The 266505-nt window shown below is 39.4% G+C and overlaps 1 protein-coding gene, 2 long non-coding RNA genes and 1 other non-coding gene across 8 annotated transcripts; 2 read left to right on the top strand and 2 right to left on the bottom strand.

Moving 5' to 3' along the window:
- Window positions 1-8145: 8145 nt before the first annotated feature.
- On the top strand, window positions 8146-8252 carry LOC139083140 (U6 spliceosomal RNA). Its single transcript, XR_011539709.1, has one exon. It is a non-coding gene; the product is annotated as a U6 spliceosomal RNA (small nuclear RNA).
- A 24509-nt stretch (window positions 8253-32761) lies between these two features.
- Window positions 32762-34952, bottom strand: LOC139083043 (uncharacterized). Its single transcript, XR_011539535.1, has 2 exons — window positions 34753-34952; window positions 32762-33995 (listed from the first exon to the last, which is right to left on the bottom strand). It is a non-coding gene; the product is annotated as an uncharacterized lncRNA (long non-coding RNA).
- Window positions 34889-146064, top strand: HIBADH (3-hydroxyisobutyrate dehydrogenase). 4 transcript variants are annotated; one of them, XM_008517872.2, is made up of 8 exons: window positions 34889-35359; window positions 44562-44722; window positions 56162-56271; window positions 59000-59121; window positions 130771-130904; window positions 132793-132869; window positions 140229-140385; window positions 145105-146064. In XM_008517872.2, the coding sequence occupies exons 1-8, from the start codon at window positions 35269-35271 to the stop codon at window positions 145261-145263; spliced, it is 1011 nt and encodes a 336-aa protein (XP_008516094.1). In that variant the 5' UTR covers window positions 34889-35268; the 3' UTR covers window positions 145264-146064. The 4 variants fall into 4 exon arrangements, with proteins under 4 accessions (XP_008516094.1, XP_008516095.1, XP_070473668.1 ...); XM_008517873.2 differs by having other exon boundaries at window positions 35028-35359; window positions 140229-140390; XM_070617567.1 differs by having other exon boundaries at window positions 35091-35359; window positions 44572-44722.
- An 81698-nt stretch (window positions 146065-227762) lies between these two features.
- LOC139083120 (uncharacterized) lies at window positions 227763-257140 on the bottom strand. Of its 2 annotated transcripts, XR_011539691.1 has the most exons (3): window positions 256893-257140; window positions 253982-254092; window positions 227763-228077 (listed from the first exon to the last, which is right to left on the bottom strand). It is a non-coding gene; the product is annotated as an uncharacterized lncRNA (long non-coding RNA). The 2 variants fall into 2 exon arrangements; XR_011539690.1 differs by lacking the exons at window positions 227763-228077; window positions 253982-254092 and adding an exon at window positions 254278-256073 and having other exon boundaries at window positions 256893-257133.
- Between the last annotated feature and the right edge of the window lie 9365 nt (window positions 257141-266505).

Genomic DNA, 266505 nt, shown 5'->3' with positions numbered 1-266505 from the left:
GCATCCCACATAAAGTAGAGGAAGATTGGCACAGATGTTAGCTCAGTGACAATCTTCCTCAAGCAAAAAGAGGAAGATTGGCAAAAGATGTTAGCTCAGGGCCAGTCTTCCTCACAAAAACAAACAAATAAATAAATGATATACATATTATAGATAAAGCTAAAGTCTTCTTAGAAGAGTATCTCCATCCTGATCCTAGCCCTACTGCCCCAGAGGTATTCGTTGTTATCCATTAAGCATGCACCCTTCCAGATTATTTCCATGCATTCACATACTTAGGAAAAATATAGTACTGTTCTGTATATGTGTTTAATATAAATTTAATCAGCAGTAAGTGTCTTTAGACCTTCATAAACACAAAGTTTTGCTTATGAGATACCAATGGCAAAAAATGCACAAAGGAAGTTCATTTACTTGCCTCTGTTACTTAACCTGTGTCTAAGTAAGAATGCTAAGAATTAAGCATACTCAGAGTATGCATATATCTTACATGTAATATATAAATATTTATATTAATAAATATAAGTATATATTACATTAACCTTATGTTCCCCAAAGATTGTGACTGATTCCCAACATAGTTCAGGGGAGTGTTGTGAAGATTAGTGAGATAATTCATAAAAAATTTCAGCTGTCTAGAATGCAAAAGCTAAAAATAAAACAGCAAGCTTTAAGTGATCAAAAACACCTCAATGCACAAAAGCCATATATTGTCTTTAGTGGAAAATTAATTATGACTTTATGGGGGCCGGCCCAGTGGCGCAGCGGTTAAGTTCGCACGTTCCGCTTCTCGGCGGCCCGGGGTTCGCTGGTTCGGATCCCGGGTGCGGACATGGCACTGCTTGGCAGCCATGCTGTGGTAGGCGTCCCACGTATAAACTAGAGGAAGATGGGCACGGATGTTAGCTCAGAGCCAGGCTTCCTCAGCAAAAAGAGGAGGACTGGCAGTAGTTAGCTGAGGGCTAATCTTCCTCCAAAAAAAAAAAAATTATGACTTTATAATCAAAAGGCCTGCATAGTCACAAAGTACTTATTCAACACTAGAGAGATAATAAACGGGGATATCGCTCCTTTTTTTCAGTTACCTGCATAAAACTCTAGTTTGCCTGTGTAAATGGGTAACCATTGCATGTAGAATGTTTTATCTTACAATAGGAAAATCACATTCATGCTTAAGCATTTTATTTAGAACCAACTTGAACTTTTTCCAACCAAACACAGAATGTAGTTCTGAAATGTTTGGTGAAAAAGTATCAAGGAATGATAAATTGATGCATTCACAGTTGGAAAGTTGTGGTTGTGGACTTATATTTGCTAATAAATTGCGTTTTAAAATCTGAAAAAGGCTTTTAGAAAGCAATATGTACATTAACAATCATTCCAGGAAATCACCGGCTCAATATTGAAAAGTAATATGAATAAAACATATAGTCAATATAATACTTTATTTATATAGCTCCTACCTTATATGTGAAGCCATTGTCTGTCCTAAACATAACTGGAATAGGCAAGGTACATTTATACCCAGCTAAGAGTTTATTCTTTTCTCACTTACCATCCTAAGAGAGGCTTACTGTAATCAATATTCTCAGTATTCAGTCATTATTTTGTGATATCAAAACTGTGATGTTTTAATGACATCTTAAGTGGGATGATTTTTACTAACGCAGAAACTAGGCTTGGAGGAAATTAATCCCTGAGTTTTCTGTCAGAGAATGTATTAGTCAGGCTTCTCTAGTAAGACAGAATCAATAGAATAAATATATACATATATACTTATAGAAGAGAGAGATGTGGGGCCAGCCCCATGGCCAAGTGAAGTTTGCGCCCTCTGCTTCGGTGGCCCAGGGTTTTGCCGGTTGGAATCCTGGGCGCACACATGGCACCACTCATCAGGCCATGCTGAGGCAGCATCCCACATGCCACAACTGAAAGGACGCACAACTAAAAATACCCAACTATGTACTGGGGGGCTTTGGGGAGAAAAAGGAGAAATAACATCTTTAAAAAAAAAAAAGAGAGAGAGAGAGAGAGATTTATTTTAAGATATTGATTCAAGTGATTATGGAGGCTGGCAAGTCCAAAATCTGCAGCTCAAATCCAGAGATCATCAGGCTGGATGCACAGGGAAGAGCTGAGGCTGCAGTTCAAGTCCAAGGCTGGCTGCTGCCAGAATTCCCTCTTGTTTTGGGCAAGTCGCTCTTTTGTTCTGTTCAGGCCCTCACTTCATTGGATGAGGCCCAGCCACATTATGGAGGGCAATCTCTTTATTCAAAATCCGCCGATTTAAAAGTTGATCTCATTCAAAAACACCCTCACAGAAACATCCAGAATAATGTCCGACCACATACCTAAGCACCATGGCCCAGCCAAGTAAAATTAACCATTACAGGGAACTCGACCACTGTGGCAGAAAAGGCTCTGGGTCCTCCCAGAAGGAAGGAAGAGCACCCGGTGCTGCTCATCAGAGACCACTGGAATTAATTCGGAGAGCCATGAGAACAAATTAGCTTTTGCTTTCAGCATGATGTCTGCTGGTCCTGAGAGTTCTTCGAAGTATAGCTCCAGCCTCGGGTCTCCTCTTTTAAAATCACTTTTCAGCAGATAATTTATGAAAAAGCTCCTACTTATTATCTCATTTAATCTTGCCATGCACTTTTATTCTTCCCATTGTTCAAGAGAAAATTAGGGCTCAGATAGCAGTTTGCCTGAGGCCACGAGGCCAGTACGTAGCAGAGGTAGTCTCAATTCCAGGTTTCAGACAGACTACAAATTATGCTCTTGCTCCCTAGAGGAACAGCTGTCCTTGCTTCAACTCTGTTTTTATTGCCATGGGGAGTTTTGTTGGAAGTCTGACAGACTGCTAGTTGCCTACCTAATATCCATTCTTACCTTCTTCCTTAGTGCAGAATCACCATCATTTTCAGGCAACAGTGTGCCCAGCTGAAAGAGTACAATTCCCCAGCCATGTGAATAAGTTCTGGTCCAACCACCCCCTTCCCGCTTCCTGGCTGGAATGTGGATCTGATGGTTCAAGCGTGAACAAGGATAGTCTGATCTTTGTGGTCACTAGCACATGGAATGGACTGGAAGAAAATAGAACATAAGCCTATTCAATTTTTTTGATAAACTTTATTTTGAAATAATTTTAGATTTACAGAAAAGTTGCAAAGCTGGTACAAAGAGTTTCTATACCTTGAAAACGTTATGCAAAGCAAAAGAAATCATTTCAAGGGAAGAAAAAGTTTTCAACTCTTAGGGTCCCTGGCTGGGACTGAAAATTAAACCGACAAAAACAGATTAACAGGAGAAAAGCATACAAATTTATTGAATGTAAGTTTTACAAGACATGGGAGCCTTCATAAGGAAATGAAGGCTCAAAGAAACAGACCTGAGTATTATTATGATAGGTTTGATGAAGAGAAGACAGTCATGTAGAAATATGATAGATTAAGGAGTATGAGGCGATTGCAGTAAACTGGGGGAAACTTAGCAAGGCCTGTTTGTTCGGATTCTTTTCAGTGGCCTTTTATCTTAGGAGATAAGGATGCTCCTTTCCTCCAGGTCTAGGGAGGGCACCTCTCACATGAGGCTTTTATGACCTGTTTCAGGGGAGAAGGGTCAGGGAAAAGGAGATCAAGTGAACTTCCTGCTTCTGCTGTTTTCTCAAACTCCTTCAGCTTACTACTCAATATACTAAGGTGCCTTATTTTTGGGGTAACATGTCCTGAACCCTATCACCAGTCACAAAATGCCACATAGTGTATGATTCCATTTATTGAAATATTCAGAATAGGCAAATCCATATAAACAAAAAGCAGATTAGTGGTTGCCACGAGGTGGAGGGGGGATAGAAAGTGGCTGCTTAGTGAGGACAGGGTTTCTTTTGGGGGTGATGAAAATGTTCTGGAATTAGATAATGGTGATGGTTGTAGAACATTGTGAATGCACTAAAGGCCACCAAATTGTACACTTTTAAATGGCTAACATGGTGAATTTTATCTCATGTGAATTTTACCACAATTTTAAAAAAAGAGTTCCTATACACCTTTCAACCAGCGTCCCCTAACGTTCACATCTTACCTAACTAACAACGGCACATTTGTCAAAACTAAGAAATCAATGTTGGAACAATGCTTGTAACCAGAGATTTCTTCACTGCTGTATATTTCACAGTCTCCCTTTTTCTGAAAAGGTGTTTTGGTTGCAATTACCCTATTTATACCCTCGCCCCCGCCAACTATTATATACTGGGTGTGTTGGAGACAGACTGGACTCGTCTTTTAGTTTCTAAGACCACAAAGGGTCACATCCAGTCATGATAGTGAGGACTGCATCTAGAGATCCTAGAATTTTGCTGGGTATGATAACTGGAGGAGGCCTTGGGGAACGGGTGAGTATAGTCTATGAATGGGGAGAAAGGTGTTGGATCACCAAATGGTCAGACAGTTTTAGAGACTGCTAGCTGTGTACCCACTATCCATGCTCCACTTCCTCCTATTTATAGGACCCTGATTTAATTTGGGCTGGCAATGTGCTCAACTAAAAGTCTTCATTTCCTGTCTTTCCTTGTAGCTAGATCAAAGTTCTGGCCAATGAGATGGAAGCAGACATTCTTAGGTGAGGCTTCCTACAAAGCTCCTTAAAATAGGGGCAAACAGCTCATTCATGCCCTTTCTTCCGCTCCTCCCTTCCTCCTGCTGGAAGGCAGACATGATGGCTGGAATAAGAAAGGAAGCCACACATCAAGGACGGCAGTGCTTGGATCCCTGATGACTTTGTGAAGTCGTTATATCAGCCCTAAACTGGCATGTCTGGACTTTGAAAAAAATTTTAATTGAGATATAATTGATATAATATTGTGTTAAGTTTAAGGTGTACAACATATTGACTTGATATAGTTATATATTGTAATATGATTACCACCATAGCTTTCACTAACGCCTCTACCCCATCACATAATTATCATTTCATTATTGTGGTGAAAACATTTAAGATCTAGTCTCTTAGCAAATTTGAAGTGTGTAATACAGTATTCTTGACTATAATCACTATCGGTGCATTAAATCTTCAGAACTTACTCATCTTCTAGTAAGTTTGGACCCTTTGGACTTCTTTTCTGAGAGAGAATAAACAATATGTTTAAGCCGCTACACTTGAGTCTCTGTTGCCAACAGCTGAGCCTAATCCTAACTGACATAAGGTTGGAGATGGCTTGGAGTTAACTCAAAATTTCCAAGCTCACAGAGGAGATTCAAGTATTGTCAATAATATTGACTCCATATTAAAGAACAGGCTACGAAGGGAGAGACTACAAGATGAGGTGATTTAGTCAAGATTTTATACTTGAGCTCCAAATTAATTCAGTGAGGGCCTCAGAATAGACAGGTCTGACTCTGAAGCCAATTCCCAAACACATTTAATATCCTTTCCGTATTTTTTTCTTCCGCCTAAACAAATAATTGTGATGCTTATAGGAGACAGTCGATTTTGCCAAATTTTCTAGCTGAGAATAGATGCGAATGATTCCTTTTGCTACTGTTCTTGAGATGAACTCAAAACCCGTGGTTTAAATACTTAAATTTTTGTTTCTTATAGTTTGTGATTATATGAGAATGAGCTGCATATATTAAAAATGGAAACCAGTTTTGTTTTTCTTTTTGAATTCTTATCGTTACTTTTGGCTCTTAATAGCTGTGATTCTGTCTTTTCATATTTTACATTCCACAAACCATTTTATCCACAATGATTTTTAAAAAACTATCTTTTCTGAGAAACAAATTTTTATACCCACGGGCATTCTACCTTATGTTTATAGAGATATAAAGGACAAAAACTGCATTAGTGTTGGGGAATTTTGTCATGAAGTGTAAGCAATTGTTTCACGGTCATTGTTCTACTTAGATTTTACTTAAATCTCAACAAATAGCATGTATCTCTTTGGTTGAGGACTGCTTTTCTATAGCATCAAAGAAAACGGATTGAGAAATAACCAAGCAGATGCTGTGAACTATTTGAAACGCAGCTTGAATCATCACAAGTCAGACTGTTTGTGCTGGCAAACTACAATGATTTTAAGAGTAAATATTTAAACTGCTTTTGGGTGGAAGTAAAAAAATAAATAAAAATTAAAACTGGCTTTAAAAATAACTTAGTTTTATCACACAACAAAAGTCCAGAAAGCTCCAAGCTGGCTTTTCTGCAATTTCTCTATCTTTACTCTCATTGTCTCAAGATGGCCTCTTGGGCTCCTAGCTGGCATCACATCTTCACACAGACTCACATTAAAAACAGAAAGGCTGGGGGTGGAGGGTGGGGAGAAACTTTTCTTTCCCAGAAATTCCTGGCAGACTTCCTCTTACACCACTGTCCAGAAGCAGGGTCAAAAGGGAGGCTGAGAATGTAAGTACTTGGTGTTTTCTGCCTCTCCTGTAGGAGACAGTCCTGCCAGCAAGGAAGACAGGGGAGGGGAGATATGACCTTGGGAAGGCAGCCAACAGTGTCTGCCTCAGGGTCTTGTAGCTATTTAAATGTAGCTATGGTCACTGCATGTGTCTTGCCAATTTCTAATGACCACTGAACTAAAATATGGAGTGTGCAATGTCCCATGAAGAGGAGGAAGAAGAGAGAGTGGAAAACACGTGGCTGGTATAGAAAGGCACTGTGCTGAATCAGTAACCTGCAAGCAAAGTTGCACTATCCCTACGCCATAAAGCTATTCAAGTCAGCAGGACAAAACTGCCAGGTTGATCAGCTGAATACTGAACACTAAGAACTGAGCGTTCCCTCAGAAATCCTCCCTGGATCTTTTTCCCCGCTCTATAAAGCCTCACTCATATTGAAAGTGATCTTTCTGTTAGGGTTTCCCCTCTTAACGCTTTGACTGGAAGCTTCATGTTTGTTTGTTCATATTGTCATTCATGAGTTCTCTTGCATGGCCCCAGGATCAGGTCAATAGGTGGATAGGAATTCACAGTTAGAAATCCAGTAGCCAATGGACAGAGCATCGTGTACTCTGCTTATTAAAGATAATATGATCTCTCATTTGCATTTATTAATGAGGACACCTCCTTTACAGAATCCAAAGAATGATACCATGCCAGATTTTTGCTTCATTCAGTAGAATTCCGTCTTCCCAGCAGCCTTGAAAGAGCTGTTCTCAGTATTTTCCTTAGAACAAAACAGTTAATGCACAGCAAAGTAAGAGGGGGGTTGGCTGGTCATTGTATATTGTAAAGTGTAGACAAACATCTTTTGTTTTGCTGTTGTTTTTAATAAAAACATGATAATAAACATCCTAATCAAATTTAAAAGGTGGGCATTTGAATATTTTTAATTAGAAGGACTAGTGCATAGTGCCACGTTTAGTCAAACTAGCGTTCCTATTTCAGGCTTAAATCATAAATGTGGGCATTATGGCTTTTACAATACGCCATTGATAGAACACCAACTTTAAAGCCAATTAAAGGTTGGCACTCTTCCTACCATTGGCAAAGTAACACTTGTTAACAGTTCCCCTTGTGACATGTTTCAGCATAATCACTGATTTCTGGAAACCTTTTTTAGCACTTACGGATATTTTGAAATCTCTAATGAATTTCTTTTTATAGACATTTTTACGTTTTACTCTAATTTTTTAAAGGTGTTCAGGTAGTTTGATTTTATACACTCAGATGGTGCATGTACCCAGATATTTATATGCAAAGGACAAAATGTTAGAGTATGTGGAACTATACTCTATAAATAACAGTTTGCTCATAATACTCAGATTTTAATGGTTCCATTTCTGAAGTCTAAAGGTACCCAAATTCATTCAGAAAAACTTCATATTAGAATCGGAATATGCAGATACTATTCTGTTTAACAAATTACAAATTCTTATCATTTAAGCATTGATTGAAAAAATAGAATAAGCAAATTCTTTCACAGTTATTTGCTTCAAATAAAACTGTTGTGGAGGCTAGTAAATCATGTTTTCATTTCCTATGGAAATAATTTGATAAGCTTGGCAAAGATGTGACAAACAAACGAGCTAAGAAGAGTCAAGTTATTTTAGTCTTGAGTTGCTAATGCTAAACAGAGAACTAGTTTTTACCAACTAAAGAACAGGTTGATTCATTTTGCTAATGCAAAAATGAACAAGAAATGCTCGCTTCGGCAGCACATATAGTAAAATTGGAATGATACAGAGAAGATTAGCATGGCCCCTGCGCAAGGATGACACGCAAATTCGTGAAGCGTTCCATATTTTTCCATAAAAAAAGACAAAATTAGCCCATTGACAACAACGTGGATGGACCTCGAGGGTATTACGTTAAGCGAAATAAGCCAGTCAGAGAAAGACGAACTCTATATGACTCCACTCATAGGTGGAAGTTAGTATATTGATAAGGAGATCTGATCGGTGGTTACCAGGGAAAAGGGGGGGTGGGGGGAGGGCACAGAGGGGGAGGTGGTGTACCCACAACATGACTAACAAAAATGTACAACTGAAATCTCACAAGGTTGTAATCTATCATAACATTAATAAAAAAAAAAATGAACAAGAACTAGTTCTCACTTAGGTTTTGTATTCTGGCATGCTTCAAGTAGATAATATTAATTCAAGATGACACAATGCATCCTGATACTCAATATTAGAAATAGATAACATTAATACAAGATGATACAATGTATCAAGATATTGACAATGGATTGATTCAGGTAGAAGTAAGTGATCTTTAAAAAAACAGTAACCTTCAGAAGTTGCTTTTATCATTTTTGCTTTCTGTCATCTAGCAACACATAAATTAGCATTAGTGTAAAGGATCAGGGCATCAAAAAAGCCACAGAATTTAACATGTCTTTATCTTTAGCCATCTATTCCTCGACCCACACAGTGTTTATGTCAGGACTAAATATCAACATAAATGTTTAATTGTCCTCTTTTTCTTTGTAGAAAAAAGAATGCTACTGTTGTCATCATTGAGAGTTTAAGTACATATTGTTTAGTTTGATTTAATAAATGGAAAAATTCTTCCAAAGAAATGTACTAGTTGTTTAGGAATATGTTTTTAAACATTTGGAGGAAGAAACAATTGAAAAGTTTGCAAATGATATTGATAAGGTTAAAAAATCAGAAACAACCCCCATAAATAAAAAAGGTTTGATTAAGTAAATTATATCTTTAGGTTGGCGTGGCAGAGACAATTCCTTGCCTATCTGTATCAATTAACCTTTATTTCTTAGTAACATCCTGGTTTCATTCAGGGTGGCAACATATCCAGCACAAAGGCTACATTTTCCAGCCACCCTTAGAGGTAAGCATAGCCTCCTGACTAAGTGCTGGCTAATGAGGTGGAAGCAGAGCCGGGCTTCTTCAAGGAGACTGAGTCTGGAGAGTTGACCCATTTGTGCTTCTCCCTTTCTCCCTTTTGCTGATGTTGAACTCTAGTGGCCAACTTGGAGTATGAAGTGACCTTGAGGATGGAACCCCCACACGGAGGACAAAGGAGCAAAAAGATAAAAAGAATCCATGTCCTTGAAGACTTGGTGGAGCATGCACTCATAGTGTACAGTGTAGCCACTAAATCACTGTTAAGGAAGGATATTTGATTATTGGGAAAATTTTGTTAGGTTTTTAAAAAGTAGATTATGCATAGTATGTGACATTTTTGTTTTGTTTTAAATACACAAACACATAAACACACACAGGAAAAAAAAAAAAGAGAGACCAGAAATGATTACACGAAAGTGTTCATAGTATTCATCTCTAGGGGTAGGGATTATTGATGATATTTATTCTTTCTTTGTGTGTGATTTTCTGTATTTCGCAATCTTTTGAAAATGAATATTGGTTAACTTTATAATTAGATAAAATTCAGAATATTTACAAATGAATCCTGAACCAGTATGCAATTTACCATTAAATATAGAAATTGTGTAAAACTCAGCCTGATTTAATTTTTTAAAGTCTTCTTAAATTGGGGTTTTTCAAATTATAAAAATGATAGTGGGTGGTTGTAAGAACTGCAACAATATGAAGTTATATAAAGAAAAACTGACTTCATCTCTCTCTTGTATCCCTGCCATCTGTCTAAGGTAAACATGTTAAAAGATTGACATGTATTCTTTCACAAGTTATATATATATGAACTATATAATTTGTTCATTACACAGACACACACACGCATAGATTGGAAAAAGAGAGAGAAAGAGAGATTGACTGATTTTGGTGTTTCTTGTTTTTCACGAAATAGAATTCTATTATTCACATTACTCCACAACTTACTATTTTCACTTAATATATCACAAACTTCTCCACAAGTTAAAAGATACAAATTTAACTTCATTTTTCTTATTTCTCTGTGCATACCTAGAGACACATCACTTTATATCCCATTTTACCCATCTCGTTTTAGAGCTTGTAGGCATCTTTTAAACACCATTGATTAACCATTCTGTCTATTATGCCGTGGAGGGCAGAAGGTGGTTCTGTGGGTGGGATGTTGCTTCTGAGTGAACTCACTCTGCCGGTCTTGATCAAAAGCTTATCAAAGGAAATGCTTTAAATTTGTGTTTCCAAACAAGATACATTTCCCCACCTATATGTTTTCTTTCTTATTCCGTGTTTCATTTTGGATCATACTAAAATGTCTAGTCGGTCCTCTGTTTTACAGTTTGCTTTTTTTTTTTTTTTTGAGGAAGATTAGCCCTGGGTTAACATCTGCTGCCAATCCTCCTCTTTTTGCTGAGGAAGACTGGTCCCGAGCTAACATCTGTGCCCATCTTCCTCTACTTTATATGTGGGACGCCTGCCACAGCATGGCTTTCTGCCAAGCAGTGCCATGTCCTCACCCGGGATCCAAACCGGCGAACCCGGCCGCAGAAGCAGAACGTGCGAACATAACCACTGCGCCACCAGGCCGGCCCTAGCAGTTTGCTTTTTGATGCATCATCCTCTTTCTCTTTAGAGAGAAACTAGATTTGGTGCCTTTAAGAAGCAATCCGGTATATAATTTAATATTTATTAGCTTAACCTTCGGAAGCTGGGGAAACCAGAAGCTTTCAATATAGCAGTACCTGCTGAAGAATTGAGCGACTTGAGGGAATCTCTTTAGGACTGCAGAAGAATTACAAAATAGACCACGCTGATATTTAAAAATTAAGGTTATTCCTACATGATACTGAAAACAGATTTGTAAGGCATTGTCTCAAAACTGACCAGATTGGGGCTTTGTGTAGACAAAGTCTCAGTGAATTCTCAGTGACCTCAGTGTCCTTAGTAGTATAAGATAGTTAAAAGAAGATTCTGTCTATCCTCAAGTCCACGTGCATGCACTTAACCACACCTAAATCTTCATTTAATCTGAGCTAGCGAAGAGTTACTCTAGCAATCGATGTTTCTCTTATCATTTAAAAATATATCACATGAATAATAAAGTTGTTTCTTCTTGGTAACGAGTTCACCATTGCATCATCTATTCATAATGAATTCACACCTTCTTAATTTTGCTTATTTATGGTTTATCATCATTAACAATTATTCATTGTGTACTGACTGTGCTCTGGAGTCTCTGCTGATGAGACTAGAAAATATTGCTATCACCACAGGGAACATGTAATTACCCTTTGGGGACTATTTTCGTGAAAAAAAATTGATGGAGGTTTTACTCCCCAAATGAGTGAATGGAAAAATATAGATGGAACAGCCATAACGTTGAAAATATTATGAAAACAAGAGAAAATAAGAGAAACCCCTCAAATTCAATAGCTAGAATATCTTCCTGAAAGCTAGGTTTTTGTTCCCAAAGATATATTTGGACCAATTTGCTACTTTAAGGGCTTGGCCCACAATGCAGATAGAAAATAAAGATTAAACAAAGACAAACTAAATAAAATGAATCCTCTGCTCCAAATGCATATCAAGAAGTTACTATTTCTCCCAATCCGAGGTTACGCCAGGCTAAGTGTGGTGGTTAAAGGGGGCCTTGTCCTCAGGGACTGGCCTGGCCAGAGGCAAGCGTGTGCCATAGGAAGTTTGTCCCTGGCATATTCACTCTCCAAACAGCTCCCTTTGCCCTTTGTAGCCACCTCTCCTCCTCTCTCTTGCTCTCAGGAGGGAGTCTCTGTCCTTGGCTAAATTTTGCTCTCAGCTGGCAGCTAATTAATGGGTAAGAGGGTATGTTTGTGGAGAAAACTGTGATGCTAAGTATTTACAATGTCTTTATATGTTTCAACATTTTTCAGTCATTAGAAACAGGAAGGAAAATTCTGGCAGTAGAAAAAACCAGTTTGGCTCTGGGTCGGTAAACCCGTCTGGCAATTTAATAGAATCAAACCTCAGTAATTAATTTTGCATTGTATTGTGTTAAATGACCCTAAAGATTTCTAAGCAACAGAGCCGGAAGAGGGAAGGTAAAAGTCAGTAGTGCTTTTGCAATTTTCTTTTTCATAGGGTCAAAACAGTCATGGGATCTACCAGAGCTTGGAAAACTGCTATTTCCTTCTTCTTTGATATTTAGCAGCGGGGGAAACCACCACCAGGAGAACTGTAACCAGAAAATTTTGTGGGGTTTCAAATATAGGCTTCATAGGTTTAAATATGGGGAAAATAGAGGTTAAGCACCAGCCACTTCCCACCTACAGCATAAACAGGCTGAAAGACGGTGGGATGGAAAGCTTTAGTATGTCCTCTGGCCAAATTCCATATTTAACAGGAAGAAACTCACATTTGATTAAAGAGTAAAAAAATTAAGTCAACATAAGAAAAATGTTAGCTTCGTTAAGTACGAATTTTTACTAAGATGTCATGTTCTTTTACATCCTTCTTTTAAATGAGATGTTTTTCCTAGTTAATTATAACTGTAAGTTATATAGTTATAGTTATATTTTCCTAATGAAGAGTTTAAATTGCTTGAGACGGTCAGTCGGTCTCCTGGTGCTTTAGACCAGAAATCTTCAAAATTCTTTGCGTATGTAATCCTGAAAGCATTTGAAAAATGTAAGACCCGTTGAACATTTTACATTGGTATCTAAAACTGTTTTATCTTAAATTTAAATCACTGCAAAGAATGTACTTCCTGGTGTATTGTAATTTGGATATAAACTTTAACTTCGTGTTTATCAAACCCTTGGAGCTGTAGCTTTAGTTCATTCGGTTTATGGAATAAGTCCACCATATAAGCATAGCACTTGGAAGCCAGTCTTCATTGTCAAACCAAACAGCTAAATTAGACTTAACTATCTATCATTTTAAAATTTGAACGATTGGGTTAATATCCTTCTGAATCTTAATTCCATGTGACAGAGACAGAGGAGAGAGAGAGAAGGCATGGAGACTTGCCAAGAGTTTGTTGCCTAGATAAAATAAGACTTTAGGACTTTTACTGAGGCTTTCTTTGTTTTATCTTTGGGTGGGGGATGGGAGGAAGCCTCCACAGAGACAGTTCATGTTTAATTATCTCCTTATGAGTTGCCTCCAAGATATGTATAGCCCAGAGCAATGCACCAAGGTTCAGGTTGGGAGAAGATAAGTCTGTCTTCTGGGAGGTGGGAGAAGGGTGAATGTAAAAAGGGAGGTATTGGCAGGCCTTGGGAGGAGCACTCTCAGGAAAGGGACATGGGAACATTGAGATCTGGAAATCATTGCATTAAAACTATCCAATCACCATGTGTTTTTGGACAGTCTTCATGTACCCTAGGAGTATGAGTACCCAGTTTGAAGTCTGCTGCTCTAAACCTTTTTCAGAGGGGAAATGCATGTGTCACAAAAACACAAGATAGCCTTCCAGTGTTGAGACAGTCACACAGCAACAGGCATTCCAGAAACTCAGTAGGACAAAGGGAGTTACTTTGCTAATGCTTCCTGTTATTGGAACAGCTCACATTCCAAGGTCTAATTCTCATATTTTGATACAGAATTTCTAGAGATGAAAAAGCCTATAAATCACAAAATTATAAAGCTAGAATAGTGGGGTGAGTAAATAGTAGTAAGATTATTTCACCATTTTTGCCTCTGCCTAAGTAGCATAAGGCATCTTCTGATTTAATGTTTCCACTGAAGGTTCTAAATTATTATATCACATTAAGTGAAAACTCAAAGTAATACCACATGGCGGAGGGTTTGAAAGCATGCAAAAATTGTGCCCCTCTTTGAGAATACCAATTGTACAAAAATCTAAACTTAGTAGTAGATAAACTAATATTTAAAGGAATGGTTCAAAGGACATCTTTCAGCATTACTTTATGTTAAATATGTTTTCATTTAAAATTCTTTCCCACAAAGCAGAACTTTCTCTGTTGTTCTCCACGAATTGTAAGAACATCCAAAAAGAGAGACCTGGCCATGAGGAAGGGTCAAATCTCTACCAGTAGCGTATGTTTGTTGCTTTTGTTCTTTCAGCACTTGTGTCTTTTATCTTCAGGTAATATTTCCCCATTTTCTTTGGAGTATTCTATTTCCCTTACTCCATGCAGTTCTGGGCTGCCACTCATACTCTCCCCATCATAGAAGTTGGCATGTGTTATAGGTCTGATCAGTCATAGTGTCCCAACCTCTTGACCATACACTGGCTGAGTGGTAGGCACATGACCCAAGCTGGGCCAATTAGAGTCCTTCCCTAGGATATTCATATGAAATTGAGAACTCTTCAATGAAGTTGCCCAAACACAAAAACGCTGAGTTTTATTGAATTCCTATGGAACATGATAAAGAACGGAGTTTTTCCACTGGGGTCTAATGTGGAACAGAACCTAGCAGGCCATGTGGACACAGTGGACAGCAAAAGATAGAAAGACACAAATAAGTAAGGACACATAAATTATTAAAAAAAGGGCTTGAGCTTCCCCAGGCCCTGGACTGGTATTCAAAGATTTACCTGCATCACTAAATCTGAGACTGAGAGGCCCCCAGTGACATATGGATGACAGAGTTTAAAAACCAGAGGTCAACAAGTAGAAGTTGCTGGGACAGATGCAAGAGGAAGGCCCTATTATATAACTTTTAGGCAAGCAGAATTCCCATTGGTTTGTTTGCATTGATGGAATTTCCTGTGCTGAAAGGAACAGTGTGTGGAAGGGTAGAGGGACTGCTAGGTTTTTAGAGGAGATGTAGGCTGGTCCATTAGAAAGCTTTGCATGACTGGGGCCAAGCCAGGGTTGGGGCGGGGGTGTGTGTAGGGGTACTGAGGCAGCTACAATACCTGTGTTTCAAGAGCACCACCATGTGGCTGTGACACCAGCAACAGCATAACCCTAGCACAATAAGCCACCTTGATTGACCAGACAAATTTCTAGTTTTCTCTTCTGGAGGTGACTAAGTAGGGCTAACTGCCCAGTCCCCAAGATGTATGGATTTCTTATGGTGGGAGATGGGGAATGGTTAGAGAGCACGGATTACAGAGAAGAAAGATGTTTTCATGATATCAGAGAAGTATTATTTGGATTGAAAAAAATAGATAGGTCCTCACTTTGATCCCCAGGTCAGAGAAGTGGAGTTTGTAGGTAGTGGTATGCTGGAGTTGGCTTGTACCAGTTTGTGAGAGCTGACTGTTAAATTTCCAGGAATTTTGCAAGCTGGTTGTTAAGCAAAGCTGTCATGAAAAATTGACTACATATGTCAGATTTAATGACAATAGATTTATTAGGAAAAGAGTTAACAGATTGGGATGCAACTCCATTTGTCAAATAATGGTTCACTTGCAACCATATGTTGACTACAGGTACAAAAGTTTGGCATAAGTCAACAAATGTATTCTGTAATAATCCATTGGCTATATGGGAATTATAATAAAAGTATTCTAATTTTATTATTATTTTTAAATTGTATGCCACACATCCTTTATATTATTAAAATTTATAATAAACAAATATATACATTATACATATATATACACACAGTTTTTTCCCTGAAGAGTTGGCTGTTAAATATTTACTAGTATACCACTACTAACAGGTTATATGTTTATAATGAATTGCTAGTAATAACAAAACATGAATAATGCATACTTTCATTCCACTCACAACTGCTTAGTTCCAGACTAGTATGACTCCATCCTGAGTCATATTCTATCAAAGCTACAAAAAGTTCAGGATGTTACCAATGCTTAATAGGAATACTCATTCAGTTGTTTCCTTAAATGCTTTGGTGATAAATAGACAAGTAAATCCTATGACATCTAAGGTATACTTTAAAACCATCTTGAAATGCTAAGTGCCTAATATTTTTGGAAGGTGACATTTCATTCCCACCCATATAGTTCAACTTTATATAATTATATAAGCAATTAGATCTCACCATGAGCTACTTTTTCATGGAAAAAGTAGACAGACGAATTCTTGTACATGATGACAACCAATACAATTATTTTGAGATTTTAAAAAACAAGGACTAGAGAGAGGCTTCCCACTTGAATGGCAAACTGTACACATGTGTTTGATCTGGAATTAATTAAAATGATAGGAAAGGAACAAAATCAAAAAAGGAAATAAAATCACAAGAATGAAGAGAATAGGATGAAAATCACCAACAGATGAAAGATTTTTTTTTAATTTATGGAAGTCAGAAAATAGATGGAACCATGTGATGGATTAAACAGAGGGAAGGAAGACACAACCCAGATACAATCAGGAGGGCATGCAGTGGCTATAGGAGTGAATCTATTCAGTAGAACCTCAGAGAAGTTCTGGGATTGGAAACTTGGAGGCAATTGTCAAGTAAGCAATAGAAAAAGATAAAGATGTTCAAGGATTCAAACATTCCCTTTCGTAGGAGGTTACCTGATGTACTTGAAAAAAGCAAGGGGGAAGGAAATCAGAAAGAAAATGACCTGGAATACAGAAAACATGGAAATAACCCAGGATTCAAAACAGAACAGAAGCTGTTCAGAACAGAAATCCCAAATGACTGCTGGCTCTGCAGGCCTAGGAATAAGTCTTCCCAAATTAAAACAGGTCAGTGGGAACCAAAAAGAATGTCTGTATTAAGAAAGGAATAAATTCCATGCTATAGATAGAATAAATAAAGTGTTGGAAGATATTTGAATATGGTGAAGAAGGCATGTTCCTTTTCTTAGGGGGAATAAAAAAAGAAAGGCAATTAGAAACTCCGGGAAAACCAAAAAAAAACTGAAATAAAGTTGTGGTCCAAATATTAATCAATCTAAAATACAGTATAATTTTGAGTAGCTGGTAGAGTATAAGGCAAAACAATCTATTTGACTATGATGTCAAAAAATGTATGCATTTTATATTTTAATAGTTTGCCAAAATCTCTTCTAAAGGGGTTTTATTGATTTTTGGCAATAACTGTTAAAATATAAAATGTATACACTTTTTGATCCAGCTATTCCACTTCTAGGACTTTATCACTAGATTTACACTCACATATTTGTTTAAATATATAAATTTAAGGTTGTTAATGTCATTATTTATAATGGCAAAAAATTAGAATTGCTTAAATAAATTTTAGTACATCCATACAATAGAATACAGTGCAGCCTTTAAAAAGAATGAGATAAATCTATATGTATGATTTGAAATGATCTCCAAGATATACAAAGTATAAACAGCAAGATGTTAAGACAATGTGTATATTGTGCTTCTATTTGAGTATAGAAACAAGGACATACACTTGGACATGTGTGAAACTTATTCTGTAATTGACTCTGGAGAGGTAGATGATGTCTGAAATGAGTTGGACATTTACTTTCATTGTTCTTTTATATTGCTTGAGTATTACCACATGCTCATAAAAATTTTTTTAAAGCTTTAAAATATTTTAAAAATGAAATAACATTAAAACTCTCACCTTTTCAGTTAGGATACTTTTGCCCGAAAGTAACAGAAAACCAGATCCACTTCGTTTTTATTGGCTTATGTAACTGGGAATTCATTGGTCCACATAATAGAAGTCGTGAGTAGGGCAGGCTTCAGGTTCAGTCTTGTCCAGCCCACCTGGACTGTTAGTCCTCTGTTGGATTCATCCTTACACTGGCTTTTCTCATGGCAAAATGCTGCCTTCACTCCCGCTCTCCTCTATGTCCAGAGAAGGAAAGAGTATTTCTTCCTGTGATTCTCTTGTAACAACAAGGAAAACTCTTTCTCAGAAGATTCTACAACATCTCTTCTCATTTCTTATCAGCCCAAACTGGTTTATATGCTGTTGCTGAATCAGTCCCTGGGACCAGAGGAATGTCATGTGAAGATCAGCTTAGGTCTGGGTTCCAGCACCAGTCACTGTAGCAAGAGAGATGGCATTACTCTTAATTCAAAATAGCCTTTCTCTGGAGCTGGCTGTGACAGCTTCCCCGATGTACATGAGAAGATTCATACTGGTACCTGAATAGGATACTGTTAGAAAGGGGAGAGAGGGAAATGGACATGGCTGCCTTGCAGGCAATCAACAATGACCATCAGTCTCATCCTAATCTTTGTCAATACTATTATGAAAGCCTTTTCACTGTTGCCTTCACAAAATTATCCTAGTTCATAAAATTATTCGACAAGAAAACCAATTTCTCTTCTGCAGCAATAAACAGAGTAAAGCCTGGCAATAATGATCATGACATGTCCTTTGAAGAGATATAATTGATAGGAAGCTCTCCCATTTGATATAGACTAGGTCTTTTTTTAGATTATCCTATGCTTAGAACGCAACCGTTGGGGAACTAGGACTATATCCTTCAATAATGTCAGTTTGGAGAGAATATAGAATAATGATTGTCATGATGGATGTACAATAATTACAAATTCCAAAGTGAAATTCATTAGGTTTAACTTTCTCTTACTAATGATTGGCTGCAAAGAAACAATGTAAAGTTTACTGAAAGAAGTCCACAAAAAGCCTGACAAATAAGCAACAGAACATCTCCTTGCTAATAACAGGATCAACTTAAAATTACCGTGGACGTTCTGTCTCTCTCGGATCCAGCCCAATTTAGATTAAATACTGGTACTCTCAAGGGAAGGAATAATAATTCTGAACATTCTACTTTATCTGTTTTTCATAGTATGCCCAGCAAAAGATGATATTCCTGAAGGACTGCATAATGCAAGTAAAGCTGAAAATTTCAGTGCCACCTACAAAGCAATCATTGTTTGGCCATATTTCAGACTTCAGAGTCCAATCATTTAGGTCTCAAAAAGCCTGAATTTTCTCCTGGACTTCAGGGAATTCTTCTAGGTGGGTTGCTTGTGCAGTAACTGAAGTGAGTAATGAGAATTACTTGGAGTAAAACCCATAATTGTAGTGGGTATTTTAAATGCTGTTTGAATGGAGTTATAGAAAAATTCCACAGTGTCAAGTTTGCTCTATTGTGGGCAACTGCCTTATTAAGAAGATGGCCTAAATCTGAAATATTCTAGTACTTGGTTCATGGATTCTTGGCCATGAGTTTAGGGTGATATGAAACAGACTTGGACCTGGATTTGACATGCCTTACAAGCATGGGTTACAAGTATGGGGACTCTCAAGAGTTCTGTAGGAGAGGAACCTATTGGGTGGTCTGTACCATTCCACTACATTTTGCAGGTGTATGGTTGCAGGTGCAGCTTGAAGGTGCATGGTTGAGTGTCCAGTGCCAAGCGTGAGCAGGCACAGGTGATACATAAACTGTCTTCATCAATAGCCTTATCACCCTGAGATGGATAGAGAGAAAAAGAAAGATTTACAATTAAAGTGCATGACATTGTCTTCTAGCAGGCTTAGGGGGCAGGAAAACAAATAATAGCTCCTTGGGAGTCTCTGACTTATCTTTTGGCCAAGAGTATCCTTGTATTTGTCTGACTAATGAAAAAGTTATGTTGCATTTGGGACTATTAGAGTCCCTAATGAGTCAAATGAGTTCTCTTCAAAGAGCCCCAGTGGCCCTCTCAGTTTGCATCCTGGCACAGCAGAAAGGCCTGGATCTAAGTTTTGTTTGCTGGGACACGTAACTGGTTGTAGTTGCATGGGAGGCCTTCCTTACTCCCAGTTCACACCACTAACTGTCAGGGTATGCCCAGAGCTCTGCCAAGCATGGACAGATGTAGAAACAGCTAGCTATATGTTGCGGAAATACTATCCACAGAACTCAGCTTCTGCCACAAATGCACTCTGAAAGGTTGCGTGGGTCTGTGTCAAATACTACACAGTCTCTACAAGACATCAGACTTTGGCTGGCACCAAAGAAACTGGGACAGTGGAAAAAGTGAGGCCAAGAAAATTGGCATGGCACTGGCTTTCCAAGACAAGCATTCGCCTCAATGACCAGTCTCAGGCTTTCCTCCCTGAGGTATCTTTGCCGTGTTGTGGGGGCATCTGGAGAGCATTTGCCAGTCTTGACTCTAAACCTTTAAACAGTTAATTCAGCCATGTACCCCGAAGGGTACCCTCAGGCACACAGCAGCATTTGGGATCAACCACCTCTGATCAAAACCCTCAGAGGGCTTTACTTCAATCAGATTCTTGCTTGCTTTCCCATTTTTGGTTTTCTTTCTCATTCACTTATGGCTGCAGACCTTTGGACTTCACAATTGTGTCTGGAAACTCCAGCCTCAAACTCTTGACTCTCCCTCAAGGACTTTGCCTTAGACCTGTTCTATCAGCTCTCCTTCATTTGTACTTCCTCAGATATTCAAAAAAGAGTTAACGCAGCAGACCAACTGCTAGTCTTTGAAAGATTTCCTTATAATGTTGGCCCTTGGCCGGTGTCTGGTAACTGGGATTTGGGAAGGGATCCCATCACCCAAACTGATAAGAACGGCTCACTGTACTCAAACTGTTTGTAACAACAATGTGGTTTATGCTGAACATCTGCTTTCCTTCTGGAGTCTAGAATGTTGTGCTGGGCAGAGGATGCCTACGTGATCAGCTTCAAGAAAAACTTTGGGCACTGAGTCTCTAATGAGCTTCGCTGGTAGACAACATTTTGCATGTGTTATCACAACTCCTTCCTGGGGACTGAAGTGTGTCCTGGGAGAGGATTCTTAGAAGCTTGTGCTTGGTTTCCTCCAGACTTTGCCCCATGTGCCTTTTACCTTGGCTGATTTTGCTTTGCATCTTTTTGCTGTATTGACTCATTGCCATATGCTGAGTTCTGATTCCTTCTAGCAGATCTCTAAACCTGGGGGTGGTCTTGGGGACCCTCGACACACGAGGTAATACACAGAACCCGCTGGAGGAAAACTTAAATGGGAACAATTTTTGGTGTGATTTTCTTTCTTAAAGAGTTGGAATCCCTGACATTGGATGCACATGACATTACAGAATGTGGTTGGGGGACCCAAAGTACTAAAGCTGAGGCTAAATAGTATGTGGAAAATTGGCAGATGATGTAGACTTCTAAAAGGGCACCTGTTGGGAAAGGTTACATAGAGCACACTCAGGCGAAGTCAGCGGAGGAAGGCCAAGGAAGGTGTGGAGGATTCAACATGGCAGAAACACACACAAACCAGAGGCAGGACCCTCCTTAAACAGAATCCAAAGCCACATCCTAGAAAATGGAATAGAGAGACAAGGGCTACTCTTGTCTCAGTCACATTGACAGAGCAGGTTAAAACCAGGAAGCTTGTTGATTAAAAAGAAAAAACCTAATATCAGCACAAGGAAAAACTTCTTCCTTAAGAAATACTTTTCTTGATAAAGCTGCAGTCAGGAATTATTTTAGTGACAAAATGTTCACAAATAGAAGAGTGAAAAATGATAGAGGGAGTTACTGAGAAGTGTTTTCATTTTTCTACCCTAGAAAATGCAAGTTCTTTGTGTATTTCTATAGATAGGGTGGATTAGGTTTAGCATTGCATATTTTTTAAGTAACAAAAATTGAAAAATAAACTAAACAAAGCCCTACCACGTCTCCTGAGCTTTACTGTCTCACCAGAAACCAGGGTTTAATTTCCTAACGAGAAGGCAGCCTCTGGTTTCTTGAGAGACATAATATGAGCATGGGCTTTGGAATCAGATGTCTAGTTTTGAGTTCCAGGTCTAGTTACCAGCTATGCGATCTCGAACAAATTAATAACCTCTTTGTGACCTAACCATTTCATCTTAAAATGCAGATAATTATAATTACTTCACAGGGTTGCTGAAAGGTCTACCTGAATTAATCCACGTAAAGAACTTATAGTGCCTGGCATATAGTATACATTCAAGAAATGGTAGATGTTATTCTTATTATTATTACAAGACTTGACTCCTATGCTCCTAGACGGTGAATTCATAGAATGTTCTAAATACTTGAGGGCTATAATGATATGCCTGGATAACTTGTAAATGAGATAAAATAAAACATCTAAGAATTTAGCTATAAAATGAACAAAAAATGGATCACCCGAAGGATAGCTTGAAGGCTCAGAAAATTTCAGTGTAACCAGTTTGCACTTATTATCGTATCTTAAGAATGTGTCAATCAAAAAAAGCAGCTGTTCAACTGTGGGAGGATAGAACAGTAGTTCCAGGCCTTTAATTTTTATTACTCAGTTAAAAAAAAAATTGGAAGACCTGATAAAGTGCTGCCAACTTTTTGATTCACCAAAAACACTGGCATGAAAAAATTCAACAGCCTGCTGCCACCGTCATGTTACAGAAGAAAAGATGCTTTACTACCAAAAAAATAATAAAGAGCATATTTTCAGAACAAAGGCAGCTGTGGCCAGAAAGTCTATTAATCTAGGGAGATATTTTTTCTTTTCTTCCAAAACAGGTGAAAATCTCATTAAGGACAAGCAATACTCTCTTGGACCAGCCCTTAGGATAAGAAAAGAAGAGTCACAGAGGCAAACATTGGTAGTCCCTGTTATCAGGGGAAAAGGAAGTCTTCACCATCTGCCTTTGACCTATTACTGGTCCCAGTTGCAACACCATTTCTAATGTGAAGATAAACATATGAGATTTAGGCATTTGATTTTGAGTACTTCCTGTCACAAAAGTGAAAGGACATTCACTAGACATTTGATTCATCTGTTTCTCCTTGATTTGATTTCATACTCATGAAGCAGCCTTCTAAGTTCCATGTAAGTCTGCCTATAGGAAGGGAATGAGTTGATGATGTGAACGTCAAAAATTTCTGGAATGTCACTGAAATGGCTTCTGATGATCTAGCTTTCCATGTAGCTTCATCACAGGGGAGAGCATGAGCTAATTATGTCCATGGGGTATTGCTGTTTTATTTCTGTTAGTACACTAACAAATTTGCATTCAGCTGTCGACTCTGGTCTCTTGTGCTTTTTAGACTTGCCCCACTCTTTCAGGGCCTAATCACTCCTAGACACTGAGAAAACGAAACTTCCAGGCTGTGGAAGCAGCTGGGTTTCTTGTAGATAACACCACCTACACACTGTTCGTTTTTCAGAATCATGTCTCTCTATTGATGTTTACAAGGAACACATAAAAAATGACAATGGCTTTATTAGTCAAGGTACAGGCTAAGCTGCTGCAATAAAGAGACCACAGAACATAGTGACTTAAATAACCTAGGGTAAGAGGTCCAAGACTGGCCTCGCGGTCCTGCTCCACAAGAGCTGAGGCCCAGGCTTCACTTAGAGACCCAGGTTCTTTCCGTCTTATCATTTCACCATCTCCTTGGGTGTGGTCTTCATCCATGTGGTCGATACTGGCTCCCTCCACGTCTGGGGAAATGGGAAAGAAGATGTCCAGGGTAAAGGTATCCAACTTTAAGGAAAGACCTGGAGGTGGCACAGATCACCTCTGCTCATATCCTGTTGGCCCAAATTTAGTCACATTGCCATATCCAGCTGCGAAGGACACTGGAAGTGTTCTGCTCAGTGTCATGCCCTGAGATCAAAAATACACAAAACACCTTGATTTCTTTGAATAATTTGTCCGAACCTGCATATGATCCCCGTGAAATGAGTTCTAACTGTTAATTTGCTAAAAATTTACGTTCTCAGGACACACTATGGGCGTGTGGCTTAGTTTTCAAAAACCAGTTCCAAGTTGTTCCCTTTTTTTTCTTTTTTTAGAGATTGGCACCTGAGTTAACTTCTGTTGCCAATCTTTGTCTTTTTTTTTTTTCTTTCTTCTCCCCAAAGCTCCCCCAGTACATAGTTGTATATTCTAGTTGTAGGTCCTTCTGGCTGTGCTATGTGGTACGCTGCCTCAGCTTGGCCTGATGAGCGGTGCCATATCTGCGCCCAGGATCTGAGCCAGTGAAACCTGGGCCACCAAAGTGGAGCACGCACACTTAACCCCTCGGCCACCTGGCCCCAAGTTCTTCCTTTTTTGTTTTTTAGGAAGATTAGCCCTGAGCTAACATCTACCACCAATCCTCCTCTTTTTTGCTGAGCAAGACTGGCCCTGAGCTAATATCCGTTCCCATCTTCCTCTATTTTATACGTGGGACACCTACCACAGCGTGGCTTGCCAAGTGGTGCCATGTCCGCATCCAGGATCTGCACCGGCGAACCCCAGGCTGCCAAAGCGGAACATGCACACTTAACTGCTGCACCACCGGGCCAGCCTCCCTCAAGTCATGCATTTTAAAAACTCTTTTACATTGCAAAATATACCTACAAAAAGTGTATGAGATACAAATATATGTTTAATAATTACCTTATTATTTAAAGAATAACAATAAAATGAACACCAGTATCTATCACAAAGCCTAAAAAAAAGAACTTTGCTAATAGTTTTGTGTGCCTTCCATGATTATTAATGAAATGCCTGATTATATCTTTTACCTGTTTTTTAGATTGGTTATTTATATGTTTCATGTTGATTTCTGGGATTTTAAAAAACATATCCTGGACATTGATCCTTTGATGGTTTTATGTATTGCAAATATGTTTTCCCAGTGGATTTTTTTTCACTTTCTTTTTGGCATCTTTTGATGAACAGATGTTCTCAATTATAATGCTGTTGAATATACTACTACTTTTCTTTATTGTTTGTGCTTTTGTGACTTATTTAAAAATTCTTCCTTATCCTAAAGTCATAAAGGTATTCTTCCATATTTTTTTTCTAATAGTTTTAAAGTTTTGCCTTCCACATATAAGTCTTTGGTTTGTCTGGGCTGATTTTTGTACATAGTGAGGTAGGGAAGGTGAAGAAAAGCAGAGAGGGGAAAAAAACCCATCCATAACCCTACTGTTTTTCTATGCATATATGTAAACATTTAATACAATACAAAATTAAAAAATATTGCAAGAATAGTTTTGTATCCTGATTTTTTTCACTTAACATTATATTATGAGACTTTTCCTATACTAATAAAAATGCCTAGGAAGCAATATTTTAAATGTTTTCATAAATGTCCATAGATATATATCAGTTAGAATGAGGTTTGTCTGTGAGTGGTCAAAATCCCAAAATAATAGTGACTTAAACAAGATAGTTCATTTCTCTCTCTTGCAGAAGTCTGGAGGTGGGCAACCTGGCTGGTAACACAGCTTGGCTCCATGTAGCACTTGAGTATGCTTGAGCACTCCTTTTATCTCTTTGCTCTGCCACTCTTTTCTTTTTTTTCTTTCAGTGAGGAAGATTGGTCATGAGCTAACATCTGTGCCAATCTTCCTGTATTTTGTATGTGGGATGCTGCCACAGCATGGCTTAATAAGCGGTACGTAGTTCTGCGCCTGGGATCTGAACCTGTGAACCCAGGGCCACCAAAGTGGAGTGCATGAACTTAACCACTATGCCATTGGTCTAGTCCCCCGCTCTGTCACTCTTTGAGCATGGCCCTTGTGCTCACAGTCTAAGATAGCATGCTAGCTATCACATCTAAGTTCCAATTAGCGGGCTAAAGGAAGAAGGGACAAAGTATATATCAAGTGCCTCCTAAGGCTGGTTTCTATATGCTCACGTTCCAGTGGCCAGAACTTAGTTGTATTGCCACACCTAACTGCAAATGAAGCTGGGAAATTCAGTTTTTACGCTGGCTAGCCATATTTTCAGCAGAAATCCTATTATTCTGGAAGAAGGGAAGAACTGATATTGGGGGATAGTGATCTGCAGTATACATGTAACAGAATGTATTTAACACAGTCCTTCCTTTTGTACATTTTAACTGTCCCCCCCTTTTATAAATAGCACTTCTATCAACATATCTCTCTATATCTGTGAATATTTCTTTTTAATTCATTTCTAGGGTTGTATCTTTGGGTCAAAGGACATCTTTTTAAAACTTTTCAAAGTGCTTTTCAAAAAAATTGAAGCAATGGATGAATGCCTTCTCAGCATATATTGATGAAAAGTTATACAGAGATCCAATCGAAAAGCATGTTTAACAGCACCCAGAACGCTGCTGCACGTCAAGACGCATTTCCCTAAAGGCCAAACACGTGGTGCAGAACATCATTAATTAAACCAGAGCTTTAACTGAGCTCACTGGTCATTCCAATGTCATCTGGTAATAGAAAAGGGGAACCATAAGATGACAAGACCCGGCAACTAGTTTCCCCCTCTGATTAGAATTGTAAGTGTCCTGTTACCCATATACAGATGGAGTGTGATGCAATAATAAGAGGGGGCAGCAACTTTCTCTTTCTCTAAAATTCCTGCTGCCAAGTAGTCACCTCAGATGTATGTGTGTTCCTGCCTTGATTCATATTTTAAAAAATTATTACACCTTATTATGTTTGTATTTGTGAGATTGTTCCAAGTTTGTCTTGTTGCTGGGAAGAAAATCCACAGCTTTATTAACTGAGGCTTTCTTTGTGCCTTCTTTCTGGTTATAGGTTTTACATGTAGAAACTAAATGGGGAAGCATTTTTTTAAGCTAAACAAATTAAAGAGGAAGATCCTGGAAATTGTTCAGTAATAACCCCTAAAGCTCTCTTCCATTAGCCCTCTCCTTCAACTCAGTCTCTCTACTGACTTTTTCCCCTTAGCATTTAAATATGCTCCAGTCTCTTTCCTCTTTAAAATGAAAACAAAAATCTCCTTTGAATTTACTTCCTGCCAATTTCTCCTTTCCTTAACAGGTCAAGTTTCTTGAAAATGCACTCAATCTTCACTGTCTCCATTTCTCCGTTTTGCTATTTGTCATTCTCTCCTCAATCTATCGTGGTCTGGTCCCACCATTTCACTGCAGCTGCTCTCCCTTACTAAGTCAGCAATAACTCTGAGTTGCAAAAGCCCACAGGCATTTTCTGTGCTTATCTTACCACTCACTTGATAATAACTGGCACTGTGAAATATTCCCTCTTTGAGCTTTACTCCCGCTTTGACTTCTCTGACATGACTCTGTCGTTGTTTCCCTCCCTCTCTGGTCCCTCCCTCTCAGCTTTCATAAGCTCTAATTCTTCCACCCACTCCTTAGTGTGATCTCTGGAGTTTTATCATCAACCACATATTTCTTTATCACTCTGGAAATGTTCGGAGTGATCCCATATACGCCCATGACTTTTATTATCATCTATTAGCCCACAACTTCCAAATACATATCTCTAACTTAGACTCTTCATATGGCCAACTTCCCCGGTCACGTCCACTTCAAACTCAACATAACGCCAGTTCCCTATTTCGGGAAATGGCGCTTTCATCTATCCGATCACTCAAACCAAAAACGTGGGAGTCTACCCAGATTATTTCTTCTCTTTCAATGCTCCTTCAACTCCTGGAAGTAAGCGGTAATATCAGTTTTGCCTCCCAGATCTCTCACACCTGTGTCTTTCTCTCTATACCCACCGTCATTGCCAGCATGATTAGTCCCTGAGCATCTCCTATGTCTTAGATAGTTTTGCCTTCTATGGCAGTGGCTCTCAATGCTCCTTGTGCAGCAGAATCACTTGAGGAAATTAAAAATAAATTCAAATGCTCTATGACTCACTCCAGACATTACTCGTAGATGAAGACTGGGCTTTGGTATTTTGAAAAAATTCTAACATGCATTTGGGATTGCAAACCACTGCTTTATCTTTACAGATGAATTGGGCCAGACATAGAAATAATCTGACTAGGAAATATGAAAGCAGTTGAAGGCTACCATAACTATGTCATGGGACTCTGGTAATTACATCTTTTTTTTTTTTTTTTTTTTTTTTAAAGATTTTATTTTTTCCTTTTTCTCCCCAAAGCCCCCCGGTACATAGTTGTGTATTCTTCGTTGTGGGTTCTTCTAGTTGTGGCATGTGGGACGCTGCCTCAGCGTGGTCTGATGAGCAGTGCCATGTCCGCGCCCAGGATTCGAACTAACGAAACACTGGGCTGCCTGCAGCAGAGCGCGCGAACTTAACCACTCGGCCACGGGGCCAGCCCCTGGTAATTACATCTTTAAACAAAGCCAAATAAACAAAGCAAAACCAAAAATCTCTATTATTTTTGTTATAATTGATATATGAGATATAGAACAAAGTTGATCCACTGCATCTTCAAACACAAAAGGACCAATGGGTTATATAAACATAAAGATGTAAATATTGGAGAACGCACAACTTGTTGAAAGGCATTCTGATGCCAATTTTTTTTTTTGGTGAGGAAGATTCACCCTGAGCTAACGTCTGCTGCCAACATTCCTCTTTTTGCTTGAAGAAGATTTGCCCTGAGCTAACATCTGTGCCAATCTCCCTCTATTTCGTATGTGGGTCATCACCACAGCATAGCTGCCAACGAGTGGTAAGGGGACCAAAACTGTGAACACGGACTGCCAAAGCAGAGCATGCTGAACTTAACCACTATGCCATAGGGCTGGCCCTTGATGCCAAATTTTTAAAGTACTGTAGTATATTTTGGGGACTAGATTTTACTTGGAGCTCCAGTCTAAAGCCCTGTGTAAAGTTGTGTTTATGTATTAATTTACTCGGTCACTGTCTGAGGTTGACAGTCATTGTTTTCGCTTTTGTCATTTTGTATCCTTTCCTCCTCCTTTGGGTGAAAAAACTGTACTCACCTTCCTCATCCCCTACTCCTCAAGCCCTTTGGTTTGAGTGGGAATGACCTCAGCTTAGCTCTAGAAGTGGGCCTCAATTTCATGGCTTTGGCCACAGCAGTTGGCTCAGAGATAAGCTAGAATCTGATAAAAACCGGAGTTTCTGTGAGGAAGAAAGTTTCCTCTCTTTTCCAGAAGGAATAAGGTTTTATCCAGCCCAGGGATGGTGCGATATGACAATATAAGCAGCCATTGGTAACTTCCAGGGGAGCAACTGCAACAGCGCATGATGCTTGAAGATGAAGTTGACTCTGCAATAGGCACCGCTGAGCAAAAACACAAAGAGAACAAGTCTCTGTTAACGCTAGGCCTACTGTGGACTTTTCAGTAATGGGAACCAACAATTTCTTTTTATTTCTTTAAGCAAATTAAATTTTCTTAATCACTTATGACATGAAGATGGAATTGATATGCTGTCTTTATTAGAATTAAAATAGCCATCATTTGTAAACATCCTTTTCTAATATTGTTAATTCTATTATGTCAAATAACAAGCAAAAACGTAAGCATTATTCTGAATTTTTCCTTTCTCAGAGGTGATGGAAATTAAGGTCCATGACTGAGGAACAAAATTATCAAGATGACATATAATAAGGATTTTCTGCATTTATAACAGCTTTCCACCATAGACACCATCAAAAGAGGTAAGACTCAGTGTAGTTACTATCATGTCATGTTAAAAAGTATGGGGTCTGGCCCAGTGGTACAGCAGTTAAGTGCTCACGTTTCGCTTTGGTGGCCCAGGGTTCGCCGGTTCGGATCCCGGGTGCGGACATGGCACTGCTTGGCACGCCATGCTGTGGTAGGCGAACCACATATAAAGTAGAGGAGGATGGGCATGCATGTTAACTCAGGGCCAGTCTTCCTCAGCAAAAAGAGGAGGATTGGCAGTAGTTAGCTCAGGGCTAAACTTCCTCAAAAAAAAAGAAAGTATGTAATACATTGCTCCATAGTATTTATGAGCATTAACATGCTTATATGTTTTATAAAACAGAGCAAAGGAATACAATTAATTAATCTGATTAAATGTTTATCTTGAATTTACATGTTAAGGACCATATAGTAAGTAAAATAACTATGGATATAAGTTAGGTTGTATAATAATAATTATTGGCAGAATCAACAAACATTTATTGCATGGTAATTAAATTTATTCAATAATCTTGTGTAATCAATATTTATAAGGTTAGATGATTATTGACCACCATAGTCAAAGGTATACGTGTAAGTGGAAAACACGAAATACTAGATATGCTCATTGATACTGAAGTATCATCACTTCTAAGCCCTCTCAGATGACAGAGCAAGGAGATATACGTCTGTATAAAACCTGTGTATATATCCATATTGATAATATTTCTATGTGTTACCATCTGTGCCTATATTAAGCATGAGTACATACTAATGTCTCCAACTCTCAACCATTTAAATAAATGTAACAGTATGTACTTAGATATGCTCTCAACTTGAGACACAAGTCAATTATTTTATCAGTGTTTTGTGTTCCAAAACATTTTTGAAATTACCTGTGGGAAGACTGGTCATTGCCTATCCAAATCCATTCTTCTTCTTCTTTTTTTCCCCAGCTAAAATACTATATTTCTAATTTGTCTTTGCAGCTAAGTATGGCGAAATGATTAAGTTATGGCCCGTGGGGAAGTGAAATTGTGGGGCAGGACTAATAGGAAGACTAATAAGGTAGGACTAATAGGACAGTCTACTGGCACATCCCTTTTCTTTACTTTTCCCCCTGCTTTTCTGTTTCCTGGGACTCAGACAAGATGGCTGGACCAACTTGGATCATGAAGTAATCATGAGGCTAGAAGCCAGTGCTAGATAGTAAAACAAAAAGAGAAGCCTAGATTTTTGATAACTCAGAGATGCCACACCAACCCTGCTCTGCCTACATTCAGACTTCTTTTATGTGAGAGAAAAAATAGATTACTATCATTTGGCTTTTCTGTTTCATTCAGCCAAACCTGATGCAAACTGCTACAGTTTTTGAAAGTGCCTTTAGATACAGTTTCTTAATCAAACTAGATCATTTTCTTGATGGTTTATTTTCTGCAAACCCCACCCCCCCCAAGAGGCTTCTTGGGGAAGGTCATTTAGAATTGAGTCCTAAACAACAGGGAGAAGGGATATTAGAACTTGCAGAAAAGAAAGAAAGAGAGAGAGAACAAACCTGGGGAGTTCCGAGGGATCTGGCAAGGGACACTATCATTTTATCATGGAGGTGAGTTAATAAGAGAGGTATCTTGGGGACAGATATAAAAGTGATTAGACAGTGTGGGCCTTGTTGGGAAAATCTTTTTCCTCTCTTCCCCAGATTTGGATAACATGAATGTTACATCTTTTATTATAATCACATGGGTCCCTGGAGCTGTGTTCCTTTTTTTTTTCCCAGTCTATTTTCTCTCTGTTGTTTAAATAGTTTAATTCTTGTTGTTCTATCTCCCTGTTCACTGATTCTTTCCTCTATTCTGCTGTTGAGCACATTCACTGAGGTTCTTTAAAAGTTTCAGTTATCACATTTTTTCAGTTCTAAAATTTCCACTTATTTCTTCTTTCTATTTCCTATTTCTTTGCTGAGACTATTTTTTTTTGCAATTGTTTTAAGTGTGTTCTAATTGTTCACTGAAACATTTTTTCTGACAGGTGCTTTAAAATCTTTGTCAGATAATTTTAACTTCTCTGTCACCTTGGTATTAATATCTTTTTTTTTCCCCGTTCAGTTTGAGATATCCCTGGTTCTTGGTAGGATTAATGATTTTCAATTGAAACATGGATGTTTTGGGCATTATGACACTCTGGATCTTATTTAAACCTTCTGTTCTAGCTGCTTTTCCTGATCCTGCTCTGGCAAGGGAATGGAGGGGGCACCATCTTTATCAATGCTAGGTAGGGGTGGATGTTGGGGTGTCTCATCATAGCCTTGAGAGTGTGGAAGCCTAGGCTCCTCACTTGGCCTTTGCTGGCATGGGTAGGGGTAGTGCCATAGTTTTTAATGTGTGGTGTTTGTCCACAGTAGCGTGGTTATTTTTTAAAGGTTATCTGTTTTGCGAGGCTGCTCCTTTTTTGGTCCTTTGCCTAGAGAGAGCAGCCTTCTACTGGGGCATTTTTGTTTGTGACTCTCGGCAATTTTGGGTTTCTGGTTTTTGGCTTCTCCAGAACTCAGTACGAGATATATAAGGCTAAATGAAAACCCAAAACCTCACCTCTGTGTTCCTCCTTAGGTCCTGAGGTCCCTAGCTGGTATGCCTTCTTTTCTCCACCTTTTGGAATCTTCTTACGTTTATTTTATACGTAATGTCCAGAGTTACTAGTTGTACTTAGTAGGAGGAATAGAGAGAAATATATCCACTCCATCTTCCTAGAAGGAGAAGTAGAGAGCCTATAATGCATCGAAACACAATTTCAAACAAAACTATGTGGCAGAGACTTGGAAGCAGTTGCAGTGCCTTTCAAACAAAGATATCAGGAAGGCAATCGAATAAAGAAAGCCAACTACAGGCAGTAACTGCCTATAGAAATACAGCAGTCCCCCCTTATCCATGCTTTCAGTTACCTGTGGTCAACTGAGGTCCAAAGATATTAAATGGAAATTCCAGAAATAAATAACTCCTAAGTTTTAAATTATGTGCCATTCTGTGCAGCATGATGAAATCTTGCACTGTCCCACTCCGTGTTGCCGAGGATGCGAATCATCCCTTTGTCCAGCATATCCTCGCTGTATATGCTGTATCGACTGTTGTGGTATCACAGTAGTTGTATTCAAGTAACCCTTATTTTACTTATTAATGTGCCAAAGCCCAAGAGTAGTGATGCTGGCAATTTGGGTATGCCAAAGAGAAGCTCCCTTTAAGGGAAAAGGTGAAAGTTCTCAACTTAATAAAAAAACAAAGAAATCTGTATGCTGAGGGTGCTAAGATCTACAGTAAGTTTTATTACAATACATTGTTATAACTGTTCTATTATTAGTTATTGTTAATCTCTTACTGTGCCTAATTTATAAATTAAACTTTATCATACGTATGCATGTATAGGAAAAACCAGCGTAGATAGGGTTTGGTACTATCTGTGGTTTGAGGCATCCACTGGGAGTCTTGGAACATATCCCTGTGGATAAGAGGGGACTTCTGTACAATAACATCCGCAAGCACCATCAAATAATCATAATTACTTAAAAAATAATGCTTCTGATAAACTCCTACAAAAATCTCAGGGCCTTAATTTATGAAACAGCATAGAGCTTGTGGGAGGGGATAGTAAACCACAGAATGGAGGGATATGGATAATTGTGACTTATCCCCTGGCCCTGGGTGAGAAAAAAGAATCAAACTTTCAATGCCACTCACTTCATTTTCAAAGCCCTCACATCAGTTAAAAAAAAAAAAAAAGAAAAGAAAAGCAAATTAAAAAGATCTCACACCGGCTTTAGCTCTGCCTGCTCTTCTTTCTGAGCCCCTTCCTCTATTGTTCTCCCCTTCCAGTCCTAGGACAACGCTGTTCATAGGAGGCAGGCTTGTAAAGAAATGCTCATTTTTCAAGAAAGGAGGCCTATAAACAACCGAGAGAAACAAAAACAGCAGCTCACAATAAAAATGACAAAAACAATCTGATTGGATATAAAGTCTCAAGAGGACTGGGATATAAACTTTAGGAGCTGAGAAGATCAATTGAGATGTTGTCTTGTGTTGTAAATGGCTCTGCCAAGTAGGTTGACATAGTTGAAAGGCACATGCATGTCAGTGCTTAATTATAGAAACCTGTAGGGCTACATTTATTGGTTGCAGGAGGTCTATTCCAGCTAAAACCTAAATAAACCAGGAAGAGAGGAGCAGGTAGGAAATGTTCCAGAAACCAATAAAGGGATTTGGGTGGAGTTCTAGAAGACTGTTCCAATGGCAGAAATGAATTTTTCTTCCCTTTCTTCCTCCCTTTCTTCTTTTTGGTTGTGTGGAATTGAGAGTTGAGTTTGAGAGAAAGCCAAAGAAGGGAATTGTTTTTCTACCAGTTACAAACGGGAACCTTGCACTCAGTTTGGTTCCTGGAAACATTGCTAGCATGCGCAGAACCAGGAGAGAGCCTGTTTGGAAATTATCCAATTCCTGTGCTTTTCCGTTAGGCACTTCCAACTCCATGAGCGACCTGGCAGAAGAAAAAAGAAGGTCAAAGTCAAATCTGTTGATTCTGCTACTTAGATTAAAAGGTTGGGTGAGTGCAACCAGGCAAGTGAGTAAACAAAGTGAATTTTGGGGAGGAGGTGGACACCTTGGGGTTCCTATTGCCTTAGCCACTCCTCACTCTCTTTTCTCCTGTACTACCTTTTTGCAAAGGCTGCAAGTCTTGGTTGGGTGTGCCCATGACTCAAAACCCTTTGATGGGGTCAGTGGTGGTGGGAAGGCCTACAATTATTAACAAAGGGTTCAGAGATTCAAATATGTACACCAAGCCCAGACAGAAAAATGAGTAAGTCTCCCTCTCTCTGACACACAAATATACATATACACTACTTTCTGGATTTTCATTTACCTTTACTTTTTGCTTAAGAAATGGATGCAGAATTTTCAAACATTAGAGAAATATGTGTTGGAATACAGAGAGCAAGTTCCTAGTAATTCTACCACTCAAAGAGAACAACGTTATCAACTTGTTTTCCTACGATGTTTCAAGTTTATGGAGAAACGGTTGGGTTAAATAAAATCAAAAGAATTTAAAACAGTTATTGCATGCATGGTAGATTTCTGTGATTTCTCAATGAACAAACACTAAAAATAGAAATGCTAACATTAAGAGACCCACGTATTATTGAAATTAAAAATGGGTCCCTATACTTGGAAAGATTGGGAATTTCTACTCGTCTAAAGATTGCAGCACCTGCTGCGAGCCAAAGTTTTGTCCTTGCCTGCAAGCCGACAGTGCACGCAGTTACAGTCCTCCAAGCAGGCAGGGCACGCAGTTACAGTCCTCCGAGGAGGCGGTTCTGGGGTGGGGGTCAGGTGCTCGGAGGAGGAGGTAATGAGTGACAGCCACTGCCTCTCAAACACGCTCTACGTTTTGGTAAACAAGGCTCCCGCCCGCAGACTGTGCACAACGGCGGAGCTTGGGGGCGGGGCCATGCGCCTGACGTAGAGGTCCGAAAAGGCCTCCTATTGGTGATTCGCGAAGAGAGGAGGATCTGGGAATCCTGATGGGTCCACTCCCCTGTCCGTAAGGGGATTGACGGACCTTGTCCCTCAGGGCCGCGCCTCTCGGCGCCGCGCTCCTCCCCTCGCAGGTGGGTGCCCGCCCCGAGCGGCAGAGCGCGTGCGCGCGCGGCCCCACGCCGCGGCCGTGTTCGCCCGCCCCGTGGCGCACAGTCGGAGTCAGTGGGCGAGTCGGGAGCGGCGGAGGTCACCGCGGGAGGAGGGGCCGGGGCAGCATGGCATCCTCCTTACGGTTCCGTGGAGCCGCCTCCGGCCTCCGGTACTGGAGCCGCCGGCAGCGGCCGGCAGCCACCAGCCTTGCAGCGGGTAAGGACCTCGCGCCTTCTTGCCCTGTCCCTCCTCCGGCCGCCCGCTTCTCGCGCCTGACATCCGAAGAGATCTTTTCACGGGAGGCGCTGCGGTTGGGTCGGTGCTTAAAACCCAACATTTTGGCTGATGTCAAGGCCTGGCGTCTTCTGCCACTGCCGCTCGCGCCGCTAGTGCTTCCCTCACTACCGCTGCTGGGGATCCAGATGGATGACGTTCAGCGTCCTTTTCGAGACTTAGGAAGGGGTAGGAAGGGCTTGGGGTAAAGGGAGGAGTATTTGGGTCCCTGGTTTGCTTCCTTGGAGGTAGGGCTCCGAGGACAGTTGGAGGGCCCAGCCCCAGGGGCGACCCGCATCCACCCCGGCGACCTCTGGCCTTTCAGCGCTGGCTAGCCTTTCAACGTCCCCAGGGTGCATCCTGAGTGGGCGTGCCTTCGGGCAGCAGGGCCTGATTTTTGTCTAACCATCTTAATTGTGTAAAATGGTTTTATACGAGTGGTGTCAATACAAAACAGGTGATAAGTCATTCCAACTAACTTTTAAGTCACCCTTGACCGGCAACGCGGGCTTGCCCCCCACCCCTTCTTTGTAACTGTGCTGCCTGAAGATGGCACTTCTGTCAATTTATTAACCAGAACACTTTCAACGTCCTCAAAATTGTGGCCCAACCTATCCTTCCTCAACCTGTGTCACTGAAAGTTATGAAAGCTAACTATCGATTTAGGAAGAGGCAGTTTTTAGATCCACAAACATCTAATCTTTTCATCTTTTGAGTGAAGAACCACAGGCCCCTTGGATAAGTGAATTAGGATATCCCAGCAGGCTCTAGAAAGTAGTCCTTGATTCTTCCTCATTCCTGCACTTTCTACCACACCAGGATTCTTCTTTAATCGAAAAATTGATTGATTTGTGGGGACACTGCCATCGTCCTCCTGTAAAAGTTTGAGAGTTGTAACAGTGCACTGTTTAGCAGGGTCATACTTTGCTAGCAAGGATTTTTAAAAAAGCTTTGGTATTAATTTTTCTGATCTTTGCTTAAAAAAATAGTAGGCTGGGAATTGAGTTCTTAATAGCGCCCTTTCGTCTCCCTCAATAAAACCTAAGCAGAAGAGAGAATTTCCTCTCTGGCTTGAGAAGGGCAGACTCCATGTGATGCAAGAAAACAGATGTCTGATACAGAGTCACAGCAACAAGATACAAACTCACAGAATTTGCCAAAGTTGAGTGTATCCACTCTTTGAGCTACATGTATTGAGCTACAAAAAATGCCTCCCACCTTGGAGATACTTAAAAAAAAATCGATTAGTCACTTTTTCACAGTAGTAAATGCAGCACTGGTTTTCACATGAATGCATAGTTCTTTCAGTTTTGATTAGACAAGGAAGACGTGTGCTGTTTAGTGGTTTTACAAGGTGTTCTAATGATATTTTAATAAACCCTTGATGTACCATTAGGGTTATGAAAGTTCTTAGAATTCATAGTAGAAGAACCTGAGGCCTAAGACTATAATAATTGTTTCTGTAAACTGGAAGGGCCTACCTCACAATGCTGCTCAGATTACTTTGGCATATAATCTGGTTCTTCGGGTTCTCTGACCCAAAGGTGTACAAATATAGTTTTATGATAAATTTTAAATAGTTCTTTTTATGATGATTGTTTAAACACTTCGAGGGCTGGCCCTGTGGCGTAGTGGTTAAGTTCACGGGCTCCACTTTGGGGCATGGGGTTCCCGGATTCCCATCCCCAGTGTGGACCTACACACCGCTTATCGAGCCATGCTCTGGCGGTCTCCCACATACACAAAATAGAGGAAGATTGGTTCAGATGTTAGCTCAGGGATGATCTTACTCAAGCAAAAAGAGGAAGATTAGCAACATATGTTAGCCCAGGGCTAATCTTCACCAGAAAAAAAAAACAAGAAAAACGCTTCAGCAATTATTTTCACTTTGTGGAGTTGTTTTATATGTTTCTGTTAATTTTAGTTTACTACAAAAGTGTTAACTTTTTTGATATTGAAATCTTAAAAAAAAAGAACTACGTGCAAGTATGGAGTCTAGGGACTTTAAGAAAACCATGTTCAAATAGTAACATTATTTAGTGTTGTGATTCTGATGGGATATATGACTCCATAGTGTGTTTAAGATGTTTATATCGTATAGATGGTAATATTATAAAGATCCATACAATTTACTGTTTAAAAAAAATGAGACCTAAAACTTGCTGGTTAGTAGTACATCTTACTTTTAAAATAGTTAAAGCATCATAAAGGAAATAGAGAAGTGAGAAATACTGAACTATACTTATATTACTATTTAATAAAAGTAAGTTTTGTGTTTTATCTTAAAGGTAATTAAATTAGGTTCAGCCTTCTTCCTATAAATAAAAAAATGTACAGATCTAGGCCCCCTGCAGTCATTGTGACCCATCAACATGTACGTGGAAAAATAATTTGTATCAGATCATCTTAACCAAAGGTGGAATGGGAAAGTTAACCAGCATCATGTACAGAAATGGGAATAAAATTTTTTTTTTATTGGCCCTTTTCGTGTGTATGAAATCTACTTTCAAAGCAATGCATAGCATAAATAAAATACGTAATGGCATTTTTTCCCCTGTACATTAGCTTCTATGCGTGTATGTGAAGCTCTGAAAAGCTGGGGACCAAAAGTTGACCTTATACTTGTGAAATTACATAGGGAGATACAGTAGTCCCCCCGTATCCTCAGTGGATATGTTCCAAGATGCCCAGTGGAAGACTGAAACCTGGAATAGTGCTGAACCCAATGTATACTGTTTTCTCGTGTACATATACATCTATGGTAAAGCTTAATTTATAAATCAGACATAGTGAGAGATTAACAACTAAGAATAAAATACAACAATTGTAACAATATACTGTAGTAAAAGTTACCATAGATCTGTGCAACCTCAGCATAAGATTTTTTTTCTTTCCATATTAAGTTGAGAACTTTTCACTTAAAGGAGGCACTTTCCAGCTTTTCTTTGCATATCCGAATTGCCACCATCACTACTCTTGCGCTTTGAGGCCATTATTAAGTAAAATAGGGGTTACTTGAACATGAGCAGTGCAATACCACAACAGTTGATCTGATAACCAAGGCAAGCGGGTAGCACATACAATGTGGATACACTGGACAAAGGGATGATTCGCATCCCAGGTGGGATGGAGCTGGACTTCTATACTCAGAGAAGTTGTTAAATATTATCACCATCAGTAAATAACTTCTTCTCTTTTGACATCAGATCATCTAATTACACTACCCTTTCTCTAACTTTGCCACAAGCAAAGATGAAGTGAACAACTCAGCCCATCATTAAAGACTTCATGTTCATTGATTTTTATATTGGCCCATCCAGAATCAGGGCCTCATTATTTTTGACCTCAGCTTCAACAGCTAACATCAGCACTTCTAAGATTTCATCAATAGGAATTGCTTTATTGCCAATATTTCAAAAGCTGAACTAGTCTTGTGGTTGATATAACTCCCCTCTGACTCTTGTTCTACTAACCAATATGCTATTTTTATTATTTTTTTTTGAGAAAGATTAGCCCTGAGCTAACATCTGCTACCAATCCCCCTCTTTTTGCTGAGGAAGACTGGCCCTGAGCTCACATCTGTGCCCATCTTCCTCCACTTGACATGTGGGACGCCTACCACAGCATGGCTTGCCAAGCGGTTCCATGTCTGCACCTGGGATCCGAACTGGTGAAACCTGGGCCGCTGAATCGGAACGTGTGCACTTAACCGCTGGACCACTGGCCTGGCCCCCTAACCAATATGCTGTTGTTGTCATCATTACACCGGGTCGTTTGACCTCCCCCACTTTTCCCCTTGAAATCCATAGACATGCTTTCTATGTATGCTCTCTCATTTCATTAAGTCCCTCTCTAGGTTTGTCTGTATCCAGCCGCAAACTTATTTATAATCAGGAGTTTCAGTGATGGCTTTGATAGCATCCGAGTATTATTGTTTCGCAGCCTCCTGCTCTTATTCTGGGTAACATCCATTGTCTGTGGTCTGTCTTCCTCCTGGCTGCCGTTTGAGAGTGATAGTGAGTCACAGAAATTTGCTGATTAGATAACAATCCTTTCGTTAATCTCTAGTTTGTTCCCTGTTACATATTCAGATTACCCAGAGCATTTCCAGATATTTTACTTAGGGCTGCACTCTGTGAACCAGTCATTTGCAGAGAGATGGCATTACAGTGATTGGTTTAGATAATTTGGAACCTGACCCTGGGTCTGGGAGGAAAGGATGTTGGAGAGTCAACCTGCAATGTTTAATGGTTGCTGCAACGCACATTACCTTTGCTGGATCCACTTTATCAGCATCTTTATTCTGTAATTGCATCAGAACTGACTTTTATCCCCTTATGGTCATTTAATGAAACCTCTCTCTAGTTATTCATTCATGTAACATTGTTAAACACTCACTGTGTACTAAGTCATTTATTTCATCTTATTGTAAGAGTAGTTACAAAAGTTATGTGCACATGGTAAAAACTCAAAAGGTTGTAAAATAAAAAGTAAGAGTCTTTTCTCTTAACTCTGACCCATCAGTTCAGCTCTCTAGATATAACTGTTTCTTTTGCGTCTTTACAGAAACTCAGAAAAATTTAGTGCATATATATTCTTTTTTATCCTCATACACTGTATGTTATTATATGTAATGCTCTGCATCTTGCTTTTTTTTCACTTAATAACTTATCCTGAAGAACTTTTCCTTATACTACTAGATAGATAGATCACATTCTTTTGAACATCCATATATTTCATTGTATTGATTTTCTGTGAATTATCAAGTGCTCTGTTAATGTCTATTTAGTTATTATGATTTATTAAGTGACTTGTTAATGTGTATTTAGTTATTTATGATTTTTTCTGCTGTTACAAACAGTGCTATAATAAACTATATTTTTGTGTTGTTCAGAGTTTGTGTATAGTAGGGGTCAGCAAACTATGGCCCATAGCTAGGAATCTGTTTCTGTAAATAAAATTGTTTTGGAACACAGCACAACCATTTGTTTTTATATTGTCTATGGCTGCTTTAAAACTAAAGTGGATGAGTTGAATAGTTGTGACAGAGGCCTCATGGCCCACAAAGCTGAAAATATTTAATACCTGACCCATTAAGAAAGAGTGTGCTGACCCCTCTAGTATACATTCCTAGAAATGGAATTACTGGGTCAAAGAGTATGCAAATTTTAAATTTTAGAATACAATTCAAATGTGGATTGTTTTTTTTCAAATTGCCATCCAAAAGATTCACGTAATGTATAATTCTACAGTATATGAGAGTACATGTTTTCATCAGTCCTTCCTTACCAGTAGTGTTTTGTTAAAGAAACAAATTTGTCCATCAGACAGGTGAAAAATGATACTACATTGCTTTGTTTTACATTATTTAGTTATTACAGAAGTTGAGTATATTTTCGAATTTTTTTTGACATTTATATGTTTTCTGTCATTTTGTAATTTTTGCCTACTTTTAAAAAATGGGATTTTTCTTATTTTTCTTCCAGATTTTAGAGTTATTTGCCTGTAAAGTAGCCCTACTCCTGTTGTGTGTTACATTTTTCCTAGTTATTTGTATTTTGTCATGTTTGTGATATTTTTTCCATATAGATATACTATTTCTCCTCCCCTTGTTTTATTATGAAAAATTTCAAACATTAAGTATTGAAAGAATAATACAATGAACATCTATGTACTCTTTGCTTAGAGATGGCAGTTGTTAACGTTTTGCCATATTTGCTTTATTTCTTTCCAAATATATTTATATCTTCTCTATGTCATTTTAAAGTAAAATGTGGACATCATGATACTTCAACCCTAAATAATTTAGTGTGAATCTCCTAAGAATAAGGACCACCATTACCTAAGACACTTAGCAATTCCGTGGTGTCATCTGATATATAGTTAATATTTAAGATTCCATAACTTTCTTAAGAATGTCTTTCTTCAAGCTTTTTTTAACTTCCCCAAATCAGGATCTACTTAAACTTCACAGGTTGCATTTGGTTGATACATCACCTTAGTATCTTTTAAGAACTGTCTTCTCCACTTGTTTGTTCCGTAAACATGTTGATTTTTTAAAAACAGCTTTATTGCAATGAAGTTGACTTACAATAGACTGCACATATTTAAAGTGTACAGTTTGTTGAGTTTTGACATTTGTGTGTATCTGTGAAACCATCACCATAATCAAGATAGTGAACATATCCATCACCCCCAAGTTTCCTCATGCCCCTTAACATACACAGATATTTATAATTGTATATTTTTCCCTGGGTATGGATTCCTAGCTTGACTGTTTGCAGTATTTTAAAGACGATATGCTACTGTCTTCTCACTTGCTTTGTTTCTGACAAAAAATCTGCCCTAATCTTTATCTTTGTTCCTCTGTACATAATGTCTTTTTTCCTCTGGCTTCTTTTGAGCATTTTGATTATGATGTGTCTTGTTATAGTTTTCTTCTTGTTTCTTGTGTTGGGGTTCATTGAACTTCTTGGATGTGTGGGATTTATAGTTTTCCTCAAATTTGGAAATTTTAGGTCATTAGTTCTTCACACGTTTTTTTCTGTCCCCACTTCTCTCTCCTCATTTGAGGACTCCAGTTACATGTGTATTTAGCTGGTTTAAGCTGTCTCACAGCTCTCTGATGCTCTTTTTATTCTTTAAATTACTTTTCCTCTCTGTGTTTTGTTTTGGATAGTTTCTGTTGCTTTGTCTTCAAGGTCACTAATCTTCTGTAATATCTGTTTTGCTTTTTTAATTTGGTGTAATTTTCATCTTACGCATTATAGTTTTCATCTTAAGTTTGATTTGCATCTTTTTTAATATCTTCTGTATCTCTACTTTTGGAACATATAGACTACAGTTATGGGAACTTTTAATGTCCTTCTCTCCTCATTTTAACATTTGTGTCAGTTCAGGATTGGTTTCTTCTTTTTGCCTTCTAAATGTCGACATTCCCTTGGGCTTTGTTCTTCAACGTCTTTTACTCTCATTTGGTGATTTTTATCAACTCCCACAGTTTCAATTCTCACCTTGTAGCAGCTAGTTACCAAGTATCTCTTTTTTCTCTTCCTATCCCTGAGATGATTATAATTGGTTGTAATATTTCTAAGAGTCTGTGAGACATCTTTCAGCTCATTGACAGCTCAGTTAACCTACTTAAAACTGAGCCAGTTCTCCTTCTTGATTTCTTTGCTTAGGTTATTGCTATCACTATTTTCTAACTGTCGTCTTTGACTTTTCCTTTGTTTTAGCCCATAAACCAATCTATTGCTATGTCCTTTTAATTCTGTCTTTGAAATATTTTTCAAATCTGTCTTTTCTATGGCCACCGTGCTTTATTAATTCTGACCTTATTATAGACTGAATGTTTGTGTCCCCCCAAATTCCTGTGTTGAAATCCTAATATCCAATGTGATGGTATTAGGAGGTAGGGGCTTTGGGAAGTAATTAGGTTATGAGGGTAGAGCCTCTCGAATGGGGTTAGTGTCCTTATAAAAAGAGAGGGGAGAGCTTGTCCTCTCTCTCCTGCTCTCCACTATGTGAAGGTACAACAAGAAGATGGCCATCTACAAGCCAGGAAGTGGGCTCTCACCACACAGTGGATCTGTTGCCAACTTGATCTTGGACTTCAGCCTCCAGAACTGTGAGAAATAAATGTTTGTTGTTTAAGCCACGCAGTCTCTGGTATATTTGTTATAGCAGCTTGGACAGACTAAGACAGACCTAGAGAATTACTGCCACTTTTATGTTGTCTTCTTGCCTCCAGGCTCTTCTTCCAATTTATCAATCGTACACTGCTGCCTCATTTCTATTCCTAAAGTATAGGTCTGATCATGTCATTTCTTTTGCCAGACCTTTCAGTAACTACCTGTCTTAGTCAAGTTAAAGGGGATTAATATGCTTCTAACCCAATAAAAGGAATCAAGTTAAAAGGAATTAAACATGCTTCTAACCTAACAAGACCTCTATTTCTTAAGCCTTAGGGCTTCAAATAATTAGCTTTTAGTAAATCTCATTGCATTTAGATTAAGTTCAAAGAAGTGCAGGGATCCATGAGTTGAGAGCACCTGAAGCTTAAAAGGGTGACTGTGATTAGTTTGTGCAGTACACAGTCTTAAAACGAGTCCTTGAAAGAAAAAGGAAGACTAAAGCTGTGAAATGATAGGGGAAAGCAGGTGGAGTTATTTCTCTTTCTTCTCTCACTGGACCGTGAACTTTTCAAGGGCAAAGATCGTATCTTGCTTGTGTCTCTCTCAGCTCTGTCATAGTACTTCATACGGTAAATATTTGTTGAGTGGATTTCTAAATCTAGAAACGGAAAAATAGTGTCTGATGTTATTTTCATGATAACGCAATGCCTCTCTGCTCTCTCTTGCAAAAACCAGTGCTTTGAATTGTGCGCCCCAGTGTAATTTCAAAAACCTTTGTGACAAAGAAGAAAATCAAAACCTGCATACAGCTTTTAAAGAATTTCTTTTCTGTATATGGAAATGCCTCTTCTTTGAAAGTGCAGAAGTTGTTACCCTAAGGTCCTGAGACTGTTACTCTTGCCATTTAAAGCGGTGGAAGCGTCCCTTTCCTCTTTCCTAGGACCCCATTTATAAACTGGTGGCTTTTGGTTGAAATACACTTCCTGGGTTTCACATTTTTTTGAGATTGTTTTTTATACCACTGGAGGGGATGGTTTCTATAAATGTGGAGGAGGGAGAGTAAAAAGCGTTTTCATTCTTGGACTTTGTCCTAGATACAGGTTTTATTGAGTACTTCCAGATTTTTATGCACATTATTAAAGGAGATAATAGATAAGAGGAATCTAGAATACTTCACATAAATACATAATAGATAAAATACATAGTAGTTATTTTATAAATGATAACATTATTTATTTATTGTTAAAGATGGTAAAGGGATGTTATAGAGATAGAAAACAGAAGAGAAGATTGCTTAAAATTTTATGATTGTGTTCTGGAGAACTATATAATTAGAAGTTAGCCTGCCTGCACATCATTGATATCTTTAAATGTGATTAGATCGTCAGTTTAAAACTAGCCTTTAAAACGTTTTTTTAGCAGAAAACGTCTAAATAACAGTTGACTAATACTGAATGAATATTTACAATAAAAGATATCTCCTCCTATTGAAAGTATTGTATTGAAATCAGTGTGTTCTAGGTCGATGGCTTCCAAGACTCCAGTTGGATTCATTGGACTAGGCAACATGGGGAATCCAATGGCAAAAAATCTCATGAAACACGGCTATCCGCTCATTATTTATGATGTGTTCCCTGATGCATGTAAAGAGTTTCAAGATGCAGGTGAACAGGTAAGGCCTTTTCTTAAGATTTTTTTAGATTTTGATGTTTAAAAATGAATGTACATTCAAATAAGTGACAGCTTCTTAGAAGTATACTCAATGGAGTTGTAAACCTATTTCATTGTTAATTTTATTTCTTTATACATATAAAATTATATATATGTTTATATTATATATAATATGTAAAAAATATATATATTTACAGGAGACCATGTATTAGTAACTGAATTTAGAGTTTTCTTTTTTGAGATATAAAGGAAATTTTTCTTGTACAAGTTGTAGAACAGTAGCTGAGGGCTGAGTATAATTCTAGAACTGGGAGACTACTAAAAAAGGTTCCTGGGGCGGGCCCAGTGGCGCAGTGGTTAAGTGCGCACATTCCGCTTTGGTGGCCTGGGGTTTGCCAGTTTGGATCCCAGGTGCAGACATGGCACCATGTGGCAAGCCATGCTGTGGTAGGTGTCCCACATATAAAAAGTGGAGGAAGATGGGCATTGATGTTAGCTCAGGGCCAGTCTTCCTCAGATAAAAGAGGAGGATTGGCAGATATTAGCTCAGGGCTAATTTTCCTCGGGAAAAAAAAATAAATTAATAAATAAAAATGTGTTTGAATAGCAAATTCTAAAAAAAAAAGTTCTTGAGAACTGTAGAAAAACGTGAGAGAAAGAATAAAATTAAACAGTCAACTTCTGGATAATAGACTTGAAATAAATACTGAGAAATACAATGCCTGTGTAAAGAGCAGATTTAGGAAACTTAGGCCATTTGCAGAACTGGGCATCCTCCAATTCCTTCCTTCCTGCGGTTTGTGTGCCATATGAAGATGGCAGCACTGTTGTGTGAGGATGTGAGTATCATCTTGGAACTTTGCAGGGTAGGGTTGTGGTGCTTATGCTCATAAAATCTATGAATACTGACACTGTACCACCAGGTCAGCAGGCTTACAGATGACCTTAAGTAGCTTAGGGACTTAGTAGCCTTGTGGGAGAGATTTGATCACTTCTTTGTTTTAGTAAAGAATCTGGGAAAGATGGCCTTTATCATCTTCAGGGATGGTAAACAGTTGAAGTTGATATTCTGTCTGGGATGAATTAATTGTTATTTTGAGGAGATGGGTATTACTTTTGCCGATAACATATCTATTTCATGTTGGTACTTTACAGTGGTTAATATACTTGTTTGTAAGAGTAACAATGGTATTTGGTCTCCAAACAGAGGAAATATCTTCAGTTAAACACAGAATTTAATCAAAATAATAACACATTACTTTGGCATTTTGGAGAATATCGTTCCAGAAATTTTTGTGTGTGTGTTTATGAAAAATACTTGCATTTCTCTTCCTCTTCCTACTTCTCCCAGCAAGAGAGCAGTAGGAATTGAAAGGAGACTGATTTACCCTGAATTGGCAAAGCAGAAGCTTAGGGCCTTTCAAATTGTTACCAATGCCATTACTCTTTCCTCTATGCCTGTGGACTTACAGCTTGTCTGTGGAAAAGTGATCATAATCCCTCTGTGAATCTCATTTCTGCCGCTTCTTCCCGGATTTCCAGAGCTTTCTGACTCTCTGCCTGAGTTGCCTCATACTCTAAAGTTACCCTTTTACCTCCATTCCCCAATAAAGTTCTTATTTTTCAGTGTTGCTGATTTTAGGTAGGTGTGAAGGAAGCCTACTTTAAGAATAAGACTCATCCTTGAGTGAAGAAGATATTTAGTTTTTTAAAAGGAGAGAAAAGAAGCTAATATTTAGTGAGTACCTACTATGCGTCAGGTCTTTTACTAAATATTTTGTATATATTATCTAATTTTATCTTTGTAACAAAAGTATTATCAGGAAACTGATGCTTGGAGAAGTTAAATAACATCCCCAAGGTTACACAGTGAGTGAATGGAAAGAGCCAGGATCTGAACAAAGGTCTGTTTTTGACTTTGGCTTTAGCTCTTTTAATTACGTGATGCATATTCACTAATTAATGAAATTAATGTGTGAGACATTTTTGAGTTTGTGTGTGGCATCTTCCTTGATGATTCTGAAACGTAGCTAACTGTTATCTGTTTATAAACTGAGTACTAGAAAGTAAAGTGCCTAGATTCATTTTGGATTGGTAATGTCAAGCAACTGATCATATAGCAACCCCCCGCCCCCCCGGCCTTTAATGTGTTGTTCTGCACCCATGGAGTTTGTTGGAATTAAATAGTAATTATCTATAATAATGGGTTGTATAGGCAGTAGGAATACAGTGGGTTGAATAGTGGCCCCCAAAAAGATGTCCTCCAAAATTCTTAGAAGAAAACAAAGGGGTAAATCTTTATGACCTTGGATTTGGCAAAGGATTCTTAGATATGACACCAAGAGCATGAGCAACAAAATTAAAAATAGGATTTCATCAAAATTAAAAACTTTTGTGCTCCAAAGAACACTACCAAGAAAGTAAAAGGACAACTCACAGAATGGGATAAAATATATACAAATCATATATCTAATAAGGGACTTGTATCTAGAATATATAAAGTAGTCATACAACTCAAAAATAAAAAGACAAGTAACTTAATTAAATGGGGAAAGGATCTGAATAGACATTTCTCCAAAGAAGAAATAGAAATGGCTAATAAAAATGTGAAAAGATGAAAAGACTAACATCATTAGTCATCAGAGAAATGCAATCAAAACAACAATGAGATTACAACACCCACTAGGATGCCTAGAATCAAAAAGTCAGATAACAAGTGTGGAGAAATTGAACCCTCACCCACTGCTGATGAGAATGTAAAATGGTGAAGACACTTTGGAAAAGAGTCTGGCAGTTCTCAAACAATTAAATGTAGAGTTAGAATATGACCCAGTAATTCCAATTCTAGGTGGATACCCCAGAGAAGTGAAAACATGCCCACATACAAACTTGTATATTGATAGCAGCATTATTCAAAAGATAGAAATAACCCAAGTGTCCATCTGTGCGTGAATGAATAAACAAAACATGGTATACCCGTGCAATGAAATATTATTCAGTCCTAAAAAGGAATGAAGTACTGATACATGCCACAATGTGGATGAACCTTGAAAACTTAAATGAAAGAAGCCAGTCACAAAAGACCACATTCTATACAACTCCACTCATGAAAATCCAGAATAGAGAAATCTATAGAGACAGAAAGTAGATTAGTGGTTGCTTAGTGCTGGGCAGGGGAGTGAGGGCAGGGGAAGGGTAGGAGGAGGCAGGCAGGCATAGGGGAGTGATGGCTAATGGATATGAGATTTCTTCTTGTAGTGATGAAAAGGTTCTAAAATTGTGGTGATGGTTGCACGTATCTATGCATACACTAAATACTATCAAATTATATACTTTAAATGGGCACATTATATGGTATGTGAATTATATCTCAGTAAAGCTATTTAAAAAGTTGTGTCCAAATCCTAACCCCCAGTACCTGTGAATGTGACCTTATTTGGAAACAGATTCCATGCAGATGTAATTAAGTTAAATATCTTGAGATCATCCTGGATTTAGGGTGGGCCCTAAAGGCAATGATGAGTGTCCTTACAGGAGACAAAAAAGGAGAAGACACAGGGACGCAAAGGGGAAGGCCTGTGAAGTCAGAGACAGACTTTAGTTATGCTGTGGCAAGCCAAGGAACACCAGGAGCCCCCAGAAGCTAGGAGAGGCAAAGAAGGATCCTCCTTTGGACACTACGGGCCCTGCCGACACCTTGATTTCAGACTTCTGGCCTTCAGAGCTGTGAGAGAATACATTTCTGTTGTTTTAAGCCACCTTGCTTTTGGCAGTTTGTTGCGGCAGCCACAGGAAACTGATACGGCAGGTATTGGGAGTCTGCGAAATGCATGGATTTGAAATCTGCCTTTACTGCTTAGTATCTGCAATCTTGGGCAAGTTATTTAGTGTCTCTATATCTCTGTTTCCTCGTGTGTAAAATTGAGATAATAATAATACCTTTCTCAGACAGTTGTTATGAGGATTAAATAAATTTATATATGTAAAGAGCTTAAAATAGTGTTGGGCACATTGTAAGTACTGTATGTGTTAGCTGTGAGTTCCTATAAGTCTTAGTTTCACTGCTGCTATATATAAAAGGAACTGTTACTCTTTTTCTAATGCTTTCCATTCAAATGACAGTGTCAAAATCTCTTGCTCCTTTGTGAAGAAAAGTTACTTTTTATTGCTCTGATCACTATGGCTTAAGGCTGCTTAGAATCTCTTAGCAAACAGGGGATAGGACCTTCATTAATTTACTAATTTAACAGATGTTTCTTGAGTACTTTCTATGTGTCAGACACTGGGAATATAGCCCAGAATAAAACAGTCACAGTTCTTGCTTTTGGGGGCCAGTAGGAGGTGTTAGCTTATCATGTAACACAAATATGTGATGCCAAATTGTGGTAAGTCAGAAGAGAAAGTAAAGGGTCTCATTACTTTTTGGTAAAATATGCATTACATTGGGTGAGAGGGAAGTTAGGGAGTTCTCTCTGAAGACTAGACATTTAGGCAGAAAGCACAGGAATAGGTAGGTTTTATCCAGGTGAAGAATGGGGACAAAGGAGCAGTTTTCTTTAAAAGTAGAAGCCTCAGGCTCCAGGTTTCTAGAGATTTCTACTTTAGGTCAACAGATATGTACTGAATACCTACCATATGTCTAGCAGTCCACTTAGTGCTGTGAAGAATAAAATAGGTCAAGTTAGATGGGGTAAGCTTTTAGGTGTGTCTCAGGTGGTAAGACTAAATAATATTACAAGGAAGTTTCTATTAAAATTTTTTTGACTTTAATAGAGTGCTGAAGTAGTTTTTGAGGAGGAGAAAATAAGTAATTAACCAGGAGTCATTTCATTCCTGCTAGGGAACTACGTAAACATTGTGTATAATCTTTGCTCACCAACGCACAGAAATGATGTAGTCTGAAATGAAAGTCATGAAGATGATCTCTCAGATTCCTGAATAGAAATTAGAAGGTTCTGGGACACAGACTCAATTATTAGATTTTCCTTTTTCCCTCTTCCTTGAGATATGTAAGTGGTTGTGAAGAAGAAAAGAAGATGGATTCTGGGTCGCTGCCTCTCCCAGATTGGTAAAGAGTGGAGACTTGTCTTAGCTTCATGTCTGCAGTTCCCACTCCTGCCCCCAACACACAGTGGGAAAAGTTCTGTAGGTGGTTCACACTGAAGCAGCAAGCTTGGAAGACCGAATCCTCTTTTCCCATATCCCATCTGCCTTCTACCTCTGATTCCCCTAAGAGTCTTGACTCTTAAGAAGTCCTCTGAGTATTGATCATAACAGCAATGGAGGGTAGGAGAATGTGAAACTTAGATGAATGAAGAAAGAAGGATAAAGGGTAAAAAAGCTTTGGGCCTAAAGGGAAGCATGATGCCATAATAAAATGAAGACATTTGTTGATAAATGGTTTATGCTGGCAGCTTAAAAAATGTCCTGAACAGTGGCAACGTCATTTGAGCAAGTGCGATTTCCTAAGAGTACTACTTTAAAAGTTAACATTAATTTGAATAAGTTCTGATGTATCAAGATGTTAGTAGTTTTATTTCATAGCTATACTTAGTTGTAAAAAATGTCGGATAAAAGAAAAACAGTTTCATTCTACTACTAAAAGGCAAAGACAAGACTTGGGATGGGGTGGAAAAATATAGGTGGAAAGCTTGAAACTTCTTGCCATTGTGCACAATAGTGCAATGAAGGGATTAAGGATTCAAAAATTCAGAGTATATTTTGAGTTGACTCTTATATTTTAAGGACAGGTGTCTCCTTCTTCCACCGATGTTACTATGTCAAATGAGGTTGATGAAATGGCAGCTGAAGAAAACTGAAGTTTTTCCCCCCAAAGATTGCAGAAAGGCTGGCTAGTTGATTTCTAATACCGAGTGTGCTTTCAGTGGGAGATGTGCAGGGAGAGAAAGTACCAAAATAGACATATATGAATCGAAAAACAGTCAACTGGTTGTAAAGATCTTTGGACGTCTCCTTGAGGAAGTGCTTTTTGTTTTTTTAAAAGCAAAAACTGGGGATTTATTATTTCAGGTAACTGAGGAGTTGGGCAGTGGTCTGACTCCAGGCACAGCTGAATTTTGGGCACAGATGTAATCAGATTCCTTGCTGTCTGCCTCCTGGCTTTGCTTTCCTCAGGCAGCCTCCTCCCTCCCCTCAAGGTGCAAAGTGGCCACCTGCAGTTCGAGGTGAAGAAGTGCTGTAGAATGTTCCCACCCTGGAAGTTTTTCTTCAGGCTCTACCTATTAGTGAAAAATACTACGTGGATTATGAAGGAAATAAAAACTTTGACACGTTAAATATGTTTTGCATGACTGATTGTATTTAATCGACTTATTTATGCCTTTAAATGTTAACCTGTTCTAATAGGGCATTTATAAGTGGTTAAATATGTTATTTGTGGTCATTTCCCTAAAAAAATTGGGCATTCTTCTTTCTCTATCCCTTTATTATATTCTTATTTCTGTTGGAAACTCAGGTTTAACCTACAATGCATCATTTCAACTTTTAGCATCTTTTCTAAGAATGTGACCCATGGTGATTATCAGGCCTTTGTATATTAGAAGTCATGAATCAGTAAATTGTGAATGTAGTGGTTTAAAAACATATGCCCTGGAACCAGATTGCCTGGGCTCAAATCTCAACTCTACCATATGCTGGCAGTGTGACTTCAGACAGTTTACTGAACTCAGTCTACTTAAATTTTCTCATCTTATAAAAAGGGGATAGTAACAGTGCCTTTCTCTTAGTCCTGGAGAACCTGGCACGTAAAAAGTGCTCTTACTGCTACTACTACTGTTACTACTGTTGTTACGGTTGCTGTTGCATCTATACCTATTTCTCTCACATCTTTATTCTCTCACACCACATGTAGAAACACACCACAGACTTGGCTGAGCTGGAGTCCAGAGCGCTTTGGAAGAGAATTTTAAACATATTTTTAAGTGAAAGAATGATGCCCAAAATTAAAACCAAACTAGAGGATAAAGTGATTTGACAGCATTCCTGCTTAAGAATATATTCTGCACTGTCCTACTTTTATTTTACAGAAGATACCAATTTCTCTTTTTAAACATTAGTGTCGAGGGAAAATGTGCTTCATTTTCATTTTCATTTTCATTTTCATTGTCTAGAAATTTCCTTGGAGATGCTGCTGATCTGTGCCAAAACTCTTGGGACTTAGCATTTCTGTGTGAGTTTTCTGGTTGAACTGGGCTTAATTAGATTCTTTTCTCTTTAAAAATTTGGAAACCGTCTTGTTCCTGGGTTGTAAGACTGAACATGTTTGGTTGAGTAATTCTCTTGGGATTTAATCTGGCACCCTCTCAGGTCTTGTTAAATGAGAACTTGAAAAGCCTCTTGCTGAGTGGGCTGCATCATTGTTGACCAAATATTTCAAGATGTAGGCACAACCATTTTTGTCAGTTTTTCAAGTGTAGTGTAATTTTGAAGTAATAGTATGCTTTTCTACTTGGAAAGATTAAAAAACCCTGAATGGCAAGTTGAACCAAGGTCATGTTCATCTTGCTTCTTTGCAAGTTTTTTTTGGCCATTTGGTTTACTTGGAAGCAGTGCTGAGCTTGACTTATGTGACTGTTTTGTCTAGAAGAGACAGTGAGATTTTTCTTTTATATAAAGTAATTAGTTAACAGTTGTCTCTTTCCAGTGGATATGTAAAAAGGAGGTACCGTTCCTTCAGCTAACTCTGAGGCCTGATGCCCCCATCCTTCCTCCCTCCCCCTACCCAGCAAAACAGATTTTGTCTTTAATGTATCAAGTCTCCTGCCCTTTGTATTGGTTGCACACCTGCCATTGTTGTGTACTAGCATACAGATGAATCTAAATACAGAGAAATTGGCTGCAAAAATTCTTAAAGACTGTAGATACCATTATATATCAGGGAGCCAGTCTCCGGTAGTCAAAGTTGAGATAATGGAAAAGTAAAGTCATCTTAATTGATAATAATGTAAGAATGAGGCACTTGGAATTAGCAAGAGATCTTTCTGGGATGGCCGTGACAATCAGAGCAGAGCCATGGCCTGGAGTTGGCTAGGTCAGTGACCGGCCCCAGATGTGGAGATATAGCAGAGTCCTCCTACCGCTGTCCATTTGTGCTGGCTCACTACAGATGCCTCCTATTGCGTTGCCCTCTTTCACAGAGGCTATGCCTTCCTAGAACTTAAGCTTACTAAATATGAAAAGTTTCTTTGCCTAAGTTCCCTTTCTGCTTTTGAGATAGAAACCCTTAAAGTTAAGTCAAATCACTATTCTTTTTTAGCAGATTCAGAAACTGAAGCCGGAAAGGTCAAGTGATTTGTACAAAATCGCTCATGATTTAGTGGCTGAGCTACAACTAAACCTGTGTCTCTGGTTTCCCAAATTAGTGCTCTTTTCACTGATCCATGCTGTCGTTGCTTATCCATTCAATTAGCAAATGTAATTGAAGGGGCTCTAATTAGTTTGGCTCCTAAACGCTTTTGTGGTTAGTGTCAGACTGGCAATCAGGTTTTTTTTTCCCCCCAGCTTTTGAGTCGTGGCCAGGTTTTGTCAGTCAATTACTTCAGAGTCTAGAAGTCATCACATGGAAGGCAAGATGATTTGAGTAGCTGGACATACGTGTCTGTCTGTCTGTCTAATAAACATGCCTTCTGTAGGACAAATTAGAGAATGATATTAGAATGTACCAAATATATATAGTCATTAGATGTGGAGCATTTGTGGCCAGTACAGTGATGACATTCCAGCTATCACTATCATTGTGTGTTTTTTCCGGACCTGTGAGCTTTGACACTACTTCCCTGTGTAATTGAGGGGTTAGCAGGACTCTGGCAACCCAAGCATCCCACGAAGCAGATGCTAGGGATGCAGGGGGCTGATTGGCCACCCCACGCACTTGGCAGTTGCATGCATTGGCACTGCCAGTTCACAGGCCTGAGAAGCTTGGAGGTGTGAAGTGTCCTGATATCTGTGAACTAATTGTTGGTGCCCCTGAGGGCAACTCTCAAGGAGTTAATCTAGATGGAACTGGATTTCCTTCAGTGGAAGAGACTTTCTCAGTTCCTAAGAGGACGTCTAAAATTGCCTCTTAGACCTCAGGGCTTACTGTAGTCCCTCAAAGACCTAGAGAGATGGAGCTGCGATAGAAGGAACGGCCATTGAGAGGTATGCCACTGTTTTGCATTGTGTTCATTACTTCATTTAAGTAGAGATGAACAGATGAGGCTCTCTGTGTAACCCATATTCTTGATACAATCCAGGAGTGGAGAATTATAACTCCTCCTTCAACTTTTCCTTTTCTTATCTCCTCATCTTAATGAGCTGTGCTTTTCTTGAGTAAACTTGAGGTGTTTGCCAGGAAGTAGTTGCCTCTTTTTGAATCTCAGTATTTATTTGGGTGTAGGAAAGGTTTTCATTTAACTTAAGTATTTCTTTGTAATTTGACAGGAAAAAATTTTTTTTCAGAATTATTTGTGGCAAATCCCCATTATCTATCAAAATAGATATGTTGAATGTGCCACATGGTGGATGCTAAAATGCTGTATTGCCTTTAGAATGAAACATTTAAAGAGAATATCTTTTTTTTTGTTTTAGGGTCTGAGATTTCTTTTGAGAAAAATTAGCCCTGAGCTAACATCTGCTGCCAATCCTTCCCCTTTTGCTGAGGAAGATTGGCCCTGAGCTAGCATCTGTGCCCATCTTCCTCCATTTTATATGGGGGATGCCGACATAGCATGGCTTGATACACAGTGCATAGGTCTGTGCCCAGGATCTGAACCTGCAGACCCTGGGCTGCCAAAGCAGAGCGTGCTAACTTAACTGCTGTGCCACCGGGCTCACCCCAGGGTCTGAGATGTTTTATATTATCATTTAATGTTAATACACAAAGTACTAGGATACTTGATTGTCTGAAATTTTAAAGTATGATTTATGAAATTACTTGATGTTATAACTGCATTCATCTAGAATTTGATTTAGAAGCTGATAGTCTTTTATGTAAAATGGAAATGTAATGACTTCTAACTCATAATATTTAGGTTACACACTGTGTTTGGCTTGCCATTCTTTTCACTTTCAACAACTGCACATCAAAGACAAAAAGAAAATGTTATGTAAACTTTGACCACAAGAAAGACATTCCCATTCCCAAGATGCTTACATGTCACTTCACATTTCCTAGTAGAAAATATGTCAATTTCTAATACACATGTAAATTATTTTATGGGGAAATCTTCAGTTATCCTCCTGATAGTCCTTTGTCTTTTTTTTTTAATAGTTTTGTTTTTCAAGTTTGCCTTTTTTTTTTTCCTGAGGAAGATTTGTCCTGAGCTAACATCCATGCCAGTCTTCCTCTGTTTTTTAGTATGTGGGCCACTACCATAGCATGGCAGCTAACAGAGTGGTGTAGGTCCATGCCTGGAAACTGAACCTGGGCCACCAAAGTGGAGTGTGCTGAACTTAACCACTAGGCCACCAGGGATGGCCCCGCTTTGTCTTTTTTTTAAAGAGAGAAGAGCATTTAGAGGAGCTTTTGTGATACTTAGGGTGATGGATTCTTTCTATTAAAGTTTGAGCCAAGGAGTGAGCTCCTGGTCTCCTCTGACCTCTTTGGTTGCTGACTGGCTGGCAGGTGTATCAAGGTGTATACTGTTTGAGAGAGAGCAGGGGGTTGGGGGAATGTCAGTGAGTGTGCCTACACCCATGCACACATGCACATATGCAGAGGGTGGACAGAGTAGCTTTCCTGTACAGTGTGTTTGTGGTCATCATTAAAGCAGAAATGAGGGTTGAAATGAGGGCATACCTCGATGCCTTATTTATATGTCTTTCTTGCATATATAGTTTCCACATGAGTCCTGGTAACTCACACTCTCAACTTTCATGGTGATACTCACAGTGCAGTAAGTGCTCATGTCCTTGTCCTGACCTTTTCTTTTTTCAAACAGGCTTAATTTTTTTATTCTCTTGAAAATAGAGACAGTAGGATGATGGTGATTGGGGCTTGAGAATTTACTAGGGGATTTTGCTGCCCGTGAAATCACTGGTGAATCCTGTAGTTCGGCTCCCAGCTCTGTCGTACTAGAGTGTTTTTTAGTCAAAAGCATCTACCAAAAAGTGTGCTGTTTAAGGATCTAAGTTGGAGGAATCCATGAGAAGTGTGTCTGTTCCCAGGACTGTTCAGTTTTGCCCTTTCCTCCTCAACTCACTTCACACTTTTTAAAATAAACAGTACATTTGATTCCATAGAAACTGCATCTGTATGTGTATAAGGAATGGACTCTCTATTTCAGGCAATAAGCTATTTTTTTTGTCATTTGGAAACAAGGATTAGTTTTTATTCAGTCACTTTTATCGGCATGCATAAAAAGTAGATCCTACTTGTGCTCTAGAAACTGCTTATATTTTAATTTAAATAATATATATACCTTTGCGATTTTTTTTAAAGGTAGTGTCTTCCCCAGCAGATGTAGCAGAAAAAGCTGACAGAATTATTACAATGTTGCCCACCAGCATCAATGCAATAGAAGCTTACTCTGGAGCAAATGGAATTCTAAAGTATGTATTTCTCGACTGTGGATATTTTCTTACTATGATAGTTCATGAATTTCGCATTTGTTAGAACTATTAGGAAATTACAATGATGTTTGTTAAACCTTTCTACACTGTTTTCTTTTTTCTTAAAAGTGAATAGGGGCTGGCCCCGTGGCCGAGTGGTTAAGTTCGCGCGCTCCGCTGTGGCAGCCTAGGGTTTCGCCAGTTCAGCTCCTGGGCGCGGACATGGCACTGCTCGTCAGGCCACGTTGAGGCAGCGTCCCACATGCCACAAGTAGAAGGACCTGCAACTAAGATATACAACTATGGACGGGGTGGGGTTGGGGAGATAAAGCAGGGAAAAAAAAAAAAAGATTGGCAACAGTTGTTAGCTCAGGTGCCAATCTTTAAAAAAAAAAAAGTGAATGGTATGGTTTCTCTCATTGAAAGGGTTTATTTTTTCGCTGAAGTCAAATATATGACTTTTGGGAATAAATTCTTTTCCTTCTGTTGCTTTCCTATAACTCTTGCATTAAACTTACGCTTTCATTGGTAACATGTTTAAGAGACTTTTAAAGTTTGCATTTTAAACTGTACAAATGTTACAAGCATAATTGTCTTATGGTTTATAGAAATTCGGGAAAAGGTTTCTATGAAAAATAAAACCAAACATTGGAAAGAACACCATTATTTAACATTTTATTATATAATAAAAAGTTATTGTATGTCCTCTGGGTTAGTACATCTGTCGTGAGAACTTTGAGAAGTTGGAGTTAAAGGTTAGCAGTAGCTCTGTAAATAAAATATGATTTAGGTCAGAGTTTCCTAGCCAGTGCCTAGCTTCCCTTGTTTTGAGAACCTTTTGGTTAATTGCTGCCTATTGCCAAACCCTCGTGGTTATGTTAGGATGACAGTGGTTGAATTCCCAATTTACTCTTCTGGTCTTACTGGTTCCTGTTCTAACTTGTTTTTGTTGTTGAATTTCAGCAAAGAGCTGGAACAAGCTGGTAGGCCCTGTAGAAACGTGAAGGGCTAAAAGAAGGGGTTTAACTTCATGATCCTGTAGTACATGGGATTTGAGGTTTGGGGAAGTTGAATTGCTTTTGAAAACTAACAAACTTGGAAGCAAAAGACACTTGGATATTAGGCAGAAAACTGATAAGATAAATGTTTAGATTTCAGGGAAGGTTGAGAGAGACTCATTTTGGATGGGGCCCTGAGGCCCACAGTCTGTGTGGTCCTGAGGCAACCTAGCTGTCTCATTACCTGGTCTGTTCCAATTATGGCCGTGCTTCACCTCTCAGGGAAAAGTTAGTAAAAACTCGTGTGGAGACAAGAATACTACATTTATTAATATCCTTTAGTAAGGAATATGGTGGCCGGCTACCAGAGCAATTTTGTCTAGGGAGTATTTTGAAAGAGTTTGCCTTTGCATTGAATCGTAATTTGCTTCTCACGGGTGGTTATGTATTTTCTTCTGGGTTGGTATCATTTCCCCACACCCAGTGCATGTGTAAGTTTTGAGAGATTTCCCATTTGTTTAAAGACTTAAGATCTTAAAAATATTAATATCAAAGAAGACTGGTAAACTTAATTCTTACTTTTTAGGTTACATAAAGTGAAACTCTGCATTCTGAGGTGATCTATAATAGAGTATGTTACTTCTTTTCTGGGGATTATGACAATCATTGCTTTTGGGCCAGATTGATTTGTATGTCTGAAAGTCTTGTTTAAAGCATTTTGTGTGCTATTTTTTTCTATAGAAAGATTTTTCTTTTCTTTTTTGTAGTTTTTAGCAATGATTTTCTGTTTTCCCCTCCAATATTTGTATTTATTTAGTTCTGATTTTCCAATCATAATTATGATTAAATGGCCTCTAAATTAGTTTATCTGTAGTAAGAACTTTGGGAAGTTTGAATTAAAGGTTAGTCATAGCCCTTTAAATAAATTATAATGTAGGTCAGAGTTTCCTTGCCAGTGAAGATAGGCATAGATTATAGATAATAAGGAAATCATGTAGGTATATAGTCTGTACTTACAGTACAAATAAAAATGTTTTACTATAAGAATGCCATTTAAATATGTAAAATATGGTATATGAAAAGACTGTTTCCCCTTTTTACCAATGTGTATATATAAATTTACCATAAAGAACAAAAAGACTTTGTCTATGAGATTTCCAGGTCCATTCCTTTCTGCCTGTTTGATGTTTTATTTTGTCTTTAAAAAGTTACAATTATTAAAGAATATGCCACCCTGAAGCAAATGACTAAATTTCAGTTGCTTATGTTTGTGGAAATGACATGGATATGTGAAATTTGCAATATGACTTGTTAAAGACAAATAAATTACTTTTTAAAGAGACCCAACTACTTTACAAACAAAAATTTAAATCCTACCAAATAGCCCTTTTAAAGTTAATAGGTGTTTTAAATTGCTTACATCTTGGCTTACTTATATTATTATGGTTAGTGTGTATTTCACCTGAAACCAGAATTTATACCCTGTAGTTTATTAGATTATTTTGGTTTGTTTGAAAGAGTTTGGGTTTACTTTGAACTATAATTGATCTGAAAATGAATTTGAGATTTTGAACCAGTTCTAATGTTTTTAATATTAAACCAAAGACTTCTTTGATAGGTGGCAGCTTTTAGCAGATTCTGATTCTATGAGTAGTTGCATGAAATGTTTATTCAGAGTTGTAAACCATATTTTTAAAAGTATAAAACTATATTTTTATTTATTTGCTTAGAAAAGTGAAGAAAGGCTCACTATTAATAGATTCCAGTACCATCGATCCTGCTATTTCAAAAGAATTGGCCAAAGAAGCTGAGAAAATGGGAGCAGTTTTCATGGATGCCCCTGTTTCTGGTGGTAAGTGGTAGCTAAGATATCTGTATACCTATTTCTGTTTGTCAGAAGTAGCAATTAGGGTTTTGTGGTACCCAAGATATATCCAGTTATTTTTAGACCTATTACAGGGTTCTCAATTCCCTCATTAAAAATAAAAACAAAACAAAACTGATGTGTGTTATTTAGTACTTTCAAAATACATTGCTTGTTCTAAATTCAGATAAAAGGTTGTCACAACTTTGAAGAGTTGTGAATTTTTGGTGAAAATTTCTGTGGGTAGGGATAGATCAATTCCTAGAAAATTTAACTTTTTAAAACAGATTCAAGAAATAATTAGCTTGAATAATCATGTAACTGTTAAAGAAATTGAATAAGTGGTAAAAAGAAAAAATCATTTCACAAGGGAAACATTAGGCCCAGATGATTTTACAGATTAATGTTAACAGAGTTTCAGGACGCAGATCACCTCAATTTTATATGAACTTTTCCAGACAATAGAAAAAGAGGAAATGCTTCCCAACTCATTCTACAAGAACTATATAATTCTAATATTTAATCTAGACAGAAACATTATGAGAGAGAAAAGTTATAGGTCTATATCAGCATGATATAAAAGTAAAAACTTTAAAAAAAGTATCTTAGCAAACTAAATCCAATCATGCATAAAAGAGATCAAACACTACAACCAAGTTTGGTTTATCTTACATATGCACAGATGGTTTAATATTAAAAAATCTATAGATATATTTCATCACATTAACATACTTAAAAATCCTATGATAATCTCAGAAGACAAGGAGACCCACTAATAAAATTTTTTTTTTTTTTTTTAAGATTTTATTTTTCTCCTTTTTCTCCCCAAAGCCACCCGGTACATAGTTGTATATTTCGTTGTGGGTCCTTCTAGTTGTGGCATGTGGGACGCTGCCTCAGCGTGGTCTGATGAGCAGTGCCATGTCCGCGCCCAGGATTCGAACCAACGAAACACTGGGCCGCCTGCAGCGGAGCGCGTGAACTTAACCACTCGGCCACAGGGCCAGCCCCCCCACTAATAAAATTTTAACAGTTTATTACTGTATTACATCTTAATAGTGGTATCTAGATATTTTGGAATGGCAGGATTATGCGTATTGTGATTTGTCATAATATCTAAATTTTCTAAAATTAGTGAAATCAAATACCACACACACACACACACACACACACGGGTCCATAATTATAGCAATATAGCAGTAGACAATGGAATAGCAATTTTATTCCAATTACATTAAACTTGATTTTAGGCTTTGAAATAAAAAAATAACAAAATATAATCATTTAAATCAGTTTCTGTTTTTTCATAAAGAACCTAATGGTCTTGTTGCAAAGGTGTCTTATATCCAAACATTTTTGTATATAGGTGGAGGTATAAATAATTGTTAGCCACTCTAATTATTATATTGAATTGGTTAAGTAAAATTTAGGTGTAAAGATTTACAATGTGGTATAGACACTTTGATCATAAAATACTAATAAGCATCTTTAAGCTTGCTGTTGGTGTGGTTTTTTTATGGAATAGAATTAATAAATTGAACAGTTCTTTTCTTCAAGTGGTTCTATAATTGAATTTGAAAATTTATATAGTGCATATGATCTTGCTCTTGGTTGATCTTCTTTTGCTTCATGAGTATAGCCTGAAATTATCATTTGATAATGAAGAATACCAATTTTATTTTTAAACATTATTTAACTTTTCAAATATAGTCTTCTGTGTGATAAAACTTTGAGATTACCCTTGTTCACAGTGAGCTATTTTTAAACCCTGGTTTGTAATTTTAGGGTGCAAAAGTGCTAATTTATAATAGTAAATACACCTGAATCTGAACTATATTGTAGATTGAAAGCTCTGTGTAGAGTTGGTTTGTGATAATTTAGCGGTTGACATATGATCATTATGAGATTGGCCAGTGTATAATAGAAGCTTATGTTTTTCTTCTCATAGTTATTGTTTTTATATTTTTAATATGGTGGGCTAGAAATAGCTTCACTTTCTCAGTTAAAATAAAATAGAGGAAACTTTCCCTAAGTTAAATAGGCTGGTTTAAAATCATTATATTTTAACTAAATAAAATTAAGGAAAAGGGACCTGGGAAAAGCATGGCTTAGACACCGAAGGTGGGCCCACAAGTTTATAGGGTTCCATATATGTCATTCTTGAAATGTGGAATATTTGAGGTAATTTGAATAGAACCTTAAAAATGTTCCCCAATTTTGTCCCTTTCTCCACAACCCTCATCTGTTCTTTATCCTAGACTTTTTAAAAAATGCATTTACATGTATTTATTAAGAGATATTACATACAAATACAGTAGTATTCTAAAAATATAAATGGAAACATGTATTTCTCATTTTGTGGTTAGCTTTTTAAAAAGAGGTTTTTTAATCCAGATAAATTTAAAATTGTAGATTTTTGAGCAAGTGATTGGTTTCTTCAGTGCAGCCTTTTCCTCTACTTCCTGCTAACTATTTTTCTGGAAAGTAAAGTGAAAAGAATAATTACTGTATCATTTTGCCAGCCCATGGAGTAATAGATTGAAGGTTTCCCCAGGTTTCATTTTTTTATTTATTAGACCCACCCTATAGCAGCTCCTCCCTATAACAAATAATACCATTTTATTAAAGTTCTATATAACTTTTGTAATCAAAAGCAAGTGATGCTTATTAAACTGTTATAATTATCATCCTGAAAGCAATGTGAGTAGCTGTTTTACACTTGTTTAGTTCTCACTTTATAGTATAGATATTGCTTTCTAAAGTCCTTTGGTGTGCCTCAACAGATTTGGCATTTCCTTTTGAAGCTGTCAAACTGTACATACCTTTACCAAAGCCCACATTATATTTATAGACATTGATGCTCTTCCTCCTGTAGAGTTTAAACTTTACGTTGAGTCTTGCCCTCTCTTGCTGCTGGGAAACTCTTCTCCTGCCACATAGAGAAGCCTGGACTAGCAGCTGGAGACGTGCTAACCACCAAGCATGCAAGTGAGGCCATCTTGACCATCCAGCTGCAGTTAAGTTCCCAGGTGACTGCAGCTGCATTAGTGACCTCAGGCTGACCCGCAAATGAACTTCCCAGCTAGGATAGTCTAAATTGCCCACCCACAGAATTGTGAGCAAATAAAGACACAAAGTTTTGGAGTGAGTGTTATGTAGCAATTGATAACTGATGAAGCCAATGTAGTTGATATTGCCATAATTATGTACAAGTGTTTGTGACTTAACATATCAATTAGTGTGCAACCTATACTTATTTAGTTTAAGTGTTATAAATCCTTTCTTGAAGGAGCATTATTGTAATGCGGTTAGCATGAAGACCAACTTTAATGCCAAAGCTAAGTTGCTAAACTGAAGTCTGGTTAAGCCAGTCCAGAAAAGAGGTAGGTTTTCTGTAAATAGGTCCTTGGCTTACGTCTCTATATTTATGATTACAAGGGAGAATCTTTGACTAAATGTTACCTAAGTAGCTACCTTGGTGAGCTGATATGAGATATACCCATATTTAGTAAGATTTGGAAAAGTAAGTTGATGAAAATTCAATAAATGTTGTTATAGTGTTCTCATGGACTGCTAGGGTTAAATAATGTGTTTAGATTTTTTTTTGCTAGTACGTCTAGCTTTTAACTGTCTTTTGTGCTCTTGGAACTGAATTTTATTATAGAAGGGACTTTAGGAATGACTTAATTTGACTGTTATTTTGTAGATAGCAGTTTGAGGTCCGAAGAGGTTAAGTGGCGTGCCCAGGGTTCTCTGCCTTGACAGCAGGTTTCAGGCTAGCCTCTTACTCTTCCACCTCAGTCTGAGGTTCTTCCCACACTCTGCTGGGCCTTCTTCCTTCAGTCCCACCCTTGTGGTGGCCTTCTCTCCTTTTCATAGAAGTTGCCTACTGTTAACTCCACTTCTAACAATTTCATCTACCCCAGTGGCTGGTCTTTGATCTTCTTTCTTGCTAGCTGACCTTTGAGGAGTGAGGGGAGGAATTGCTTTCTTTTCTAACCCTCAGAGGCTGGCTTCTAACCTGGAAGAGGCCTAACATTTCTGCCCCACGGTCACTGGAGAAGGAATGGTTGAGAAGCCATCATTCTTGAATCTGGATAACCCCGGAGAGATCAGCTCAGTCCTGTTGTGTTGACTCCAAACTGGAATATTTATTCTCTGGCTATCAGGAGCCTTTTATTCTGCAGTTTGGTTGGGATAGAACCGGAGATTTTTGGGTCCTTCCTGTTTGAGATCCAGCTGGCTGGTGTTGTTTAATCAAATAAACCTCCAGAAAAAGAGAAAGTAAAATGGTATTTTGACATAGCCCTCACATGTTTGAGTTTGACTGGGACAGAATCTGTTCTGAGTCATAAGGACTTGGAGTTGAACATGATTATACCTGAAAGCAGAGGGATGAGAGGATTGTTTATATAGCAATAATGGGGCAGTTTTCCATGTCCTTTTTCTGTGTTCCCATAGTATTGTATCTATGCTAGTGCAAGGACCGCTGTGTCAGGCTTATGTTTGTGCCTATTTCTTCCAGTAAGACTCTGAAGAGGGCAGGTACCATGTCTTTTTGAACTTACTCTCTCCGCGGTGTGTCTCCTGGTGGGCGTTTAATTCAGTATGGTTGACTGAATCAAGAATCTTCTATTTTTAAAATTCAAGATTAATGTTAAATATTTTGAGCATTCCTGCAGTTATTTCTCACTCCCGAACTGTTCTCTAGGTTATCTATCTCCAGATTATTGATCTCTCTAAGTTAAGCTAGTTAACTGCCTCTACATTCTAACATCAGTCAGAAAGTAAGTATTTACTGTGTTCAAAATGTTATACAGTCAGGCATTACTTAACAACGGGAATACATTCTGAGAAATGCATTGTTAGGTGATTCTGTTGTGCAAACATCATAGAGTGTACTTACACAAACCTAGATGATATAGCCTGCTCCACATCTAGGCTATATGGTACTCATCTTATGGGACCACTGTCATATATATGGTCTGTCATATATATGGAGCTATTCTGTAAGGGCTCTGAGGCATCAACAAGCTTGGTAGGTTTGTGGAACATTTATCTTTGTATTCCCAGGACTTAGCAGGTAGTTTTGCTCAGTTTGTTAAATCACTAATAAATTGACTCCTCATATGTCTAATCCATGCCTTTAACAGTTTGTGGTTATCAAAGTAAAGTTAACTGGGCTTTATGTAAATTAGCACATGACACTGACCTCATAAGTTGACCAAGATGTCATTCTGTAGTTCGTGACTGTATTGTAACGTTAGTGCCATTGGGAATTGTGATTATGATCAAAGTGATAAAAGAAGTAGAGTAATATTCAGAACAACTTAAAGAGAAAGTCTTTGCGTTAGAAGTTTAGAATGTAGGAATAGAAACTATTAAAATGATTTGTAACTAGTTACAAAATGCAAAATAATGCAGTACAGCAGTATTCCCAATACTTAACAATTAGAAAGGAAACTCTTCATTAAGAGCATTAAGAGTTTGATCACAGGGGACGCCCAGTGGCCCAGCGGTTAAGTTCGCATGTTTCACTTCTCGGCAGCCTGGGGTTTCCCGGTTTGGATCCCAGGTGCTGACATGGCACTGCTTGGCAAAAAGCCATGCTGTGGTAGGTGTCCCACATATAAAGTAGAGGAAGATGGGCATGGATGTTAGCTCAGGGCTGGTCTTCCTCAGCAAAAAGAGGAGGATTGGCAGTAGTTAGCTCAGGGCTAATCTTCCTAAAAAAAAAAAAAAAGAGTTTGATCACAGCAACATGGTAGGCATTGTAGAGGAACACTGTCTTTGTCCTGTCTGGGGTAGCTGTTAATACTTATTTTGACTTTTATCTTACATACACCTTTATGGATATTTAAAGAGAGAGAGCAACACCAAATTTGATTCCAGGGCAACAGGATTTTTAGTTCTGGAAATGGAAAATTTATGTTAAAGATCAATTAGGAAACTCATAGATGATTCCCAGTTACATATGAGGGGAACCAGTGAAATTTGGAATTAAATTTGCTAGTTCTTCAGTAAATATTCTTTAAGCAAGGAAGAAGGGAAATTGATTAGTTCATCTAATTCTCTTATCGCCTTTACTTTCACATTCTTCATTGTACTTCTGTTAATAAATTAAAAGAAGTTCACTTGGATATTAGGAAGAGCCTGGAACTTTTAGAGAAAGTAACTCTAAAAATGAAGGTCTTTATTTTTTCTTTAATGAAATGTCTTATACTTAAAATTATTGTATTTATATAATTCTCACAAGATTATATACTGTTTTCTGGTTATACATTCTTATCTGATCTTCTCTATTATGCTGACAGCACCTTGATTGCAAGGGAGATGCTTCATTCTTCATTTCATGCAGTAAGCATTTATTGAATACTTCCTATGTGCTAGGCATGCTCTGGGCACTAGAGTGAGGGTTTTAAAGATATCCAAAGTCTTCTGCCTCGTGGAGTTTATGATTTAGTGGGAATAGAGAGAATGGTACGCACTTTGAAGGTAAAAAAGGCAGAGTAAACAGTTAAGGAGACAGAGATGAAGGGGAGGGCCCTTTATATAGAATGGACAGGATGCCTTCTCTGGGGAAGTGACACTTAAGCAGCAATCTGAATGCACAGGTTCAGGGGAGGAGTGTTTCAAGGGAGGGAGCTATTCTGTAAGGGCTCTGAGGCATCAACAAGCTTGGTAGGTTTGTGGAACATTTATCTTTGTATTCCCAGGACTTAGCAGGTAGTTTTGCTCAGTTTGTTAAATCACTAATAAATTGACTCCTCATATGTCTAATCCATGCCTTTAACAGTTTGTGGTTATCAAAGTAAAGTTAACTGGGCTTTATGTAAATTAGCACATGACACTGACCTCATAAGTCTGTGCCCTAATCTATTTATCTGTCTTGTGTAAATTACATCTTTATGAAAGTTGTAATTCTTCTTTAATGTTGAATGTTATTTAGTCACACCATTTTGGGTACATGCATTTTTTTTTAGTGTGGAGTGCGTCTGCTACCACAGGGTTAGTTCGAATTTGATCAGCTCTCTTGTATAATGAATGCTAGACATAAAGCAAATTAAAAACTATTGTTTGTGACTAATGACCAAATACCGTTCAGTCTGCTCTAAGGGCATAATTACAGCACTTAACTGTGCCTGAATAATTGAGGAATAAACTCACTGATTGCCTAATGTGTGTGTAGATTTGCACAGAGACCGTGAGTTGAAGTGACTCTGAAGTGGCACTTGTAGTCAGCCTGAGGCTTTCCATGCTGGTGAGCCTCATTGATTTCTGAGCTGTACTGCTTCAGTTAGGGATTAATGTCAAAATTAAATAATTGAGCTTGTGTGCAGGTGTTTGTGTAACGGTTCCCTCCCAGGAAACCAAATTTTATACTCTACTTGGCTGGGTTAAGTTTTAGTAATTTGTTTGAGGTATTCTTAGAATATGGAGTAGTCAGCACCAAACCGATTAAGGAGTTTCTCTTAGAGTACTAGACTTGCTTGCTAAATTCTTCAATGGAAGTCTCATACAGACTCCATTGTTGTTTTTAAAATCAAGTGTGCAGTCTTGGGCTTTACTGCTCACTGAACTGGATACCTACTGTTTTTCCACTAGATCTGTATCTAATTTATGGTAAAGGGACCACAAAAAACAAAAATTATTTATATTTTGGCACGTAATACCATTATAGTTAAGGGTCTGTTGGCATATCCATTAAAACATTTTCTTAGAGAGGTTTATAACTTGGCAATTTTACTTGGCTTTGGGCTGAAACTATTTGCTATTTCTGTCCAAAAGCAAATTCTTTTACCAAATTTTATATAACTGAATTTTATAATGTGTGGAGGGGGAAGGGCTATCAGCATAGGTCTTTTTTGGTGCTTTCACAAGCTGTTTGATTAGAGTAGTGTTGTTTGCAGCAGTTATTCTTACATTTTAGTCTGATGTCAGTAAGAGGTTAGTTTTTTTAGTGTTTTGACATAAGTTGGTTTAACATGAAGATAATTCATTTTCATAGGTTCTTCCCTTTAAAGAATTGTATTATTATGATGATTTGTAGTTCTTTTAAAATGATCAACTTATATTATTTATTATAAAAATTAGAAGTTCTTTGTGGCATTGGCTTTTGTATGAGAGACTCGAATTATTCTGTCTTGAAAAAACAATAAAATAAGCCTCTTCTTGGTCTGATTTCGTGGTATTTTGTCTCTGGAGGATACCTTTTGCCTGGGGTTTTCTCCAGTTTGCACAAGTAGTTTAGAAATGTTTGGTAAATAAATTCCAAGAATTTCTTTGAAATTAGTCGCAAAGAAGAGATGCCCATAAAAACTTCTTTTTTAGATTCTTTGGCATGCCTCAGACTTCCTTACAACAGTTGTCATGGACAGGAGGCCCTATGTAAGGTGTTAATGAGTTCTTAACATTTAGAGAAGACTGCTGACTCACTCCCCAATAATAATTTGTCTCCTAAGAAAATAGTAAAAAAATGAGTCAGAGAAGGCAAGGTGATCACTTCACTCAGAGTTTGTATTAATGCTCTCATTTATTGTTAGTAATAATTATTATTGCTAACAACAACCTAGTTTTTTCCTAAGAGTTTTACTCTTTTGCAGTTTGCAATTCCCTCTTCTCCAAATCTGCAGGCCAGGTTTTAATTGCATTGCAATTTCCAGTCAAGGTTGCCAGACTCTGTCCTAGGGTGGAGGGACACTGTGTTCTCTTCACCTGGTTATGTTAGAAAGTGCATGGATAAGGCAGGGGTCCTGCCTGAAGTAATCCCAGGGTATTTTTAATGTCCTTTAATTGCCATTCAGGATGTAACTCAGACCAGACACAATTGGGTCTGCGTACATAGTTCAGGACTGCCTAGCAGTGTTTATATAAAGGTGAAATAGATTTAGCAAACAAATCTCCTGAAGCTATTACTTACTTATAATTTATTTTTTGTTAACATCTATTGATTCCTAAGCACTGAGAAATTAGTTCCAGTATACCTTATGTATTATATGTCTTTATTTTGTTTTGCTTGTAATCCCTGGAGAGCATTGAGGGTGAAATGGGAGGAGGAAATGGAATTATGAGTTTGCCAAGGGCCGTGTCTTCATGATCAAACTGTTATCAGACTTATTTGCAGTATTCTAGATGTCTGATTCTCTTAAAGAAAGACAGCTTGATAATATTAACAGATAAAAAGTATATTAAGTTGAGTTTAAATCCTTCTCTGTATATATTTGCCCTGTGATTCTGTTTTTTGTTTTGCATTACTTTGGGTGCTTTAGTTGTGAAAATTTTCAATTTACATATGCATTTTATAGTAGCCATCCTCCCACCATGGCCAGTGGAGGTATGGCAGCAGGCTTATCTTCTCTCTTCTGACTTCGAGGGATTTTCACTTAAGGTAGAAGGGTTTTGTTGATTTGTTTTGTATTTAGCTCAAGTTATCTCGGGTGGTATGAGAGATAGGGACTCTTTTAGAAGATTTGCACCTGACATCTTTTTTTATTGAGTTATTGACTGTTGTGGTCATCAGAATGCTTATCCATTGCAGTCTCTAAGAAAGCATTATTCTGAGGGAGTTTTTTTTTTTAATGAAACATAGTATGAAGCCAGGCATACAAATAGTTTTATCATTAATTACATTTCATTTCTCCTAATTTCTTATGTGTGAGGGTAATACTTATTCTCAAGTGGCCAACATTTTTAATGTACTATGTACATATATTAAAGTAGTAGAAAAATAGTCTTGGCAGACACTGAAATAGTTAATTGGCTTTTCCAGCCAAGATATGTTTGTAAAACGTTCTGAAAATTAAGAAGTGAGAGGGAAAGAATTTTTCTTTGCATTAATGCCATATTTTATTAACCCTTTACCTTAAGCTATAAAAATTTTCTTATAGCATTTTTTCATTAGATAAACAGAGGAAGAAGGATAGCTGATTTATTGTAATTATCAAATATCTGCAAACATTCACATAGTTAAAAGAACTATTTTGACATAAAATCCTGAGTAGAGATGAGATTTTTTTCCTAAAAGTAAATGATAATTTTGAGAAAAGAATAAGAGCAACAGCATAATTCTGACTTTGAGATCTGTAATCTTTAATAGCAAACTTTTAAAAACAGCATTTAGAAATATTTGATAGTATCTCATGGTCTTTAATTGGGCTGTACTTTTATATTCTTATTAGTACGTGTATAAAATCAACAGCTTTTCATGATCAGGCATTTACGTCTTAAATCTTGCACACTGCTCTGTTAGGAAATAGAGCAACACTGGATATTTTGAAGTCAATAGAATACTCTACTTTCTTTTTTGGTGGGGAAGATTGACCCTGAGCTAACATCCACTGCCAATCTTCCTCCTTTTGCTTGAGGAAGATTGTCCCTGAGCTAACATCTGTGCCAGTCTTCCTCGATTTTGTATGTGGGGCCCCACCACAGCATGACTTGAGTGTGTGTAGGTCCATGAACCCTGGGCTGCCTAAGCCGAGCACAGGAATTTAACCACTAGGCACCACCTGTTTGGCCCAAAAGAGTCTACATTTGATACAAAAACTTACTTTCTATGATATTCAAGGGCTCCTGGACGAAGGTGAGAGGAGTAGGGGGTGGGAAGTGGGGTGGGAGCATGTGAGGGAATAAGAGAGAGATTGCATTTTCCTTTTCCATTTTAGCTGGTAGTTTGGTGTAAAACTGTAAACTTAACCTTTTTGGAATTGTTACTACCCAAAGTGGGAATATAAACTATATTGAACAAAATTTATTTAGCCTGTTAAAAAGTAAACCTAAAGCTATAGTTAATTAGTGTACATTATTGCATCACTTCTAGTAGAAAGTCAAACTGGTATAGAGTCAGAGGAGCTCTGTCAGGTAAGCTGACTGCTACCCATATGGGGCTTTAAGATAATGATGAGTTTAAATTTCCTCTTAGAGCTAAGTGAGAATAAAACTGGAGGCAATAAATACTCTTGGCCAAAGCCATTAAATGAAAAAGCTGGGAATTCTCCAGCTCTTGACTTAAATTGTTTGTTTATCAGCTGGCGCCTAGTCTGGAGTCAAGAGCTGGAGATTTCTATCTGTGACAGAACTTTGAAACTCTTGCAGGACACTTTCATTTCAACTTAAGGTAACTTGAGTTTATAGCTTTGGCTTTAAAGATTACTAATGATTTACTCATTTCCTTACCATTTAACCAGAGTGGACTTTTTCCCAGGAAGGGATCTGTGTTTATTTAGGGCCTTTGTCTGCGGAGGGATTAAAAGGCAGCCCACCAGCATTGTGAACTTGATGGTAATAAAAGGTCACCAAAACACACCATAAAAACATTCTTACCATGGAATTAATTATACAGTGTAATTTTACAAAGCAGGTCGGTTATTCCATCCCCCCCACCAATCTTCAACATTTTATCATTTAAAAATTAAAGCTTTGGTACAGTTTAGGTTTTTGAAAAAATTATTTTGTTTTTTTAATGATGTTTAAACACTGAGGAAATTGTCACATGGAGTAAATTGCTTTAAAATTTTAAAGTTTTTAAATAAAAATTATCATTTATTGTTAAACTATGGGATGAATAACTTGTTTGGAAGGAGGGTAGTCAAAAGGGATGGTTGGGTGCTCAGTTTCTAAAAACCTAAGCCTAGTTAAGAGTTTTCCTGTGCCACCAGGTGGCATTGCATCCAAACCTGCTTGTGATAAAGGGAGGATTTTAAAATACATTCTTTTTTGCTCGAGACGTAATCATACTTTTTCTAGATTTTGCTTTTGACTCTGACTTTAAAATGCATCTGATATTAAGGTTGTTTAAATGTCTCCAAAGAACTGAAAAGATTTCTGAACTCTACAAGTGTTTGCTTTTAGGTGGTTAATATTGAAATGAAAGTAAATTAAAATGTTGAAAGCTTTGCAGAGGATTGCCAATTTTTTTAGTAAAATGAACATTTAACAGTTGGTTGTTTGTTTTCTGCTTTTTTTTTTTTTTTTTTTTACTTGTCTAAACACTCGAGAGAGGATCCTGCTTATAAAACCCTTACAAATGTTGCAGAAACTCCCCAATGTGGCAAACCCCACTCCCCCACCCCCGTCCCTTCCCATACCCCAAACACACACACTCATACCCACCCCAGCCCTTATTAAAAAAAGTGTCAGCGGGTCTCACTGTATGGGAATTTTTAAAAAGAGGGAAAGACCTCAGAAAGGTGCAAGTTGGTCCTTTTCACAAGCCTATGAGATTCATTAGGCAGTTCATGTTCGTGTCTTAAAAGCTGTTTTTGGGAAAGTAAATTCTTGCAGTTTCCTGTACTGGTTTTGAGGGAGTCTTTATAGTCTTTTGAATCAGCTCGTTTTAAGAAAGTGATAATATAAAAGCAAAAAAAACCCTCATTATAAATTTTATAAAAGTAAGATTTTTTCATTAAAATGAGTATTGTTTTATTTTTATGAACCCATATATATAAGTTAATAAACTGCATAGTAACAAATTATTTAATACAACTATCCAGGTGCTAAGATATGTTGTCAGAATAAATAAGGTTCAGTGTACATTCTATTGATTTTTATTCTTTTAAAAAAATGTATTCACCATGAAGAGAGATGTTTAATGCATAGCTTTGATCATTAATCAAAAAGCTTTATGAAATGTTACTCATTTTACACACCTACCTCTTCTCTGAGGCTTCTTAGTATGCACAACCTGTTAAAGAAATGTATATGTTTTCAAAGTAAATGTTTGACCTCCCACCTTGATGTTCCTGCTTTTAAAAACATGCACACACAAAACATAACTGTCCCCGTCCCTCTGTTTGGAAGAATTGATTGGAGTGTGTTTGTACTAAAACTAAATATATACAATCTTCAGTATTACAAAGAGACAACTTTGTTTTATAAATTATGAAAATTTCACATTTGAAAGTAGTCTAGACAAAGGTACTCATGACATTTGACCCTGAATATTTTACTTTTAAACTTGATACAACAGTCTGCTTCGTAGCTTTGTTGTATGCTGATATTTCTACTTATTTAACATCAAAAAGCTGTAGTGGTTTCTCTTTATAGATTGTGCCTGTGTTCTGGAATTGCCTCCTGCTGTCCATGAATTGCTTCTTGGCTTGTTTTGTTAGAATTTCTCACCAGGGTTTTTGTGAGCTATGTAGCCAACATTAAAAAAAAAATAGAATTTGATACAGTAGACTAGATTAGTAAAAATCGTACTTACTATTCATAATTATAATTGAGTAAGCCTCCAGGCTCAGCATATCAGTTTTATGTAATAAGAGTAAGCATATGTGAATCTCATGTAATAATATGCATATATATAATTGCCTACAATCAATCTATTTGTATAGTTATTTCTGTAATAATATTTGACTATTTTTGCTGAAATTCCAGATATCTACTTTTTCATTAAAAAGTTATAGTCAGAAAAAAATCCTTACTCGTTAGGCGTGTGTAATTTAGTAATGAAGCATTTAGATTTTGGCTTCTCTCATTTCAGTTGGAAATAGTATTGGTCTAAGTGAGTGTTGCCATGGGAACCTCCACATAGATATAAAAGGCAAGACTGTCTCAGTGGAGGAGGAGGGGCGATGTACTCAAATACCGCTGGCCTAAATGATCTGTTTTATGTATGTGTTCGGGGTGTAGAAGGAGCTGGGATGAGAAGGGAAGAGAAAGTGGTGCAGAAAGTAAATGTTAAAACTCTGCCGTGCACCCACACTTTTGGAGTCTCATAGGTAGAAGTGTTTTAAAATTTGAAATGTGATTCTTAAGTATTTGTGTTATTTGCATATATTAGGGAGTCTTTGCATACCTTATTTTTAAACTGTCGATGGAACGTGTTTATCTTACTTGATTTTAGATGAAATATTTAACTCAGTGAAATCTGTTGGTTGCAAAGTTAGGATTTTAGTCTCTGAGATGGCTTTAATTATAAATTTTATTAAAGATAGTTATCATATTTAATTCTTTTTCAGATATCTGAAAAATTTTTTAAAAATTCAACTTTGCTGACTCGGAGACAGTCAATGTGACTTTCAAAGAAAAGCTGGCATTTAGGATTTTTAATATTAGATTTTAATAATTAAATAATTTTAATGCTTTTTCAATAAATGTTAGTCAAGGAAACAATGACTTACTGTATCTGCTTGTATATTATTGTATGGTTTTCTAAAAACAATGAATAATGAAAACAGCAAAAGCAAGCATCAAATCCCTTTATATCCTTTAGAAGCACATGGGTAGCAGCTGATAAAGATGATTAGAGAACAGCCAATTTAACTGTAAATGTAAAGTAACATTTTTGTTTTTTGTATATTTAGGTTACAAAAAACAATGAAATGGTGCCGAACATGAGTTAACATGTAAAATGCAATATCATCATCCCAGTTTTAACTCTACCCATTCTGGTTGTTAGATACATGTGTAAAAAAGAAGAGACATTAACCTGACAAAAACTATTTAAACTTACCTTTTTAGTCAATCCAGAGAAAAAGTAAAGCTGCCAAGGTAATAAAACATCCGGAAGTTTTTAAATTAAAAAGAGTAATTTAAATTTAAAAAAGGGAGGGGGGAGCCGGAGAAGAGGAGGGGAAAAGAGACAGCTTACTGCTCCCCAGGCCTGGCCGTGTCTGATGTAAATTAGCCAGCAGTGGAAGTATATTGTTTCCACTCTGCACAAACAATGCCGGCATCTCTGGGGGTGGGGGAGGTCGGGGTGGAGAGGGGATTTTGAGACTGGGATGCAAAGAGTTTAGTCATCAGTGGAGTCTGAGGCGTAAAAAATGGTAGGATTGAGAGTAAAGAATAAGAAAGTATATTTGCATATAGAGTTAACCAAGTGAAACCTTCAAGTGGTGTGAAATAATTCCTAATTGTGTGAGAATGCTTAGTCGTCAGTATTCTTGAGTCTGTCTTTCTTTTTTTTCTTTTAAAGAGACTGAGGCCTTATACTATAAAATGTTCAGCAATCAAGTTACCCTATCACTTTTTAGGTGTACTGTTGGCAAAGGGTATCTGCTTAGTTTTTAGACTTGACTTCTTAAAAACAAAAAGTCTGAGTAAAGTTGTATTTCTTGGAAAAATAGATGTTAGGAGGGATAAAAAGTCAAGTTTATAAAAAAAAATACTTAAGAGACTGAAAGTGGTGTTTTTCTGTTTCAGCTTTTGTCTGCTGCCCCCCCCCCCCCCCCCCACCAGCCCCACTCTTCCTTGGGAAAAAAATCTGACAGTCTTAATGGAGTGGAAATCATAAACATGCACACAGACATCAATAAGTGGTTTCAAAATACTTTTACTTGAATCACTTTAAAAAGTTTCATAATACAGAATTTTCTAGAAGAGGGCAAGTAATATTTATTAAGTAACTTTGATGTGTCAGGCTATCACACTGGGTGGTTTGTATATTTTAAACCGTTTAATCCTTATAGCAAATTCCTGAAATGTAGATTATCCTCATTTTTTAGTGAAGAAGCTGAGGCTCATTTAGGAAGGGACGATATGACAACATACAGTTATTGTAAGAATTAGCCTGTGTAGCAAAAAGAAGATATTTTAGGTAGAGGATTTTAAAATACGATAGGACTAGTACCTTTAAGTTTGGAATTTCTTTCGGTTGCTAAGCTAACGAAAAGACTTCCATTTGTTTTATTTAGAAACAACATGAATGGAAATAGTTTTTCATGCTCCATTGATATCACCATTCAATGACACCCCCTCCCCCCTCCACATCAAAATATAGAAAGAATTATTAGCTGACTAAGAAGTCCACTTAGATAATTTAAAGCAGTTTTTGTTTTGGATCTTATATGCTTGGATCTAGTCAACTACAGGAATGAAAGGGACAAGAAAATGTCTAACCAGAAGTGAAAACTGGAAGTTTTAAACTTAAAATAAGTTCCTTGGAAGGTCTTCTAGAACTTGGGTATTAAAGAGTCAAAGGGTGTCTTATTTAACTACAGCCAGAGTATGAGTACGTACACAGGACAGTTTCATATATGTTTTCTCTTTTAACTTGTGTTTTAAAATTTTTATTTTCCAAAATAAATTATTTAGTTAAATGTACTTTTACAGCTTTTTGAATACCCAAAATTGACCTTTACAAAATATCAATGAGAGTTTCAGTGTGCGTGTATACTTTTTTTAGTATGTTTATAGTATTCAGCATTAACACTTACGACTAACAGTGTACCAAAGCTTATTGCTTAATAGTAATAATAATAATAAAGTACACTATTTAGTCTAATTTGACATTACTATTGTCATTTTGTGTTTTACTGAAAGAATTATAATGTATTGGGGATTGATGATTTTCATCTTGTTAATATTCTTCAGTCATGTTACTAAAAGAAATCATCGTTCCCAACAGCTTTTAGCAGAAGACCTCTAAGAGTAGTGTGGGGGCTATGTATGTGTTTTAACAGTTTTGTCTTAAAGATAACTCTGTGAAAGATCCTTTTTATACCTAATTCAGATTATATTAAAAAAAATGAACAAACAAGCCCATGTTCATCATAGCTTAGCTATAAAACATGGTTTCATTGAAGGCTGTAAGAAGATCTGATGTTTATGACATTTTGCTTTGCCAGTTTTTCCCCTGAATTTTGTAAAAGGTCCAGTATGCTGAGGTGGAAAATGCTAGTGCATATTTGGAAAATAAACTGAAACCCACCCAACCTCCTATATTGCATATTCTAAGAGTGAGAATTTCAGATGTTTAAATAGTCTGATGTGTCTGGTTTCATCCTCATAGATTTCTAGCTCCAAATGTGATTGGCAGTAGTTTGGAAAGAAGAGTGAAGAGGAGGCCTTTCTTCTCCTTATGTTGCTGTGTTCAACAGGGAAGAGACAAACCAATATTCATGTTCTTAGAGCTCCGAGCACTAGAGAAGAGTCTTGTTCCAGTTCCCAGGTTATTTTGGAAGTCATATGAAGCTTCTTTCATTTCAGTTTGTTCTCCTTATTCTAAAGGTTCCCAGCTTGTTATATACCAAATTGTTTCCAGAAATGCTTATTAGACGGAGTGCTATGAAAGGAAAGGGTAGAAGAGGCAGAGTAGAGAATATTGGCAAGAAATTTTCTGGAAAAAACTTTTTTTAAAGATTTTCTGACCTTGACCCTTACTGGGGTAAAGTTCCCAGGGAATAATGATTATTGCTGGTCAGAAAATTGTCCAACTGGATAATGATGAAAACTGGAGTTTAGCCAAATCTTATTTTTGTGTAGTTTTCCTCTTTCTTTTCCTGTTGTTGGCTGTTTGGAAGGGATCTTTTAAGTGGGTCATCTGATTATGACAGGATGAAGGTCAAGTTTAGCTTTGCCTGACTTTAGATCTCTTTTCTAACCAAAGTGGCCTATGATAATGAGATTCTTCATCAGAAAAAAGGGAACAATTCTTTATCTTTATCTATACATCAGTTGTAAGCGGTGCTGTGTTTTTGAAGATTGAAGTTGTGAATTTAAAAGAGTGAACTGGGATGTTTGGGAAGTATGCTAATGTGAACATATCACAGTGTTTTCATCAAGAGGAGGTGATGTGGGAAACCTGTAGAAATGAGGGTGAAGAAAAATAAGAAATCTAAAGGAAGAATAAACATTCTAAATTTGTTGTTTAAGGGGGAGAACTAGGGAATTTGTATATATTATCAGTTATATGTGGATGTAAGGTTAAAAAAAAAAAGGAAAAAAACAGCGTCAAAATGGTAATTTTGATGTCCATGCTGAACACCCTTTATTAAGTATATTTGCAGTACAATTGACACCAAAATAAGCTCCAAATAAATTCCAAAATAGGGAGTTGTTGACTTTTATTTTAATTTGTAGTATGTGTCATGTGGATATGAGGGTCACTATTGGGGAATGAGTTTTGGGAAAAGGTGCTATGAAAATGAGCTGTTTGTGGTTTCACGCCCTAACCATTTACAATTTCCTCCTTACTTTCCATTGAGAATCATGGGTGTGCATCTGTGTGGCTGCACATCTTCATGTGGCTCTTCTCCCTGCCCTGCCAAAACGAAATTTTAGTGTCTAAGAAATAAGAGGTTATTTTTCTCTATTTCCTCTACATCCCATGGTAACCTAAACTCTGAATTTTTTTCCATTGATGATAAAAGTGAAAGTGATATACCTTCCTTGTACTTATGTCTGACTTTTAAATGTTCTTGAATCTTTGATACGCTGATACCACATTGTACACAGTTATGAAGAGAGGACCAACAAGCATCTACTCACGGTTTTTCATGCAAACCTTTTTTTGAGGGAAAAAACACAACCTTTCCTTAAAAAACCTCTCATCTTTTAAGTAATTGCTTTTTATTTTTATTATTTTACTTTCTCCTGCTTAATTTTAACCATAATTTTAAAAACTGATAAAAAGTATAAATGTGAAGAATTCAAAATGAAGTTTAGGATGAAAAATTTATCTAATTGCATCTGTTCTTTTCTGTTTTCTGCTGAAATTCCTTAATAAAGTTCTTTCTTTTTAACCCTTTAAATTAGACGCAAGGAAACATTTAATGAGCTTTTTTCTCTGGACCCAAAACCACAGCTTTGATGGACTATTATTGGTATATGCTCCTATATACACACGTGTCTTTGGTATGGTGTTTGCTTTCTGAAAGGCTTCTTAATTATTCCCTCTCAGTAATGATAAAAAATAGATGGATGGGATCCTTCTCATATTCTCTTAAGGTGTTCTGCATCTAACCTTTGTGTGACAGGGGAGATTGTGTTCTTGTATGTCTAGTTTGAGTTGTCCCCACTTTGTCTTGGTTATGCTTCTGATTGGGAATCCTTTTTGCTTTTCTTTTTAATGTTCACTCAATACGTAATTACTGAAATGAAGTGGTGATAAAGCCTGTGTGGGAAAGAAGTCCTTGTTTCCTGTCTTTGTTGGTACTTCTGGGTTCCTAATCTCCTGAGAGCCTTGGGATGTAGATCTGTACATCACAGCTAGGGGTTGGTCGTTTTTATGGTGAGGAAGAGGGGAAAAAGATAGTATTGAAGCAATTCCTGTCTAGGTCTGCAAAGTGCAGATTGCATTTCTCTTTCAGTGGTGTTAGGTTTATGGCCCTTTTTTTGGAAAGTGCTATTAAGTGTTTGGAGACCTTTATCTTTCTCTGTTTTGTTGTAGCAGATGGAGTTGTCCTTTGGTGGTTTTGCTAGGCATGATAAATGTACTAAAACGGCTTGGTGGAAGTTTGATCTGGAAAGATTACTGTTTCTTTTAGTTTCCTGAAGAAACTGGAATCATAGTATTCAAAGTGTTGAGCAAACAAGCCCATAAGCAGATCAACAATAATGATGTGTACTTCTCATTGATACTTGTAGTTTTTTTTCTTCCTTTTAAAAAGAAGATTTAGGAATAAAAACTAGAAATGATCAGTTTTGTCTGAAATAATGTAAATAGTATAGTCAAACCTTTCTCCTCAGAGCATACAGGGAGAGATGTGCACATAATGAAGGATTATCCCTATTTTATAAAAGAGGAATGAAAGCAAAGAAGTTCTACAGTTCTCTAGTATTCACAGAAAGATTTTTCAAGGGACACAGTGTTGAAGTCTTATACCCCATAGCTGTTCTTAGTATTATTGCTAACAAGACTTCGTTGTGTATATTTCTGGTATTCTGAGAGGCTTTTCCCTCTGCAGTCACACCTTTTTTAGTTTAATTCTGATTCATTTGAATATACTAGTATTTTTACAACCTTGTGTACTTCTAATAGCTTTTATGCAAATCTGTGATTTATCTATACTGGAGTTCAAAGATGTTAGCTACCACTTAGCTACTGTATTGAAATAAATTTTTGATTGATTGAATCCTCCCAACAAATAAACTTGTTGCTAAAATCAGATAGGAAGTTCTAACCAATTACCAGGCATTTGAAGACAGAGTTTCTTTCTTTCTTGAGTGATTCTCACTCCATATTGGCTGTGACTCAGCTGGGAGTAAAGTTGTAGCCTGACCTGTCTGTGGAGTGATTTGCAAATTTTTATCATCCTCACATTTCAGTTATTTGCATCAGTGCTTCCTTAGGTTAATATAGATAATTGAAACTTGTAAGTTTTGCATCAGAAACTCCCTCTTCCAGCTCCTTTATCGTTTATGTTCTAGATCTTATGTATTTCTAGCTTCAGTAGTTAGGAGCAACATAGTGAAGGAGAGCAGTAGTGTCCACAGTCTTAAGCCCCTCCTTGTACTGGTAGTGGGGAGAAGAGGTGAACCATCATCAGAATTCTAGGTGGTCTCAGTGGTGCCTGGAGTGCACTCAGCTCTTTGTCTGTGGTTACAGCACCTGAGAAACAAGATGCAGAAGAGTCTGGTTTACGGGATTCTGGCAGTACCTCCCACAGTGACGTAGCCTATGCACCTTTGGAGGTTCACTGACTCACAGCATCTTGTTTTTCTTTTTACTGAGGCTGCTAAGAAACTCACAGGTAGATTTTGGTACCAGTAATCATCATCCTTTTTCCAAGCTTTCCCTTTTTCTATATGATTTTCATTCTCGTTTGCAGCTTTAGCTTAACACATACTTATTTAGTCCTTACTTTTGCGAGGCACTGGGAATACACTGGTGAAAATGAGAGACCTGCTTTCCCTCCTCTTCGTGCTTATAGTCCATGTGTTTGTGTCATCTTATAAACTATCTCCACATCTCTTTTGGAAGTAAGGATATGAATCATAAATATGGATTCAGGGCCATCAGATTTTCTTACTACTTCTCTGTTTCTTTTAAAAATCTTCCTCTGTGTACTTTTATTCCTCTTTTTATTTTCATTTTCTTTGCTTATTTTTTCCTCAGCTTTTTTAATGAAACGAAGACTCCCTATTTCCCTTTTTTTCTTAAAGCTTCTGTATATCGTAATCAAATACCTTGTCTTAATATTATAAAAAGATTTTATTGCATGTATACCATACTATACTTTTTTTAAAAAGAATTCTTTTTTGCAATTTACTTTTTCATTTAATGTAATTTAATATATCTTCTAATATATAATAGATTTATTTTATACTTTTTATTACTGCAAAGTATTCTGTGGACAGATTTCTGCTATTATAAAAAGGCTACTCTGAATATTCTTGAGCAGAGATCTTTTCAGGTTTATGCAAATTTATCAGTAAGAGAAATTCTAAAACAGAATTAGTGGGTCAAAGAGTTTGTGTATTTTAAATTTTGGTAGATGTTGCCAATTTTTTCACCAAAGTTTATGCTTAGATCAACAGTGTAGGAAAATATTTATTCATATTCTTGCCAACCCTATCTTTACATTTCTTTTCTAGTCTGTTTTAAAATGGCATAGTGTGCTTTTGATTTTCTTTTTTTCCCTCCAATTATGAGTTGTTTGAGCATTTTAAGAATGTTTATTGGCCATTTATTTGTTGTTTTTTTTCAGTGATTGCCTCTTCCTGTCCTTTGGGCATGTTTTTATTGGATTCATTCATTCAGTAGCTATTTGTTGAGTACTTAGAGTGTGCTGGGCACTGTGCTAGGCATTGATCTTTCCTAATTGATATGTGTGAATGTCAAATGCTCATTCATTTATTCAGCACATATTTATTGACTGTCTACTATGTACTAAGTACTAGTCTAGGCTTGGGAATACGTCAAAGAGAGAAAACACAAACACGCACACTTACGCATTAGTGCTCTTAGGGATGTTATATTTTAATGAGTGTGAATATGTGTGGGGAAATATATATGTTGCAAATATTTACTGCCAATTTGCCCTTTTTAATTATTTTGTTTACAATACTTTTTGAAATACAGAAGTTTTTAATTTTTATGTAGTTAAATTTGTCAGTCTTTTATGGCTTCTGAGTTTTGTGTCATCTTTAAAAAGGCCTTACCTTCTCCAAGATTGTAAAATTTAAAAAAAGGAAATTTATACATTTTTCTTTTAGTTATTTTATGACTTCATTTTTAAAAAATTTAAATCTTTGATTCGTTTGGAATTTATTATGGTGGGGAGGGAATGAGGGTAGAGTTCTAGAATACTTTTTCTTTTCTAAATCCATTTAATGAAAAACCCATTTTCCCCGTTAATTTTAAATACTTCATTAATTTTATACACTCAATTCCCATATGTATTTGGGTCTATTCCGAGCTCTCTGTACTCTTCTATTGATATCTCATTGTTGATTTTTTCCTAAGCAGGATATTTTTACTTTCTGTTGCCTTATTTTCTTGTCTGGGAGAGTTGTCTTCATTCATTGGTCTTTTTTCCCCTCTTAGAATTTTCCAGACTTCTTTTGCTTGTTTACTGTTCCAAATAGACATGAGAGTCATCTTATTGTGTTTCTCCCAAAACATTTGGTTAATATTTTGGTTGGGATTGCACTGAGTTTGTGGATTGATTTATGGAAAATTTATATATTTACAAAACTAAGTCTATCTAAGAGTAAGATTTACTCATTATTCATTCCTTCTGTTATGTCTTTCTAGAATTTTAAAGTTTTCTTTTTGTATGTCCTAAACATTTCTTGTACGGTTTATTCTAGAGTCTTTTTTTTTTTTTTGAGGAAGATTAGCCCTGAGCTAACATCTGCCGCCAGTCTTCCTCTTTTTACTGAGAAAGACTGGCCCTGAGCTAACATCCGTGCCCATCTTCCTCTGTTTTATGTGGGATGCCTGCCACAGCATGGCGTGACAAGCAGTTCATAGGTCCGCACCCAGGATCTGAACTGGCAAACCCTAGGCCGCCAAAGTGGAACGTGCGAACTTAACTGCTGCACCACTGGGCCAGCTCCTATTCTGGAGTCTTTATCTTTGTTGTTGTTGGTATACATGGAACTCCTTTTTTTTTTTTTTTAAATATTTCTAACTGTTGTTTATAAATATGAGAAGTATTGATTTCTATATATTAATTTGAATTCCACTTCCTTTTTGAATTCTCTTAATGTTTCTAGTAGTTTTTCAGTTGATTCTCCTGGGTTTTCCAGTTCTAAAAGATAATAATTTTGTCTCTTCTTTTCTAACTTTTAGATCTCTTATTTCTTTCTTAACTAATTACATGATTAATACTTCCAGAACCATTTTGAAGAATAGTAGTGAGAGCAGGTGCCCTTGTCATGTTCCTGATGTTAATGAGAATGCTTTTTTGGATTTGATCTTAAATATGATGGTAACTTTTGGTTTGAGGAAGATTTTTTTTTTAAATTAGGTTAAGGCAGTATCCCATTATTTTTATTTTAGTGTGTGTTTTCATTATTCATTTTTTCAACAAATATTTATTATGTTTCTAGTGTGGGTCAGACACTACTTTGGTGCTGGAAAATGAGCAATCAGCATAGACACAGTCCCTGCCCTCATGGAATTTATAATCTAGTTGAGAGGAGACAGATATTACTCATACGATCACGAAAAGCTGTACGGTATTTTTGTGACTGTGATGCAGCAGGGATGCAGTGTGCTACAGGAGTATATAAATACGGAGATTTTCTTAGAGGTCAGGAAAGTCTTGTTGGGGAAGGAGCCATTGGTTTGTGACCTTCAGTAAGGGAATGAGTTAACTAGGCACAGGGAAAGAACATTCCAAGGGAAACAACATTCCAAGCGAAGGATGGCACATCGGAGGGAAGCCTGGTGTTAGATGAGGCTGAAGAGAGAGGTTAGGCTGGACTGTCCAGACTTGTTAGTCATGCTACTCGTTTTGATCTTTATGCTAAGAACAGTGGGGAGCCATTGAAAATTTGAAGCAGGGAGGCAGCATAATAGGATTGGGATTTCTAAAAGATCACAGTGGCTTTAGTGTGGAAAACGTTTCAGAGGCAGAGTGAGGGTGAAAGCTGGGAGACTAATTGGGAGCCTCTTGCAGTAGACCAGACACATGAGGGTGAAAGTTTGAGCTAGAGTTGTGGCTGTGGAGTCAGAGAAAAATGGTAACATGTTGATTGATTGTTTGGTTGTAAAAGTACCTTAGATTTAGGCATTACAAGAAGTCAACCTATAAAATTCACAAAAAATAACGCATAGAATGGGTAGAGCCAGGTGGAGATGTAGCTTTTTGGATAAAAAATATCCAAGTTGGTCTCAATAGTTTGTTTTATTGTTTTTATCCTTGTCTTTCGTTTCTTCTCATTGTTCCTCTGTTTGTTTCCTGACCTGAAAATCTAGTCTCTTTTCATCAGATTCTGTTGTTTATTCTTCAACATCCTTGCATCCAGCAAACATTTTTTGAGCACCTCCTTTGTGTCGTGTACTCTGCTGAGTACTGGGGAAAGAGATGAATGGGCCCTCAAGGTTGTCATAATGTATTAGATGAGGCAGATGCATATTCATAAAACTACACATTGTACTAAATGTAACTTACAAAACATGCAAAATGAAGTTATTGATCCATTTCGGGATATCTCATGGTTGGCTTTTTGGAATAGATGAGGTCTAAATTGCATTTTTAAAGATAAATAGAAATTTGTCAAGGAGAGAAAGGGAGGCCTGTTTTCAGGCAAAGGGAATACAGCATGTACCAGGACACAGAAATATGGAATAGCGCAGTGTTTTTGCTGAAATATGGCAGTTTGATATTTCTGGATTTTGACATTTCTGGTTGTAAATGGAGGGAGAGGTGGCAAGAGATGAGATGGGGCAGATTGGTAAGACCCTCACCATGAAGCTTCTTCCAGGATCACTGTATTCAGAAAAGCATTTACGTTGATTAGGGCGTAGAAAAGGATAGTGTGAGAAATTAAGATAGCAATATATTTAGTTGTTAGGAGCCCACAACTCCGTATTAAAAATATCTTTTTGCCTAGATAACAAGTAAGGTGTTAGACTAAGTTTCAAGAAGGCAGATTTAGTTGTACTTTTTAGAAAATGCTGTCTTTGTAAATGCCTTACATTGTGTCATGTGCAATTGTTTGCAGATAATAAAACTAAATAATCAAAGTGCCTGTGTCATTCACTGGAGGCAGTCAGAACTTGCAGTGGGCTCAGTGACATGTAAGTGTGCTGACAGGGCTCAGGTTCCCTGAAAACTTATAATTGACTCCCAGGGAGAAACTTGAGATTTGTGGAGAATTTTTTAAATGATAATTTTCATTGGATTCAATTGAATTTATATAGTACCTCCGTTTAGAAAAGCTGACAGCTAAACTTAAAATTAAAAATTTAAGACTTAGGGGTTACGTCCTGTAGCTCAGTGGTTAAGTTCTTGCACTCCGCTGTGGCGGCCCAGGGTTTCACTGGTTCGGATCCTGGGCGTGGACGTGGCACCGCTTATCAGGCCACGCTGAGGCGGCATCCCATGTGCCACAACTAGAAGGACCCACAACTAAAAAATACACAACTATGTGCTGGGAGGATTTGGGGAGAAAAAGCAGAAGAAAAAAAAAAAAAGATTGGCAACAGTTGTTAGCTCAGTGCCAATCTTTTAAAAAAAAAACTTTGACTTACTTGAGACCATTTAATACTGAAATATGATGATGTTATCATTTAAGTCCCTTAAAAAGAAAAACTAAAGTGGTTCTCTTGCAGTATTAGGATTTTTCCTGAGCTATTTTTTGCTCCCATTAACCATTTCTCTGTTCCTTGAGGAAGATATTCAAGGATGGAGACTAACAGAGTGCCTCACAGAAAGGCTGGAAATATAATTTCACTTAACCATTCTTGCCAGTATCTTTTAAAAGTGGTGGGAAAGTTCTTGTCTAATTCCAAGTGCTAATTTTATGACCAGACTTTGAAGAAAGTGATATTTCTAGTTTACTGAGTTAAGTGAGATCCTTATCTAGGACTATGAAGGAATTAACAGACACCTTCAGAGTGCTGTACAGCTGAGGGGTAGGTAGAGCTAAAGCTCCAAAGGGATCACATGGGTGGTGGATAAGTAATAGCAGATGTTGCTTTTAAAGTCTGTGAACCAGAGGTCTGTCAAGAACAGTGCTTGGTTTTGGCTGACTTCGTTCTATGGGAAACCTTTATATTTGTGTTAATGTTTCTGAAAGAATCAAGAAAAGACTATTCAGATGATTTAGAAATTTGAAGACCAGTATTTTTACTTTGTAAAGTGGACAGATTTGCATAGGAAGGAAATTCTGATTAACTAGTAGGGCAGCAGAGTATTTAATTAGAGTATGAAAGCAAATTGGGTATTGTGAAACGAACGCTTTTCTTAGGAATCTGAAGACAGATTTGAGTTCCATTGTTTCCACTACCTGTTGTGTGACTTTGGGTAAATTATTTGACTTCTCTGAGCCTTGACTTTTATGGGTATAAATAAAAGTGGTAACATTATTAATACTGAGTCTATTTATGTTAATTATTTTGAGGCTTGCTGGCTTGGTGGCATGGTGGTTAAGTTTGCATGCTCTGCTTCAGCAGCCCAGGGTTTGCAGGTTTAGATCCTGGGCACAGACCTAGCACTGCTCATCAAGCCATGCTGTGGCAGTGTCCCACATAGAATAGAGGAAGATTGGCACAGGTGTTAGCTCAGTGACAATCTTCCTCAAGCAAAAAGAGGAAGATTGGCAACAGATGTTAGCTCAGGGCCAGTCTTCCTCACAAAAAAGAAAGAAAGAAAGAAAGAATGTATAAAATGGAAACTCTTAGTGGTCTGTAAAAATATAACCATTGAATCTCCCCAAGTGAGCATTTTCCTTTCTGTAATGCCATTCTTAAGGCCTTTGCTTTTTGTGAAAATCAAGTAATTAGATTTCTATCTTTCCTTTTCTTTTTCCTCACTAAAACCCCAATTTCGGGGTTGACCTTACCAGAATGTTCTAACGTAATCAGAGTGGAAAAATACACATTACTGTTTACTTGGGAATGTTGTAACCCAAATCAGAGCTCTGACTCTGATTCACAAAACAGGACTTCTCGAGCTTTGAGAAGAGGCAGTGTGGTGTGATGGAAAGATCACGAGATTTGGATTCAGGACTCAAGTTCAGGTCACTTACTAGTTGCACAGACTTGGGTAAGTTCACACATTTCCAGGAGTGAACCACAGAATCCCTGCCATCGAGAAAACCACTCAGAGAAAGTAACTGACTTCAGTTAATTTATATTCAGAGGAGTATTTCCCCAGGCTATGTTTATGGTCCGGTGATTGCCTTACACCAAGCGATTGATTTCTGGTTTTCTCTAGTTTCTACAATAAGTTGGAGGTAGTGGAGTTCAGAGGTAGTTTCTTTGCTGCATGCTGGCCATAGGACCTTGAGCAACTTATTTAACATCTCCGTGCCTCAGTTTCTTCATCTGTAAAATGGATATTTTAAATAATACCTACCTCATAGGGTTGCGTTTAGAGCAAGGTATCTGACCCTTATTATGTGCTCAATGGCGTTAGTTGCTCCTTTTATTATTAAGATCACTGTTGGAATATTAAGGAGAAAAAAATGAAGTTCTTATTTAGTTGATAAGAATTTGAGAATCTGGTAGAGTAGCTTAGGGAGGAATCCTAGTTGCTGGTATTCTACTTTGTACATATCTTTATATGGGGGGAAATCCACTGTAGGGGAGGAAAAAAGCTTCTTTTTACTTCTGCCATCCTAATTTCTCTCACTGGGGCCCTGTAAATGAGACTGACAACAAGAAAAAAGCATACGAATTTATTTAATATTAGTTTTACTTCACATAAGGAAATGAAGACCCAAAGAAACTGTTACATCTGAGTGTTTTTATATTGAGTGGAAGGTAGTGGAAAAATGTGATGGGACAAAAGGGTATGAGCTAAAGGTAGTAAACTGGGAGAAGCTTAGCAAGGCTTGATGGTGTGGATTTTTGTGAGTCGCTCTGGAGGTGAGGCTGCTCTTTTCCTCTGGGTCTAGGGAGGGCACCTCTCACACGAGGGTCTTATGACCTACTTCAGGGGAGAAGAGGAAGGTCAGAGAGTCCTTCCTGCATCTCCTGTTTCTCACATTTCTTCGGCTTAAAATATTAACTATATCAAGGCACCATACTTTGGGATAGTGTGTTTTGAACTTTGCCACCACCATAAAAATTTAAACAACTAAAATAAATCGTAAATTTCTCCCAATTAAAGTATAAGCATTTTAGTGACTGCTAAATGTAATAGAAGTATACTTTACTTACCTTTTTTTGTTAATTTGAATTTGTAAGTGGAAATATAACATGCCAGTAAAGACATTTCGTTAGGTAAAAATGTTTTCAATATTACCTTATTTCCTAATATTGCCATTCCCACATTTTAAAAAATGTCGTTACTGTGAGATAGCTGTTTATTCTTACAAATACAAATGGTTTCTGATTTGTATACATACATATTTATACTTTTACATACTTGAGTGAAATAATTTACTTTCTATTCAGTTTTAACTTGCGTGAATTTTTTTTAAAAACTTTGGTCTCAAAAGTTAAAAGATATTTAGTTTTAAAAGTCATTATAAATGAAGCATTTGAGAAGCAACTTTTTTTTTTTTAAGATTTTATTTTTCTCCCCAAAGCCCCCCAGTACATAATTGTATATTTTTAGTTGTGGTCCTTCTAGTTGTGGCATGTGGGATGCTGCCTCAGCGTGGCTTGATGAGCGGTGCCGTGTCCACGCCCAGAATCCAAACCGGTGAAACCCTGGGTCGCTGAAGCAGAGCGCGCAAACTTAACCACTCGGCCACGGGGCCGGCCTCCAAGCAATTCTTAAACAATTTGATTTTAGGGGTTTAAGGCCAAGCATATAGGCACTATGCTTTTTCCCATTTGATTAAGAACAGGGTAAAACAGTAAAAATAGAGAATATAACATTTTCTGCTTTTAGAGTGTTGATTCATCAGATATACTTGAGGAAATGTTAGTAATTTCTAGAAGCAAAATTACAGAATTATGAATTAGTAAATTATCAGATAAGGTGATTTTGTGATGTATTTAAAAATACTATGTATTTTATTATCTATATTTAAAGTACTGTATATACTGATATAAAAATACTGTATATACTGATAGAGAGAGAGACTTAGAAAATTTCTTTCCTTGTATTTATTTTAGACCTCCTTTCCTTATTTCCAGATTCAGTTAGAAAATGAAGCAAACCAGGAAAACCAGTAACCCTCCCTCACTTGTCTTATAGGCTCTAAACCTGAAATATGTTTTAAATTTGGCTTGTCCCTGTCTAGCTCTTTTCATTCTTTGAATTTTTCAATCGATGGTGAATTGTTATTGTCAGAGTAAAGATCCTGAACACTCCTGTGCTAGAAACATTCCTTGGGGACTGGGGTCAAAATATCATTCTGTCACTCTGTAATACCTGTTTTAGCTAAATTTGTGTTGTTATTTGTGTCATTGCATGATTCAGAAACAAACATTTGCTTAGATCCTTTCCCTCCTAGCTCAGATCATAGAAACCGCGAATTTGGAAGTGCAACTACTGATGCTCTCATCTTTTTCTCTTACCTTCTCAGTTGTTTAAAATGTCTAATTTTATAATGACATCATCAGAGTGAGAATCTTTGAATTACAGCTTTAGCCTGGTGGAATCTTTTCTGAGTTGTCTTTTGAAAGGGTTAGAAATACTTAAATGTCTTTGAATACTCATATCCCAAATAATCTTCAAATTATCGGTTGGTTAAAATGAGTTATTAAAAGAGAAAGAAAGCTAATTGTAGGGGGAGGTGAAGAGGGTGCATGCAGAGGAGGGAGGAAAATGTGGGGAGGGAGTGCCTGTTGGGGGGCACGTGGCTGGGGAAGGGGTGCAGGGGAGGGGAGGATGTACGCGAGGCAAGGAGCCATAACAGGAGCTTCACCTGGTGAAATTTCTCGTCAGTTCTTTCCTTTTTAAGTAGGTATTAGTAAAAGTACTACTACAGCATTTTTCTGCTAATAATTCATTTTTTTGTCCAGTATAACTTGTTATACCAGATTTTCCTTTCAGTCATTAAGATTTAAATTTCCTATTTCTGGTAGTAAAATCATCTCTGTCAAGTGTAGGGAGACTGCAGCTTTAACATCGCTCCATGTCTGATTAAAAGGTTTTCTTTTGTAATTAATTTTCCTCTGAGCTCTTTGTGGAGAACAGTAGCCCACTGCAGAGAGGTTAGAATACCATGGACTTTGGCTGTTCAGCTTTAATGATACAAGGGAATAGCAAAGCAAGAATAAATGAGGTACTTTTTGGTGAGCAAAAAATGTGAAGTGACTGTCAGTGTGAGATTGGTTCTAGGAGCAGTTAGCCAGCAGTAATAGGGCACACTTGAGTAATTGAATTTGCATAACAAGGCTTGCTGAAGAGATCTGACAGGCATAGAGATTTGTCTAGCTAGAGAGCTCCAGATGGACGTGACCACGCAGCAGCTGGGTGGCACGTTGCTCAGCATGGACAGCACCGCCCAGACTGGCAGCTGGACCCTGGCGACTGCAAGGCTGTGGCAGGCCAGCTGGTGACTTCTGACAGCCAGTAGCCCTGTTAGAAAGACTTTTCATAATGGCCTGTCAGGGTACTGGACCTGCAGGGACCGGCAAGAGAGTGTCACAAGTCACCAGTGAGGGTTGTTAAGCTAAAGAAATCTGTCCCAGGGAAGTGGAGGTGGTCACCGATGCAGCCACAAAGCTCATACCTCCCAGTGATTGCCCTCCTTTTCTAGGAGAACAGGCCTTTTTTTTTTTTTTTAATGCATTTGCTCTACACTTTAGTCATTCTGGATTATGTTGTGTTCTTAAAACCTTCAAACCAAGTTGGCCACATTCCTGAGAGCCCATGTTGACGGTCAGTTGAGGTGGAAAAGAATATTGCTTTCCATGTTTTTCCTTTTTCTTTGCATATTTGCAGCAAGGGCATGTTTGTTTTTTAGGAAATCAGTTATAATTTAATAATTTATCTTCGATTTATTGCTCATAGGAAAAAAACAACGTCGTTTAAAGTATAAGCTGCAGAGAAAATGAGGGAACTGGTATGAAGTTAGTTTGTTCATGTTAACCCCCCCCACCACGTCCAGGTGGACTGCGTTTATGTGGAGGAATTATATAACCACCCGTCTTCTCAGATTAGAATAAACATGGAAGAAGGCCAGCTTTGTGCTTGCTATTAATAAAGTTTACATCTGTGTTCTTAAATTGAGAATTTTGCCGTCTTATAACATTTCCATTCTAAAAAATCATGTAACTAGACAGTACAACTTCTTTTAAGGGCAGGAAAACTCTACTTAGAAGCATTTTCCAGTAAAATGAGAAACTTGCTGTTATAAGCCCCGAGCTCACTTACTTTTAGTACGACCAAATTCTAGTGAAACAAAATAATTCATACTGGAGCAACTTGGATTTCACGGCAGTAAGAATTGTCCAAAAGAGTTACCATTTTTAACCTTCAAATTGGCAAAGATACAAAAGTCTGTTCTTAGCAAATGTAGGGGAAATATGTAGCTTCGTAGACTTCTCTTGGGGATGTAAATTATTTCAACCAACTCAGAGAACAGTTGGGTTGTATGCATCAAAAGCTTAAAAAAAAATATATGTATCTCAATCTATTTATATATACATATCTATCATAATTTAGTAATTCTACTTCTAAAAATGTAGCCCCCCAAATTAAGAATGTATGTAAAGATTTAGCTATAAGAATGTATTTTTAATATTGTTAAGAACACTGGTTCTCAATGTGCCATCCATGGACCCCCCAGAGGGCCATGAGGTCAAAATTATTTTCATAATAACACAGTATTACTCACAGTGTAAGAGGAATAGTGGGTAAAACTGCTGGCCCTTAGCATGAATCAAGACAGTGGCATTGTGTTCTTCACTGCTATGTGCTTGTGGTTTCACTTAAGAATGTCCTTGATGAAGCAATAAAAATTAATTTTATTATATCTTCATCTATGCATGTGTTTTTTTATATTCCATGTGATGAAATGGAAAGTATTCATAAAACACTTTGCTACAATAGATATGATGACTGTCATGAGGAAAAGTACTTTTGTGATTGAGTTGCCAGCTGAACTATCTGCTTTTTTGTAGAACACCATTGTTATTTAAAAGAATGACTGACGAGACATTTTATAGACAAAGAAAAAAGTGAGCCTGTTACTTCAAGGAAAGCAACGGACAGTATTTGTTGCCAATGATAGGACTGGACCTTTCAAGCAAAAATTAGAATTTTTGAGAACTTGCATTTGATTCTGAGCCTGACAGCTTCCTCATACTAAAGCCCTGTGTGCTGAGGTTTGTGGTGCTATTAAAGAACAGGCATTTCTAATACTGTAAGTTGAGAATTTGGAAGATCTGCGTAACTCCCTGAATCACTGTTTTCCACAGGACCATCTGTGATGTTGCAGGCTTGTGCCTGGATGAAAGATGCATTCAAAGTGCAAAATAGACAGATTTTAATGTAACAGACTAGAAAAAGTTCATTGATAACAATTTTAGATTTCACACTACAATTATCCTTTACTAACCCACCATCTGTCAATCTTTGGTTTAATATCAACAAAGGATAGCCAGTTATCTGAAAATGTTATTAAAGTACTCCTCTCTTTTCCAACTACACATCTATATGAGGCCAGCTTTTCTTTATATACTTCAACCAAAATAACATATATCTGCTTCTGCATTCAGTCAAGTGAAAATCCAGCTGCTTTCTATTGTCAGAATTAGAGATTTACAAAATTATAAAACAGTGCTACTCTCTTCACTATTTTTTTGCTTTGTGAAGTCTTATTATTTTTCACAAAAATATGTTAACTTGTAGTAGGTTTATTGTTATTTTTAAATGAATTAAGAAATATTTTAAATTGTTCTCAGTTTTAATTTCTAACATTATAAATACTGATAGATTGAACCCACATAAGCAAAAGCTTTGGGGTCCTCAATAATATTTAAGACCAAAAGTTTAAGAACCGCTGATTTAAAATAACCCAGTGTCCGGTAGGATAGAGTTAATAATTAGGGATTAAATTTCATAATATGAATCAAAATGATTAATATTTGACATGAAAAATTTTATAGTATTATGTTAGGAAGGAAAAGCAGGTTATAAAACAGTATACACAATATGATTCAATTTTTGTAAAAGATTATAATATGTTTATTACAAATGTATTCTATAACACTAAGGTATTGAGGAGTTTTCTCTAGGGAAAGAAGGTAGAAAAAGTTTTTGAAAAGTTGTCGTCAGAGTGTTAGGCTGCATCACGAGATACTGGTTCCTCCTGGCTCTTGGTGAAGACATCTTGTTCTTTCCTAGTTTTGTGACATTGGCCAAGGTACCTAACCTGAATTTTTTTCCCCTTATTTTAAAAATCAGGGCAACAATAACCTCTCAGGCTTGTTGAAAGAATTAAGTGAGATGATATACCTGGCATGTGATAGTTGTTCAGTATATTTACTTTCCTCTAACATCTCTCTCAGCTTTAAAATTCCGTATACTAGCAGTATATCTGTGACGTTCAGTGGCTGGTAAAGTGTCCCTTGAAATCAAAATAAGGGTCCTTTGAAAACAAAAAGAGTGTGTCATGTGAATATCATCTTGTTTCTGTGAAAAAATGTTTTGTGGAATAATAGCTGTAATGGAAAAAGTAAATAGCGTCATACACATGCCTTTTGGTAAAAATAGGTAAGGGAAACTAATATTTAATGAGCTGCAATTGCATAATAAGTCCTCAGCCAGCTACTTTGTAAAATAGCTGGATGCTTTACAGACATTATCTTATTAACCCTCACATCAACCTTGTGCGGTAAGTACTGTCGTTACCCCATTTTACTGATGATGATTGAACAAAGAGGTTAAGGAACAAGGCCTGATCATTTGTGGATGTGGATTGCATTCAAACCTAAGCCTGACTGACTCTGTGATTTGTGCTTTTTATCCATATAATATGCTACCTCTGATTCAAGAGAAATCAAAACCACCAGATGAACACAAGGAACAGCTAGCCCAGCTCCTCCCTCTGAGAGGCCAGATGGATGGATTCTGAGGTGGGGAAAAGCCTGGATTAAGGTTCATAAATTTCAAGATCTCTGGGACTTAAAGACTCATTCCTCAGTGTTCAATTAAAATAACATATATAAAGCACAGTGCCTGGTACATCATAATCATTCAGTAAATAGAAGTGAATTATTATAACTCTCTGACTAAGCCAGAAGTTTGGGTTCCTGTTCATAAAACAGGAAAAAAAAATCACTATGAGTCCGTAATCCCTTACTTGAAACTCTTGGAGCTATGTGAGTTTTGTTTTCGATTTTTAGAACGATAATTCCTTGTATTTACCATATTTTTATGTAACGTCCCTAGTAGAGTCCAGGGCAGCCCTCTGAAATCAATACATTAATTGTTTCTGCAGTGAAATAGATGAATATTCACACTAAGCAGACAAACGAAGACCGTAAGTAACTTCACATCAGTTCAAATAAGGATTTGCCGTCAATGAGTGAAGAAAAACTCTTTTGCTTTTAGAGGTTTTTGTATAACAGAGTTGTAGAAAAGGGATTTGGACTCATAAAACATACAGTAATGTTTCAAGGAGAATAGAGAAGCATGGATTACCTTACCACCTGATGAATAGATAGTCAAGTGATAGTTCTGTTCAAAAGAGACTCTGAATCCTAAATCAAAGCAGTAAGTCTTTTTGGCCCCTAATCTCAATCCTAATTATATCCAAAGAGAGAAAAATGCACCTCTTCTCTTCTCTTCTCTTCTCTCAAATGAGACAGAATCAAGTACATGTCTTCTAGAGGATCTGCCTTTGTCAGAGAAACCACAAGAAGCCAAATGTATTTGAATTGGTCTCTCTTTCTAGATTTCTTCTTCTAACAGAATCTTCTTTGTTTTTGGTAAGAATGGAAAAATGATATTCTGTGTCTTGGTCTTTAAATGCTGAAAGACCTGCAAATACTAAATTCTCCTTAACTGTAAAAGAGACTAATGTTATAGGCTATTTTTGGTCATTCCTGAACAAAAGTATTCAAGAAATCTGCCTTTTGTAAAAGAAAAAGACTTGAGAAATTTTGAAAGAAGGGAATTTGAAATGTTAGGAAGATAAGCAATATAGTTAATGGCAATGCCTGATGGAGCTGGAACCGAAGCAGAATAATTAAATAGCTTCTTCTTTATCCTCCTCATGTCATCACTTCCTTTCCTAACCAGTTCATGTTCCATGGTAGATGATTAGACGTCATCAGCTCCCTTGTTCCTCTTTCCCGCTGTTGAATTTGACCCCATTCCTGGGCAGATCCAACTCTTCGTTGTGTAGCTGAACATGGTTGGAGTAAACGGATGACCCTGTTGGCCTGGTTTCACTTTTAAATTAATGATCACTAATCTCAAGGGGCCCTTTGACAGTTCTTCATTTTCTTAGTTCATTCACCCTTTCCATCACCTAACAATTATTTGACACCTTCCCTTCTCCAAACCTCTAGTACCCTTCCCCAGAGTCAGCTGATGAACTTCCTTCTTACTTTCATGGAGAAAATAGACAGTTATGAAGGAACTTCCACATTATCCTATCACATATCTACTAACCTACATGCATTTATACGCCATATACCTTGCCTTCCCTCCTGTCACAGTGGATGAGCCATCAGGGGTCTATCTCAAGCCAAACTCTTCCCTTCCTCTCTGATTTCTACCTCTCTTTCTTTCTCACAATTCAGTCAGAATCTCTAAGAGTTGTTCCTAATGTGCAGTTGGGGTTGAGAACCACCTCCTAGAACAGAAGCTTCAGGAGAGCAGAGATTTGTTGTTTTGTTCCCTGCTGTGTTCTCAGTGCCTAGATCAGTACTTGACACATAGGAGGCACCCGGACTTGTGCTGAATGGATAAGTGAGTGAATGAATGAATGAATCTTTCTAGAAAGAAAAGATATAAATTACAGTATAAACTCTGAAAAACACAAAACACACCTAATAACTCATCTTTCTCTATGTTTTATAATCAAATTGGAAGCTAAAATCTCCACCAAAATTTTGCTTTAAAGAGTTTTCTAGTGAATTTCTACAAATATGCTCATCTGAAAATTTTTTCTAGAATTTTTATGGAGATAATCATAGTTACCTATTTTTTGGTTACTTGGAGCTGGGATTTTTCTGATTTCTGAGTGTTCAAGCTTTCTTTTCAAATGGATTTCGTTGGTGGCAGTTTCACAAATGATTGGATCTGTACAAATCTGAAGCTTCTTTTTACCCAACACTGCTGCTCAGAAGACCTGTGTTCAAATGCCTGCTGGTCACTTTTTCTCCTCTATTAAGGAGGCAAGGGATGATGATTCTTATATTGAGTAATGTCTGTTATGATCTTACTATAATTGTTAGCATTTCTTTCATTAAAATCAGGGGAAGAATGTTTATTTTCTTGATGCCTCTGTTTCATGGAAAGTCATAGGAAAACCAGCCACATATGTTTTAATTTGGTTCTATGTCTCTTTTCCCTAAGTCCCAATTTACAGAAATGTGACTATCCAAACAGACTCCTATATATTTTGAAAATGAACATGTGTCATAGGTATGCAGTGTGGTTTTAGTATGGAAGTAAGCCTTATGGATTTTCATGGGCTGTAACTCAAGTAGCATGGCAGTGTGTTACAGAAACAGTCTGTGGACCCTACTTTCAAGTTTTCTTACTGAAGTGAGTCAATAGTATTAGGATAAAGATACTTAGCTTCTTTTCTTGGCAGTTAAGTTTTTATTTGTAAAACAATCCTAAAATGGAACTCAGCTAGGTGATTTATTTTTTTTATTTATTTTTGGTGAGGAAGATTAGCCCTGAGCTAACATCTGCTGCCAGTCCTCCTCTTTTTGCTGAGGAAGACTGGCCCTGAGCTAACATCTGTGCCCATCTTACTCTATTTTATATGTGGGACGCCTGCCACTGCATGGCTTCATAAGCGGTATGTAGGTCTACACCCAGGGTCTGAACTGGCGAACCCCAGGCTGCCAAAGTGGAGCACAGAAACTTAACCACTATGCTGCTGGGCTGGCCCCTCAGCTAGGTAATTTTTATACCTAATGCCCTGATAGAAGATGCCCTAGAACAAACACCATTAGTGTGATCATTTACTTGGGAAGCTATTGCCAGGGCAAGCTCATAGCTGCTAGGGACAAAAAGCACATATGCAAGCTTAATTGTAAAAATGGAGATACAGAGTAACTCAGCAATATCATAATGTAAATTAATGAAAAATTATTCAGTTTATGAAAATTTGACTCAGGTGTTTTAAGAAAGTATCTTTTGTAAATCAGGATGCATGTATTTATCTCCAGTGGTCTTTAGGTTAGAGTTTTTCCTTTTTCACCTCCTACCTTTTTAAAAGACAGTAAAGATAGAATTCATGAAATATTTCTAAATAATGTGTATAGAGATTCCATTAATATGTAGATCATTGCTCTGCTATCTAATTATTTATTTTATTTCTAATTTCAATTTATGGGCTCCCCTGGCCCATACTTTTTCTTTTTGACTGAACCATAAACCTACACTGAAATACTTTTAACATAAACCTCCTGAGAACAGGGTCATTCTCCTATGTAACTCCAAGACTGCTATCACACCGAAGAAATTTAACATTGATGCAGTGTCATTTAGTAAATAGCCTGTATTCAGATTTTCTCAGTTACCCCCCAAATAACTGGGCTTTTTTCTTTCATTTGATCCAGTGTCTAATAAAGCTTCATGCCTTCCGTTTGGCTGTCATGTCTCACCAGCCTTCTTTAACCTAAAGCAGTTCCCATACTCTATCTTTTTAAAAAAAATTTTTCATGATGTTAATGTTTTTGGAATCCAGATCAGTTGTCTTATGGAATTTTTTTCATTCTGAATTTGTCTGATTGTTTCCTTAATGTTGGTTTCGGGTTAAACCTTTTTGGTTACCATACAAGAACCTGATTTAAAAAATTAATTAATTAACTTGAAAAAGGTTGGTATTTGGTTGTAGAGAATCTTGACTTGTTCTGCCTGTTCTCAGATGCTTTTCTTAGAATCCCAACCTCTCAGCCAGGTACCAAGAAGTAATGGTTGAATTCACTTTTTGCATTTATGAAAACCTAGCTTATTGTAATGAAGAAAATTTTGTTCCGTTTTTAGTAAAAAATCACTGTCCAATTTGTGATTTATCGAACCTTTCTGAAACCTCATGATAGGATGTGTGCTTTTCTGTTACCTCATAGGAATCTTAAAACAGCAGCATTAAATAATCTCTTCTGAAATGCCCAGCTTTCAGGTTTCCATCCAATCAAAAAATGGCTCATTGTGTAAAACAGAAACAGGCTGAATTTCAAGTGGATATACTGCAATCACATCCCAAAAATGAAGTATTTCATACCAGCAATCTTATACTTATACGCATGGAAGGCAATATGGCCTTCCACAAAGCTGCTTCTTCAGATCCTTCTGATCTTATCTCTGGTTGTTTTTGAAACTTGTGTATAAGAAGTAAGAGTTTAACAGTGAACTTTGTAACCAAAATGATATCTTACTCTAACCCAGTTATAAAATCGTGTATCTCCAAGTAAGTGTTTCCCTTTGTTGTAACAGATGTTTATATTTAAGTATTGTCTTTAGCTCTATCTTTTCAGAACCTTACCAATTCTCACTTAGCAAATTTTGCATACCAAATTCTCTGAAAATGCTGTTTTTATATAAAGGTTTGGTTTTTATATTTTCATACTAAAGAATAGTAGATGTTAATAACAGTGAGGAATAGGTTTTTTTTTTTTTGAGGTCAGCAGTGTTTAGATTAATCAGGTTGACATTTCTTGCTGGTGGGTCATGAACTGTTGATAATAGCATTAAATGGTGATTCGGTTCTTGCAGAAGGTATAACTTATTATCCGCTACTATATTAAATCATCACGGAAATACAACTGGCATTCCACACCCATGTGTTTTGTAGAAATAGTACATGAGGGAGTATACATGTTTCTTTTGTTTACATCTTAAATTTGTTGGAGACTTAAGCACCTTCTCTGAGGAAGCTGCAACATTGCCACTGCTTTAGAGAACCAGGATCAATACCTTGACTGATTTTGGGAATGAACGGGTACGTAATTTTTTTTAATAACATTACCCAAAGTCTCTTCATATTGTGGGCCTTTCTGAAACCTCATTTTAATAATGAGTATGCCTGCGTAGCAAGTAATAAAAGTGAACATGTTTACAGATTTTTAAGTTGGGTTTACTTGTAACTTAAACTACTAGTGTAGGCATATGGATGCTTAAAAAATATATGTATTCATTGTAAGGGAGAGATGATGCTTGGAAAGTTTACTATGTGCTATAGAAGTAGATTTTTTGAGAAGCATCATTGTTATAAAAACCTCTTCTTTAAGAAAAATTTAAGAAATTGAGGTAGATTTTTTTCATTTGCTGATCAATTGCCTTTTAAGATAAATCTCAGTAGTTCTGTATACAGTGGATCTGAAATTACTTGTAACTTTGAATTTTAAATTAAAATGTGTTTTCAGCATGTCCCATGTGTGTATTGTATTAATGTTGACTTAGTTTCTGATTGGATAGTGTAGAATGAATGAAGTCAGTTTCCAAGTATTAATAAAATACCCCAAACACACAGCTCAGGGTCTTACAGATAGGTGCTCAGTTATGATTTGTTAATGAATGTGTGATACTTCGGCAAAAGCGGGAGAACATTTTAGCAATTTGTATTTGTCACACGTGTATTTTAAGGAGGGAAGAATAGGTAAAAGAGATATTTCCCTTTATAGGGAAAAGGAATATTAGCATCTTCAAAGTAACAGCCTTGTTTAGGGTAAATAGGTTCTTGGAATCTGTGCTGACTCGTTAAGAGAAACAATATAGCATTAGAAAATTGTGGGCCACTAGAGGTCACTGTTTAGTAATCAACTTTTAATGAACCAGAACAGTCAGGAAAGCCGATAAATTAGAGTGTGGATTTTTCTAATTATGAATTCATATTTAATCATTCAATGACAAGTTAACTGTGGCAGTGGTTCTATGTACTTTGCATATGAGGTTATGTTAATATACTATTATATTCTCAGATGCTGGTCCTCCATCATTAGAGTAGTGTGTTGCCAAAGGCTTTGTTATCTAGTCTTAATTACTAATTATGAGATGTAACTAAGTTTGCTACCACCTCCACCCCTTTCATGGACCAAAAGTTCTTTTGAAAATAAAGTTTCACTGTAAATGAAAGTTACGTCTCATGATCACAGGTGTAATGGTTCTGATCCGTTCCTGCCTCTTCCGCTTGTCTAAAGTCTTCATGCTTCATTCTTGGTTTCTCCTGCATCCATCCCTCCTCTCTGCTCTCTCACCTGCTTTCTTTCCTCCCTCCTTTGGGTTCCTTTTCCCCTTGAATGTGAATTAGCCACTTTATTTCCTCAGACTGAATATTTCTTCTCAAGCTTTCCAGCCTTGATTCAGTGAGTAGTAGAATGTGACTCTTACTGCATGTCTTAAAGGGATCTCGGTGGTGGACAACTTGGGCTGATCCAGCCAGCGAAGGCAAGATTGTATTTGTGCAGGCAAATGTGCCCCGTTGCTGCTGCCGCCACTGCTGCTGCAAGCAGATGGCTCTCCTCAGCCTGTCCAGGCCGGAATCCATTCAGGAAAAGACAGATTTCCCTACTCATGTGACAGAAATTTGTTTTCTTCCTTAAAGGCTAGGCTCGTTGCCCAAGAGGAGGCCTCTGGAAAAATAGGGAAAAAACTGAACACATGCACATGTGTTTCCTTTTCTTGAAAACAATCCTGTGCATTCTGCTCAGAAAGCGGGTTTATCAGCACATTGCTGCTCAGATTTCCTCTGCTTCTTGTTGCCTTTACCGCTCCTGCTGCTAGCACACTGCTTTGTGCTTATATCTACTCACAGTTCTTAGGTTTGCTTCCATCAGTACAAGGCACACAGCTGATAATGTTGTTCACCCAAGCCAGCCCAGTCTTCTGAGCGTGCTGTGCAAGGCCCTCCACAGTCTGGGTCCAACTTACTTTTCTACTCGTCTTTCTTGCTACTTCTCTCTACTTGCCTTAACTTCTAGCCAAACTGGTACATTCACTATTTCCAAAATGTGCATCTCATTTACTCAAGTCTCTGGTTCTTGTTTATGCTTTTCTTTTACTGGGATTTTAATCTCTTCCTCATTTTTTATCTGTCACATTCTAAGCTCAACATAGATGCCACCTCCTGTGATATCCTCCTTAGGTAGAGGTGACCCTTCCCATGAGTAGCCATTCCATGAGGGCACTTACCATTCCTCCTCGCATGTAACGACTTGTGTACCTGCCTTCTCTCCTCAACTACATTGTAAATCCATTGAGTCCAGGGATTCTTGATACATAAATTAAAAGTACTAAAATTCCCAGCAAAAAACCTATTTGGCAAAGTGTCTAGCTTTACAATTTTATTCTGGAAAAATTAATTTTATAATGCTAAGGTTTGTGGTATTAAGGAAGGTTGTGGGATATTCTTTGTTGGAAATCTTTTTTACAAAATGAGTTCTGTCTGAACACATGAAGAATAATAGTCAACTTGCCCTTCTTGAGTACCTGCTTCGTAATATCACTGGGAATACAAACAGTTCTTTATTAAATCTCCTAAGTGAGAGGAAAATGTATTTTATACTTTGAAATGATGCTCCTCCTATTTGCATAGCTCTATTTTGAAGAAGCTGAGTTTAGTTAAAAATAACTTTTGCTTATAATGCTATTAATTTCTTGTATTTTTCTGAAAATAAAAAGAAATGTGGAGAATATGTGGATTTTGAACTTGATATTTTTCAGCTCTTTTTCAGTTATTATTTCCAGTTGCTGAATACAGTATATAAATTCTGTATTATTAGAGGGTGAAGTTTGCATAACCAATTCTTTTTTCTCTCCTAGAGGAGTAGTAACTAAAAAGTTTTGCATGCCTAAACCTACGTATGCACTTTATTATGATAAAAACTAACTTGCAGGGTTTTTGTTTGTTTGTTTATAAATCAAATATGTAGAGAGTTACCTATTTGAATTTGGAAGATACTTTTCCTTGGAAACAACATTTTCTAATATATTTAGATCCCTATTTTCAACCTCAAATATATTCAACCCAGAATATTCCTGAATTATAATGCTGTTAGTATCATGTTTCTGTGGGAAAAAGGGATCCAGCTTGGGATGCCAGCCAGGATGCCAGCCCTTTCTACCCTTTGAGGAAATCTACCTACTGCCTCTTTTTCCTCTTGCTAAGCTGTGGGATATCAATTTTTCCCTGGGGATTCACCTACTCTTATACAGTTTGAACTCTTTCATCTCTGTAGAGTTTTCCTAATTTTGTATCGCCATCATAGACTTTTCTGCTTTCTAGACTTGCATTTTTATCTATAGGACTCCTTAAGTCAAACTAATTTTCTAAGTCAAGCTTGTCTTTTCTGTAAAACCGGAACGTCTTCTTGATTCCTTAATTATAGTATACTACAATTTCAAATTTTCTAATCTTTTAGGTTCAAACTCTGAGAGCAGCACTATCCAATAGAAATATAATGTAAACCACAGAGGTAATTTTAAATTTTCTAGTAGCCACATTAAAAAAAAAAACAGGTGAACATAATTTTAATAATGTTTTTCATTTAACCGAGTATATCTAAAATATTATAATTTCCATATTTAATCAATGTAAAAATCATTGAGATATTTTATATTCTTTTTTTCCTAGTAAGTCTTAGAAATCTGATGTGTATTTTGTCCCTAAAGCACATCTCAGTTTGAAAACTATCTGTATTTCAAGTGTTCAGCGGTCACATGTGGCTAGTATCTCGATACTGGCCAGCACACAACCTTAGAGTCTGCTGCTACGTTTTTCTCTCATCAGCCTGTGACATACTGTGGTTCTTCATTGTTTGCTGAAGTTCCTTCACTGCTTGCATGGAAATTTACAGGTTTTTCCTCCTTCCCTTTCTCCTCTCCTTCTTCCATTTCTGTTGTTAGGATAATGTATATATCAATTAATGTGCTAGAGTAAGTCATAGTCCTCGTTCTCAGGGAACTCACACTCTAGTAAGTGAGGTGGATGTGGAAGAAGATAACTGCATTGCAGTGCAAGTTGGTAATTGCCATAACAGATATAAACAAGTTCCATGATAAGTTGATGCTGTAATTTGGACTATTTGTGTTTATTGGATCCGACTTCTAGGCCAGTTGCTTTCCTGAAGAACTGTTAGGTGTTTACCATGTATTGTGGAGTTGGATGAGAACTTTCCAAGAAAAAGAGATCGTTTTTGAGGTTAGGAATTGGAAAAGGGCATGGCATATTTGAAGAAGATTAAGTGAGTGTCAGTATATCTGGAGTTATAATTGTTCCAAATTCAACTGCTTACTGTTTTCTGAACAGATCTCATGCTTTTATACCTTTATGTGTTGGCTTTCGCAGTTCACTTCACCTGGAATTTCTTTCTGTGCCCCAAGTCATTCCCTGCCAGCTCAATCTTAATTGTCTTTCATGGCCTATATTGATCTGATCTTTTATTCCACAAATGAATGTGATGTTTCCCTCCTTTGAATTTGAACATTTTAGCTTTTTTATAGCAATGTATTTTCTTTGTATTAAAGTTAATTTTATAGTGCAGTAACTCTTGTCTGGATCACAAAACAATATGAGCAAGAATTAAGTATTAAGTATTTGCGTATACCCCAAAGAGCCAAGAGTGGGTTCCTTGTATATAGAAGATATACAGTAAATACTTGATTTCTGTGTAGCAAATATTTTTTTATGAGATATTTAAAACAAAAAAAATAAAGCACAAAATTAAAGTGATCTAGAGATTCCAAGAACCTAACGGTTCCTTTAAGGTTACTTTCACAGAAAGTATTCATAAACTTGATTGACTGCTATGTGTAGTTGGCTGAAATGTCTTGATTTCACTTGTAAAAGTAAATGCCATAAAAGCAGCATTCTGTTGTAAATTTTTATTGTAATACAGGTGCTAATGGTAAAGATGAAACCTGTTTTATTATCAGAAAAGAGTTAAAGATATCCTGGCATAAAAATAAGACGGGAATCAGTCTTTCCTCTGACATTTAAGGACCCATTTTGTTTCTTCAGATAGCCATCTCCTACCTCGGGCAGTAAGGTGGATCAGGTATATTAAAATACCTGCTGCCGTAAAATGCCCAGGTGCTGGATACATTACAACAAACATACTTTTAAAGCATTTCAGATTCCTCAAAAAGTAAGGGAAATCTTCAATGACCAAATAATTGAATAGTAACCTGAAATCAGAGTGATAAACCTAGAAGCTCTGGGTGCCCTAGGGGCAAATGTTGATTTCAGGAGCCAGGGGCTTTGGGGACTAATATTCATGGGTGAAGAATCATGGGGATGATAGGAAACTAGGTCTTGTGCTCACTCAAAGTGAGAAAGCTGACCCCTGCCTCCCATTGCTCTCCCCACAAAAGCCAAAATACACAGAGGCCATACCCTCAGAAAAGAGTGGCTTAAGGGTAATCTCCTTGCTGATAAAGGGGACTAATTAGGAAATCTGTCTGACTATACTGATTATAGGTTGGGAAATAAAACATGCCAGTCTCCCCTTAGTCTTTGTAACAGTAGGTCTGACCTCATGGGTAAGGAATTCAAATTTAAACAACTTACCCAATTGGGAAAACACCCAGCCAATACATTTAAGGGCTTGTGAGTTGGTAGGGCTTATCACCCACAGAAAGAATAAGAATCCTCTCTGGAGAAAATCATCCTCAATCCAGGATGCTGAGCATTCACAAATACTAAGCACAGTAAATATGAACTCACCAAAAAAAAAAAAAAAATCCAGACACATAAGAAGTCACCAGAACAAGAGTCAACAGGAACAAACCAATTTAATCCCTAAGAACTACAGATACTGAAATTCCGAAAATAGAATATAAAATGACTATATATAAAACATTTAAAGGAATAAAAGAGGAAATGGAAAATAAATGAATAAGGAAAAAGAATATCAGAAAGGACCAAATTTGGGAAAAAATTGCGCTGGCCCCATGGCATAGTGCTTAAGTCTGGCGCTCTCCACTTCAGTGACCTGGGTTTGTGGGTTCAGATCCCAGGCATGGACCTACCCTACTTGTCAAGCCATGCTGTGGCAGCAACCCACATATAAAAAAGTGGAGGAAGGTAGGCACAGATGTTAGCTCAGAGCTAATCTTCCTCAAGCAAAAAAAGAGGAAGATTGGCAACAGATGTTAGTTCAGCACAAATCTTCCTCACCAAAAAAAAAGGGAAAAAAACCATTGAAATTTTAAGTGAATTGGCGTATGGGAGCCAAAGAGAGAATTAGTAAATAGGAAGTGAGACCTAAAGAAATAATCCAAATGTAATACAGAAAGACTTGGAGATGGAAAATATGAAAGAAGGTTAAGAGACATGGATACATGGCTAGAAAGAGAAAGTCAAACATGCATCTGATTGGAGTTCCAGATGGAATGAGGGGAAATGGTCAACATGATAATGTCTGAGAATTTTCCAGAATTGACATAAATCCACAGAAACAGGAAGCACAAGGTGTACCAAATAGGAGTTTAAAAAAAGAAAAAGAAATCTTACTAAGTACATGGTTGTAAAACTGCAAAATACCAACAATAAACAGAAAAATATTTAAAACACCTAGGAAGAAAAGACAGATTACCTGCAAAAGAAAAATAGACTGATGCCAAACTCCGCCCTCCCCAGCATTATTGAAGTATAATTTATGTACAAGATTCACTCATTTTAACTGTAGAGATGGATGAGTTTGGACAATCATATGTAGCGGTGTAACCATCATCACAATTAAATATTCTATATTTCCATCACCCCGGAAACTTCCCTCATGCCCCTTTGTAGCCACTTCCCTCTCTCATTTCTGGATAATCACCGATTTGCTTTCTATTACTATAGTTTTGTCTATTCTAGAATATTATGTAATAATATCATGTAACTATGCATGCAGGATTCACACAATATGTAGTATTTTGTGTAAATAGCAGACTTCTTAAGAGCAACAGTGGAAGCCTGGAGACAGTGGGACAATATTGTCAGAGTACTGACAGATAACTTGTCAGTTTAGGATTTGCATCCAGCAAAACTTTTCTTCAAGAATGATGAGTAGGTTCCACTTCTGGTTAAGATGGAGTAAAAATACTTTGCCCTTTTTCTTCTACTGAATGTAACTAAAAACCTTGGACAGAATGGATGCAGCAGCTATTTGAGAACTCTGAAAAGTAAATGGTAGCAGATAGATGGGAGAAAGAAAACAGAACCTGAAGTACAAAAGCACTGCCAGCGAATTTCCTGAAACCCTCTTCCCCCACTTTGTTTCTCCCAGTCTGGATTCAAAGGCAGCATGAATTTTGGAACTGTGCATGGGTACACACAAAAGGAGTTATAAGAGAAGGGAACTTTCTAGTCCAAGGAGCAGGAAGAGGGGCCCTGTGAGACAGAGAGAGTGAAAGAAAGTCTCTTTTATTTTCTCCCAGCTCTGCAACAAGGAAAGCCTGACTCCTGAAACTGCAATTTTGTGGTGGCAGCAGCAGCTCTGTAGACACTTAAAAATCTGAGGGAGGGCCCAGCCCCATGGTCGAGTGGTTAAAGTTCTGCTTCAGCAGCCTGGGTTCATGGGTTTGGATTCTGGGTGCAGACCTGCTCCACTCACCAGCCACACTCTGGTGGCGACCTACATACGAAATAGAGGAAGACTGGCACAGATGTTGGCTCAGGGCGAATCTTCCTCAGCAAAAAAAAAAAAAAAAGGCGGGAGAAGAATCCTTTCTAACCCGCGGAACTGTGGTCCAAAGAGTGTAGAAGAATCCCCTGTTGCTTTTTATTTTCTTTATTCTTCTGCTTCTTGGCCTCAGAGACAGACCTAGTTATAGGAATTGCAGGACTTTATAGCCAGAGGACCAGACGGGGAGGATTGGAAATGGGGGTACTGGAGTGTCAGTGAGCCGAGGGAGTTCACAGATAGGAGGGAACTCAAGAAAGGGATCCCATAATGTTTTATGAACTCTTGGGTCCACCTTGGAGCCGTACAGCATGAATCTTACCCTAAGCAGCATACCAAAGGCTTTAAGAACTTAACTATGGGGTAGGAAGCCTCCCCAGTCTCAGACTGGGCCCTGGCTGGTGCACATGTAGGACAGGTTCAAATAGCACTCCAAAGACTGTGAAAACCAACCTAACATTGTGACCACAGCCCACAAAAGGCAGGTTGCAGTTTACAGCTTGACTGTAACCTGACTGATTGCCTGCTTGTTTAAAACAAACAGACAGAAACCAAAACACAATATTCTTCATAGAATTTGAACAAGACCCAGAGTCTCATGTAATATTCCCAATGTCTATGATACGATGAAAAATTACTTGACATAGAAAGAACCAGGAAAGTCTGATAAATTTTTCAAGTGAAAAGACAATCAAGATGCCAACCCTGAGATTACCCAGAAGTTTCATATCAGGCAATGACTTTAAACATCCCTTATAACCATGTTCCAATAAGTAAAGAAATAGAAGCTATAAAAAAGAGCCAAATTGAAATTTTATAGCAGAAAAATATGGTAACCCAAAATTTGAAAAATATCACTGGATGTGTTCAGAACCAGAGGGGATATGACAAAGGAAAGAGTCAGTGAATGTAAAGATGGAATGACATGAATAGAAATTATTCATTCTGAACAACAAAAAAAAAGACTGAAAAAAATGAACAGAGCCTCAGGATCTGGTGAGATAATATCAAAAGGTTTAACATTTGTGCCACTGAAGTTCCAAAAGGAGATAAGAGAGTGTGGTTGAGAAAAAAATATTTCAAGAAAGAAATGACTGAAAGCTTCTCAAATTTGACAAAAGACAAAGTTACAAATCCAACAAGCTCAGTGAGCCTGAAACAGGGTAAATGCAAAGTAATTCATGCCCAGAGATATCATAATCAGACTGCCAAAAACCAGAGAAAAAGAAAAAGTCTTGAAAGTAGGCAGAGAAAAATTATGCATTACAGGGGAACAGTGATTTGAATGACTTCAGAGAAACCATGAAGCCCAGAAGGCAGTGGAACATTTTTCAGAGTGCTGAAAGATATTCCATATGGCAAATATCCCTCAGGAATGAAGGTAAAATAGGGACATTCTCAGCTAAAGGAAAACTAAGAGAATTTATCTCCAGCAGACCTGCTCTAAAAACGTGTATTGCACCTAATAAAATAACCAAAAAAATGTAAAAACCGAAAATGTGTAGAACTACAAGGAGAAATTGATAAATGGCCACCATCATAGTGGAACATTTCAGTAAACCTCTCTTAATTAGTAAATGATCAAACAACAAAAAAAAGTGATGAGATAGATTTGAATAACACAATTGACAAGCTTGATCAGAAGGACCTAAATAGAAGCTCATACCCAGCAATTGAAAAACAAGTGTATTTCTCAAGACATATGGGAAAATTATTAAAAATTGACCACACAATGGACCATAAAGCAAATCTTCAACACCAAAGAATCTATATCTTATAGATTGCATTCTCTAACTACAATGCAATTTAATTAGATATCAATAGCAAAAATACAATTAGAACCTTCTATACATTTGAAATTTAAAGTCGTATTTCTAAAGAATTTATATTCTTTGGTTGAAGTCATAAGAAAGAAAGAATATTTAGAACTCAGTGAAAAAATATATATTTAAACTGGGATGCAGCTAAAGCAGGACTTTTAGGAAAAAGCAAATGCAAGTTTTGAATGGATTTTGAAAGAATATTATAAGGAAGAAAGCTGAGTACAAGAAAAAGCTTTAAATTTTTTTTAATTCCAAAATATAAATAAAATACATGTAGAAAAATAAAACGAACTTAACAGCAGCAGCACAAACCAAATAACCCAATTAAAAAATGGACAAAGGACTTGAATAGATATTTCTCCAAAGAAGGTATACAAATAGCCAATAAGCCCATGAAAAGATGCTCAGCATCACTAATCATTAGGGAAACGCAGATCAAAACCACAATGAGATACTACTTTACACTCATTAGAATGGCTATTATGAAAAACAAAACAAAACAGAAAACAAGTATTGGCCAGGATGTGGAGAAATTGGAACCCTTGTGCATCGCTGGTAGAAATGTGAAATGGTACATCTTTTGTGGAAAACAGTATGGTAGTTCCTCAAAAAATTAAACGTAGAATTGCCATTTGACCTCGCAATTTTACTTCCGGGTATATATCCAAAAGAATTGAAATCAAGGACTAGAAGGTATTTGTGCATCAGTGTTAATAGCAGCAATATTCACGGTAGCCAGATAGTGGAAACGACTCAGATGTCCATCAGTGGAAGAAGGGATAAACAAAATGTCATATGCAAATACAATTGAGTGTTATTCAGCCTTTAAATGGAGTGATTCTGATACATGCTACAATATGGATGAATCTTGAAGACAGTGTGCTAAGTGAAATACGCCAGACACAAAAGGACAAATGATTCCACTTATACGAGATACCTAGAGTAATCAAATTCATAGAGACAGAAAGTAGTGGTTACTATGGAATAGAAGAGGGGGATTTGGGGAGTTAGTGTTTAATGGGTAGAGAGTTTCAGTATGGGATAGTGAAAAAGTTCTGGAAATGGATGGTGGTGATAATCGCACAACATTGTGAATGTGTTTAATGCCATTGAACTGTACAATTAAAAATGGCTAAAATGGTAAACTTTATGTTCTGTACATTTTACCACAATTTAAAAAGAAATCACTAGATAAATCAAGTGGACATTACTGAAAACTGAATTGGTGATATAGAAGTTCAGCTTATGAAAATATTCCAGAATATGTAGAGAGTAGAAATTGAGTAAAAAGATATCTTTGTGAATTCAGCAAAAGGGAAGAAAGAGAAAAAGTGGAAAAAAGGTAGAAAATAAAGATGCAGGAATGAAATTTAAATTATAACACTAGTGAATGATGTGCATTTTACTATGAGACAAAGATTCTTAAAGAACAAAATTCAGCTTTTTGTTCTAATGCCTAAAATAAAGTTACGTTAAAAGGCCAACAATAAAGGAAAGAACAAAGATACATTTTTAAGTGCCACTGTAAAGAAAGTATGGATGGCAACACCATATTACATAGGGCAAAATTTAAGATACAATTTGGGATGAACAAGGATGTCTTACAATGAAAAAAAGGAACAACTCTTAAAGAGGAAACAGTGCATCCTTTTATGTATGCAGTGTTATTATATCAATGAGCACATAAGGCAAAATCTTTAGGAATTTGAATTTGATTTAAAACCGCAATTATAATGGAAAATTGTAATGTTTCTCTTGGGATTTGACAGATCAAGATAACAAAATATGTAAAAAGTATTTGATTAATGCAATTAACAAGCTTAGTTTAGTAGTTATAGAACCCTAAAAATAGGAAATATACTTCCTTGTCACATTTCCATGGATTATTTACAAAAATTCATCAAGAACTTGGCCACAAATAAAACCTTGAAAGATTTAGAGATAGAAAGTGTGCCACATTCTCTAATCATAGGATCATAAAACAGTATAGTTTTAAGCTACTGTGATGGCTTGAATTATGTCCCTCCAAAACTCATATGTGTGACTCCTAAACCCCAGGAACTCAGAATGTGGCCTTATTTGGAGATACGGTCTTTACAGAAGTAATCAAGTTAAAATGAGGTCATTAGGATGGGCCCTAATTTAGTATGGCAGGTGTCCTTATAAAAAGGGGAAATTTGAACAGACGCTTAGAGAAGGAAGATGATGTCAAGATGCGAGGATAAGACAGGAAGCCATCTATGAGCCAAGGAGAGGGGCCTGGAACAGATTTTTCCCTCGGAGCCCTCTGAAGGAACAAACCCTGCCAATCCTTAATCTTGGACTTACGGCCTTCAGCTCTGTGAGATGAGAGAGTTCTGTTGCTTAAGCCTCCCAGTTTGTGGTATTTTGTTACGACAGCCTGAGCTACTTTTTGAAAATGGAAAATATTCTTCTAAATAGTTTTGAGATCAAGGAAATTTAAAGCTAAAATTAATGAAAATAGTTTACATCAAGATATATATTAAGTAAAGCTAAAACTGAAAGATTTTATGATATTTTAAATAGTTTTTAAAATTAAAAAAGGATTGAAAATAAACAGCTTCTGAAACTCGAACTAGAAGAACACAAAAACAAATCATTCTAGAGAAAACAATGTGAAAATTAACTAATTGAAATTAATTAGGAAATAAGTTAACAACAAGAAAACTAGATTTGTTAAATAGAACCAAGAACTGGTCTGTCAAAAAGACAAATCTTTGAGAAGTCTGACCAAGAAAAATAGAGAAAACATGAATATCAAGCATGAGGTAGAATGAACACAGATGGGAATGACATTAAAGGAATTATAAGCTTTAGGGCAGTAAGGTAGAAAGTCCAGATGAAATGGATGGTTTTCTAGGAAAACAGAAGTTACCAAAATTGTGTCAAGAGGAGGCAAAATTAGACTTTTAATGAATAAAGACGTTGAAACAGAGCCATTGCTAAAAAGGAACTAAGCAAAGATGGTTTTAAAAGACAAATTTTATGTAATCTTCAATTAATCTATAATTCTTGTATATATGTAAATATATAGTTTAAACCATATTATTCCAGATTCTAAGCTCTAAAATAATACTTAACAATGCAGTTAACAAGAAATGTGTAAGGCCCATATGAAGAAGATGATAAAACTGTATGAAGGGGAAATAGGATCTGAATAAATGGAGAGATGCCATTTAGTTGCTTTGGAAAGCATGTAAAGATGTCCATTCTCTTGAGAGAATATGGAAATTATAATGCAAAATCACATTCTGTTTCTTTTTCAAAAGCTTAAGCTCATCTGGAAGCATAAGTCAGTAAAAGTAACCAAATGTTTTTTTTAATAGGACAAAGAGCTTAGTATTAAGTTACAGTGGTTAAAACAGCGATATTTGCTCAAGAATAAGCAGTAAATTGAGGAACTGAGTTGAGTCCCCAAACAGACCTATGTCCATATGGGGATTTAGTACATGAGTAAGCTGGTCAGATGAGTGGGAAAACAGTGAATTATTTAATGAACTGTGTTAGGACAATTGACTGCCCATTGGTGGGGGCGCAGATCCTTACTTCACACCATACACAAAAATAAATAGCAGATGGATTAAAGAATTGTGTTAAGAAACAAAAAGTGTGAAAAGATCAGAGAGAAATATGAGAGAATATTTTCATAATCTTAGCATGAGGAAAACTTTCTGAAGCAAGAAATATCATCAAAAGTCATTAAAAAAATGAACAGATCTGAGAATTAAAAAAACAATGTCTTCTGTATGACAAGGTATAAAGTTAAAAGACAGTAATAGACTGAGAGAAAATATTTGCAACATATGTAGCAGAGTAGATATAAAAACTATAACAAGAAAAAGACCAAGAAATCAGGAGAGAAATAGACAAATATATGAAAGGCACTTTACAAGAAGAAATAACAATGGCCTGGATGAAGAGATACTCATCTTGGCTGGAGGACAGAGAAGGACTGTTGTGTGTCAAGCACTGCTTGTTTAATAATCTTGCATTATCCTGAGAAGCAGGTATTAGTGAGCCCATTTAACGGGTGAGAAAACTGAGCCTTAGGATTAGTGAACTGACTCACTGATGGACAGTTTTCCAAATACTGCAGCCTATGGAAGGAGTGGAATGTTTTCTCCATTAAATTAAAACTCTGTATTCTCTAACTCATGATGATGTGTAATATAAATTTTATTTTCAGAATATATTTAAGAGTGTTAAGTTAGTATAGTCTCTGTAGAGAAAGGGCAAGGAAAGAACTGCAGTTTACTACCCTTGATCCTGTGGCTCCTGGTTTCACCCTCTAACAAGTCAAGCTTTCAGGACACACACACACACATATACACATACACATACACACACACATTTGGCTTGAGAAGATAAACGTGATTTTTACAAGGATGTGTTTATATTTTGCTTTAGTGAATACTACGTAATTTTGTCTCTAGATTTTGACTTAGTGGATATTTTCTGACATAGTATTGAATTGCCTTTAAATTGATGATCCAGGATGCTTTTTTGCAGCTTAATAGGGAGTCTATTAACATCTAATTCATTATTTTATGAAATATGGTTTCTTTATCATATTTTCTTTGATAAGACAATATTTTCCTGAATAGTGGAATTACTGCTTGTTATATATATTTATACATATGGGTGTGTATATATATATGTGTGTGTGTGTGTGTGTGTATTTTTGTTGTTAGTACTATAAAGTGTATTCCAACTCCTAGTGATCCTGTGTACAACAGAGTGGAACCCTGCCCATTCTTTTTGTGCCATCTCTCATCTTCTGGCACTATATCAGATAATGCTCTGCTGCTACTCATAGGGTTTTTCATGGCCAATTTTTTCAGAAGTGGGTGGCCAGGTCCTTCTTCCTAGTCTGTCTTAGTCTGGAGGCTCCGTGGAAACCTGTCCACCATGGGTGACCCTCTGGTATTTGAAATACTGGTGGCATGCTTTCAGCATCACAGCAACATGTAGCTACCACAGTGTGACAACTGACAGATGGGTAGTATGATTCTCTGACTGCGAAACAAACCCAGGCCGTGCGGTGAGAACACCAAGTCTTAACCACTAGACCACCAGGGCTGGCCATATATATGTATATATATTATTTATATGTATATTTATTTATGTTTATTTATATATATGTTTATATATTACACATATTTTTAATTTAGTGGATAAATTTTTTTTTATGTCATCAAGATTTATTCTTTTTAATCCCAGGATTAGCCTTTGACCTTCTTTTTTTATCTTTTTAAGTACTGTAATGACTTTCTTTCTGAATTACAGTGACCAGAACTCAATAGTGTTTATGAATTATACAGATTGTCATGACTTTCCTCATATTCTGTTTTCATTAAAAATCAAGAAAAATTTTTCTAATAAAATGCTATACAGCGGCTGGCCCCATGGCTGAGTGGTTAAGTTCACATGCTCTGCCTTGGCAGCCCAGGGTTTCGCCAGTTCGGATCCTGGGCATGGACATGGCACTGCTCATCAAGCCATGCTGAGGTGGCATCCCACGTGCCACAACTAGAAGGACCCACAACTAAGAATATACAACTATGTAGTGGGGGGCTTTGGGGAGAAAAAGGAAAAAAAGAAAATCTTTAAAAAATGCTATTCATTATTTCTTTTTTAGTCATTATTTTTTACAATGTAAGACCTTCTCTACCTCTCTTTTTGCTGGAAATTTCTTACTTTCAATTTATTAAATGGCTGTTATGCAAAGAACTCATGGCCTAGGGGAAGCAAACAGGTAAACAACTGTAACAGAGAAGTGATGTGATTGATAACAGGAGCATGGATGAGGTGTGTGCAGAGGGTGCATAGACAGGCTTACTGAGTACTTTATGGGAGGGGGTTGGAAATGACACTGGAGCTGAACTTTGAAGAATAAGTGGATTTTTATTAGCTAAGCAGAGCCTGAGATGGGTGCTGGAGTAAGGAGTGAAAGTAAATATAGCATACCAGGAAGAAGAGAAGCATGAGTAGGAAGGCAAGAAAGATCAAGTTCGTCTTTCATATGTGGGGAAAAGGAGTCCTTTGGTTTGGCTAGAGCATCAGGTCTTGGGTATCAGGGGCTGAGAAGTTAATCTAGAAAGTTGAGCTGAGATCAGACTTTGAAGGACCTTTCATGCCTTCCAATGCAAGAAACCTCTAATCTTGAGGTAAGTTGGAGAAATTGAAAGATTTCAAGGAGACAAATAAGATGAATCGTTCTCATGGGGTTGGTGAGAATTGGGTTCAAGGGGGAGTGAGCAGGCATAGGAAGACTAGCTAAGTGATGGTGATATTCTAGGTGAGAGAGGAACAGAACCACAAGCAGAGCAGTAGCTGGGAATGGAAAGAAAAAAACTGGAGAAAAATAAAGTATGTTTTGTTAAGATGGTACAGTAAATTTGTGTTTTGATGCAACTGTTCTAAGTGTGTGAAAATAATAGACTATAGTACAGTCATGTGTTGCTTAATGATGGGGATATCTTCTGAGAAATGCATCGTTAGGCAGTTTCATCGTTGTGCAAACATCATAGAATATCCTTTCACAGACGTAGATTGTATAGCTTACTATACACCTGGGCTATATGGTACTAATCTTATGGGACCACCCTCATATATGGGGTTTGTCATTGACCGAAATGTCATTGTGAGGCGCATGACTGTAATAGAACATATAAGACAATCAGTAAGACACAGTTTTGTTCCAAGATACAATACATGTATTCATGGACCAAAAATAGAGTGGAAAAATAGTGCATTGAGTGACACTAAAGCCATCAGCTAGCTAAGCTTTGGGTCCAAAACTGGGCTGTAGTGGCTGGGAGTTCTGTTCCTCAGTAAAAGCACTCCCTGTGAGTAAGGGACTGGTCCCAGGTTCACAGCCTGAAGTCAGGAAGCTAAAATCTCCTGCTGACCATTGCCTAGGGCTACAGTTTTTAGCAAGCTTTGAACCTAGGACATGGGAAGACACAATTAAAGTGGTAAGACCAGGCACTGAACCAAGTCACCTGCTGGCTTCCTGACTGGATCTGTGATGTCCCTAATATCCCCACAGAGCAGGTGCTCCAACCCTTGACTGCTGTAAGAACCAGTCCTAAACTGGGGCCTGGGAGGCCGAAAGAGACAACTATAAAATCATACGTAGGGAGAAGTAAGCATGGATGGCCAGGGTGAGGGAGTGGTGGGGGTTAAACAAAAAGTCCTCCATTCACAATGAGCCTGCAAACTGAAATTCTACACATGTGAAAAAGAAAAAAAGATAGTCAACAAAATAACCTTACCTAAAGAATTATTAAATGGTATACTTAAGTGAGAAGAAAAATGAATCTAAGGAGAAAGTCGTAGAATATAAGGAATAACCATGAACACAAAGTTATTTTAAAAATCAAATAATAAACTTTATTGACTATTTTAAAAACCTCCTTTTGTGTATGCTTAAAAAAAGCTAAAATTCTGGACAAGATGTAAGGTGTGTCGGGGAGTAGAGTGGTAATCCCTGGCTTAAAGCATGCTAAGGTTCATTCATATCGTGTTTGAGAGGAGAATAGAAATACTGAAAAACTTCAGATATTCTTATAAAAATTTATAGTTAATTATGTATGTTTAAAAATTTTAATAATTATCATTCACAGAATAGAAAAGTGATCCATAGCTTCCACAGCCCACAGGAAATAAAGAAAGAAACTTAGAAAACTTTTATCAATCCAGCAGAAAGCAAGAGAGGAAGGGAAAAAAAGCTCAAGGAAAAATGAAAGTAAATACAAAAAATGTGATAGAAGTCTGTGTAATTACAATAAATGTAAACAAATTAAATTCACTTTTCCTGAGATTGCAATTTAAAAATCCAGCTCTCTCTCTACTCTATGAGAGACATGCCCAAACATCTTAAAAAAGAAAAGAAAAGAAAAGCTACACCAAAAGATTAAACATATGGGGATAGAAAATAATCCACTGAGAAAATATTAACCAAGAGAGAAATTTCAGATCAGAGTCAATAGGAATTAGTAGCTGGATGTAGAAAGGTAGGAAGAAGTCAGATGACTTTAAAGTAGCATTTCTTGATGCATAGCTGCTGAGAAAACTAATCCTGAGGAAGTTCCTTGAAAAAAGGAATTTTGTCATCAAATAAATTTGAGAAATGGTGCATACTCTATCCCCCTCTTGGAAATACTCCAGGTACATTTTTGGATATTTAAATAAGTCCTTAAATTCTTAGACATATGTTTAACTTTGTTTAGCTTGGTATATATTTGACCACCAAAGTTTTAATCAATTTGAGGGACTTTGGGTGGGGAGGGGGTCTAGGAAATTACTGAGGTAGCTCTCAGATTGAAAAAAAGAACTTGAAGAACCAGAGTTTCAGTGACTAGGATTGGGCACTTGGTGCTGCTAAAATGCTCTCCTTTTTTCTGTCTTTATTATCTGCTTGTTTCTGCTAGGCTTTGCATGTCAACCTCATTATCTTTTACTACAGGCACTCTTCATGTGAGCCTTCAGCAACCACAGTTTAGCAACCCAGGGCAGAACTCTTTTGGTTTTGTTGGATTTGCTTGAACCCATGGACTAGTTACCATTTCCCTGAGGATGGGGTACCCTTATTGTTGATGAGCACAACCTTTTGGCCAGAGGGGCAGCATTTGTTAACAGGAGGAGGATGGGAAATCTTACTAATTGCCAGAAACAAACAGAACGTGGCTTTCGCATCACCATCAGTATCCACTAACATCTTGTAAAAGGTAGTTTTCTGAGGAACTGACCTTGGGAAATGCTGCCATGGAGTTTCCAGTGTATGAGGATAGTAGTAGTAATGTCTTAACTGAGAGTGGATGTACTGGAGGAGGAAGAAATTTGGGGTCTGTGTGAGGGGAGGGTGGAAGAACAAAAGTTGTTTGAACATGTGGAGCTCATTAAACTGGAAATTTTTGTTTTGTTTTGGATTGTAAGATTTTGTGTGTGTGTGTGTGTGTGTGTGTGTGAGGAAGATTAGCCCTGAGCTAACTACTGCCAATCCTACTGTTTTTGCTGAGCACGACTGGCCCTGAGCTAACATCCATGACCATCTTCCTCTACTTTATATGTGGGGCACCTGCCACAGCATGGCTTTTGCCAAGCGGTGCCATGTCTGCACCCAGGATCCGGGCCGGTGAACCCCGGACCGCTGAGAAGCGGAACGTGCGAACTTAACCGCTGCGCCGCTGGGCCGGCCCTGGATTGGAAGATTTTTGAGCCTAGGGACTGTTAAATACAGCACTGCCTTGAAGTTGCCTAGCATGGTGCTGTGTACTGTAGCAGGAGTTCAGTAATGTTGAATGGATATATGAATTAACTATGATAAATTTATTGATTTTACCAATTGGCAGAATTGGAGATGAGATTCATTTTATGGGTGAGGGCACTGAGGCTCAAATCGATTGATCTGCCCAAAATAACACTGTCACTGTCAGAACTGGAGCTAGAACTTAGGTCTGATGTGCCTTCTCATGGCTGCTATGTTCATCTGTGCAGGTTGTGCCTCACTGAGGAGACCTGAATTGAGGGTGAAATTCAGTTTACTCTCCATGTGCCAAACTTTGTGTTCTTACCTTCTTCCAGTTGTCTGCTTGGGGTAAAGCCTTTTTCTGATTTGTTCACCCAGAGGAGCTGCCTTTTTGTGGTAGGTCTACCTTGAAGGGTAACGTTTTACAGTTCATACAAATACACCACCATGTCTCGTGCCCCTGAGTAACCCTGGCTTCTTGCTTTAAATCTGGCTTCATAATTAGGCAGACCAGACAGCCGTCACTCTGCTTCTAAGTATTATCTTGGGATTATTTTCTTCTCTTGGATCTTGAAGCCATTTCACTTTGCTTTACATCCTCATATTCTTCATCCCAACCCTTCACTCCAACTATGCCAAGACTCTATGTGGTATCTTATTTTTATGTATGGTGGCATGTATAAGTATGGCACATATAACACGGCATTTTTCCCCCTAATACCATGTTTGTGGGTTAAGTACCAAACCCTATGGACTTAGAATAATTTGCTTCGTTCTTTAGCCCATGCTTTTGGTTTAACCAATTCTTGATTCTAGGTCAGTCTCTTGCTTGTTTCATCTTGTCTCCTAGATGACCTCACGTCAGAATTTGTGCATGTTGTCTTCGGGGAAGCAACCTGCCCTAGTGAAGTGAGCATAATATTGGAAATTGGAGGAATTTAGTTTTACCCACTTGCCTCAACTGTGTACATTTTTTTATTTTCTATCAACAATTACTTTTTAAATGGAGGTTATAGGACTAGTATGAGCTTCCTCAGTTTTCTCTAGATAACTACATTAAGGATTTGTAAAGTTCATTATATTAAACATTATCAGTATATTAAAAGTTGATAGTGTGTAATTGAAATACTCTGGTCTTTCGCAGTGTGTGAGAATCAGAATACCAATTATTTTTCTTTGGTTTTATTTTTAAATTATTTTATTTTTAATTGTGATAAAATATACATAACAAAATTTGCCATTTTAACCATTTTTAGGTGTACAGTTCAGTGGTATTAAGTACATTCATATTTTTGTGCAACCGTCACCATCATCTATCTCCAGAACTCTTTTCATCTTGCAAAACTGAAACTATACCCATTAAACAGCAACTCCCTACTCCCCTCTCATCCCACCGTTCTGGCAACCACCATTCTACTTTCTGTCTTTATGAATTTGACTGCTCTGGGTACCTTATATAAGTGGAATCATACAGTATTTGTCTTTTTATGACTGGCTTTATTTCACTTAGCATGGTATCCTCAAGGTTCATCCATGTTTAGCATGTATTAGAACTTCTTTTCTTTTTAAGGCTGAATAATATTTCATTGTATGTATACATCACATTTTATCTATTCATCTATCAATGGACATTTGGGTTGCTTCCACCTTTTGGCAATTGTGAATAATGCCGCTATGAACGTTGGTGTACAACTATCTCTTCAAGATCTTGCTTTCAGTTCTTTTAGGTATATACCTAGAAGTGGAATTGCTAGATCATATGGTAATTCCATTTTTAATTTTTTGAGTAACTGCCATACTGTTTTCCATAGAGGCTGCACCATTTTTACATTCCCACAAACAGTGCACAAGGGTTCTAATTTCTCACATTCTCACCAACACTTGTTATATTTTCTGTTTTGTTTTGTAGTAGCCATCCAAATGAATGTGAGGTTTTCTTTGGTATTCTTACAGAATAAATTCTGATTCATATTTACTGAGCCAGAGTCTAGACTTTGAAAGACAAATTGACTGTTGTCTTTGTACTCAGCATACTATACAAATTGTAGCTATTGGCTGTGCATGTAGTTGGGAGGTAGGTTGTATTCAGGAGTGAGGAGGGAGAAGGCTCTGTACCATCTATGATAGGGCAATGTATATGACTTATTCTTCACTTTGCAAAAAAAAAAAGTAGGGCAAGAAATAGTCCTTTCTGCTGTGATTCATTCTCATGAAACCAGATGAAGAGTTCGCCCCACTTTCATCGTCAACATTCAGCAGGTGCCTCTATCACATATTTGGTCTCACAGCACTTTGTAAAAGTTTTATTCAACAGTTTTATTCAATTTTATTTATTTTAGTACTTGAAGTTGGCCACAAATATAATACTTTTTTTTATTTCTTCCTATAGGAATATTTTTCTACTCAATAAGAAGATAGTAAGTGAGATCCAAACCCTGTGTAAACAGTAATATTTCCTTGATCCTCATGCAGATCTGGTTACTCTTCCTTAATGTTATGTTATGCAACATAAGAAATGGTTGGTTGCAGAAGGATGCGTAATAGCTGAGGACCTAGAAAGAACGGGAGAGTGCACTGAGTCCAGCTTACATTTGGAAGCGTGACTTCTTCAAGTAGGCCCACCCAAAATTCAGGAGTCCTTGGGGCCAGCCCCGTGGCTGAGTGGGTAAATTCCTGTGCTCTGCTTCGGTGGCCCAGGGTTTCCCCAGTTCAAATCCTGGGTGTGGACATGGCACCGCTCATCAAGCCACGCTGAGGTGGCGTCCCACATGCCACAACTAGAACAACCCACAACTAAAAAAAAAATACACAACTATGTACTGGGGGGCTTTTGGGAGAAAAGGGAAAAATAAAATCTTTAAAAAAAAAAAAATTCAGAAGTCCAGAGACTCAAAGGGTTCGCAGCTGGTTGCCCGAGCTGATAATTCATTAGCTGAGTGTAGCTCATTAGCACAGCCTTCTCTTAATTTTTAGTTTCTTATTACCTTCAGTTTACTCTGATTTGATACCAGGTATTCATTTTGCCTTTTCTTAGTTCTCCTTACTCACTACCCTCCCTTCTCTGTCAGCCAGCACTTCTTTTTACCTACTCTAGTAATAACAGAATATATGTGAACAATCAGTTCTCTATAAAATAGAGGACAGATGATCGTCACTCGTGTTTTTCTTTTCAAGCAAACTGGAGAGGGGACACCCCAGAGTGGTGGGGAATATGGCAGTGATTGGATTACTCAGAATTTGGTTATTAGCCTTATTTTACTTCGTGATTGTTAATGCTGAATGCAAGGAAATGTATAGAAATTGTATAGGAAAATATCTGATTCCTATAACAGAAAAATGTTGCAAATTATGCAGTTCCTAAAGAAAGTAAAATAGAAAGACATTAAGGTTGCAGGCTGTTTAATGCAAGATTTCTTATTTGGCTTTTAAAAATGATTTTTAAAGCTGAAATATACTTTATCTATAAGATGGAGTTTTAAAAATCACATTCTGCGAAGGCGTTATGTTAACTTTCTCCTTGGGCTCCAGATATTTAGCTTTCAAGATCCTAGAGTTTCATTGCAGTCCAACATTATGCACTATCTTGATCTGGGGTGAATGTCAGAGAATTGGTTTGCAAAGTGATTTTCAAAATGAAAGCAAACCATTTCATTCTCATTTACTCCTCCGTTTAAAAACCTCATTCTGCGTTTCTGTCTGATGACTTCCATACTGCACTGGTCCTTCTCAAGCCAGCCCAGCTCCATGCGGAACATTCTGTTGCTCTTTCAGCATAAGCAGGTCTATTGTGATATTTATCTGAATTCAAACAAGGCTAATTAAAAGAGCTGCTGACAGTTGTTGTGATCTGACTTTGACTGCAGCTTGATGGTCATTATGGGTAAATAATGAACCAGGTCTGCAAATGTAGCAGCTGCCAACTTGGGATAGAAGAACAGCTATTGCTTCCAATTTAAGGATCTATCGACCGCTTCCCTTCTCCCTGCAGATCTTCTGCAGAAAACTAATGTTTTCTGCTGCTGTGTATTGTGGTTTCAGCTGTTTCAGATATAGCCTATAATTTCCTTCTTTAATATTTAACTTAGGACATTATTAGCTTTCAGAGTTAACAACTTTTCTATTTTGAAGAAGTTCAGCTTTGTCCCGTTGTATGCTATAACTAGCTAACCAGCTGTAGTGTATTTATTATTGTGTTTAATTTGTATTATGCAGGGAAAAGCTAGTCTAGAAGAGCAAGGGATAGCTTTATGAAGATGTTTCAAAATCCTATGTAGATAGGTTGTTGTTGTGGTGGTTTTTAAGAGATAGATGCATGTCCCTTGCTTTTGTTTTCTTAAAGATAGACACCTCCTGCCAAACCTGAGTTTTGGGTGTTGTTCACCTCCTCAATGACTTATGAAATACTTTGATGCAAAGCTCTGTCAATTCAGAGGAACTGCAGTGACTTTCATTAAAATGCAATACTGAATATATTGTCACTCCATCATGAGCTTTTCCTTGTCCTATTAGCATGTAGGAACATGTGCATTAAAGGTAACAGAAAAGGCACCCAGCATCCAAAAGTTAATATACTTCCCTGCAGATTTCTCACACTTATAAAATACAGATTCTGGATTTAAAAGCCACATTCTAGAATTTAATGCCAGCCAGTACTTAACACATCCCTAGCATTTGTTCACCTGCCATGGAAAAGGGTATCTGCATTATGTAAAGTCTGAGGATACAGTGGAGCTTGGTATGTAATGCAGCAGAGCTTCGAGATCTTGCTGGGAGGAAATGATCCCAAACATGCCCCTGAAAGACAAGTCTTACTTTGAAAAATAATTATGAAAAATTGCTTATTTCTGCATGTATTTGTGTCTTTGTTTATTTCAGGAAAAGCCAACTAAACTTTCTTTATCTGACTCCAGAATAGTGCTGTGAGTGTTTTTGCTTTTCCGTTTCCAGCTTGGATAATGCCAGAAATAGTGTTAACAAGGGGTTATGTTATGCTGGCTTATGTTAAACCAGATCACCCCCTAACATGTGCAGAGCCATTCATCTGTGTCACCAAAACCCAAGAGAACATCTGACATGGACTCTGAAACAGAAACAGTGATCACTTACAAATCAAACATGGCACGCTCTAAACTGATTGTGCACGGCAATCTTTTCTAGAAAGGACAACTAATTGAACATGATAAAGTGTAAAGTTAATTAACACCCTTAAATTTGTTGATTACTTTCACGGGATTATATTGTTCGTTGAGTAGCAGCTTTCTGTCCCAGCTGTCGCCTTTTTCAGCGAATGTCGCTGGTAAACAATAGAGACACCATAACAAGTCGTAAATGGTCCCTGTGACAGCAGCCCCTTGTGAGGCTGCATCTGTAGAAAATGATTAGAACAATTGCATTTTAAAGACGGCTCACACTGCAGCCCAAGTCCCATTGGTCCTCTTCTTGATCTCTTTTGATGGCAGACTGGTTAAAACATTTAAGTTCTTTTGAGTAAATTAAGTGATTTACTGCATTTTGCTATATATCAATGAAAGTGCTTTGGTGGCAAGATTTTTACAGTATTAAAGATAAAAATAATTTGATTGTACTTTTTAGATTTCCATCTCTTCCCTCTCTGGATTTGAAGGCCTCTTTCCAGAAGTCGTAGAATTGAAAATGATCTCCTTATTTTTGACTCATAAATGGTTATTCTAAGTTATCAGCACTTGGAAAATGGTTTTTCTATCATAGCTCTCATTTTGGCTTCTCAGTAAAGCTAAATTCCAAATTTCAGTTCTTTGCTACTTTTAGGCCAAAGACTTTGACATGTTCAAGCTGAGTAGATTTATGTGTTATATTTAAATTTTTTATAACATTTGTATAATAGCTGTGTAAAATACCTTTCAAATGTATTCTTTCATTTGAGCTTCAAATTAAGAATGGCAAGTGTTTTTATCATCCTTTTCAGTGGAAGAATGAAGATTGAGTGGTGTTATAACTTGTCCAAGTGGTGTGACCTTGAATTCTGACTTCACTCCAGGTCTCTTAACTCTGATTACATGTTCTTCATTTTTTAAGTCTTCATAATAATGTCTCCACACATTTGCACTTATGCTCGTGCGTGTGTATGCAGCCATAAGTGAAAATGCCATTACCACATGTGGGGGAATCATGCTACTCCAAAGTTGAGCTTTTTTGATAAGCTAAAAAGTATTGTCTTACTTAGTCTTAATTAGTATTCTTGGTTATTTTGTTAACCATTAATTTCTTCTCTGCCTACCTCCTGAAAAGACAATGAACATTTATCAGACACGTGCTACATGCTGGGTGCTAAGATTCAAACAGCTTATGCTCATGAGGATCTTAACATGACACAGTAGAAAAATCGTTGATTAGAGTGCTGTAAGCGCTTTATTAGAGGTATCACTGGGAATGTTATAAGAATAGGAAAAGGAGCTCATGGTCATGAACTGCTTCTTAGAATTGACGTAAGTTGAGTCTTGAAAGATAAGCAGGACTTAGCCAGGCAAAAAAGGAAGGGAAGGGAATTTCGTACAGTGGAACAGCCCAAGAAAGACGTGCATGCATGAAAAATCGTTGTACATTCCAGCCACTGTAAATAGTTCAGTATGCATAGCATGATGGTTTTTGTTGCAGGGAGTAGATGAGGAAACCAGAGAAGTGGTTAGAAAGTAACCACATAACATTGACAAGAAAAGTAAAACTTAAAAAAATCAGAAACCATTTAAGGAGAAAAAAGAGAAAGTTCATTGCTTCCTACAACACAAGACAAAAGGGAAGATACAGTGAGTTTTGTAGTTCTCCTTTTTGCTGAACATAAACATACAAGTACTTCAGAAAGAATAACTTTTTTTTAATTGAAGTCAATAGTTTATAACATTGTGAAATTTCAGTTGTACATTATTTGTCAGTCACCATATATATGTGCCCCTTCTACCCTGTATGCCCAGCCCCCAACCCCCTTCCTCTCTAGTAACCACTAGTCTGTTCCTCGTCCATGTATTTGTTTATCATCCTTCCACATATGAGTGAAATACTGTGCTGTTTGTCTTTTCTGTCAGCTTATTTTGCTTAACATAATACTCTCAAGGTCCATCCATATTGTTGTGAATGGGACGATTTTGTCTTTTTTATGGTTGAGTAGTATTCCATTGTATATATATATACCACATCTTCTTTATCCATTCATCAGTCGATGGGCTCTTGGATTGCCTCCATGTCTTGGCTATTGTGAATAATGCTGCAGTGAACATAGGGGTGCATAAGTCTCTTTGAATTGTTGATTTCAAGTCCTTTGGATAAATACCCAGTAGTGGGATAGCTGGATCACATGTTATTTCTATTTTTAATTTTTTGAGAAATCTCCATACTGTTTTCCATGGTGGCTGCACCAGTTTGCATTCCCACCAGCAGTGTTTGAGGGTTCCCTTTTCTCCACATCCTCTCCAACATTTGTTGTTTTTTGTCTTGATAATATAGCCATTCTAACAGGTGTAAGGTGATATCTCATTGTAGTTTTGATTTGCATTTCCCTAATGATTAGTGATGTTTAACATCTTTTCATGTGCCTGTTGGCTATCTTCTTTGGAAAAATGTCTGCTCGTATCTTCTGCCCATTTTTTGATTGGGTTGTTCGTTTTCTTGTTGTTATATAAGTTCTTAGAAAGAATAACTTTTACTTAATAGAAAAAAATAGGAGGAACTGTGAGACTACAGAAATGCTGAGTAATAGTGAATAATGTCTTCAGCTGCTGGTTATGTCCATGTTTATGCATAATTTGAGACTTAAGCCTGTTTTGGTTCTTATATCAAGTAAAACTGCCAAAGATTGGGAGACAGATAAGCATAAATATTAGACTGAGGTGATTAATGTTAATATTGACCTTTATTACAGGTAGAGGGCTAAGATTAGAAAAGAATATAAAGCAAGAGCTTGAGTTACCTTGAAAAAATTATCACTGCTTTTGGTGTAAAAAATATAATGAACATTACCGTCATTTACTATCTCCTACATAAAGCTCCAAATGAGGATTTTTAAAACATGTAACTCGGTTCAAGGAAGAGTTATGTTTTCCTTGAGGCTGCTTTATTCCTCTCCCCAAGTAGTGTTCGCCAAAACCTCTAAGTTACTGAGATTCATATTTGAAATCCAATGTGAAATCTTAGGGTTTTATTTTTGTATTTGTTCTTAATTCTGATTTTCAGTTTTCTAATTGTTTTGTTCTAATAAACAAACTCAAATCTGTTGTAAAGAGAGGTAGGTTATCATGTGCAGTTGGATACCAGGCAGAACTCAGTGTCCATATTGTAAAACATACAAAATTATATGCTCAGTTCATGTTATTTTAAACTGCTCTGAACATGATTTGCAAATAGATTCAGAATACCTAAATTCTTATCAAAGTTTTTACAAACATGCCCACAGCTGACAGCAAGACCATTACTCTTTGAGAATTTTTTTTTTTGATTGGCACCTGAGCTAACAACTGTTGCTAATCCTTTTTTTTTTTCCTTTTCTTTTTCTTCTTCTCCCCAAAGCCCCCCAGTACATAGTTGTGTATTCTAGTTGTGAGTGCCTCTGACTGTACCATGTGAGATGCCACCTCAGCATGGCCTGATGAGCGGTGCCACGTCTGTGCCTGGGATCCAAACCAGCAAAACCCTGGGCCACTGAAGTGGAGCATGCAAACCTAACCACTTGGCCACGGGGCCGGCCCCTTGTTTCCTTCTTCACCCTTTCTCTTTCTGAGAATTCATTATTCTTTCAGTGACGGAGGTTGAAACATGGAAGGAAATTGGGAATTAGGATTTGCTGGTGATTGTCCTCATCCATCTGACACTTGGTATATAATGCTACCTTTTGGTATTCACTTCTGAGTATATATCTATTTTCCCTAATAGTGTTTTAGACCTTTTGAGAGCAAAGACTGTAGTTTATACCTACCATGACCTTAAAATTTGGACTTTCTGGAATAGTTGTATTTCATATATTCTCCTAATATCAGAAAACAGGTCCTGATTTTTTGAGTCAGAAAATATGCTTACTTCTTCAATCTTTGCACAAAGATCTAACAAGTGGTTAATGGCACTGAACAGATACTTGCTGATCACATTTTTCTTCCTTGAATTTCCACGTGACTGTATTTATACATCTCCTGTAGTGTGCATCTGTCTTTTATTATTTATAATTGTGTATTTGTCTTATCTTGTCTCTCATCTACACACACACACACACCCTCACCCTCCACCACCACAAACACTGGATTTCAAATTCCTTGAGGGCAAGGATGACTTCTTTCTCATTCCCTGGGTTGAGAACCACTGAAAAATGGATCTCCAGTGGTAATTTTTTTATGTCAATATTAAGTAGGAGTGAAAGGAAAGAAAGAAGGAAGATAGTTTAGATAATGGAGGCTTCTTAGGGCACCTTTTTTTAAAAGAGAGAGAGAGAAACAGAAGCTGACTTAGAGATTCTGATTAAATTTAAAGTGCTTCTGTACTATAAGGTTGATTGAAATTGAAGCAGACTACCAAGAGAAGAAGGGATAGATGTCTGTTCCTTTGAAAGCAGGGTAGTCAGCTACCTGTTTTGAATGGTTTGGGTATTTGCCTTTTTGTTTGTTTGTACAAATGAGTTCAGTTTTCCTGATCCTAGGGTAATGGGAGAGAAACAGTAGAGACGTCATCACAGGAAAGTGTTGAAGTGTTAAAGACAGCCACAAGTATTTAGACTTGTTAGATTTAATTAATGTAGTTACATAAGAAAATTCATTTTCTAACTCTTTTCTGTAGTTTGGAAGTATTTGTATAAAATGAAACATGTCTTGGCTTTGTGTATTAATATAATAAATGTGGAAAAATGGATATATGTGAACTTGAAAATCTCAAATTATAGAATTTCAAAAGCTTAAAAGTAATTCAGTGATAATCTTTTCTAATATCTCACTTTATAAATAGAAAGATATAGGCAAGGGAGTGTTTAATGACTTGCTAGAATGACAGATGCTTTGTCTGTAGACCTTGGCACCTTGTGCCTATCTCTAAGAGCAGTTATCGCATGGCCATGCAGTCGTCCATTTCCTTGCTCCTCCGTGCGTCATTGCCTCTTTCTCTCTCTTTCTTTGAACAAATACTGTATTTACTAAGCATCTCTTATGTACCAGACACTGTGCATATGGGACGAATGAGCCAACAGAGTCGCTGCCCTCATGGAACCAACATTCACAGGGGGAATACACACCAGAAACAAATAAACAGAGACATTAAAATAAACTGGTGGTAATAAATGCTGTGAAGAAAATGAAAGCAGGAAAAGGGGATAGAGGGTGGTGGGATGCCATTTTAGATTGTTAGACTCAGTGGTCAGAAAACACCTCTCTGGAGAGGTGAATTTTGAGAAGAAACCTGAATGAAGTGAAAGAAACAAATCGTGAATATCTAGGGGAAGAACATTGCAGGCAAAAGGAACAGCAAGTGGAAGGCTTTGAGATGGAAATATACTTGACCTGTTTCAGGAACAGCAAGGAGGCTAGGCTGGCTGGAAAGCAATGAACAATGAAGAGACGGTATGAAATGAGATAGGAGAGGTAGTCAGGGCCACATCTTACAGGGCTTTGTACGACTTTGGATTTTGTACTGAGAGTGATGGGAAGCTTTTGGAGGCTTGAGAGTAGGGAAGAAACATGAACTAGATTTATGTTTTAAAAGGATCCCTCTGGCTGCTGCATCGAGAATAGACTATGGAGGCAAGGGCTGAAGGGAGATCAAGTGGGAGGCTGTTGCAGTAATCCAGGTGAGAGATGATGATGGCTCAGTCCAGGGTGGTGGTGATGGATGAGAGAAGTGGCTGGACCACAAGTGTGTAACTTCTTAGGGGCAGAGACATATGTTATTCATCCATATCCTCAGAGCTTACCACAGGGTCTGATTCTTAACAGGTTCCCAGTTAATTTTGTTAAATGAGTAAAACAAACGCAGCATTCTTGTCACCTTTTCATACACTTTGCTGCTATTGAAAGCTTTTACTAGAGCTCTTCACTGTTATTTTAACAGCACTGGCCATGGACCACTTTAGTTCTTCTTAACCTGGGCCATCCTACTTCCATTGTTTGTAGGTTCAGCCCCAAGGAGCTAATACTTCGTTGGAGAGGCTAAAATTATTCTAAAGGAGACAACAGCTTAGATAACCAAAAAGGAAAGGACTCGAGTATAGTAGAGGTAAAGGTAAAACTCCCACTTCACAAACTCAAGTTATAAAGTAGTAAGACTTTAATTTAAATAGCATTTTATATTTCATAGCATATATACATTCGTATATTCACAGTCACTCTATAAGAAGTTATTAATGCTTTTTGTATTTTATGCACTTAGGCTCAGAAGTTAAGTAATTTGTTTATAATCACACAGCCAGCAAGTGGCACATGCCCCAAACCAGATATTCTGTCTCCATATCCTTTACTCTTTCTACCATGTTCATAAATTTATTTACCAAACAACCATCTATTGAATGTATCATGCACTGTGATAGATAATGGGAATGCTGACATAAACAAGACCCCAGTGCTGACCCTGTAGGAGCTTATAGTATAATGGAGGAATTGGGTAAGAAAATCAAAGATTTTAATAAGGTTTGTAAATGCCATTATAGAATTAAGCACCTTCTAAAATAGAAGGTAAAATAAATATTTCTCCCAGTGTTCTAGCAGCTGCCTAGTGTATATTCCATGTTTTCTTATTTTGGGAAGTGAACTTGAATTAAAATGGCATGGCAATGTGATAAATTTATTGTTTATTATTGATAGACATCAAAATCTATACTATATTTTCTGAAGTCTGTAAGATAAGTCTTGCACAGCTTTAGAGTTCTAGCTTTCTAGATGTTATTTCCTAAGCTGAAAATGGTATATTTATTTTAGGATTATTAAGGTCTTAATTTTGCCTTTGCAGTGGGACTAGGCTTGATAGTGTCATATGGTTAGAGGAATATGTATAGAACGATAAGATTTGGTCTTAGAATTACCCAGTTTGGTCAGACCCTTACGTTGGAATGTATGTTATGATAAAGTTGGAATAATGATAGCACCACATTGAGGGGAGACGAGTGGAAATACCACAGACTTCTGAATTAAAAGCTTGAATTATTCTTTTCTTTGTGACCTTCTCTTGCTTAAATAACTTATTTCTTCTTTTTGAAATATGTGTTTGAACAAGTGAGAAAGTACACCTGTCAAAAGATTAACCAGCTGAGAACCATTGTCAGTGTTAATTTTCATTTAATAAATGGCTCTCTGAAGCTATTTAGCAGTCTGTAATCTAGATACAAAGCTATTGACCTATGATGGATAGTGCTGGATTTGTTTGTAAGCTTTGACTTAAATCGTCTAGTTAATTTCTCTAGGTCAGATCAACAGGATTAGGAGTAAGGGTGGTTATGTGGTTTGAATAAATATGGCTAGAGAAATTGAGCAAAATAATTGTAAAACATTAATGATCCACCATCTTGGTAAAGTAAGTTAGAAACTAACAAAGTGACAGTCACTTAAACTTCAACATTATCAGAAATGTTCAAATGACACAGGTTGGTTAATTAAAAGCATTTGTTAGAATTGGGTTTTTGTACATAATGAATTCCAACATGTGTCTGAAAATATTGTGAAATAATGTAATTTAACCATATGTGTGAGCATCTCAGGCTTTCATAATATGTGGACACGCTCTCTTCCAAGATTGTTTGGCTAACATCCTGCTGACTTCTTTTGCTTTTAATAATTAGATAAAAATAGCATGAACTGTAAAATAGAAAGGCTCCTTGATTTGGCAATAGCAGAATACTCACAATTTGAATGAAATAGGAGTCTCCTCACATGGGCTTTTTGTGTATAAAAACTGTGTATTTCATTGAATAAATTAAATTCAAAAGTAGATCATTACTTGCAGCTGTCTATTTTAATGGCTGGGTTTGATACATAGCACAGACAATTACAGTTTCTTTATTCCTGGCTGTACTATAAAATAAGGTGTAGAGGCAAAAATTGTACTTAATATAACTCTTCCACATACTTTCCTGTTTTTAATCAACAAAACTAACTTGAAAATTATGAATTAAGATTTCTCTAATACTAAAAACAGTAATAGTACTCTGGGTTTTATTTTATAGTTAATAAAAATTTAAATGAAGCTTTCCCCCTTTTTAGGACAAGTCTAGGCCATGTTTTCTGGACTAAAGTAGAAGTTGTGTCCGCAGTCATTTCAGTGACTGAACATGCATCAGACCTTTGTTAAACGCTACTAAGGAGTAGTCAAACCAAAGTTTATTTCTTCTTCCTGCTCATATCACTTGGAATGAATTGCCCAAAAGGTGTATGGCAGAAGGAAAAAGAAAAATCAAATAATATTGGAAGGTATACATTGGAATAATTAGTCTAAATAAGCAACCCTTTTCTTTACCTTAAGAAAGAATCCTACCACCTGAAATGCCTGCTTGTTCCTGGGAGAAAGGGCCGGGTCTCTCTCCGTAGATTTCATCTGTAGATAGTATGTGGAGAGTAAGTAAGTGAGCCAGAGACCTCGAATTCAGATTGGCTGCAGACCCCTCTGGCTGCTCCAGTGCTGGTCAAGGCACAAGCAGCCTTTTTCATACTTCCTCTTACTAAATAGATTTCTTAGGAGAATAATAGATGCATGAGAATAGTAAAATTCACATTTCAAATTCCTGTATCTGTCGTACCACAATTGTGCCAAATATTTGAGATGAATTGAGAATGAGAGTTTGACTGAATCTGTATGATTTTCTCGGTTTATGATTAACCTGCATAATACTTGATTATTAAAATATTCCAGGAGAGATTTAGAGTATCTCTTACACATACCTGACATAAATACAATTAGGAGGCAGGATATTTTCATTTGGTTTGGGGATTTTCTCTAGGTTTACTGTCTACTTAAACATGTGAAAAATGTATCCTTCTGCTTCTACCCTTTACCCCCAAACCATTCAGGTGTGGGAGCTGCTCGGTCTGGGAACCTCACGTTCATGGTCGGAGGAGTTGAAGACGAATTTGCTGCTGCCCAAGAGTTGCTGGGGTGCATGGGCTCCAATGTGGTGTATTGTGGAGCTGTTGGGACCGGGCAGGTAACATTTTACATGAATGACCATGACTTGACGATAAAAAATTGGCTAATCTTCATTTCTCCTTTTTGACCACATTCTTACTCCTCCTTACTGTGTTCAATCTATTGAGTCTTTGTTTGCTCAGATTTTCTTAAATTAATTTGGAATAAATTAGTTTTCCATCATTCCTGGTAGAATAAAGTAGACATCAGCCAATTAACTTATTTTAAAAAGATATCTAAAGTTCCATCGTTCAGATTTTCACATGTCATCCCAGTAACCACTGAAATCGTCCTTAAGATTGCTTCTATATGAAGTGCTTATGGTGCCTGAGTTGCTATTATCCTCCATCTAATGTTGTAATTACTTGTTACGGCTCTATTTGTAGTACAGTCACATAGAAGTAACGTGTGCACTTTAATCTTTTCTTGAAAACCAAATAATTTTTATTTAGAAATATGTTATATCAATTCTCTAATCAGATAGAGGTGAATGACAACACTGAACTCTAAAATCAAACTATTTGTCCCCCTCCCACCCAACACACACTCTCACTCAATCACTGCTCCTCTTAATGCTTTGTCATGGTCACTGGCACCCTCTTGATCTTTTTCAAGACTTTGGTATTATCTTAGATATTTCTATTGTCTCCATTCCCTTGTTCAGTCAGTATCCAACTTCTGTTGATTTTTGCTTCAGTGGCTCTCCTTGTTGACTGTTTTGTCCATTCCATACCTTATGGTCCAATCTTTCTCTCATTATTTCACACCTTATTTACTGCTCAGAGTGCCTAATGGGTCTCTGGATGCCAGGTTTACCACTCTGCCCAAACTGTAACCAAAACAAACTCCATCAAGATGTGTGGGTCATCATAGACTTGCCTATTCGGAAACTTTGAGTAGTTCCCTATTTCCTAGCATGTAAATTTTAACTAACCACCCCCCGCCCCCAGCTTTCATAGCTCTTGCGCCAGTCTTAGCTATCAAATTTCTCACCATTCCTTAAAACATAAGCACGAGTCCATTTTCTTACTGTTCTCAGGAACATCCCATGCTCTTACATATTTAATCCCTCTTATATATTTCGCTTTTTCTCTGCTCTTCTCTTTTCTCTCTCTTGCCTATTTAAATCCTGAGTGGCCTTCTGAGAGATGGTTTCAGGTTCTACTTCCTCTCTACTCCTGCCCTCAGTGATTTTATTTTCTCTGAGCTCCTGCTGTCTCTATCTTATGGCCATACAATTTTCCACTTAATTGTTTTTGTATGTTTGTTTATTGCCTTTGTATTCAGTGTGTTACTCCTATTTCCCCAATTAAAATGTAAGCCCCCTTCCTTAAAGAGCAGTCGTACTATGGATGTAATGCACAACATGATGACTGTAGTTAACTTTTGCTGTATAATATATTGTTGTTCAGAGAGTAAATCTTAAGAGTTCTCATCACAAGGGAAAAAATGTATATACACATATATTTTTTCTATCTGTATAAGATAATGTGTGTTTACTAAACTTATTGTGGTAATCATTGTATGATATATGTAAGTGAAATCATTATGCTGTACAACCTAAAGTTATATAATGTTGCATGTCAGCTATATCTCAGTAAAACTGGGGAAAAAGGAGCAATTGTGCCACATAGATTAGTATTCCCTCTAGGACTGAGCCTGTAGGAGGAGCTTGGTTACCAGTTCAGGGTTCTTTCCTAGTGGAATAGGCTCCCCCGTCTGCTTTGGGGTAGCATGTTAGGCTAGGAGGGAGGCGTGCAGTACCACATTCCTTTCCTCGTTTGAGAAAATCAAGAGTTGAATGCTCGCTCTTTTAGAAAGAAGCCTGTAGAATTGGGTAAACAACAACTTCTTGTGAGTTATAATTGGAAAATAAAGATATTTAATATGTACTCACTTATTTTCAGGCTGCAAAGATCTGCAACAACATGCTGTTAGCCATTAGTATGATTGGAACGGCTGAAACTATGAATCTTGGAATCAGGTTTGTTGAATAGTACATTTTCATATACTAACAATTTTTATGAGCTTTCCTATTTGATTTTCTGATGTTGAAAAGAAATATTCATGAGAAATAAATGAGTTGATCCAGGAACATTTTGAAAGTACTTCATTATTGAACTTTAATAGACTTTGCTTATTTGACGACCAATAGGACCCTGGAGAGCATGAATACTCTTTGCCATAGCCGTAAAATGTATTGCACTGTATGTTAGTAGTTACATTATCCTTTTTATATGAGCACTCCATTTCTTCTGTTATGTTGAAATGCAAGAAACACTTTTACTATAAAATTTAAACACACTTTGGCAGTGTAGGACAAATTTGTATAAAACACATTTTTGATGTATAGTGAATTTAAGTAATATGCTACCACGTGACTGGTTTTATGTATCTATTTTAAATATAGTCCTCAAAGTCTACACTAAAAGGCCTCTTGGTTGTTTATTCTCAGGATAAACTGGATGGCATTCATAAAGCTGCAACGTATGTGCATAATTCATTTTAACTTGCCTGTGGTTTTGTTTCTTTACGTTAAGGATATATCTTTCCATTAAAATAAAATAGCATTTATACTTTGCTTAAAGGAATCCTGTTTTTCCTATGATGATGATCATCCTCTCAATGCTTAAGGTTAATGTCTTGATTTTAACCTTTAATCTTTTGAGTTAGGAATGCTACATATGATTAATTACCTAATTAATTTTTTGAATGTTTTGTGTTTCATGAATATGATAAATATACATTTCTTACTTTAGAAAATGTTTAATGAGCAAGGTGCTTTATTCAGGTGTTTTCTTCATACTTCCCAAAACTGCTTACCAAACATATCACAAATCAGAGTAGTGTTTCATATTTCATCTTTGGATAAAAGCAATAAGAAGAGTCAAAGTGCTTGAGATATTTTTAAAAACACAGTAATGGATTCACATTTCCTCTTAATTACCATATCAAGATGCTGTTGTTTTATTGAATTGCCCTTGTCTCAGATGTTAAACTATCTTGACCTATTAAGTTGTCATATTGTAATTGAGATAAAAGAGGAATTTGCTTTGCATCAGTGCTAATTGGTTTATCAATATCCTGTACCATTTACATTTTAAAATTGAATGTCTGGAAGATGGTAAGGCATATCTGTACAAAGCCTTAATAAAACTAGTTGTATATAGGAAGCTGTTCAAAGTGTTATGTCTGTGTCGTAGCCAGTTTTAGGCTATGGCTCACTTATCATAAATGAAAAACTGGTTACTAGTAACTTGTTTTCATGTTCTTCCTCTAGACTAATTTCCTGGAGGAGGAAAATGTAAATTTCTGGAACCAAAATTGCATACAAAATTAATTGGTGTTGATAGTAGGATTAGAGCATTTGTATGCATATGCATCTTTAGAATTTTATCTTCATTTTTCTGGATATAAATGAATATGTAATAAAAAAGTAAAAGCCTGGATGAACTTAGGTTATACTATACTGAGATTTCCCTCTTTATCTTTTCCAGTTTATTTTATATTCTGCTTCTTACTTTGAGCATCACTGGATCAGGATGTTCCTTAGGCATAGTGATGCATCCTCTGGCATTCCTCAAATAATTTTCCTAGCAAAACTCTTATTAGATGATCATTTGCCATTCTAAAATGAAGTTTTTGTATGGTAAGTGCTTGTGGAAGTCTTAACTCCAAACACCAGCTAATAAGGAATAGTATGAAAATCAGTTGAGTCAAATGAATAAAATATATACAATGAAATGTATACATTGGCTACTAGAGTGGGTTTGTTATCACAGAGAAAATGAACAATGATAAAATTCCAAATAGAAACGTTAAGAACAGAAACAATACATTTTCCTGTATTATTGTCCTTTCCAATATGATAAAAACAATATTTAGAAATATAAAACTTTTAAATGTTTAATACAAAACTCTACATACATTACTGTTACTGATATATATATATATTTATATATGTATAATATTTACATATATATAAAAAGTGTTTGAACACAAAGCAGGAACTCACTAGTTTTACTTAACTGTTAAAATAATTTATAAATTTCTGGTGCTTCAGATTGTACTAATGAATTGCTATTTTCATAACATTAGGGTTTTATCAGTTTATCTTACAAAGATTCTCACTGGTTTGAAAGTCCTGAAGATGATTGCTTCCTCTATTGTCTTTTCTCCATGGTTTACAGACATGGTTTAAAATGACAGGATTGTTCTCTAATAGAGTATAGAGAGTGGCCACGATTTATTGAGCTTTGCAAGGTGAAAGAGAAAATTGGCATCAGCAAGCATAAATTCCCAAGTAGTAAATTCCCACAAAGTAGTACAGCATCAAAGTGGTTCAGCCACATTTATATTCTATTCACTCTGAAGTAAAATTTTTTTTAGAGCATTAATGTCAACATTTACAAATTGAGTCACCCGTTCCTATGAAGTGATCATTTCTGATTAATTTCATTCTCATAAGTCAGTGTTTTTTTCTGGGACACTGATGTTTCCCTTTTTTTTTTTTTTTTAAACAGAAGAAGAAAATCTTACAGTTTAAAACTCTTATTGACCCTGTGATCTTTCACGGTGAATCTTTATGGATGTTAGTGCAATTTTAGAATGTTGTAAAAAAGTAAAGCATAAAAAATATTGGTATACAACATATTCTGAGATTCTTTTCTATTAGACCTTTCTGCCTTCTAATTGGGTTCTAGTTAGGACTCAGAACATAATTTTATGGCAGTGAGAGTGCCCTCCTTGCATTGGAGAGATTTGTGTCTGTGCGTCACTTAGGCACAATGTTGATAATGTGAGTTTTGTTGTTTTGTTTTTATTTTTGCTCCACTGGGGATTGTTTTTTGTTTTTCTTTTTTTACTATTAGTGGTATAGCAAGTTATTTGCATTACCAGTCAGGGCTCAGGCCCCTCCAGCAACAACTGTAATGTCTTCTTCCACCATAAGAAGCTTAAAACAGTTGAACTTCTGGAAGACTGTTCAAGATGAAAACTATCCTACAAGCATAGTTTTAGTTTCTCGGCTACTGCCCTTAGAAGATGTTGCCTTTCCCTTTAGGAGCTGACTGAAGCCTCTTATTTATATACCCTAATAGATATAACAAATGGAAAAAGGTTTATAATACAATTTTGACTAGATTTCTTAATAGACTGATGAAATGCCATCGTATTGGCTGATTGTTGAGTTCACTATCCACATGACCCAGTGAGACTCAGGATGGTGAGAGTTTGGGTATCTGTCAATGCTTGCATCCCAGCTTTGCCACAGACTTCAGCTTTTCTCATCTATGAAATGACAGAAATAATAGTATCTATCCCCTGGGTTGTTGTGAAGATTAAATGAGTTAATCGATGTAGATCTTTTAAAACAGTTCCTGGCACACAGTACGTGTTCAATATGTGGTAGTTATTGATGTACAAAACTTTATACCCAGCAATTTACTGGTTTCTTTCATACAAAGAGCCATTATAAAACAATTGTCATAAAAGCCTTCTGCTTTTTCTTATAACCAATCTCTTTCAAAATAAAAAAAGATTGAAAAGAGACTCATACAAATGTTAAACAAGTGGTGCATTATGGCATGCTTAAGTTCTTGTTTGCTTTGTGTGTTCGAAATATACGTCTGTTTATTTCCAAATCTGAATATCATGATTAGGAAAACTAGCTGGCATTATATGTTTATTTGTTTGTTGCCTGTCTCCCCAACTAGAATGAGAGATCCAGGAAGGGGATCGGGTTTGTCTGCTCATTTCTGTATCTTAAAAACATACTCGCACATAGCAGACACTCAGGGAAGATTTGTCAAATGGATAAGGAGAGGAGAGAGGGAGGGAGAGAGGCACTTCTCCTGCCTCAGGTGACAGTTACCTGGGTGAGTGTCTTAACTGGCCCATTCCTGGAGGGCAGACACAACCTCTTCTTTGCTTCTTTCCTGTGGTCTCCTTGGCTCCAAGCGCAGCACCTGCACAGGGCAGATCTGTGTAAACATTGGTGAATAAGCAAGTTAAAACTGACATGGTCTTAGATGTGTCATTTTCAGATCTGTTCTTGTGATACAGACATCTCAGTTTAGTGACATAATTTGCTTTGTTCTTACATAAAACCAGGCAGTATAGATACTTATAGAGAATATAAAGTGAACAAATTTTTTTGGTCCTTAAAAGCCTTGGTTATAGTGAAGGCAAATGTTTGGATTCTCTTTAATTTTTTTATAGTTTATGCATCATTTTTACTTCTCCCAAAAGTTCATTTAAAATTCTTGTGTTTTAAAGGTGAGTAGATTTGACACAGTGACGTTTATTTGAGTTGCATTATATATGCGGTCAGAGTGATGAATTTATTCTCTGTATCAGAGAACATTCCAGCAATTGTAAAGCCACATGCATGCACACGCACACTCTCGAACCACATCCAGTGGCAAGTTATTATGGGGACTGACAGACTGTCATCCTTTTGATGGCTTGAGCTGTATATCTCCTGAGCAGCAATGGGGCTCTTATGCAGAAAGTATCATATGTTCCCAGCCAATTTACAGGGAAACAGCAATAACATTTTATCATGGTTGAGAGCCCAGTAGCTGCTTCCTATTAAACTTGCCCTTTCAGATACCTGTCTTGGATTAATTTGTTGATTTCAAATGGAAACTCAGTCTTCTCCAGTGAAGCATGACGTTCTAGGATAGACTCTCTGAATGACAATTACTGTGTATTCTAGCTGGTTTCAGACCATTACAAGCCTTGGGCACAGTGGAAGACAGAGGACTTCAGTAACTGATTTTAATATCATGTCTAATTTTAACTGTCAGTTATGTATGTGCCAGTGAAAGAATCCTCAGAAAGATGAAATGCAAAGCACTTCTAACTTGCTCTTTTTAATGATACACTTTGCTGTAGGGTGGGGAGTAGGGGGAGGAGAAGTGGAGAGGGAGTAACCATCTCCTGAAGGGAATCAGCTCCTTGGGGAAGCAGCAGACTTGAAAAGAGAGTGCGTAACAACTGCCACCTCGTTTTTGTGTGTGCCCTTCAGGTTGCTTCTAAATAGTAATATACCAAAAAGGGTTCCATGAATCAGTGCCGGTACTTTTCCTCGAACATTCAAGAAAAATGTGATGTAGGGTTTTACAAAGGGTAATAAGCTTTGCTCACCATTTTGGTGAGTATTACAGACAGAGCATGAATTTTTTTTAGCAATAAAAACTGTTGTGAGGTACTGCTGAGTATAACCCAGTAGATTATATCCAATGTCACTGTGTCAGATACATACATACAGGGGAGTAACTCTGCTGCTTTAAATGTGATGCACCATTTTAAAAGAAAATCTAGGGGCTGGCCCTGTGGCCGAGTGGTTAAGTTCATGCGAAACTCCGCTTCGGCAGCCCGTGGTTCGCCAGTTCAGATCCCGGGCGCAGACCTACACACCACTCATCAGGCCATGCTATGGCAGCATCCCACATAGAAGAACAAGAATGACCTACAACTATGATATATAACTATGTACTGGGGCTTTGGGGAGAAAAAAAAAAAGGAAAAGAGGAAGATTGGCAACAGATGTTAGCTCAGGGCCAATCTTCCTTGCTGAAAAGCATACTTAAAAAAAAAAGAAAAGAAAAGAAAATCTAAATTAGAAAGCCCCTGAATTATATTTCAAATGGAAGGAAGAATTGATATTTGGGGTCTTTAAAAATATTCCCTGCTCATGGAATATATTAGACATATACATTCTTGAATATTTCTGCTTAGAGAATGTATTTGCAATTACAGCTAATTAACTAATTGCTAATTTGTGATTTTGCTTTTCACAATTATTACCTGAGCACATTGGCTTTATCTTTTCTTGAGTCATCTGCTGCAACAGCATACTGATAGCCTAATTTTATTTAAAAGAGGAAAGAAAGCATCAGTAGCAAACTACACATGTAATAAATTTGGATCTTTATAAAAGATGGAAACTGTTGAGTTTCTTTGGGCAGTCTACAGTTGAACTGAATGTATGCTAGTTAATTTAGATTGAATCTTTTACATCTATTATAATCTTCAGTAAAAACCCCTCCTTATATCGTGGCCCACCATATGACTTCATATATGTGGCATGCCATGTAGTATTCCTTGAACCACAGCTACTCCTGGAAAGCCTGATTACGTAACAGTTATATTACATAAGCAGTCCATACGTGCCCTAGCCCCCTACTCTATCTTTGGAAAAATGTTTTCCTAGTCACAATATTCAGATTTGGAAATAAACAGACGTATATTTCAAACACAGAAAGCAAACAAGAACTTAAGCATGCCAAAATGCACCATTTGTTTAACATTTGTATGAGTCTCTTTTCAATCTTTTTTTATTTTGAAAGAGAGTGGTTATAAGAAAAGCAGAAAGTTTTTATGACAATTGTTTTATAATGGCTCTTTGTATGAAAGAAACCAATAAATTGCTGGGTATAAAGTTTTATTTGAAACTTGCTTCACTGATCCTTAGCAAAACTGTGCTTCCCAAACAGCGTTAAAATAGTTAGAATCAAAGTGATACAGCACTTTGATTCCACTTTTCTCTGGGTCCACATTGAACACCCGTTTATGCCATCAGCTCAGTGATAGCACAAATGATGTTTCCGCTTGGGCAAGCTTTGTTTTATCAGGATCAGTAACCTTATCAGCAGTTGACCCAGAACTATAATGCATGTCTCTGAATAGATAGCATATGTCACAACTCTGTGCACACTTGCTTCATAAGCAAGATTGTCTAATGAAGATTTAATAAATAAGCAAGAGTTTGCAGCAAGAAATGTCTTCTTTTATAATGATAACTTCTCTTAAGCTCGTTTCACTGCTCATGGTTCATCTCTTGCATTTATTCTCATAAAAGCTAATAGAATAAATATACATATAAATGCATCCTCACAGACTCCCATGATGCATAGTTTAACTGTCAGTATTTCTTTCTGAAATATATCAGTTGTGAGTAAAGAATGGAGAATTTAGATTATCGTATGGGTTTATGGTTCTTATGTGACACATAAGTGCAGTAATGTCCAAAAGACTAGAAGACCCATGTATGGGATAAACCAACAGCACTTTTCTGCAATTATGTATTATTTCTTAAAAGTAGTGTAGTGCAGAGGGTTTTCTCTCAGTGCAGAATGTCCTGGCTTAGAAATGTTTAATCACTAGCTTTTAATATCCTATAATTTAAGATTGGATTCTTCACCCTCATCAATCTGCTTTGATATTTGAAGACATACAATAAATGGAAAGAGAAGATGGAGCATCCTCAAACATAAATAAGTCATGCATGACTTGTACATTTTGACATTTAACACTTCTTTTCTTTGACCTTTGACAGGTTAGGGCTTGACCCAAAACTCTTGGCTAAAATTCTAAATATGAGCTCAGGACGGTGTTGGTCAAGTGACAGTTACAATCCTGTACCTGGGGTGATGGATGGAGTTCCCTCGGCTAATAACTATCAGGGTGGATTTGGAACAACACTCATGGCTAAGGTATGGTAAGTGCAGAGACTACAGAGAGAGGGAAAGACTGTTTGCTAGTCTAATTCTCCTCCCTCCCTCCCCCTCTCTCTCTCCCCCCACCCCTTTCCCTTTTAACAAAGCATATGTCTGTCCTAAAAGGCAAGATTACTAAAATAGTTATTCACTCACTCACTGGAAATGAGTTAAAACTTAGCTTAGATAAAAATCCTTACCTTGTTTGTTTTTATTCCTGGCCTTTCGCATGAGAAGAATGGGCTGGGATTTTTCTTTTGTGCTTGGGTTTGTGTGTAATTTGAGCTGGTAAAATTTTGTTCTTCATCATTAATTTACATTAATTTACCAAGTCCTTAGAATGGAAGCAGTAAGACTTTTCTGATGGTTAATAATACACTGACATTGGATATACCCATCACAAAAGAAGAGATCTTTCTCATGATACTGGATATCTAAATACATCTTCCTGCTTTAAGAATATTAATGTATTTATGTGTAAAGTAATTCAAAAGTAAATTGTTGGCCTCCTCTTGTTTATGATCTCAACTTTAGGAAATATGTTTTGATGAACAGACTTCCAGATTTCTGCATAGAGCTTGTTCCCTGTCTGTCCGTCTGTTCGCCCCCACCACCTCAGTGACTTTTTTTCCCTTGATTACCAAAGTAGTAATAGATATACCTGGATACCATATTCAGCTTACTGTCCTTCCTTCCCCTTGACATTCTGTCGGTTCTACTTCTTGAATATGACTTGAATTCATCCATTTCATCCTTCTGCCACTACCAGTATCTTGGCTGAGCCTCATTTAGATTAAACCACATCAGCCCTCAACTGGTCTCCTTACCTTTCATCCTCATCTTCTCTAGTTCATTTTCCACACCATGGTAAAGAGTGGGCTTCCTAAAATGTAAAAACCTGATCACGTCATTTCTCCAGAGCCTTTTTCATGGTTCCCAATTATTTGTAGGTTAAAGCCCATCTCTGCCAGTTGCCTTACAATGCCCTATTTGGCCTTGGCTTGCCTCACCCGCTCATTTTTGCCTTCCCACCCCCATCTCCTTGCTTTAGCCCTACTGAACTCATTTCTGCCTCTCGTTCTTTTTCACTTGCAAACCTGCACGCTTGCTGTTCCCCCTGCCTGGATTGTTCTTCCTTGTCCCCCCACCCCAGCCTTTGGCACAGTACCTGGAACATTGTCAGCACACTTTAAATATTTATTAGGTGAAGCAATAGTTGAAACTATGTTTCTTATTTTGCAGTTTTATTTCTCTTCATGTTTCATTTAAGAAAATAGTTTTATGTCGATCTGTACCTTGTATCTAGGTTTGCATATCATCCACACAGGCTTTTATAATTGTGCTTTGTGGCTGTTGTTGGAAACAGAAAGTAGATCCTTAAGTGTATTGTTTTCATTAAAGCTGCAGGGTGATTTATTAGGGCACGTGGAAGAAGGGGAGAATCACATTTATGCCCGGTTTCCATTACGTATCTATACGAAGTGGGTTGAGACCTGTTAGCTTATTTCGTTCCTAAAATGCTGCTAATGGCTCGAACAGAGGAGACAGCTGACAAGTCAAGTGTAGGAAGCAGTAGAGGCTTCTAATAACAAGGGGATGGATTTTCCAGCTCCTGCCCTTCAGCAGGGCTGGCTTTGCTTTGGTATGCTCCACCATAGCTGTCCCTTCCTGCCACTGTGAATGTGTCCTTCCTTTAAAATTATTTTCTTGATAATAAAATACAGCCTTTTCAACTAATAGCATAAGACAGTACAGTAGTAAAACATATGGATATTACCGTTCTCTTTTACTCTTGTTTTCTCTATGAAATGCAGTTGTCATTTCCCTTAGAAAGAGGAAGACTTCTTAATTTTGTTAAGAATAAGAGTACTTAGAAAGGAACTTTTAAAAATCTTTCGGGGCCAGCCTGGTGGTGCAGCGGTTAAGTTCGCACGTTCCGCTTTGACGGCCTGGGGTTCGCTGGTTCAGATCCCAGGTCCGGACCTATGCACCACTTGTCAAGCCATGCTGTGGCAGGCGTCCTACATATAAAGTAGAGGAAGATGGGCACAGATGTTAGCTCAGGGCCAGTCTTCCTCAGTAAAAAGAGGAGGATTGGCAGCAGATGTTAGCTCAGGGCTAATCTTGCTCAAAAAAAAAAAGAAAGAAAAAGGAAAAAAGATCTTTCATCACCTCAGATAGCTGTTAGCAAAGACATACCATAGCTACTTAGATTAGTATAGAGAAATTAATAGAGATTTTTAAAAATCTCCTGTCATTGTTACGGTGATTAAAGCAGTTGTAGTGCTGGGGCAGATCAAGGCTTTACTTACTAAGAGATGTTTTGTTCAATTGCCATTAAATCTCATTGTGCTGGGGGATATGATGTTAGCATGTCCTTGAGGAAGAAGCTTATACATTTATTTCTAGGTCTTAACATCATAAAATTCTAACATATTGTCTGTGTATAATCAGACCATAATTAATACAAAAATTAGATCATTCTTCTGAACTTTCTAACCTAGAAGTCTGTTTCTGATGGGCACTAAGGAATGACTTATGGAAAATCATGATGACTCTTGGTACTCCCCCAATATACTGTTTGCTTGTAAAACATGACAAATTGGTCCTCCATTAATTTGTGAAGCCTGTTTGCAATTGTTTTATATTTTTTCCTGAACCACCCAGTGAGCTCATAAATATTTTGATTAGTGAAGTGAAATATTTGTTTGTTTTAAATTATATACTATAAGCTTCAAAGGATGCTTTCTTTTTCCAACATTTCAGGATCGACAAGCCACAGGCTTTTATAGACTAATCACCTTTCTCTTTTTAGAATGTCTATCCTTTAAGGTAGCAACCACCAAAGCTATTTTAGTTTCCCTTTTTTGGTTTTATTAGCTCTTATGTGGTATATTTACTTGCCCCTTTAAAAAACTCTAATAGACTTTTCTTCTCAATAGTGTTATCTTCTCAGTATGTTATGCTTACTCTGAGTTCTTATTTTCTAGTTATAGAACTAGGTTAAAAATTAAATGCAGTCTTTCTGTGTAGTTTTCCCTGTCATTTTAAAATAAATGCATCTTGCAGATGTGCTGCAAAATGATGTCAACAAAAGACGCTTATTTGCTTGTATGGGTAAAAGCAATAATGTAGTTGTCCACATTTGTTAGGTGTGTGGGTATTAATTAAACTTGCTTTTCAGTGTAACCTATAGGAGAATTTAAGGTTAAATAGATTTTCCAAATCTATGTGTTTAAAGGTGAAAATTATATAAGCACAAAATAATGTTCACACCTGTAGCATCGTACATATCCAAGAGGCTAGAGATTTAATTCATTCTTTAAATTTTGCTTGTTTTTTCTTTGAATCATTTTCTCCTTTGAGTGGATGGTATCGGTAACTGCTCAGTTATTAAGGATGTTCCTCAAAGAGTAGAAATATTTCTCATGTTGCTTCTTATCTTCCCCTTTCATTGCTTGTTGACTTTTCCATTGGTGGGGAAATGAGGACGATAATGGAAAGAAGGAAATCTAGGTGGTTTTGCCACTTGTTTACAGCTCTTATAAAATCACAAATAAAATGAAATGTAGGAATATTGTTTCAATTATCCATGTCTTCATTGTTTTCCATCTACCCCAGATATTTCAAATTTGGACACATTTCTATTTTTATGGTAGTGGATATACATTAGCTATAGCTTAACTATAGAAGATTTATAGTGTTAACTTTTGTCCGTTTTTAAACAACTGTAGGTTTTCTGAAACTCTCAGAATGAAGCATTAGCTCTCTGAGATGTCAAAAGGTTGTTGCCAAGATGATTGTCCCATTGCACTTAAAATAAAATCTGAACTCCTTACCAAACATATTAAAGCTTCCGTGTTCCCCCTCTGCCCATCCCCAAGCTCTTGGCCCTCCTCAGCCCCTTTGCTCACTCTAATTCAGCCTCATTGGCCTTCTTACTATTTCTTGAATATCCAAGCCATGTCCCACCACAAAGCCCTTACCTTGTGGTTCCATCTGCCTGAAGCTCTCTTCCCCCAGCTCTCCAAAGACCTCAGTACTGTCTGACATTCAGATCTTAGGTCCAGTGTCTTCACCTCGGGGGGGTCTTCCCTAAACATTTCATCTAACAAAACTCTCTTCCTCCCACCCCAACCCTTGCCATCCATCACTTTCTAACCCCTTACTCTGCTTTATTTTTCTTCACAGCACTTGTCATTGTCTGGAATTTTAGTATTTATCATCTCTCTTCTCCTGGGCAGTAAAGCTTCGTGAGAACCGTGACTTAGTTTTGTCATGACTGTATCACCAGCACTTAGAATAGTGCCCAGCACTCAGCAGTTGTTAAATATTTGTTGAATAAGAGATATTCAGTAATTCCCTAATGGGGTTTGTCTTAGGCTTACAGGTTTCTGTAGATTTGGAAAAGCTTTTCCCTGTGTGATCTCACCTGTATAGTAACCCCTGTGCAAGGTCAAAACAGAACAAAAAGGTCTGGTGGAACGTGGAGGAGTGGAGAGGATACTTGGAAATCAAGGTTTCTGTGTGGAGCAGTTTTGCAGCCCTATTAAAGCACTGTAAAAATATGCATAATTTGCCATAGTGCTTCTAGGTACCTTATCTTTTCAGGCTTCAGTTTTCCTCTTTTGAAACCAAAGCATTAGGAGCCACAGTTCCAAAGTGACCCCTAACTACCAGTCTCCATGCGTTTCCTCCTCTTCTTGTTTGATTTAGGATCTGGGATTAGCACAAGACTCTGCTACCAGCACAAAGAGCCCGATCCTTCTGGGCAGTCAGGCCCACCAGATCTACAGGATGATGTGTGCAAAGGGCTACTCAAAGAAAGACTTCTCGTCCGTGTTCCAGTTTCTACGGGAGGAGGAGACCTTCTGAGTCTGCACTTTGGCCGTGGACACTGTTGGAAACCAAACTCTATCTTGGAGCCCCCTTATAGCTGCCTCCACAAGTAAATGGGTTTAATCAAAGATCACCCATCTGCTTTTGATTGTCTAGGTCACAGTAAACCCCAGGATTTTCACCCATTTTTAACTGCTTATTCTTTTTATCTGTTTAGCAAACATAGATTATCTGTAATTTTTTTTTCTGCAAGCCACTGATGGTCTCTGCTAACTAGCTGACTGACCTTTTTCAAAAGTTTGATCCCTGAGCATCTTCAACTAAATCATTGCTTACTTCAATTAGATATTATTTACTCCACTTTACAAATAAAACCATATAATTTTTCAACAGGATGAGACCTGTCTTAAAGGAAAGAAAAGAAACGGTGTGAGGAAAGGAATTAGAGAAAGGAGAAGTCTAGTGAGTTATTACCTGTGTCCCTCAGGAAATTAGTCCTGTTAATCAAGTGGGGGTATTCTAGCATTACTGAGGTTACTGATTTGCTTTCCAGGGAGTTGACAAAGCAAGTGAACTCCTGGCTGCATGTCTTCTAATTTGGATTCTGTTACAGTATCCTAGTGTATTCCTCTTCTAACAACTCCCGATACTTAGCAAACTTGTTTTTTATATTTTGCTTCCTTGTACATTCTTACTACATGTTTTTTGACTTCAAAAGAATGACATCTTTAGACCTGTTTCAGAGCCAAGCAGATGATATTTGCTTAGATAATTACTACATTATTCTAAATATAACCATATTATTTTGAATTCCAATAAATTTTTATGCTGATAATACTTTCTTAGAGTTTTTGCGTCTTCTCAGCCATTTGGTGAACAATCAAATGATCTGACAAACTGGGGTTACAGACTAGTGGGGAAAGGATGGGAAGAGCGGGGTGGTCAGAAAGAACCAAGCTCTGAATTGGCCAGTGGCAAGCCAGCATCCTGCTGCTCTACCTGAATCCTAATGGACATTCATTTGAATGTCTCTAGGTTATGGGCGCTATAGGAATTCAGCCTGCGCTCAGTATAGTATGTCCCAATATGGAGCACAGTTGCCACTTTCTCCACCTCGGCCCCTAGAAATATTCCAGATGATAGACCTAGACACCAAATTTGGTGGAAAGTACTACCACCTCCATTATTTTCCTGGTGATAAAAAATTCCAGGCACTATTATAAGTGCCGGGGCTACAGTGATGAACAAATCAGACAAAAATCCTGCCTTTGTAGATCATAAATTCTGGTGTCTCGTATGCATATCTGTGAGGAGGTGTGACAAACAAGAAATAAATGTTTAATGCTTACGTCTGGTGATGATAAGGACTAGAAGGAAAAATAAAGCAGGATAAGGGGGATGAATGGGGAGTGCCAGGGGTATTTTGTTAGGGTGATAAGGAGAGTTCTCTTTGACAAGGTGGCATTTGAGCAGAGATGAGGAGGAGGTGAGGGAACAAGCCATGCAGATATCTGAGGCAAGAACATTCTAGGCCCAGGGAACAGAAAGTACAAAGGTCCTGATGTAGGATAACACTAGATATGAGGAATAACAAGGAGGCTGTAAGTAAAGTGTCATGAGATGAGGGGGCCAGACCATGTAGGGGCTTGGAGGCTATTTTAGGACGTTGGCTTTTATTCTGAGTGAAACAGGCCATGTATCAGCAAAAGCTAACTGATACACTGCCACCCCCAAAATTTAGTGGCTTAAAAGAATAAGTGTTTATTCTTTGTCAAGATTCTTTAGGTTGGCTATTTTATTCTTCTGAACTGGGCCAACTCATCTGGAGCTGGAGGGCCTAGTTTGGCCTCACTCACCTGGGACAGCTGGGGTGGTTGAGGCTTCTCTCCACATGGTCGCTCATCCTCCAGGAGGCTAACCTGAGTTTGTTCACATGGTGGCAGAAGGGCTTCCAGCAGCAACATAGAACAAGCCCCAGTGAAGAAGCACTTGTCCAACCTCTGTTTGCTTCATGTCTGTACTGTGCCATTGGCCAAAGCAAGTCGTCCACCCAAGTGCAAAGTCAACATGGAGGGGATTCTGTAAGATTGTGGGCATAGAGAGGGGCATCAGGGAGGCCATTTTGCAAACACCCTATCATAGCCCGCCCGTGGAAGATTTCGTTCAGAGAATTGATATGCTCTGACCTACTTTTTCAAGAGATCACTCTGGCTGCTATGAGAACAGACTGTGGAGACAAGGGTGGAAGCAAAGAGACCAGTAGGAGACAATTGTAATAATCCAGTTGAGAAATGGTGGCAGCTTGGACCAGAAAGATAATGATGGAGGAGACGAGAAGTGGTCAGATTCTGAACATGAAAGATAGAGCCACTAACTGTGGATGAAGTGAGAGACAAAGGGAGGAGTCAGGGGTGGTGGAGAAAGTGGAAGAAAGGAGTTACCATTTACTATGTGAGGAAGATGGTGGGAGAAGGATTTAGGGAGAATTGTGGAAGGTTTAGGAGAAAAAAATCAGGAGTTTACTTGAGATGCCCAGTAGACATCTAAGTTGAGAAAAACAAAGGTCCAGGGACCAAGCACCATGTTACTCTAACTGTGAGAGTTGGGAAATTGAGGCAGAAACAGCAAATGAGTCTGAGGAGGAGTGACCAGTAAGGTAAGAAAAAAATAGGAGAAGTGTCCTATTAGGAGCCAAATGAAGACACTGTTTGAAGGTGGGAATGATTATTTGTATCGAAAGCTGCTGGTAAGTTGAGTGATAGAAGGGCTGAGAATCATTTGGATTTGGCAAAATAGAAGTTACTGGTGACTGACAAGTGTTTTGGTGGCGTGTTGGAGAGGAGATTGAGAATGAGAGGAGAGAATTTGGAACCAATGCATAGAGACAACTCGCAAGAAGTTTTGCTGCAGAAGAAAACAGACAAATGGGATAGAAACTGGCAGGGAATATGGGGTCAAGGGAAGTTTTGTTATACTGTTAAGAGGGGAGATGTTATGGTGTTATGCTGATGGAAGTGGAATGATCGAATAAAGAGGGAAAAATGGATGCGTGAAAGAGAAAGAGAACACTTGCCAAGTGCTATCTTTGAGAAGTTGAGAGGAGAAAGATGTAAGTGTGGATGGATCTTTGAAAACTAAAAACCAGCACAAACATCATATGTCGGATTGCCAGCATCTTATATGAAGGATAGAGTAGTATAGTAGTTAATTATACAGTTTTTTAACGTAAAATAATAAATTTTAGTGCTGAAAAGGACTTTATTGACCTCTAAGCATGACCTATATGTCATCCTCCTCTATTAGTTTTTTTTAAATTATTTTTATCTTTCCTTCTTCTCTCCAAAGCCCCCCAGTACGTAGTTGTATATTTTAGTTGTGAGTCTTTCTAGCTGTGGCCTGTGGGACACTGCTTCAGCGTGTCCTGATGAGCAGTGCTGTGTCCACGCCCAGGATCTGAAGCAGCGAAACCCCAGGCCATGAAAGTGGAGTGTGCGAACTTAACCACTCGGCCACGGGGCTGGCCCCAAGTTTTCTCATCTGTAAAGTTGTTTATAAACAATGTAGCCTAATATTAAATGCTCGCTTGGAATCTTGAAACAAGAAAATGTGAATTAAGGACAATCATAGGTGTTGGCGAACATGTAGAAAGAGTGGAACCCTCATACACTGCAGCTACTTTGGAAAATAGTTTGGCAGTTCCTTGAAAGGTTAAACAGCACATGATCCAGCAATTCTGCTCCTAGATATATACTCAAGAAAAATGAAAACATATGTCTGCACAACAACTTGTACATGAGTGTTCATAGCAGCATTGCTTATAATAGCCAAAAAGTGAAACAAAGTGCCCCTCACCTGATGATTGTATAAGCAAACTGTGATATGCCCATACTATCGCAGATTAGCCATAGAAATGAGTCAAGTACTGATACATGCTGCAGCTGGGGTGAACCCTGAAAACATTATGTCAGGTGAAAGAAGTCTGTCACGAAAGGCCACATACTGTGTGATTCTGTATGAAATACGGGAATAGGCACATCTGCAGAGACAAAGGACATGAGTGGTTCCCAAGGACTAGTGAGGAGGGGAAATGGGAGTGACTGATAGGTAAGGGGTTTCTGGGGTGATGAAAATGTTCTGAAATTAGATAGGAGTGACAGTTGCACAACTTTGTGAATGTATTGAAAACCACGGAATTGTACACTTTTTTTTTTTTTAAAGATTTTATTTTTTCCTTTTTCTCCCCAAAGCCCCCCGGTACATAGTTGTATATTCTTCGTTGTGGGTCCCTCTAGTTGTGGCATGTGGGACGCTGCCTCAGCGTGGTTTGATGAGCAGTGCCGTGTCCGCGCCCAGGATTCGAACCAACGAAACACTGGGCCGCCTGCAGTGGAGCGCGCGAACTTAACCACTCGGCCACGGGGCCAGCCCCAAATTGTACACTTTTAAATGGTGAACTTTATGATGTGTGAAATATCTAAGAAAAAGAAAAACTAAAGAAAAAAATCCTGAGTTAAGATCTTTCTCTCTTGATAAGTAGTTCTCAGCTGGGGCACTTTTGCCCCGAGGAGACATGTGGCAATATCTGGAGACATTTTCAGTGTCATACTGGGAGAGGGGGATTCTACTGGCATCTAGTGGGTAGCGGCCAGGGATGCTGCTAAACATTCTACAAGCCCAGGACAGGTCCCACAACAAGAATTATCCTGCCCCACATGTTGATAATGTGGCATTTGAGAAAACCTGCTTAGGTGTATGTTCCATAGGTGCCTCAAACTCAGCATATCAAAACCTGAGCTCCCCATCCTCCCCAGCAGAGCTGCTTCTCCTCCTGATCCCCGTCCAGTTCAGGTTCCCAGGAACCGTCTCTGACTCTTCTCTCGCCTGCCCCCACTCTCCGTGGTGAATTCTAAATCTCTAGTGCCTACTTCAGACCCTCATTCAGCCTTGTCTAGGATACTTCAGTAGCTTTGCAATTGCTTCTCTTTTTTTCTAACAGCTTTACTGAGGTATAATTTACATCAATAAAATTTGCTCATTTTAAATGTACAATTCCATGACTTTCAGTAAATTTACCGAGTTGTACAAGCATCACCACAATCCAATTTTAGAACGCTTCCACCCACCCCCCCACCCCCACCCCCCGCCGAAAAATCTCTTGTGCCCATTTACAGTCACTCCCCATTCTCTCCCACAACCCCACAGCTATAGGCAACCACTAATCTTTCTGTGTCTATAGATTCACAGCCGCTTCTTGGCCACCAATCTGGTTCTTCTCATTTCATCCTTCACACTGCTGCAAGAGAAGTCCTAGAATGAAATCCAATCCAGTTATTCCCCTTCATAAAATCCTCTAGCCTCAGATGCACTCTCAACTTCTCAGAGTGGCATTCAGGCCCTTCATGCTCTGGCTCCTCTTTTTCTTCACCAGCCCATTGCCTTTCACTTCCTTTATGGCACCCTGTGTGCCAAAGGTGAATCACAGCACTTGCCATTTCCCAAGCATGCCATGCTTCTCACACCTCAGTACCTTTGCACGTGCCACTTCCTTCATCTGAAATGCCCTTCTCCTCCATCCCCGGCTCACCAGCTCAGGCACCATGCCATCTAAAAGGCCTTCCTCAGCCACCTCAGGCTGAGTCATTTCACGTCTGTTTCCATAGCTCCTGGTTGATATCTCTTGCATCATAGCACTTACCATATTACGTTATATTTGCTGGTTTGCCCATCTGTCTTCCACACCAGATTGTGAGCTCTTTAAGGGCACAGAATGTGTCATGTTCAGCTTTGAGACCCCACGTAGAGTTCAGCATCTGGCAGTTAGTAAGAACTCAGTAAGTGGTGAGTGACTGAGTGAGTGGCAGCTATGGCATCACAGTTGTGTTTGGTGAACTACTAACTGCATAAAGATTCTTCCTCAGCAGATCAAGTTTATTTTACTTGGGGTTATAAATGATGCTGTCTGTTATAGTTGCCCAAGAAGTCTTGCAGAATGTGGATCTTTTACAAAATTTTCTTAGTCAAAGGGTTAGCTCGTGTTGTTTGACTGAAGAAACTTAGGGGGAAAAATATGCAGTTTTGGTAGCAAGCTTTAGTCCCATTTTTAATGTACTTTAAACATCAACTTGCATGCAGATAAAGCATGCACATATTTCCCTTGATGGAGCACAGCAGTTCCAAATGTAATCTTTTATAACATGCTAAATAGACCTTGAGGCATAAGGTGACTCTCATAATAACACAGGTTTGATGATTCAGGGGGTTCTGTGAATAGTTGGTGTTTGAGAGACTCTTGCTATCCTATTGGTCTGACACCATGATAATGGAGCATATGCTCAGCCACAGCTGTGTCCAAATTTAAGCGAACCCCAAATGGACTGGGCCTACTTCCTGGCCGTTCTTCTCGTGGCACAGATTTTGATCTTGACTTGTTCTCTAAGCAATCTGAAATGTGTGTGATCTGTCTACTTCCTATGTGGGGAGAAAGGCAAATCTGAGCAGAGAATGGGGCAGTGTTATCCATGTGCATAAATTCTACCCAGGCTACCGTCAGAAGCCTGCGGCTGCTCAGCAAAACAGCACAAGTTACTACCAGCCTCAGCTGCAGTAACTGCACCCTGGAGCATTCTCAAATGGCCAGCCAATGGGGAGTCGTCTGCCTGAGTGGGGTTTTTAGCCATCTTTCAGTTCAATTGAAGAGGGAGCTTAAGGACATCATAGGGATTTGTAATGTTCCATGCAAGGTGTCAGACCCATAAACTAGCATGTCCATCGCACCAGTGCGCACATGGAATCATCTCTCGTGGGTGGCAGAGAGATTGAAGATGACCTTTTACTGTTTAATTGTATTCATCATTTAATAATTCAGGAATACCTAAAAGGGGTGAAGACTTCTGCATTCAGACTAGAATTAGACTCTTTCAGAATGTTAGAAGGAAAATACAGTAAAACAGAAGCACTTTGCAACCAGCCTGCAAGCAGTGCCTTTGCGCGTCTTGGTTCCCAGAGCTGTCCCCAACTGGGAGACAGGAGACCTGTGTTCCAGCCTTAGGTCAGCACTATCCTGTGCAATACCGTGGATCAATTTCTTCCTCTTTAAAACGAGAGCATTGCACAGATCTCCCAGGTTTGTTTTAGCACTAAAATTCTGATTCCTCTTAGTTAAGGGTTTAAGAAAACGTGAGGCATGTGCTTCTGACAGTCTTTAGACTCTTTCTGGTTAGGTATTATTTATTGCTCATATAGCCATCTCATTTATTAGGGTTTTTTTTTTATAGCTTGGAATAGATTCAGAGATCAATACATTTTTATTAATGATAGTCCGTCATGCCTGGTGAAGAGATGGCAAGAGAGCTCATCTAGAATGAGCTACTTGAATAAACCTGACATACCAGCTTAGCTACAGGCTGCATTTTGGCAGGCCTCTCTGTAAAATAATGACATTGGCAGAGGGAGAGACTATGGAAACCTTCCTCACAGCCAGACTCATAAAATCAAAGGGCAGGTTTGGGGTGTTTCTTAGCCTTGGCTGTGTATGCAAATCCCATGACTTTTTGAGTGTTGCCTTTTATCTTCAAAAGGACAAAATTTGGCATTTGCCGTCATCATTAAAAATGATAAATGCCTAAAATGCTTTCAAGTTGGGATTATTGTAGGGTAGAACAAATATTGTTTCAGTACCAAACAGTATCAGAGTAGAAAACTTCTCACTGACACTGTCAAATCAGGAAATTAGAAACCCTTCATTAATTTTCCCTTTAAATCATATGAAATTGGGCATAAATGTTGCCAATTCTCCTTAGAAAAATGAATGGTCTGGACCTTTTGGAGGTGAATTACTCCTCCCAACACCATTAAGAGACAGCCTTGTGCCCTGCAAGAGTTAATTTGCCCCCAGATGGAGCTTTTCAGGCCCTCTGAGCAGAGTTCAGATGATATCAAGTTCACTATTCTTCTGTTTTGTGCCTGTTGAACTTAATTTTCATTCCCTTTATGGATAGAATTTGAAATATTCTATGCTAATTTTAAACTGTTTGAGACCTTTTCCAGAAACTTCACCTTATAGTTCTGATTTCAGACACCCTAAGAGCAAATGGAGCTTTAATTCCTGTCTGTCTCCTCCTCTTAATGACCTTAACCCTGACCCCAGGCCTGCTCTCTATAAGTGCCAAACATGATTCATTCTCCTTGCTTGGTTTAGTTTTGTCCCTTTAATGAGCCAAGATGACCAGGGAGAACTGATAGCTTATTTGTGCTAATATAAGTATGTTCTACTGGTTAACTCCTAATGCATTTATTTGGCTTGTACTTTTACCTAAAATTGACCCTTTGTCTGAGGGATGAAAAGTCCATATTTTAGACAAAGGAGATGCAAACAGCTCACATTAACAAGCAAGTCAGGAGACAGACCTTACACAGGAATGCAGGATAAAGCCAACTGTGAGAGAAGGAGAGTCTTTGTATTCTGTGCCTAAACTGTCATATTATGGATACAGTATACATGGTCATTAAGAACATATTTTATTGTGCAGTTACAGCCTAATGAGCTACTGCTCAGAACCACTTTTCTTTCTGATTTCCAGGATTCATTATGTCTCGAAGTTAAAAATTTCTGTGCTTGTGACTCTGCGGTCTGAGTGCCTCATTTCTCCAGCCTCTATAACTTAATTTCTGATACTGTTTGTGTGTGCAGGACTGCTTTTTGACTGTGTGTTTAATACTTAGTACCCGATTTTATTTTCAATGTTGCAATGGCAGAACTGGGCCATCAAGAATGCTTAGAAGGTGATAAGCAGTAAGAGACTTGTAAAGAGATTTATGATAGGTTTAGCTTCCCTATTTTCCGGCTTACCACTTTTAGCCCACCTCATATTAGGTTGGTAGGGGTCTGACCATGGATTTCTGACAGATGTGTTTTTATCCTTGTGAATTTATGCTTGCTTCAGTGTCAAAAAAAAAAAAAAAAAAAAACCTGTTAAAAACTGATAGGACTTTGAACAGTGGGTTGATCCCTGATTATGGCCTTTCCTGGCCATCTCATTTAATTTCTGGCTGGTCCAACTAGCGACATTAAAAGCTGCCCCTTCCGAGCTTGGCTGTTGTCTGCATTGCACTGTACTCAGAGCAGTTAGTCTGGCCCCTTTTATAGGTCAGTGACACCCTCAAGCTTGTATACCTGTGTCACTACAAATCTTAAAAGATGCAATTTTCTTGGCAGCTTCATCCTCCTAAGATGTATTGGAGGTGGGAGTGAAGGGCAGGGTTCTAATCTCTGTGTTAGGACCAGGGAGGGCGGACTCCTCTGTCCTCCCTCATGCGGGCCCTGGGAGACCGCTGGCTGAAGGACTCTGAAAGAGGATTCAGCTGGTGGTATTAGTCACATGCTGGGATTTTTGTTTTTTAAACAATCTGCTTCTCTTCTGAAAATACCTGGTTGTGCTTCTGGAACAGTACTGATGGCGTCCCTCATCCACAGTACAGCTTTACATACTTGCTCTCTTTAGAAGAAATAAGATTAAAACGTCAAAGAAAATTCTCCTCAAGGCAGTCGAACTGTTATCTCTCCAGACCTTCAGAGTTGGGGAATCTTTTCTTGTGTTAGTCCTATTATGCCAGATAGTTTCCTCTTAAAAAAAAAAAATCATAAATGAATTCTGCATGGTCAGGTATTGTCATCTTTGCAGAGAATTTTCTTTGCCTAATGTCCTATCTGATGGGCCATTCTATGTATTATATGCTACATAATCTCCACAAATGTATACTGTGGTCCATAAAACTGCCATACTGTTTTCAGAAACTAGTAATTCACAAAGTAAACCTGAGACAGTGCTGTTAATAAACACAAATTGCAAACAAGAAGGTAGTAAGTGGAAATAATGCACTCATTTAGGAGCAATAAAGCCTTTGATCTTACTTTGAAGGAAAGAGTCCATGTTGAAACTACCCATTCAGGGACAGCCAGATGCCCATAAAGAGCAAGGCTTGCTTTGATAGAAAATTGCTGAGGCCTGTCTAGCAGGTCTGGTTTGTAAACAGATTAGTTAAGGGCTCATCAGGACTGATTTGCATAGGCTTCAGCGAGCCCCACTTTTTCAACCTTAATGAGCAATGCCATTTCCAGGTTGGAAATTACACTATTTTTTTTTTTTTTCTAGCTAGAAATCTTAGGTAATTACTTTGTGGGAAAGGGAAAGAATATTCATATAAAGGGAACCCTTGCTGTCCTCAGCTAATGGGAAAATGATGACCTAAGACTTGTTTTGCTTGCTCCAAATGGTGAATGATATAATGAAGGAAATAGGTTATGCGTTTAAAATGTGGTTACAAAGAGGTTTTCCTCCCTTTCTCTGTTATTTGAGAGATAAAAGAGGATTAATCCAAATTATAATAGAAAAGGTAACATGGGACTGCAGACTCAGACTACAAGTATTTATTTATCTGCAGATTTTTATGGAGGACCTCCTTGGAGCCAGGCTGTGTTCTAGGGGCCTCCTATCCCTCAGTGCTCAAGGCAGACAAAGGCCCTGCCCTCATGGAGCCTGCCCTCCAGAGCCTACCACTGTGGAGAAAGAAAGGAAAGGAGTTGAGCCAGTTTAAGCACGTATTCTGAAATCTCTACTTGTTAGCAGCCGTTTGCTTGAGAGATGGCAAGACCAGTATTTCCAGAGAGAAAAGACCCTCTGATCAATCTAATTGCACTTTTATTTTCAATTCTCAGAATAATCAGTAATTGCCTTGCTGTCAGTAATCAAGAATATCTCCTCTCCTTAAATTTTGTAGTGAAAAAAATGTCAAAAGAAAACCTTTGCTTACTCTGGTCATTTAATAGATAACAAATGGAGCAGCTCAGTAGGGACAAAGGGTAGCTTTGAAAGTAAACAGTTCCCAAATAAAATGAAATGATATCAGAAATTTTCAACTCTGACCTTCTGAAAGTGCCATGAGGTTGTGGTGGACAACGGTCTGTTTCTTTGTCTGGCTTGCGGCAACGTCGTTCTGCTTATGAGAGATCTTTGTAGGTATTGTAAACACTGGTGACACTGACTTGCTCAGTTGGGAACTTGGGTTTAAATAACAACCTTCAGCTTCAGCCTTTGTGTCCTGCCTTGTCAAGGCCAAGGACCTCAGCCGTCTGCTGCTTCCTAGAAGTGAGATCAAATCAGCACACTCCCATAAATGTCACCTTGGATACATTCCACTCTGAAAAACAACGGTCCAGCTCTGGTAAGTGTTAGAAGAGAGGCTGGGGACAATTTCATACTGTGTTGGGCAGGGCTCCAGGCCCTGTCCAGGTAATTCAGATGGATAGGGGGTGTAAAGGGAGGCCATGCCCTCTGTTTCTCCAGATTGATTCGATTAGGCTGAGGAGGCAGAGGAGGCTTTGTTGGGTTGCCTGTTTGTGAAGATTGCTAGGGAGAGGGTTCCAGTAAAATCCACTTGAGTAGATAAATCCACAAGTAAGACACCTGTTCTCCTTAGGAAAGCTGGGTCAGGTGAACTCTCTATCTCTCAAGGGGACGTGTGTGAAGCCTTGGAGGGCTTTGCAGTTCCCCTTCCTGGCACCCCCCCACCCACTGTAACTAATGGAGAGATCTTTCTCCAGCTTGCCCTTTTCCACATCTCTCTCAGCTTCCATATGGGAATATACCTGACAACCTCTGTCAGGCAGGTACCCTTGCCTGGAGGAGCCCTCTAGATGGGCAGTGACAAGATGGCTCCAACCTACCTTTCAGGAGTCCTCTTGACATATGGTAATACCTGCATCTTTTTTTTTGTTTTTGTTTTTGTTTTTGGTGAGGAAGATTGTCCCTGAGCTAACATCTGTGCCACTCTTCCTCCATTTGGTATGTGGGATGCCGCCACAGCTTGACAAGCGGTGTGTAGGTCCACACTTGGGATCCAAACCCCTGAACCCCAGGCAGCCAAATCAGAGCATGCGAACTTAACCACTATGCCATGGGGCTGGCCCCAACACCTGCATCTTTGATGAACACAGTGGGAATCCAGACTGTTCCACCTCCTCCCCCTCTTTCTGTAGACGTCTCTCTCCAGTTCACTTCTCTCCAGCTCAGGCCAGCATGAGGCAGTTCAGCAAGATCACTGCCTGAGCCAATGTCCACGTGTGAGCTCCATACTGGCGAGGACCATCATTTTGTGTCTGATGTATCCCAGGCACCTAGCATAGTGCCTGGCACATAGTATGGACCCACTGTGTACTTGTTTGTTGGGAAAATGAATGAATAAATGAACGAATGAATGAGATACCCAACTTTCTCTTATAAGCATCCCCAGTTTTTCCTAGGAATACTCTTGATGCTTCCCCTCCTTTGGCTCACCAGGAACAGAGCCAAAGCCGAGCTCCCCCGGGCTCTGCTTCATGGGCTCCGGAGCAGGAGGGATTGGAGGCAGAGGGGACTGGCTGCGCTGAGGCAGGTTTGCCAGTTCTTAGGAAGCCAGAGGGGGCGCAGTATGGGTGATGCTCAGCCCAGTGTTTGGAAGCTCTCCTTGAGTTGGAACAAAGAACACTCAGCCCCTATTGTTATGGGCCCCAAGGCCAATTCCAGGGTATCAGGAAAAGTCCATCTAAACAGCCAGTTACACAGGCAAAGCCAGCAGCACAGACTCTGACCTAGAGTAGATACTCAGTAAATGCCACTGTCTCCATGTGGCTGTATCTGCATGCTGGCAGGTAAGAGCTTCGACTGGAGCCATGAGCCTGTTATGCGGCAGTGCTGCTTGGGCTAACCAAGCTTAGAGAACACGACACCCACTGCAGCGGGAAGCCAGGAGCTTTGCTTCGTCTTGTTTTCCTGGGTTAATATAGATGAGTGAGGTAGGTTTTAAAACCCTCCTTTATTTTACAAACCTGTAATCAAACTTTTGAAAATAAGAATGAAAGCCACCCTACATTCTCTCACTCACCTCCTGCATCTTTTAACATGGCAACATTGAGGCAGCAGAGTTGGGCCATGGAGAGGCAGGCCTGGGTTGCAATCCCAGCTTACCATTTGTTTCCTAGTGCGTGGCCTTGGGCAAGTGACAGCCTCTCTCAGCCTCAGTTTTCGCATCTTAAAATAGCTATGATAATAGCACCTATCTCATGGGGGAGTTGAAAGGCTTTAGAAAGATAATATATATACAGTGCATGACACAGTGTCTGCCACATAATAAACTCTTTGACTCAGTCATTTCATGCCTCATAATGTACTTTAAAGAAAGAATAAAACATTTGTTTATAACTAAATACATAGAGACCTATTTACAGATGTACCTAGTCTGTTAGCTTGTTTTATAGTATTGACAGTGGTTTGGTTCTCTTTCTGTGCCTTGGTCTCCTTCCCAGAGTCAGCTGGTGAAGAGGTTTGGCTCTGGAGGTGGAAGAAAGGTAGGAAGAGCTACCACAGAACTCTAGGAACCCAGAATGTTCCCTACATCTGTTAAATTGTCAGTGGAGGCATGGCATGGCCAGTGAAACTTATCTATCCATCCTCACTTCTAGCCACCCTTAGCCCTCCTAGTTATTAGAGAGGGAATACAAATGATTATGTATAGGCAGCCAAATATGATCCTAGAATAATAGAGCCATAGAAAGTGAAATGGAGCTACTGTGTGCGCCAGGAGAAGACGGGATGGGAAAGGGGGAGGAGAGATGACGGGAGACTGAGCTGCCGTTACCAAGCGTAGTACCTAGGGAGGCAGGGAAGAGAATGGGGGCTTTGGAATAGGAGAGAATGCATTTGAATATCAGCATTGCCTGTGGTTAGCAAACTAACCCTTCCAAAGCTTAGTTTTCTTATCTTTAAAATGGAGAAACAATTCATAGAGCTATTGGGAGAATTAAATGAGATGAAAGAGTAAATATAAAGTGTCTGACTCATGGAAGATACTCAATAAAACTAAGTCCCATTTTCAAATATTTTGTCCCGTTGCCTCCTCAAGAAACCTGTGCACTGTACAATGGGTGTTGATTTCAGGCTCAGTGCACAAGGTCAGTGTGACGCCTTTAAACTTATGTCCCAGATACAGATGGTCCGGTTTGTGTGGTTTGCATACTTTTCATGATCTTAGTGGGGTTGTAAAGCATTTACGCTTGTACTAACCTTTTCGATTGAAGACTCTGTCATTGACTGATTCAAGAAGAAGTTGGTGGAATGACAAAGAAGTAGATTAGTAAAGCCAAGAGAAGCATTTTAAAAATGTGATCACATGAAATGTGGAGCTTAACCCTCCAATACGCACTTGTGTTTATTCACGGTGAGTTGTGCTCACAACTATTGTGTGACTGACAGAGGGATTTGAAGTTTACTCAAAATACAACTAAGAAGCCTGATCGGGTCAGGGATAGGGGATAGTACATAGCCTGCTTTTACCCAAGTGTCCCATGCAGACAAGCACCAGGGCAGAGGGAGAATAAGAAACGGTCCTCCAAGCTTGGGTCTTCTGTTTCACTTCCTTCTGTCTGGACTAGTTGTCAAAGTAACTTACAGTTTGGAAAGCTGTGCTCCCCCTACCTGCAGCTCTAAAGCTCACGGTGAGGCTCCCAGTGTGTCACAGGCAGCAAATGCTCACAAATTGGACTAAAAGAGCTGTTGCCCAAGATTTTAACCCAGATGATAATACCACTGAGACAAAACCATTTTTTCTTAGGATGAGTGAGTGTGTAGTCTACTGGATATTTTTCGAGCTCACATTCTTATATTATGCTTTTTGACTTCATTAAACCAGATCTAAGGTTGGCTTTCATATTTGCAGTAATGAACCCTTGTCTTCCCTTTATTTCTTTTTTTTTTTTTAAAGATTTTATTTTTTCCTTTTTCTCCCCAAAGCCCCCCAGTACATAGTTGTATATTCTTCGTTGTGGGTCCCTCTAGTTGTGGCATGTGGGACGCTGCCTCAGCGTGGTTTGATGAGCAGTGCCATGTCCGCGCCCAGGATTCGAACCAACGAAACACTGGGCCGCTTGCAGCGGAGCGCGTGAACTTAACCACTCGGCCACGGGGCCAGCCCCCCTTTATTTCTTGTCTCACTATTACCTCTAACTCAGGGGCTTTTCTGGTGTTTGAAGAGGGTGCGCATTTTGATCAATTTTGCATGGAACAGGGAAACAGGCACAAGGAAAGTGATACATTCAATCAGGAGTTAGCCTTCGAATTTCAGTAGCAAAATATGTATCCAAAACGTCGCTGACAGACCTCAGCAGCAATGGAAAGCGGCACCGTTGGATGTTGCGCAGTAGGAAACATACCTGCTGAGTTTAGAATGATTACCAAATTCCATCATGCTGCCTTCTAGTGAAATCTAACAGTTTCTTGCTAGTGTCATAGAAATTATTCAAAGCCAATCCGTTTAGCAAAATGAGTGACTTTATTGATGCCAGAGAACAGATTTAAAAACCCAAGAGTTCTGCTCTAAAAAAAAAATTAAAGAAAAAAGATTGCCTCAAGATATGAGACAATCCTGAAACTTCAAAGCCCTTGGTCATGTCAGTGTTGACCGAGGACTTGTCCTCTCTAAACGCCATAGAACGGAAAAGAGCTACAGAGTATTACCGATCTTGCCTCTTTCTGGCACATCTTTTGGGCAGGTTGGAAACCTCGTTTTTTGGCTTTGTTTGGTTTAGGTCTTTCTTTCCAGGTAAGTAAAAGTATCACCTGTCCTCTTGCTCTTGGGGACCAGGGACCAGCAGGACTGGCATCACTTGGGAGCAGGACAGAAAGGCAGAGCCTCAGCCCCAGCCCAGACCTGCTGAGGTAGGCTCTGCAGCCTAGCAGGGTCCACAGAGGGTTCCTTTGAACACTTAGGTCAGAGAAGAGCTGATGTCTGACTATGGCTCCACCCGTGCTGTGTTGGGGGTACTATGTTAGGGTGTCAGGTTTTTAGTTTGAGGAGATTCTTTGAGAGCAAACAACAGAGATTCAGAACACTTCAAGAAACGGGGTTTACTGATGGGATATACACGAACTGGAGCTGGAATCTGAAAGCAAGATCTGAGGCAGCTCTAAGGACTGGCTACCCTCTGCTTCTGCTGCCTCATAACTTTGGTTTCCACTTGGCGCATCACGGCCCACCGAGTCCTCAGCTCCATCCTTACATCTTTCATTTTCAGCTCATGTTGGAGTCTATTTCCTGCATGTGTGCCAAATCAGGTTCTCAAGAGCTAGAATCTTATTGGCCCAATTCAGTGTTTTGCTCTCAGCCACCCATAGGTCACTGGCCAACCTATGGACTGGACTCTTGGATCAGTTGGGTCGGGGTGGGCAAGTGGTCTGGAGAGGCTGCCCCTCAACTGGCAGGTAGGGAGAGAGGTCTGAGAGGCAGGCTCCTGACCATTCATCAGTCTAATCACAGCTTATAGGATCCACAGTATGAATTTCTGAATGCAGCTTGGGAAAAAGCACTTACCTGCTTCCCAGAGCAAATGTCAGTTTGAGCCAAGGAAATAGAGAATGTTTCTAAATTCATTTATTTCCAGACCTGTTCTAGGGCAGGAAAGATGAGTATGAGGAACTGAACATTAATTTTAAGGTTATTCTGTGGGCCAGTTAATTTTAGAGAGTTATCATGATAAGATACAAAACTATGTATGTGGGAGCCTGGGGAGCGAAGGTGGCACGGGTGGAGACTTGTTGAGTGATTATTCAGAAGACAGGGAACCCCTCTACATCTTTTCAAAAAGCCTAATAGCACAGCTCAGTTTAGGAAGCCTGGGAGAAATTGTTAGAGAAAATTTCAGTGTTTAAAAATTACTGCTGAAGGATTTGAAATCTTTAAGAATTCTAGGTATGGAAGCAAACTAAGTGTCCATTGGTAGATGAATGGATAAAGAAGATGTGGTGTGTATACACACACACACACACACACACACACACACACACTGGAATATTAGCCATAAAAAAGAATGAGGTCTTGCCATTCGCAACAATATAGATGAACCTAGAGGGTATTATGCTAAGTGAAATAAGTCAGAGAAAGACAAATATGTATATATTTATATATGTATAGGTATGATTTCACTTATATGTGAAATGTGAAAAGCAATTGAACAAACAAAACAAAACAGAAACAGACTCAAAGATCAGGAAACAAACTGGTGGTTACCAGAGGGGAGAGTGGTTAGGGGGGCAGATGAAATAGGTAGAGGGAATAAAGAGGTGCATATTTCCAGTTAAAAAATTAATAAGTCATGAGACTGTAATGTACAGCACAGGGAATATAGTCAATAATATTGTAATAACTTTGTATGGTGACAGATGGTAACTGGACGTATTGTGGTGATCATCTTGTAATATATATAAATATTGAATCACTATGATGTACCCCTAAAACTATACGATATTGTATGTTGATTATACTTCAATTAAAAAAAAAATTCCAGGAGTGGGAGTATTTCTAGAAAAATAATAAATCCCAGAGCAGATAATATCAGCCATCTGGGGACCAAAAACTAACCCCTTTGATGCTGCAACAAGGTGACCTAACATTATGGAAGCGCTGTAGCCTCGTTTTACAGGCACTGCCTCGAGTCTGTTACACCTCCATAAGTGGGGATGATTCGGTGTAATGACATCTCTCTGCTAGTCAGGCCCCTCATTTCCCTCCCGGTTTCTCCCTCTGGGCTCAGCCTTGCTTTTGGCAGCAGCAGGACTGATCCCTGCTTCCTCCACTCCCTCCCCTCCGGCCTGTCCTGGACACAGTTGCCGCTTAGGCCTTCCTGGGGCATAGCTCCAACCATGGACCTGTCCTGCTCACATTCCTTCAGAGGCTGCAGTGGCAGCAGGTGATTACACTGCACCGTGGCCAGCTAGGTTCCCACCACCCGCTTACCTGACCAAACCCCGCTGTCATTCGGAAGGGCTTCCTGCCCCGGGAGTGCTGGGCCAGTCCCCCACCTCTCCCATCCCTGCCTAGAATCTCCTCTGAGCTCCATCTACCCCAGTGCTGCCCCCGTTCCAAGTGCATCTTGGATGCTGCCTCTTCAGGAGCCCCCTTCTCATTCTCTTGCTTGCATGGGTCTCTTCCACCCCCAGCAACTAGGACTCCCACAGGCCACTCCCACAGGCCCTTCTCATTCTCCTGCTTGCTTGGGTCTCTTCCACCCCCAGCAACTAGGACTCCCACAGGCCACTTCCCTTTTGGTTTTTGTGGGTTTTTTAAACTCACAGATGCTATTCCTTTCCCATTAGGTCAGAGGTCCCTTGAGAATGGGGACGTTAAAACCTCACAGCGAGTGTGGCGTGGGAGAAAATCAGAGGGGTAGAATAAGGCATGTAGAATCTGGACTCCGATTTCTGTCAGAATTCACACTCCTGGCGGACATACTCCCTGTGGTTTGTGTGGTGTTGAACAAGTCGTGGACCTCTCCCAGCCTCAGCTTCCAGATCTGTAAAGTCAGACAAGAATTGGACCCACCTCACAGGCTTGTTGGAGGATCGCCCAGCTCTACGTCTTCTGAAGCACTCTGTGAACTCCCAAGCGCCTCGCAAACGGTCAGTTGCTGCTCTGGTGATTACAGTAGATGCTCAGTAAGTGCCAAGCCCCAGGGCAGCCTCTGGACAGGGATGCCGGAGGCTCCAGTTTTAGCCAATGGCATTAACCTGCCCATCCGTCAAGGCTTTTCTAAGAGCTGCTAATGGGCAGGAGAATTGCTGGGTTTGAGTTTCACCTCCTTCCCCTAACTGGGTCACCTCCTGGAGGAGGTGCTAATGAGCAGCGAAATGACTGAAAGGTGGGCAGTGAGGGAGGCAGAGGAGGAAGCAGCCAAGGATCTTGGACAGCCCTCTGCTAGATAATAGCTCTTGAATGAGCAAGGCCTAACAGGCATCCCAGAGCCCAGTGCTTGACCCCACTTGGCACCAAGAGGAGAATAACTGTGCAGGGTCCGGAGCGGTGGCTCTGGTTCCAGAGTGGGTCTGGAAAGAAGCCCAAATCAGGCCTCTCTCTCTGGCCATATGAGTAAGCTTCCAGCCCCCAGCCTCCGCCATGGGCATCCTGGTGTTTTTATAGCTGTTCTTTCTCTTGAGCTGGTTCTATTTTTACGGATCATCTTCTTGACAGAAATATTAACCCACAGAATGTTCCTGGCATGTGGCAGCCTAAGAGTGCCATCAGCAGTGGAGGGCAAGCTTACTCGGGGGCAACTGCAGAGTTATGTGCCCCAGGGAGGGGGGCAAGCCCAACATGCAGTCAGCTGGTGGAGTTTGTGGGTAGTCCCTAGGTGTGGTCCCCATCCCTATCTCTGAGCCTTCCTGGGAAGTAAGCCACCTAATCCTTAATAATAATTAAGAGAGTTAATTTGTATCAAGCTCTTGTTATGTGCCATGCATTATGTTTCTTTACCTAATGTGCTCCTCACAGGAACCCTATCAGACAGATACTATTGTTATTGCCACCACACCTGTCTTATAGACAAGAAAACTGAGGCTCAGAGAAGTCACAGAACTTGCCCAAGGTCACACTACCTGTGAGAGGTACAGCCAGAATTTGAATCTAGGAAATCAAAAACTATGAAGGGTCTGAAGTTTTACTCAACTTTTGGTCTAACAAATCAGCCCACTACAGTTTCATGGATGCTGGCCATAGACACAATACTCCTGCGTCAAAGACAAAGGATGGTTTATTGCTTATGGCAATAGCAATAGCCAGAATTTTGACATTTTCTTGTGCCAGTTTCCTGAACCTCAATTCTCACGGGGCAATAGGAAGAGATCCAGTGTACACCTTTGCATGTAGTGGGTTGAGTTACGGAGAGGAACCCGAAGATTAGGGAAACTGAATCTTTTACAATGGGCAGAGGGCAAGCCTGACTCTTCTGTGAAGGGAGATGCTATATCTTCTGAGGCTGTTCACTATACAAAATCCTTAAAAAGATAGTATGGAACAATGTCATTCAGTGCCTCTGCTTTGCAGGATGTGCAGAAACATGAGAGACCCATGGAGAACTGTCTCCTGACAAGCCTATGCTCTTAATACTCTACGTCAGGGTCAGTAAACTGCAGTCCATCAGCCTGCAGCCTGTTTTTCTACTGCCAGTGAGCTAAGAATGATTTTTACATTTTAAAAGGCTATAAACACATACACAAAGAAGAATATGCAACAGGAACTTTATGTGGCCTGCAAAGCCCTACTATCTGGCCCTTTACAGAAAAGTTTGTCAACCCCTGCCCTATACAACACTGCTTCTGTAGCCCTGGCTAGACTAATGCCAAGGAGTGGATGAACCTGACTTATTCTAACATTTTCTGTAACCATTAAATTTTCGAGGGCAGGTCGGATTCCTTCGGAAGCAGAGTCTGAGATGGAGTTTCATGTGTAGACTTTATTAAGGAATGCCTTTGGTGTTGACACCTGTGGAAGACGGGAGACAGAAGTTGGAGTGGATAGAGGGAGAAGCCAGACTGTGATGCAGACCCAGCAATAGACTCAGCCAGTTCCACAGGGAGTCTAGACCTACAATACCCCTCAGAATGTTCCCAGGTTGGGCTGAGATGTCGAGGTTTTTATACTCCTGTATCAGTGAGTCATTGGATGTCAGCCACCTGGGAAGAGGCCAGACCTTGGGCAAGGTGGCTTTCTGGAGGTGAGGCAATCCCTGAAGGGGCTGACAACTGAAGGCTGTCTGCCCAATACTCCCAGCAACTGGGACAACAGATCTTTTGTTCAGGGGGGATCTGGGAGGTGCATCACTGTGTCCACGACATAGTGCACACATTTTAGGGCCATGACAGTGAAATCTGCTAGATTATAAACTCCTTACAGGTAGGAGTGATTTTTCTAATCTCTTCATCCGCTGAAATACTTAGCATAGGGTCCTGCAAGTAGTCAGTATCTAATGAATGAATTCAATGAGGGGATGAATTAATGGATGGATGGAAGGATGAGATGAATAAATAATGTAAGTTTAAGTACAAGGACCTCATCTTCTAGTTCTCTGGTCATTCCTTTCATGGTTCTTTCCTGCTTCCCCTACTCTCCCCCAACCCAATCCATTTAAACTCTAAAAAATCACCTAGTAATAAAATGCTAAGAACAGAGATGTTGAAAAATATATGTGGAGTGAATGAAAAATGAATCAATTACAGAACAGAATTTTAAATCTGCTGTAACTTAAAATTTTGAATATTCCAGTGATTTTTTTTATGAAACTCTTTCAAGACTTCTGTTTAAAAATTTTTTTGAAGTTTTATTTTATTTTATTTATTTATTTTTTTGAGGAAGATTAGCCCTGAGCTAACTACTGCCAGTCCTCCTCTTTTTGCTGAGGAAGCCTGGCCCTGAGCTAACATCCGTGCCCATCTTCCTCTACTTTTTATATGTGGGATGCCTACCACAGCATGGCGTGCCAAGCGGCACCATGTCCGCACCCGGGATCCGAACCAGCGAACCCCGGGCCGCTGAGAAGCGGAACATACGAACTTAACCACTGCACCACTGGGCCAGCCCCTGTTTTAAAAATTTTTAAATTTTTGTTGAAAACTAATTCTTACTTTAAAAAAATAGAAAACAAAGTATATAAAGTAGAAAACTAAGTCCTCCTTTCCTAACTATATTAAGAGCATGTTGTGTGTCCTTTTAGATTTTTAAAAAATGTATATACTATCATTTACTTATATGTAAATGTGTTATTTGTCTAAAATGGTATTATCATATATACAGATTATTTATCCCCCAAAAAAGCATATGACAGACATCTTGAGGTTATTAAAGACTGTTGTTTCTTTAGAAAATGCCCTAGTCAACTCTCGTACACTGCTGGTGGGAGTGCAAACTGGTGCAGCCACTATGGAAAACAGTATGGAGATTCCTCAGAAAATTAAGAATAGAATCATATGATCCAGCTATTCCACTGCTGGGTATTTATCCAAAGAACATGAAAACACGAATGTGTAAAGATATATGCACTCCTATGTTCATTGTGGCATTATTCATGATAGCCAAACTTGGAAGGAACCTAGGTGCCCATGAAGAGATGAATGGATAAAGAAGATATGGTATATATACACAATGGAATACTATTCAGCCATAAAAAAGATGAAATCTTGCCCTTTGTGACAACATGGATGGAACTTGAGAGTATTATGCTAAGTGAAATAAGTCAGAGGGGCGCAGTCAAATACTGAATGATCTCACTCATAAATAGAAGATAAAAACAACAACAAACAACCACACAGAAGCAGAGATTGGATTGGTGGTTACCAGAAGGGAAGCGGGGAGGGAGGAGGACAAAATGAGTAATTAGGCACATGTGTATGGCGCTGGATGGTAATTAGTCTTTGGGTGGTGAACATGATGTAATCTACACAGAAATTGAAATGTAATAATGTACACCTGAAATTTATATAATGTTATAAACCAATGTTACCTCAACAAAAAAGAAAATGCCCTAGTCATATCCTATAACCTCAGCCCCAAGAATTCAACAAAGGTGATTTGAATTGAATTCAATTTCTAAAGTTCACTCCCCTAGCACCTTTACTTTAGATCCCCTGGGTTTGGAAGCTGGATTAGGGTGGAGAAAGAGCTACTAAGAACTTGCCTGAGGGAGAGCAGGTAGCAGTGTTGGTAAAATCCTGCATGAGCCAAGGGGGAAGTTGGTGCACCCATGAGCACTTGGAGTCTGGCAGATCTTCCTCTCATAGAAAGATGGAAGGGATATGACAGGACTAAGATGGAGACCTCCCTGCCAGACTTAGAAACCCCCAGTTCTCTGAAAGTTCTATTGCACTCATCAGTCAGTCAGGTGTCCAAATGTCACTAACTTACATAGGTTTTATGGGCCACCAAAAACACATTGCTTCTGAATCTTCCCTAAGAAGCCAGAGCCCATGAAACTCTGTGCCCCAAGGAGCAGGACCCTGAGGTCTTTGACACTGCTGCAGTCGCCTCCTCCTGGGACCTACCTCTGTTCATGAGGAGCCCTGGAGAGGGAAGCACTGTTGGAGAATACCAGCTCATCCTCTCTCCTTCCAAAGGCTGTTCTTAAAATCAGCACAAACAGGAAAATAATTACTGTGATAGACTTGACCTTTGAAAAGAACACATTAAATCCTTTTTCTGGTAGCTGGGAATTCAGCACTAGCAACAAAATTGTATGAGTCCCTGACAGAAAAGAGGCCAGTAGCTGCAGCACTCACCAGTACAAGTGAGAGGTGGGAAAAAGGCAAATTAAAATATTATCCTGTGGGCACTTCAGCTTTGTTCTCCAGAAATTCAGTGTGTGGAATTGCAGACTGTGTTTTCCTTCTTCTCTACAGCCCCAGTGCATTAGGATTGGGACAGTAGACCTGGCTCACTACAGGCTTTCACCCTTGGCCAGAATTAGACCTCAGGGAGGAAGAGGCAGTGTGCTCTGTACTCAGAGAGACATCAGGAGTCAGACTCACCTTGGGCCTTGATTTTCCAGGCAGTATCACGGATGAGTTTCTGACCAGTAAAGTGGGGAAAAGTAGATAAACCACAGGACAAAGAATCCTTGAATGGTTATCTCCCACTAAAATCATCCAAGGCAGAAGCAATTTTCTGCAGTTTTTGTTGGTAATTCTTTTGAGATTCAAAGGAACAAAGAACAACCAATTCAATAATAATGATAAGAAACAGACAGTGGCCAATTATCCAATAACAAGTGTAAAAAATACTTATAGGGGCGCTGGCCCCGTGGCCGAGTGGTTAAGTTTGTGCGCTCCGCTGCCGGTGGCCCAGTGTTTCGTTGGTTTGAATCCTGGGCGCGGACATGGCACTGCTCATCAAACCACGCTGAGGCAGCATCCCACATGCCACAACTAGAAGGACCCACAACAAAGAATATACAACTATGTACTGGGGGGCTTTGGGGAGAAAAAGGAAAAAAATAAAATCTTTAAAAAAAAATACTTATAGGAATCCTTTAAAAACTGAGTTTCGTAATAGGTAACAGACTTCTGGTTTCAGTAGTGCAGACTAGGAAATTTGAATCAACCTACTTGTTTAGGACAATTAGAAAATCTGGACAAAATCATTTTTAAAAATCTGCTTGAAGGCATTAGAGGGCTAATAAGGCAGGAAAGAATTACCAGATTAAGATTTGGGAGAACCTAGAAGCCCAGAGCAATGGGAACCCAGTGGCATCCAGGGTCACTTCTGTCAATTACAGAAGAGTGATTGAAAGGTTGAGAAGCTAAGCAGAGCTCTGATATCCTTGCAGGACATGAGAAGACAAATATTGGAGACTCAGGCTTCCCAAGGTGAGGGAGTCTAGTATGCCTTCCATAATTTGAGTGACACCCCTAAATATCTATTTCCCAGAAGTAAAGATGACCAGAAATAAACTAACTCTCAGAGAGTCTGAAACCCAGCTTCAAATCCTCTCCTCCTTGAATCTGGATTAAGAGGATCCCAGATTGCTAATGTCCTAGTCATCAGCCAGAAGCAAAGATAGATCCTTTCTGAAGGGATGATAACATCATCCTAAACTTCACGTTTTTTCCTACTATTTTTCTTATTTAATTTCAAGCACTCAATCAAAAATAACCAGGCACATGAGGGAAGAAAACACAAAAATCAAGAGAAACAACAGACCCAAAGGGAATCCAGACAATTCAGGTATTAATAAAGACTTTAACATACTCATACTTGATGTGCACTAAGATATAAAAGATAAAATCAAGATTTTTGGCAGAGAAAAATCAAATGGAAACTGTAGAAATGAAAATTCCAATAACTGAAATTATGAACTCATTGGGTAGGTTTAATAGATTAGATACAGCTGACTAGAAAATTAATGAACTAAAATGTCATAAAAAATATTTGGAATGATAGAGAAAATAAACAGAGGGAAGAATAAGAGACATGGAGATTCTGTGAAAAGGTCTAATATAACATGTAATTGGAATCCCAAAATTAGCGGAGAGAAATTGGGCAGAAGCAATATTTGAAGAGATAGTAGCTGGGAATTTGAAAAAACTGATGAAAGACATGAAGGCACAAATTCAAGAATCACTACAAACTACGCAGGACTAATAAAAGAAAAACCAGACCTAGGCACATCAGAGTGAAACTGTTCAAGACATCTTCAAAGAATTGACAGAAAATCACTGCCAACTTAGAATCCTATACTCCGTGAAAATATCCTTCAAGAATGAAGGTAAAATAAAAACTTTTTCAGCTAAAACGAAACAAGTTTATCACCAGCAGACATGTACTAAGGAAATGCTAAAGAGTATTCTTTACACAGAAGGAAAATGATCACAGATGGAAATAACAGCTGTAGAAAGGAATAAAGAGCAATGGAAGGTGTAAACATGTAGATAACATAAATATATATGGATTAGGATAATGCTTTGTGGAATTTATAATATGTGTAGAATTAAAATGCATGGCAACAATATCACTAAAGTCAGAGTAGGGGAGAGGGGAGGGGGTAAATTAATGTCCTAAGATTCTTGTATTATCAGAAGAGGGTAAAAATACAAAATAACATTAGACTTTTATAAGTCAAAGATGCATACTGTAGTCTCTAGTGCACTGCCTGGAAGAATAGTAAAGGAGTGTACACACACAATACGTGCAGTCGCCCCCGAGCATATGCATGCACACAGAAGAAAGAGAGGAAGGACCCATCAAGATGTTAATTGTGGTTATATGTGGGTGGAAGTGATCTGGTTCATTTTCCCTTTCCTTTTCTTATCTGTATTTAAAATTTTTTTGTCCATCACATGGAGAAGGGAGCACCAAGGGAGCTATAGCTTTTAATTTTATGACTTGTCTATTTCCTTTTTTTAGCTCTTCTGAGCTAAAGCTAGATGATTAAAAGTAAAATTTGCCATTAATTTGTGTTTTTGTAACTTACTGATATAACCTGAATAACTTTCCCTGTCATTACATATTATGATATAATATTTGTAATGGCTGTAGAGTAGTCCATTGTGTAGCTGCTCTATAATTTATTTAGCCCTTTTCCTATTGTTGAACATTTGGATTATTTCCAATTTTTAGAAGTAATAAATACTTCTGATGAGCATTCCTTCATACATGACATTTTCTTGAGGATATATTCCTAGAGGTATAATTTGTGGGTCAAAGGACAGACAAAATATTAAGTTTTTTGATTCATATTACCAAATTGCTTTCCATTAAGGCTGTATCTAGTTGCTTTTTAATTGACCGGTATGAGAGTGTTGGGGATATATAATAATAGTGTTAACACTGTGCACACCATCTGTGTCCGTGAGAGTTTGAACCTTGCTGTCCATACTGCTGTGGTCACACCTGAAGAATTATGCCCAACAGTGCAGGATGGTGTGGGATTCACAGAAAGGCATAGTCTTATGAGTGTTTGTTAATCTGGGGAAGCTTCACGGAGGAGGTGAGGCTTGAGGGAGGCCTTGAAAGCAGGTAATTGACTGGTCCAGAGGTCAAGGAAACAGCTGACTTGAAATGGAGGTGCAACTGGCCCATGCAGATGGGGGAAGGGGCAGAGTAGCTGGAGGGGAGAAGGTGCTACGTGCTGCCAAGTGGTGCAGGACAAGGCTGGCTTCAGGCTGGCTGGGGACAGGGCAGCTGCCCCATGCAGGACAGGATAAAATGGTTTCCAGCATCCGGGCTCTGGAGCAAGGCACAGGCTTGATGAAAGGGCTGTGTCATTGTCCTCATTGGACCCCTACACTTGATGATTCCTCAGAAATGCAAAGAAAATTGGGGTTTTTCTTCTTTTTTTTTGTATTAGGGAAAAAACCCACAAAAAACCCACAAAACCCGACCCTGCCAATTTGGTAATATTCTTGGAAGAATAATAAAAATGAAACTTTCTTCCTCCCTCAGCAGAATGGAATTAGACTCACCTTGCTGCACATTGTGCTGCTACCAATTAAAAAGACAGAAAAGAAACTGCTGAAACGTCCTCCACTTTCCAGCTGCTCTTAATCTATGTAGTTTAAATTCCCTGAGGTCCTTCAACTAAATCGACCACCAAATATTGAAAAATAAAAACAAACTGTTAATTAAAGGGATTGCAAAGAATGCCTTCCTTTTGTTTAGGAAAGGGGGGAGTGGAGAAGATGTTGGATGGAAAGAAAGAAGTTTAGGTCACCTTTCTTTCTCTCCAGGGATTTCAAAGCAAAGATTTGTAAAGGCTCCAGGGATAGCCGGGACCTCACTGGCTCTTGTTAAAGCAGGTAGGGACCTCATTAGAGACTGATGGGAGCAGGCGGTCTCCCTGCTAGGAGAAGGGGCCACGAAGCCTGAGCAGAGTCAGGCGGCGCCGAGATCCGTGCGCTCAAGGATAGTCTCCGCGCAAGACCCGCCCGGGGAAGAGATGCTCCGCGCGCCGGGGACCTGGGGACCGGAAGGAGCCGGGCGTCCAAGGCTAGAGCAGACGACAGGTGACGACTGCCAGAGCACACTCCTACCTCCAGGCCTAGCCAGCCCCCAGTTCCCTAAACACACAGCCAGTCTGCGCCGAAGAAGCCGCTTCTCACTGGGGCGGGTCACCTGTGAACGCATCTCTTACAGCAGAGGGAGAGCGAGGGAGAGGTGCCATCTGTGGGACAGCGGTGGACAGCGGGGCCCTCTCCCTGCCTGCGCCCGGGTACCGCACTCGGCCCGTGGATTTTGACCTCCTTCTCCTCCACCCTGTGCTATTTGGACTGCGGGGCCATGTCACTGAATTAAAAAATGGCACTTTGGGGGTCAAGAAATGGAATCTTGGATTTTTAACTTTTGAGTTTTTGTTTTTTTAACTACTAAAAGAGTGTGAGGTATATGGAGCAATAGAGTCACAATGGCCAGGTGATTTTAGGTAACTTATTTTTCCTCTCCAAACCTGTCTCCTCTCTGTAATATGGGGCTAAGAATAGAACACACCTGACAGGATGTTGTGAGGGTTAGGTGAGACGATGCCCTCACCCACCTAGTAGACCTGGCACAGGGAAGTGCTGCCAGGTGGGTCTCATTCACACTCCCCAGTCCAGGGGAGTGGGGAACTCCGCTGCAGTCAGGGCTCAAGTAAAATGACAAGCCTCTTATTAAAAGGAAACCAATATTCCTTTAAAGAAAATATCTTTATGTAGGGCAGATGCATTCCCTCCAGGCAAATATGCCATATCTGAATCCAAGTATGAAGTGGGATCCAGAGGTGTGACTCCCAGGCCAGATGAGTATCAACCGGATGAAACCAGGCCCCAGAGAATTCCCAAGAGCTGGATTTTATCAACTAGTTAGTGCCCTGCTGCTCTGTTGAGGTCTTTATTTCCCTGATTTTCTCTGGCTCAAACTTGTACTCTTGTGGTAATCCTGGCCCATGTGGGAAGGCTGCGAACAATTATGTAGGCACCGAGGTGGAATACGTTTATTTATCCACAGGATTTCAGTCAAGGGAACTCTCCTCTCCACTGAGCCCTGCACACTAGGATTTAGAGGCCTGTGCTCTAACCATGCCGGATTTAGGGTCTGATAACTGTCTTCTGGGTGACCAGCCTCCAACATGGGTACTGCCCCTGTGCCTTGGGGATGCGGGCTCAGTCCATCAGGACAGGTGGAAGTAGAGGGGGTCCAGGGCTGTGTCTTCATCAAGGGGGCCACCAAGAGCCCTGGTCATTGGCAGATGGGCTGTCACTAAGGATGCAGTGTGGTCCTGGAGGCCATGGAGACTCAGAGGAAGGTGGCCCTCTCCAGCTGGCTCCTGGGGCCCAGGCTGAGCTGAAATTGCACGGGGAGCATCCAGGTGGCGGAGCTCACAGAGCGCCCTGCAGTGCAGATGCTTCTGCGTGGGCAGCCTTCTCCTTCAGAGCAGGGAGGGCTTTAGGGAGCGGCTGTGGACCCTCATGCTTTTGAGGGTCACGGTCACGGCTTTTACTTGCCAAGCATTTGCCAGCCTTCCTCACTCTCTCTGCCTCCTTAAGATAGTCCTCTTTTGCTACAAATATGTTATAACTGACATCCCGGAAAGGAATGAATGGGACAAATCCTAGTTTGATAGTTTGCCTCTTAAAATTGACCTCCAGTTTGCCAGATGGCAGGAGGGAGAATGACCTTGGATGTGGACGTTTGGCCAGGGCACCCAGAGAGACCCCTCCTCATGCTCAGAGACCTCACCATGGAGCCACATCTCCCGACTGAGGAAGGCTGGAGGGAATGTCCACCCTGTGAGCCCCCTTCATGTAGCGTATCCCTCCCTATTTCCTCCACATCCCCAGAAATCTTAGCTATACAGTCATGAGAAATGTGATACCTAAACATTAAATTTTCAGTGATATGCTTGTGTTATTCCTTTAGCCCCCAAATATATCATTGAATTGTATATGGCATGGATCCTTTGCTGTGCATTTATCATATTGGGATTTTTATTTAATTAGTTTTACTAAATAATAACACACACATAGAAACTACAAATGTCGAAAAGAGTGGCCAGCGAAGAGTGGGCTCCCTTCCTCCGGCCCCTGCCCCCGACACCCCAGGCCTTTGTTTCCGCTGCACAAGGAGCATCCACGGTTACCAGCTGTTGTGTGTCCTTCCAGAGCTAGTCCACATATATACCAGCATGTAAGTGTGTATGTGTGTGTGAGTATGTGTTTATATAATCTCCTTGTTTTCAAACCGCAAGAGGTGGTACACTGTAAACATTGTTTTTGCATATTGAATTTTGTCACTCAATGGTATATCTCAGAGTTTGTTCCACATCAGAATGACCTGCCTCATTCTGTGTGCCATAATTTAACCAGTTCCCTAGTAAGGGACAATTGGGTTGTTCCTAATCTTTTGAAATTATAAACCAACTACAACACACATATCTGTGGGTTAAAATCCTACTATCAGATTGCTGGGTCGAAAGGCATGTGTATTTGTAATTGCCACTGTTCGTGTTTTATGTTTTTGTCCATCTGACAGTGTATCAGGGGTTAAAGCTTAAAGTATGACTAAGAGGCATGGTATTAAAACAGGATTAAAAAGGGTGTTTTAAGCAACTTTACACTGCATTGAAGAAGTATAGAAGCTTTCCACATATAAACTACCTTCTGTTGCAAGAAAACAATAACGGCACTCAGCAAATCTTTACTTCCTGTCAGCCATTGTGCTTTATACGCACAGTCTCATTTCATTCTTAGAACACCCCATGAGCTGTAATCTTCATCCTTGGTTTCTGAATGAGGGGACTAAAGCACAGAGAAGTTAAGTAACTCACCTAAGGCCCCACAACCGATATGTGGCAGAGCCAGGATTTGAACCCAGACTGTGTGATTCCAGAGCCTTGATCTCAACCATCAGGCTGCCCTGCCTTATCGTAACTGACATGGGACACAGAAACACTAATCCCCGTGTGAGTTCACATTAAGATATTTTTCAGAATGCTACTGCAGTGTTAGCATACACAGACGGAAATAAGCCTTGGTAACACAAAATAGGGACAGTGCTGACCTCAGTTGTGCTCATTCTGGGCGGCAGAGTCTTGATTGTAATAGGTTGGGCCTGCAGGTGGGCCTCCCTGGTCTAGGTGTCTGTGGATTCTGGGTTACAGAATCTCTGAACATGTTCTTTAATTTAGGGCTTATGCTCCAGATTCACCCTCTACCCTTCTCCCCGCTGCTCTGTGCCTTGAGAGGCTGACCTCCCTTATGGAAGGACTGTAAGCCCTCTGGTTTCTGGTTTGGTTTCGCCAATGGGAGGCCCTGGCAGGATATGGAAGGGTGGGAGCTGAAAAAGTTCAGGTATTTAATCCAGTGCCCCCTTCCTTCAGGGCTGCAGTCTAAGATGCCTTAAATCTTGACATCTGCTTCTTGCTTCGGGTCATTAAATCTCAGATGTTGCATCTGCCGTTTGCTCTAGGAACTGTCTTTTCACACTGAGCCTTTGACTTCTTTGGAACACTCTGTTTCCCTCTGCTATGCTCTGCGGAATTCTGGTCCTGCCAGCAGAAGGCCTCTGTTTGTCTAAACTGAGCGCGCACGTCCCCATCCTCTCGGGAAGAACCAACATTTTTCTGCACACTGCGGCAAAAGAAGGGTTGGTTTTGGAAAGCTCCTTCTGGTGTAGTAACTTCTTTCTTGTAACAGGGGTACACTTGCCCTCACCTTCACTTTGCACAGACACCACAATCCTGTGCAAAGCTGTTACCTAGCTCCCTCATAAAAGTTTCTCTGGGTGTTACTCTCTAATCATTTCATGGAAGATTATATGTTCAAAGATGGAGGCAGTAATATCTCCCATGCCCTGTGCTCTTCTGCAGCGTGACCTTGACACTCTTCCCAGCGAGAGGGGGAACTTGTGTCTCTCCCTCCTGCTGCTTGGATCTGGGTAATCTAGCAATTGCATCTACAAGAAGAGTATGGCAGAAAGGACGCCATGTGACTTTCTTAAACTGGGTCAGAAAAGGCCATGTGGCTTCAGCCTGGTGTTCTTGGAGTGCTCACTCTCCAAAGGCCCCCTCTTGGGACCCCTCCTCTCAGAACCTAGCCACCAGGCTGTGAGAAGCCCAAACCGTGTGGGGTGATCCAGTTTACGAGGCCAGTTGAGCCAGCCTTCACTTATTCCAGCTCAGGCACCAGCCGAGTGAAGAACCCATGTGGGAAGGGGATCCTCCAATTCCAGCTATTCCAGCCCCTGGCAGTCCACATGTTCCCAGCTGAGGCTCCAGACATTACAGAGAAGAGAAAAAACATCCGCACTGTGCCCTTTCCAATACTTGATCCCTGGAACTCATGAGCATAATAAGGCGTTGTTGTTTTACACCACTAAGTTGGGGGAGGTTTGTTGTGCAGTCATGGTAACTGGAACGTGAGTGTACTTCATATCCAGCACTGTGTGGGTACATGGTGAAGGGACTGGCTGATTCCTTCAGAAACACACAACCCTCAAGAACCAAACTTTAAACAACAGCCCTTCTCCGCTTCTATTTTAGAAGGAGGAGAGAGAATGGAAGTTTGGATTTTTCTCCAAACATTGATTCAGTGATTTGACAACAAGCATGGGTATTTAAAATCAAAGGGATGCTCTAAACATTAAATACATGTCTCAAATTCCAGGGCTACTTTTATAATGTGGGGTTGCAAGTTTTCTTCCCTTTGCTGCCTTTGCTCTACTCTTGCGGGCATCTGCCCTGCTCTGATGAAAGTAGAACACCCCATGCCTTCTCTCCCTGGTCCCTACTCAGATTACATGCTTGTATTAGGTCGAACTGTATGAAATTGCCATTTTATAGGTCATAAATGGTTCAATCTCAGCAATTTCATATGGTTCAACCTAATGCTAAGCTCCAGCACCTCAAATACATGTACCACTGAATTGTGTTCTTAGGTCTCAAGCTAAATGGGGCTTGCTCCTTGCTTTGCTTGCCTGCCCGACTCCACCTAAATTGGGTTATTCTGTATCATAGCATCTTGTGCTTTCCTCCATAGCACTTAGCACAGTTTGTAATTATATCTATGTTCGTTATTTAATGTCTATTACCCTAACTGGGCTGTATAAACTCCATGAGTGCTGCACATCACTGTATCCCAGCCCCTGGCCAGGGCCTGGCACATCCTAGGCACTCAATAAATGTCGGCTGAATTATCGCATCTACAGTATGGCTCTCTTCATAGGCAGCCAATCTTCTTATTCTGTTGCCAGAGTGTTCTATACACACTGTGGTCCTTGTCATTGTGTCTGGATCCCAACGTAAGCTTCTAGAAGAATGAATAGTTCCTCATCCTGACTGCCCATTAGAAACACTCAGGGAGATTTCAGAGAGTCCTTAGAGATCTGTCCTCAGATCAATCCGATCACAGTCTCCGAGGCACGGAGCCCGGGCCTGGTTGAGAACCACTGTCCTGGAGGGCAGAGACCCCATCGACAGAGGTGTTTGTGCCCAGCACTCTGAAATCATGGTGCTTTCCTGCTGTTGCCTCAGTGGTAGTTTCAAACTCCGATCAGGCAATTTTGCCCTCAGTCTCAGTTCCCTTCTTTGGGCATATCAGATATGCCCGGCAACCAGTAACCTTTTGAGATCTAGTCAAACTTATTTTGCAAGTCACTTTTCCAGGGGCTTACCAAGCGGTGGCGTTAGCCTTTCCACGGTCTTGAACAGTGCCCCTAAATCCACCCCAAGTAAACATGAAATCTAAATTAAAAGAGTGTGTGCTTCAAAGCAGGCTCTCCAACCTCTCCTTTCAACAGTACTCCCGTGCTTAGACCCTTCCTGTAAAGAAATTCTCAAGCCTTCTTAATTTTTCCTTTCCTATCATTCCAGCTCTTGGGATTTTCCATAAGTCACAATTTAAGGGGAATCCGCTCACCCATCCATTTAACCTTCTTTCTATCCATCCATCCATCTGTTTATCCATTTGAATACTGAGCAGCCACTATGTAGCCTTTCTACATGCCCGGGACCATGTCCTACCCTTTAGAGGGCACCCTGACTGAATAAGGCTTAGTCCCTCCTGCAAAGAACTCTTGTAATCAGAAACTGAAACAAGGTGATAAGTGCTATTTTAACAACTTGTAAAATGTCTCGCCGGAACGCAGTGAGGGAAATGATTGATTACTAGTAGGAGAAATAAAGGAAGGCTTCACAGAGGTGGTGTTAACTGGACATTGATAGGTAGGAGGCCACCGGGTTGGAGGCAAATGGGCAAGTGACGATGTGTGGGCAAAAGCAGAACCTAAAAAATTAGAATAAACCCAATAGTCTGGGATGTAATCAAAATAAATCAGTCAGTAGATAGCTATTTGTTAACCCTTTATTCTGAATGTGGCCTCAGACCACAGAGGGCCGTCTCCTCGTTTCCTAAATACAGAACATGTCGTGCGTTTGTTACCCACATTCACGCACAACTAATTCCATTTTCATGAACTTTATTGATTCCACAGTGCTCTTTACAGCCACTGATTTTATATACTCTTCTCATCAAACTGCAAGTTGATTATTTCGCTTTGTACATATTGTAGTAATTAGATTGCTTACTTTAGTGGCGCGATAGTTTTTGCACAGTTTGCTGGTGACACTGCTGACAAAGCACGATTTATCTCACTTATTTTACTGCATTGTTCTTATTAATTTTCTACGGCCTACTAAGCTGTTTCTCTTGGGAATTGCCTGAGAGGCAGAAAGTCTTATTTCTGTCCCACTTTGGTATTCCTAGGGATGAGCAGGATTTTGAATTGGTCTCACTTTTCAGTAAATAGAACCTGCCTGGTTCCAAATCAGGGCTTGTTTCAGTTATTTGGTGCTGCATAACAATCCACACCAAAAGTTAGTGGCTTAAAATAACAACAGCCATTTATTGTGTTTCACAATTCTGTGGGTTGACTGAGTTCAGTGAGATGATTTTTCTGCTCCATGTGGTGTTGGATGGGGCTGCAGTCATCTGGGGTCTTCTCTGGGATGGAACTTCTAAACTGACTCACCAATGTGGCTGGCAGTTGGTGCTGGCTGTTGAATGAAAGCTCAGCTGGGGCTGTTGACCAGAGCACCTTAGTTCTCCTGCATGCAGTTTTGCCAGATGGCTTGAGCTGCTCATAGCATAGTCTGGATTCCAAGAAGGAGCACATGAAAGCAGAAATTGCACATCTCTCAAGGCTCAGTGTTGGAAGTTACACAGTGTCACTTCTGCCATATTCTATTGGACGGAGAACGTCACAGGACCAGCCCAGACTCAAGGTGAAAGGATATAGACTTCACTTCTCAATGAGAGGAGTGGTAAAGAATTTGCAGCCATCTTTGATTCACTGTAGGCATTTTCTCTTATAGATATCAGTTCCCTTGCTGAGGACACAGTGTACCACAAAATGTACCTCTGACACTGTCCAGTTCTTTCACAAATGTAACAAGTCTACTGCATTTCTTAGAAAATCAACTCCAGGCCAGCACCACCTCCTCCTTTTTTAAATATGTCTTCCTACTATGGAGAGTAATTGGGTTCAGGAACTATGCTTCTGTTTGCTCTTCTAACTCACCACTATTGATGAGCATTGGTAAATGAAAGCAGGCCTGCATTTCATTTTTTCATTTATATTTGGTCATTATTGCATTTTTGGTTTAATAATAATTCTATATCCTTTATGAACTCTAATTGTTTTTAAAAAAAACTCTAATCAAAACAAGAGGGCACATTTAAATAGGTTTTCTTGAGAAGAAAGTTGTAAACATAAGCACAATTTGCCAACTGTTCTGATCTGATGTTGAGATTAACTCTTAGCCATTACATTTGTCCAAGGCAATATTTTTCTAAATATGGCCAAATTGGTTTGGCACTTTGTGCAAATTCATTTATTCATCAATTCATCCATCATTCATTCATACATTACCTTTTGGACATTTCCACTTGGATAACCTGCTTTGGCACTGAGACCCAACCTTGCAATGACCTCACAATTTGAAGGGCTGAAATGTACACAACTTTGTAACATTCTAGATGATGAGGAGGACAATGCTGGTATAAAGCATGGGGTAAGGGACCCAGGCAAAAGGACAATCAATTCTGCCCAGGAGAGTCAGGGAAGGCTTTGCAGAGTACGTGGGGAGAATGGCAAATGCCACGGGGAAGGGAAGCAGAGGAGCTGGGAAAGGGGGTTGGGCAGATTGGGAACAGCATTGAATGCTGCAATTTGCCACCTTCTTATAAGCAGTGGTGAGAGGGCAAAGATTTTTAATAAGCAAGTGACACTGTTTTAAATGATAATGCTTTTGGGAGTGCGGGGTGCCAGCTGGAGGAGGATGTTTCAGGAAACAACGTATACAAAAGGCACACAGATGTAAGAATGGGTGGCACAATTGAAAACCTCACAAATGGGTCAGTATTGCTAGAGAATAGCAAGTGGCCTGGGAAAGCCAGTGGCAGCCCTTGAGGCCATTCTGGTTTTGTGCCCAGGCACCCTCCCTTTTGGTCCCCAGTCCTCTGTGACCTGTCTGGGTACCCAAGTTCTCCAACACGTGTCTCTGTCCCCAGCTGATTCTCCTGCCCGTGGCATCATGACATGATGCCTCCCCAAGCTTCCAGTCCTTCTTGGCTCTTCATGCTCCCTACATTGTGGAGCTCCCCAAGTGTGCCCTGTCAGAGATGTCTCCTCTGCCACTGTGCCCCATAGCATACCCACCTCCTAGTGAGCCCTGATCCCTTGTCTTGTTGGGGTAGAAGAGTCAAAGAGCCCCTGGCTACTGGAATTCTCAGCTCCTAAGGAAGAAAACAAAAACAAAACCAGAATTAAGATCTCAAAGCACTTTATAACCTGTAAAGTTGTGTCCAAACAGTATTATTGCCATCATTATGAGTTCCAGAATTCTGAAAGTCCTTGGTGGTAAGGAGCCTGTGTGTTTTTAATTTCCTCTAAGGCACTTGGCACAGTCCTTTGATGGTATATATGTCCTCAACAGGTAATAATGTGTAATGAATAGTAATAATGTGTAGTTTAATCAATACCCGTGTTTACCCTTTCCAAGCATTGGGGTAATTTTTCTTCCAAGCATTGGGATCTGTGGACAATTTTAAAAGGTGTGCCAAAGTTTAAGGGGTCTTTGTTGATCCTTTCCTTTCCATTTTGAAATTTTAACAAAACAGCCACTGGCCATTAAAACCCATAGACCACAAGAGTATAGGAACAAAATTAAAGATGAGAAACTATTGGGACAATGAGATACCACTTCACACAATAAGGTAGCTATGATTAAAAAAAAAAAAAAAGGCAGGTAATAAGAAGTCTAGGCGAGGATGTGGAAAAACTGGAATCTTCTTATGTGGCTGATGGAAAAGTAAAATGGGGCTTTGGAAAACAGTCTGGCTGTTCCTCAAAATGTTTAACATAGAGTTATCATAACCCAGAAATTCCTCTCCCAGGTGTGGTTCCAAGAGAATTGAAAACATATGTTCACACTAAAACTTATACATAAATGTTCACTGCTGTATTAATGATAAAGCCCAAAAGTGGAAACAATCCAAGTGTCTGGCAACTGATGAGTGGATAAGCGAAATGTGGTATGTACATACCATGGAATATTATTCTGCCATAAAAAGGAATGAAGTATTGATACATGCTGCAACATGGCTGAACCTTGAAAGCCAGTCCCAGAAGACCACATACTGTATGATTTTGTTTATATGAAGTGTTCAGAAAAGGGAAATGCATAGAGACAGAAGGTATAATAGTGATTGCCTACGACTGTGTGTCATGTGGGGAGGAGGAAGGCCGTTACTGCTAAGGAGTATGGGTTTTATTGGGAGGTGATGGAAATGTTCTAAAATTGATTGCTGGTTGCATAACTCTGTAAATATCCTCAAAATTATTGAATTTTACACTTTAAGAGGGTGAATTGTAAAGCTTGTGTATTGTATCTCAATGAAACTCTTCTGAAAAAGAAATTATTGTGAAGCGAAATGTACAAGCATTTCAACTTTTGTTAGTGTGCATCTCTCTTCTAGTTCTGCTCATCCCTTCATGATGAGTTCCTCAGCTCCAAGAGTGAAGCTGTGACTCCTGCTACAAGTCTCTCCCTGTCCCTCCCAGGGACTGCAAGTGTGGTTTGCATCCGATTCAGCCTTCCTTCTTTTCCCAGAATCCTTAGTGGGCCGTTCTCTACCTCTGCAGGATTAGCCCTGGTCCCTCAGGCTCTATAAATCACAATCTCCATTCTGCCCTCTCACTTTAAAGTGATCGGAGATACTTTGTATAAAGGATGAGGCAGCACATAAAAATAACTAGTATTGTGCCAATTTGTCTCATCTGATGGTCTGGGGGATACATATTTGTAAAGTTCTAGCAAATGTGAGAAGCCACAGAAAATTGCCTCTCATCCAAATGGAAGAACTGGATTTTTTATTTTGTTTTATTGATCAGTGAGGTAGGTGCAATGATATTTTACTCTGTAGTTTTCCTGCAGGAGTTACATCCACCCAGCCTGCCGCAACTGCTGGGCCAACTAAATGAGCCAGCCATTTTATGGCGCGCTGGAGGCAGCCCGAGAGAAGTGGGCTCCCTAGATTCATGGGCTGGCCAGCTACGTTTTGCCAAACTGCAAATGCAGCTTGAAGTGTGTGACTTACTACGGGAACACTTTGTTACAGATAAGTTAGGAGAGTGTGTTTGACAGTCGAAGTCAGACCATTTTGATTTTTACATAAAGATGGTTAAACGTTGTCTTGACAGGTTTATTCTCATTTGGTAAAGGCTATAATTTTATAGGATGGTAACTGTTTCCTTGCAGTCATGATTCCTGCTGTTACTCTTGCGTTTTCTTCTAATTGGCAAATTGATGGGCTCCCAAGAATTTGCTCAAAAACCTTTTGCAGAGGAAGAAAGACAAACCAGAGGGATTTTTTTTTCCTCTCCTGAAAGATTACTTCTAATAGTGTGGGTAAGGAGGCTATTTTTACACACAATTTACAAATTATTTCTGGCATATTAATGGACTTGTTGCCTATTTAAATTTCATTTGTATGAAAGTAATAAATGTGCTTAGTTTAAAAGTCAAATCCTACTACAGGACTGATAAAGAAAAACAGCAATCCTTTTCCACCCAACCCCCTCCCCCAATTCTTGCTTCCATGAGACTCCAGAAATTCCTTTCCTCTCTTTAGCTGTTCCTCCTGTTGTTTACTTTCATATTTCTACATAACAAAGTTATGCTGCTATTTCTTTATTTTTCAGCTATAGATATTACCCATTAACGTTCTGCTATGGAAGATCAGAATTCAACTCTCATATTCCTCTGCCTTATCGTCCTTGGAATTCTCTTTTTGTTCACTTCTGTGTAGGGTCCTCTGATTTTTGTTTCATTTTTGTTGCTAATCACATGCCCTGCTCTTTCTTAACTACCTTGTTTTGGTGGAGCATATCCTCTGGTAACTTTTTGAAAAGTGGTACATGGAAGATACATTTTGAGATCTTGTCTTTCTTTCCAGTAATATTTGATTGAAAGCTTAGCTGGGTGTAAGACTCTAGTTTGGAAATTCTTTTCCCTTAGGACCTCGAAGACATTATTCCATTGTCTTCTAACTGCTGGTATTGCTACTGAGAGGTCTGATACCATTCTCCTTGTACATGTGACCTGTTCTCTCTCTCTCTCTCTCAGTGTCTCAGAGCTTTTATTCTTTATCCCCAGAACTCTACCATGCCATGATGATATGCTTTGTTGTGGGTTATTTCCTTTCATTGTGCTGGGTCTTTGTTGAGCCCATTCAATTTGAAAACTCATATCCTTCGGGAAAGTTTCCTTGTATAATTTCTTTGGTAATTCCCTGTCCGTTTTACTGCCCTATCTTTCAGAAATTAAACTTCCTGAATTAATTCTCCAACTTTTTTCCTCCATATTTTTGCCCATTTATTCTATTTTCTGGAAGAGTTAGTCAATTACTTCCCAATTCTATTACATTTAAAATTTCTGTTTCATGTATTTAATTTCTAAGAGCTTTGTATGGTTAACTGGATATTCCTCTTTTCTAGCATCTTGATGTTTTTCTTACTCTCTGAGGATGTTAATCATTACTCCCTGAAGTCTTGCCCTGCTCCCTGCATTGCCCCTGTGTCCTCTACAGCACTTGCATCACGGGACACACAACTCAGCATGCAGCTCTGGCATGGCTTGAGCCAAATTAATAGAAGGAGATCACTATTGAAATTTTCTTCTTTTTGTTTCTGGAGATACTGTGCCATACTGAGTCTCTTCCTAGTATATTTGACCTCTCCTTTCTCACTTCAGTGCATCCACTTCTCTTCTTCTTTAGTTGAGGGTCCATCTTTTTTTTGATGAAGAGTAGCCCTGAACTAACATCTGCCACCAATCCTCCTCTTTTTGCTGAGGAAGAGTAGCCCTGAGCTAACATCCGTGCCCATCTTCCTCTATTTTATATATGGGATACCTGCCACAGCACAGCTTGATAAGCGGTGCATATGTCTGGCCCGAGATCTGAACTAGCGAACCCCAGGTCGCCAAAGCAGAGCATGCGAACTTAACCGCTACACCACAGGGCGGGCCCCAAGGGTCCATCATTTGATGGATCTGTTACTCTTCTATTTCTAAACTTAAAAAGAAAAAAAATCCTCTAAGACTTTCCTCATCTTCACAGCTTCAACTCTTACCTCTGTGTAAATCTATAGTACTTCAATCTATGTTTCCAAACTGTCTGGTACACAAGACCTGGTTCTATATCAACCACTGCCTATCAGACGTTTCCCCTTGAAGATTCGGACACACTTCAAATGCAACGTTTACACCAAACTAATTTCAAACCAATTTTCCACAAAATTAACTTCTGCTCCCAGCAGCATCCTTCTTCTTTCAGTCTCTCAGACTTGAAACTCAGGAACTGCCCATTAGTCATTCTTGCCTTTGAACCCAATAGCCGTCAGCACTCAGCTGATGCTTCCTCAGAATTCCTCATATTCACATATCCCTCCCCATTCATTATTATCCCTTCCCTGGGGGTCGTATTTGAGAGTGTTCTATGTACTAGGGACTATAGTGGGGCCCAGGGCTGGGAGAGGTGTGAGACGTGGTCTCTGTTCGAGGAATTTACAATCTACAGTCTGGAAGCACATAAGACTAAGTCAGGGTGTGTCTCTGCACCTTCTAGTTGCCTGCTGTTGCGGGTGGTTTCTCCCGGAAGCAGACTCTGAAGTGGAGATCAATGCAGGAAGTTTTTGTGAGGATGCTCTTAGGCTCAACACCGGAGGAAAGGAGGAGACGGAAGCAGGATTGGGCAGAGGCAGAAGTAGAGCTGTGATGTGCTCTTTGCAGCAGCCTCAGCAGACACCAAGGGGAGTTCTGAAGCTGGGACAACAACTCTTCAGAGTTGTCCCCAGTTGGGGCACTGGGTCTAGGCTTTTATACCTCCATGGACCAGCCATTGGATGCAGGCCACCCTAGGAGAGGGGATGACTTTGGACAAAGCAGCTCCCTTTGAGAGAGGCAATCCCCAAGGGCTTTCTGCCAGTGGCACTCCCAGCAGCTGGGAGAGTCAGGCCTTCATGCCTGAAGGGGCGCCGGTCTTGTGGTGCATCCCGGCACCCACCATATCTGCGGACTCAAGCCTGGTCCTGGTGTAGTGTGAACCCCGACAGTTTTTTTTTTTTTCCCTAGTGCAAGTGCCTGACTTAAGGTTTTATTGCAAGGCATCCACTTCAAAGACAGCTATCTTGGTTATCTCGAATAAACACACGGCCAGCCACAAAACTAGATAAAAAGTCAGGCCACCTCCCCCCGCTGAGGGTCTTTGTCTTAGAGATCTTGGTTGATTTCAATAACTGACTATTTGGGTCACTTGGTTTTTTTCTCTTCCTGCACTTTAAAGATTTTATTTTTCCTTTTTCTCCCCAAAGCCCCCCGGTACATAGTTGTATATTCTTCGTTGTGGGTCCTTCTAGTTGTGGCATGTGGGACGCTGCCTCAGCGTGGTCTGACGAGCAGTGCCATGTCCGTGCCCAGGATTCGAACCAACGAAACACTGGGCCGCCTGCAGCGGAGCGCGCGAACTTAACCACTCGGCCACGGGGCCAGCCCTTCTCTTCCTGCACTTTAAGTTCCCACCCTTATGTTTTAAATTCACCAGTAAGGAGTGAGCCCGTGAGCCCCTAGGCCCCCATCCTTGACCCCAATAAAAGCAGAACCCCAGGCCCATGCTCTCTCTCTCTCTCTCTCTCTCTATTTGCAACCTCACTGTGTGGCCCCAGGTGTGCCATGTGATTTTCAGGTCCTGTAAGTAATAAGCCCTTTTTTTCCCCCAAATTTCCTGATGGTTATTGCTGAAGGGTGTCTTGCAATCATAAGAAGAACCACAACAGCTGGTCCAGCCACAACATTGGTTATTGATAGTCTGAGACCAGCACACAAAACCCTTGCACACCTTAGCCATAGATAACAAATAGTCAGGGGTTGGTTGACTGAGTGAAGAATTCAAGAAGAGTGAGGTAATCTTTCATTCATTCATTCATTTTATTACATGCTAACCGAATAGTCAAACTGTTAGATATCAGATGTAAAATGATAAAATTCACAGGCCCTGTCTTAAATAAGATTGCAGTCTGGAACAGGGTAACAAAAAGTAAGCAATTAAACACTGCAATACAATGAGAATCAAAAGACAGAGGATTATGGACTGAAAATGGATTTTCAAAGACATTTTAGGACATGATAAAATGTCAAATAAAAAAAGAGAATACAAACTGTTTAAACAGAGTTGTTTAAGCACTCACTTTCCAGCACAGATTTTTGTTAAAATGGTGCTTAAAACAATTCCTGGAGGGGGGCCAGACCCATGGCCTTAATGGTTAAGTTCTGCATGCTCCACTCCAGCAGCCTGGGTTCAGTTCCTGGGCGCAGACCTCCACCACTTGTCAGTGACTGTGCTGTGGTGGTGGCTCACATACAAAATAGAGAAAGATTGGCAACAGATGTTAGCTCAGGGTGAATCTTCCTCAGGGGGGAAAAAAAACCCTTGAATCTGATTTTTAAACTTTCTAAACTATTTATTAAAGTTACCAGCCACTTAGAAATACTTCATGCACTGAACTATTTTCAGTCAATATTCTCCTTGTCTTTTTTGCACAACTTGATTTTTTTTCCTTTTCTGAATATGTAAGAAGGTGCATAGAAGAAAATACTAGAAAGTGCTTGTAACCCCAAGTCGTTGGTTTATGTGTAATTTTTTCCCCTTTAAGCTTTTTTGTATTGTCTAAATTTTCTACAATAAGTCTGATTGACTTTTATGACGAGGGAAAAAGTGCTTTAAAATACAGTGGGAAAGTGTTGTGACAAAGCCACGTGAACACAGAAGAAGAAGACTCGGAGCAGTGGGTGAGGGAGGGCTTCTCAGAGGAGGAGGTCTCACCTACACCAAGAGGTAAAGGTGAGACGGAACTGGGTGAAGGAGGCACGGTTTGCATGGTGCTGGCCCTTGAAGGACATTTCAAGGAGAAAGGACAAAATACGCCCCCGCCGCTGGTGTGAAGAACCATGTTGGGTGAACAGCAAGTTCAGAAAGGCTGAGAAATAGGGAGCTCTGGAGTGGTAAGAGATGAGGCTGGAGGGTATGAGGGCAGGTCATGAAGGGCGGGAGGGACCAGGAGTGAGGACTTTATCAAGAAGTCCAAGCGAGACACATGTCACCTTAGCCCAGCTTAAAAGGACCCATGGCTGATCAAGAGGTTGATAATGGATACTGTTTTGTGGAAGTAATTTAGAACCAAAAACTGATTTAGAATGAAAAGCTTCATGCTTGACATGAAGTTTCCTGGCCGTAGCAAGGTGACCTGACTTAAGTAGGGAAGGCGACCTGTTGAATGTGGAGAGAAGATGATTTAGACATTACCACACATGTGCACACGCACACACCCTTAAGACTCCAGCATCTACATTTTCAAAAGAAGAGGAAAAGAAAAGAGCCAGCCCAGGTTCACTTTGCATACTTTACAAGTAATAACCAAGATCTGCAGGTAGCCCTCGTCCCCGGCTCTGAGCTCCCCACAGGTCACCGACAGCATTAAGTGTTAGCCGCCTGCAATCCCTTCCGCTCGCATATTCGGGCCTTCGCTGTCTAATGCTGCAGGGACGTGTTTTGCTGAACACTTATCTTCCCTTGCAGAGCTCAGCACCTCTCCGTCGTGTGTGCCAGCTGGGCTGGGCTCGTGGGGGAGCCTGCAGATCTGCTTTTTTCCAGGGCACCTTGGATGGCACTCACACTGTTTCCCTGTCCTTGCCTCGGTTCTCTCGGCGCGTTTGGACATAGTGGGCCCTGTAGGTCACTGCTTTTTCTCCTGCACCAGTCCCTCCTCCTCCATGCCCTCCAGCCCTGCCTCGTGGACGCTTGTGCCCCCTCACTCACGTGGTTGCAATATGCTTCTAGCTGCAGCTCTGCTCCCCTCCACCTGTTCTCCACCCTGCCACCTGGACACTCTCTGAGGCAGAGATATAAAGGAATCACTCACTTGCTCAGAACTTTAATGACTCCCATCATCTCTGGCAGAGTCCAAACTTGCCCGCCTGGTTTTCCCCGGACATCACACACTGGAGGCCCTCCAGAGTCTGGCCTCAGCCTACCTCTGTGGACCATCTCCCACGTGCTTCCTACGTCTGCAGCTCCCTGGGAGCACTTGCCCTCAGAGTGCAGACATGCAGGCTCACCCCTCACGGCCCTGCTTGTGCGGGGATATTTTTACCTTGTCTGCCAGCGCGTGGTGAAAAGAATGGGCTTTGGAATCAGACTGAGCAGGGTTTTAATCCTGTAATAGCATTACTGAATATGTGATCTAGATAAGAATTTAAGCTCCCTACAGCTCCCCATTTGTAACCAGGAATCTTACTAGCTCCCTCGGAGGGCTGTTGTGAGGATTAAGTCAGATGATGTTTGTGCAACAGAGTGTGGGAGGGGACTTATCCTGCTGTCTCAGATTTCAATTGAATCTCCAAGGTGGAGACATTAGGTGACAAGGAACCCCACAATTGAAAGAGTGGAACAGGACACTTCCCTCAGGATTTACAAAGAGGAGCCTAAGAGGCCCAGCCATCATGGCCCCAACAGACTGTGCAAGAGAAGGCTGTATATTCACTGGACTTCACGGGGCTTACCCAGTAAGCTCGTCTGGTACCCCCTCCTCCCTGGAGGTGAGAGGGCAGAACCTCTCTCATGATCAAGGATGAGGTTTTCCCCCAAAATACCCTCCTCAAAAAAAAGTCCCCTTTTCCCCTCTTTTGGTGCCAAGTTGAAACTTCAGCCTCAACATCCCTTCACACAAAGATGTGAGTTAAAAAATCACACCACCCAACGCATGAGCTCTCCAAGGGAGAAAGGCAGCAATTACTGCCAGGGTAAGTGGGTGGTGGCCAATGTGGCTGCAGCAGCCAAAGTGTCTTGTTTCTCAAAAGCTCTGCTGAGAATTTATTGCCCATCTTCTTCTTGTGAGGGAGGGTTGGTTGTAAGGCTGCCAGCTTGCTCAAATAAAGAGAGGAGGCTGTTGAAAAATTACAGGGGCAGCACATGACGTCAGGCGCAGCTGGGCTTCATGAAGATTGCAGATGGCAACTGGGAAGCCATTAGGGATCCGGGAGGATTTCAACCTGGTCTGAGTCTGAAGTTTTGTTTTAGTCTGGACTGGACTTTGTCATACCTGAAATTGTGACTGTTTTAATAATTGAAGGTGACCAGGAGAGAGAGGTATCTGATATTGTCCAATTTCTGACACACTGTGTTTGAAGGAGATAAATAGAGATGTTTCTAGATTAAAGCCTACTTCATCGGGGCCATTCAGTAAATGAGTATATCCAGGATGTAAAAGCATTTAGCACAGTATTTAGCACAAAATAAGTGCCAAATAGTTATTAGCTATACTAAGAATGGTTATTATTATTATAGTATTATCCCCCAGTGCCTGCCACACAGTATTATTATTAAAGTTATTCATGTGCATAACTCTCCCTCAACCAGACCAACACTCCAGTTGTTGAATTCATTGTGGCAGGTGGGGGAAGAGCAAACCACATGAACATGGATTCCTTGCACCCGACAATGAGAAGCCACGATGCACACAATGGTAGGGACTAGAGGAGCTCAATCCCAAGGGCACAGTGTGATGTTCATCGGCTCTGACCGACGATAGCACAGGTATGCTGGGATTCTGGGTTCTCTTCCGACATGATTTCTGACAAGAAGCAGGGGCAACAAGATAAAAGTGAAAGAGGGAGATGGGAAGAAAAGGGACATTTCTATGTGCCAGGGACCGTGCTGGGCCCTTTTCATTTCTTATCACATTTAACACGATGAAATAAGGAACAAACGCAAATTGTGGCTGGCATCACCCCGATAGAACATGGACCCATTTTTAAAATGTGAAATGCTTGTACAGAGAACTGTGGGGCTTTTTTCTTCCATTTTAATTTTCGTGTAAATATGAAACGACAAGAGTTTAAAGATGGAGCCTCCCTAGGCACAAGCCTGAGTTCCTAATATAATCAAACCCTTCTTATTTATTTTCTTGCCTAAGTGGCTTCTCCCAGAGGGACAGCAGTTGCATTTCCTTCATTCCGTGCAGCACTGGTTGCAAATTAATGTTCTTTGCCATCAAAACAGCTCTATGCTCCTCTGCCAAATGTAGTTACCTCATCCATTAGCAGGTACAGCCTAGAGATGGTAGAGTTCTAACCTCCAGATCTCAGAAATTCTGGGCAACTAGCCACTCACTTGCAGAAAAGAGCAAGGAAGGGCAAGACTGCAGTAAAACAAATCCTTGTGACGGCTGTTGTTCCAAATAATATCTCCTTTAGTCTTCTAGACACTTCTCCCAATCTATAGGCTAGAGTGAGTGAATTGAGGTGATAAATAGGAGGAAAGAGAAGGTGAAGAGTGGGAAAGTGGTGAATTATTAGCAAGTTCTTAGCTTAGAGTTGGCTCAAGGTGGCGGGTAGTGGCTGGAGAATGCCTCTACTTTCAAACTGGGATTGGAAGATGAAAGGTGAAGAAAAAGTCACAGAAAAGTAGCTTTAGAGAGAATTTTAGTATCAAGATATATTTGAAGCACATTAAACGAATGATGTCCTACAAGATTAAAATCAAATCTATATAAACCTCTAGAATTGTTATACCAATATAAAAATCTGTTGAATTAAATAAGTTTTTTTCCTATCTGATGCTTATTAGCCAGGGTACAGTTTTCAGTTTAAGAATTGCTTGTGTGAAAAACTACTGGTTCTAGATAAATATTGCTTGACATGGATCTTAGGATAGTTGTATCTGGAAAGAATTTGCTTCCAGAGACCTGGCTCTAAAAAGTCTGCTGGAGATAGGAGGTGAATTCAGTCGCAAATATATCTACATGATTTGCTTCAGTAAAGACTCCACGTGCCCTGCTAAAAAAATATGACTTTTTCTTTCACTATTTGTGTTGGACAATTGCAATATGTTACTGATTTTTTTTATCTGGTTTCATATTTATATGGAAAAGTGGGCATAACAGTCCATTTACCTCAAAGCTCGTGGGATGTGGGGTTAGAGACCCCCGGTTAGTGTCCCAGATTTGCCCGACTGGCTCTGGGAGTAACAGCTCCCCAGCAGACACCCATAGCTGCCTAACGATGTTCGCTCTCTTCTTGCCCCTCACTTCAGAAACACCATTTTGCCCAGAGCAGCAATACATCCAACTCAAAATAGTCACTTCTCAAGACTCCCCTCAGCCAGGGCTGATGCTTCATTTTCTAACTTGTTGAGTATGTCCTCTTATTACTACTTAGTGCATCCATGGTTCTGGATTTTAGTCCTAGAATATTACATTAAAAAGGAAATAGTGGTTAGCCAAGATCTCAATGAGATGAACCAGCCAGAACCACCTCTCGCCCACATCTTCTTGCCCACGTATCTGAAAAGGAGTCATGCTAGAACTAAGCTTCATCGGATGTGCAGCATCAGGGAGGCTTGATTTCTGTCGGAACAATGAATCAGGGTTTAAATGGGAAAGCATTTAATTCAGAAAAAATGAGCTAGTTTTACAAGATTTCACATAATGTTCACTGCTCACTGTCTTCTAAAAAATGAAGACCTCAGAATTGAAGAATCATAGGTACTTTTAAATTTTCTTTATACTTTTCTGTGTTTTCAAATATTCTACAATGAAGATCTACTCTATAACAAGAAAAGAAAGACATTCTGGAGTGCAATCAAAGGATTTAGAGGAAAAAAGAAAGGCCTAATGAATATAATTTCCTTGGGGAATAACATTACATAAAATAATATTAATAAAAACAAATATCAGCATTAACATTTTCATCAAATATGCTTCTGAGTGTCAGCGGCAGTTTGCTTCTGCCATGCGCCTTCCAAGTAACTGAAATGTTTAATGTCGAAGGATTTAATAATGTGCTCTGCAGAATTCCCACTGATCTAATAATTTTTCTCCTTATGGACAGGCAAGAAAAGCATTATCTTCAATGCAGGATTCTGCTTCCAGAAATGGCCTAAATCGTGGGGCTGGAAACAACAAGAATCGAGCAAATCCAAATAACTCCCAGCTAACACTAGTATGACATTTGGTTAGGGAAAATGTCCCAAGAGAAATGTAAACTATTTGAAAACATCCTGTTACTAAAACTTGGACATAAAAAGAATGACAAATGGACTGGACTCAACAACTTAATTCTAAGCACGCATGAGTTTGGCTCCCGTGAATACTTTTTTAGCATATACTATTTTTCATGTTCTCTTATATGGAGATGGTTCCTACCACATGAAGAAAGATCAATTGACATTTACTACTCACAGAAGAACATGTTGGAAGCAATCAGCATCCTCACTGCTGGCCTGGGGTCGAGCTGAGTGAGTCACAGAATCCTCGATCTTTGCTGAGTCTCTGTCCAACTTCCCTCCAAGGCTCACCCCTGGGGACTGATTACAACCATCTGCTTAAGAGCTATTACTCTGACCAAAGAAAGAAAAGCTACAAATGGTCAAACAGAAGGAATACAAGAACAACAGGGCAAAATGACCAGATCTTAAACCATGCCTGGAATTCATCATCCCCAAAGAGCTTCATATGCATCCAGCTGGGATCTCAGAAGGTGTGGGTCAAGTGCCCAGGAAGTGACAGGCTGAGGCTTCATTTCCATTGGAGCTGGACCAGACGATATATGGGTCCAGGAGCTCCAATCCAGGGCCTGAATGTTACTGCTACGTTTTCTCCGCTCACAGTCCAGCTCTGTTTGGGAGAATTTGTGGAAGGGCTTTTTGGTCTGGGTAGTTTCTTTACTGGCAGATTTACTCTTTCAAGATATTTTTAAGGCAAAAGAAGTGTAATAGGAAAACTGCAGCATATTAAGAGTTAGCCACTCTTGGAGAAAGTGAAATGATTAAGTGAACACTTTGAAGCATGCAAGGTGTGATCAATAAGTGAAGAGAGAGGATCAAGACGAGGAAATCTTAACTAGAAAGAGACAAGAGAAGAGGATTTCAGGGTTAACACCATTTAAAAGCCAAGCGTTCCTCTGATAATGAACTGTAGCTACAAACCACAAGGGATAACTGCCTATTGCTTTATTAAAAATAAAAAGAGGATGTCTAGACAAGAAAAATATTAGAGATCGTGTCTTAAATGTTCTTGTTCTGGAAAATATAAAACCACATATAATTCTTTTTCATTTTCCTGCTTTTTCACAACCAAAACCCAAGAGGTGAAAAAATTGTGTAAGAAATTGTCAGGGACCCAGGGCCATTCCCAATGAAAGACAAGCAGATGCCTCAACATGACTGAAAGGTTTCTTCTCATCTCCTTTGTGAGACAGTAGATGCTTTGAGGGTGGGGTCTGTATCCTAATTTTTTTTCACACACCTCCTCCCCTATGAACACTGTATTAGCCACAGAGGAGACTCTCAATAAATGCTAGATGAATTGAATTGAATTGAATTGTAATAACTTGGATTTTTGTTGACCTCGTTCTTTAAGTCATATTTTCTGTTAGTTGCTATTTAGATTTGAGGCTTAATATAAATTGTACACAGACTTAGGACAGATTAAAGAAAGACAGAGAACAAGGACCAGAAAGTTTGGGATCAAGAGAGTGAAATGTGGCCTTGACTGCCCCCATCTGTGAAATGAGGAAGGTGGATGAGGATGACTTCTAAGTTCCTTCCAGTCTTAACACAGCTTTACTGCATCCTCCCATCTCACTGATGTTTGCTTTTTAGCACCTCCCAATTCAAACCACCTCTGAAAGATTGCATTTTTTATTCATTACATCACTATTAATCTAACATATTGTAATGTCCAACAAAGAGGAACCTTAAGTAAAGTGTTTACTAAATAAAATATGAGATCTCTATAACAGAATAGTATTGACAATGTGGCTAGTAACACTTTGACAATGTCACCAGATGGTCATTTATTAGTATGGAAAGTTGTTCATAGATAAAGAAAAAGTTAAAAACCATGATATCACAGCAAAAGAAACCTTGGAATATCTGGAAGGAGATTCACCAAAATATGATTATATCCTGATGGAGGCTTTTCTTTTTCTTTTTGGGCTAACGTATTTTCTAATGTTTTTACGGTGAACATAAATTACTTACGTCATAAAAATAGGAAAGAAATAATTTCAAATCATCCTAAAAAAGGACTGCTCAAGCTGTTCTTAAACTTTTTTATGGAGAGTGATTCCTCCCCCTGCATTGGTCCATTCAAGACTTCTTACCGACTTCACAGCAGGCCTGTAGATTTCCACTTGACTCAGTGTTCATCCTCCTGTTTGCGTTAGCTCCACCTTCACTTAGGCCTTTCCCAAACTTTGCCTCTCCCCTAATTCTTCTGGACTAGATCCTTCTAGGATCCTTCTAGTGTAATGGAACTGGAAGGCTAAAAACTCTATTCCCAGACTCCTTTGAGGCTGTGGTTTTGGATGCAATTTGGGTTCTGCAGTGAGATGCTCTTGCCTGAAGACTAGAAGACAGAAGGAGGCAGAAGCCGTCTTCCTGCAGCGGTGCTACTTTACAAGCAGACAGTGGCAAATGTGGCTGCAGCAGCCTGCTCCACCAGCACGTGCATGTGGGGTGCTTATGGAGCAGCCAGTGGTGGCAATATGTTCCTGGAAGTTCCCTGACCTCCGTATCACAGCAGCTGTGGTGTGACCTTGAAGCCTAATGTCCAGCCTAAAGACCCCCTGACTTATTCCTGCAGCCCTTCCAGTGATTTTGTAGGCATCTAATTCCCTGTGTTTCATCCTTTTCTGCTTGATGTGCCTGGAGTGGTTTATTTTCCTGCATTGAACTCTGAGAGACACATCACTCAGGCAATTCTCCCAGCTGTGCAAAGCCCCATTCAGATCCCATCTTCTTCGTGAAGACTTCACTGAAGATTGTGTGGATCTAACAATGACCTCACCTTGTGGATTCCACTAGATTGGAGCACTGATAACAGGCTGCTGAGGGCCCCGTTGGAGGGCTTCTTTTTGTTTTCTATTTGGGGGTCCATGTTAAGATTTCCTTGAACAAGGGGCAGGCCTGGTGGCGCAGCGGTTAAGTTCGCAGGTTCTGCTGTGGCGGCCCAGGGTCTGCCGGTTCGGATCCCAGGTGCGGACATAGCACCGCTCATCAAGCCATGCTGTGGCAGGCGTCCCACATATAAGGTAGAGGAAGATGGGCACAGATGTTAGCTCAGAGCCAGTCTTCCTCAGCAAAAAGAGGAGGATTGGCAGATGTTAGCTCAGGGTTGAGCTTCCTCAAAAGAAAAAAAAAAGATTTCCTTGAACAAAGTGTTCCATATCAAAAAAAGCCTTGGAACCCACCAAACGACCCTTAAGATAAAAATCTTCTTGCATAGAATAAAGTGTTTCTTGAAAAAATATCTATGATGTTGCAACCAAAAGGAACAGAGACAAGAAAGGGGTTTATGCTATGCTTTCCTTGCGGTGAGGGACTTGCACATTTCACTGTGGCTCCTTTCAGAGACATGAAACCCCACCCTTCCTGTTTCAGCTCAGCCCGGCCTCATCTTCAGGGAGACAGGCAACAGCTGCTCGCCATCCTCTCTTTAACATCCCCTCTAGTCTGTGCAATCTCTCCTCCTCCCATTTTCAAATTTGTGTCCATCCAGAAATTTGAAACTTTCTGCAAAAGGATTAGTGGTTTATCTCATTGTGTACAGAGGGCTGGGGCTGCAAGAATACTGGCTTCTAGGGAGAGCCTTACTGTGCTCTGTCCCATCACGGTAAGGCTCAGAAATGAGAGGTCAAAATAGAAATGCCAATTTTCACACATAAAGTTGAGTAATTCATCTGACATACAAGCCAACTATTAGTTGTAGATTTAGTACATTTCTGCATACATACATTTCGCTGTAAATCTGGACTCAAAGACACACACAAAATTTTTGTTGGGACTGCAGCTCCTAGAGAAGTGGGAATCACCTCTCAGTCCCCAAAGATGTTGTAAAGAAAGAACAAGATGATGATAATGACTCATGTTAGCACACCTTTCATCAAAAGCATTCTAATAACTTTTTAGACTCCAAGTAGGCATAACATCAGGTATTTCTGGTCGTCGCCGTCTTTGGGGTGGAGTACGGCCACTGTTTAGAGATGTAATGCCTGGTGAGCACAGTGTTGGGAGGCACTGGAGAACCTTGTCTCCAAAAAAATGCTGAGAAGCATAAAAGTAACTCTGGGCAGTATTACACAGTTTCTACGGGCTGGGAGTATTGTTTCAAATATCACAGCCTCTTTAAAAGCATAAAGTCAGTCTTGTGCATGAGAAGGCCTTCCTTTGCCCCCATACCCCTAAATTGCTGGGCTTCCGTTTGATGCTAAGTCAGAGGAAGACTGTTTCCTTCACAGAGGCATCTCCTGTGAGTTTGCGTTGAGGCTTGGGATTTGGGTGGCAGACACACACCAAATAACTAAGTCAACCGGTGCCAAGAGAATCAGAAGAACATAGAAGAATGTAGCATTATTATTATTTTAATTAAGAGTAATTGCCTTAGTAATCCTCATTTGCATAATACTTGCTAAAGCACTTAGCTAAAACATGGCTATATTTGCAATTTTATTCACTCAGAATATTTCTATTCAGCATTTATATAGCACCTATTGGTTTATGATGCTAATATAGTAGATTCATGTTTCTGTTAAGGCTTAAATGAAAGAAGTTGAAAGCCAAGTCCATTATATTACCTTCTTTATATAGAACCTTTCATCATGAAGGATTCCAAATTGCTTTACAAAGTACAGTGAAACCCTTTTACAATGAATTCCTGAGGGGGCAGCTACAGCGGTGTTAGCTGAGGCATTTCATTGTGTGAGCATTGTATTCAGCATTATGGGATTGATGGGGAAGGGGTAGATTTTAAAATCTTATAGCCCTTGGGAACTCAGATTCTGTTATTTGCCAAGGTGTCTACAGTCCAGAGCAAAGGAAAAATTAAACTCTGCTGTTGACCTCTTCTGAGATGAAATTTTAGTCTTACAACATAAAGAAAGTATGCACAAGGAAAAAAAACACCTTAATACAATAAGTGAAAAATACCTTACATGCAGAACCTGCTGGTAAATACCAAGAACTGGATAATTAACATATTTCCTCAAGAACACACTTTTCCTTTTCAGTAGTTTGTTCAAATATAACTTTCAGAAAAGTGCACAAACCGCAAAGTGACAACTCAATGGATTTCCCAAAGTGAGCTCACCTGTATAACCCATGTCCTGTTGGAGAAACAGAATGTCACCTGGACCCCAGAGGTCCCCATATGCCTCCTCTCAGTTATTACCCAATATCCTATAGGGAACTACTCTCCTGATTTTTAACACAGTAGGAGAGTTTTGCCAGTTTTTGAACTTTATGCAGATGGAATTACACAGTATGTTCTCTTTTATGATGGCTTCTTTTGCTCATTATCATGTCTGTGGGTTTGTCCACATGATTCTATGTAGCAACAGTTCATTCACTCTGATTGCTATATAGTAGCCCATTATATGAATGTACCACAGGGGAATAAAACTACCTTTTCCCCCCACCCCTTTGGGTTCTTGACTGGAACTCCTATAACAAAAGACGGATTAACAAGAGAAAAGCATACAAATTTACTTAATAAAAGTTTTGCGTGACACAGGAGACTTCATACGGAAATGAAGACACGAATAAATGGTAAAATCTGAGTGTTTTTATACAAGGTTTTGACAAAAAGCAGAAAGTTGTGGAAAAATATGTCATGACAAAGGGTATGAGGTAGCTGTAGTAAAATGGGGGAAGCCTAGCAAGGCCTGTTCATTCAGATTCCTCTCTGTGTCCCTCCATCTTTGGAGGTAAGGATGCTCCTTTCTTCTGGATATGGGGAGGGCACCTCTCAGATGAGGGTTTAAGACCTGTTTAAGGAGAAGGTAAGAAAGTCTTTCCTGTACCTGCCATTTCTCAAATTCCTTTAGCTTGGAATATTCAATATGCCACGGTGCCATATTTTGGGGTAGTATGTTCTGAACTCCATTGGTACAATAATTTATTTGACAAAGGACACATTTGCAGAATATATAAAGAGCCCAAATCAACAAGAAAAAGGCAGACAACCCAATAGAAAAGGGGACAAAGTATGGAAAAGTAACTTTGATAGAGGTGAAAAAGTGATCAACTCATTAATTATCAGGGAAATGCAAACTAAAACCAGGAGATACCACTATACTCCTAGAAGAAGTGTTAAAAGGAAAAAGATTGGCAATAGCAAATGTTGGGAGGGTGTGGTGATTCTCAGATTTCTGGTTCAAGTGTAAAATAGTACAACTACTTTGTAAAACTGTTTGAGAGTTTCCTATAAAGTTAAACATACACTTGTGTGATTGTATTCCATTTCTAATATTGACTCAAGAGAAATAAAAATATATGTTCATATAAATACACGTAAAAGAATGTTCATACAACCTTATACATACAGCCTCAACCTGGAAACAATCCAAATGGCCATCTATATTATATTGGATAAATAATTTTTTCTTCTTTTCAATAATTCAGAAATAACATTGTTAGCAAGCAGAAGGAAGACAATAAAAAGGATTAGGTCAGAAGCTAATGACATAAAGAATAGAAAAATAATAGAGAAAATTAATGAAGCTAAAAGTTGATCCTTGAAAAATATCAACAAAATTGACAAACCCTTTGCTAAACTAAACAAGAAAAAAGGAGAAAACTCAAATTACTAAAATCAGAAATGAACGAATGATATTACTACCAACTTTACAGAAATAAAAAGAATTATAAGGGAATACTATGAACAACTATATGCCAACAAATTAGATAACTTAGATGAAATGGACGAATTCCTGGAAAGAAACAAACTACCAAATTTACTCAAGAAGAGATAGAAAATCTGAATAAATCTAAAATAAGTAAAGAGATTGAATAAGTAATCAAAAAACTTCCCTCAAAGAAAAGCCCAGGCCCAGATGGCTTCATTGATGTATTCTAGCAAACATTTAAAAAAAAGAACTAATACCAATTCTTCACAAATTTTTCAAAAAAAACAGGAGAGAAGGAAAGAACCCCCAACTCACATTATGCCAGTATTACTCTGATACCAAAATCAGACAAAGTTATCACAAGAAAAGAAAACTACAGAGCAATATCTCTTATGAATATAGACCCAAAAATACTCAACTAAATACTCCAATATACAAAAATAATCATATGCTATGCTCAAGTGGGATTTATCCCAGGAATGCAAGGTTGGTTTAACACTGAAAATCAATCAGTGTAATACATCACATCAATAGAATTTGGACAAAAACCATATAATCATCTTAGTAGACACAGAAAAAGCACATGAAAAAATTTAACATCACTTCTTGACAAAAACACTCAAAAAGCGGCTGGCCTGGTGGCTCAGCAGTTAAATTCACACGTTCCACTTCTCAGCGGCCCAGGGTTCGCCAGTTCGGATCCTGGGTGTGGACACAGCAACGCTTAGCAAAAGCCATGCTGTGGTAGGTGTCCCATGTATAAAAAAGTAGAGGAAGATGGGCATGGATGTTAGCTCAGGGCCAGTCTTCCTCAGCAAAAAGAGGAGGACTGGCAGTAGTTAGCTTAGGGCTAATCTTCCTCAAAAAAAAAAAACAAAAAAACACTGAAAAAAATAGGAATAGAAGGGAACTTCCTCAATCTGATAAAAGATGTCTATGAATAAACCACAGCCAATATTATACTTCATGGTATGTTTTCCCCCTAAGATCAAGAACAAAACAAAGATGTCCACTCTTACCACTTCTATTCAACATTGTACTGGAAGGTTTAGCCAGGGCAATTAGGCAAGAAAATGAAATAAAAGGTATCCAGATTGGAGATGAAGAAATAAAGTTATCTCTATTTGTAGGTGACATAATCTTGTGTGTAGAAAATCCTAAGAAAGCCACTAAAAAACTATTAGAACTAATAAATGAGTTCAGCAAAGTTGAAAAATACAAGGTCAATACACAAAACTCAATCATATTGCCATATGGTAGCAATGGAGCAACCAAAATGATATTAAGAAAACAATTACATTTGCAATAGCATCAAAATGAGTAAAATACTTAGGAACAAATTTAACAAAAATTTATTGTTTAGTAAATTTAACAAAAGCATGAGTGCAAAATTCATATTCTGAAAACTATAAAATACTGCTGAAAGAGATTAAAGAAGACCTAAATAAATGGAAAGATATCACACGTTCATGGATCAGAAGATGTAATATTGTTAAGATGGCAATATTCCCCAAATTGATCTACAGATTCAACACAATCCTTTTCAAAATCCCAGCTGACTTCCTTGCAGAAGTTGATAAACTGATCCTAAAATTCATATGAAAATACAGAGGACCCAGAACAGTCAAAACAATCTTGAAACTGAAGAACAAAGTTGGAGGACTGACATGTCCCAATTTCAGAACTTACTACAGAGCTATAGTAATCAACACAGTGTGGTATTAGTATAAGGCTAGACCTACAGATCAATGAATAAAATTGATAAGTCAGAAATAAATCTTTATTGAAACAAAATAAAGTGAATAAACATTTACATCAATTGAATTTTGACAAGTGTGCCAAAACAAATCAATGGGGAAAAGAATAGTCTCTTCAACAATTAGTAATTGGACAATTAGATATCCACATGCAAAAGAATGAAATCGGACCCCTACCTCACATCATATACAAACATTAACTCAAAATAGGTCAGACCTAAATGTAACAGCTAAAACAATTAAACTCTTAGAAGAAAACATGGGGGTAAATCTTTGTGAACTTGTATTAGGCAAGGGTTTCTTGTATAGGACACTAAAGCACAGCAACTAAAGAAAAAATGGACAAACTGGGCATCACCAAAATTAAAAACTTTTGTCCTGCAAGGGGCACCATCAAGAAAGTGCAAAGACAACCCACAGAATGGGAGAAAAATTTGGTACATCATACATTTGACAAGGGACTTGTATCTAGAATATATAATGATCGACTACACAACTCCATTAAAAAAAGATAATCCAATTGAAAAACAGGAAAGGATTTGATTTCTCCTAAGAAGATACGCAAATAGCCAACAATCACATGAAAAAATGCTTAACATCATTAGCCATTCAAAAAATGCAAATCAAAACCACAAAGAGATACCACTTGGCATCTGGTCGGATGATTAGAATAAAAAAAGAGAGAGAATGATTTGTGTTGGCAAGGATGTGGAGAACTTAGAACCTTGTAATTGCTGGTGCAGATGTAAAATGGTGCACCCACTTTGGAAACAGCTTGGTGCTTCATCAAAAGTTTAAACAGAGTTAGCATATGATCTAGCAATTCCGTTCCTAGGTATGTACCCAAGAGAAATGAAAATATATGTTCACTCACAGACTTGTAAATGAATGTTCACGGCGGCATTATTTCTAATAGCCAAAAAATAGAAACAACTCAAATGTTCCTCAGCTGATAAATATATAAATAAAATGTGATATATCCATACTATGAATATTACTCAGCAGTAAAAAGAAAAGGAATGTTGATATACATGCTGTAACATATATGAACCTTGGAAAACATTATGCTACATAAAAGAAGCTAGTCACAAAAGATCACATATTATATGATGCCATTCATATGAAAGGCCCAGGATAGGCAAATTTATAGAGTCAGAAAACAGGGGATGCCAGAGGGGGACCGTTTGGGGAAGTGACAGGTAAGGGGTATGGGGTTTCTTTCTGGGGTAATAAAAATGTTCTAAAGTTGATTGTAGCGATGGATACACAACTCTGTGAATATACTAAAGCCATTGAATTGTACACTTTAAAAGAGTGAGTTGTATGGTGTGTGAGTTATATCTCAATAAAGCTATTAAAAAATAGCTTTGTTTCCAAATTACAAAATCAATACACATTCTTTGTGGAAAACTTATGAAAGATTGGAAATACAAAAGGATAAAAGAAAAGTCAACCTAATTCCACAGATAACAAGAGTTAACATCCTGGTGTATATCAAGGACGTTCTTTTGCTCTTCTGAAGAAAAGAGCAAATTCCTTAACAGCAAAAATTGTCAAGAACTTTATTGGCTTTACCAGTTCCCCAAACCATGCCTTGGCATATGACATTGTTTTCACAAAGCCTTGATACTATAGAAATGGGTTCATCCTCTGAGATGGCTAAAAAGTTAAGCTATTTTCACTTCAGCAAGTGAGTTTGAAAGTGAGATCTCCTAATGGCCTTGGTGGAATGGGACACTCAAAGACAAGTTTGCATGGGAGGTAAAGGAATAGAAAAGTTTGGAACCTGGGCACCTAGGGGGCGTTATGGAAGGATGAGACGTGGTGAGAGAAGGCAGCAAAAATAGAAGACTGAAGTAGAAGGCTAGGAGCAGAGACACGTCTTTGAAGATAAGCCTCACCTATTTCGCTGATTTTGTATACAGCTAGTCCAGGATCTGACAAAAGAGTTATGACAATAACCATGCCTAGCAGACATTCCTAGCATTGATGTTATTACCGAAAATAACCTCTACTCCCTTGGATAGTATGGCAGATTGTATTGTCCAGAGATAGTCACATCTGTACGTTTATCCCATCCCATGTGCTCTTTTTACAGTGCGCCCGACACTTCTCCACCAACAGATGGAGGTCCATACTCCCTTACCCAGAATCTTGGTGTGACTGCCCCAACCAGTGGATTATGGTGGTAGTGATGCTATATGACTTCTGAGGCTAGGTCATAAAAAGGCTGTAGCTTCCACCTGGCTCATTCTTTCAAGACACTTGCCCCGGGAATCAACTACCGTGTTTTTAGGAAGCCCAGACCACAGGGAGAAGCTGTGTGTGTATGTTCTGGCCCTCAGTTGCAGCTAGACCTTCAGCCCACAGTCAGAATCAACAGCTGGACATATGAGTGAAGAGCTTTTAGATGATTCCAGCTCTCAGGTTCTGAGAATTTCAGCTGAAGCCACCAACATTGAGAAACAGGAAAAGACCTCCCTGCCCCGTCTGTCTCGATTCCCTCAAAAGGACCCATAAGGATAAAAAGTGAGGCAACTGAGCCAGCCCTGAATGCCTAGTGGTTAAAGTTCAGCACTCTCACCACTTTGGTGGCCTGGGTTCATCTCCCCATCCTGGAACCACACCACTCGTCTGTCAGTTGCCATGCTGTGGTGGTAGCTCACATAGAAGAACTTACAGCTAGGATACACAACTATGTACTGGGGCTTTGGGGAGAAAAAAAAAAAGAGGAAGATTGGCAACAGATGTTAGCTCAGGGTAAACCTTTCCCTGCAAAAAAAAAAGGTGAGGCAACAGTGATGAAGTTAGACAGGTTATTTTCTTTCTCCTTAGATTTGGAGCCATGTATACTCCAGTTGCCAACACTCGATAACCAAATTGTGAATCACTTTTAGAACTATATAACCACCTGAAGAATCCTACCATCTTAAAGTATCTGAATCTCATAGCTCCACCATCTCATGTCAAGATATTTCAAGTTGTAACTTAGAACATCTAAATTTCTGTAGATCATGGAATTATAGGCTTCTGAATTTCATGGAAGTCCCTAAAGAAACTTTGCATTTGCTAGTTAACTACTGAAGATATATTTCTCTCTTCTGGAATATTTTGCCTGCTGTCATGTTAGGCTACCCATGTTAGGTAGCCTACGTTAGGTGAGTAACGGTCTTGGTTATGAAATGATAAGGTGCATGCTTTGATTTGACATATAATTGAGAACCATGTCTTTTACACTCAGTCAGTAGCTTCTATTTATATTTTGAAGAGAAAGTAATGTTATTTGTTAAATTGGCTTCCAGATCCTTGACAGATCATCTTTGATCAGAAATATGGCTCAATAGAACATTTCTAGACAGATATGCAAGAAGCATATCTTCCTTTGAGGAGTAGGTCAGGAAGGAAAAGAAATATTACTTTTCAATTTTTACCTTTTTTAATTTTTTGAATTTTTTATTGTAAGCATGGACTGCTTTTATAATAATAATAAATGCAAAACAAAAACAAAACAGCTAATTTTGGGGGGCTGGCCGGGTGGCACAGTGGTTAAGTACGCACGTTCTGCTTCAGCGGCCTAGGGTTTGCCGGTTCGGATCCTGGGTGGGGACATGGCAATGCTTGGCAAGCGATGCTGTGGTAGGCATCCTAAATATAAAGTAGAGGAAGATGGGCATGGATGTTAGCTCAGGGCTAATCTTTCTCAAAAAAAAAAAGGCTAATTTTTGTGTCTGTGCATGTATGAGGAAGATTCGCCCTGAGCTAACATCCATTGCCAATCTTCCTCTTTTTTCTTTTTTTTGGCTTGAGGAAGATTAGCCCTGAGCTAACATCTGTGCCAATCGTCTTCCACTTTGTATGTGGGATGCTTCCACAGCACGGCTAATGAGTGGAACAGGTCCACACCTGCGATTCGAAACCAGAAACCTGGGCCGCCAAACCAGAGCACACAAAACTTTAACCACTTGGCCCTCAGTCTGGCCCCTAAAAAACCTAATTTTTTTTTTTTTTTTGAGGAAGATTAGCCCTGAGCTAACATCTGCCGCCAATCCTCCTCTTTTTGCTGAGGAAGACTGGCCCTGAACTAATATCTGTGCCCATCTTCCTCTACTTTACATGTAGGACACCTACCACAGCATGGCTTGCCAAGCAGTGCCATGTCCGCACCCGGGATCCAAACTGGCGAACTCTGGGGCCGCCGAAGTGGAACCTTCACACTCAACCCCTGTGCCACTGGGCTGGCCCCCTAAAAAAGCTAATTTTTAAAAAGGACTCTGCTTCTGCAAGAAGATATTCACTCACCTTCACCTGGATCTAATTTCTTCATTTCCTTCTGTCTTTACATCTGTGTTACGGATATAACAAAGAGAAGTTCACAATCCTTGGCGTTTACCAAGGAAAAGGAAGAAAGTTCTTTTCCTGAATCCCCACCTACGTTCCCTTAGCAATTGTGGGGCCATAAGTAGTTGGAGACAACTATTAGTTTGCAAAGACTACCATACTTTGATCTACGGCCTTAAAATTCCTTGTATAGGTCAAGGTGGAGACTTGAATTCACTATTGAGAGTTTGAGCTCCCACTTAGGACAGAACACTTCAGTAGACATTTAGTTATTTAAAGATAAAACCCAAATCAAAATCTGAGTTAGAGGTCTCGTGAGAAATAGCTCTGGATAGTAACATGGGAGGTATCCATACATTATGGGCTGATATCTTATTCGATCTGTTGAAAAGAGGGACGAAACCTAGTCCTGGGAACTCCATCTGGCAGAAGTCAGAGGACCTGCAAGGCGGGGGTTGGTGGGGGTAGGGGGAGGCATAAGGAAAGGGATTCAGGGGGCAGCAAGGGCCGTGGCCAGTGGACTCTTAGAGTGGTTCTACCAGATCCAGTTTTAAGCTTTTCTTCCATGATTTGTAACTCTTTTACAATCCAAGATTTCTTGAATACCAAGAAAAAGTCTGGCTGAAAGATGCTAATTTCTAGAGGACTTTTTGAAGGCCATGTAGTACACCAAGTGTTCTACATTATGTAGATTTCTTCTTCTTCAAGCCCACTTAAAAATATAGTCTTGGGGCCGGCCCTGTGGCTGAGTGGTTAAGTTCGCACACACCACTTTGGCGACCCAGGGTTTTGCCAGTTTGGATCCTGGGTGTGGACATGACACCACTCATCAGGCCATGTTGAGGCAGCGTCCCACATGCCACAAGTAGAAGGACCCACAATTAAAAAAAAATATACAACTATACACTTGGGGGATTTGGGGAGAAAAAGCAGAAAAAAAAAATATCATCTTGTACCATATTGTGTTGGCAGAGTCTAGGATTATTTCCACTGAGTTTGTTTTGGTATAATACTCTCTGCTTACATCGAAGGACACTCCATAAACAGCCATGTGAGAATCATTATTGCATTTCCCCTAGGATTTTGTTAAATGCAGTATTTACAACACGATTCAATATTCTCTATATAAAGATACATCTGTAAAATTTCTTTCAAACCAAATTCCAAGAAAGTCTTTTATTCCACTGAGAAATTGACACTTTCCCTCACGGACAATATGAATCATATTATAGATTATGTTTTCCTTTTTGCTTTGACTGCTGGGAAGCTCAGAGCCAGAATTGCCATTCAATTTTTTTTTTTAATTTTTATTTTTTTCGGATGTACATCAAATTTCAAATTCTGTATACATTACATCATGTTCACCACCCCAACACTAATTATAGCCCATCCCCTCACATGTGAGCCTAATCACCCCTTTTGCCCTCCCCCCTCCCCCCTTCTCCACAGGTAACCATCAGTCCAATCTCCAATGCTATGTGCTTTTTGCTTTTTTTTTTTTTTTGTCGTTTTTATCTTCTACTTATGAGTGAGATCATATGGTATTTGACTTTCTCCCTCTGGCTTATTTCACTCAGCATAATACCCTCAAGGTCCATCCATGTTGTCACAAATGCAATGTTTTGTTTTGTTTTGTTTTTTTCTGATATGATTTTTTTTTATTGAGTTATTGATAGGTTACAATCTTGTGAAATTTCAATTGTACATTAATGTTTGTCAGTCATGTTGTAGGTGCACCACTTCACTCTTTGTGCCCACCCCCCACCCCACCTTTCTCCTGGTATCCACTAAACTGTTCTTGGTCCATAATTTTAAATTCCTCATATGAGTGGAGTCATACACAGATTATCTTTCTCTCGCTGGCTTATTTCACTTAACATAATTCTCTCAAGGTCCATCCATGTTATTGCAAATGGAATGATTTTGTTCTGTTTTGCAGCTGAGTAGTATTCCATTGTATATATGTACCACATCTTCTTTATCCATTCGTCTGTTGCTGGACACTTAGGTTGCTTCCATGTCTTGGCTATTGTAAACAGTGCTGCAATAAACATTGGGGTGCACAGGACTTTTGGGATTGCTGACTTCAAGCTCTTTGGATAAACACCCAGTAGTGGGATGGCTGGATCGTATGGTAGTTCTATTTTTAGTTTTTTGAGGAATCTCCATATTGTTTTCCATAGTGGCTGCACCAGTTTGCATTCCCACCAGCAGTGTATGAGGGTTCCTTTTTCTCCGCAACCTCTCCAACATTTGTTGCTATTAGTTTTAGATATTTTTGTCATTCTAATGGGTGTAAGGTGATATCTTAGTGTAGTTTTAATTTGCATTTCCCTGATGATCAGCGATGATGAGCATCTTTGCATGTGACTATAAATGCAATGTTTTTTTAAATTGGCACCTGAGCTAACATTTGTTGCCGATCTTCTTTTTTTTCCCTTCTTCTCCCCAAAGCCCCCCAGTACATAGTTATATATTCTAGTTGTAGGTCCTTCTGGCTCTGCTATGTGGGACACCGCCCCAGCATGCCCTGATGAGTGGTGCTAGGTCTGTGCCCAGGATCCAAACTGGCAAAACTGTGGGCCACCAAAGCAGAGTGTGCAAACTTAACCACTCAACCACGGGGCCAGCCCCGCCACACAGTTTTAATAATGATTGGATCAAATATCTCTATTTCAACTTTAACCTCGATCTTGTTCTTCTATTCTAGATGCTTTTGCAATCCTGACTTTAGAATCTACTTATGTTTTTCTATTTTATACTGCTCATCCTTATAAGCTTCCTCAAATCCTTGGTAAAAGTAGGCCAAATACATGTAAATAAGCAAATAAAATAATGGAACAACTGAAGGTAACTAGTTTTATCTGGAACTAAATGGGACTTAAGAGACGCTCTAATCCAATCCCCTTATTTTACAAACGAGTAAAGGGAGACAGCGTGGTCAAGGAGGGTGAACAACTATCCTGATTTGCCTGGGACTGAGGAGTCTCCAGGAACTCGGGACTTTCAGGACTAAAATCAGGATGAGTTGGTTGCCCTACTGGGTTAAGTGGTTTTCCTCCAGACACACAGCAGTAAATAGCAGAAGGGCATCAAAGCCCACACCTCTGGCCCTGTAATGCAGCTCTCTTCCTTATTAAAAGTCATCTTAGAATGTGGTTTTATGAAAGCAAGATTTAAAAATACACATCAAGTTGGGTTGGCCCAGTGGTGTAGTGGTTCCATTCGGCACACTCCGCTTTGGCGGCCTGGGCCCGGTTCCTGGGTGCGGACCTACACCACTCATCAAGCCATGCTGTGGTGGCGACCCAGCCACCACATACAAAATAGAGGAAGATTCGCACAGATGTTAGCTCAGGGCCAATCTCCCTCACCAAAAAATAAAAAGCATTGAGGAAAAATTTGGTGTCCATTCCTTATTTTTTGTGTTTAAAACTTTTTACTTTCTCTTTTAGATTATAAGCCTAAACCTTTTAGGTTTTCATAAGGAGTTATAGTTGACCCTTCTCTTGTATATAGTTGTATCCACAGCAGGGAAGTGGAGAGCATTCCCTGAAGATAAAGGCTGAGTCCTCACAGCTTCCTTGGCAGATGAGGCTGAGGATGAGCCTCTTGAGGGCGAGAAAGGAAATTTCCCTTTGTCTCGCTCCTCCCAGCCTCCCTCTGTTTTCCAGGGCAGGAGCTGAAAGGCCAAGAACTTACGCTCATAACGGCTCTATTCAAAATCATCTGATCTCCTATGTCTTTTTTGCAATATAACATTCCCCATTTTGAGGAAGGAAAACTAAAATTATCTCCTTCTCCCACTCTTTTTACTTCCTCAGCAAGATCTGAAAATTACCTCCAGTGGTTCTCTGTGCAAAACAGCAGCTTTTACAACTTACTGTGGAAGCAGATTCCGGAAAAGTTTTATAATCTCAGCTTGTACCTGAAACTATTCTCTTATTGGTCCAATATCCAATAATTTAAATCAGTGTTAAGGAAAATTTAGCACATTTAAAAATGGAAATGTAAATAGTTTTCCTGCCAGTTTAGGGGAAAAATGAGAAGGGCAAGATTACTGGGGGAGCAAAGATGGTTCTAACTTCCTCTTGGTACCGGGTTCCTTGGAGGCGAAACAAAGTGATCCTGTGTCAGAGCTGATGACGGTGACGGCACAGGAAACGCTCAGCCATGGCACTTGTGGCCGCCGTCAGGAGGCCTGGCAGTGTCCCTCTCCCAATGTGGCTGGCTGCCTTGGCTACTTCCCAACTGGAGATTTAATAGAATGTACAGACAATACTGTGTAATCCTCAAAAGATTCTTCTTTTAATGTTTGATTTTGACTTTATCTTATGAGGACCTATGCAGAAGGAGAAAATAACCTGGTACTGAGCCCTGTGGCTCAATAGCCAAAGTATTCACCCTGCCAGCAATTTCTGCTCCCCTCCCTCCCGACTGCTCTCTCTCTCTCCTTCTCTCCTAATTCTTCCTCTTTCTCTCCCTTCCTCCCTTCCTTCCTCTTTTGAGAAGGATGTTATAAATGTGCGGACAAGCTATATTTAGATTTTATTAGTTCTCAATCCATGATTCTACTATTGCTTCCCCCTTTTGGAGTCTATTTCTTGATGGCTGGAAACGATCACTCTTTCTAATGGTATCTTTCAATTTCAAAAACAATAGATGTGAATCCTTGGTGGCATTATCAGTTATGCTTGGTGTAGAGGACCTCTGTTAAAGAGAGAGTAGTCTTGGGTGGGTCTGTGACTGCCCTCACCACCTCAGTTCTGCTTGCTCCACACGTTTATTTAACGTCTGAGCTGTACCAGGTATCATGCTTGGCACCATGAAGATGCTGCCTGCAAGAAGCTTACATTTTGGTGGAAAGAAACAAAAATGGCAGCAAGTTGGAGTAAAATAAGTTCTACGTAGAGGTATGAGCGACATGCTCTTTTATATTATGGTGGTGGGGGAGGGGTGTATTTGCTGTAATTAGAGAAAGCTCCCCTGTGGGAAATAGCATTTAAATTGGAAGCTCATTTCCCACTGGTCATGGGTTACCATTCTCTCCGGGTGAGAATACATGGCTACCAATAGGCTGTGGCCTACAGGGCTCCAAAAGCTCCTTTGTCCAAAAACGTCTTCTCCCAAGGGCCTGTCACGATGCCTGAAATCCTATTCTTGGGCTCAGTCCTTTAACTCAAGATTCTGAGACTCCAGAGGACACTGGTTAAAAATGTAAGCATGGACCTGTAGGAGAAGCAATACATTTCGCTGTTGGGCACACATGTTATCAAGTGCTTTATCAGGTCAGCTAGTTGTCAACTTGGAAAGTGAAACACAGGGTAGGTACATTGTACTGGGTTCCTCCAAGAAAAACGTTTGGCTCTTGTAGCAGCACAGTACAGATGGTAGGGGCAAGGAATGAGGTCCATAATATAGAACAGGGAGCCTGGAAAACACACTTCACTCATGAAACCCAAATGCCCCTATCTCTGTCTTACCTCCCTTACTGAGTGGATTATGAGTGTGCGTGTGTGGGGCAGATGACACTGGTAGAACCCTTTGTGGATGTAAGGTTCTCAGTGTGACCCTGCAAATGCCGAGGAAAAATTTCAGGGCATAGAAAGACCCAAGACTGGCAAAGAATGCAGAGCACACACTCTTCACCAACTCTTGTAACCAAAGGCTCTGTTGACTGGCTACCCAGTGTCTATCCTTCTATGCCCCCTCCTACAGTACCCAGTTTTTTTCATCTGTTAGCCACTTGTTGCCCATGAAGCTTTGTGCTTCAAAGGAACATCTGCCCCACCCAACTTGAGAGGCAGGGCCTGATGGACTTAAGCAAATATCACATATCCCATTCCTCTGACCAGTCACCAGCTCATGAGTGGGCACGTGACCTGAGCTGGTCCAATTGGAGTGAATTTCCAGAGCTTTGCTTGGCAATCTCTCACTTACTGGTTGAGAGTGAAGAGACAAGCACTGGAAGCTGTTACATGAGCTCTGGATGAAGCATCCTTTGACTTCAGCCAAAGCTTTAGCGGGCAGTGCTGCAAAGTGGAAAGAAACTAGATCGCTGAGGACAAGCTAGAGCCTCTGGTTAAGGAATCCTGGAGCTACAGTTGTCTACAGGAATCCCCTACAGTGCTCTTGTCAGGGACGGCCTATTAAATACCCTAACAAGTATGGTCTGAGGACCAGCAGCATCAGCGTTACCTGGGAGCTTACCAGAAATGCAGAATCTCAGGCCCCACCCTAGACTTACTGAATCAGAATCTGCATTTTACTAAAATCCTCGGGTAATTAATGAGCACTTTAAAGTTTAAGAAGTTCTGCCCAGTTTAGGTCCATCTCATTGACTGGGGTTTTCTGCTCCTCTGGATTGAACAAATCCTGTCACAGGCTCCCTCACCTGGTGACTCTAGGCTTCTCTGGTTCTGTGGTCTTGATTAGTCACTTTTTGTTTCACCACAACCAACTCCCCCTGCAACCCTCTAGCCCCCACTCCTTTCTTCTTACCGTTGTCCATTTAGACAACCATCTGGAGATGTCTCGTTTTCCCTGCTGACCTCTTAATCTATTTCTTAAACATCCAACAGATATGTAAGCTGGACCAATTCCAAATGGTTTTTAGAGCGGCGAGAGGGAGTTTTGTACTGACTAGCAAAAGACAACTTTACTATTTGTTTATTGCGAGGGTCAGAAGGTTAGCTCTTAGCACACCAACCCAACTCTTTGCAAGTGGTTTCTTGCTCAGGCCACCAGAGGTGTAGAGTTTCTGAAATACTTGGGAGATGAAGATTCATTGGTTAGTTCCATTGTTGTGTCTGAGCTTTAGAGGAAACTTTTCAGGCAGAAGGGTATGAAAGGATCCTATTCTCTTCACTTATTTAGGGGGGATGGGAATCCCATCAGAAAGCTGACTGATCAGGGCAGCACCTGACAGATGGCACATACTCAATAAATGTCATATCATTGGTGCCCTCTTTAATACAGACATGGAAATGACGCATTTCCAAAGGGAATGGCTTCACCATTTGACTATCAGCTAATGCTCTTTCTGAGAAACAGGCAGTAAATGCTGTGCAACCCATCGTGTGTCAAATTTAAGGAGTAAGTTGTGATTTTTGCACTGGATTCCACACGGCACATAAGGCTTTCCTGGAGAAGCCCTTGGCCTGGGACTCAGAGACTTGCTTCCCTCTCTGGCCTCGCAACAAACCAACCATGTGGCCTGAGACAGTCACTCTACCTCCCAGGCCCTCAGTCCCTTCCACTGTCGAAGAGGGGACTGGACATCACGGCCGCTCAAGTCCTTTCCAACAAGCTAGGAACCCATGACTCTGCTCTGGTCCGCTTCTATAGCATTTTTCTCAAGAGCCCTCCTGAGAAGTGATTCCATTTTAGAAAACTCTGTTAAGCGAAAAGCAAAGCCCAGAAACAGAAAGGGACTTACCCCAAGGTCTGACCATCAGAAGCAGAGCTCTAGCGAACTTCTGCTCCCCCTGATGCCAGCTCAGGGCCTGGAGCTTGTCACGTGATTGCATTTGTCTCCAGTGACTCTCCGGGACTGGAAACAAGTCCATAGAAGGGTCCAGCTGATGGCAATATGTTTATCCTATTTCATGAAATCTAATTGTTAAGTAAAAATTCTAGGTTAGGATGTGGTTTTCTTGGTCCAAAAGGATTATGTTGACCTTAAGGATAGTTTGTATCCTTCACAGAAAGGTTTGAATGGGAGCAGACAGCCACCTCCCTGGGTCTTAAGACACCGCCTCAGTTGGCTGTGTTTTTTCAAATCCTGTATTTGCGTAATAAAACCAGTTAGCAGACCAGCCAGTGTGTTTGCTCTGGGGGGCTGTTCATCACGGTTATAATGGAAGGAAGGGCACCTGGTAGCATCGCAAAAGCAGACTTCATTTCCCTTTGTAATTACAACTGTAAAATAACTTCCAAAAACCCAAATTGCTATTGAGAACCAGATACGGCAATTCTCACGTCTCCACCTCAGTGAGTGACAGTCTCATTTCTGCTTAATTGAGCAGCAGTCAATTGCTTTTTGTAGCTGAAGTGGTAGCCTTGGCTGGTTTGTCACTTGGGTGAACGGGTTATGATGGCGGGAGCGGCGGTGGCCTCCCTCAGCCTGCTGGTGCTCATCTGGTAATTCTGCTGTCTGCCCCTGCAGACTGGCTCGGCAAAGAGTGCTCGCAGCGAACACTACCGTAACTTGTAATTTCTTAAGGAAAGCAGAAAATGATCACTGAGAGTAGCTGCGTTACACAGGGCTCTAACAGCAGTCAATTACAAAGAGCAAGAATTCCATAAATGGTCCCTCTTAGGCTGAAACGAATAGATTGAATTTTTTTTCATTTGCTGAAAAATCTCAGCACCAAATTTAATCAATATTAGCATATGACACAGCTAGATTAGACAATTGTTGGCCTTCACATGGACTATAAAATGCTGTCAATTACCCTCCCACATTCTCTCTCTCGTTAAAAAAAAAGGCTATTACTACAAAAATAAGTGATTGTAGGCTAAGGGACAGCAGCTGTTTAATTTTTGTCTTAATCTAGAAATTCTGGTCAGACAGCCATTTAAAAAGTCAAACTCAGAGTTAACCACAGGTAAAGAACTATTTAAGTTAGAACAAAACATACAAGTATATGTTTCTTAAATAAAAAACAGTGACCTGTTACTAAATATTTATGATTAACCTCCTTGAATCCCAGCTGCGCTGTGTTCCAACCACATGTCCTTGGGCAAGTTCCTTACCTCATTATATCTCAGTTTCTTCATTTGTAAAGTGGCAACAGTCGCTCCTATCTCATGGGGTGGGTGTGAGCATTAGATGATAGATACACGTATGGAGAGAGCACAGGACAGTGCCTGGTATTACCATAGGAAGCGCTATATTACATGCTTGCTATTATTATTCTTGCACCTTTTGCATTCACTAAAAACTCTTAATTGCAGTAATCATGTCATGTGATGCCCAGGAGCATAAATATATTCTTTGGTCTTCCTTATTTGGTTTAGCACACCATGCAACCTTTAGGCTGGAGACTGTTCCTCTGAGGAGCTTGGCTGGAGGAACAGGAAGGAAGAGGAGTGAGGTAATGAAGGCAGTGTAGAGATTGGCCATCTTCACTAGTGGAGGCCTTGGCCTAGGGCAGGCACACATCATCCTTGAAGGCAGAAAGGAAGGAGAAAAGGACCAGGGAAAGTGAAAACTGTTGGAGTGAGCAGAAGTCCGCAGAAGGAGCTCGAGTAAACAGTCTTGGTCTGGCTTGGAGTGGTTCTCAGCCTTGGGTGCTCATCCGAATAACCCAGGGTACTCTGTGACCCATTACACCAAATTCACTGGGGATGGGACTCAGGCATTTTTCAGGCTCCCCAGGTGATTCCAATGTGTAGCCAGGGTTGAGAACTACTGCATTAAAGAGGAAGGTTGAATGAGTCCTGAGTAGAGAAAATTTCAAACTGCTACTGCTGTGGGGAATTCCCCAAGAAGTCAAAAAAAGAGATGAGTCAACAAAGTGCTGAGCTGTAGTGACGGACCATCTGAGTTAAACAGCACTTCGTAGAAGACCTCATTGTCATTATTTCTTGGCAGCCTCAGTTGAGGTTCCTTTGGTTTGTGAAAGGTAGAAATGCACTCTGACCAGTATATGACAGAGGGGGAATTTATTGGAAAGACACAGGGGTATCTCAACAGAAGCCCAGAGAAGTGAGGGAGCCAGGGCAATGTTCAGGGGCTCAGTATCAAGAGCTCAGGGACCTTCTCCATAAATTTCTGCCGTTAAAGCCTCAAATCAAGGCCTCCATTCCAATTCCAACTTCCTGGGAGAGAAAATGATGGGCCAGGTCTGGCCAGTAGTCTATTCCTAGACCAATCAGCTACAGCCAGTAAGCAAGGGCTCACAAGGGCTGGCAGCCCACCCTTGTGTATGGGGACAGTTCCTAAGAATGGAGATCATAGAGAACCTGGCAGACATGCCAAGGGGGGTCCACAACTCCATTTTTCCCTAACAACACTTGACATCTTAGCCGTGGGAGAGGAGGAAACCGATTCCAGGGGTCTCCAGGGCTGTACCTTGTGAAGGCGGGCATGGCAGACCGCCTGTCATCAGACAGGACAGGAGGGAAGCCATACAGCTGGAGATGAACTGTGAGAATAAGGAGCTGAGATCGTAATGACAGCAAACACCTACATAGTGCTTATGAGCCGGCTACTGTTCTATTGCTTTACCCATGTTACTAAATTCACTTAATCCTCATGACAAACTCATGAAATAGTGCTATTATTATCTCCATTTTTCCGATAAGGAAACCGAGGCACACTGTAATTAGGTGACTTACCCAAGATCACACAAACCAGAAAGTCAGGCTCCGGAGTCTATGTTCCTATGTGTTCTGAATCACCACATTTGTCTGAAAAGATAAGCAGTCATGGTGATGTTTAATGAGACTGGGGTATAGGAAAAGTAGAGAGAAATAACCATATGGTGGGGAACTCAATTTGAATTCAAAGTCTTAGAGGGAGCAGAGCTCTAAGGGATGAAGAACCCATGTTGTAGGGTGGCTAACGTGAGTGTTAAGAAAGTCGATATGAAAATGTTTATTTCAAACAACTCCATCAAATGACTCTTATTATAACCAACCTGTAATTATCATAGCACTATCTGGATGGCGCTCCTGACACACCATGGGTGAACTCTATTTTGTTGTTGACCTTTTGTTCTTCATAAGACTGTAGGCTCTCAAGGGCAGAGATCACTCCAGTTGGTGCTCTAGAAATGTTCTTTGGTGGATCTAAATTGAGAGTTTATTTCCTTCCACTGCCATTTGCTGGTGTGGAGTACTTAGCCTGATGTAAGAGAAATTTACTAAGCAAGAAATTCTTCTTCTTCATACTCCATGTTCTGTTAGTGCTGTCTAACTGTTCCTGCAATGATTTGCTGCCATCAAGACTGTGATTTAATTATGCAAAGTGTGACAGATCATTTGAAAGTTGTTAGTTGCTGAGTAAGCACATTTGTGATGTGGGGATAAAAAGCCTTTGCATTTTGCTAAGTTTCATATTTCCTGTGAACACTTTTTAGTAGGAAAGAACTTAAATTCTAAATGGATACCCTGCAGATTTATGAAATATCTCAACTAGATGTGGCAATGAGAATGTGCTCAACTGTCTTCAGCAGTGGAAAAGAAAATGATATACTCCAAGACTCTGACTCTGTTACCAGTGCAAGTTATGAAAATGTCTCACCTCCCGTCAGCACCCAGACTGCATCCACCGTCATGTCTCTACTTCATCTTGGCAGAACTGTAAGGTAATCTTGACTTCCCTCAGGTTACCTGTGCTGGAAGGTGTACACGCTGGGACTCAAACACATCTGGGGATAATAAGACCAGGGCTAAGTCTGTACGTGGTAAGGGAATCAGGCTATGAGTGTTTGTTGACAGAGCCATCTTCCCAGTTGCTATGACACAATCAGATGTGCCAGAATACTTTGTTCCTCAAAGTGCTGTGGACCAACGGCATCAGCATCATCTGGGAGTGTGTTAGAAATGGAGAATTTCAGGCCCTGCTGCAGACCGACAGAAGCAAAATGTGCATTTTAACAAGATCTCTGGGGATTCATTAAAGTCTGAGAAGCACTGGCATAATATGCTGATCACTCAAGAGTTCTACAAGCATAGATTCTGTGCCGTTTGTCCATGTATCTCCCATGCCCAGTACAGTTAGTGGGAGCTCAGTTATGTGTTGTGTGGAGTGGTTTATACACAAAGGCACACATTTATCAAAGTATTGGGGCTTCTGAAGAATGCAGAGTGGCTGTAGTACAAAAGAAAAGCAGGGAATTCTCTTTTGTTCACTTCTTCAACTCGTATTTGTTGAGTACCTACCATGTGCCAAGTATTGTCCTAGGCACTTGGGGTACAGTGATGAGCAAGACACACCCGTGCCTGCTCTCAAAGAGCTTAACTTCCCGGCTACACAATAAATGAGCAGGCAAGAATTTGTCTTTGAACCAAAGGTGAATAGAATCTTTTGGTTATTGGTTACAGGAAACGTGACTGCTCTTTGCTAAAAATTAAGATAGCCACGTTATTTTTCATCTGTTCTTCCTCATTTTTTCTCTCTCACCATTTATAAGAATGGGAAAAGGCATGATTTTAGTCATTATCCTTACTGGCAGCAGTGCCACTTTTCAGTTGTATTAAAAGTCTAAATCAGGACTTTATAATGGTTCTTTCATACTTTTAACGTTTCTCAGCTTTATGGCTCCATTTAAGATTCACCGTCTGCCCCAGTTTTGTATCCTGCGGAATACAAGCAGACGACCACTATTAATTGTAGCATTTCAGGATATTCCTTCTGTAACAGTTGGATGTCTGACAACCACAAGAAAGGGGAAGTTTACTTTAAAATTTCCTTTCCTTTTTTCACGTTACTTTCCAAATCTTGGGACCCTGAAACATGACACCAGAATTGAGCCAACACATTTTTAGTATTGAAAGTATGTCATTTTTTTCTTGGTGAGAAGGCCTGGAATTCATCTTTTCACAAAGGTGGTAGCAGAAACGTCTAGCTTTGGGGGAGCTACCTCATATCCTTAAGTGAATTCTTCTTCTGCTTAAACTGGCTGGTTAGAGGGGTTTCTCTGTCTGCAGCTGAGAATGCTGACACAGCTATCTATTCAGATGGTTTTGATTATTTTATATTAGTAATTCTCACTCTTTTTGGTTTCAGGGTCCCTTTACTTGCTTAAAAATTATTGCAGCTTCCAAATAATTTTTGTTTTTGTAGGTTATATTTATCAATATTTACTATATTGTCTTAAAATTTAAAAAACACATATATTAATTCATTTAAAAATAACAATAATAAACCAATTTCATGTCAACACAAATAGTATATTTTTATTTAAAAATCACCACAGTTTCCAAGAAATTAGTGAGGAGAACAACATTATTCTCTTCATTAAGCAAGTCTGTTTGATGTCTGGATAAGTAAAAGTCAGCTCAATTTCATATCGTGTTGCATATGCAGTATTTTATTTTGGTAGAATATGTTAAAAGAACTAGTTTTACACAGATATTAATAGCCTTTCAGATAATGTGGACATTCTTCTTCAATACTACACCAAAACTTGACAAGTAGCACTTTCTTAAATGTTATTTACGATGTGGTACCTGAAACCATTATCAATGAACATTTTATACACTGCTACCTTAAAATTCATTGATATCTCTTTCAGTTTGATTAGATCTCTTACCCATGCTTGATTTTGAAACATCACCCGTTGTTCATTCTAAAATATACATTCAACATTTCATTATATAATATTTTTAAAAATCCGTTAGTATTATCTCTAAACTCATCAGAAAACTCTTGAAATATTGGGAAGCTGTCAAACTCCAGGAGCAAAAACAAGTTTCCTAAAATTCTGTTTCATTTGAAAGAGCAAATTTTATTATTGGGAACAAATGCTGTCATTTGTTTTCCTTGAGGTGACAGTCTTACCTTCACTTTCAGGAGGAAGTCTGCAAAATTACCCAGTAGGACTAAGCATAGCTTATTTTTTGGTTGTTCTTTCAAGTCAAAAATGGTATTCTCTGGAAAAAGCGGCTAGTTCAACTTACCTCTCAACTGCACAAGTGCTTTTCCTCAAGACAACTGTCACACCTTGTTATGCAGGAGGGCTTTATGTCAACTTTGTACTTCATTACACAGAATATTAAAAGGATGTGTACTCAAGAGGTGAGATTTAATAAAACTAATAATTTTTACTGCATCGTTAAGGACATTCTTAAGCAAAACTAAATGTATGTGGTGCTAAAAAATATGATGACTATTCATATAATTTGGCGCAACTACCTGGATATGTATTATAGCTTTTGTACCATCAGTGCAAAGTCAATACAGTGCAAAAGGCAAATAAGTTCTTAAGATTATTAGAAAAATAATTTTGACCTTACAGACCCCCTGAAAGCGTCTTGGGGACTCCGAGGAGTTATGAGCCACACTTTGAAAACTGCTGATCTATATAAAATGCTTGACACAAAGTTTTGAGGTGGTAAGGGCTTAATAAATAATAACAATTATTAGCTTATAAATGAAGGATGAACACAAGAAAGCCAAGAACACCTGAGGAGAATGTTCCGCTCCCTACCCCTACATACAAAGGGTTAATGTTATAGACTGGATCGTGTCCTCCCAAAATCCGTATGTTGAAGCCCTAGTCCTCAATGTGACTATATGTAGAGACAGGGCTTTCAAAGAGGTACTTAAGGTTAAATGAGGTCATAAGGATGGGGCCCTGATCCAATAGGAGTAGCATCTTTATAAGAGGAGTAAGAGACACTGGGAGTGCACATGCACCGAAGAAAGGCCATGTGAGGCCATGGTGAGAAAGCAGCTGTCTGCAAGCCAGGAAGAAAGTTCTCATGAGAAACCAGCCCTGCCAGCACCTTGATGTTGGACCCCCCGTCTCCAGAACCATGAAAAAATACATTTCTGTTGTTTAAGTCACTCAGTGTATGGTGTTGTGTTATGGCAGCCCGAGCGAAGGCAGTTAAACGCGAGATTTTTGGCAGTCATCACGGAGCAGGCTTCCAGCATGAGCCAGTCTATCTGTACAGTCCCACACTCAGTTGCTTTAATACCTAGTCAAGATTCTCTTCACTAACCAGCTAGGTGGACTGACGTTGTATCACTTAGGATTCCTTTAGTCATAAGTAACAGAAAAATGTCTTAAACCAAAAGAAATCCGACCAAAAGTATTATAAACTGAAAGAACAAGAATTCTGAAAATGGGGTGCCTCCTGGGTTGGTAGGTAACTCAGAGGTTCAGGGACCCAAGGCTTCCATCTTTCCACTTTACTGCTTCATTCTGTCAGTGCTCACCTCATATGGTGGCAGAGTGGGTGTACAAGTCCCAGGAATCAGAAGCAGAGTCTAAGATGTCTAGCAAAAAAAGAGCGATGTTCTTATCCATGCATCTGTTTTATGAGAAAGAAAAACCTTTTCCACATTCCCTGTACCCACAATCCCAATTTCTTCTCAGGTTTCCTAGGGAGGACTGGGACACATGGCCACGTCTAGGCCAATCACTGGCAAGAGGACCGAAATCACCAATCGTGACTCCTCTCCTGCGATCTGGGGCGGGTCCAGCCTCCTCTGATAGATGATCTAAAGGAGAACGAAGGGCTGGTTTTTACCATCTGGATCCTAGTGTATATTTGTGATCATCCTATAATAAGCTTGTAATTGTGTTATAATAAGTCTGCATTTCGGACTCTTTCACATGCTTGAGCCGTGACTACAGCATTACTCAAGGCACATTGCCAACACTGAGTCCAAATGACCTTGCCCCTTTTATAGCTGCTAGAGGAAGGAGGCAGTCTCCTGCTCACAGCCTACTACTCTGTCCCTCAAGCATCTTCCAACTTGCACCCTTGAGCAAGAAAGTGCAAACGTTGTGATTCAAACTGTAGCAGTTGTCCCCTCTATATCCCTCCCATCCCACCCTTTTGGTGTGCTCCCAAGAACAAGGACAACTGCCTACTGCCAGTATCCATCTCTGAGCCCGAGGCCTCTTTCTGGAACTATGCAAAGCTCTCTGCCAGGGACCAACAGTCCCCCTCCCAGCAGCCTTCAACCAACGACTGGCTGAAGTTGGTGTGGTAAGTGCCCGGGTTCCCACCCGCCATCTGGTGGGCTGGTTCTGAGGCAAGTGTCCTACACCGTTTCCCAGATTCAGCTCCAGTCCCAGACTATGACAGTCGGCTTAACTACTCACTCTTTGTTGCCTCTTTCCCTGTCTTGTTGCCCTTCTCCCCTGCTAGCGTTCCCTGCCCTTCCCAAATAAATTACTTGCATTTGAATCCTTGCCTCTGGGTCTACTTCTGAGAAAATGCAAACTAAGATAAAAACTATCCTATATTATATAAATCAAGCCAGACTTAGAGTCTAGGGAATGCCTAGGGTAAGTTTCAACTCTATCCTAAACTATGAAAGAAAGGAGGAATTTGAACCAAACTGGGCGTATGGCCGGACCACATGTCATAGGTGCTGGAGTCAGAATCAGTTTTGAACCTGCTGTTCTAATTTTATAAAGTCTCTTAAGAGAGTTGTCTTGCCAAAGCATCCTCCTTAAGTAAGTACCCCAGGAAGTCAGACACCTACATTACATTTTGGGGTGAAGGTGGGGATATCCCCAGAGACAAACAAAATGACTTCATACTTACAAGGGCAAATAAACGCAGTGCAAGCTGAGTATGTGTGAAAAGTGAAAAACAGAGAAGTAACCAAAGATGGGAGTGGATCAACAGCTCTGTCCTTAGGAATATGGACTCTGGCTAGTGTCTGACCTGTAAAAGGATTTTAGAGAGAGTTCGCCTGGTTTTTGACTAATTAAGTGCAAGGAAAAAAATCTAAAATCAATAATAGAGCGTTGTAAATGCAGAAGGAAGAAAATCTGTAAAACCTCTTTATATGATTTTTGTCCAATTTTCCATCTCTACCCATTGTTTTCTGTGTCTCACTAAGCTAAGCAAACTCAGTGTTAGGCATGTTTTACAGCAGCTCCACACTCTCTGAAGCATGTGGCCGTATTTTTTATCAGTTTTTCCTCATAAGGGTGCTAGGTTCGGTCAAAATCATTTTCCCTGTTTGAGAAAGAGAAAAGCAGGACAAGCAAGAGGGGAAATGTCCTTGGCTTGGGTCAAACAGGAAGCTGCCAAGAAACAAGAAACGTTGACTGACCCACCAGCCTGTGGGCAAGTCACCTCGGGGCCCTATCTATGTAAACAAATTCACACAAGGCCTGTTACTTCCTTCAGGCAATTAAAAACTTTTGATTGGGAAGTAGAAAGCCTTTTAAGAAAACTATCGCTACACTAAGTGGATATTACTTAGACATTTATGCGCCATGAATTGTGATGCCAAATGAATTTTCTCCTTGAAGGTCCCTACCTTCATCTCTGTCTACGCAGTTTCTCCCCAGATCAAACCCACCTCGTTCAGGAAGTTCTCCAGTTCTCCAGCTGCCTTCAGGAACCGACCTTTCCTCTCTGCATCTGACAACACTTTGTCATCATATCACAAGGGTTCTGCTGTTCAGTGGTCTTTGCCTAGGCCCTTGTATGATTTCTGGCACATAATAGAAGTTCAATATGTATTATCAAATAAAGGAATAAAATTTTGTAACGAACATGGTGTGTGCACGTATGTGTGTTTGGGAAATGGCGGGGAGGGTCCAACCACAGCTCTACACTTAACTAACCAGCAAAAGCCGGCAAAGTCTCAGGGACAGTTAAGGAGTTCCTTGAAGAAAGAATAGACTGCCATAGTCACAAAGTGTCTTTTGGGGACCACAAAACCCTGTAACTTCCTGCACATTCCTGACAAAATTTTTCCACCTTTGAAATTCTGATTGTTCTCACTGTCATAGTGCTTGAAAACACTACAATTGAAGGCTCTTGAATGAGCCAGTCCACTCTGTTGACCACCCAACAGAAAGCTCCATTAACACTAGGTGCCATGGGGAAGCAGGCAGAAGGCCGTACTGCAGGGGCCATTGTGTTAGGCACGCTAGCACATACATGTCTGCAGAGCCGTCACGTTCAATAGACGACAACTCCTTCACTTCCCAGGCTCTTAAGTTCACATTTGGCCACTAATAATTTGTTCATTCACGAGTGTTTATTGAACAACTATCACGTGCCAGGCACTAAACCAGGTACTAGACATATAGAGCACATTTATTCCCACATCACTAGTGTTTCAGGCATTCTTCAAAGTTTCTGGTCCACCGATAATGACTTACCTTTCCAGGGCTGTTATATACTCTTCATTGTTATTGTAGTTACTGTTATAGAGGATAATGAATAAGTACAGGTGGATGCTCCCCTCGAACTTGATCTAATCCTCCCACATCATTATTAGTGGACATCGCCTGTTGCCTGATGGAGGAAAAGCGGCAGCAAAAGTCATGTCCCCCTTTTGGTCCTCAATTTCCTTACCTGTAACATGACAGTACACTGGGTGATCAGCGAAGTCACCACTTTCAGCAGTAGGTTGCTAAACTCTGAGTCTCGATTCAACAGTTTCTTGGCGGGTCCTTCCTCTCCTCCCTACCACCTGCGCTTTCCTCAGGGGGCCTCCCTCTAAGCCACTTGACACAGTCACATTGAGTAAGATGAAGAAATCACTGTGCTCGGTGCTTCTCCCCACTGAACGCTTCATTATAACCCAACAGGAAAGAAGTTTAATCTAAACAAATGCTCACTTTCCTTTTCTTCCCCCACCCATCCGTCTCTGTCAGCTTGATCGAGAAAATATGGCTGTTAATAGCCTACAGTGGAACAAACATTTGCATAACTGTTACCTCAGAGCCCATAACTCTGAGCTAATTGGCTGATGGTGATTAAAATGATTAAGTGATTGTAATTTATATGATTAACCAATTAAACCATTCTCCAGTGATTGGCTCAGGGTAGGCCTCGAGATGCGCGCCTGTCTCCCAGCATGAAGGCCAAGCTGAACAGTGTTAAATGTTCTTTCAAAGGCTGAGTTGTTCCTCTGACCAGTGGGGAAAATATTGTACCCTGGCAAGTTGAGTTTGATCGTGTTAAATGAGTGGCTACCAAAAACTCAGTGCCGGGCGTAAAAGAAGTAGGAAGCTGGGCAATGGTTCTTTAATGTGGAGGGACAAGGCGGATGGGTTGTTCCCCAGAACCATGATTGTTATTTGAAAGTAGCTCACATTCCACTGAAATGAAAGAAAAACACAGTTAAGACTTAGTGCTCAGGAGCCGAGTCAGCTGGTTCCAGCCTGGCTCTGCCACTCACCAGCTGTGTTGAGTGATCAACGTATTTAACCTTTTTAAGCCCGTGGATTCCTCTCCTATAGATAATATTCTTACCTATTATGAAGATCAAATTAGATTATCCATATTATATTCCCAATAAACATTAGCTGCCATTGTTATTGATATTTTTACTAGGATTTTATTATTACTCCACTGGAATATAAGCTCCAAAGACATCCTCACTTTTCTATTCCTGGTGTTCAGCATGATGCCTGGCACATAACAGGGACTAAAAATATGTGTTGATGATTGAAATAATAACAGTGAGCACAGAGCCCTAAACTCATGCCAGGCACTTTCCTAAACACTGCACATTCGTTAACCTGGGTAATCTTGTAACTGCTCCATGAGGTATATATACTATTATCTTCTGCATTTTAGCGGTCAGGAAACTCAGGTAGAGAGGTAAAATTAGCTCTCTCAGGGTCCCACTGCTAGTGAGAGCTGGATTTGAGAGTGAGGCCTACATTAGGCATCTCTGTAACTAATAAGTAGAAGGATGTTTAGACATTTCCCCCATCCAAGGTAAAACATCACTGCCAAATGGGTGTAAGAAAATAATATGGTTCCTTCCATTTAGTGGGAAAAAACCAAACTGCATTAATTTGCCCAGTGACACATTTCAGGGACTTGGCAAATTTGGCAAAGGCGATAAGAAGAAATGTCACAGAGATATAACATACAATATAGGGAATATAGTCAATAATGTTGTTATAGCTTTGCATGGCAATAGATGGTTACTAGACTTATCGTGGTAATCATTTCGAAGAGTATATAAATGTTGAATCACTATGTTGAACACCTGAAACTAACATAATATTGTGTGTCAACTATATGTCAATTAAATAAATAAATAAATAGCTTGAGTTCTCAGAACCAACCAGACAGGTAGGCACAAAGCAGAAATTGAACACAGTCTTTGCTAGTCTGCTAGGTAAAGTCAAGTTCACTGTGATTCAGCGTGTGCATGCTCGTGCTGTGTGTGTGCGCGCGCGCGCGTGTGTGTGTGTGTGTGTCCCATTGCCTTCTACCAGCAATCACTTTACTTTCCCTGAGCCCCGGGCTAAATGCATCACCTTCTTCCCAAGACTTCCCAGGCTGTTAGCCAGTGGGATGGCCGAGAGTAGACTGCTGGCTGTTGGTTTTCAGGCTACAATTCATTAGAAAGTGGAAAGAGAGGCAGGTAATTGGCATCCCTATTCTGTGAGCTGTGGCCAACATTCCAAAGGCAGCCGCTTGTGGGTGTCTTTCTTCCGGGCCTCTTCTGGTTATTAAATGTCAGCACATCACAGACAGCGAGTGTTTTACTTCCACGTAAAGAGTAACATGTAGTTGCGCCATAGATACTCCCAAAGCTGAGGGGTACTGTTCCGCTGCTGCTACTCACTGCAACAAATGTGGCTGTGAGGCCGACTGGCATTTGCCTACACTGAACACAACACTTGATTGGTTCCACAGCCATCTGACTCAATTCACTTTCTTTTCCTGACTCTTCATTTTCTCGTCTTTTTATTCGCTTTCTTCCTAGCCCAGGACTTTAATCTTTTCTGAACTCTCTCGTCCTTCCTCTTTTCCCTCCTTCCTCACGACGTGTCTTGAACATGAATGCTTAATACACCTATTTTCATGGGACGAACTCTAGTTCATTGGGATGAATATGGCCATTCAGCAGTGATTTGTGCATGTATATGTTCTTCAGTAACTTCCATGCTGCGGAAGTTGGAATTTTACTGTTAACCTGATGCCAAAATTAATTTCACTTTTTTCCACCACAGGGGTTGTTGTTATTTTAGTGTGACTTTACCTAAGTTCTTATTTTAAAAAGACACACACATACAACTTTTTTGTCTTATAAAATTAATACATTTTTATATTAGAAATTGTATAGAACACAGACAAGACAAAGTAGAAAAGATTTGGTGTATCTCCTAATGTTTTTCTTTGCCTTTAAATCTCCCTGTACTACAAAAAAGTGAAAAAAATATGCATATTTTTTGCTGAGGAAGATTAGCCCTGAGCTAACGTCTGTTGCCAGTCTTCCTTCACTTTATGTGGAATGTTGACACAGCATGGCCTGACAGGCAGCACTGGGTCCGCGCCTGGGATCCAAACCCATGAACCTGGGCCACTGAAGTGGAGTGCGCCAAACTTAACCACTAGGCTACAGGGCCAGCCCCTGAAAAAATATTTTTAAACCTGAGAGACTGTGCTCCATGTATATGTGTGTGCACAAGAGGTAGGGTGGGTTTTGGAGAAAGCCCTTTGTGATTCACCAGGCTTGAAGAAATAGATCAAGATATTTGACAAGTTCAAATTATGGCTGGATTCCCACAGCAGGAACATCTGGATCCTTGATTTTTCCCAGGGTTTAGAGAAGTCAGTCTCTGGTTATTGCACAGGAGAGAGAGAAACCCAAGCTCTGGACTTGGCAGGACAAAGCTATTCAATTCATCTCTAAATCTTTACAAATCCAAGAATTTCCCTGAAGTCATCATTCACTCTGAACTTGTCTGTTGCTTTTTGTAAAGGAGAGAAAAGAACCTTGCTTTGGTTAAACGTCGGCTCCTATGGAACCAAGTGTTGAAAGGGGGCAGAGTCCATAATTGATTTTCTGACAGGTTATAAAATATGAAAAGATGGGAAAGTTTTAAAACTAATTTTTAGGTATCCGTCTGAAGCCATGTCCAGTTGGCCTGCAGGATCAATGAAACAACATTACATAGAAATGCTGAACTCATACTCTCCTGGCTAATCTATATTTCAAAGATGAGATTGAGCTCTTAAATGACCTACACACAGAGTGAGCGGATCCCCAGTTTAAACCTCCTGTTTGGAACCTTGGTTGCAAAAATTAACTATTTCAAGGAAATGAAAGTCAATACGTCCCTGATGTCTTGGCAGGATGGGGAGGTGGGAGAGAATTCAGACAAACCATGTAAAACAGGCCAAGTAGAACACACGTGGTCTTTTTGTCAATTTAATGTCGACTTTTTGGAATGATTTTTGGCTTTTTATTTTATGTTTTCTGGTTTACATCTGGATTCGGGGAGAGGCATGGAAGACAGCCTTTGTTATCCCTGGATATCCCCTCAAGGGCAGCATTAGGGAAATTTGTCTGACCTCATGCATAAATGAGATCTATCTTAGGAAGGATGGAGGAGTTTTTCAGCTTCTTTAGCTCCATCTCCAACAGGAAGTCCCGCCTGAGGAGCACGGGAATTCAGGAAGTTGCAGGGTTTTGGGAGGAGGATGCGAATCAGGATGTGGCTTCTTGTTACCTTGAAACAAAAGGAAAAATTCTGGCCTGAGGCAGTTTGAATGGGGATTCCACCTAACGATTTCTACAAACTCTTTTTCTTCCATCTGAGGCTGGGCCTCCATGAGATGCATTCTACTCTATAAATGTCCTAACCCTCTGAGAAGGTTCTCCTGAAGCTTACATCAGAAGTTTCAATATTGCAGCCTTCCCCAAGGTTTCAGGCGTGTCTCACTGATCTCTCTGTGACCTTGGGGACTCCTCATGCTTGGGCATAGTATTTAAGTGCTCTTTCCTCCTTTAGCCCCAACCCCCCAACTGCTACTCTCCCACCTCTTACTTCCCCCCACCTCCTCACTCCCGTGATCATAAGCTCCTTGAAAGCAGGGATTGGGCCCAGCTCATTTCTCCCAGAACCTAGTGTAGTGCCTGACACCATGACCATCTGACACATATTTAGTTATTTGTTTTGTTTTCTAGCTCCATCTCTAGAATGTGAATAAGTTCAGCAAAGGAAGAGATTTTTGCCAGATTTGTTTACATCTCAATCCCCAGGGTCTAGAAGAGTGCCTGGCACATAGTAGTGCTCAACAAACGTTTGTTGGATGGGTGTATGGCTCAATGGATGGATGGACAGATGGATGAGCTGAGATACAAGGCGGCGTTAGAAGTATGATCAAGGTGCTATGGGAATGTAGTTCCAGACTCATTCGTTTTGAAAGAAGAACATTGGGAAAGACTTAGCAGAAGAGATGCACTTAAAGCTGGCCCTTAAAGGGTAAGTAAGTCTTTGTTACTTAAAAGTGAGGAAGTGGAGCCGAGGCAGAGGGGAAAGTGTGGTCAGGGCAAGAGGACGTGACCTCGTTGGGACACACAGACCAAATGGGAAGGCGGGGAGGCTAGAGCATTAGGTGAGGCAGTGGACCATGGAGATGAGGCTAGCAGGTAGGTTGAGCCCAGACTGTGAAGGGTCTGGGATGTGATGATTTTATTATCATCACATTAGGATTTTATTTTATAAGAGTGTCGAAGGCTTTTAAAGAGAGGAGTGATAGCATCAGATCTCATTAAAGAAACTGTATGGAAGATGCCTAGGGTGTGGCAGGGGGCAGACTTGTGGCAGGAAGGCCAAAGGGGAGGGACTCACTATGTACGGGCAGGTGGCAGGACATAGGTGTGAGCCAATCGAGTTTCAACATCCTGCACCTGGACCATAGGAGGGGCTTGCCGAAGAGTGGATGAATGAATGCTGCTGAATCAGTGCTGAGGTTTCTCAAGTTTCTCTTAAATACATGTATTTTCAAAGTTAATTCAGTTCACATTAGGTCACTGGTTCTCAATTGGGGTGATTTTGCCCCTCAGGCCAAAGTCTGGAGACGTCTTTGATTGTTGCAAGGTGAGTACTACTGACATCTACTGAGTGGTGGCCAGGGATGCTGCTCAACATCCTGCAACACACAGGACAGTCCCTACAACAAAGACCTACCCAGTTGAAAATGTTAATGGTGCCAGCAGTGATGCAATCTATAGAAAAATTAATAGACTAGTGGTAGAGGGTCCAGGAAATATGTGTTTTGCTCTGCCGCAGGCAAGACCTTAATCCAAGAGTGACTCCTTTGAGTCATGTAGACGCGAAGAGGACTTCCGAGTTGGGATGACAGACACCCTGAGGCATTGGCCTTAGTACATTTGACCTTGATTGTAAACTTGTTGCAATTAGATGAGTGCCAACAGAAGGCACTATTAAATTACAGAGCTAACACAGGTAAAGTGGCCAGCATTGTGCCTGGCACAGGGTGGCATTCCATAAATCTTCTTTTAATAACTTGTCCTGATATTTTTCCTTGATTCCAATCCTAGTGTTTCTAAGAAGCACACACTCAGGTGTCTACTCAAGTGTCTCCTTCTCAGTGGGGTCTTTTCTGGCTGTCCTCTCTAAGATTGAAGCCCACCCCCACACGTACTTCCTGTCCTCCTTTTCTACATTATGTTTCCCCATCTGACATACTCACATTTTGCTTATCTGTTTATTGTGTATCTCTCTCTACTGGAATCTAAGTTCTATCAGGGCAAGGATCTCTGTCTGTCTTATGGCCACGTCCTCAGCACCCAGAACAGAGCCTGGCATATAGTAGATGCTCAATGAATATTTGTTGAATGAATAAATGAAACAAATCCCAGTTCCTCATAGCCAGAGACTGTTGCTGTGGTATGCGATGTGAGAGTCTGCCCTTTTCTGTTTGTCTCCAATAGGCATGCAATGAATGTTTCTTCAGTGAGCAGAAGGAAAAAAATTCCATGAACTCCTGAGGCCAAATTTTCTCTTGAAAGGAAACAAGTTGTAGTGGCCCGTATGGCTCCAAACTCTTCTACATGTGAAGGAGAGATGTTCAAGGCTGATTTTGCTCACTGGCTCCACGCTCTCACCCGGATCCCTCTGCAAGGAGGTGGGCCATCAGGCCCCATCAGCGCTGCTGGGCTCGCAATCAGACTTTAATGACTGTCTGCTTCCCTTCCCACATGTTTATAGTCCTCCGCACTCTGATTAGGTTTTTGGTCCCACAAGATAGTTAAAAGCCCACAATTTGTGCTGGGTGTTTTATTTTTTTCTAAGTTAAGTGAGTGGGTAAATGTCCCTTTGATCTTCCCGCTGTGGATGAGAGCTGTTTGTGTTTTTAAGGCCCCCACCAATTATGTGGACGGGACTCAGGGCTGGGTTTGAGGCTGGCCTTCTGGGTGGTTCAAAAGTCCCTCAAAGGTTTTTATTCTTTCTCCTCCTCTCTCCTCCACATCCCAGGTGCTGTAGGAATACAGCAAAGAAAGCAGCAAGAAGCTCCGGGAAGAAAAATGCGCTGATGGTATAGGCCAGCTGAGGGTCAGCTTTCAGAGCTGGTGTTCCAGGAGGTCAGAAGCATTTCTCTCGGCAGGATTTCCCTCACCTTTGATTGGATAGGTTGCCAGTGGTGGGGAAGCACATAGCTTAACTTGTCATCCCCACGGAGTTTGGTAAGCAGCTCCATGGGAAGGGTGACCGGGAGGAGACAGTCCCAAACATCTGCTGGGCCGGATTTGCAGCTGAAGTGAGTAACAGACCTCTTGTCATTGCACTATTTCAGCTATTAGGTGTGCAAGAGGGATGAGGACCTGTGGGCCTAAGAGAGAAGGGAAGGGACCAGGTAAATCAGACACAGTGCCTCCAGGGCTCCCCAGTTGTGTCAGGGTTGAAATATGAGTGCCATGCTGGCCGGTGGCTTCCTTGTGGCAGGTTATCCCACCCGTACCGCAGCTAAATCGCCTGCAATAGCACTTCATTATTTTAATTAAGCTTATTGCAAGAGTAATCATCATTGCCGTCAGTATCAATCATCAGTGATTTTTCCGATTATGGCCGTAAGTGGGGACAGTCTATGCTGACAATAAATGATAATGCCTACGGCTTGAGTTGACACTTCATTGGACTTTGCAAGGTTGCTCTGAATCCTCCTGGGCTTGAATGTAAAGAACTATTTATCTATGACAAAAGCCGGGTCTACCCGATATTTGTTTTTGCTTCCCAAATGGCTAAGTTCATAATATTTGCAAAATTCATCCTTTAGTAGATGACAGTCCAAAACATATTTAGAAAGAAGTTATATGCTCTTAGCTCAGGACCGAAGCTTCACAGCCATTCTCCAACCTGTCCTAAATGTGTGTTCTTTGAGTTATGGCTCTTTCTTCCAGATGGACATGGGAAATGAAGTTGTTTCCATTGCAAGACGGCTTTTGGCTGTTTCCTATTTCTAAGCGGAAGCAGGAGGAAACAGCTCCACTTCCCTTTATAACGGGCCCTTTCTGGCATCCGACATGATTGAAATTCTTCAACAGTTAAATAAGATTTCTCCTGAACAACAATAACCTAGTTGCTTCTTATTCTTGTTACTGCATTTCCATGCTTTAAAGCACTCCCTGGTCTCAACCATTTGTGCTACAAATAATTTTAATTGAGCCGAGAAACCCTTGACATTTTAGAAATTACCTTCTATTTATAAGATTTTAAGAAGGAACCTTCCTGGCAGGCCTGACCTCTGTGTGATTTGGCCCTTTTTTTCCCCCTATTTTGAGTTTAGTTTTTTATTTTCAGTGAACCAAATTACTTTCATTCCTAATTTAAATTTTTGCAGTAGCAAATAAAAAAGCCAATTTGATATGTCTGTAAAATCCCACACAGGCTATGAAATACCCAGACTCCTTCGACTTACACATACCAGGAAGCTGCCCATCTGAAGACCATTCCGTGAAGGCTGATGGAATGAGTTCTGGGAAGACGACTAATGACGAAGGTCTAAAAACAGACGCTCTTTTGGATCCTAAAATAACCTTTTGAGTTTATGGAAGTTTTCTGAATCGTGAAAATTTTAATTTTTATTATTTATTTTCTCCAACTATCATAAATCCTACTAGTATAGGCTTTGTTGAAGTAAATTTCATTTTTCTTTTAAGATTTTATTTTTCCTTCTTCTCCCCAAAGCCCCCAGTCCATAGTTCTATATTTTCAGTTGCGGATCCTTCTAGTTGTGGCATGTGGGACGCCGCCTCAGCATGGCCTGATGAGTGGTGCTAGGTTCGCACCCAGGATCTGAACTGGCGAAACCTTGGGCCGTGTAGCAGAGCATGCAAACTTAACTACTCAGCCACGGGGCCAGCCTATAAATTTCACTTTGATATGAATAGTAAAATATTGCAAATTTGTATAGTACCTTCACATTCATTGTCTTTTCAAGCTTCAAAAGAACTCGTTCATTCATTTGGTAAATACTTATAGACCGCTTACTGTGTTCCAGGCCCTATTCTAGGCACTCTAGATACGGCAGGGAACAAAACAGCTCATGGAACTTACATTTTAGGGGGAGACAAATAAAAAACAAATAGATAAACAAAACTATGTTTGTTTGGTGTTAAATGTTGAATAGCGCTAACCGTATTATAATATGAAACAAAAACTAAGTAGGGAAGGAGAATAGGGAACGCCAGGGTGGGAAGACCTCATGGTAAAATGACATTTGAGCGGAGATCTGGAGGAGCTCAGGGCAGGAGCAACCTTCCAGGTAAAGAAAACAGCAAGTGCAAAGGCCCTGAGGCAGGAATGGAAAAGAGACCATTGAGGTGCTGAGGGGAGTGAGCAAGGAGGTAAGAAATAAGACCAGGGTGGAAGCAAGAATCCCATCATGTAGGACCTTGAAGGCCAGTGTAAAGACTTGGCTTTTACCTTCCTTGAGATGAGAGCTCTGGAGGGTTTTGAGTAGAGGAGTGACATAGTCTGACTTATGTTTGAAAGGACCAGTCTTATAGCAGCATAACATAGGTTGGGAGGGGGTGAAGGCAGAAGGAGAGAAACCAGTTAGGAGACCACTGCCTTCATCAAGGAAAGGATGACAGTGACTTGAACCAGGGTGGTAGCAAGGGAGGTTTTGAGAAGCGATGTGTTTCTGGATATTGAAATTAATTAAGGAAAATGTTAATTAGTCCCATTTTAAAGTAAGAAACTGAGTCTCAGAAAAACTGTCTTTCTCAGAAATACGGAGCGAATGTGTGACAAAGTTGGGTTTACAACCAGACTTGTTGGTGGGAGTCCCTCCACAGCCCAAATGTCCATCTGCGAGTTTCTGCCTCAGAGCCGTGGTCATGTTCCCATTGACGTAATAAAGAAGGACTCAGGAAGAGCAAGGGGGCTCCAGTCCCCTGGATACCTGTACGACCAATGCTACCTGACAGTAGCAGGTCGGAGCCTACCAAACAGCTGGGAGCAGCAGGAGCGTTTGCTTCTTGGGGAGGAGAGGCATTCATTAGCGGCCTAGCTGCTCAGGCAGCTTAGCGTCTTGTTTCAGGCAGACTCCTACACCAATGGGCATCTTTCTGGAAACAAACGACATTACTGTTGCTTTGGGGCCCACGGCTTTTTTCTTTTAAACGGAGGTAAGATTCATATAACATAAAATTAACCATTTTAATTTTAAAGTGAACCATTCAGTGGCATTTAGTACCTTCAAAATATGCAGCCACCACGTCTACCTAGTTCCAAAACACTTTCAGCATCCCAAAGCAGTGTAAGCCCCATTAAGCAGTTACTCCCTATTCTTTTCTTCCTCCAGCCCCTGGCAACCACCAATCTACTTTTTGTCTCTATGAATTTACCCATTCTAGATACTTCCAATAAATGGAATCATACAGTGTCTGACTTTTTTATGTTTGACTTCTTTCATTTAGCATAATATCTTTGAGGCTCATCTGCATTATAGTATGTATCAGCACTTCATTCCTTATTACGGCTGAATAATATTCTATTGTATGTGTATGTAACCATGTGTTTATCCATTCATCTGTTGACGGACATTTGAATTGTTTCCACCTTTTGGCTAGTGTGACGAGTGCTGCCATGAACATGTATGTTCACTTGTTTGAGTAGCTGTTTTCAGTTCTTTGGGGATATACCTAGGACCAGGATGGCTGGGTCATATGGTAATTCTGTGTTCAACTTTTTGAGGAACCACCAAACTGCTTCCCACAACAGCTAAGTCATTTTCATTCCCACTATCAGTGTATGAGGATTCCAATTTCTCCACATCCTAGCCAGCACTTGTTATTTTACTTTTTTTTTCTTAAATTAAGCCATTCTAGTGGGTGAGAAATGGCGTTTCACCGTGGCTTTGATTTGCATTTCCCTAGTGACTAATGATGATGAGCATCCTTTCCTGTGCTTGTATAGGTTCTTTGGAGAAATAAATGTCTATTTAAGTTCTTCGCCCACTTTTTAATTGGGTTGTTTATCTTTTTGTTGTTGGGTTATAAGGATTCCTTATATATTCTGGATATTAGACTCTTAGACCTACGATTTACAAATATTTTCTCCCTTACTGTAGGTTGTCTTTTCACTTTCATAATGTCCTTTGATGCACAAAAGTTTAATTTTGATGAAGTTCAACTTAATCAGTTTTTGTTGGTGCTCTTGTTGTTGCTCATGCTCATGTGTGTGGCTTATTTAAAGCAATGTTAATGGGGACAACAACAACAACGGTAATAATGATAGCAAACACTAACACGGAAAGAGGAAGTCGTAGGTGAGCCTCTGTGAATTTTTCCTATTTTAGACCAAGATCCAGAGGAAACATGGAACTTCCCAAGCTCAAAAAGTATGAAGCTGTAGACCTTGAAGTGTTCCTCTTATAACCTCTGTTATGATGTATGTCAGGCTGCTATTACAAGAGACCCACAAATACAGTTGCTTAAACCAGAGAGAACTTCATTTCTCCGTCTTGTGTCAAAGATAGGATGGCTTAGCAGGGTCAGGGCCCCAGGCTGCTTCTAATGTCTTATTTGTCATCCCTAACACGTGGCTTCCATCCTGTGGTCTGAGATGACTGTTCCAGTGACCACCGTCACATCAGTATTCCACCCCACAGGAAGGGGAAAGGATAGGAGAGTTTGTGTGCCTTGCTTTTAAGTGTGTGTCCCAGAATTTGGACACGTCACTTTGGCTCACCTCCCGTTGGCCAGAATTCAAGTTACATGGCCACACTCAAAGGATGCTGGGAAATGTGGTCTTTAATTCAGCAGCCGTGTGCCCAGCTAAAGGTTCTGTAATTAGAGAAGAAGAGAAAATACATATTGGGAGATAAAATCCAGTCCCTGACATAAAACTCCAACTTTAGTAACTCAGAGTAGCAGTCTGAGCAGCGTTGCTAAAATTAGCAGGAAGAGAAGGGAAATCTCTTTTTCACCCTGTAGTTGTTTCCCCATCCATTAAATGGGTCTTTCTCAAGCTCTCTTCAGATGACTTGGGAAGGACGACTAAAACTTGGTACGAAGACAAGTCATCAGGGAAAGGACTCAAGTAGGTAGAGGGAAAGGAGAGAAAAGGAATTCACTGGTGAGCTGTCCTAAGGGGCACGCAGGTGATGAGGCAATGGAGAGCAGCCATGTGTTTGTATCAGTGCCCCTTTACTGTGGAAGATTTTTATGGGCAGAGATTTCTATCTGGAAGACAAACCGACAACAACAACAACCCAAACAGATGTTATTTTGGTGCTTTAGAGTTTTTAAAGTGTCTTCGCAAACTTTTTTTCATTGCATCATTATAACAATCTTAAATACCAGGAATGGCAGATAATGCTGCCTCCACTTCATCTTCATGATAAAAGAGAATCTCAGAGGTTAGGCGGGTTCTAGCTAGTTGGTGGCGGAGACAGGACTTACTCAGCTCCCCTGACCCCATCTCGTATTTATTCACTGCAGGGCTTTCCCATAATGCTTTGCTCCCAACCATGAGCACAAATGGAGCTAATGAGCCAGACCACTTGAAACTTGAAGCCTGACATACCTTCCAGGAGAGCCTAGCGGTTCTACCTTCAGGCCTCCCATCTACGCAGACCTGCCGTTAAACTCTACTGAGCTTTGCAAAGTTCCTAGTGTCAGGCCCACTTGCCTGCCTTTCTGGCCCGAGGCAAGGGTGGTGTGGACAATGGGACAGCAGGCCAGGGGAAGAGGGAATGGAGGTGAGTGATGTTGGCAAACATGCCATGGGGACCCTCTGTGCCTAATTAAGCAAAGTAGGAGTTCATAGCTCTGGATTCATGTGCAACACACTGTCCAGGGCCCCAGTCAGGGCTTGGAGTGAGGGCGGTGGGGAGTCAGAGGTGGCCACCTGAACATCCTGGGTATTCCCTCTTAAGCAAGTCCATTCTCTATTTTAAGAGACACCTCAGAGGGACATTGGACACTTTATACTGGCTACATGAAAAAATACAGTGAAATAAAACACCATGTCTAATTTTCTTCCAACAAGTTGGTGAGAATTTTAATGACAATGGCAGGAGATTATGACCTGAGGTTTCTTTTCTGGGGATCAACATTGCTTCAAGGAAAAGGCAAGAGATTTGAAGGTAGATGTCCTGCTGCTAACTGACCTTATGATCTTGGACAAGTCATTTAAGCTCACTGAACCTCAGTTTCCTCATCTGAGAAATGGGAGCCAACAGTCACCACAAGAGCAATAATACACAACTTTTGGGAAGTTCAAAGTTCAAATAGGAAAGTAAGTGGGAAATCACTTTGTAAACAGTTAAGTGAGATACGAATATTAATTATTGTTATAGTATAAACCTAGGCTTTAAATGTCAGGACTTCACAGGGTTAGGAGGAAATGTGAGTGGCAGAGAAGTTCTAGGACAGCCATAAGATCACTGACTGGGCTTCGGTCCTGGTTTGCCGACATGTCTTTCTTCTGGGGGTTCCGAGGTCAATCATGGGTGAGAATCATTAGGCTGATAGTGACAGATAACCCCACCTCTCTATATTGCTACAAACACAAAGTTTTTCAAAGTACTTTATCCAACTTTTCACAAAAATATCATTTCTGTAAATGTCAGAAAAGGTTCTTTTCCTTTTTTTATAGTAATAGAGGCCTATTTGTTAATTCTCAGGCAAATAGACTTGAGTCTCCAATTTCGTGATATGAAAAAACTTAAGGGGACAAAAATATAAAGCATGGGAAAACCAGCTATTGTACAAATCACAGCAGTTTAAAAAATGATTTTTCCTATCTAGGGATTTCTGTTACATGGTTGTCTTTCATATTATTTTTAGTATATGTTTTTAAATTGTTTTTCTCAACAGTTTTGTATCATGTCAAGGTCTAGGCCTACACTTATTTTAAGTAGTTCTGAAAATGAGGTGCGTTCTAGGACATTTGACTAGGGGGGAATATAGACCAAACTCTGAAAGGTGGTTACCTCTGAGGGGGGTTGGAGCAGAACTGAGGGGGCGGGGGAATCTATTGCTTCTTGACTCTGTTACAAAAGGCACGTAATACAGTAAAATTACAAATAATGTACATTTGTAAAAATAATAAAAATAGAAATTGTTTCAGAAAATAGATACTCTGTCTAGACAAGTCATATTACCTGGCAAAAAATATCATCCACTTAGAACTCTGTTTTATTTCCCCGACCCTTCTCCATGCCTTCACCTCTCCTCTCCCACAACACATTGACTTGACAAATCTTTCCCAATGATTGGAAATTATGAAGAAGAAAGCAAATTCAATTTTGGTGTAAGTGGCTATATTAACAAATCTGAAACCAAAATCTACTAGACTATGGACTCCTTAAGAGCAAGGGGCTTTTATGTTTCATTCTTTAAATCATTCATTCATTTAAATCATTCTTTCATCCATTCAATAAATGCTTATTGAGTGCCAGGTACTGTTTTATGCACAGAAATACAGCAGTTAACAAAACAGTTACAAATCCCTGCCTACAATTAACTTATTTTCTAGTCTTGATGCATAGTCTTAACAAAAATCTGTTGAATGAGTGAATTCGTTAATGAAAAACTATTGAGCACTTATTATGACCCAGGTATTATTTTAAGCATTGAAGCTATAGCAGTGAACCTGAAAAAGCTTATATTCTAGTGAGGGGAAGACAGACAGAAACCAGATAAGTCAATACATCAACGTCAGATGATAAATTGTATACAGCTTGACCATTGGTGCTGATATTACTTCCTGTGCATACAACTGTAGCTTCACAAATGGAAAAATTTGCAGACCTTACTTGTTGCCTGCTGGGTCAGGTCTTTGAACTTATCATGACAAATGGAACTAAAGTTCTATTGACATCATCTGTGGCATTGGGTCAAACCTCCCATTCTTTTGCCCAATCCTCCCACAAAGGTAGCTTGCCTAGGATGCTCTCGGGCAATATATTAATTTTCTATAGCTGCCATGACAAATTACCACAAAGGTAGTGGCTTAAACAATACAAATTTATCATCTTATAGTTACGGAGGTCAAAAACATGAAATAGATCTCACTGGCTAAAATCAAGGTGTTGGTAAGCTTGCGTTCCTTCTGGAAGCTCTAGACGAGAATCCATCTCCTTGCCTTTTCCTGCTTTCTAGAGGCCGCACACATTCCTTGCCTCAGAGCCTTTTCCTCCGTCTTCAAAGCTAGCAACATTGGGTTGAGTCGTTCTCATGCTGCCATCTCTCTGCCTCTCCCTCTTCCGCCTCCCCCTTCCACTTTTAAGGACTTTGTAATTACACTGGGCCCACCTGGGGATACCCCAGGATAATCTCCCATCTCAAGGTCAGCTGATTAGCAACCATAATTCCATCTGCACCCTTATTTCCCCTTTGCCACGTAGCCTGACATAGTCACAGGTTCCGGGGATCAGGACATGGACACCTTCAGGGAATCGTTATTCTGCCTACCACAGACAAGCCAGAGAAGAAGGAGCTACTTTTTCTTCTTCTGCCCCATCCCCAATTTCTAGCACAGTGTTGAATGTCTAGGAAATATTGACTAGTTTTTAGGTAATGCTGGTAAGCAGAACAGAAAATGCCACACTCTCCAGACATCGGGGAACATGATCCTGGGCTTATTTGCTGAGCCACGTTACCTTTCCTTGGATAACAGCTGTATGGGGCAGCAAGCTCAGTAACTCCCACAGGCAAACTCAAAAGCTTCCTGCAGAAAAGTCTTTAATCATCTGCTCTGTGTTTTCTCAGAACTGCTTAATTACAGGGAAGATTACTTTGAGCAACTGTCTCATATCTCTTATCTTAATATTCTTCCTTTTTGCATAGTACTTTACAGTTTATAGAGCACTTTCACATACTCTCACTTGACCCTCATGAAAACTTTGTTAGGAGAAAGGGCAAGGAGTACAGTTATTCCCATTATAGCAGTTAGGAAACTGAATTTCAGATGGGAGGCATGACTTGTCCAAAATTGTGAAGCCAGGACTTGGACCAGGTTTTCTGACTCCAAAGCCTACACTCTCACCATTACAGCAGTAGTTATTTCTCTTGGTTCAGGACTCTGGAGTCCCTGGACCATGTTCCGTTCTTACTACATAATCATCGTTGCCATTGCCACCATCATCCTCATCATTCTTATCATCCTCATTGCCATCATCCTCTTTCTCATACCATCATTGTCAACATCATCACTAGGAATTTCCTCAAAGTTATTCATCAGAAGAGATCTTCTTAGAGTGTCAGTAACTACCTTTGGCTCTGTCCTTGAGGGTGGAACCATGACTGGATTATGGCCTCACTCTCTGATTCGAGCTATCAACATGTCAGGAAATCAGTCATTCTGATCTCTGTCCCTGTGAGTAATCCCTTTGCCTGCTCTCCCTAGTGACACCCAGATTCAGGCTTCAGATGGTTGAAAAAAATTACAGTGATCCGCAATCAAGATCACCAATACTACCAACATCAACATGCATGCCTGATCTGCCTATCCCAACTATCTATGGCTGCAAAACAAACCACCTCAAAACTCAGTGGCTTAAAACAACCACCATTTTGTTTGCTCATGATTCTGAAATCTGAGCGGCGTTCAGCAGGGTGGTTCTTCCCTCATCCTGTTGGTGGTCACTTATGTGAGAATGAGAATGAAAAAGACAAACAGTACCTTGGTGTTATTATGAACATAGTTTTGACCTTACATACCGGCTGGAAGGGCCTCAGGGACCACCCCCAAAGGGTCCCTGGAACACACCTTGAGAACTACCATCCTACCTGTTTTTGGTTCTCCATTTTCAGACTGGACCATGGCTTGTCTGGGAGGAGGGACATCAGTTAGCTCCAGGGAAGCTCTCTAAAGTCCGGAGGGTGCTGGGGAACTTTTATAACTGAAAAACAATGAGCAAGAGTGATTGGTGCCCACCTGCTTGAAGTCACTAAATTCAGTTTCCAAACTCTGGAGCTCCTTTGCCTCCTCGCGGTGCTCTTGCTATGCAGACTCCAGCTCAGAGACGATGTCCCAGGCAGAATTCCTATCATTTTGTTACAAGGTATGTGGGATTTGTTTAGGGTCAATATTTTTTCTCATCAGAATTCAAAATTTCCACCATCCAGCCTGAGCCTCTTTCCATGTTATATCTTGCAAGACATTTGCCATATTTTCAAATCGTCTCTCGGCAGCATCACCCTTCCATTTATCAAAGGGAGGAGGGATTGAGCCTTGCAGCTCTTATTAAAACCCATGGCAGTCACATTGCTTTGAAAATTTAGTGGTTAGCTAATATAAAAGTCATAAAAGGTTTGGGGTTCTGGGGAACTTCCATAAACTTACAATTTTAGGTGCCCTGAGATGCAATTTCTGAGCAATTTCTTTGATCTTTGGCTGCCCTGGTAAATCATTTATTAGGGCAGCCTTTTTAAACAGAATCCTCTCAACCTCTCCCACAAGATGTATAAAATAACGTACTCTGCAAACAGTCATCAACCTCCTGCACTTACTGTATTCACTGATTACAAACTGATGGAGACATTAGGAGTTTTTCAGCCAATTCTTTTTATTTTCAGAAATTTGCAGAAGAGACAATGCTGATGTGCTACGTGATACCAGATTGTAACTGCCTGAAATTTCCAGAATGGGACATGCCACGCTAAGAATACTTCAGCAGTATTTGTTTTTTAAAAGACTATGATATTTATAACTAATAGAGTTCCAAGTCTTCCTGGGTCATTTCCAAGTCGGCCCTCTCATACCAGTTTCATGTAGCATCCTTGTGTTTTCCTCCACCTCTCTCCCTAACTTGCTCAATCATTCTATCTACCATGATTTTTAGGGACCCCAAGTGGAGAAGGGAGTAGTCATCAGATCTCCATAACCACCCCACACCCATTCCTGTCTGTCTGTCTGTCTCTCTCTCTCTCTCACACACACACACACACACACACACACAGGTGTACTTGCCTCCCTGCCTTCTCTGAGGACTTCAGAGAAGTCAAAAGTAGCTGTCATCAGGAAAATATTTGGGGACCTCTGGCTTAGAATAATATGTGTCACAATATTTACCCTTTGGGGGTGGTCCCTGAGACCCTTCTAGATGGTATGTAAGGTCAAAACTATTTCCATAATAATACCAAGGTACTATTTGTCTTTTTCACTCTCATTCTCACAGATACTTACCAACTGTCTAACACAACATGAGAGAAGGGGTATGGGGAGAAGTCCTGATGAAGTATTGGAAACAACAATTTTTCAAGTCTCCACCACTGTTATTATATTTAAGGCCAAAATTTCCAGTGTGTGGATTAAGGAAAACATTGATTAAGTCACCCTGAGAGGAATTACTCTCATGATCTACTTAAGCAACAGTTCATGCCTCAAGAAAAGGGAGAAAAACTTATCCTTGAATTTGTAAATCTTGAAGAAGAAAAGACCTTTCTAAACAAAACAAGAAGGCATAAAGAAAAAGTCTGATATCTTTGATTATATAAAAATTTAAAATTTATGCTCAAAACCCATATAAACTAAATCAAAAGACAAATGGTTGATTCAGAAAAATATTTGCAATATATGTGACACAGGACTAATTTCTTTAAAATTGAAAAGGTCTTATTAATCAATACGATAGGAAAAAGGATAAAGAAGCTAATCAAGCAGTTAATGGAAACTAAATACAAATGGCAAATAAACACATAAAAGATTCATAAATAAAAACAAACAAATATCTTCTCCCAGTAGGTTGGTTGTCTTTTCATTTTGTTGATGGTTTGGAAACGACCTAAGTATTCATTGATGGATGAATGGATAAAGAAGATATGGTATATATATATATATATACACACACAATGGAATATTGTTCAGTCATTAAAAAACCCAGATGAAATCTTGCCATTTCAGACAACATGGATGGACCTTGAGGTTATTATGCTGAGTGAAATAAGTCAGATGGAGAAAGGCAAATACTGTATGATCTCACTCATATGTGGAGTATAAAAAACAAAGAACAAACAAAACAGAAACAAACACATAGATACAGAGGACAGATTGATGGTTACCAGAGGCGAAAGGGGGCGGAGGGAGAACGAAATGGGTAAGGGGGAGTCAGTTGTATGGTGAGGGATGGAAACCAGAGTTTTGGTAGTGAGCACACTGTAGTATATACAGAAGGTGAATTATAATGTTGTATACCTGAAACTTATATAGTGTTATAAACCAATGTTACCTCAATTTAAGAAATTTACAATTAAATAAAATTTTAAAATCATAAAACAAAAACAACGATGAGATGCTGTTATGAACTGCATGTTTGTGTTCTGCCTACATTCATATGCTGAAGCCTTAACCGCCAATGTGATGGCATTTGGAGAAGGGGCCTTCGGGAGGTGATTAGGTCTGGATGAGTTCGTAAGAGTGGGATCTTCACGATGGGACGAGTGTCCTTATAAGAAGAGACAACAAAAGCCTTGCTCCCTCTCTCTCTGCCGCATGAGGACACGGAAAAGGTGGCTGTCTGCAGGCCAGGAAGAAAGCCCTCACTCGAATCCAACCATGTGGGCACCCTGCCCTAGGACTTCCAGCCTCCAGAACTGTGACAAACAAGTCTGTTGTTTAAGCCACTCAGTCTGTGGGATCCTGTTGTGGCAGCCCAGCAGACTAAGAGAGAGATCACTTTCATTTGCGAGATTATAAGCTAGTTTCAATGTTTGATGATAACCAATGTTGGCAAATGTGAAGTGTCTCCTTCCCTCTTGTTGCAAGCATTTCGGTAAGCCATATGACAATATACATCAACTTCTAGCATCCACAAAGCTTTTGACTCAGCAGTTCTTACCTCCAAGAATTTATACTGGGGATCTATTTGCATATATATATATATATATGACAATGTATGTACAAAGATGATTATTGTTGTGCTGTAGGACCCAAACCTGGAAGAAGCATAAATACACATCGGTAAGGAATGAGTTAAATCATTTGTCCTTAGATGGGCTACTCTACAGCCTTTTAAAAAGAATGTGGCAATCGCAGAATTGAAGAGGTGAATACACAGATGTTCATGGTGTGATTCTTTAAACTTTTCTGTTTATTTTAAATTTTCCTGATAAAAAGTTGGGCAGTAGGGAGAGAATACAGTAGAATTATAGATGCTGTTATGGAAACTAAGATAGATTAAGTAAAAAATAAATAAATAAATTGCAGAACAACGTATATAGTATTATTCAGAGTTTTCCTACCTTTGATCCATCATTTGTGGATTTACCTAAATTCAATCCCTTAATTTCTTGTTTTTATTATTACAAATAATTCCTTAATAAACATGTTTGTTCATAATCTTCTTGTACATCTCTATTATTTGAGTAAAATCATAGATGCTTAGAACTGGGGCGTATGACCATTATTAAGGCTATAGATACATATTTTTAAAATGCCTCTGGAAATGTTCCTCCAATTTGTTCTTTACCAGAAATTCCACAATTTAATAAGTACCTATTCTGTGCCCATATTATTGAAAATACAAGGGAGAACACCTTATCAAAATTCTCGAGGAGTTCCAAACACTGTTCTTAAGCCACTGAGGTAATAACTAATACTTACTGAGTCCAACTACGTGCCAGGCCCTGGGCTGAGTGTTTTACAGGCAACATCCACCGCCAAATTCTGACTCGCTGCTGGAGGTTGTGTCTGAGTTATTTCTTTGGGGAACTAATATTTAAAAGGGAAGCTAATCTACTAGGCCCTTCTCACTCTCCACTCCCATGCTAATTTAAAAAAGAAAAGGATGAGTTCATTCCTTTGCATACACCCAGCCCTCCTCTTTGAAATGGGCCCTTCTTTTCCTGTAGTTAACATTTCGGCGCCAAGGTGAATGCCCTCTGAGGCTTTCTGCTGGAGGAGCAGCCAAGCTCTTCCACCTGATTGGTATGAAGGTGGGAAGTCAGCGACGGCTCTGTGGAAACGCTTGGCCTAACTCACAATAGATTAGTAAACTGAGAATGAGCGAAATCACAGAATGTCATTGATGGGCAGAAAAAAGGATGTAGATCCTTTCAGGATAACGCAAGCGGAGCACCTTATAAAGTCAAATTCAGCTGTTCTTTTTCCTGAGTTTGCTGAAGGACCATTGTCCGTTATGTCAGTTAATGATTGCTATTATGCAAGAGACTACGTGAGACATGTATTTAGAATTTGGCTCCAGGATAATTTTTTTCCCAAGAAATTGATGAGTTTTTTCTTTCTGAATAAAAGAATGAGGGAAGCTCAGAGCCAAAACTGATGTTTAATCTCAGCAACTCTACTAGTGTTCATGATCTGTAAGTTTCTTTCTTTTTCCTTTTCTTCCTCCTGATTTTCTATTTTAATTTCTGTCTTACTGATGATATTGTATAGATGCCCTTAATATATTTTGCTTCAAGTCATTTTTGAAGGGAGGCTAAGGTATAGGTAAGGTATTTTTGGCTAACGTGTAGTGTCTCTGGTGTCCGTGCTCTTAAGGATACTAAATACTGTGCATGCTTCCCCTCCATCCTTTCATCCAACAAAGATTTATAGACACAAGGGAGCAGTGTAGGGTAGTGGGGGAGGACACAGCTCCCAGAATGAAACAGGCTCCACCACTTATAACCTGTGACCTCCAGCAGGCCACCAAATTTCTCTGTCTCGGTTTTCTCATCTGGAAAATGGAACTGATAATAGTGGCATTCTTGATTCTTAGTCGTAACAGTGAAGTTTAAGATAACACAAGGAAAGTGCTTGAAATAATGTCCAACACATAATCTTACCTTTCATGACCATCACTATTATTTTTTATTAGATGCTGTTATGGACTGAATTGCATCACTCCCAAAAATTCTTATGTTGAAGTCCTAACCCCCAGTACCCCAGAATATGACTGTATTTAGAGACAGGGCCTTTAAAGAGGTAACCAATTTAAAATTAGGTCATTAGCATGGCCCCTAATCCAATATGGTTGGTATTTTTATAAGAGAAGGAAATTTGGACATAGACATAAGAGGGAAGACACTGTGAAGACACAGGGAGAAGGTAGCCATCTACAAGCCAAGGAGAGAGGCCTAGGAAGAAACCAACTCTGCCAACACCTTGATCTTAGAATGTCCAGAATCTTGAGAAAATGTTTCTGTTGTTTAAGTCACCAGATCTGTGGTACTTTGTCATGGCAGCCCTAGGAAACTAATACAGATGCCTATTATGTGCCTGGTTGTTTCCTAGGCACTGGATATATATAGTGGTGAAGATGGCAGACAAGGGCCCTGTTTTTAAGGAGATTAAATTCTAGTGGAGATAAGTTATAAGCCTGTAAGCAAATCTATGGATAACATAATTTCAAGAAAACGGTAGGTGCAATGAAGAAAATAGTAATGATGACGTGAAGGATGTGACATGGGGTGGTGGTGCATCTATTTAGACTAGATGGTTTGACAGCCAGGCAGGGTCTGCTCATAGAATGACAAGAGGGAGCCAGCAGGGGAACACTAGCTCCAGAGAATTCCAGGCAGAAGGAGTGTGCTTGATCTGTTTGAGGATCAAACAGGTGGACAGTGTAGCTGGAGGACAATGCGAGAGGAGAGGAGAGGTGGGCAGGAGAGGAGGTCTGAGAAGAACAAAACCAGGTCACATAAGGCCTGCAGGCCAAAGAAAGACCTTTGGATTCATACCTTTAAAACCTACTCTGTTGGAAGGAGAATGAATGAGGGAGCTGGAGTGGAAACTGGGAAAACAGTCAGAAAGATGGTGGACTTGGACTGGAAGAGAGTGGTGGAGACAGAAAAGGGAAGATCCATGGATGGATTCCAGATATATTTTGAAAGAAAAGTTTATAGGACTTGTTTGTGAATTAGATACAAGGTGAGGTGCAGCTGAATATCAGAGAATTTAAAAAGTGTTAGGTTTTTAAATTAAACAACTGCATGGAAAGTGGTGCCATTTGCTGATCTGGGGAAGACGGCAGGGGGTGGAAGAGTGAGGAGGAGGAAGGGGGTGGAATTTAGAGCTATATCGCAGCCTGACCATGACTGAGATGGCCATTATCCATCTAGGTGGAAATGTTAAGAGTCTGTTAATATCAGAGTTAGAGCTCAGGGAGACTGAGGGCCAGAGATACACATTTGTGAGTCAGCCAGGGGAATGGATGGGATCATCCAGAAAGATGCTAGAGCAGAAAGCCTGGGACTAGAACAGAGCCCTCGTATGTTCCAACTTAAGAGCATGAGAGGAGGAGACTAAGAAAGAGCCACCAGTGAGGCAGGAGGAAAAGCAGAGGAGTGCATCTCACAGAAGTGGAGAGGAAATGAGAGGCAATAACTACATGTATTGATACCACATTCACATGTATACATGATATTAAACACATCTGAGAACGTATGTGTGTTCCCAGAGGACACACATACACATGTGTGTGCACATCATGTGGGCTGTCTGTTGGTGTATATGATTATAGAATCCAATTCTAGGGTTTGAAGCTCTTTTTAAAATTACATTTTACACATCAGTAAACTTGTAATGCAGGAACTGCTTTCTTAGGGTTATTTATATTCCTGGGTTGCAGAAGGATTTGTCAGGAAATAATATGAATGTTATTTATCTGACTGTTCAGCTTTATTGACTGCTACATTTCACATCCTTCAGTTCTTTTTGGCAGAGGAGTAAATAACATTGCTATTAACCTCTAACACCGGTATAAAAATAGGCAGTTATTAAGGGGTAAATATTACTTTGACGATTATTGCCCCAGTCTGCTTTCTCTGGGAGATGTAATAAATAAGGTCTCTCATGGGGTCCACAAAGTTCCCAATTTTGTTGAGGGAGCTGGCAGCTTTCCTGGCCACGGGCTGTGATTTGGAGCCATGTGGAGCTGATAGAAAACACCCCATGAGCGATTGCTTGTTCCTGGAGGAAATCAAGGCAGCGTTAATGCCCCACTGTGGCTGTGTATGTGGGAGCTGATGGTGTCAGGTCCTACGGTTCGTACAAGACGAGGCTTAGAGAGGGCTGAGACCCCTGCTAAGAACACAGGGAGCTGGGCTCAGGAGAAGGAGAGTATGTGGAAGCCTGGGGTTTGTTATGTCAACCTGTTGATGAACCCAAGCTATGGCTGTAGAGGCATAGGACCCAGAGTTTTCCAATGATCACTCTTTATTAATGAACAGTTTAACTGGCAGGCTAACTACATGGAGTATCCCGATTTTGGAGGTAAAGAGATGAAGAGCTAAGGTAGAGAAAGAGTCTTGAACTAGAAGCCAAGAGCACTAAACTATAGTCTCAACTCTAGCCTTCGTTTGCATTAAGATCCTGGGCAAGTTATTTGTCTTCTCATCCATAATAAATGAGGGGACTGAACTACACGCTTTCCTAAGACCCTTCCAGTCCAGAAATGCTTTGTCGTCCACCCAGTCAGCCCTGGTTGGAGGAGTCTACCAGGTCTGGGGAAAATTCTAGTAAGTAGTGAGCCATTGTTTAGTGATGTCTGCCCACTCAGTGGACACGACTGTGCACCACAGCCAGCAACACCTGTCACCCTACAGGAAGCTCCAGCAATAGTGGGCCCTGTGTGCTCAAGCAGGTCCTCAACTGTACCCTGAACCGAGAGCCACTTAGCTTTGCAGCACTTTTGATCTTGTTCTATCCTCTGATTACAATTGTAAAACCATGGGTTTTTTTTGTTCTCCTTGAAAAGCATTTAAATCCAGACACCATGGTTAACAATGAGTTGGATGTTTCATGCAGAATGAGAGGCATGCACACTGCAGGCTGTGCAGGAGATTCACTTCTGAAAAGCTGCCTCTACGTGAATGCATTCTAGGAACCCACTATTTAAGGAAAATTTTGTAAAATGAAGGGTCTTGCATTCATTTAATGTGTATGTTTGGGAAATTTGGGTTTTCACACATCAGTGGAGGTGGGGGTGGTGATGGCAGTAAGGCATGTTTCTGCTCTTCTTCATCCAAACCAGGCTAAACTGGTTGATTGTAGTGGCCCTTAAGCTTCTTGCCTCCATAAGACAAAACTTGAGAGGATGTGACCATCTTGACATCTCCACTCCACTCAGAAAGCAGATGATGCTTATTCAAGTGTTTTATTTATGAAGCAATGGGAATACGCACAAAAGAGTGAAATATATAACATTCCAGACCCATTTGGCATAAATGTCAGCAGAATGGTTTGGAAATCCTGGCCTCATTTAATTTTCCCAGAATTTACTATTTTATACTGCAGTGTTAATAGACACTGTGCCAGTATTTCTTGAAGGTTGTAAATTGTTGCAAGGGGACATTTTAAATCATTATGCGGGCCACTTCAACTCGTTAGTAACGCCTCAAATAACAAAAAAAAAAGAAATATGCATTTTGGAAAAGGAAAAGATAATTGTGTTTAATAGTTGCATAAGGTATAAACACACATCGTATCAAACATATATAAGATGAGAAGGGAGCAAATGGAGAGAAAAAATAGAAGTTGGAAAAATGATGAGAAGGGATCCCAGAGAGGTTGGTACAACAGAGGGAGAGAGAAGTGCTTCCTGAACCACAAAACTCTTCACTGATGAGGAACCCTGCCCACCCACTAGCCGGTCATGTAAGCTCCACTCTAGGATGAGACAGCCAGTCTGTGGAAATTTCCTGCACTAACACACTGCTGGGAGTCCAGCCCTCCCTGCACAGCATAGCCCATTGGTCAAGGGTCACAGGAAGTGTTCCTGTTGCTATGGAACTTGTGGCTATAGTGCTCCTTGCCATTCACTCTTCTCAACAACTCTTTTCCTCCTGTCTCTGCACTCCTTGTTCTGTTGGACATATTCTGTTCTTTCTAGCAACAAAACAAAGCTTGTGATGGCCATGTTCCTACTTGAAAGTGAGCAGGGATTCAGACAGGGAAGTTGCCCTAGCGGGTGGGCACCCTTGATGCCTTTTTGTAGTGGGCAATGGGGACCCTCCTGAAAGAGAAGTCACTCTGAGGGAAGACAAACTCTGACACCTGGAGCTGTAGAGAGCAGTTTGGGACAAGTGATCCTGAAGACAGAGTAGTGTCTTTTACCTAGAATTGTCTGCTGGCTGGACCCCACATTAGAATCACTGTGGGTGCTGTGGTTGGGGGCATAGGGTGGGGTATTAGTAAAGACAAAGAGAGTTAATCAAGAGAACGGGGAAAATGTTTGTGAGCCCATGTGCAACTATCCCTAAGACACCCCCCCCCCCACCCCACCCAGTGCCAAGAACTAGCACAGGACTATGCGACTTATTTAGGGGGTCTTTTTCCATGGGTGGCAGCAGGGGTGCTATACACCTGTGAGAACTGGTTTAAACAAGAGCGAATTTGAATTTGAGTTATTGTTGTTACGTAAGTCCGTTTGTACTCCAGGATGAGGAGACCTGGAGAAACCAAGATCCCACTGTCAAATCATGTTCCCCCAGATGCATCAGTGCACGTGGTTTAAATCTAATGTCACTGCCACTGTGTGGTCCCTGGGCTGGCAGCATCACTACCACCTGGGAGCTTGTTAGAAGTGCAGAATCTCGGGCTCCACTCTAGACCTATGAATCAGAATCTGCATTTGACAAGACCCCACGCACATTAAAATTTGAGAAGCGCTTCTCTAGAGCAATGGTTCTCAGTTTGGGTCACACCAGTTCTCTAGGGAGCCTTAAAAACTACTGATGCCTGGGTCCTATTCCTAGAGATTCTGATGGTTTGTCCTGGGCTCCGGGATTTTTAAAAAGCTCCCTATATGATTTTAATGTGCAGCCAGGCAAGAGAACTAAAGGAAGAACTTTTTCGGAATCGAAGCCAATGGCTTTTTGCTAAGTCACCCTCAGTAGGAGCCTCTTGGCTTCATAAGGGCAGAGCGCATTCTCTCTCGTTCAACATTATAAACCTGGCACAGTAGCTGCTACATAGTAGGCATTCAGTAAATATTTGTCGTTGCTATTAGAGTCCAACAGAACCCTAACCCCCATGGGGTAGTGATTCCCATCTCTCAGGACATATAGATTAGGTTCCAAACATGTGCTCAGGAAGGAAAAAGCAACTATGATGGTAAGAGAAAAATCAGGACATTGAGATAAATCAGAGCCTTTGTACACAGCAGAAGGGATACAAGCAACTTTAGAAAGAATCGTGGAAAAATAATGGCTTTCTAAAAAGAAATATGAAGAAGGGAAGGAGGAGAAGAGAAATACCAAGTGTAGAATTTGTGAGGAACATAGCACCACTGGTTGTGTTGACATAGCTGAGCTTCTAGAAGCCTCCAGTAGGGGCTGCAGGACCAGTGGTTGGGGAGCGGACTCTGAGAGTGGCAGAGAGACAGCTGGGAGCCTTGTACGTTGGCACAAAAAATCCATCCGGGTTAGCTCAGGTGCAGCCCAGAATCACGTTTAATAAGACAGAGAAAAGGGGAACTTTTCTAATGCCAGGAATAAAGAACTGCTGGCAGGAAATGAGATGAGGAAGAAAGAAAGTGAATTGTAGAGATACCTGATGTTAAAAAAAGACTATCATAAATGAAGCTGATTTATTTGACTAAAAGGCCAGCCGTGGCATAAATGTTAAAAGGCCATTTGTTTTTCTATATCACAAAAGGCGAATCACTAAATTTGCAATGTGAATGCTTTATTGTACTTTAAAAATTCTGAATTCTTTAAGCTGCTCTTTTTCTGTTCCAAAAAAGCTATTTTAAAGGCCCACATTAGAATATTTTATAACTCTTTTATCCCTCCTGAACATCTGTGAACTGGAAAGAATACAGTATATTACAGAAACAATCCATTTAAGGAAAAACAATTAAAATGAAAACTACTTCCATTTCTGTGGCATAAAACTCTAATTCTCTCCCCTCTGCAATTTTATTGCCACCCTGACATGATATAGTCACAGCTTCACTTACACACAATGTTAATTTCACTCATACTCTACTTAATCTTCAAAACATTGCAGAATAACATTTTTCTTTAGTAATTTATCATTTGCTCTGATAAGGCAATGTGTTTAGAGGATGTTAGAATTTTTTCTAAGTTTGCATTTATCTCGATGCTGAAATGTGCTCTGAATGCTATTAAAATATATCATTTATACACTTTCACATTTAACTATATTAACTATACCTTAAGTAGACATTTATTAAGAGCAGCGTATTTATTTCCCATTCAGGACTTTTCAAATCTGCGGAGTCAGCTCTATGGAAATGAGCAATTTTTGCCAGCCTTACACTGTGTAATAGGTTAAACTGAGCAGAAACCCCAGGGTTTCATTGTGGAGAGGTACGCAATTGCTCATCTTCTCTGGGCTTCCTTAAGTCGTTTCCCGACGCAGGACCTCTCATCATTCCACCTGCTGCCAGCGATGTGTTCTGAGCTCTAAAGAAGCTCATGACAGCTCTCATTCATTCATTCACTCATTATTTAACAAATATCTTCTATGTATGAGTATCCTAAGATGAACAGGTCTTTCTTCAAGATCTTTCCCTCAAGATTAATAAGAAAGCATAAATTCTTCTTATTTAGTTTTTATTTATATCTAAATATAACCTGTGCACATAGCTTAGAAAGTCAAGGTTTATTTGGCTTCTAAGGAAAAACTACAGTTCCTGTTTAGTCCTCCCTACTCTTAATCCTGCTTTCCAGAGGTCACCACTTTCAATTTTTAGCCATTTCTTCTTGTTTTTATCTACATATTTCTAAATGTCACTACTCTTATTTTTTGACTTTTCAGTTTTAGATAGTATCTACTGACTCTCAACTATGGAAGATATTGGGTTTCTTTCTTCTTATATTACCACTTTTCCACACACGTCAAACACTTGCTCTCCTCCAATCTCTCAATGTTGTATAGTGATGAACCAGTAAATATTATTCACAGTTGAGCCATAGTAGTAGAGTATAATTCCATTTCCTTTTTTGTATAGCTTTTTGTTTTCCCTGAAGTTAATCATTGCTTTTCTCATTTGCTTAGTTTTCCATGATCCTATAACTAAACAAACTCTAAATCCTCTGATAGAACTATAAAGTCTCCTTTCTGTATGTTCAAATACACCAGGTTATCAGTTTCTTCTTCCTTTTTCAAGACATCAACCTTGGAGTCTTTTGTCCTCCTCCTACAATTTGGCCCAGTTGCTCGCTAGGCCTGCTAACCATTGGTCAGGCTGGGACTTCCCTTCACTCTCATCCTGGAAATTTCCTTTACTTATCTCTTCTGTTAGATCCCTGTTTCCTCAGTCCTAGGTTTTTCTTCTTGATTTCTCCCGTGTTTGGGTGGAGTACATCCTCTAGCAGCTTCCTGAGAAAGGTGCATGGGAGGAACAAGATGCCTCCAAATCCTGAGCCTTTCTAAGGACCCATGGCACAAACAGCTTGTTTCTAATTGGTTTCTTCCCTGCAGGCTTAAGTTTCAGCTCTTCCCAGCCTGGCAAAATAGTTAAGACTATCAGCCGTCAAAATTTTGTTGAAATCTCTTTTCTGCTGCGGTCTCTTCTTGTTCTCCTAGTCCTTGTGTGTTTATGCCTTTTAAATTCTTTTAGAGGCATTTCTGGAGGCAATAGAGATAAACACGTAGATTCCATTTACCATGTTTAGCCTAAAGTACAATAATTTCCTTTTATAATGGTAGAGCTTTAGTTCTGCAAATGTGACCATTCATTTATTCTTTCATTACTTAACAAATAGAGAGAGCACCTAATATATGCTAGGTGTGATTCTAGGACCTGGGGTTATGTGCTAAACAAAGCTGATGAAATTTCCTACCCTCATGGAGTTTACATTCTAGTGGAGGGAGGGCTGGATGGTAAACAAAATAATTAATATATATCACATAAGCTGATGATGTTTCATGGAAAATAAACAAATACAGCCATAGTAGGAGCAGGGCATTCACATCTAAATATGATGGGCAGAGAAGGCCTCAGTGAAAAGGTGATATTTGACCAAAGACCCAAAGGAAGTGAGAGAGCAAGAGAGTGACTCTTTGGGGGAAGAGCATTCTAGACAGAGGAAGAGCTGGCCTTGAGGTGGGAGCATGCCTAGAATGTTCAAAGAGGGGCAAGGAGGTCACTGTGGCTGAATAGAGAAAATGAGGACAGGTTAAGTGGCAGTCAGGCCCGAATCATCTCTGTCTTTAGAAACATCACTGTAAGGACTTACTGTTTCCTCAGCTAGAGTTCGGTGTACACAACTGTCTCCTGACTGGCCGTTTCTCTCACCATCTTAAAGCCCTTTCAGAAAATGCGTTTCTGGGGTGGGAGTTCATTTTCCCTGTAAAGAACATTAATATTTCCACCTCAGAACACTCTTTGTTTGCCTATCTGTATGATTAGTTCTTTCTCATCGTCAGGCTTCCTCTCCAATGCCACCTCCTCAGACGTTAGGACCCTAAAGTGTTCCCCAGGGCATTCTCTAACATCTGCTCCCCTCCACCATTTCTCATAGAACTTACCACATTTTGAAATTATTATGTTCTTTTATTTGTTTACTTGTTTTTTTGTTCTCGTTTTTTGGTCTCCACCCATTAGAATGAAAGATGCATAGAAGAGACGACATCCAATTCGTTTGTTGTATGTACCATACGCCTACCCCTTCAGTGCCCAGTTATTGAATGGATAGATGGACAGATGGATGGAGGTGCCTTTGGGCAAAACTGGGAATGTCTGACAATTACATTAAATTGAGTCCTTTAAAATATCTTCCTTCTTTTATCCTATTCTTTAGTTTCATTTAGCTTGTACTTTCATTTAACTTGTACTTTGTAATTACAAAGGGGCTAATAAAAAAATTGAAATGCCTTGAATTAACACTTTTAAAATATTCTCAAGCTGCATTTCCTTCTTCAGTGTGTTTTATAATCTTTATTCCATCTGGTAATTATAACAATACAAACCATAGCTTGTGAGCCTAACTCACATACAACTTAATAGAACGTAATAAGTTTTCCAAAGAAAACTCAAATCTATTATGATTTGAATCTCCACTTCTTTAATAAGTAAAATCCTGGTTTTCTTAGCATAATAGTGTCTCCTGCATTATTACTTTGTTCATTTTTGAAAACTGAGATTTGGGGGAAGGAAATATGAGAGTGGATGGGGGAAGTCCCCTAAATGCTAATATCACTTTTTAACAGCTAAAGACAGATGAGGATGGAGGAAGAAAGAGCAGCAAGAGTTACAGGAATTTTGGCCAGAAATCAATGGAAAGCTCTGAGCCCCCTACTAAAACAATGATATGCCAATAGCCACATGAGAATTTGATGGATGATTCTAGGGGTCAAATAAAAGTGAATTAACACGGGCAGTAAACCATATGGAGGAACCAGCAGGCAGGGAGAGATGGCAAAAAATTGACATGGAAAACTTGAGCAGAAGCAAACCAGAAGGGGCAAAAAGGAAAACAAAGGAAGGGACAGTTGAGGCCCTTGGGAATTGTCCACAATGACTCCTAAATGTTGAGCTAAAATTGGCTCCCTGGATGAAGCCATCATTATTAGTTCATTCTAAGACATTATGGAGAGGAAATTAAGATGTTCTAAAATCATTTAAAATGTTTATGTTTCTTTTTATATCCCTCTGTCCTTTAGGATTTCTTTAAGGAACTTAGGGTAAAGTTTCATATAAATATGAATCAGAGAATTAAAACACATCTTAGGGAACCACCTGGCCCAAGCCTCCTTTTACATTAGGAAACTAAGGTCCAAGTTAACTTGGCCAAGGTTAACATAACACAGTCTTTTCTACTTATTTGCAGTTCTATGCTAGACAGGTTGGGTCAGATTCGCCTATGGTGTCCCTCCCGTCCAGCACTCATGGAGTCTAGCACACGAGAAGTGCTCCAGAACATCAGCTGAGTGAGCGAGAAATGGCAACTCACTGCTTCTATTTGGGGTTATTTCTCATGGGTCTGTCTTCTGAAAGGCTGCCCTATTCCCTCCAGCTTATTATTTCTAGCACGCCCAGTAACAATGGCTATAGATAGGAGAATGAATGTCTGCAGTGTGACAACTGGGAATTAAAGAAAATGCGTCACGTTGGTCAGAAACAGAGAGCTCTCCAGAGCACCAAGACTCCAGGGATCCGTGGCACTGCCTCCACACTCACAGAGGGAGCCCCCAGGGTACACAGTGCCCCTCAGGAGAGCTGCTCATCCACAGAGCTGACCAGTGACTTATGTAGCTTGAGGTTTGTGACTTAACTTCTTGAAGACTCCATATTTCCTTCTGTTAAGTGGAAGTCCATTTTTCCAAGACCTAAGGAGTTATTACATATATTTAATATAGAGTTTTGAGAGCTGACAGAGAAATTGACATAAGTTTCTAATTGAGCACAAATGATGATATAGCATTAGTTAGTACTCTGTTTTCTATTTGGTCCCCATGCCAATCTTTGACAACCAGTAAGGTGCTGCGGTCAAGTGAAGTACATGCCAAGCGGCAGATTCCTACATAGAATCCTACCAAAGTATCTAAACTAGTATGATTCTGATCTGTCCATGTCTAAACAAATCAAAGCTTGGCAAAGTTAAGTGTCTTTCTGAGGGCCATGCAGAAGCTCAGGTTCAAATCAAGGCCTGTCTGACTAAAGCACCCTTTATCTACTTATTTTTAAAGATTTTATTTCACTTTATTTTTTATTTTTCCTTCTTCTCCCCAAAGCCCCCAGTATATAGTTGTATATTTTAGTTGTGGATCCTTCTAGTTGTGGCATGTGGGATGCCACCTCAGCATGGCCTGATGAGTGGTGCTAGGTGCACACCCAGGATCCGAACCAGCGAAACCCTGGGCCACCAAAGCGGAGGGCGCGAACTTAACGACTTGGCCGCGGGCCGGCCCCTAAAGCACCCTTTCTATACCCCATTTGTTTCCACTAGCGAGATTTCAGTCGAATTGAAGAAAATAACGAGGGCCAAGCAGGTAGCTTTGGGGTCAGGAAAAAGATTTACCGACCCGTTGTAAAGGCTAGTCTTAAGAATTGGCAAGATCTGTACTGAGCTTTTCTTGGATGTCTCTCTGACCGTATATATCACTACGTAATCTATACAGTGGTATTTTAACGGACAGAGCTCTTACCTGTAATAATTTTCTTTGAACTCATATGCTCTAAGAAATGCCAATAAACTCAGTTGAAGTAATTTCTTACCCATAGCACATGCATTTGTGCAGAAGGACGCTAGATCTCATGAACAAGAGAACACCCGTAAACTCTGCATGGAGCAGCCATTACATGCAAAATGGACGTTTGAAAAAGAAAACATTTGACCCTTCCATTGATTGAACTTTCTTGAAAGTGCCCTTCAGGGAGTAGTGAGCTGGTTGCCAGGAAACAGAAATTCTTTTCTGGAATCAATTCTTGCCATTCTAAGTGTCTTTGAATGTGTCACTTATTAGAATCTTGGTTCCCAACTTACAATGGGAGGATTCTCCCTCTCCAGCTTCCTCAATCAAGAAATGTCAAGAGATTCAGAATATACCTGTAAATAGTTATGAAGGTATTCTGAACATATGAAATGACAATCTTTTTAAATTGTACATTATAATGGAGCTATTTTCAAATATCATGTCATTTGGAAGGCACTAAGTGATAATAAATAACAAAAAAAAATTTCCACATTGGTTCGTGTGAGTATGAACGCTTCCTTTGGTATTAGGATGCAAATTTTGTGTGATGCGTTTTGAGGGAGTCTGGCATTTTGGAACAAGCTTGGGTGAGCCAATCTATGCTCTAGCCCAGTTCTTGTCACTCACTAGCTCTATGATGTAGAGTGAGTGTCTCCACCACCTGGGGCTCGGTTCCTTCACTTGTAAAGTGAGAGTTGGGTGGTCCTTTATAATGCTTGCTCTTATGCTATAATTGTGTCACCTCTTCCAGGTCACACAAAAGCATACAAAGCCCTTGGCCTCAAGTATTTTATAGTCCACTGGGAGAGTTAAAGAACAAACAAGTAAACAAATAAATACATAGGATAACTACACACTGTGATAAGTGTCAAGAAGAACTAAATTAATGGTAGTGATGGAGTATGATAGGGAGAGGAGCTAGCACTCAAGAGCAGGTAGGGATGGAGAGCAAGAGGAAATCTTGATGACTTCCTCATTGTTCACAGCAGGGTGTCAAAATACATTGTTTGAAGTTGGGAAATCAAGAAAAGTTTTCTATATATTCTTAAAAACGATTGGACTATCATCAGAATAACAGAAATGAGAATGTCAACCTTTAAAATTACTAGAAGATAAATATATTCATTCGGCATAGGGCATAAAGCAAGAAAATCTATGCCATATAGCAAAGGATAAAAAAGAAGTGTAAAATAAATTACAAAATAAGATGATAGAATTAAGATCAAAAAAGAGTTTCTCAGTAAATGCAAATGAGAAAACTATTCTATTTAAAAGAAAAAGACCCAAATTGCTTAAAAATTATATAATATATATAACATATTTCTTGAGTGAATAAAATACATGTATATCATACAATCAAGAAATACATCTCTAATAAAATTACTTCGAAAGGTTGAATGTAAAAGGATAACCAAAGATGAGGAAATTAAGTGCAAGCAAAAAACAGGATCATGGTAATATTAGCCAAAGTTAAATTCCAGACAACACTATACAAAACAAAGATAGATGCTTTGCAATGATAAACTTACAATTTAGTGAATTTTCAGGCAGCAAATGGCAATCCCTCAAAATGCTTAAGAGAAAAACTGCAGTAAATACAAACAGAAATAGACAAAATGGCAATTGCAGTGGGAAAAAAAATCACTTTTCTCAGCCCATGCCAGATCAAGTAGACAAAAAAGTAAGTAAGGCTATTGAAAATCTGAATCCCATAGTTACTATGGTGGAGCCCATGTGTGTGTGTGTGCACATGCACACTCTGGCATGTGTATATCTATATCTATTGTTAAAAAAGAAAAGACAGCAGGCCCAAAATGGAGTCACTTGTGCTAAGCCCCACCAGCAAACCAAGACTTAATACCTAACCAAATTGTGGTTTCAGTCTCTCCCAGGTATGTGACCTTAAACGAGGCAACCTAGAATTACCAGGTCAGCACTCATGAGGTAATCTGCCTGATAGACCCCTGCCTTTCCCATAGGAAGGTGACCTTGCCTGAAACAATCCACTCTTTGCTAGAACATTTCCTTTCCCCACCTGCATTCTGCCTATAAAAGTCTTCCATTTTATACAGCTTCTCGGCACTCCTTTCTGTTTACTAGATGGGATGCTGCCCAATCCATGAGGCATTGAATAAAGCCAATAAAATCATTAAATTTTACTCAGTTAAATTTTGTTTTGTAACACTCTCTATATCTGTATCTATATGTCTATACCTCTAAAACTCTGAATGTAGAGACTATGTCTACTATTCAATTATTCTTGAAATATTGATAAAAATAACCACATTTATAAAAGTTGAACCACAAAGTAAAATCTCAATATACTTCAAAAAGTAGAAATATTACATATCACAATCTCTAATCTCAGTGAAATTAAATTGGAAATTATTTTTTTAGTCAAAGACAAAAATTTCTTAACCGCCTAGAAAATCAGAAGCTCTCTCTTAACTCTTGGTCCAAAGAGGAAATAAAAAATATGGTATCTAGAAAAGATTGGCAATGTGAGAACTACGTATCAGAACCTCTGAGATGCTTCCTCTCATGGCATATTCTACTTACTAGCATTGCTAACAGGAAAGAATGAAAATAAACAATGTGATCAGTCAATGAGGCAAATTAAAAAAAATAATAAAACATACCTAAATAAGGCAGGCAGAAATAATTTTTAAAATGGTGGAACTAATAAATAGACCCAAGAGATAGTTCTCGGAGAAATAAAAATAAAGCAAACAATAAAATAGAAAAACAAATCATTAGCCAACTTAGTCCATTAAAAAGGTGGAAAAAATATACAAAATTAGAAGTAACCACAGATAAAGAGGGAAGAGTTATAATAAAATGGAGAGTCAATAAATAAATTCAAGAGCTAGTTTTATGAGAAGAAAACAATAATTCTACTGCTTAATGTAATTAAGAAAAAAATCAACAAACAATACAAAATGAAAACAGTAAATGAGGAACTAATACATTATACATAAAATTAAAAGAATTCCTTGATACTCCTTTCCTAGCTCTACTGAAATAGAGCTGAAAATCTGGATGTAATGGTTGGTTTTCTAGAAAAATATAAAAGACTAAAACCAACCATAGAAGTTGTGGAAAATCTAAGTGACTAATTATCACAGAAAAATAGAATAAATGGTCAAAAATCCACCCCTCCCCAAGCTCCAGAATCAGACGCTTTCACAGGTGTGAAGGTCTTCTAGCAAACTTTTATAGAAAAAATAATTCCAGGTCTGCTTACGCTGGTCCAGGCGACAGGAAAAGAAGGAAAACCTCCAAATTAGTTTTTGAAGCTAGTGAGATATTAATTCCCAAACCTGACAAAGATAATACACACATACAAAAACAAAAACTATAGTCTAAACTAATCTATTAATATCAAGCTAAAAAAAAATTCAATAGGGGCCAGCCTGGTGGCGCAGCAGTTAAGTTCGTACGTTCTGCTTTGGCAGCCCTGGGTTTGCCAGTTTGGATCCCGGGTGTGGACCTATACACCGCTTGTCAAGCCATGCTCTGGCAGGCGTCCCACATATAAAGTAGAGGAAGATAGGCACAGATGTTAACTCAGGGCCAGTCTTCCTCAGCAAAAAAGAGGAGGATTGGCGGCAGATGTTAGCTCAGGGCTACTCTTCCTCAAAATAAATAAATAAACCACAATAAAATTTTAGCAGACAGGGTCCAGCAGAACATTAAGGGAATGCTACCTCCTGACCTAAATTCAAAAGTGATTGATGAGCATAGATGTCAAGAGCATAGATTCAGGAGCCAAACTGTCTGTGTTCAGTTCCCAGCTCTGTTACATGCCTGATATATATAGGACCCTGGACACATAATTATTTAACTTCTCTATGCCTTAGTTTTCTCATTTGTAAAATGGAGTTAATAGTATGTTGAGAGGATTTAATGAATTAATACGTGCAAAGTGCTTAGAACAGTGCCTGGCACACAGTAAACACTGAATAAATATTAGCTATTTGTTATTCAATACTGGAAAAAGCTATTGCTATAATTCGCCATATTAACAGATCAAAAGAGGAAATCATAATCACTTCCATAGATGCCAAAAAGTCATGGAGTTATCTTACACCCATTTTTTATTTTTATGTAACTTTTAACAAAATATTATAGATGGATGCTTCTCTAATATCTTAACTCAATAAAATAACAAGATCATTAACCAAAGCCTGAATCATATTGAGTGACCTTCCTATTCAAATCAGAAGACCAGAGTTTCTACTAGTCCCTCTGATATTTGATAATGTTTTATGTGTACTACCCATTGCAATAGAACAGGAGAAAAAAGCAAAAATATAGGGAAAGAGTAGGTAAATTATTATTTGCACATTATACAAAAAGATACTTAATTGAAAAATTATTATAGACTAAAAGAATTTAAAAAATTAATGGATATGAAAATAAGATTCAAAAATATACACAAGTTAAAAAACAAAATGGAAAATAATATCCATTTACAATAAAGAACCAAAAAGTATCTGGGAATGAACTGAACAAGAAATGTTCAAGTTATAAATGAAGGAAACTTCAAAATGCTACTAAAGGACACAACAGAAAACTTGAATAAATGGAAATGCTAATGCTTTTATTGGATAGGAAGATTTAATAATCATAAAAAGGCCAATTCTCCTGAAATTAATCTATAAACTTAATGCAATCTCAATATAAATATCAACAGGATAATTTTCAATTCCAGACAGACTAATTTTCAAGTTTCTATGGGAAAGTAAATACGCAAGAATATCTAGAAAATTCTGAAAAAGAAGAGTAATGAAGGATACCAGTCCTACCAGATATTAAAATGCATTATAAAGTTGCACTATTCATTATAGTGAGGTTCTGGTAAATGAAGATACCAATCTACGGAATGAATATAGATTGCACAAATAAGTTCAAACGGGAATTTAGGTTATTATCACAGTGACATCACATATTGGTAAAGAAAAAATGGACTATTCAGTAAATAGTATTGGAACAAGTGGGGAGCTATCAAGCAGCAGAATAAAGTTGGATCAGTACCTCTCTCCTTACATGGAAATAAATATTAAAAAGAAACGACAAAACCATAAACTGTAAAATTATTAGAAGAAAACAAGGAAGAATTTTAAAAAATATCTTGGATTGGGGAAGCCCTTTCTTTTTTAAACAGGCCATAAAACCCAGAAGTCACTAACTAAAAACATGATAAAAAAACATTTAACTACATAAAAATAAAAAATTGCTGAGTGGCATAAAACATCTTAAACTAAAGTAAAACAAACTAAATCAAAGAGAAATGACAAATTGGGGAGAAATACTTAAAGTTTGTACAACAGAATTTACAACATGTATGACAGACAAAGTTTAATTCCTGACATAAAAAAATAGCCTACAAAACTATAGGAAAAGTTCAACAACCAATAGAAAAATAGGTAAAAAGAAATATACAAACTTTAAAGAAAAAGAAATAGGGATGGTTCTTATACATCTGAAAAGGTGAACATGATACCCAGAATAAGAGAGATATTAATTATAGGTCTGAAATAGCATTATTTTTGCCTGTCAGGCCAAAATTTTAAAGTTTGTCAGCACACTACAGCATATAGCAAAACATCAGCACTTTTGAACATTATTGAAGTGAGTGAAAATTGGTGCAACCTCTACAGAATGTAAGCTGGCAAAATTAAAAATACAGAAAACTTTTGACCCAGCAACTCTGCTTTAGGAAGTCTTAAATTTGTCAACACAATCAAAAGTGTGTCTACAACATTATCTGGAAGTACAAAACTGGAAATAGTCAAAACACCATAAATAGAGAACTGATTAAATAATCTACTAGTATACGCTTACAAAAAAAAACAAAACAAAACCATTGTGTGTGTGTATACTGCAAAGGGTTTCTAGACCCAGTTCCAATGCCTGTGTGGAGAGTCTTCCCCACACCAACAAGGAGTTCTTGGATGCCAGCAGGGTGTCTGAGAATTCAACTCAATCAGATTCCACAAGTAAAGGGCTCAGTCCCACAAGACCACCCTCCACTTCAGAGGCCAGTCACAAGCCCAGGTTGTTACTTGTGATTCTGACTGATGGGCTACAAAACTGGAAGTTCCAACGAACCCCTCCAACTCAGGATGCCAATCCCAAGTCCAGGTTGTTTCCTGCACTTCTGACTGGCTATAAATCAGGTTCAATTAATTTGCTAGAACAGCTCACAGAACTCAAGAAAACCTGTTTACTTGCCAGATTATCTTTTACAGATATGAATCAACAGTCAGATGAAGAGATACATAGGGCGAGGTCCCGAACAAAGGTGTCTGTCCTCGTTGATCTTGGGGCTGGGCACGGGGGCATGTGGAAGCCTTCTTGTTCTCCAACGTGGAAGCTTTCCGAAAAAAGGGCTGATAGGCTGTCCTTTTGGGTTTCATTACATGGATGCTTCATTACACAGCCGTGACTGACTAAGTCATTGGCCGTTGAAATTGATTCAACCTCCAGCCCCTCCCCACCTCCAGAGGCGGTGGGGGACTGAAAGTTCCAACGCTCTAATCACAGGATTGGGTCTCCTGGTGTCCAGCTCAGATCCTTAGGTGCTTTCCAAAAGTCACCTCATTAACACAGCAAAAGACACCTTTATCACTCTCAACACTTAGGAAATTCCAAGGGTCTTGGGAGCTGTGAGCCAGGAACTGTGGACGAAGATCAAATATATAAGAAATATATTTGGTCATCTGAATGAGCAAGTATATGTATTTCTTATAAATCAAAATGTCACATGTACACAAATACATGTTCACAAAACTTCTGGTAGATACATACGAAAGTGTTGTTGGAGGTTAACTCTAAGGAATCAGCCCCGGGCCAGGGGTGGGAGGGAAACTCACTTTTCAGTGAATATCATTTTGCGCTATATGAATTTTTTTTTTACTGTGTGCAAGTATTATTTGAGTAATAATAAATATTAATTTTTCTAATGTTGAAAGAAAAAGAAAAAAAGACTCAGGAGTGATGTTATAAGGGACTTTAAGTATATGAAGAACTGTTCTACCATGGACAGTGGCTAGCCATTCTCAATTTTCACAGAAGAGATCTTCTCCAAGACAAAACAGCAGATTTAAAAGGAATCTATATTTTGGACTGAAGAAAATGAATAATTTCCTGATGGAGTTGGAGGAGAGTTGTAAAAGCTTCTGAAGGGCTTTGGGAAAACGGTTTGAGTCTGGGGTGGGTGGTGAGTGACTGGGGGAGGAAAGGACCCTGGTGGCCTGGGGAGGCTTCTTTCCACCCCAGGATGCTGTGACCCTCTTCCCAGGAGCAACACCTCTCTGCTAGCTGACAGTTTAATGAGCATTTTACCCAAGGCATTCACACCGGTAGGAAATCCTGTTAGATTTACAAGTGCCCATTAGTTAAAAGTTCTCCAGAGCCACTGTACACAGCCCTACAGGGCTTCTGTTTGGGACTTCCTCCTGCTTCCCGGTGTTGACTGCAGTGCAAAGAGAGCAGTACCCCTGGGAATTTGATTCTTCTCTTATACACTATAAACAGCCATGGGGACAAATCTTGAGCTTCTCATAGCTGACAAACTACAAACCCTACCCCTCTCCCACAAGGAGCTCCAGCCTATACAGTAAAAAAAATAGGGTTTTTTCCATGAATGAGTGACCCAGGACACTTCAATGAATGGGAGAGCATATTGAGAATAAATGAACTAAGCCAGAGTAGGGCGGAAGACAACTGAGTTTGGGCAGCTGCTGTTTTCTCTTTGTGCAAAACACACTCTATCTTTCATCCCGTAGGTCAGTGGTTCTCAAAGTGTGGTCCTCTGGACCAGGAGCATCAGCATCACCTGAAAACCTGCTTGAGATGCAAATTATTCCAGACCTCCTGGAACAGAAACTCTTGGGGTGTGGCCTGACAATCTGTACTTTAACAAGCTCTCAAAGAGATTCTGATGTGTTCAAGTTCTGGAACCATGGATCTAGGCTTCTAGAAGACCACTCACCGACAGGAGTGAGTGCTGGCTTGCTCTGCATTCTTCCCTCCAAGTGAACCTAAAATGACATGACCCTATGTCTCTGGACAAATTTTTAAATTTCAGACTCAAGGTGCCTTTCCAACTCTGACTGTTAATTGAGTATGTCAGTACTGCTCCCCTAAGGTGAGCATCATTTGATAATGCTGGTTATCTCATAGAAGGCATGGCCATTCTAGCTCCTATGCTCTGCTGTAGACATGTTCCAGAATGCCAAGGGAAGCAAGGCTGGCCCCATGTTCTCGTGCAAGTCATGACAGCCAGATATTGGAAGTCCACCTCACACCTCAGATATATATACCAGTGACTGTAGGGCACTAAATCTCACTGTTGAAGACTGGACCCTCTGTAGGTCAAAATTTCCTATTAGGACGAGTGTTCCCTTAAACGAAACAATCTAAAGGCTGGCAGGATTAACTTGTTAACTGTCCTCCATATTAATTGAATGTTTTCAGGCTCCAAAATGTGTTTTCATCCCTTTTCGCCTTTTTATTTTGGGCCTCAGACAGTCTAGAGAGGCACAGGCAGTGGACAGTGTCAGTTGCTGCTCCAGCGTCTTTACCTTCTCCCGTTTCTAACGGGAGTTCAGTTTTTGTTCCAGCATCCTCCCCTTCCCCTTGCAGTCATTTCACCCTTGCAAAGGTGAACCTAGTTGGTCTAAGGGCGACCTCACCTCCCTATGACTCATTTCAGGCCACTGAGATTCAAGAACAGGTTTTCCGGGGCTGCCGGGCAATTTCTTGCTCACCTTATTCTTCCAGGACAGCTTCCACATGCAATTCTGTCTCACTCCTCTGAGTGCTTCCACGCCCCCATGTCAGGTTGGGAATTGCTGCCCCTACTTCCCTATTAGCCCAAGGATGTGGTTGACACAGAAAAGAGGACACGAGCTGCCGGGAAAGGAAACCAGAGCTGCCGGACTCGTTCCTCCCTATCACTGGGCTTCCTGTTCTGGGAGTGAGTAAGTATTCTGATTGTTGAGGACAATTCGACTTGAATTTTCTGTTATTTGTTGCTGAAAACATGATACTGATAGAGTGAAGATTATTATGTCTTTACACATATGGGGAAACTGAGGCACAGAGTGGTTTTTGGCAATGCTGCAGTAAATGACAGAAGTCAAAGTGGAAGTTCATGGTTCACTCTGGGCCTGTGCTCTGCTGCCCAGTGGAGAGCAAGTCACCAAAGGTATTTTCTAGGCACTAGTGGTGGGGAGCAAGGAGATGAAGAGCAGCACAAACAGGTTATGGGAGCTGCCATAGGCAGATTTTGCCTCCACCACAATTTTGTCTATGGATACCCAATTGGAAGGACTGGAGGTAGGAATACAAGAAAGAAGAAATGATGGAGAAGGGAGATGATATTTATTAAAGAAACATGAAGATAATGATTAAAAAAACAACAATGTGTTTTTAGCATTAGGGCAAAAATCCTTCCTCTGTGAAAAAGTTAGTAAGTCTCTTACATGCTTCTTTAAAGGCATTTCTATTAGCTTACCCTTGATGTGTGCAGAGAGAAGTGGCCTGTGTCTGCCTG

This window comes from Equus przewalskii, chromosome 4 (assembly GCF_037783145.1).
Source record: "Equus przewalskii isolate Varuska chromosome 4, EquPr2, whole genome shotgun sequence".
Classification (NCBI taxonomy): domain Eukaryota; kingdom Metazoa; phylum Chordata; class Mammalia; order Perissodactyla; family Equidae; genus Equus; species Equus przewalskii.
The sequence above is the reverse complement of the archived record's forward strand: the minus strand, read 5'-3'. Positions and strand labels throughout refer to the sequence as shown.

Bases quoted from the DNA above. Each gene is read 5' to 3' on its own strand.
- HIBADH (XM_008517872.2), top strand. From the start codon at position 35,269: ATGGCATCCTCCTTACGGTTCCGTGGAGCCGCCTCCGGCCTCCGGTAC. The intron at 56,272-58,999 runs GTATGTATTTCT...TTATTTGCTTAG, and splicing joins GGAGCAAATGGAATTCTAAA to AAAAGTGAAGAAAGGCTCAC. The intron at 132,870-140,228 runs GTTTGTTGAATA...GACCTTTGACAG, and splicing joins ACTATGAATCTTGGAATCAG to GTTAGGGCTTGACCCAAAAC.